Source organism: Colius striatus, chromosome 3 (genome assembly GCF_028858725.1).
Source record: "Colius striatus isolate bColStr4 chromosome 3, bColStr4.1.hap1, whole genome shotgun sequence".
Taxonomy (NCBI): Eukaryota; Metazoa; Chordata; class Aves; order Coliiformes; family Coliidae; genus Colius; species Colius striatus.
The window spans coordinates 61,128,583-61,384,747 of NC_084761.1; the positions used below are offsets into that span (position 1 = coordinate 61,128,583).

Consider the following 256,165-nt stretch of genomic DNA (forward strand, 5'->3'; position numbering starts at 1 on the left):
AATTAGAAGTATATACATATATGTAACAGATGGTGATTTATTGTTTTGTTCTTCATTTATGTCTTTAACAGATTGTCTAGCTCATGTAAGACCCGTTGGGGGAAAAAAGATGGGAATGGATGCCAGGGGTATACTGTTCTTTCCCCAAGGAGCAGCTGAGCATGCATGATAGAGATGCTTTGCAGAAGGCAGCAGGCAAAGGACAAAGTAAGGGTGGCACCAAAGACCTTAAAGATGCAGTTTAATTAAAGAGAGTAAGATGAGCAGCATGTAAAGTAGACAAGTCTCAGAGAAAAAACATTCCACATACTGGAGAGGAGTCCAAAGAATTTCCTGTAGCAGAAAGTCATTGAACTAATTTAAGTAAGACCCCACATACCAGGGCATTATAGGCAGATGGCTACAACCCCTCTTCTTTATTTCTGCTCCTCCTGACATAATAACTTTGAGTTTTCTGTATTTAAAAAGATAATTATTCTAGTTTTAGTATTACAAATGCTGGCTTTTATGGGTTAGGGATAAAAAAGAAGAAAACTTCACTTCTCTGGAGATTCGATACAGAAGAATATTTAGATAAATGCACTTGATCATTTTGGAGAACTCAGGTTCCTGTCACAATAGCATATCCAATATATCATGGCACCATATCTGCAAAGTATGAAACAAATATAGATAAGATCTGAAATAAATTCTTAAACAAGCAACTGACAGCCATTTGAAAATTTATCAGTGCTCCATTGGTAGTAGATATTCAAACATTTCTGAAGAGACACTACTACAGAATAGTCTGACTGTTAATAATTCATATTGAAAACAAGTTAGGTAATAAAATTCTCTATTATTACTTTTCATGCTGCACTTCTTATGCAACTTATGTTCCGATAAAATATAGAAGAAATTTATTCAAAGAACTGAAGAGGATTATATATAAAAAATCGCACCTTTTCTGTCCAAAATAAGGCATCTAAAAATATTTTCAAATTATGGAGAAGAATAGGGATTTTTAGTGTAATGTAGGTGTTAAATGTTTAATTAAATGTTATTTCATTAATAAGTGGAATAAATTCCTATATGTCATTAGACTCTCTTTTGTTGTTAGAAGTTTAATGTCATATCATGTCTACTTTCTTGAAAAGAAGAACTCTTTACACTGAAAACATTCTTCTATAGAATCATAGAATCATAGAATGGTAGGGGTTGGAAAGGACCTTTAGAGATCATCTAGTCCAACCTCCTTGCAGAAGCAGGTTCACCTAGATCAGGTCGCTTAGGAACATGTCCAGGCGGATCTTGAAGACCTCCAAGGAGGGAGACTCCACAATCCCTCTGGGCAGCCTGTGCCACTGCTCCATCAGTCTCAAGGTGAAATAGTTTTTTCTAACGTTTAAGTGGAACTTTTTGTGTTCCAGCTTCATCCCATTACCCCTTGTCCTGTTACTATCTACTATAGAAAAGAGGGATGTTCCAACCTCCTGACACCCACCCTTTAGATATTTATAAATATTAATAAGATCACCCCTCAATCTTCTCTTCTCCAGACTAAACAGCCCCAGTTCCCGCAGCCTTTATATGAAATTATACTTTCTGCAGAACAAACATCTTCAGTTAAAGAAGTTAATGGATATGCATAATTCCCTGTAACGTACTTGTCCTACATTCTGCAATCATGTATCTTTCTACCTAATTTCATCTAACTTTGTACTGAGTATCCTCATGCAATATAGAAATACAGTTTCAATTTTAATTCATTGTATAATAGAAACAAAGTTTTCTATAATCAGATTAAATGATAAAATTTCAGAGGACAAGTGGTTATAGAAATTTGGACAAAAAGCTAGCAAGTGTTTCTGATGCAAAGTATCAGTAGAGTTGAGGTAAAATACATACAATTTCACTTTCAACAGACTTGAGTGCTTAATGTAGATGTTTTTCTAAGCCTATAATTCATAAATTTTCTACATATTGTTCTTGTCTCCTGGGATTTAATGTCTTCTAATTCATAGGAAAAGGGGGTGTGAATTTGGAGAAAACTCTATTATAAGCATTGTTGTAATAAAGTATATTTTATTTTACCATTACTCTCCTTATTCTCTCTTATGAAAGGATTGAAGGAACAAAATTTTTTCAAGTTTTACTAAACAAACCTCTTATTATTACTTTTCCTTTCCTTTTAAGCCTCAAATCTTGTGTAAATCACTTCAAATTTTTGTGCACTGATTTTATATCTAGATGAAATTACTTTTTTTTCCACTATACTTTGCTATTATGAGATAGTATCAAAGTGTTAATAAAGATTTTAGCTGCACTGCTTCTCTGTTTGAACTAGTCAAGTTTCTCTGACAAAATAAAATCTGCTCCACAGAATTAGACTGGCAGACCTAACATTTTGAAAATCCATACTGTGTTTTTCCTCTTGTGGAACTTCAACCATCCTTTTCAAACTGTCCATTTATTCAGAGTGCATGCATTTGCAAAGTAATTATTCCATTGCCCTGCAGACTTCAATGCCTTTAATCTCTAGCTCCCCTGTACTAGTCTTTTTAGCCAGTTGTTTTTTAAAAATAAGCAACCAAGAAAACCTTGTTTGAGAAGGTTGAAGTTTTAAATTCTCTTTCTACATTAGTCAGATATCTTTACTGTTACAATAATTATTTTATTTATTTATTTAGAAACCTTTTCTATTCCTTGATTGTCATTCATTTGTTACTTCGACCTTTTCATCCCTATTCTTTTCCTGTTTTTCCTATAGCTTCATACTCTGAATTCTCTGTTCTATGGTTTCTGGTGCGGTCTTACTGCTCTATCATTATTTTCCTGTAACTTCTCCACATCAACACAATTACAGTAGATGGCCATTAAGTTCCTCACAATTGCTAAACTCTAATTTCGACATGCACTTATCCATTTTTTAAAGAATTACGAATTCAACTTGTACCCATTTTAATCAAGATTCTCACTGAGTTTTTCATTTCAAGAAAGTCCTTCTTTCTAATAGTCAGAGTCTAATCTAAGCTATTACCACTACTAATTTTTCCCTTAAGAACAGATTTCCTACACATATGCTAGGTATATCCCTTAGGAACCTAGATCGATCAGTCAGTCCTCTAGATTCTCCCATTATTTGAGTAATATTTCACCAAGAGACATTTATTGGTTTTCACCACCTGCATAGCATTTGAGAATCATTTTGCCATTACATCTGAGATTTTGATTGCGGTCAACCAGTCCATCTCCCAGCATGGCAAGCTGAAGGTTCCTAGAAGTAACTTTTTTTACTGGGGATTGAGGGGGGTGGGTGGAGGTGCATACCAACTTTTATTATATATGGCCCTCCTTTCTTCTCCAAACTCCCATCTTCTCAATTTTTTTTTTAATATGCCATAGGCTTGCCAGATACAATATGGTTGGGAGATGAAGGCAGTATGCTCTCTGTTGTGCCAGAAGCCGTTTTTCTTGTGAATCATTTCCCCTTTCTCCCCGTTTACCACTGAATTCTTTCTAGATTATCTAGAAACCTCCAAATGACAACTTTCTTATATTTCCTTGTCTTTTATATTCAAACCTCTCCCTAATGCAACTAAACAGTTTCCACTAATACATTCCTTTCACACAAGTTGACATTTTGGAATGCCTTCAGTGGTGCTACGTGGGTTACACACACAGAGCAAATCAAGAACATGGTCTAATAAAGATCAACACCCTTGCTCAGTCAGAACTTCCATAGATTTATGCAGAAAGACTTTTCTCATCTGTCATGTCTGTAATACATACATTCTGATACACACCAAAAATTCTTGTTCCTAGTTAATGAAAGCTAATTCCATGTAATTTTTTGGTTTCAATTCGTCGTGTCATTATTTACAAAGAGAAAAGGATCTGATGCTACAAGAGATTTTTTAAAAATCAAAGAAATACAGCTAAAATAAAAACCCACACATAATATCATGAAATTATAAACAATAGACAGTTTAAATAAAATTCCTTTAATTTAAAAGCCTTACCTCTCTATTTTATCTCAGAGTCATGAGACTCGGGAAGAAAGTTTGTGTAGAAGGATGAAGATTAAATAGTCTCTAGAGATTTATGTAGAAGGAACCTTAGATGTCAGTCAAAAGGTAAAACACACATTACAGTTTGTCTGATAGGTAATATTGCTTGTCTCTGATCAGAAAGAGAGAGAAAGAAACTGCAGTGAAGTGGTAGGGACCCAGCAGGGAGCACAGAATCTGTCTTAAAGCTACAAAGTTTCAGGTCACAGCCGGATGTCCAAAAGACTATAAATGAGAGGAGCGTGTTTGTAGGGAACTAAAATGAAGCTTTGGCAGCAGTCTGTGTCAACTAGAGATTGCTTCTTTGTACAAAAGAAATATTTTTATTCATTTCACTTCTGAGTTTGCACCCTGGTTTTTTAAAGGCTTTTAAATCCACAGTTCATTGGATCTATCACCACCTTCACCACAAATCTTTCACTCATGTAGACTTCTATTTTGTCTACTTTTCCTCTGTGGAGAAAAAATGAGGGAGCACAGACATGGATCCCGGGATATAATGTTAGGCCTGATGGGGCAAGGCAATCTGAGTTCTAGTTATATGAATTTAATGCACAATCAAGACCCGAGTCAGAGCCATGGTTAAAGCAGTTGCTGTCACGTAGTCAGTGCAGACAGCAGGCTGCTTTCTGCTCCCTCAAGGTCGGACTGTTTTCAGCTAACGAGCTAACAGCTCAAGGTGGAAAACAACTTTGGAGAAAAACAAGATGGGAAATGTGAGGGAGCTTGCTTATCGCAGAAACCGCAAGTAGGATGAACATGAGAATGTAATCTATTAGCTGCTGTTGCTGAGCTAGCTTTGAAGCTGCTGTGTATATAAGTTAGAGCCTGCTCTCAATAAAGAAGATTTCTGCTATCACTCACATTGAGTAGGACTGATTTCTTCCCACCCAGCTGAGAATCGGACCCTGGGTTGATCGCCGCATGAAGTAGGCTTGGAGCTGGTTGTTCAGGCTTCGAGCCTGGGTTTTTCAGGCTTCGAGCCTGGGTGTTTCAGGCTTTGAGCCTGGATGTTTCAGACTTAGAGTCTGGTTTCAGACTTAGAGTCTGGTTTCAGGCTTCGAGCCTGGTTTCAGGCTTCGAGCCTGGGTTTTTCAGACTTAGAGTCTGGTTTGCAGACTTCGAGTCTGGTTTTTCAGGCCAAGAGCCGAAAACTTTGCGGCATTCCTTTATTTTAAACATCTAAATATGTCATCCCAAATCATCCTCTTGATGACTAACTTGTTCAGCATTTCTCGGTATCAGCCCTTATATTTGAACACCATGAACTAGTGTAGTGCTGCCACTTATTTCTCAGTCAATATATCCAAAGGTTCATTAACTTTGAAGACATGCTGTGGTCAGGCACTGTCTTCCATCAGAAGTCTAAATTAAAATTACTATTATGCTTAAAATAGAACTTGATACAGTCAATTCCTAGAATTGTTTTATGCAAGTTGCATGAATGCTTAGGGGTTTTTACAGGCATATTTTTAGCACATGTAAAAGGAAATCAAGAGCTACGTTATTAAGTCTTCTACTTAATGTTGTGAATGACCCAACCCCTGCAGAGTAGCACTTTCTTCAGCAGTCAATTAGTTTATTGTACTCAGTATCTATTGCTGAAGCATAATTAAAAGCATATTTTAGGAGAAAACTATATGGCATAGTGGAGTAATAACAAACCATAGTCCAGATGGCATCAAGATGTGAGGCATTAAAGGACATCTCATTCATCAGAAAGTACTGTACATTAAGTTCTCAAATCTATCTAAAATTATGTTCCTATAGCAACTCTGTAAAAATACAGATTTGCTTGAAAGAGCAATATCAATAAGGATTCTCTTGTCCAAAGCATACATTGCATCTTAACACATCTTTGGACAGGAGCTTCCACTTAGAGATTGCCAGAAAATAGTCTTGTCCTTTCATTCCAGGGAATTAGAGTCACTATCTTCTCTCAACATTCAAGAGTTCTACCAATATGCACAAACGTCATTATCTTTGCCTCATTAAGGGTAATTTCATTATTAAAAAAGCAATCTCATCAATTTCAGTTGGAAACAACAGTAGCTACCTTATCATAGTATTGAAAATGAAAAATGGATTACATTTCCTAAGGTCCTTCGAACCATTTTCTTTTCATTGAACATCTAAAAGATATCTTCATCATTAAAATATTGCAATGGAAAATGGGATGTTTGACAACTCATAATTTTAACGTCTTTCTTAACAATAACCTTCAGAGAACTGAAGTAACGAGTGTCCCTTCCTTCATTATCCTTCCTCAAAGCATTACATCAGTATTAGGAAGGAGTTACATATAATATGTTGTGGCAGGTTTGTGTGGCCATATTTTAGTAGTGGGGAGCTACAGGGGTGGCTTGTTTATGAAAAATGCTGCTAGAAGCTTCCACTGCATCTGACAGGGCCAGTGCTAGTCAGCTTGAAGATGGACCCATCGCTGACCAAAGCCAAGACTATTAGCGATGGAGGTAACACCTCTGTGATCAATATATTTGAGAGGAAATTGCTGTGCAGTTGCTAAACTGCAGCAGCAAAACAAGGGTGTGAGAAAATCAGAACATCTCCACAGACACTGAGAGGTCAGTGGATAAGGAGAGGGGGAGATGGTACCCAGGCACTGGAAGAAAGATTCAACTGTGACCTGTGGTGAAGACCATGGTGAGGCAAGTTGTCCCTCTGCAGTCCATAGAGGTCCATGATGGACCCCATGGGGAGCCCACACTGGAGTAGGCTCCTAGCAGGATCTGGGAATCCATAGACAGAGGAGCCCACGTCAAAGAAGGTTTTCTGTCAGGACCCCATGGAGAACCTAAGCAGGAACAGCTCATTCCTGAAGGACTGTTTCCCCTGTGGATAAGACCCACACTGGAGCAGTTTATGAAGAACTGTATCCCATGAGAAGGACCTATGTTAGAGAAGTTCACGGAGGACAGTCTCTCATGGGAGGGACCCCATACTGTAGCAGTGGGAAGTGTGAGGAGTCCTTCCTGTGAAAGGATGCAGTAGCAAAGTCCATCTGTAATGAATTGATCATAACCCTCATTCCCTGTCCCTCTCCACCAATGGATTGGAAAAGTAGAAACTCAGTATGAAGGGATGTGTGTGGGGAGGTATATTAAGATTTAGGGTTTTATTTCTCATTTTCCTACTCTGTTTTGGTTGTTTGTTAATAAATCAAACCAGTTTTTCCAAAGTCAAGTCTGTTTTGCCCGTGATGGTAATTGCTGTCAAGATCTCCCTGTCCTTATCTTGATTTGTGAGCCCTTTGTTATATTTCTTTCTCCCCTGTCCAGTTTAGGAGTGGGAGTGATAGAGCGGTCTGTTGGGCACCTGACATCCAGGCAGGATTAAACCACCACATATGGAAAGAAACTAAGGATTTATGTAAGTGAAAAGCAATGGCACACATACCAAACCTAGTGGTTTAAAGAAACTCTGGAACTATCATATATTCCAAGAGTTCTTTTAGAATAGGTATACATGATGTATCAGCTACTGTGTAGAAACTGAGTCAGGATGGGTTGACATTTATAGTTTTCTTTATAAACCACAGATAACATGACAGATTTTAAGAAACTCAAACTCAAGAAAGAGTCAATTCTTTTAATATTTAAAATCTTCAAAATATCTTTTCCAGAGTAGCAGATCTGCAAGTATATTTATGTTATTCACATATTTTACCTTTTTTTTCAAGAATAAATATTTTACATCTGGGAAATTGAACAGTCTCTGAGAAACTGATCTCTTTTTTTCTGCTTGTGGTAGTTTGACCCTGGCTGGATGCCAGGTGGCCACCACACCACTCTATCCCCCACCTTCTCAGCAAGCCAGGGAAGGGGAGAAAATAAGATGGGAGTCTCGTGGGTTGAGATAGAAGCATTTAATAAACAAACAGCAAAGCCACGTGCATGGGAAGCGAAGCAAAAGCAGATAAAGCTGTTACTCTCTACTTCCCATCAGCAGCGATGTCCGGCCACCTCCCGAGAAGCAGGGCTTCAGTACGCGTAGTGGTTGCTTTTGGAAGGCCAGAAATGAATCTTGCCTCCCCTTCCTGCTCCTCTCCCTCGGTTTATATTACTGAGCTGACATCGTATGCTATGGAATATCTCCTTGGTCAGCCTGGGTCAGCTGTTCTGGCCGTGGTCCCTCCCAAGATTGTGCCCACCCACAGCTATTGGTGAAGTTGGGGGAAGGAATGCTGGAGGGACAGCCCTGATGCTGTGTGAGCAGTAGTCATAATATTGATACCAACAGTAAGCACAGCACTGAAAGAGCTGCTGTGGAAAATCGCTACCATCCCAGACCCACTACACTGCTAAAAGAGGCAGTTATATTCTAGAGTAGTATTAAATCAATGAAGTTATAAACTCAAACAGCAGTTTCAAAGTGCAAAAGACATTCTGTGATCCATTCCTTGAGAATCCTTGGGAAATATTGCCTAGGTTGACATTTAATCTATTGATCAAGGCTCTCAAAGAGCTCTCTCTGACCTACATTTCATAATTTCTAATATCAAAATAACAAAGAAATATACAAATAAATAAATGAAGTTCCCGCTTGAGGCCAAGAAGGTCTTTCAGAGGGATCTGGACAGGCTGGTTAGATGGGCCAAGGCCAATTGCATGAGATTCAGCAAGGCTAAATGTCCAGTCCTGCATTTGGGCCACCACAACCCCATACAATGATCCAGGCTTGGGGCAGAGTGGCTTGAGAGCTGTCTTGCAGAAAAGGACTTGGGGGTAATTAATCAACAGTTGACTGAATATGAACCAGCAGTGTGCTCAGGTAGCCAAAAAGGCCAATGGCATCCTGGTCTGTATCAAAAATAGTGTGACTCCCAGAAGCATGTGATTGTCCCCTTGTACCCAGTGCTGGTGAGGCTGCACCTTGAATGCGGTGTCCAGTTCTGGGCCCCTCACTACAAGAATGACATTGAGGTATTGGAGTGTGTCCAGAGATGGGCAATGAAGCTGGTGAAGGGTCTAGAGAACAAGTCTTATGAGGAATGGCTGAGGGAGTCTAGAGAAGAGGAGACTTGAGAGGAGACAAGATCACTCTATCACTACCTGAAGGGGAGTTGTATTGAGGTGAGGGTCAATCTCTTCTCTCCTGTAACAAATGATAGGACACGAGGAAGTGGGTTCAAGTTGCATCAGGGGAGGTTTAGATTGAACATTACGAAAAACTTTTTCACTGAGAGGGTTACTAAGCATTGGAACAGTCTGCCCAAGGAGCTGGTGGAGTCACCATCCCTAGAGATATTCAAAAGATGCGTAAATGAAGTACTGAGGGATATAGTTTGGTTTAGTGATGGGCTTGGCAGTGTGAGGTTTGTGGTTGGACTCAATGATCTTAAAGGTCTTTTCCACTGTAATGATTCTATGAAATAAGTAAATAAACAGTTGAATGAATAAATGAATAATGCATTAGAATATGATGTTGAACAAGTCTCAAGAATGTTTTAGTGCCTTTTGAGATGAACTTACTGGTAGCATAGCTGTTAGATGACAGTTCTTGGCTTTGAAATTTTTCTTTGTAAGCAGAACAAATTATTTTGAAACAGCATCATCACTTACCTGCTGTATAAGAGAAATTTTATTACATTTACACCATTTAAAATGAAACAGTTAAAGTGTTAACTACCAACAACTATTTTATTTAAAACTTAATAGCCTTGTCATCATTATTCATAGTACATACAAGAAAATATGCTAGTTAAGAGAAAGAGAGGGAAAGTCTATTTCTGCACTAACAGGCAGAGAGAAGGCAAGTTATTTATAGCTCTACATATAGCACACTGGGACAGGGATTATGAACAAGGTCTTCTGTCAACTACTTCTAAAAATGGTTTAGTTAGTATTTAGCCAAGCATAGAGCTCCTACAGAGGGCTTTGCAGAGACTACAGTGATGCTCCAGGTGACAGTAAAAGATAAAACAGTAGACTATAGAAATAACTCTGATAATGTTCAGTTCCAAGTAATGTTGAACTCTATTCTGACACATACTTAGCACTTTTTTTTATACTACTCTAATCTCATTGATTTTAGTAGTGTTGCCCATGATTGGCCCAGAGCAAGTCAGATAAAATCCAACCATTTAGCTTTATTCCCTGGCCCACAGAACTAAATATCAATATTCGCTGTCTTCAATTTCAAATCTGGAATTCAAATTTCAGAGTCAGTTAACCCTCAAAACCAACTGAAATAAGTTTCAATGAAAGTTCTTTATTTTCTACTTCACATGGAATAGTATACATTTGTCTAATACAAACTGTTGATGCAAATGCCAGTCTTCAAAACAAAAATCCAGTGTTCTTCAATGCCACAGACTGAGAAACGTTCTCAGGTGAGTATATCAGGAAATGGACCCAGGAGATGTTAGAAGATAAGATGCTAAGCACACTGCCTGATAAAACATAGAAAATACCTTTTACTATATTAAGCAATTATTCAGTAGTCAGTAAGCACTGGGTTCATCAGTCCTCCATTTATTCACTTTTTGAACTGATAATTGAGCATGCAAATAATCAATCAAACTAATATTTTAAAACAAAATTAGACTAGAATGCCCAGGGATGAAACAGAAGACAGGAAATGTGAAAAAAGAAAACATTAGCAGACTACAAAGTTTCATATCTGTCATGATTATGCTTAAAAACACCCTGAAACACAAGCAAAAATAATTTTTTTAGCTAAGCAATACATGGGCTACTGCTTTTAAAAAATCTACCTAATCAATTAGGTGTAAAGATCTTCAAGCTCATTGCAAGTAAAAACACTGTCCCTCAAGGATCAACAAAGGTGGGACATCCTAAACCAGTAAACAGTTTTGTGGGTCGATAAACCTCCATGTGTAATATCAACTTGCATCAGACACATGCTACATGAACTGTACAGTAGAGATTTTATTTGAAATCCACTAAGTCAAGACAGGATTAAAATAACATGTTGTTCAATCAGAAGTTTTTGATCTCTCTTTTTTAGGTTTTCTGTGTTTCCTTCTGCCTCTGTGGACCTCATGTTAATGTTCTAACTTACATGAGGATTATTCAATCTTTCATCAGGCCATTAAGGGAAAGGAATTAAGAGTTTTACAACCTACAGCACATTTTCATCTTCAGCAAGGATTTGAATAAGAAAATTACAAAATTACCTTGTGTTAAACAAAGTAAAAATCAGTAGAGCATTTAGAATGTTTCTATGCATTTTTATATTCTTTTGCAACCAGCTGTCTGTTTCATTCTAATCCATCTATGTAAAGGAGGTATAGTTTGAAGACTTCCTGGAAGGGATAAGGCCTACAGGCCAATAATTCAGATGCTAGAACTCTTTTATTCTATGAAGAATAAAAGTTAGTCTGCCATATGTTACAAAGGGCTTTTCCTAGCAGAAGAGGTATAGATATGGCCATGGATTTTCTTGTGACTTCTAATCAATGTTTATATGTAGAAAATATATAAAGCAGAATGTAATTCTACTCTTTTTTTCTGGTAGGTGTTTGTATCTCAGATTTATGAGAAAGTTAGCGAGACTGAGATGCAATAGTCTCAGGGATGTTATGGTACTATAGCATACAACCAGGAATTAAGTGATTAAATAGAGAAAGTGTGGTATTCTATCTGACAAGGGAAAAGAAAAACAACACTTCACACTATTAATACAAAGAAAGAAAAAAAGAAAAGGACAAAGAAACCAAAGCCAGCGACATGACTGCCACCCTTTGCCAAAATCATCATTAGAAACCCAGTTTGAAGCAAGGACAGGTTTTCTATAACAGTATTGTCAAAACTCATAAAAGCGCCTGTATTGTGAAGCCCTAGCAGATCATGGTGCTTTACCTTCTCCCCTTTGTTTAGCAACATCACCATTATTGAATGCCCATCAGTGCCCAGTACCTTGTCCATCCCACTCTTGTAACGAAGTTTTATATGATTCAATTAATCTAGGCAAACTTGGGAATTTGACACTCAGGCCATAGATCCAGTTGGACTTCTGATAAAGATTTCCAGTTCTCAGACCACAAATTTAAAAATTCAAAGCATATAGTAGTAAGATTTAAAAAATAAGAATTTATTTTATAGTTCTAAACAGATGCTATACTAAATAAAAGGTCTCTCTGTCAAGGGCCAAACCAACTTACCAGAACACAATATTAATTGAAACTTAGACTACAGCTTAATATAGAAGAGATAGATCTTCATGTGTTATTATTCCGTAAGAGGGCCTGAGAAAATTCCAAATGTCACATACCTGAAAAATCAACTCTGCTCTCATTTAGTTATATAAGATATTACAAATTAAATTAAAAACCTAGGGAGATTTTACATCTAGTTTTTAGTGTTTAAAAGAAAAAAAACCCAACTTCTGAGAAGCACTGCAACAAGCAAGTGAAGATGTTTCTAAGATAGACATGTGTTATTCAAGAGAGAATGAAGAAACATGCTTTTGTTAAACTTCAGAGTACCAAAACCATAAAAGTCATCATATTTTTACGTTAGAGTCACCACATCAGCATTTGTGATATGGCTGTTGTTAGATTACTTTTTTCCTCCAGATATGCATTGGAGAGAGAATTTAAAATATCAGAATATACTACATTCTGCTACTAACATTTCTATAGGCAATGCAAAGATGGAAAGAAATAATTTAACAAATTTAACATTTGAAAAAAATAGCTTTGCCAGTGTGTATCAGATTTAAACACCAAACATAACAATCTTATTATCCACACATACAAAACTAAGAATAAACATTTTCTAGTACCCATATAAGCCTAACTATTCCAAAGAATTTGTCCAGATATGTATTTAAAAAGCAGCTCATAGCTGTTGTATATTTTTAATAATTTATATCTATTAATCTTTTAATTCAATTCAAAGCTATAACATACATAGAACCATAGAATCAAAAAAATCATTTTAGTAGAAAAAGAACTTTAAAATCATCAAGCAAAACTACTAACCTAAGACTGTCAAAACCACCACTAAACATACTGTCCCTAAATCCCTCATCTATACGGCTTTTAAATATCTCCAGGGATATCTCTCTGAGCAGCCTGTTCCAGTGTTTAACAACCCTCTCGGTGAGAAATTTCTTCCTAATGTCCAATCTAAATCTCCCCTGGAGCAACTTGAGCCCATTTCTTCTTGTATTATCACTGATTACTGGAGAAAACAGATTGACCCCCACCTCAATACAACCCCTTTTCAGGCAGTTGTAGAGTGATCATTTCTCCCCTCAGCCTTCTCTTCTCCAGACCAAACATCCCCAGCTTGCTCAGCCGCTCCTCACAAGACTTGTTCTCCAGACCCTTCACCAGCTTTGTTACCTATGTATGGATACATCCTAGCATCATAGTGTCCTCCTTGAAGTGAGAGGCTCAAAATTTAACACTTTTGAGATGCAGCTTTACCAGCAACAGGCACAGGGGGACAATCACTTCCTTGGTCTTGCTGGTCACAACATTTCTGATACAAGCCAGGATGCCATTGGCCTTCTGGCCACCTGTGCAGACTGCTGGCTCATATTCAGCTGTATTGAAAGTCCCAGGTCCTTTTCCACCAGGCAGATTTCCAGTCACCACTCAACCTCACACCCAGATTGTTTTATGGCGTTGTTGTGACCCTGTCACAATATCCTGTTGGATTCAATTTGGCAGAAGTTAACCCCCTTGCTTTCCAACCAACCTCAGACAACTCTGGGTGGCTGGGGGCAGCTGGGTTTAACTCCTGAGTGATGTCCAATCAAGCAGGTGATCGTGATCAAGCTTCATTTATTCCCAGGAACATAATTAAGCCTCAAAACGTAGTCAAGCTCTAAACTACTTTATTTTACTCACAACAATCCACAATGAAAAGAGAAAGGGAAGAAGGAAAGAAGAGAGAGAGGAAGAGAGAAAACCATGATAGTCACCACCATGAGTCCCCGTGGAGCACCCTCAGCAGTCCATTTGTCTGAAGTCTCCGCTGCTCCATCTGGCCTGGCGAGGGGAAGAGAAAAAAGGGAGCGCACCTCCACTCGTCCCGTTCTCATATACACTCCTTGTGCTGGTGCATGCCCAGTACCGCCTCGGGAAGGTCCTGGAAAGTTCTGGAGGGTTCAAGAGGGTCTTGGAAAGTCCTTAAAAGTCTGTGAGGGTCGCAGCCCCTTGACCCTGGGTGCATGCGCAGAGGCGGTGTATCCTGAGACAGCGGGATGCGCAGTGCAAGGCAACAGTGCCTCTAAAAAGTAGAATCCTTGGTGGTCAGAGTAGTGTGTTTTCGGTGGTTAACTGTGCTGCCAGCAATGTTGAGGCAGATTACTAGTAACTCACAGACTCAAATACGGGATCCGGCACTTGGCCTTGTTGAACTTCATAGAATCAGCCTAGGCCCATTGATCCAGCCTGTCCAGGTCCCTCTGAAGAGCCTTCCTGGTCTCAAGCAGGTTTATGCTCCCGCCTAGCTTGGTGTAATCAGCATGTTTACTAAGGGTGCACTCAATCTCTTAATCTCATCATTGATAAAGGTAAATTGAACAGGTCCCAACACTGAGACCTAAATACATAATACAGATAGCATAGTATGAACCTCTGCATTCTAAAACCATTTCATCTTGGTTCCTTAAAACAGCATAAATCTATATCAATATTTTCACTACAAATGTATTGTTCTCAGAGTAAATCTCTTTACAGACTTTCTTAGAATTCAGAATGCAATAGTAGTGGCAATTTGAAAACAGATGTACTAGGAAAGAACAAAATTATTTTAGTTTCCCTGGAAGGCAGCAGATAGTACACCAATAAACAAAAAATTCTATTTTGCTTTTGGAATAAACTTAACTAAGCATCACTAGTTAAAATGAACATGCTTATTCTTTTGAGGCATGTAGTTTCTGAAAAAGATTTTCTACTATAAATACAATTCCAACTCAACACTGACTGAATTGCACTAGGAGAAAAAAATAATCCTTGCACTCTGGGTTATACAGAGTAGGACCTGCAAGTAAACATACTACTTATTTTAAAGCTGTATATTTCGACATATTTTTATTTCAATTGATATAGTGTAGAAAAGTACATAACATTTAAAAACATTTAGCAGTATAAACTACACCAAAAGAACTCCATACAGTTCCAAAAACAATTCTTACATTCACTGTCACTTGGCAATAAGGGTACTTTCTGTTTACAGTACTGTTCTAGTGATAAGAATATTAATTTGCAAAAACCTGTTTTTGGGATTCTAAAATTTTTTTAGTCTTTTTATTCAAAGAAAAAATAGAAAATATCTCCACAAAAAGATTTTGAAATCACAGAATCATAGAATCATTTCAGCTGGAAGAGACCTTTAAGATCATCCAGTCCAGCCTTTGTCCTAGCCCTATTAATCCCTAGATTATTTCCTTAAGTGTAACTTCCAGTAGTATCTTAAACACCTCCAGGGACAGTGACTCCAGCACCTCCCTGGGCAGCCCTTTCCAATGCCTGACAACCCTGTTAGTAAAGAAATTCTTTCTCATATCCAGCCTAAACTTCCCCTGGTGCAACTTGAGGCCATTTCCTCTTGTCTATTGCTTGTTACTAGGGAGAACAGACGGACCCTCAACTTGCTACAACTTCCTTTCAGGTAGTTGTATCGAGTAATAAGATCTCCTCTGAGACTTTCTTTACTCCAGGCTAAACGGTCCCAGATCCCTCAGCCGTTCCTCATAGAAGATGTGCTCCAAATCCTTTTCTAGTTTGGCAGCCTGTCTCTGGATCCTCTCCAGTATCTCAATGTCCTTGTAGAGAGGAGCCCAAAACTGGACACAGGTGCTCGAGATGCGGCGTCACCAAAGCTGAGTACAGGGGAATGATCATATCCCTCCTCCTGCTGACAACACTGTTCCTAATATAGGCCAGGATGCCATTGGCTTTCTTGGCCACCGGGACACACTGCTGGCTCATGTTCAGTTGCTGTCACCCAACATTCCCAGGTCCCTCTCTGCCTGTCAGCTTTCCAGTCACTCCCCAGGCCTGTACCGCTGCTGGGGGTTGTTGTGGCCCAAGTGCAGGACCCAGCACTTGGCCTTATTGAAACTCATGGAATTGGCCTTGGCCCAGCCATCCAGACTATCTACATCTCTCTGTAAAGCTTGCCTACCCTCAAGCAGATCAACACTTCCACCCAGTTTGGTGTCATCTGCAAACTTACTAAGGATGCACCCTATCCCCTCATCCAGATCAAGATGTTAAACAGGAGTGGCCCCAGTACTGAGCCCTGGGAGACACCACTCATGACCAGCCACCAACTGGATTTAACTCTATTGACAACAACTCTTTGGACTTGACTACCTAACCAGTTTTTCACTCAGGAAAGTGTATGCCCATCCAAGCCAAGAACAGCCAATTTCTCTAAGAAAACACTATGGGAAACTGTGTCAAATGCCCTGAATGCTGTTGTTACAGACTGCTGTAATTGTTGTATATTTACAGTGACAACTATGGACTATTCTTCTCTTTAAAGTACCTAAGATCCTTTCCTAAGACATGCAGAACTCGACACTTTGGACAGTATCCCCATTAACTGAGGGGAACACTCCAAACCTGCTTACAAAGACAGTGGAGACGAGGATCAACTATCCCCCAGAGGTCAGGGGAAAAAAAGAAAAAAAAGTTTGCCTCTGTAACTTAGGGTAGAATTAGTACCATAAGACTATAACGATTTTGCATCTTTAGTGACCCAGACTCACAGGTTACCTAATACATAAGCAATATCTTGATTATGCAGCACAGACACATCCAGCAAAGAAAATGGAGGAGCATTTTCAAAAATACAAGGAGGCCAAGTTTTCCTTGCATATAAAGACCAAAAATAGGACTGGGAATACAGTCTAAAGCTCCTGGAATAAGCTAAGATAAGCTTTAACAGTTCTACTCTTTTAAAGAGTTTATCTGTCTCAAAAATATTTAGAAAAACAGTGAGTTTTGCTGTGCTCTTAGCAGTTGCAAATATATCTTGTTTGTTCCAGAAGAAAAAGAAAAACCAAGGTATGATTCAAGATAAATCATATATCGGATTTTTTAATCACATGACTGTTGTGTGTTCAGCATGATAGTCTCTGTATGCTCTGTTCAGAAATGACTCAGAAGGAAGTTCCACATTTGTCAGTCCAAGTGGTGGATACAACAGCAATTAAAATCTCTAACAATTGGTTGACAATCAAATAGACATTATACATTTAGATCTAATAGATGTAATAAAATGAGGGGTGATTTGCTAGAACTTATTCAATATCACATTTTAATATCTAAATATATTTGATGGAAACAATGTTATAAAAAAAGGAAAGGAAAAAATGGCCTAGTTACTAAGGTAATTCACAGAAGCGCAAGTGTTCACTGGCAATTGCAACCTAAAGACTCTTATTAAATAGTCCTTTCTTTGAGGCTTGAATAGATTTCCCAATGGACTGTACTAGAATAGAAAAATTATTTCCATGTCTCCCATTTCGTGTTTATTAGAGATCAGTGTGCAGTTTAATTTTCATGTATGTTTTCAGATGCTTTCAATATTTTGATAAGAATGATAATTAAAATAATATGTAATGTATAGATACAGATATACAGGTAAAATATAGATATATAGATAAAATACAAATATAATGTAATATGTAATGTAATAACATAAGATAAAATACTTGGGAATTTAAAAGTTACCTTTCCTTTTAATTTTTATCTGTTTAATCCCAAGTCTGAAAGTTGGGATCCCATGACAGGACTCCAAGGACAAAGTTAGACATTTTTAAAGTTATAAGAAATATGTTGCACACCAATCAGGAAGTTGTCTAGGTATAAACAACAGGAAGATAAAAGCCAAATATATAAAAATCCCTTTCCTGGCATATCTTCAGTAAAGCAGGTGTCAGGATGAGGGTGTCAGCTGCTTTTCTTTCAATAATTAGGAGACTGATTCTATGGTAAAATACAGATGGAGAAGAAAGAAAACAGATTTTAAACCAAAACACAATCCAAAAATACTCACCTTTGAGGTGGAAGATGCAAATTCAATTGCCTTTTCTTCATGTGGCAATTCAAATACAGCTTTAATGATGCATACTCATCAGCAAACTTTAGCATTCTGTGGACAGTACATTCCTCATTTCTCCAACTAATATCAAGAAAATAACAAAACATCCCACCCAAACTTCAGAACTTACCAAGTAATCAAAGCTAATTTTGATCTCTGACTTTTCCCCAAGCAGATCAGTGCTATGCTTTTGACACTCTGTATTCGTGCTCACCTTCGCTAAGTCAATTCACAATTATTTTCTGTTCTTTTTTTCTTACATCTATCAAATAGATGGTAAAATTACAATTTTGAACATCAATCTATTTTTGCTTCTTCAAATGTTTAAGAACAAAAACTAGCAATTAGTTTTCTTCCTCACAGATTTTTATATTCTTCCATATCTGCTTCTAAGCTCATTATGTCAACCATAAGAGATCTCCTGAAGTGCTATAAAGATACACATGCTGGGAGTAATGATACAATATGAATTCACTAGCAGTAAGTGGGTACATTTTATGGAAAATTAGATATATTAGATATAACCATGACCAGAAAAGCTTAGTCAAAATTCCACCAGCATAATAAACCACAAAAACACTTGCAATAGTCCTAGTGGATCAGACCAAAACATCTCACTAGCCCAATATTCAGCTTATAAAAAGAGATTCATTAATAGACATTTTTATAAGTAAAATGAGAAATATCCTTAATAAAATACAGTATCATTATTCAAACAAATTTAGTCTATAGCACCCTAAGAAATTCCTAGGAGCCCTCTCACCTCCTTCTAAAAAGAAGGAGAGGAAGGGGACATGGACGGATAAACTGTACATACAGATAATCTGTACATAGCTGCTACCGAATGAGTGGATCTTACAAAATAGCCTGAATTTACCCATTACTATACACATAAAATTCCTCATAGAACTACTCATTCCTCAAGTGCATCTCAAAATAGGTCTTGTATATTGCTCAAGGCTAAAATCAAGAGATACTGCTATTTTTTTCAGTTTCATTATTGGCGACTCCGAAAAGCAACCATTTATGAAATGTAAATGTCCACATCATCACTCATAAGAATATTCGTCTACTCAAAATAGGCACTTCACATAATGCTAAACATCTGCATGCCACGCCTTTTAAACAGTACAAATTTCTTTGCTTATATTGTATTTCAAAGCCAGTAGATATTACAAAAATCATGTTACTGTAGTTTATGTTGAGAACCGTACCACAAACCCTAAATGAGTCACACAAGATATTTTTAAGTCGTTCAGAATAAAGTAAGATTTTTAACTAAAGTTTCATTTTAAAGCTCTAATAACACATGAACAAAAATATTATGAACAATTTTGTTGTTATCAAAAACTGTTTCCATTGTTGAGGTGAATGCTTATTTCTCCCAACTGGCAATAACTTCCCACACACCATTTCAGACAAAACGATATGAATAGTTGGCTAGGCTAGATGAATCAAATGGCCTTATTTTACCAAAGAGATAAAGTGTTACTGTAATACAGCTCATAGTGTAGATGAAAACTGTGCTACATGTACAGCCATTTTCAACTAAAAAGTGTTTTCAAATAAAATATATTTTCAATAGTGACTGGAATCTCTATGCATTTACCTAGCCTAACACTTCCCAACACTGAAATAACCTACATCCTATGGAAGTATAAACCTCTTTATAATGCACTACAAAGTCTCATAAAAATTATCTTTAACTTCCCTGAAAGTAACACAGCAGTATTCTGCAACAGAATAAATTACCTTAATTGTTGTAAATGCTTTGTTACCTCCTTTCCAGAAATGTAGACACGTCTAAAAGCCTCAAAAAATGTCTCCTAGAAAAGAGCAATTGGTAACTATAGTCAGGAAGTCTTCATAAGAGTTTTGATATGTTTTTAGTAACCAATTTCATATAGCTTAAAATATAACCAGTGTCTCCTAGATTATCCTAGCATTACAGCTCAGAGTTTGCTTTTCATTGCTGTTGTTGGTGATAATTCTAATATAATCCACAAGAATTTGGGCACGAGCATTCTAAATCAAAACAACACAACCATTTTAAAACCCAAAGCATTTAAAATTCATTTGAAAATGAAATGAATTTACTGGTGAGTCATATACCAAGGAACATCACAGTCAAACTGATTCTATCTTCTCTCCAAGAAGATCTTATTGTGCCCCAGTACAATCAGTATTCAGAGACAGAGAGGAGCAAGCTTGTAACACTTCTGTCACTTCACCAAGCCACACTTGTCTTAAGAATTATTTTTTTTCTTTCAAAAGCGATCTTAAACAGACTTAGGATAGAAGTGCAATTGTAATTACATGCAAGTTGTTAATTTTGGGAAGACAAGCGTGAAGATAAGGAGGTATCAAGATGGATCAACAAGGATCAAGACCAGCAAAATGTAGAGGAGCTGGGGAAGGAAAGAGACCTCACACCTATAAGCAAGCTACTAGTCGATATGTTTGTCTGGCTTATGTAATTCATATTACCCTGGAGTCCTGATTGATAATAAACTAAACATGAGCCAGCAATGTGCCTTCGTGGCCAAGAAGGCCAATGGCAGCCTGGATGCATCAAGAAGACTGTGGCCAGCAGGTCAAAGGAGGTTCTTCTCTCCCTCTACTCTGCCCTAGTGAGGCCTCATCTGAGTACTGTGTCCAGTTCTGGGCTCCTCAGCTCATGAGGGACAGAGAACTTCTGTAGAGAGTCCAGCACAGGGCCATGAAGATGATCAGAGAACTGGAGCATCTTCCTTCTGAGGAAAGGCTGCAGTAACTGGAGCTGTTTAGTCTAGAAAAGAGGAGACTGAGGGGAGATCTTATTAAAATTTACAAATATCTGAACAGTGGGTGTCAGGAGGTTGGGACATCCCTTTTTTCTATAATAGTAGCAACAGGACAAGGGGTAATGGGATGAAGCTGGAACACAAAAAGTTCCATTCAAACATAAGAAAAAACTATTTTACCGTGAGGGTAAAGGAGCAGTGGCACAGGCTGCACAGAGGGGTTGTCTCCTTCCTTGGAGATCTTCCAGACCTGCCTGGACATGTTCCTATGTGACCTGATATAGGTGGACCTACTTCTGCAGGGTGATTGGACTAGATGATCTCTAAAGGTCTCTTCCAACTCCTACCATTCTATGATTCTATGATATTTATGAGTGTTAAGTGAGTTTATGTAGATGCCTGCAAAGGCTGGCTGTGCCTGTAGTATGTTTATGTGTGTGTGTGTGCCCACTGGCAACAGAGAGAAGCTGCTCCTTTTCACCTAGCAGAATTCATTGGATTCAACTATCTTTAAAACCAGTCATGTGATTTTAACTCTGAACTGGCTAACATTAACTTCTTTAAGTTTCTAGGCTCAATTTGCACTTTTAAAATTACTAAATATGAGGAAAAATGAATATACATTCTCATATGATCCATGAAATCTTGCTTTTTTCTATATTTTTTCCTCCCTCCTCAGTTCACCAGAGAAATATATAGCAATTATTTAGTTATTTAAACATATTAGGATAGTTATAAGTTTATTTATACAATGAAATAATAAGAAAAAAATCCATATATTTCACAATGTTAAAAAATACATTTAAGGAAGACCTGTCATCCCATTAGGAATCTCAGAAAGTTTGGAGATGAAGGCTAAAGATGAAGCAAGGCAAAACTCATTAAAAATCCCAGTCTGCAAATAATTTTCTATGTGATAAACGAGAGAATCTTGATTATCTTACAATAAGCATAGCATCTTTTGATGTTCAAGTGAAAACTAATCCAGAAGTGACTGAATCAATAAAGATTGCCAAAGTTTAAGAACTGCAAGCATATAATATACATTCTATAAAAAGTCAGAGTTCATTATACAGTATAGCAAGGATGTTTATGGTAGAAGTAAATGGGAGACACATTTCTCCTGTCTATTCCATGTTCCAAGTACCATTGAAGGGAAATATGAGCAGTTTTCCACACTCATTAAACATAGTTAATAACTCGATACTTAATAAATCACGCAAAGTCAGCATTTTTTACAAATGGATGACATGTGTAACAACAATCATAAAATAGTTTCACTTATAAATCACTTAATTTTTAATTTTGATTTAAATCTCTACAAATTTGCAAATATCTGCCTTTATCTTGAACATTTAAGGAAAAACTTTTGGATTCCTGACAACACAGATTATTAACAGCTAAAAAGATAAGAAGACATTTTAATTAAGCATATTATTGTTGTCAGACAACAATGCCAAAAAAATCTGGTTTTTTTCTACTTTAAAATGCAGAAACATATTTGAGAAGATAATGTGTTAATATAGTCAGGGTTTTGGAGGTGAAAGACAGTTGAATAAGGAAAACAGATATAAATATTTTTAGACACGAGAAGACTGCACATTAATAATGTACAATAATCAAATAAATGTCTGTTCAATTTAGAAAACAATTCTTGACATGGTTTTTGGTAGCACTGATAATCAGCTGCCATGACTTCTCTGCTGTCCATTGTTAGCACTTCTTGGATAATCCTTTTTTTTTTTTTTTTATTTTTAACCTTTCCTGCAATCATTGCACTTGAATAACTTCTCACTGAACTGTATCTCTGCTTTACCTTCACTCAGTTGTAGAATATAAGTCCTGCATATTGCAAGTTCTTCGGGATAGAAGATATATCTAATTAATTCCCTCTATTTTGTAAGGAAAAACATATATTTGTAAGGAAAAACATATTTGTAATATGTATGTATTTTGTAAGGAAAAACATATATTTGCCTAAGGAGAATTTAAAGTTGTCACAGAGACTTCACAATGACAAAACCTTGAGACCAAAACTGGATTTTATTGGATGTTCAGTATAAGTCGTTTCTATAACAGCCACTGATCATTTACAAGTGATAACACAGAATCACAGAATGGCAGGGGTTAGAAGGGACCTTTAGAGATCATCCAATCCAGTCCCCTGCTAAAGCAGGTCCACCTAGATCAATCCAGTTGCACAGGAATGCATTTGAATTAATGCATCAGCCTTGGGTACAATACGTTCCTTACTTAATGTGTCTCCCTTGACATAAATCTAAGCAGGTATATATTTAAAGACTTCTTTTTATTAAAATTTTATGGATTAAAGATGATGTGCTAATGGGCTGCTTCAGGATTTGTGGTAATAAAATGCCAAAGAATAAGCTGCAAGCTGTTTGTTACTTAAGATACTCAAAGAATTAATTTTATGCTGGCATATACTGTAATTAGAAATAGCTATGTGCATCATGATTAAACTAGTAGCTATGGAAACCAAAGCAGACTGGAGTAAGTGTAAAAGGAGAATACTGAATAAGCCAATCATAAAACTCCTTTAATCTGTTTATTTTTAATCTTTTCCATAACGCAAATTGGAATACTAAAGGTAGATTTATTTTTCTTAACCTTTATATGTCTGGAAAGAACAGTATTCTTTCCAAACCCCTTCCTAGGAAAGGTATCAGAATTTGTTTTCACATTAGAACTTTTCAGCCCACATAATCTTAGGTGTTAAAAGCACACAGTTTTAATGACCCATTTTGTATTAAATAATTGTATATATTTATCTGTTTATAAAATGACAACTCTGTGGTTTCGAGAGCTTAAAATCTCCACTATGCACCATCCCCTTAACCATTTTCATAGCCATTTGCTGAACATATTCTAGTTTAGCAATCTCCTTATGGGTTGTGTGAAAGGATGGATATATCTTCACACAGTACTTACCTGATGCAATCTTGAATGGTGAACAGGGACGCAAAATCACTTCCCTTGCTATGCTGGCTATATGTACTATAGACACCAAGCATGCAGATAGGTTTCATCACAGAGCACTGACTCATATTTAAATTCTCATTTATCCTTGGGTCCTTTACTAAAGAGCTGTTTTGTGACCAGTCACTCACCAGCTTAGGCTGTTGCGTGGGGTTATGACAGCACAGCTGCAGAATTTTATGTCTATTACTCAATTTCACCAAGTACTGTTTGGTTCACTCCTACAGCTATCTGAAGTCTCTTTGAATGGTAATGCCATGAACAGGGCAGTGTATAGACTGCCTACCTCACCCCTCTCCTCCCCATTTCACTGTCACTCACAAACATAAGGGCACCTTCCATTCCATCATCCAGGTCAATGATGAAAATGTTAAGCAGTATTTGCACCAGTACCAGCCTCTACAGAGCATCACTTGTAAGCAGCCACTAATTAGGCTTCAAGCTGTTCGCCTCTGCTTTTTGAGACATATAATACTGATGCTTTTCTACTCACGCTGTGGCCACCAGTATATAATGCTGTAAGAAACAATGTCAAAATACTTGATTAAGACAAGGTAAACATCATTGTTAACCTATTATCCTCTTGTCCATGGAGACAGCTGCCTCATTACAGAGTGTAATCGGGTTAGTCAGACATGATTTGTCCTTGGTAAAGCCACCTTGGCTGTTCTCAACTATTTTCCTATGCCTGACAATGGCTTACAACAGGATTTATTTATCTTTCTTTATAATCTGTCCAGGAATTGAGACTTTCATGTGTACAGTTCCCTGGATATCTTTCTTTTCCCTCTTGAAAACGGGCATGTTATTTACCTTTTTCCAGTCATTGGATGCCTCTTATAATCACCACAAGACTTCAAAAAGTTGAGGAACAGACCCATCATAATAACAGCAATATTGAATGCACATCAGGTAGTCTCAGTTTGCTTACATGAAATCTATCTCAACCTTCCTCTAAAACAGGTAGCGTTTGTCTCCCCAAAACTCTCCCAGTAGACACAGAGGTCCAGAAGGGTAGTGACCAGAGGCCCAGAGAGCACTTTAAGATTTTCAAATTGTAAAATGAAAACAAAAATTAGCTATTATTAGCTATAATATAGTTTCTATAGACTCACAAACTGCCTGCCTTCACAAAGCGATAATTTATGCCACTCTGTGCCAACATTTGGTATGTTATTGGGCCATTAACATAAGAAAACTATTCAGAAAGCACAGTTTTCTCAGGATAACACTGTGGCAGTAGATCTGGCCCAAATATATGTCATTCTCTGGCAAATGATAAACATTTTAGATATGATGTTTAGATGAGTACCTTCAGACAGACTTAAACAGTTTTCTGGTATGAAAGATCTGACGTGAACATGGTCAGGAAAGATTTTGTTGTTGATTGGAATCATTTTTTGACATGAAAAGAATCATAGAATGAACTAAGGTCTTTTTTTGTAATTGTCAAAATAATCAATACAAAAGTAGATAAATCTTGCACTTCCAAGTGTCTTTTCAAGAAAGCACTCAGTACAAAAAGTTCAGTTTCATTATTATCAGTGAAGTGCTTTCCTGGGCTGCTCCTTCTGCTGCCTCATATCACCAGTGAAAATATTCATAAAACAAGTTATGCAGAGCAACACTTTGAAAGGTACAGGCATATTTTTTACCAGCTACTTCTGGCTGTATTTTTTTAGTTAAAAAGAGTTTCCTACTACTTTATCTCCTCTACTTCACAGAAGCTAACAGTTCTGTATCTCTGTGCTAAATGAAAAATCCTAGTGGAATGAGCAATTTCAGCAGGATCTTATCAACACTGATCATCAAGCATCACTTGATTAAGGAGAACTGTCATTCTGTTAATCTTTACATTAAAAATCCATCACCTGCATGGTGACAACATTTTTTTCCTGTATTTAAGTCACACATTCATCGGTAGAGTTAGGCAAAAAATTTCTTCACAACCTTGCACAAAAAATGGTTAAAAACATAGAACTGGATTTGATTTTGCAATGGTATTTTTACAACTGAAAGAGGATGGAAAAGCTCATATTTAGCTATATTCATTTTGCAGAACCTATACTCTATTGCACTGGAAGATGAGGAAAATTTCCAATTAATATGTTTACTGTGCTATGGGAATGATTATAGTTTTAGAAGTCAGTTGAATATCTCTCAGAGTACAAGGCTCTTGCTAATGAATTTAAGTTGTTATGGGAAGAAAAGGAAAGAAAAAAAGCTTCAGTAAAATGAATTAGTATCCAGGATAAAGAAATAACATCTAGCTAGGATATCTGTGGAATTTTACCTATTCTGTTATCAAAAGTGAGAAGTCTTAAACACATAAGTCAATAGCAAAATATTCACTATATTTTCCTACATTAGTATCAGTAGCTTCATTCCTTTTGCTTTTACCATCTTCTCTTTCCTTATGCTAATAATTGCAATGCTTGGACTAGCTTTCTCATAGAGTAACAATTCATATCTGACTCGTTTCACTATTAACAACAGGATTCTCACCAAAAGTAAAAATTATTCAAGAAAATATCACAAAAGAGGTTTTTTTATGGCACACTAGAGAACATATCTCTTTTCACAGATCACCAAAATGTTGAATACTTCACAGGCAACAATTTGGAACTAACTTTCTCCAACATGCTCCCTCCCACACACTACTGGCAGTATTTTTTATTTTCTTCAACAGAAAATTTTTTACTGCAACTTTGTTAAGCCACTGACTACCCATCTTAACAATATCTGAAGCAACTGCTGGACTGTAACAAATTATTAGGAAGATGGAAATAATATTCTACCAGGAATAAATGGATACTTCTCTTGGTAATAATTCATATGAGTTGGTATGATGCTACTGGAATCAATCATTACCTACAGTCAGTCTTTGGCCACAATAGCCAGTATTACCAATAAGACTCATATCACCCTTACCACAGCTCTGTTTTCACTAAGAGCATCTCCATCAACAGATAAGTAAATAAATAAATACATAAAGTAATATTATATAGGTGTCAATTTAAAAACCTGTACATCTACATGGGATTATCATCCTATATGCAGAGCATCATATTCGGTAATAGAAATGGGCACAAATAAATGGAACTATGTTCAAGTTAAAAGCATTGCACTAATCACTTTTATATTTTTAGATCTGTTTCTATGAAATGAATACAGAGTACACACTGACGTTTTGCAGGTTTCAGTACATGCTGGCTGGCAGAGGCACAAAAGATCTACATAAAAGAAATCAGTTCATAAGATTTTAGTTTGAGAAGCAAAGAACATAATACAAGGAGATTGCACTTAAAACCAGAAAATACTCAGATATGACATCAGTGACACACATTGGATCTTTCTTTATTACAAGGAAAGGATTAAAAACAGGAAGAATCATTATGCTATATACTATTATACATTCTTTTCTTTAGAATAGTGGAGTTTCAGGGCTCTGACTGACAGGGACAGAATTTTTTCACTGTTCCTTTCTACAGATATATGAACTATTCCCTTAATAAGATCCCGGACTAGAGCTTGTAAGCTCCAGTTTACAACACATCTTTTCCAAAACAAGCAGCAATTGGCAACCTTGATTGGAAAATGACATTGTAACATTATAAGCAATCCTCACTCATTTATCAAAACTTCGTATTTTTACCTAGGTTGATTATCAGATCAGAGTCTGCATAACGGCCTCATGCTATACCAGTTAAAACTCTCTAGAACAAAAATTCCCTACATTTCCTGCATAGATTTCCCTATATTTTTATGCCAAGCACCATAAAGGCTTCCACAGCCTGTATGTGTGTATAAGTATATAAGGCGAAAAAGCAGTCTCTCCTTGAGGTTTTCAGAGGGTCTGAACTGAGAATCTGAGTCTTCAAAAGACTCGCCGGGAAATTAGCTGAACAGAAGGACATAATAAGGATCTTGATAAAGTGTACCAAGAGATAATATCCCATTTCACAATATCTGGAACATCTGGATAACCAAGCTGTACTGCACCTCAGCAGATACCTTAGCAGAATGCTTCAGTTTGTGGACCTGGTAAAACAAGTTCTGGATAAAGACTAGCAAAATCTTTTGAAGAGGGCAGAAGACTAGATAGAGTGTCTCCCTTCCACAGCACAGAATTTACATCAATCCCTGTAGACTTTTTTCACCCTCTTAAAAAGCAGAATACAGACCAACTTGTAAAAACAATGGACAGAACATTTCCTTCAGGATCACTCACAAAGCCTTTGAAGATCCCTATGCGTAAGTATAAACTTTTAAATGGTAGAGCCTTAGAAACTTGGAACCTAACTGGAAAAAGGGTGAAAGTAGTAAGTAGTGAAAGGGATGTGATATGCTCTTTTGCTCTTCTCTTCCCATGCCTGAAAAGTGTTATTTTGTTCTCTACCTCTAAGTAGAGGTGGATTATGCATATAATGCCCAAATGATGATTTATTTTCCCCATTTTTTTAAGAAAGGCTATAAACTGATTCTGTTAGTGTTTTTATAGAAGTCTCTTGAACTTTAACTCAATCTAATTCAATTGAAGAATACCTTGGGCACAATTTTTTTTCTTTTCAGAGATATTAAGAGAGAGGTTGTTTTTTCCATGGTGTGGTCCTATAAAACAAGGTCAAACAATATAGTGCTCCTACTCCTCCCATGTACTCCTAGTCCATAATTTACATTGCTTTAACTCATCTGGCACTGGTTTGATATGCCTTGAATTCAATACAAACTGCACTCTTCCACGAATCGAATCAGTTTTAATTAAGCAGAAGAAATTGGATAGTTTTATGATGGGACTGGGACCTGAATCAACAATTTTGACTTTAAGAAATTCCTGTCTAAGATTAGGAACTATGTTTCTTCTTCATCCTCCCCCATGACCGTGCTGTCTATCTTACATTAACTTTGTGTCCCAGGCTTCCACCTGCAGGCAGGCACATGCCCCAACAATTCTGCACATCCCGCTGGGAGAAAAATATGATCAATCTGGTTTCACTCTCCTCCTCAAAGAAAAGGAATTTCCTCTCACTTTAAATACACATGAGGTAGTCATTGCTTTCTTTTTATAGAACGGTGGTAACTACTGCAGACTACTGGAAAAGGAAAGACAGGATTAAATATTGTAAGGAAAATGCAGGATGCTAAGAGACAGAATTATTCCACATCATGTTCTCACTTTCATTCTGCTGTACTTTTTCTAAATGCCCTCTTGTTAAAAAATATGGTCTTCTTTTTCTGTTTTCTCAGCGAAGAAAAGACACAACTGGAAACGGGTAACAAAGGCGTTAGCAAACCTAAGGCGAGCGGCCCCTCCTCTTCCCTGCGCGGCCGGCGGCCCGCGGCAGCGCACCGCCCCCTGCTGGGCCCGCCCCGGCCGAGCCGCCTTTTTGTGAGCGCTTAAGCGGGACGTCAGCTACCGCAGAGAAAATACAGGAGGGCTGCTGTAGTAATGATTGGCTCCAGTTTTGGGCCAACTCTTTTTGTGGAGAGGGAGCTTGTCACCAAGCTGTTCTCTATGCTTCTTTGTTGTTCTGCAGGATACACAAATAAACGGTGCCTCAGAGCAGGGGTCCCCAGACAGCACTCTGAGTTCGCCTTATACATGGAGGACTCCCAAAACCTCTTAGAGGGACAGATTGCAGAGAAGAAAAGAACATGTGCCACGTTCTCATGTTTGCAGGGATGACTTTTGTCCTCAGCTTCACATGGCAGACACAGCCTAGAAGCAGCTCCTATCTGCCAGTTTTCATAAAGAACAAATATTTCCACATGTTTTCACCCTGATCTTTTTTTTGTTTGTTTGTATGGCTTTGAAATAGCTGCTCTGATCAATTTTGGTATTATTAATTTTTATGCTACAGAACATCACAAAAAAGCTTTAAAGAAACACTCCCCATCTGACAGCCATGAATTTGTGTTATTCAGCAGTGCCAAATGGGAGGTGTCACTACCATACACTGCACTCAAAATGTAAGTCCCCTCTATGTTGTGCAATGAATAAACAAGCCTTAGTGAAGTACAGAGTTGATCATGCAGCCATAAATGTTATCACTGTCTTGTGTTTTGCCAGACCAAGTACCATTTCTCAGAAAACCACAGGATCCAGGCATGTAGGTAACATGATCAGCTTATGAAAACAAACATCAAAACCCCACCAGAAAACAACCAAGCAAAAACCCCCAAAACCAGAACAAAACAAAACAAAACAAAATAATAAAAAAGAAGTAGAAAATGAAGAAAATTTCCAAAAGCAGCCCACAATTCTCATTGGTGTGCTGATTCCTCTGCAAACACCATGTGAAAGTCAATGTCTTTTACACTAATCTTCAACATTCGCCAGTCAAAAACACAGCTCCATCCACAAAGCCAATCCTGCTGTTAGTCACATTTCTTAGTAGTGCTGAATGAAACCATCAGCCTTAACAAGCAGAACCTGTAAGGTCAGGAGATGAAGTCTCTCAGCAACAATGAGAATCCTTTGAGCCTATTACTGGAGATGAGTGCTCTGAAAGCTATGGGGTTTGCAGACAGAGGAAAATTCACTTGGTTTATCTTTCCAGAGCTACAAGTAAAAGCAGCACAGAACAAGAAAGGAAAGAAAAGGGGGGAAGGAAAAAAAAAATGGTAAATGAGAGAAAGATATTAAAAGGAAAAAAACGCAAGGAATAAAAAAATACCCACAACTACTGCAGGAGAAATAGGAAAACTAGAATGTTGCCCTAACTTACCTCTTAAGCTTCCATTATGCAGCAAAGGGGACGTTATCATGATATCTGTACAGAATGTTAGATTCGGCTTCCACTGAAGGTAATGAAGTATCCACTGACACTAGATTATGAAATGTTCAGCATTATGAAAGTTAAAATTATTTATTTTGTTGAAGAGTATTGTAGTGGTTTTGCCTGGGCCAGGTTTTTCGATAGCAGGGGCGCTACAGGGGTGGCTACAGGGGTGGCTTATTTAAAATAAAAGATTTGCCAGAAGCTTCACCTGTAGCTGAAGGTTAGGGCCAGTCAATTTTAAGCTGGACCCTGCACCTGACCCAGGAGGCCTGGCAAATTAGTGATGGAGGTAACGCCTCTGTGAATAACATATTTGAGAAGGAGAAGTTGTTGCGTAGTTGCAAACCTGCAGCAGCACCAGGGAATGAGAATGTGAAAACATCTCCGCAGACACCAAGGTCGGTGGAGAAGGAGAGGGAGGAGGGTGCTTAGGCACTGAAAAGGCTCCCCTGTGAAACGTGATGAGGACCACGGTAAAGCAGGTTGTCCTCCTGCAGCCCATGGAGGACCACTGGGAAGCACAGACCCACTTGCAGCCCATGGAGGAGCCCATGCCAGAGCAGGTGGATGCCTGAAGGAGGCTGTGACTCCATAAGAAGTTCATCCTGAAGCAAGTTCCTGGCAGGACCTGAGAGTCTGTGGGGGAGGTGCCCATGCTGGAGCAGGTTTGCTGTCAGGACTTGTGATCCCGTGAGGGACCCAGTCTGGAGCAGTCTGTCTCTGAAGGACTGTTCTCCGCATGGATGACCCACACTGGGGCAGTGTGTGAGGAGCTGCCCCTGTGGGAAGGACTCACGCTGGAGAAGTTTGTGAGGGACTGTCTCTCGTGGGGAGGTACCCCACAGTGTAGCAGTGGGAAGTGTGAGGAGGCCTCCTCCTGAGAAGCAGCAGCAGCAAAGTCCATCTGTAATGAACTGACTGCAACCCCCATCCCCCATGCCGCTGGGGGAGAAGGAAAGAGAGTCCAGGAAGTGGAGGAGTGGGAGGAGATGTTTTTAAAACGTTTTTATTTCTCATCTCCCTGCTCTTATTGTTTCTTTAATAAATCAAACCTTTTTCTCCCTGAGTCTGTTTTGCCCATGACGCTAATTGACAAGTGATCTCTCCGTCCCTATCTCAACTCACAAGCCATTTGTTATATTTCTCTCTCTTTCCTGCCCAGCTTAGGAGGAGGAGTGATTTTATGACTGGGTGGACATCGAGCTAAACCACCACAAGTATATTACTCATTTTATCAAGTCGGGTACATGTATGTTATTATTTAACAAGCGTAGCAGACCAAAAAATGGTTTTAACCCTTTTTCAGTGTTGCATTGCATTTTTAATTAATTATCAGCAATTGATTTTCTTTAAATCTTAGTGTTGTTTTTCAGACTCTTTTCCTGTGTTTACACAAATATATTTTCTTCATTAGAAATTCTACACAGATCACCAGTATTTTTTAAACACTTCAGTAATCCGAGCAAGCCCCAGCCACAGAATATAAAACACATTTTAAGAGATATTAGACTGTCAACTGTAAGGATTAGCAATCTATACACAGCATACCAGGCAAATTCAAACCTATGTACTATAAGGTGCAGGAAAGTATTGTCATCCTTCATCTGAAGCACATGCAGTTTGTCATTGCTCATAAAAGCAGATTTCCATTGTTGCATATCTAGATGGTAAATGGTATAGTAGATGGTATATGATAGCAAATAATATGAAAAAATAGCATTCAACAGAAGATCAAATTGTTAACTAAAATCACTAGTCCAAAAACTGATCAGCTACTGCAAAAATGTATGACACTAGCCAGCGCAAAATTATTTTATTTTTGTTTTACTAAATGACAGCAATAGGTAGGTGTTATTCTTTAAACATTCCAAGTAAGCTATCAAGATTTTACAATTAAAAAATCCAGTAGTGAAAAAGCAAGACATTGTTTCCATTGGAAACTGGTTTATTTTTAAGGATCTATTTTCCTGTTGGAGATGTTTAGTTTCATACATTTCAACAGAACCAGATGCTTACTTTTGTCAGATGATTAAAAACTTACATTTTATGCAGTGGGACATCTGTTTAGAAGACAGCTGATAAGAATTCACTGCCCAAAGTCACTTCTACCAATGCCCTTGATAAAAGACATCATGAAAGTCCAAGAACAAAACAAATTGAGCACTTTTCTGACCCCTAGACAAATCATTAATGTTTTTAACTGCAACAGTTATACATTATCAACTGCTGTCACTAAAACATTGATAAACACCAGCATCTGATATTAGTAGAATTTCCGGTGTAGTTATTATTAAAAATTATCATACTGATAATTTTAATAAATTATTAAATAGTGTAGTTTTCAAAGATAATAAATGTATTAACTCAATAATTGCACATGTATTCTGTTTTGCTTCCAATTGTTTTTAAAAAGTGTTAGACCAGGATGAATATACACAGGCCTATAATTAGAACAATCACATCTGCAGCTTTCCCAGAGGCAACAGAGGTGAAGATTATTTCTCCTTGTTCCAGTTAAGGGAGGAAGTTAATAGCACACTACTGCATTTTTTTCCATTCCACCCCTCAATTTATGTTGAAACTAGCTGTCTATTTTGAAACATTCACACCCATCTGATGTTTGGTTTTCCAAGCCATTAAAATAAATTCCATTTATGTTTTATTTTCTAGTTTAGTCACTCTTCCTGGCAACTTAATTTTACTTGAACCTACAAGTACTAGAAATGATTACTCAAAACTGGAGTACACACAAATGCTGAACTTACAAAGTGCAATAGAAATAAGTAGCTCAAAATGAGTAAAATGAAAGCTCATGCTTCATGAATGAAGAATCACATGCAGACTGAAAGCAATTAATGTTAACTCAGTCTAGCCTCAGTAATACCTGAACTATCTCATTGCCTTGTACCATTGACTGAATAAGATTGAATTTGTAGATAAGAATAAGGAGAGATGGGATACCTAAGTTGATTAGATCAGTTGATTTTTTTGTTTCCTTGTTTAAATAAAATATATCAGATTAAAGTAACATTCCATTGTAAAAACACGGAAGTCTAGAAGTAAGCATGTTCTTTCATCTCTTTCAAAAGTTTTACATGAAAGGAGAAAGCTAGGATTCCTATACAGCTGAAGGTTTCAGAGTTTTATCAGAGCTAGCAGGAAGTCAAAAGATGATTTTTTAACATTGATGATTAAAATGACAATCTGAAGTGTCATCATGTATGTCTGTCTTGCCTTTTATGTAAGAAACTAAAATCACATTCTTCACTAGTTTATCATTGCACCTAAAAAACCCAAGAACTTATTATGACTGTATTAAAGGAATTAATATAGCTCAAAATCAACCTATTAGCAATTCCTCTAGGTTTGCCATATACCAGCCTAGGATATACTTACACACAACTGAAACCATTCAAAAGATAACAAATTAGACACACATGTACAGTAACTAGTTTGTGTCAAAACAAGTTGTGAAAAAATTTTGCTGTTTCCTTCCTGTGCTTTGGATAACATATGAAAAACATGATAAATTAAAGCAGTGATACCACTAGACATATTTGTCTAGATCATTATAAATCTGAGTCAGTGCAGCAGTTGTCAAAAGTAGAGTTCATTAATTAGAGCTCAAAAATGGACAGTTGTTTCCAACATTTTTTAATTTGGAATGGCACAATGCATTTATCTACAACAGTAGTTCTGCTGTACTTTCCTAACAGATGTTAGATGTTTCTGTAAATTCTGGATAGTGACAGCACCTTCCAAACTGATTCTATCTCTCTATTTCAAGTATGTCTGGGCAAAATCCTGTCTCTACTTGAAGTCAGTGACAAAACTTCTTGATATAATGAGAGGCAGGATTCATTACCCCTGCATCTTACTACTACAAAGTTCTCTAAAAGGCAGTTTTTAAAAATGCATTGCTTCTATAAAAATAGTTACAGTATTCTTTATGTAGATGCCATAATTTTCAGGATTTTAAAACACCAAGATCTCAGTTTGAAAACAAGATCTCACCGATGACATAAAACTGGGAGGAATGACCAATACACTGGAAGCTGTACTGCTATCCTTTGAGATGAAACTTTTTTCTTGTGAGGGTGAGTACTGGCACAGGCTGCCCACGGAGGTTGTGGAGTCTCCTTCTCTGGAGGTTTTCAGAACCTGTCTGAATGTGTTCCTGTGCAATCTGATCGAGGTGAACCTGCTTTAGCAGAGGGATTGGACTAGATCATCTTGAGAGGTTCCTTCCAACCCCTACCATTCTGTGATTCTGTGATTCAGTTCTGGATCTTGGTCCCGTTTAAGTTATATCCACCATGTTGCTTTCCTAAAAAACACTGATTTAGCCTCAAGAGATGAGTAAACAAGCATAAAGAAATTACACCTGAATGAAAACACCTGACAAGAAATATGATATCCTGTTTTATTCAATGAAAACTGAAGGTTTTGAGTGGCACTAGGGAAGGGAGGGGTGGGAGGTGAGGAGTGTGTGGGAGCAGACAAAAAGATAGAAAGAAATATGAATTAAGTGGAATTGCTCTTTAATGTTCCATTCTCTGTGTATGAAGCATTAATACTCATAACATGTTACTACAGACAAGAAGAGTTGTGAACTCAGTCTTTTAAAAATTCTTCAACAGAACTGTCATAGCCTGACATGTTACTAAGTATTGACTATGCTATCATCCCTTACTTAAAAGCTGTAATCTCTTAACTTCTAATCAAGTGACAGCAATAGGAGATAAGGTGAAAGAAAAGCAGAGAGGACTCCTGACAAGGAAAGCTACAATAAGGTAGATTTAAACACTGTGAAAAACACAGTAAAGGAAGAGCACTAGAAGCAAATCATTACCTACGCACATGGTCCATGACAGGCTACATAAGAATAAAAGATAGAGACAAGTAACTGAAGGAAGTAAGAAGCAAGCAGGAGGGAAGAACATAATTTCATGGAGGACACAGTAAGTGCAGTAAAGAGATGAATTCACAGTTTCACAGGGGACTGATGAGTCTGGATGTGTTCCTGTACAATCTAATGTGCTGACAGTGAACAGGACTACCTCAAAAAATGGAATTCCAGCATGAATGGAAAGCCCTGACTCCTGGCAATTTCCAGTTGTTTTCTCTCAAAGTGACAAGATCAGTCCTCGTATGTGTCATGCACTTTGTAACAGAAGCATACAGTCCCTGCTCACAGTACGCAGCCCCATTTACCATCCCTCTCCCACTGCATCCCAGGGAGTTCCATGGCCCTCACACCCATTGGCACTAGACATGGCATTGTGTTTGAACTCACACAGTTTCACTGCATCTGGATCCATCCACTGAGCATAACAGAAGACCTTCCTAGCCAAAAGAGTGATTTCCGTCTTTGTGCATCAAAACTGGCAGACCTGGGCCTTAGCAGTTCTGCAAAATCTGACCATGGGAGACAAGGACTGATGGGCACCCAGTGCAAGTGTGTTTCTCACTTCCTGATATTAAAACATATGTAGGATCAGCCTTTGCAAACACATATAAAGGAGCACTCAGAAACCACCTTGCATAAGTGACTCTTAAGATTTCAAACATGCATACGTGCCTGTGAAACATTTTTAGTAATGGCCAGACCTTTTTTCCTAATCCTGACACTAGTTTTGAGCAAACACCATCTCATTTCTATGCTGACCATGACTTCAGACAGCACCCTAAAGGAGGCCATGGTGATGGTCTGTAAGTGCACAGCTGACTCTGATCCCCTTCTCCACAGAAAAGGCTTTGTCTTTGGAGGAACATAGAGGAGTTTGTCCCCAGTGGTTCACCCACCATGATTTTTCTCTCCTCTCCAGTTGTTTACACTACTGCTGCAATTCACTGCATCCCATTAAGCATCATGAGATCTCATCCTGGCCTGTAGCATCTCATACTCTTGCACAGTATCTCAAGCCTTGTTTTCTTGCAATCCCAGCTTACCCCACAAGTAAGGATAAATTCAAATCAACACAATATGGCAATGTAATCTTTCTTTCTATTAGTAGAGTTATTGAAAATTAGTAGAAAAGTTGTGTATCATTAAAGACATGAAATTACTCCTGGTTTCTGCAGTTATCTAAAACAAAAATAATTGAGTTCCTAGTCATTATATAAAATAAGCAACTCATAATCCATAGCTTCTGACTCAACACAAATGTTTTTATGATATCTTTATCTAGTAGTTCAAATTAGTGCCAAGATATTAAGAAAAAAGAAAACTATTTCATGGCATTTAATGCTAAATGTAAGAAGAGAATAATTGCTTCAAGTCTAATTTGAGAGAAAATACAATTTCTACCTGTGAAATAAGAGGTGTTATTAGCAGGACTGAAAGGACAGTTTATACCCATATCTTTCTGAAGAAGGTTTTGAAGGAGAAGAAGAAAGCAAGCAAGGAGAATATAATATACTTTGAAATCAATATGTCCATCGAGTACATGTGTACTACCCAGGAGATGTAGAAAAGTTAGTTCTTGGGTTTATCATGTCAGATTTTTGTGGTTTATATTTAATTATGCAAGATGCTGTAGCTGGCCACTACAGGAGACATTATAAGAAAGAGATAAGATTTCAAGCAGAATCTCAATAGTTTAATTGTAAGCATTTGTTATAGAGACCCATACAAGGACAAGAGTTACTGCTATATTACCTGAGCACATAATGAGACATTAGTATGTACTGCCTTAACAAGATGATTTGGACGTGCTGCTTGTAAGAGCTCATTGCCAAGCCAACTGGAGCTGTAAAATACCTGAAGAAAGCAACAAAATCGGCCCCAGAACTTTTTTTTGTTCTAAAATATTTATTTTAACTAGCATCAATATGCCTCTAAATTAACTTTTTTTACAGTAAACTCCCACAAGTATTTCTTAAAAAAAAAAAAACATCAGAAAAGGAGGTATTTTGCATCAGGAGATGCTGATCCACTATGATTGTAGTTAGAAAGACACTCAAGACTCTGTAAAGTGTCATTTAAAATATAAAGAAAGAGAGAATAGTAAAGATTATCTTACCTCCCTTTAGATGCTGGGAGCCCAAAGCCTTTCTCTGATCAGCATACAGCAATCTGTGCAGACCCTGCATGTAGAAAGGGTTAACCCATGTTGGTCATCTGAGCTACTACAGGATTTCCTTACAAGAAAACAGCTCTATAATCATTTCTACTGTTAGACAGGAAAGGTGTTCACAGGAGAGCTCCTCACCACACTTTTGGATCAAGGCAAGGCCACACAGGTAATGCAATTGCCAGTACCAAGTGGAAGTAGCTTTTCAGCTTCCTCTGTTCCAACAATCTCATGGAGCTTGTCCTGCGGCCACAAAACCAGTGCAGCCTAGCACAGGCCTGACAGCCAGGCGGGATGTGCAGTACAGCACAGAACAGCACAGGCCTGTGACTCCTCAGGTTCAGTGTTCTCTGGGCCAGTAGCTCTGCCATATGCAATATAGTCAGGATCACTGCAGGAGGGTGGCATTACCTAGGCTAGACTTCAGCGGCCAGCAAATATCTAGTAAGAGTTTCAGATGACTTAAATTTAGGTGTTTAAAATTCATGTTACAGTCAATAATAATCAAATCAATACAGTCAATAGATTCCATCAAATAATTCACTTCACCCTAAACACCTAGTGTCTGTCAGATCTTGTGGGACTCCTGCAAGAAATTAATGGCAATGATAGATCGTAACACCTACTGGTCCAGCACTTCATTGTCAGTGCCCAATTCTCAAAATGAATCTCACTCCAGTGCTAGATTTTGTAACTAAAGCCTGTCTGCCAACAAGTTCAGAATAGTGAGCATCTCTGTTGCTAAAAATAGTTTTTTGAAAACAACCAGTAATCATCAGCCAGGAAGAGCCTGTTACCTTGTACCTCCTCTGGTCTCACAGAATCTGTGTTCAAAATCTACCCCTGTTAGGGTTTAGGCCCATCCAGGGACAAAAGACCACAATTAGACTCAAGTACCACAGACTGCCAAAGGGCAGGGAGGACTTAATTGCCACTTATGGTCCCCTGACATTTGAGGAAAAAAACAGAAAATAATTTTATCCACCACCAGCCAAAACATAACCATAAAACCCCACAACACCACCAACAGAAAACAACACAGAGTGGTACAATGATGAAGAACACAACCAGACCTCTAAGACCACCTTCTCCCCACTCCTTCCCTCTTCCTGGGCTCAGAGGCCTGATCCCAGTGTCTTTTTCTCCTGCCCTGCTGAATGGCTCAGGGGGGCAGTCAGTCTATTCCTGATAGATTCCTGACAGATTCTGCCATTTGCCTTTCCTCAGGGCGGGTGGGCTCCTCACTGGTCCTCCCTGCTCCTCCACAGGGTACCTCACACACATGGCAGCCCCGCATGGGCCGTTCTAACATGCGTTTATCCCACAGGGTGCAGCTCCTTTCTGCCTCTCTTGTAGGTCTGCTTTGTGGCCTGCAGGCTCTCCAGCACAGCCTGCACCATGGCCACCTCCTCACATAGTCTCTTGCCTGTCCAGGCGCAATCACCCAGAGCTGCTGGTGGCTCTCAGTCCTACCATTGCCCTCCATGGGTTGCAGGGACACAGCCTGTGTTCTTCCCACAGGTTGCAGAGGGGTCTCTGGTCTGGCACCTCCTCCCAAGCACTTCAAATTCCTGTCCTTAAATAGCGATGGCAGAGGTGCCAGATTGGAGGTGGGTCTGAACCCGTCTGAATCCAAACGCAGGGGAAAGTCCAAGAACTTTTTACCAGGTCTTCACTGCAACCCGCTCCCCATGTTAACAAGCAAAAGTAACTCCTCATTAAACCATGACAACCCCATACAAGTCACTAAGGGCAAGAGGGACTTTCTAATTCAGCCTTTCTAATCTCCTTTGCAGATGTTGGATTCTGAGACCGATACTCTGTTTCCCTAAATGAACCCCAGGCAATCCTAATGCAGAGACAACATTAACAACATCATCTAGGTGACAGTTCCTCCACTTAAAATAGCTTATTAAAAGCTATTGATTTTAGCCACTGCTAATAGTCACAGAGACTGCATGCAGCTAATAAAACGACTGCATGACCTAAGTGTAATGAACAAAACTTGAAGTGTTTGTTGTTTTGCCACTTTTTGGTAGCAAGAATGGAGAAAAATAATTATCAGCCTGAGTCCTACATGAATTCTTTGCTAGATGTAATATGACAGTTAACATGAGATAGAGAAGTATGAGACACTTGCCAGGGAGCAGGTGAACAATGTTATAGGGTCACTAGAGGGGCAAAAAAATCATAAAAATGAAAATAAAATATTTGCTGACTCCCACCAGAGGTCAGTCACATCATAGGAATAAAATAAAATTTACCAAAAATTTTAAGTGCTCACTGATTTTACATCTGATGGAAATTGAAACTTCATTTTTTACCCAATTTGAAGTTCTGTTTCCACTTGGTTTATTGTATTATTCTTAGCTGGGATGCCATTCATAATGGTATTGACAAGCCTGAGAGGCAAACCCATACAAACGTTATAAAGTTCAACATGACTAAATGCTAAGTCCTGCACATGGATTGTGGCAATCCAAAGTACAAACAGAGGCTGGGTGCTGAGTGGATTGAGGGCAGCCCCGAGAAGAAGGACTTTGAGAGTGTTGGTTGATGAGAAGCTCAATATGACCCAGCAATGTGTGTTTGCAGTCCAGAAACCCTACTGAGTCGCTGGGCAGCATCAAAAAGAAGTACTGCCAGAAGGTTGAGGGAAGTGATTCTCCCCCACTACACTGCTTTTGTGAGACCTCACCTGGAATATTGCATTCAATGAAATGTCATGTACTCATATAATTGAATTCAAGTGATTTATGAATTACAATGAGTGACTGTTCAATCTGCAATATGAAATCAAGATTAATAATAATAATAATAATAATAGGACTGGAGCACCACTCCTATGAAGACAGGCTGAGAGAGTGGGGATTGTTCATCCTGAAGAAGGCTCTAGAGGGACCTTCAAGGAGCCTTCCAGTCGCATGTGGTGATAGGACAAGGGGTAATGGCTTTAAATTGGAAGAAGGTAGATTTAGATTAAGGGAAAGAATTCTTCACTGAGAGGTTGAAGAGGCACTGGAACTGGTTTTCCAGAGAAGCTGTGGATGCCCCAACCCTATCAGTGTTCAAGGCTAGGTTGGACGGGGCTTTGAGCAGTATGGTCTAGTGGAAGATGTCCCTGTTCATGGCAGGAGGGTTGAAACTGGATGATCTTCAAGGTCTCTTCCAACCCAAACCATTTTATGGTTCCATGATTCTAATAACAAGAGTGCAGGACAAAATACAGAGCTCTGGCAAGAAAGAGAAACTGGATGAATACACTTCAGTTTAGCTTGCATCATCTCAGGAAGAATAAGAAACAATTCTGTAAAAATCTATGGTGCTGGTAACAATAACTAATGCTCTAGATAAAACTATATGTTGAACATGGATGACAATAAGTTAGCACATTTCACCATGATACATTTCTTGAACTTAATGTCACAGAGAAGTTAGAAGAAGTAGGATTTGTTCTTAGTAGTGAGGTAGAGTTAGACACCTTCCATAAGGGAGCAATGTATGTCTAGATTAATCTAGACTCCTAGGAGTTATTTAAAATTGTGTTACTTTTCTGATCAACTAAAATAAAATACAGTAGAGATTGCAATTCTGAATATAATTTCAGAAACCAAAGAAAATTTAAAAATTACGCACTCAAATGTGAGTAATTCTGTTTAATAAAATGTTACTTAACGTGTCAAAGAGTAAGTACTAGAACATTTTTCTGTTCTACATATTTAACTTTTTTTTTCTTCTCATCATCTCTTAGATGACATCTGTAATACTGCATCTAGTTTTGGGCTCCCAGCACAGTAAAGGCATCAACAAAACTGAATAAGTTAAGTAGAGGACCAGTAAGATAAAACCATAAGCAACCAGCTCTGATTTCATAGCTCACCTCCTTTGAACAGGAGGTTTCATTAGACTGTCTCAGAAAGCCCCTTCTAATGTGAATCCTCCTCTAGGATCATAGAATCATAGAATGGTAGGGGGTTGGAAGAGACCTCTAAATATCATCTAGTCCAATCCCCCTGCTCAAGCAGGTCCACCTTGATGTGGTCACTCAGGAAAGCATCCAGGTGGGTCTTGAAAACCTCCAGAGAAGGAGACTCCACAAGCTGTGTCAGTGCTTTGTCACCCTCACAGTAAAGAAGTTTTTCATGAAATTTACCACAAAGCATCTTTATTCCAGGAATAATCTCTAGGCAGTCCCAGTCACCAAGTCTCAAAAGAGTGAAGTAGAACTCGAAAGGATAAAGAAAAAGGAAACAGATAGTCATTTGGATTTATAGATTAGGTCTTATCTAAGGACAAAATAGGCTGGATGTCTTCAGTCTGTGAAAGGTATGGCTGAAGAGAGTTATGAAAGCATGACTAATACACAGAAATTGAAAATTATTACTTGCTACCTGTCATTAAAATGACAGTACATGAACTAATGGATGTTTTAAACATAACACATGCAGATGCTTTTCTGCAGGACTTTAAAAATAGAATTAAAAGTGATGGGATGTTTTGGAGATTGAAAGTTTAAGGAGGATAGATAAATGTCGGGGGTATATATCTATGTTCTGAATGTAGCAGTATGAGAATCTCACAGTTTATAATCGCAAAAGGTATAATATCATGATGGAGATAATACATTTTTTCCTTCTTTGTACCTACTTCAGCTACAAGTTTTTGATTTAGATGGGATATAGTGCTTGTGGGATCTTTTGAATGACAAAGTCTCCAATTCATGATTGTCAAAAGGCATAACACATAGAGGGAAAGGCTGGATTGCTTTGTTCCTGATTCTCTCTGCACCTACTTATTTTACTGACTATTGTTGGATATGGAATGTAGTGCTTGGGACTTCTGGTGTGACCGAATATGATTGTTATGGTCTTTAAGAAGATCATATAGGTTAAAACTTAGCATAGCCCTCTAAGGAAAGAAGCAAATTCAGCAAGAAATTTTGCTGACAGGTGATGTGTGTTAGAGCTGTACACTGTCCACCCAGTAAATCACATACAAAGTGATATCCTATCCAGACATCCTTCTTTCCTTCCACGTTCTGCTAAAGAAGAGTCTATTGGCAAGGTCAGACACTACATTGTAGGACAGATCTCCTTTTTTCTAGAGAAAGAGTAAGAAGACTTTTTTTTTCCTTCCTTGATTATGCACATATACCAGCTAGTTAAGTTAGCTTTAATGAAAGAAATAAAGAACAGTCTCTGGAGTTGAAGATTCACAATTCATGGTCTACCTCAATACTGTTTGCATTACATTGATGCAGGTGTGGGGCATAGTGACTGGAAAGTTGTCCACAGGAAAAGGACCTGGGGGTGTTAAACAACTGTCAGCTGAACACAAGCCAACAGTGTGCCCAGATTGCCAAGAAAGCCAACGGCATCCTGGCTTGTATTAGAAATAGTGTGGCCAGCAGGACCAGGGAAGGGATTGTTGCCCTGTACTCATCGCTGGTGAGGCTGTATCTCAAATACTGTGTCCAGTTCTGGGCCTCTCACTACAAGAAGGACATTGAGGTGTTGGAGTGTATCCAGAGATGGGCAACAAAGCCAGTGAAGAGTCTTGAGAACAAGTCTAATGAGGAGCGAGTGAGGGTGCTGGTGATGTTTAGTCTAGAGAAAAAAAGGCTGAGAGGAGATATGATCAGTCTCTACAACTGCCTGAAAGGAAGCTGTAGCGAGGTGAGGGTTGATCTCTCCAGTAATGAATGATAGGACACAGGAAATGGGCTCAAGTTGTGTCAGGGGACATTTAGATTAGATGTCAGGAAGAACTTTTTTTACCAAGAGAGTTGTTAAGCATTGGAATAATCTGCCCAGGGAGGTGGTTGAGTCATCATCCCTAGAAATATTTAAAAGACACATAGATGACGTGCTGAGTGATATGGTTTAGTGATGGACTTGGTAGTGTGAGGTTAGTGGTTGAACCTTAAAGGTCAACGGTAATGATTCTCTAATTCTATGCCACAAAGTAATGATGTAGTGAATGGAGTCAGAAAATTAAGGTGTCTGAAAAATAATTCAGGGATAATTAGTTGTTCAGTTAACAATTAAGTTCCATGCTGCAAATCACCATCCAGATACACAAACAATTGAAAGAAAGATCAAGTAGAAGTGAAAAAGAGTAGAGATTGTCCAATAGATGCCTGTGAATTAAAAGCCCACATATGCATCTAATGACTTCAGGCTGGTGGAGTTCGATCCACTGGAGTGTGTTTTGTGACTCATTTTTGACAGGACTAGTCAGTGTGTAACATGATAGTCTGCAGTTCTTTTCAGTCCCTCAGCATGGAGCAATGGTCTCTACAACCAGGGTGCAGCTCGAGAATCCTCGAAGTGCATCAAATCTGCCCTTCCCTCATGGCATTGGTTTCCAATCCCCTCACTGTGATGGGGATGGCGGCTTGCTCACTCTGGAAAACCTCCACTCTCCCAGCTACCGTGCCATCGAAGCCCACATGAACAAGCGGAGCCGGGGTCGGGGTTCTCCCCCTTAGAGTCTCCCGGGTCACGCTGCCGCCAACTGCTGAGGCCGCTGGAGTGTACCCAAGGCGCAGCTCCTCCAGGGGCCGCGGCTCTCAGGCGAGGCCAGCGCCGGCCGCCTCGTTGCTAAGTAACGTGGTCCCCGCTACCGCCCGCCGGCGTCTCCCTCCAATGAGCGTGCGGCGGGGGCGGGCCCGCCGGGTTGCCCCGGGAGACGGGGTTGGTTTTCCCCGGCGCGGCGGTGGCGGTGGTGGACGCACTGTCGGCGGACAGGTGGGGGTTGGCGGTTACCGCCGGGGAGTGGGCCCTGAGTTCAGCAGTCGGGTGGGCAGGAGGTGTGCGGTACGTTGCTTCTTGCCTCTCCGTGTGGCGAGAGGCGAGAGTCGGCTCGTGCTCTCGTGTCCTGCACGGTCCCCGTTGTCCCGCGGGCTGCGGTTCTGTGGAATTCGGCCAGGCCCAGCGCCCACCAACGTCCTGGGGACGGGGTGGCCCTGAGGAGCTTTCGGGGCTTTGTGAGATTGTCTGAGATATCTGGTGGTAATGTTGAGATTTTGTCCTTGTTTTGTGACACTTATCTCTGTATGAGCGTGCTCGTGTGGAAACAGAAACTTAAAATCGAGTAAAATGCAGAGGCAGCAGTCTTTGGAAGCAGCAAACTGCGTGGAAGAGGCTTGCTCTCCGTAGGGAGGGAGAGCTTTGGGCTTATTTATACTTCAGATGTTTTTCACAGCTGGGACAAGTGTGAGAGAGGGGGGAGCAAAAACAAGCTTAGAGAATTATGAAAATTATTCAAATACAAAAGCGAGTTGTGAACTGAGCAAACAGAGCTTATGAAAACAAATTTAAGAAAGTAGACTATGCAAATGAAGCAATCAATATTTAAAGGTTGATTTTGTGGTGTTTTTTTCTGTTAAAAAAATACTTCAGGTCTCCCGAGAGGTGTTGCTTTACATAGAAATGGCCATTCAACGGTTGATAAACTGTTTTGAAAGGCCTGAAAATGGCAGGCATGAAATCAGAGTCTGAGTGATATCTTTAATTCTGTGGAATGCTGTGGTAAAGATTATAATCCTGGATTTAAAATCAATATAGGCCATAATATTCTTAATAACTGTGTTAATCACTGCATGATATGGACATAAATACTTGGAAATTTCCTTTTCACGTCTCAATACTGGTTGTTTCTAGGATATCTTTGATGGACACACACTGGGTCTTTCAAAAATGTCATGGCCTAGGAAGTCTGTTATCTTTCTAACTAATTCTTGATCTTAAATCTCTTCTGGGTTAGAAAAGCAGACCTTTCTGGTTTTATACCTCATTTAAAAATTTTGTCATGACATTATGCAGTTTCCAGCTATTCATAAGAATGTTTAGGGGAAAGAATTCTGATAATAAAGACATATAGTAAACAATCAGATGTTCTTCGAACTTTTTTATTTTAAACTAAATTCAGGTTGCTAACCTTTGCACATCCCAATTTTTTGTAGTCCTAAAGTAGGGGACATTTAGGTTGTGCTGTTTCTTTCCTGATAAAAGACACAAAAAGACACTGTTATATTTTAAGGTTTCTGTTAGAGCATAAGTGCCTTGCACAAAACAGTCGAGCTTTAAATCAGTGAGCCAATATTTTATTTCTAACAGTGGTAACTGGACATGATAACTTAGGGAAAGCACTATTTCCTCTTCCTGCAGTCTGTGAGTCAGAGCTGATGTGGAAAATAAAAGCTGCTTCAGTAAATCCTGGTGAAGCTGGTGAAGATATCATTTAACTTGCACATTTTGTTACATAAGGCAAACAGTGTGCAGCACAAGATGGGAAGTAAATATCAATATAAAATTTGAATTATAGCATTTGGCAACGAGAACTGTGAATTCACCTGTAGGGTGTAGGCAAGGCAATGACATAGTGTCATTCAAGCCAGCAATTGTTTATGGTAGTAACTCTACTTACTGGTAGGAAGCTGTATTCTTGGCACTGGAGAAGGATGGAAGCTTTTTACGCTGTTTTTTTCCACATTTTAGTCCTATAATAAGTACACCTTGGCTGAATCCCTTTGGACCATTTATTCTGTATCCTGTTCTAGCATAGGTTGGAGAATTTGGTTTTGCTGCAATGTGTGGGATTTACTAGATTAACAGTAAAGGCTTGTGCAGGTTTGCTGACTTTTTTTGTCTTGTTATCAATGTCACATACTAGGTCTCAAGGTAGTTTCAAGTGTCAGAACTTGTCTCTTCCATTTTTTTCTGTCATTTTAGTGGTGTCTTCATTTATGGTGATGACCATTAATGCACTGTTGTCTCTGCTAAGATTCCTCCTTAGATTTTCCCTTGGGCTAGTTTGCTCAGTTTTATGTGGGAAGCTGTGTGTAAGCAGACAAGTTGATAATTAATAATGCCTAAAACGTCCATCAGTGATTAATCTTTCTATTCAGTGTCCAACGTCTAATTTCTTACTTAGTGATGAGGGATTGCTGTCAGAAGCAGTTGATGGAAATGGAAGAGTATTAGTGCAATGCTTTTTTCTCAGGTTACATATTATAGATCTTATATTGGAGAAGTTAATATTGACTTTTCACTTCCTAAAGAAGTTTTTTTCTTAATACTCCTATTGACTAGAAGTGGGGTTAGGGTACAGGAACCTTTATTTACTTTCCAGATTATGTGGCCAGTTTGAACCCAGCTGCTTAGCCTGTATGGTATCTTAATTTAGATAACACTTCTGTATCTGTGATAATTACTTCCTCATTCCAACATTTGTTAAAACATTCTATTTAAAATGTTTAAATCCATCTTTCTTGGGTAAGCTAACCAAATACAGTGCATGAGTGCCTGGTATAATGATTTTAAGCTTCCTTCTGCGTTGAAAATAACCTTCTTAACACATTGTACTTCTTGTGGCCATATCCCATTGATAGCTCATACCTTTTCCACAGTTTATCACATCTAATGTTTGACTGGTTTTGTAAGGGGTTTTTTTCTCTCTCTCCTTCTGACTGACTCCATTCTGCTTGTTTTACTATAGTTTATACTCAATTTCATGGTCTCTTGAAACCAATCATCTCTACTTGCAGTTTTCTGGGGGGATAGTTTACCCCATCCCTTTGATTTATATATTTTAAGATCACCTCCTAAATGGCATTTACTTGTGCCATTAGACAACCTGCTTTTGCCTTGCTCAGCAGCCTCTTTCTTAACGAAGCATCAATTAGTTTATTGATAGTCTGAACCCTAATTTCTTTGGCTTTTGACCTTCTGTTTTCTCTTTTTCAATCTGGTTAAAGAGTAATTTGTGGTTTTCATGCTAGACTCGACTATTTTTTATCTAATTTTTCCCCCACATAGTACTCTTAGACCTTAATTTGCCTAATTAATGCTACTGTTTTCATTTTCCTAACCTATTGTCTGAAAAGATGATATCAGTGGGAGACTGATAATGATGGAATCAAAGAGGATGTGTCAGATCCTGGAGATAATATCATACATAAGCTTAGATGCCAAGAAAGAAAAAGTGTTTCAGGTGTAGGTTTGTGTTGAGGAGAACTCCGTAATCATTTGTTAGTAACCCACAGTCAATTTTTAAAATTTGTCCTGCTGGCTATGAATATGCATGTAGTTGTATCCCATTCAGATTTCTTGAGAGTAGAGTGCAATTTTGTTGAATAGGTTTCTTTTTTTTGCAGGTGGTTGTGGTGCATTTTTTTTTAGAACATTATCTTAGAGCCAGACTTTAAAAGATTTGATCTGTTTTTCTAATAAAATCAACTCTGTCTTGCCTGTGTCCGGCTTTAGCTAGCTTTCCAAATTTGGAAAGTTGGTATTAGCAGATGTGTGAGACGATATAGTTTGTACAAGATGGCATATAGCTGGATGTCATCTACTGTTTGGTTTTTCAGCCTCTCTTAGCTCACCAAATCCATTAACAAATACGTACAGATGATGAATAGCACAGAAACATGACCGAGATCTAGGGGATTTTAAATGTTACCTTGAGATTTCTACTTTTATCGTGATTTTTTTTTACCTCTCAAATTATGGTCTCTGTGGTCTTGTTTGTGCTTCAGATGCTGAAATTTTTTTCTTCTAAGGAAAGTTCTTGGTCCATTGAGCTAAATATACTGAGGAACTGGTTTTATTATTTCTTATATCTGTCATAGAAATATACCTAAATATAAATTAAGTAACAAGTACTGTTATCTCTTAACATCCATGTCAACAAAATATAATTAAAGTATGATTATTATTAAAATGTTTGCTTTAAAATGTTTATTATTATTCCAGATAGACATTTCCATGATTGTAGTCTAAACTTATAATCTAACGTTTCTGAAGAACAGGTTAGAGTGGAATGACTTAGCTAGACATAGAAAAATCTTATGAGTATGATGCAAAAGACATATGTGACACCTTTCTTCTTAACACCTTGCGGTATTAAGCGTTTGCTAACAGGCTGATCTTTTTGTGGTTTTGGTTTTTTTTTTTTTTTCCCCAGAAATTAAAGTACTTCAGCTTTGAGTACACTGAGATTTTATATCTGTAGTGATAACAAAACTGAGCATTTCAGTATAGACATAGCTTTAGGAATGTAATAATTTTTCTCCATTCATATGCTGTATGCCCTTTTTGTCTTTCTTTGACCAAGGGATTTGAAAATAAGAGTTATTTAACTTTCCCTTTTCTTAGCTGTTACAGGCATTATTCTCAAAATTTTAATGGAAACATCTGCTAAGCCATGGTAACAGTGGTACTGTATATATAAACATAATTTATATTTTCTTTAAAAAAGATACTATAAAGTTTCATTGAGTTTATTTTTCAAAATCCAATTATGGAAGTTCCTTAGGAATATACCTCACCAAATCCAATCCACTGCTATTGTTGGCAGCTAGAGCCTAATCTCCTTAAACTGATAAAGCTCAGTCTTAAAAGTAGCTCTGTTTTTGTCCTTGTGGGAAGGTTATTCTAAAGTCTCATACTGCTGCAGATCTGGTGATGTCGAGAAGTGTTGCACATATGTTACTAAGAGCTTATTCTAGCTTATTCTAATCATAGTGAGGTGGCCTGGCTATCCTGTGTATCATCTTGTCCTGATAAATCCATTCAGCTTGTTGGGAAAGAGCAAATGAGGGGAGAAATAAAATGGTCAGCCATTTAGACCCCTGCTTATTTTTGTGCCATTAGTAGCTTGGGAGGACTAGGGGAAATCTAAATCTTTACTGACCTCATATGACACAGGATCATTGAGACATAGATTTGCCATATCATTGTCATATGATTTCTTATCGCACAACCTTACTGTAAGCACTGTATTTTAGTATTTATTTTAGGTTATCATAGAATGGTAGAGATTGGAAGGGACCTCTAGAGATCATCTGGTTCGACCCCCTGCTAAAGCAGATTAACCTCTTATCAGATCACACAGGAACGTGTCCAGGCGGGTTTGAAAACCTCCAGAGGAAGAGACTCTACATGCTCCCTGGGCAGCCTGTTCTAGGGCTCCCTCACCCTCACAGGAAATAAGTTTTTCCTTGTGTTTAAGTGGAACTTTGTGTTACAGTTTTTGTCCATTACCCCTAGTCCTGTCACTGGATGCTACAGAGAAAAGTGTCACCCCATCCTTTTGTGTATGTGTGTGTGTGGTTTTTTGCTATTAAGATGTTAATTCCTCTGATGAACTTTGTGGCTTGAAAATGTATCCAAAGGGAAATCATGAAGCTGTAGCATGTTAATGTTTTTTATAGTGATTTGTTAGATAACTTTAGAACTATGATGGGACATATTATGAAATAATGTCTACATGGATTTACAGAGAATTAATTTTACAATAGAAATAGGCACAGTGAATCTGGTGACACACATTGAAATAAGTGTGTAGTTGATTTGGCACAGTATATCAAGTAGAAATTATTAAATAATATCAAATTTGGTGGTGAAAGTGGAAGATAAAGATATTTCTTAATTCTCTTCTGTTCTTGAAGGTCTTTCTTAATAACAGAAATGTATTGCTGACATCAGTTAATATGGGAGAATAGTATCTGTTTATTCATTCCAATGGAACGTAGATCATTATTTTCAGATATAATGTTTTATCCTCTGTTTTCTATGTAAACTAGAGATGTATGTTATGCTCAGGTATGTTTTGGCATGTTGAGATTGTGACCACTATACTCCTTGGCATATCTTTTCTCTTTCTAGAGAGCAAGGTAGTAGCTTATTCTGATAATCAACAGATGTATATACTGAAGAGTCCAGAAGTAATATCAGCTTTCATATAAAGTACAAATAGAAGGTAAACACTGATTTTGTTTGTTTGGTTTTTGCTTGATTGGTTAGGTTTTTGTAGTTCTTGACCTTTATAGCACTGAACTTTAATGACACATTGCAATGTTCTTACTCTAAAGCATCACAATTTACAACATCACTTTCATTTTTATCCGATTGCTTTAGGATTTTGTATTAATGCCTAGACAGTCAAACCTTGGGGACAAGTATTCAGCTGTTTCATCTGCAGTACTGGAAGTAGTAACTTCCACTATTGCTATTCTCATTTTGCACATCCTTCCTTATTATGATATGAGACAGAATCATTAAAAGCAGTTGGCAAAAACTGATTACACAGTGTTTTGGGCTTTCTGCCCTGCCTAATATCCTCACCTTAAGTGGCTGAAGATTGTCATCGTCAATGAAGACTTGATTTGGGATGAAGTCCTCTCCTCCTGGAAACTACAAAAAGTTTCTGGTTTTGAGATCACGTTGAACTGTTCAATATTTGACTTTTTCTGAGAGTAATTTGATTTAGGAATCTAAATAAGAATTAAAGAACTTTATATTGGTGGCTAGATTGATCCATTGTCTTTTTCAACAATAGTACTGTAAATATGTACAATTTCTTTTATCCTTGAGAGATGATGCTCATAGACTTGAAGTTTCCTCTGCAATCTCAGTATCTCTGAGACTATACATGTCACCAACTGGTAAGGCTGAAAAAAAAATTATAAATGTTTAGCATAAGGTATAGATCTTTTTTCCCAGTATCAACACGTTATTTAAATGATTCCCAAACTTATTTGTCCAGTCACTATATTCGGCAGTGGCACATGGCTTGTGGTGGCTACATGCATTACAACTCTCATGGAGTTGCTTGTATGTATGACTGGAAATGCCTTATATGAACAGCATTCCCTCCTGTATGACTGACCCATCAAGCTACTAAACTACACACTCTATCTATCTCATTTATCTGCATAGTTTGTTGTGCTTGTGAGCCAGCAAGCTTCTTTAAAACCCTGTAATTCATGCTTTCAGAGCTCACAGCTATGGGATCCAGTGTCTCTGCCACTTACACAGCTCTCTGCTGGCAGGCCTGGCTCCCTGAGCATCCAGGCAGCTCTTGGCATACTCTCAAGCTCCCCAGTCCCAGTCACTCCTTGTCTCCACAATGCAGCTTTCAACTTATGAACCATCCTTTGTTCCACTTCGGTCTATCCTTTCCACTTAAACTGACTTGGTGTTGTGAATTTCATGAAATACAAGAAATACAGGAGCAATACAGGAAAAACCTGAAAAACCGTCTTCTAGAATAGTTTTCTGTCTTCTCTTGTCCTGGTAATAAGATACAGGTTTTCACTGTTGGGACGGAGGATGCCAGGTGCTCAATGAGCTGAGAAAGTTTTGAGAACCCCATGGATCGTTGTCATTATTATATTCTCAAAGTTAATACTGCTAGAGACAGCTTCTTCCCACTACTGAGTGTTCCACTTTGAGAAGATAAAATTAACCATAGACATTCAAACTGAGGCTCTTTCTAGATCAGAATGCCAATGTAGTGACCTCTTGCGAGCTTAGAAGACTCTCAGACCCTTGCTGCTCCTGACTTAATGAACTTCTTTCTTGATCTCTCATTTGCTTTGGCACTGTGAATTTGCCTGGTGATCGCTGGACTGCAAGCTGGACCAGATTACCATTACTGGATTATTCTGTTGGTCTTGAATGCTTGAGAGCCTGTGTCCCATGTCAGCGAGACCAACCCCTGCTTTGTGGTCATTTTGACTCCCGGCTTACAGAGTTTGCAAAATAGCCTACATGCTCCTCCTTGTTGCACTTACATCAGGTAGTTAAGAGCCCTACTTCTAATGGAAAATCTTCCTCAGAGTCCAGACAGAGAGGGAATAAACAAAGATTGCACAGTTACGTGATGGGGAACGGAGTCCACAGTCATGTCCAGCTGCCTTTATGGAGTTTTATAAATTGTCCTTCTCCTAAGCACAGTGGCTCATTCAGAGCCCTGAGACACAACTTTGGTGGGACTTGGTAAGGACTGTGAACAGTCTGGACAGTGCACTTGAATATGTGACAATATGACTGGATGCAGAAAGTGCTGAACATTGGAAATAACCCAGAGCAGCATTAAATATAGAATGCTATTTTTGTATGCTTTCAGTTGGCTTATTTTGTGTATCTTCCTTGCCTTTTAAAATATGCATGGCAATGTAAAAAAGCTGACTTGACCACCTGGCAAGGTATCTTGGGTTTCTCTAAAGGATGTTCTTATTATTGTATGTATTTATCTTGAAGCCTTATATTACAACATTGATAGCTATTGCAATTTCCACCTCAAATGATAAGTTTGTGAGTGCTAGGTAGTTACAGACTTTTTTGACTTGTAACATACATTGATAATATTCATGTTGTATCACATATTTACATATTAGTCATTAAATATGCATAGCACCTTTAGTAGTTAAGTCCTGACACTAAAAAATGTTAAATGATTCTATCACTTACTGAAATGAGAGCACCTAGATCCGATGGAAGAATTGTGAAATGTCTGCAGCATAGGCTTGATCAGAGAATTTCTAAAATTGGAAGGTCATCTTAAGAATCATCAAGTCCAACTCCCTGCTTCTCACAGGACTACCTAAATTTAACAATATAAGTAAGACCATCATCCAGATGTTTCTTGAACTTTGACAGTCTTGGTGTCATGACCACATTCTTGGGGAGCCTGTGCCAGTTACCAGCCACCCTCTCAATAATGAACCTTTTCCTAATGTCCAACCTGAACTTTCTTTGATGCAGTTTTATTCCATTTCCTCATGTCAGCTCACCTGATCAGGATGGGGAAATTGATGAGGCCTTTTACAGACATCTGGGAGCAGCCGCAAAAGTCACAGGCCCTGGTTCTCATGGGGAATTTTAAGTACTCAGACATCTGCTGGAAGACCTACATGGCATGCCACTTACAGTCCAGGAGGTTCCTTCAGTGCATCAATGATATTTTCTTGATGCAAATGGTGGATGAATCAACAAAGAGAGAAGCTCTACTGGATCTTGTACTCATGAACAAGCAGAGTCTCATTGAAGCAGTGAAGGCTGAGGGCAGCCTTGGCTGCAGCGAGATGGTGGAGTTTAGGATCTTGTGTGATAGGAACAGAATAGAAGTAGGATCACAACCCTGGCTTTTGCAGGGCCAACTTTGGCCTTTTCAAGTAATTCCTAGGGGACATCCCATGGGACAGGATACTAGAAAGTAAAGGGGCCATCATCTTTAAGTCATGGAGAGCAGGGGAGGTGCCCAAGGACTGGAGGAAAGCAAATATCATCCCAGTCTTCTAAAAGTGCAAGGAGGAGGAGCTGGGTAACTACAGACTGGTCAGCCTCACCTCCATCCCTGGAAAGGAGATGGAATGACTTATCCTGGGTGCTGTCTGCAGGCATGTAAAGGACAAGAAGGTCATTGGGAGCAGTCAACATGGTTTTACCAATGGGAAGTCATGTTTGACCAAGCTGATAACCTTTTATGAAGATGTAACCAGGTGGATAAATGGTGGTGGTGCAGTGGGTGAGGTATATCTTGATTTCAGTAAAGCATTTGATACTGTCTTCCACAGCATTCTCTCAGCAAAACTGAAAAAGTATGGGCTGGATAATCAGGTAGTGAGGTGGATTGTTAACTAGTTATAGGAAAGAAGGCAGAGAGTTGTGACCAATAGGGTAGGGTCTAGTTGGAGGCCTGTATCTAGTGGAGTCCTTCAGGGATTGGTGCTGGCATCAGTACTGTTCAATCTAATCATTAATGATGTTGATGAGGGAACAGAGGGCACTGTCAGCAAGTTTGCTGTTGATACTAAAGCGAGTGGAGTGGCTGACACACTAGAAGGCTGTGCTGCCATTCAACGAGACCTGGACAGGCTGGAGGGTTGAGTGGGAGAAATCTAATGAAATTCAACAAGGGCAAGTGTAGAGTCTTGCATCTGGGAAAGAATAACCCCATGTACTAGTACAGGTTGGGGAATGAACTCTTAGAGAGTAGTGTAGGGAAAAGGGACCTGGGAGTCCTGGTGGACAGCAGGATGACCGTGAGCCAGCCATGTGCCCTCATGGTCAAGAAGGCCAATGGCATCTTGAGGTATATTACAAGGGCTGTGGGCAGTAGGTAGAGAAAGGTTCTTCCCCTTTACTCTGCCCTTGTGAGACCACATCTGGAATATTGTGTCCAGTTCTAAGCCCCTCAGTTCAGGAAGGAAAAGAAGCTGCTGGAGAGAGTTCAGTGCAGGGCCACCAAGATGATGAAGGGAGTGGAGCATCTCCCTTATGTTTAAAGGCTGAGGGAGCTGGGGCTCTTTAGCGTGGAAAAGAAGAGAAGACTGAGGGGTGATCTCATTAATGTTTACAAATATGTAAAAGACAGGTGTCAGGAGGGTGAAGCCAGGCTGCTCAGATGGGTTGTGAGGTCTCCTTCTCTGGAAACATTCAAAACCCACCTGGAGGAGCTCCTGTGTGACCTACTTCAGGTGGTCCTGCTCTGGTAGGGGGTGGACTAGATGATCTTTCAAGGTCGCCTCCAACCCTTAAGATTCTCTATGATTGTGTAATTAACTGTTTCTGAGTGAATTAATACAGAATCATAGAGTCGTAGGGGTTGGAAGGGACCTTTAAAGATCATCTAGTCCAACCCCCCTGCAGAAGCAGGTTCACCTAGATCAGGTCACATAGAAACATGTCCAGGCAGGTCTTGAAGACCTCCAAGAAAGGAGACTCCACAACCCCTCTGGGCAGCCTGTTCCATTGCTCCATCACTCTCACGGTGAAATAGTTTTTTCTTATGTTTAAGTGGAACTTTTTGTGCTCCAGCTTCATCCCATTACCCCTTGTCCTGTTACTATCTACTATAGAAAAGAGGGATGTCCGTAAGGACTGAAGCAAAGAAGGTGTTCAGTACTTCAGTCTTCTCTGCATCTTCAGACACCAGGGCACCCTCAGCATTGCTGTCCTTAACATCCCTGGCTAAATTTAATTCTAGAAGGTCTCTAGCCTTCCTAGTTGCACCCCTGCATGCCCTGGCAATGTTCCTATACTCTTCCCAAGAAGCCAGCCCCTGTTTCCACCTCTCATAGATGGCTGCTTTCTGCCTGAGTTGTCCCAGCAGATCCTTGCTCATCCATGGAGGCCTCCTACCTCCTTTCCTCCTTTCTTGCGTATCGGGACACACTGATCCCGGGTTTGGAGGAAGTGGTGCTTGAAGATTGACTAACTCTCATTGGCATTTCTACCATCTAGAAACATATCCCATGAGATCCGTCCAAGTAGATCTTTGAAGAGGCCAAAGTCGGCTCACCTGAAATCCAGGGTCATAGTCCTGCTTTGTGTTCTTCCCCTTCCACACAGGATCTTGAACTCTACCATCTCATGGTCACTGCAGCCGAGGTTGCCTCCAACTTTCACATCCTCAACCAGACCTTCCTTATTTGTCAATACCAGGTCCAGCAGCACACCCCTCCTTTTTGGTTCCTCGAGCATCTGTGACAGGAAGTTGTCGTCAACAATCTGTAGGAACCTCCTGGACTGCGTGTGCTTGGCTGTGTGGCTATCCCAGCAAATATCAGGGTGGTTGAAGTCCCCCATGAGGACCAGGGACTGTGATCATGAGGCAGCTCCCAGCTGTTTGTAGAAGGCCTCATCCACATCCTCCTCCTGATCAGGTGGCCTGTAGCAGACTCCTACAACAATATCACCTGCCTTGCCCTGGCCATTAATTTTTACCCCTAAGCACTCTACTCTCTCCTCATCCCCACCCAGGAAGAGTTCAGTACACATTAATTGCTCTCTCACATAGAGAGCAACTCCACCTCCACGCCTTGTCAGTCGGTCCTTCCTGAACAATACATAACCCTCCATGGCTCTGCTCCAGTCATGGCAGCTGTCCCACCACATCTCTGTGACTGCAATGAGGTCGTAGCCCTGCATCCGCACCCACATCTCCAGTTCCTCCTGCTTATTCCCCAGGCTGCGTGCATTGGTGTAGAGGCAGCGCAGGGGCTTACTCAAACACACAGGTTCCCCTGGGCGGGTGCAGGAGGTTCCTCCCCAGTTTGGCTCTTCCTCAGGGTGATCAGCCTTCTGTATCTCAGCCCAGTGTGCAGATGAAGGACACTTATCATTGCATTCCCTTTCCTGCCCTGTTTCCTAGCTAGAGGGAACAGCTTGTTCTGGTTTGCTTCTCCCCTCACCCCCCCCAAGTCCCTTAGTTTAAAGACTTATTTATTAAATTTGCTAGTCTACTCCCAAATAATCCAGTGCCTTTAAGGGAGAGATGAATCCCATCCCGTCCTATGAAGCTGTAGTCTCCAAGGAAGGATCCATTGTCAAAGTCCCCAGAGCCTTCCCGCTGGCACCAGCCTCTCAGCCAGGATGATCTGTTTTAACTTTTTATTCCCTCATAAATATTTGGAACATATTTATTGTGCAGTATATTTTAAGACTGTATGTACTTCAAAGATATCTCTCTTGGTCTGATCTGCTAAAATTCATTATTAGCATTCAATGCTTGAAAAAAAATTCAGATTTTTAAATTTGACATCATAGTACATAAAAGTACAAAAATGCTGACCTAGATGTACCAACTGGACTTTATGTGAAGTGCATATTAAGTTATTTATAAAATATTCAATAAGAAAAAGTTTAATCACAAAAAAAATAAGGAATAGAATACTTTTAGGTTTTTCATATTTTTATGGTAATATTTAGCATGTGAAGTTTTATTCATTCTCCACTGGAGTATTATTGTACCTGTAGTATAATAAAGTTTCCAGCAGTTGCAGATGAATCATAGAATATAAGGGACCCACAATTTGCAGCTACTAGTCTTTCTTGTCTCTGTTTTTCAAGTATAACTTAGAACAAAGTTTTTTACTTTATTTACAGTTAACAGACCATTTTTAGCAGTTTAAGTTCCTTTTGCTATCCTGTGAAGATTTTAATGGTGTCTGTACCTTTGACCTGTAGATACCACCAGTTTATTGAAAGCATAATACGCTAGCCATATTAATTTAGCCCATGCTTCCCTGATAATCCTGAAACTAAATGTGAACCATGGTGTTAGTCTCTCTTGAGACTGATTGTTCTAACAGGTTGCTTTTGAGACTAGAAAATTCAGTTAACCTGTATTGCAGAACAGCTGTAGGTATAAAAGAAAGAAATTTGTTACTGTTGAACTGCATGCATTGCTTTGCTTAAGATTCTGAATGATACTATGTGCCCTTTTAGAGACACAAGAGAAGCCCCCAAGCAAAGGGTTTCCTAAATGTGCTAGTATTAATTTATTTGAAACTGTGATTTTTGGGGTGTAACAAACAGTAATATTGTGGATATGGTTTGTTTAGCAAACTGTAAAATTTTTGTTCATGGGAGTGGTATGTCTGTAAAGTTTGTATCATTTAGTCATAGACCATGTATATGATCAGTCATTTCTTCAGCTGTATGAAGAAGTAATGTGTTTGAAGTAACTCCACATTTCCTATTTAGTTTGTGAGACCATGCCAGGTGGTATACTTTGCATTGTTTCTGTTTGAGCTGAAGGCTCAAAGGGCAAGGAATCTGAAAAATCTCAGCAATATGGCGGAAAGTTCCTCTGTATGTTCTTGTGTATGTATCTGTTTATCTGGAGCACTGTATAACCACAAAAAAAACCCTGCTAATGTGGGAATGCTACTTGCCATAAACATAGTGGGTGTCCTGATTTAAATTTTTATTATGTATGTGTGTGGTGTGGTGTGTGTTGTTTGTTTTTTTTTTTTCTTTTGTGTGTCATGATTTCTGAGTAAGAGATTGGGAAGGAAAAGTACTGTTGTTTTTATTTATTTCCCTGCTGTGTATGTGAGAATGTAGCTTGCTTATACAATAGCCTTAATGGAAGGTACGGGTGCCAGAATAGGACTGGTAATGACACTGAATTACTCTTTGGAAACAGTGAGTAATGTTGACCACTAACTCCAAGTTAGTATCTGATACATCAAGCTTCTCCTTTTCCTACTTTGGCTTGTTTATTTTTTGATTAAACAGGTCTTAACATTTGCATTTATTGTACTATGAATTTCTTAATAAACTGAGATTATTTTATGTCTTCATAATCTCTGTGGATTTCATGGTTGCTGCAGCTGTGCAGTCAGGAAGATTTGTATGATAATATCTCTTGAACAGCACAGCTGATGAAGCGTGCTGCTGCGGTACTGAATTGTGGTGTGAGCAATACAGCTTTGATTCTTGTTTTTACCTATTATTTTCGTTGGTATAATGCACTGTGAAATCTGATAAGAAACTTGGGAGCATACCAGAAAAGGGTAACTAGCTGCAGAAAGAATAAATACAGTCAGATACAGTCTCCTGAGGAAGAGAAAATAACTAGATGCATTCTGACAAATTAGTGAAAATTGGGCTTTTAAAATTCCCCAGCCAGTGCTGATGACAGTAACTGATCCCATCAGACTTTGCTAGCTGCAGAAAAAGAGATGCAGATCTTTTTCTTCCTGTTTTTCTCTTTTTTAAAAAAAATGTTAAACATAAGATATTCAGCACTTGCGATAATTGTGGCTCCTCCTACTTTGCCAGTTGAAACCCCTCCCTGCATAACCAAAACGCTTCACTCCCCATGATTCTGAAGGTATTTTACATTTCAATACCAGCTTTTATGCACTGAAGCACATTTCTTACAGGCAGTACATGTGAAAAAAAAGAAAGATGAAAATTTTTTTAGGAGACAAATAAGAATGACTCAAACAGCATCTAATTTTCAGGGCTCAGAAGCACTGTAAAATAAATCTTGAAGCGCTAACCTGCTTTACTTAAAAATACTGGAATATGTAATTTAGTAATTGTTTTAGTGTTGATTTTTTATTTTCTAGTTCAGAACCCAATACATATAGCATTTAAATTGCTGCTAAAAATATTTCAGGTTATGTATTTATTAATGTAAAATTTATTAATGTAGAATCATGTCACAGAGTTCAGATCTGATTTTTGAGTAGCTTGTTGTAGTGTTAAATAAATTTTAGCACAGGTCTCATTATACTTACATGTGTTCAGGTTCTGTATTTTTTATTTCAACTGTGCCTTCTGTCATGGCTTGGATGACTTATATTTCCCAGTGGTTTGATGAAGATGATTGGTACGAAGGACAACAAAGAGTAAGAATTTCTTAAATTATTATTTTATCTTCCTTTATATTTTTCTTATTTAACTCTCTGTTTATTCTATTACTAGTATCAAAAGTAATATTCTCATAGTGGTGCTAAGAAGGGGTTTAGTAGTTTTAATATGAGATCTTGACTCATAGATGAGCACATCTAAATTGAGTTTCTTGAAAGTTAATGTTGCTAGCTGGATAAAAGATACTCTAAGCTTGATAATCATGTGCTTGCATTTTTTAGGTTGCATAATTTAATGAGTTGTAATTCTCTATTATGTAATGAGAGAAATTAAACAATTTTATTATATTAGGAGAGATTAATATATTATGCATGGAGTAAATTAATGTAAAGAAAAATATTTGGAAGGTGGAAATTAAACTATGTGAATTTAACAAGTTGTGCCTTGGATATCTGTATAGTTTTATTAACATTTTTCCAAGGAAGAGGAGTTGTTACTATAGCAACATATGCAGGATACCTTGAATTTTTTTTGACTGCATGCCTTGGGCAAACTTGATTGACTGCTGTTTTCATAGATTTATGATAGGAAGTGACTGTCCCATTTCTTTCACTGTATCAAACTCCTTTATGTAACCATATATTTCTGTATCTTCTGTTTCTCATTTTGATAGCATATTCTCAGCTAACAAATCAGAATACAGGAGAGGCTACTGAAGCAAGTAACCAACAACTGCTTTATTTTATTATTGTGTATTAGTTGGTAATGCTAGTTATGTGCTCCTAAGTATTAAAAACTAGCAAATTTCACTATTTTTCTGCTGTTCTCATTTTACATATCACTTATGATGGGATTGTTTCAGATATGGAATTATCTTTTAATAGCCGCTCATTGGAGATTCAAGTGTGAGAAGTGTCAAGAGGTAACTTTGTTTGAAATTAGAAATGTCTTGGCATTTTCCTAGCAGAAAAGCAATCTTCTGGTGATTGTAGTAGCTCTGGGCTGGAAGATGAGAACAAAGTTCTTATGGAAGCTCTTTTATCCTGAGATAAGACATGGTTGTATGTATTTCTTTGTACTATATACGTGTTTGAAAACTAGAGTTCTGGTACCATATGACTAACCAATACTCTATAGATCACAATTTTGTTACCATTGCTGCATGTAATGTCTTATGTTGATTAGATGTGTAGTTCAACATTACTGGTGATGTATTGTTACAAATACCAGCATTCCTCCATTATCTTCAAGATTTCCATATTAAAGTTGCACAATATGGGATATTCTAGTTAAACTGTACAAGTAGTCATAGTCAAGACAGTCAAACCCACTACTCTGTATGACTTTGAAAGCTGTTAGGATTTTTTTAATTTTAATTTTTTGTAAAATACAATCTTGGGCTATGATTTCATATCCAAACTTTTCCCAAACTTCAGTGAGAGGTCCATAGCTTCTTCCCTTGAGAAGACAGAGATACTGTCGTTAAATCAATTGTAATGGTAACTTGACTCAGAGTTTATTGTGGAGGTTTAAAATAACTGTGAACACTAGTAGACCACTATTCATTTCAAATAATCTTTTAAATAGTGTTCTTCCTCTAACCAGCATCTGGATAACTGAATGTACTAATGTTGAACACTTGCTAGGTTATCAGTAGTTAGGAAATACCATCTGCAAATGCTGATTGCATGAGTCTAGCTGAGGCTTCTGCTGTTCTCAGATGTTCTTGCTGAAATTCAAAGCCTCATCCAAGGCATTTTTTTGTTGCCTTTTGATTATACAGGAGCCACAGTTTATTTGTGTGCCATGAATTGTATGCAAAACCAGAAAAAACCTTTCTGATTTTCACAGACAAGCACACAAAGTATCTATATATTGCTCAGTGGTAAACTAGCAACCAGCCTGACACTTCAACAAGCAATAGTCTATCTACATTAAATTCTGCTGGGGAAGGATGAAGGATTTAACTTTTGTTTAGAGTAGTACATGCATTAACCTTCATAACTGTTCTATGCTATTCTAGGTTGTCGTGGTTTGGCCCAGCCAGCACAGCAGCACCACGACAGTTTCTCATTCGGTGCCCCCATTCACCCCTACCCTCGTTAGGATGGCAGCGAAATGGGAATAAAAAGATAAGCTAGGATGCTGTGGATTAAGACAGGGGCAGGGAGGGCTCACTGCCAATTACAGTTCCAGGCAAAACAGACTCCAGTACTCGACTTGGAGAGGAAATTAGGAAAGTTTTTTTCTACAAGAAACAGAACGGAATAAAAACAAAAAGGGAGTAGGATGATGAGAAAATTACAACCAGCACTTTCAGATCTCCCTCCCCCATTCCTCCTTTCTTCCTGGGTCAAGCTGACTGCTCCCAATATCTCTACCTCCTCCCTGTTCAATGGCTCAGGGGGAGGTAAGGAATGGTGGATGTGGTCAATCTCTCACAGATGGGCTCTGCCACTTCTGTCTTCTCAGATGAGGATGACTCCTGGCATTTTTCCCCTGTTCCAACACAGGGTTCCTCCCCCAAGACACAGTCCTTAATGAACGTCTGTGGTGTGGATTGTTCCCAACAGCTGCGGCTTCTGCCAATACAGGGTCCCTCACATGGGATGCAGTCCTTGATGAATATCTGTGGCGTGGATTCTTTGCCACAGTTGCAGTTTCTGCAGTTACAGGGTCCCTCTCTCAGGACAAAGCCTCTTCTGGCATAAGTTTAATGAGCTGCTTTGTCTTACGTTCTTCCCCACAGTTACATCTGTGGATATTGGGTCCCTTCCTCTGAACACAACCTCTTCTGGCCATAGTTTTAAAGAGGAAAATCACTGTCCCTGGCTCGGGGTCTGTAGTGAAGTGCTTGGGTCCTTCCCATGGGACACGGCCTCCTTTGGCCATAGTCACTGTCCCTGGCTCAGAGCCTTTAATGAAGTGAATTGCTGAAAGCTTTAGCAAAATGAGTCTCTGCCCCTGATATGGGGTCATTATCAAAATGAGTCTCTACCGCTGATGATTGCATATCTACTAATTTGCTCAGGTCATACAGCATATGGACCATAATCACTAACAGTATAAGCATATGTTATTGGTTGCACTTCATGGTTATAAATTTATGAGTATTTCTAACATGCATGCACACCCCTTGATTGTTAAAAGCTACTAAAGGATGGATTTAACAAGCTGTTATTATTCTATAAATACTGTTTTAGTAAAATTGGGAAATAAAATGAGCAATGAAATACACTCTGCTGAAGCAGAGGAAAAAGAGTTAGGTTAAAATTAAAATGGTGCCTGTTAAAGAGCTGAAGTTGCCAGGCTACTGACTGCTGTTTTGTGCGTGTGTGGTGCGACACAATCCTCAGTCTTTTCTCCTGCATCCTTTAGTAACTACATTATTCTGTGAACATCAAAGTTTAGTTCCTTGATCTGTCAAGTAAAGTGATTTCATTCTACAACCACAGCAAGACTTTGCATTTTTTAGGGGAACAGCAAGGTATTGGAATGAACATGGAAATTCTTAAGTGATTTACAGAAAATGATACCTATACTAAGGTAGGGTTTATTAGGCATTTGTCTTTAAGGTATTGATGTTTAGCCATGTCCATGTATATAGACCATTCAGTTGTTATTTTAAAAAATATGAACTCTAAGGTATAATTTTTTTTTCTTTTTCTATATTTAGCAACAAGGACTTAAAATGTTGCTACTCATGCCAATTGAAAAGAAAGATTTTTCTTGCCCTCTGTCTTCCCTTCATCTCCTTGGAAACTGTGGGTATCCTTTGATAGCTTTCTCAGAATGGTATTCAGTTTTTACATGCACAGGGTTTTTTCAGTGTATGCAGAGTCCAGGATAATTACTTATACATCCCTTATTTTGAAATGCTTTTTATAACAAAGTATGAAAAATCTCCATTGTATAAAAATGCAATGTGTGTGAAATTACCTGTATATATAGTTTATATACTGCATTTCTAATTTTCTGCGATTTTACCCAGGCAGTTCTGGTGAATGCTACTTTTTCCCCTGTTCAACAGAAATCTGTAATGTCTGGAAAGATCTGCAGGAAACTGCTTTTCATGCATGATACTTTCAAATCAGTATCCCACACAATTGTAATTGCTTGTTCTAGATACTGTTGTACTGAATTTCCAAGTAAATGCTTCTTAATGATAATATTTTTGTTGAACAGTATATTACTGATTACAAGGAGCAGGAAATAGAAACAAGTTTAAACCAGCACATACTAGTAATTAAAGTGCAAATTCCTTTCTGTAATATAGATCAGAATATACATATACATTAAAAAAATCTAGATGAAGAATCAAAGTTTAGTAATGCTTCTTAAGCATGATTTTTTAACTGAGTGAAATAATGATACATCACAAAGCAGCATTTTTCATCGAAATATTCATCTGATTCAGGAGACATTTTCCTTGACGATCAGACATTAAGAAAAATAGTATGTTATCAAAGAAATTGTTTTAAATGAAACTTGTGAATGAGGCTTTTATTGGTGAATTTCATAAAATATTAAAGTTACTTTTTATCTTTAATACAAATGTATAACAAAGACAAGACAAATGTGTTCTTCTGATTCAAATACAGTACTTAATATGACATATAGAGTAGTACTTATAGAAATACAATTATAACCAGGCTAAAATACTTTTGTAGCCATTTGATGACAATGATTTTTAGTCATGATGAATCTAGCCTGAATTGTAATCAGTGACATATGCATTTGGAAACCATTAAAATAGCCTAAACTGTGCAGATGTCCTGATGGCATGAAAAAAAAAATGATATAAAAGCCTCATCATTGTTAATCAGCTGCATGAACATGGAAATAGTAGTGGAACTATCTCCAGACCCAAAGTATTAATCTTGTTTTGTGTGACAATGGTAATTGTAAAGCCAGTGTAGAGAACTTTGTCCTTTTTTTTTCTATATTTCAGGGCTTAAGCTTGAAATCCTCCTTGTTCTCAGTTACTTAGAACAGTGTTTTCCTACAGACTATTTTAAATAGTCACAAGTAACTTCTGTCTTTCATATCAAGGCAAAACAAAAGATGCACTGAATATATTAACAGAAAGCAAATCCTTTGTTATCTGAAAGGAACATTTGTTAAATTCTGTTTTGGCATCTGTAAAAGATCTGAACTTCGCAGCCAACTTTATCTGTAATTAAACCAAAATTAAACAAGATTTAAGGTAATACTTTCTTACAGATGAAACTTTATCAAATCAGAAACCTCTCCCATATGAGAAAGTAAGGAAGAGAATCTGTAGAAGATGAGACAAATCTGTTATCAATGTGAAATAAATATTTGCGCACTCTTAGTGTCTAAAAAGATGTTAACTTTTAACCAATTTTGTGCGCAGTAAACCTACAAACTAAACCTATGGTAGTCCAATATTGTACACTTAATTCTCCTTTTCTTCACCATGGCTTTTTATGTCCCTTATCTGTTTGCTGACACACCTAGTGTTTTAACCATAATTTTTCCCTGCAATGAACAGCAGAATGCAAGAGTTCTGGTTCCAGGTATTATTCTCCATTTTAGTAAATTACCTGATCATTTGGATGACTTTAATTTCAGAAAAAGTTGTTTTTAATGATTCTGGTTATTTTTTACTTGTGACTGGAAAAAGAATGTATTGCAGTTCTGAATGCCCCACATCCAAGTATTTCTGACTATGTGTGACTGATACTTCAGTTGCACAGAAGAGACCTCTGTAATTTTTAACTTTACTCAATAGTAAAAGAATACTAAACAGCAAAATCATCATATTATGATGGTGACGATGATGATGTTGATGATTCTTTAAAGTAAGTTTCTTTATGTGGGACTTGTCATTTATAACATGAGATGGATTGCAAATGAACTGCAAGGTGATGTAATTTATAGAACTGGTCTCTCGAGAATCTCTAATTTATTTCCTGTAGAAATCTGGAGAATGAATATTGTTGGCAGAGAGACAGGAAGTCTAGTAGCCAAAGCACTAGCCTGTGTCAGAGTTGTATCATGTTTTTCAGTATATTTCTGTTCTGTTGTTGTACAGTCTCTTTTACCAAAATTTTCAGAGGTTAAACATAGCTGTTCATTTTCTTTAAGCATTTAGAACTTGGTCAGAACCTTTAAGCACTGTAACTACAGTCAGTGATATCTTTGAGGTGATTTGTCCTAAATCTGATCCTAATCTTCTGCTAAAAAAGCACCCAAAGGAAATTTCTCTGAATGATTTTTTTTTTTTTTTAAATTTCTCGCTTTTCAAAGTGAGAGAAAATTACAATCTCATGGAGGTTCCTTCTTATATTTATTATTTTCTATTTATCTGCCAAGTAGATAATCCAAGCCAATAAGAAAAATGGAAGGTAAAGTTGATCGTTCAACTTCATTTTCATCCCTTGAATATATGCATTAAATGATATTTTATTAATATAATAAGCTTTTAGTCAATATTGACTGATAGGTTCCCTTTGGTACCTAGGTCATTATTAACACAACTGTACAGTTTTTTTGATGTCTGCTTTAATAGCACGGTCACTCAGAAAACTGTTTCCTCCTCCATACAGTTGATATCAAGTACATGAAGAGCAATATGCAGACAACCTCTCTTTTCTAAAGGTGTTATACAGCAATGCCTTGCATAAACAACCCTTCTTAATCAACAGTTGCTCCTTCAAAATATTTGATTGCATTTAACGTTTCCTCTTTTCTTTTTAATTCCCTTTGTTTTCAACTTGAAAATGTATCTAATAACACTTGGCAAATTAAACATCTCTCCTTGTCTTTAAAAATTACAGTTGCAACTCTTTGACCTAAAGATCCCATCCTTCTCACTCCATGTAATGTTTTCCTGCATATGTCCCACAGTCCAGTAATCTATCCACAGTATAAATGTGTCCTTAAGTGACACATTCTATAATATAGTTGGACGAGTAAATATTTATGTCCAAACCTTACCATAGCCCATGCTGAAGCATTCAGTGTTATGGGAAAATTCTGCTGTCCTTCACCAATCTGCCCAAGATTCTTTGCTTCAGGAGCTCTTGCTGAGCACATAAAACTGTTTTCCTGTATTAGGATTCTGCTGCTAGCCCAGCTGAAGACATATGTATGAAGAGGTTTCAGCTATGGGTTAACTAAATATCCTGTGTATGGGTTGTACTTTGTCATGCTTACAGAGCCTTGTTTGGATTTATATATCTTCTATGCTGAAGTGGTGAATCCTTGTTGCAGCTATTTAGACCTTATTCTGCCATGTGGATCAGCACACTGTGATCCACCTAGTCATCCTTGTCAACTTCAGCTGTAAGTGTTTGGCCACTGGAGCATTCTGTGATGGTGGTAAAACTACAATTATTTCTGCAGCTTGATGGGACAGGCATTGCAGCAGTTTTCAGCTGGCTTGAACCTGGGACTTTTTTATCACATGAAGACTGGTTTCTGTGTGATGTCCTTCCCTACTAGTCTGCCATAAATAAATGGAACAACACTCCTTTGGAACATTTTATTAAGTGTCAAAGCGGTTGAGGTCGGAAGGGACCTCTGGAGGTTATTTTGTACAACCCCCCCAGGAGTAAAGTTTTAACAATATGTTTGAAAATGTGTGCGTTCTTGGTCATAGTAGAGTATGCTTGCTTGCTTACTCCTCTGCTCACACCAGCCACGATGGGATGGGGAAGAGAAAAGCTACTGAAGGCCTCATGTCCCTGAAGACAGGGAGGGCTCTCTCACCACTTACAGTCCTGGGTGAAACAGGCAAGACTACTCTATGTGGGGAAGAAAACAAAACTTATTTAATCCACCATCAATTAAAAGTATAATAATTAGAAAGCAAAACTGAGTAAGATGATGAGGGAAAGTACAACCTCCCCTTTAAGACCACTTTTCCCCCACCTTTTCCCTCTTCCTAGGCTCAGGCACCTGATCGTGGTGTCTCTACTTCTTCCCCCTCAGCTACACAATGAAGTGGGGAACAAAGGTTTCAGTCCATCCTTTCCCAATGGCTCCTGCTGCTTGTCTCACCTCAGTGCAGGTGGACTCATTGCCAGTCCTTCCACTGCTCCAGTGCAGGGTGCCTCAAATGTCCAGCAGTCCTGCATGAACCTTTCAGAGGTGTGTCTGTCTCATGGGCTGGAGCTCCTCGACAACTGCTCCTGTGTGGGTCTCTTCTGCAGCCACTCCTTGCCCCAGCACAGCTTGCTCCAGGTCTACCTCCCCACACAGTCTGGCCCCTCTGAGCACAGTCACCTTCTGTGGTGTGGGATCCTCTTGGAGTTGCTGGAGTGCTTCAGTTCCATTGTTGCCCTCTGTAGTTTGCAGAGGGACAGTCTGCTTTCTCACCACAGGCTGCAGGGCAGTTTCTGATCTGGCGCACCTTCTCCTCTCCTCCCTTTCTGACTTTGGGGTCTACATAGTCACCTCCATCTTGTCCCACTCCTTTCACCACCTTCTCCCACTATAGATTTCTGTTCTTAAATAGTGATGGCAGTGGTGGGTCCATCTTAGAGCCAGGGGAAGTTTTGAGATCTCTTTATGAGGGCCAGGACTGAAGCCCCTTCCCACTGTTACCAAGCAAAATGCAATTCCACATAAACCCAGCAAGTTTCTCAAAACAGGGTGATAATATAGTAGTGCTTAGTTGTTCTATGCAAGTGGTTGAAGAGCTTTTTAGGCATTGCTTAACTTGCTTGAAACAAATGTATTAGAGTATGGTTTATTTTGTCCATCTGTCTGGGTGGGATGAAGGGAAGAGAGCAGAGAGGGCATTACACTGTGATGTAGACAGTGTTGAACCATACTGCAGAAGAAAATGGAAGTGATGAAGAATATCTTCAGCTACTACAAATCAAGAGCTATTCAAGTTTTCCTGTGCTGTCTCTCCCCTTTTTTTTTTTCCCAAATGGACTCTTGTGAATGATATTTTTGTAGCACTGAAGCCTCTAAACATCTGCTTGGCATTATTTCAGGTACATTCATTTGTACCTCATAAACACGAGATGTTGCTATTAAAAGATAAGGGCTAGCTATATCTTATGGTACAAATGTGTATGTTACTTATGGGAACAAAAGTTTATCATTCTCTTGCTTAGTGTTGTCTTTTCATACTGTAATGAATTTCTGTATTAAAGGCAAAAATGTCACATGTTAAACAAGTGGGACTTCTAGCTGCTGGATGTCAGCCATGGAACAAGGATGTATGTGCTGCTAGTGGGGACAGATTTGCCTACTGTGCTACCCTTGCTATTTATATTTATCAGGTAAGATTATGTTTATTTAACACACTAGTTACATTTCTGCATTGTTGTCTGTCTCACTTGGAACCTTTTCAAGAAACATTTATGCAATGCTTTTGGAAGTATGACTGCTGCTGAGAAGATATCTGTATAAAGCTCAATCTCATCATTCAAGATAGACCTTACCAATTGTTTTTTCTTCTTGTTACAGCTAATGGAAAAGATTGTTGTACACTTTATATTTGAAGTTGTATGTGTCAGAATTTTTCATAAAAGATAGGTTCTCAATACAACAAACAGTGAGATGAATGAAGTGCACCGATAAAAGAGCAGGTTCTTAGAGAAATGAAGCAATTTCTTGCTTTCATTTGAAACTGTAGTGTGAAAGTAGTCTTTTGAAGTAGTTTAATCCACTGCAAAATTGTTGATTCAATGGCCCACCTGTCCTTGTTTTGGAACAAGTTATTACTTCATTTCTGAATTGGTAAGCATTGTGATCTTTTTTTTTAGACTTTGAAATATGTCAGGAAGTGAGTCTTTTTAGCTTCATGAGTTATCACTATTAGGATTAAAATTAAATTTACAGTGTCAGGTTTGGGCATTTGTGGGGTTTTTTTTGGTTTTTTTTTAATTGCACTAAAGGATTTAAGTAATTAGAAGGATTTCAAAGTTATTTTCATATTCTCTCCTGTTTAACCTCTTTCAGATTACGAAATAGTTTTCACTATGCCTATAAATAAAGCATTTTAGGATTATGTTTGAGTGCATTTATTGATGGAATAAATAGTTTATAAGTGACAAGATAATAGACTATGATAATACTGGTTAAACTAATTGAATATTTAAAAATTTTTCCATCCAAGTCAAACTTAAGAGAATTGAATTTATTGAAATGTCAGGTACTGATAACTGTTAAATTCACTATTAATTCAGCTGTAAGTCTACTACTGTTATAGGAACTATTTTCCAATTGAATAGTATGTAAAGCAACTTCAGAAAATATGTATTTCTACACTGAATTTTACTTTTTGTTTAGCTGGATCATCGATACAATGAATTCAAGCTCCAGGCAATTATGTCTGAGCATAAGAAGACGATCACCGCCATATCTTGGTGTCCACACAATCCTGATGTGTTTGCAAGTGCCAGTGCAGATAGTTTAGTCATTATTTGGAATGTGACAAAACAGAAAGCTGTGGCCAAGCTGGACAATACAAAAGGTATTTCAGACATGGAGATCTGTTTGATCCATACAGCTTTTTCATCTACAGGTATCCAAAATGCTTTATATAAACTCTATATTGTTGGTAGGCCAGAGGTTTAACCATTGCATAGCACAATATTATTGTCAGATTTATTGCAGTTCATTTGAGAAAATGATGATAGTGTATTTGAGTAAATTCCTCTTGTTGTGGTTTAGGCCCATCCAGGGACAGAAGACCATGAGTAGACTCAAGTACCACAGATTTGAGATTTCCTAAAGGGCAGGGAGGGCTTAATTGTTGCTTATGGTCCTCGACAAAATAGACCAGGCTACTCAGCTTGGGGAAGAAAACAGAAAATAATTTAATCTACCACTAGCCAAAACATAACCGTAAAACCCCAAAACATAACAAACAGGATACAACAGAGTGGTAAAATGACGAAGAGCACAACCAGCCCTTTAAGATCACCTCCTCCCCTCTTCCCGGGCTCAGAGCTCTGATCCCGGTGTCTTTTTCTCCTGTGCTGAATGGCTCAAGGGGGCAGGGAATGAGGGCTTCAGTCAGTCTATTCCTGATGTTTTCTGCCATTTATCTCTCCTCAGGGCAGGTGGGCTCCTCGCTGGTCATCCCTGCTCCTCCACAGGAACCCCTCACACACCTGGCAGCCCTGCACAGACTGCTCTGCTGTGTGTTAATCCCAAAGGCTGCAGCTCCTCTCTGCCTCTCATATGGGTCTGCTCTGCAGCGCGCAGGCTCTCCAGCATGGCCTGCCCCATGGCTGCCTCCCCACACAGTCCCTCACCCATCCAGGCACGCTCACCTGGAGCTGCTGGTGGCTCTCAGTCCTGCCATTGCCCTCCATGGGTTGCAGGGGCACAGCCTGTGTTCTCACCATGGGTTGCAGAGATGCTCCAGAGGAGACTCAACAAACCATCTGGGCAGCCTGTTCCAGTGCTCCATCACCTTCACAGTAAAGAAGTTATTCCTTATGTTTCTTTGGAACCACTTATGTTCTATCTTTTACCCATTGCCCATTGTCCTATCATTGGATATCATTGAGGAGATCCTAGCTCCATCCTCCTGACACCCACCCTTTACATATATGTTGTCATGGTTTGACATGATAGCCTTTTCTGGTAAGGGGGAAGGGGCTGTAAAGATGGCTCCTGTAAGAAGTTGCTCGCAACTCTCCCCGGCTCAGAGCCAGACCCACTTCTGGGGCTGAGCCAATTAGACGCCTCCATGATCACTTTTTTAAGAAGCCGGAAGGGGAGGTCTCTTCCTCCATTTTTTTTTCCTTCTTCTGCCCTTCTTCCTTCTTCTGGCTGGTGGTGGTGCAAGGAGTAGGAACGGTGAGAGAAACAACCATGAGGACTTCAAGGTCAGTGATGAAAGAGAGGAGGAGGTGTGCTGGAGCAGAGACTCCCCTGCATTCTACAGAGAGGACTGGTGAAGCTGAGATTTATTTTCATTTCTTTAAAGACCCCGCATCAGCGGTAGAGACTCATTTTGATAATGAGCCCGCATCAGGGGCAGAGACTTATTTTGCTAAAGCTGACCCCGGACCAGGGGCAGCGATTCACTTCATTAAAGGCCCTGAGCCAGGGGCAGTGATTTTGGCCGGAGGAGGCCATGTCCCAAAGAAGGGACCCAATATCCACAGCTGCAACTTTGGGGAGGAATCCACGACAAAGCAGCTCATTAAACTTATGCGCAGAAGAGGCCTTGTCCTGAGAGAGGGACCCTGTATCGGCAGAAGCCGCAGCTGCTGGGAACAACCCACACCAGAGAAGTTTATTAAGGACTGTGTTCCAGGGGAGGAACCCCGTGTTGAAGCAGGGGGAGAATGCCAGGAGTCGTCCTCATCTGAGAAGACAGAAGTGGCAGAGCCCATCTGTGAGAGACTGACCACATTCCCCACTCCCTGCCCCCCTGAGCCATTGAGGGGGGAGGAGGTAGAGATATCAGGAGCAGTGAGCTGGGCTCAGGAAGAAAGGAGGGATGGGGGAGGGAGATCTTAAAGTGCTGGTTGTAATTTTCTCATTATCCTACTCCCTTTTTTTTTTTTTTTTTTTGCTTTTATTCTGTTCTGTTTCTTGTAGAATAATCTTTCCTACTTTCCTCTCTAAGTTGAGTACTAGAGTCTGTTTTGCCCAGAACCATAATTGGCAGCGAGCCCTCCCTGCTCTTGTCTCAATCCACAACAATCTTGCTTATCTTTTTACTCCCATTTCGCTGGGGCCTCTGCCATCCTAACGAGGGTGGGGGTGAATGGGGGCACCAAGCGAGAGACTGTCATGGTGCTGCTGTTCTAGCTGGCCAAACCACGACATATGTAAACATTCATAAGATCACCCCTCAGTCTCTTCTTCTCAAAGCTAAAGAGCCTCAGCTCCCTCAGCCTTTCACCTTAAGGGAGATGCTCCATTCCCTTAATTGTCTTGGTGGCCCTGCGCTGAACTCTCTACAGCAGTTCCCTGTCCTCTTGAACTGAAAGGTCCAGAACTGGACACAATATTCCAGATGTGGTCTCATGATGGCAGAGTAGGGGGGGAGGAGAACCTCTCTCTACCTACTGCCCACAGCCCTTCTAATACAGCCCAGGATGCCATTGGCCTTCTTGGCCATGAGGGCACATGGCTGGCTCATGGTCATCCTGCTGTCTACCAGGACACAACTAATGTTACTTTTAGTGTTTTTGACAGTGCCATATTCAAGTGTTTAATACAAACATATTTGAGTCTTCAACTTGAGGAGTTTCTCTTGCCATCATATATTCCTTCAGACACACATTATTAAGTTATGAGGATAATGAAGGCTGGAGATACTGACTTCAAAATCCTTAATCTGGCATGCCTACTGTTAGTTGTTAGGCAATTAAATTAAAACTGTCATACATCTAGAACAAAGCTATCAAGAGTTCCCTTTGGGTACAGAGCTAGCTTTCCAATTTTGTCACAAATATCTGCCTCTGTTATATTTATCTCTAAATTAAATTTCATTGTGTTTTGTAAAAATAGATATTTTTAAATTTTCAATATTTTACTTGCTTAGTAGCAAATAGAATTATGAATTAATATAAGTCTTGTTTACAGTATCAGGCTTATGCTTTTTCATAGCTGTGATTTTCTTTGGCACTAATAAGGTATAGGTCTCGTATATCCCATCAATGTGTTATTAAAATAATTTGGGAAATAATTCTGCTTCCCGCTTATGGATATGTATAGTTTACTTTTACACCGTAAGATGTCCACACAGTTCTATAAATTTCAGTCTAATCATTTTTATATAGAATAATTATTTCTACAGCTTTTCAAGACAATTGATACATTAAATACAATACATTAAATTTCATATCGTCATTCTTACAAGATATACTTGTATGTTTCAGGAATTCCTGCGTCACTTAGCTGGTGCTGGAATGCTGGTGATGCAGTTGCATTTGTGTCCCACAGAGGTCCATTGTACATTTGGACTATCTCAGGACCTGACAGCGGGGTAACTGTACACAGAGAGGCACATAGTTTCTTGTCAGATATCAGTCTGTTTAGATGGCATCCAAAGAAAAAAGGAAAAGTAGTATTTGGACATACTGATGGAAGCCTATCTATTTTTCAGCCAGGTAAAAACTGATATATTAATTATTATTTTTATATATATATATATATATATATATATATACATGTCTTGTCTCTATGTGTAATTCTGCACTTTTCACATGTATGTATGCATGTACATATACAAACTTATTCTTAGTTCATAATATTCCTATTCCTTCCATATCATAAAAATGTATTTTCTTAGATAAAAAGTGCAGAGCATTTTATTTGTATCTTCTCCCTTTGTGACCAAGATAACATTGCATTTTTTTCACAAGTACAATAAACTGCATTTTTATGGAATGGTAGCAGCCATGTTCTTCTACTGAACTATACTTCCCAGCAAGCTTGTTCTTCTGAATGGACTGACTTGAATCTTTTGCTTAGTCTTTTACTTTGCTTGCATTTATTCTAGAGTACTCTGCACTTTTTTGGACAGAATCATAGGACTGTAGAATCACAGAATGGTAGGGGTTGGAAGGGACCTTTAGAGATCATCTAGTCTGACCCCCTTGCTAAAGCAGATCCACCTAGATTAGGTTGCACAGGAACATGTCCAGACAGTTCTTGAAAACCTCCAAAGAAGGAGACTCTACAACCTCCCTGGGCAGCCTGTGCCAGGGCTCCCTCACCCTCAGGGTGAAAAAGTTTTCTCTTATGTTAAAGTGTAACATTTTCTGTTCCGGTTTATCCCCATCACCCCTAGGCTTGTCACTGGAGGCACCATCCTCTTAACAAACACTTTCTAAATCCCCACTTAGTCTTCTCTTCTCCAGGCTAAAAATCCCAAGGTCCCACAGCCTTTCCTCATAAGAGAGATGTTCCAGCCCCCTGATCATCTTGATGGCCTTCCACTGGACTCTCAGTAGAAACAGTAATCCAGATGAAACCTCACCAGGGCAGAGTACAGGGGGAGCAGAACCTCCCTCAACCTGCTGACCACACTCTTCTTGATGCATCCCAGGATGCCATTGGCCTTCTTGGCCACGAGGACACATTGCTGCCTCATGGTTAGATTATTGTTAAAAAGGACTTCCAGGTCTCTCTCTGCAGAGCTGCTCTTCAGCAGTTCAACCCCCAGCCTGTACTGGTGCTTTGGGTGGTTGCTTCCCAGATGCAGGACTCTGCACTTGTCCTTGTTGAACCTCATGAGGTTCCTCTCTGCCCAACTCTCAAGCCAGTCGAGATCCCGCTGAATGGCAGCACAGCCTTCTGGGGAATCAGCCAGTCCTCCCAGTTTGGTGTCATCAGGGAACTTGTTGAGAGTACAGTCTGTTCCCTCATCCAAGTTGTTGATGAAGATGTTGAACAAGACTGGCCTCAGAACCAGCACCTGTGGAACTCCACTGGCCACCACCCTCAGGGCTCTGTCATTCATCCAGTTCTTGATCCATCTGTTGTGGTTTGGCCCAGCTGGCACAGAAGCACTACAACAGTCTCTTGCTCACTGCCCCCCACCATTTGGATGGCGGAGGCCTCAGCAAAGTGGGAGGAAAAAGATAACCAAAGTTGTTGTGGATTGAGACAAGGGCAGGGAGGGCTCGCTGCCAATTACGGTTCCAGGCAAAACAGACTCCAGTACTTGACTCGGAAAGTAGGAAAGTTTACTATCTACAAGAAACAGAACAAAAGCAAAAAGGGAGTAGGATGATGAGAAAATTACAACCAGCACTTTAAGATCTCCCTCCCCCATCCCTCCTTTCTTCCTGGGCCCAGCTCACTGCTCCAGATATCTCTACCTCCTCCCTTCTGAACAGCTCGGCAAGACAGAGAATAGAGGATGTGGTCAGTCTCTCACAGATGGGCTCTGCCACTTCTGTCTTCTCAGATGAGGACGACTCCTTGCATTCTTCCCCTGCTCCAATACAAGGTCTTAATGACACAGTCCGTAATGAACTTCTCTGGTGTGGATTCTTTGCCACAGTTGCAGTTTCTGCAGATACAGGGTTTCTCACATGGGACACGACCTCTTCTGGCTATAATTTTAATGAGCTTCTTTGGCGTGGGTTCTTCCCAACAGTTGTAGCTTCTGTGAATATTGGGTCCCTTCCATGGGACATGGCCTCCTCCACCCATAGTTACTCCCCTTGGCATAGGGTCTTTAATGAAGACAATCACCGCCCCTGGTGCAAGGTCTGCTTTAGCAACATGAATCTCTGCCCCTGATATGGGGTCTTCAGTGAAATGCAAACAAATCTCAGCCTCACCATTCCTCTTCGCAGGAGGCAGGGGAGTCTCTGCTCCAGCAGACCTCCTCTCTTTCGTCACTGACCTTGGAGTCTGCATGGTTGCTTCTCTCACTCTTCCCACTCCTTGCACCATCACTAGCCAGAGAAGAAGAAGGGAACAGAAGAAAGAAATGAGAAGAAGCCTCCTCTTCTGGCTTCTTCTTAAAAAGTGATCATGAAAGTGTCTAATTGGCTTAGCCCCAGAAGTGGGTGTGGCTCAGAGCTGGGGAGAGTTTTGAGCAACTTCTTTCAGTAGCCATCTTTACAGCCCCTTCCTCCTTACCAGAAATGACTGTCATATCAAACCATGACACCACCTCACCATTCACTCATTCAACCTACACTGCCTGAGCTTTTCTGTGAAGATGTAATGGGAGACGATGTCAAAAGCCTTGCTGAAGTGAAGGTAGATGACATCTGCTCTCCCCTCATCTAGCCAGCCAGTTATACTCTCATAGAAGGCTACCAGGTTGGTCAAGCAGGATTTCTCTTTGGGGAATGTGTGTTGACTTCCCCTGACAATCATCTTTTCCTTCGTGTGTTTACAAATGACATCCAGGATGAGTTGTTCCATCACCTTTCCAGGAATGGTGGTGAATCTCATATCATGTTTCATACTATCATCATCTTTCTGATCTGCCAAAAACTGTATGGGAAAATATTTACCTCTTATGTCTGAAATCCACCTAGCACATTTGTGCATACTTTTAAAGTTGTCTTGTTGATAGGATTGTTGAGTTCTCTCAAAGTTTTCTACAGAGGCAGATATCTGTACTAGGTGGACTATTATTTTATCTCCAGTAAAAAGTGATTTTTAACTTTGGAAGAAAAGTTGTTCTTTAAATAATATGTTAATTTTATATAGTAGTATCCAACAGCCATGCAAAATTTCTTCTCCTTCAGTTTACTCTAAGTGGTATCACAGAGAACAGGTTCCTTTGCTTCTGTGCTGTTGACTGAATTAGTATTGGGAAAAGGAAATCTGTTTGAATATTATAACCTCTACATAGCTATGAAACTGACTTGTTGCTAAGTTTGTCTAAAATGATTTGAATATGAATATAAAAATAATAGGAAAAGGACCTAAAATTTAAAATTTATTTTCTGCAAATGCAAATAAAAAAACCTGAACACACTTCTTTTTGTGAAATGAATGTAAAGAACTTTTTTAGTCAAATAGGATTTTTATTTGATTTTATGTAACCAAAAAAAATGACTAAACTGCAGAGGTCTACTTATAAATCAATTGTCAGAACTGAGGAGCGAATTATACTGTGTGAGATAAATCAGTACAATAGATTCAAATCTTTTCAAGAAAAACTAATAATTGAAATACTGTAGATCAGCCATTCAAAGCCCAGACTTTCTTGCAGTAAGGAATTGAACAATTTGATTAAAAATATTTTATTCTTATAAATAAGATGACATTGAGCAGTGATAGTGACTTTGAAAGAACTCATACCAGTATTAATTTTCTTTTAACTTGCTTTCTTGACATTATTAGAAAAAGACAAAGAATTTTTAGGTAAAAAAAACGGATGGCTTTTGGTGAACAGATCATTAAACTATGTTTCAAAATTACGTAATATTGAGTAATAGGTGGGGTTGCTCTAATAAAATGTAAGTACCATTACTGTGGTTACATTTTCATGAATGACTGTAATACGTCTCTTAACATACAGATATAATTAAAGTTTCATATGAGGAAAGGCTATGTGAACTGGGGCTATTTAGTCTAGAAAAGAGGAGACTGAAGGAAGATCTTATTAACATTTACAAATATCTTAATGGTGGGTGTCAGGAGGTTGGGACATCCCTTTTTTCTATAGTAGCTAGCAACAAGACAAGGGGTAATGGGATGAAACTGGAACACAAAAAGTTCCATTTAAATATAAGAAAAAACTATTTTACTGAGAGAGTGATGGAGCAGTGTAACAGGCTGCTCAGAGGGGTTGTGGAGTCTCCTTCCTTGGAGGTCTTCAAGACCTCCCTGGACATGTTCCTGTGCGACTTGATCTAGGTGAACCTGCTTCTGCAGGGGAGTTGGACTAGATGATCTCTAAAGGTCCCTTCCAACCCCAACCATTCTATGATTCTATGATCTGAGTTATGTTTTATCAACTGCGTGTTTCTAGTTTGCAGTTTATAGTAAAATTTCATCTTACTTTTTTACTCAATAAAATTATAAATTTTAAAACAAGTTTTAAAAAACAACAAAGAGTAGAAGAAAGATTTTATTCTTTGGATCAATATAAGTCTTCTATTGAAAAAAAAAAAAAACGGGGGAGGAGAGTTGAGGAGATACACAAGGAATTCAAAACCACAACACGATAATAAATAGAAAGCTCATTTTTTGCTTTGAGATCTAAGTTCAGCCCTCCTCTACGCCATTTCAGAATGTGTTAAATGCCTGTTAGTGATAAACTAAGTTCCAGTCAAAGTGAAATCAATTGGGGAGGGTGGGGAAAGTCATATTCCTTACTTTTCAAGGTTTCAGTCCTTTTGTAGGATGTCCAGTAAATGCTACCTTGAGAAACCTGAACATCCACAAATTCCCATTAATTGCTTGAAAGTGATTTACTTGTGGGCTCTCGTCTCTCTCTTTAAGTGTGAGGCACTGCTGTATAATTAGTAGACTAAACTTATTTTAAATTATTTTTACTTACTTGAGGCTTTTCTTTTGGCCATATTTTTTTAATAACTCTAGATGTAGCAAAATCTTTACTATGAAGGAAAAATATGTTAGTATTGAAGATTAGTACCCTATTTTTAAAGAAATACAGCACAGTCATGTAGAGCCAAATGTTCTATACTAGTTTACCTTTCATTTGTTCTCTAAATAAGGACAGCTTGCTTAAGTGACCTGTGACTCAGCTACACGATTCACAGTGCTGATGTCTTCTTCTAATGGAAAATAAAATTTTATCAGTTAAGGTTTCCATGAGCTTTGCTTCTGGACTATTTTGTGAAGCACAGGCAAAACTTAATAGCTCCTAGATATCTATACTCACCCACCAGTTGATTGCACTTTCTTGCACTGAAGTGTTTGAATATGACTGGCTTTGATCACTCAAAGATTTTTTTGAGTTCTTTTTGAGTCTTTTTTTAGTTCTTGTAAAGCTAGTGGAAAGATGACTGTTTTGCTGGGTTGTCAGTTCTTGGTTTTCCTTTGAATGTTGATTTTCACACAATAATAAATCTGAATTGAAATGTAACCAGGAGATATTGTTAAAGAAAGTGGAATATCCACAGTTTTTGTCAAATTTGAAGTAGTTATCTGATCATTTTAATGTTGTTTTCCTACTGTTAATCCTGATGCTTCCAGAACAACAGCGCCTTTTTACTTGTCATATATACAAACAAATGGAATGGAGAAAACAGTTTATGCTATTAATTGTTAAGAAGCCTTACATTATTTCTGAAATTTCTGGTAATTGATTTATAAAGTTACTCTAGATACAAGGTGCACTAATAGTATTTTCTCTAAAAAATCATGAGAATTATTTTACTATTCAGAATGTTCCCCAGTGAACAAAAACTTTTCACCCTTTTTTAGTGTGTGCTGGAGTAGGCTTTGTTCCATATCAATCATTAAGGAATATATATGACAAATTAAATGTATTCTTTATTATCAAATTTAAAAATTAGGTTGAAAACTGAATAATGGAAGATGTCTATTCCTTATTTCTAGAAAGGGAGTACAAAATTAGTTTGGTTTTTTTTTAATACAAGATTACAAGTTCAAAAATACAGATCTGTGTTTTCATTCCTTTGGATTATACACTGTCTTATAAAACTAAGAGCCAGCTCTATGTAAAAACAAAAAGTGAGAAATAAACACAATGTCAAAAATTGTGGTTCTCAATAAAATGGATCATCCAGTGAAATGCCTTCTGTTATTCAGGTGTCAAACTAGATAGTGAATGAATTGTTGTGGCTTCAAAAATCTATGAACTCTTCTTAATTGCATGCATAGATTTTGACAAAAAAAGTCTAATGGCATTTGTTCATAAATACTTTATTGACTACCACCTTTTTTACCCTAGTTCATACTGCCTTTATTGTGCCTGTATTTGCTGTGATATGTGAGTTTCCTTATACTCAAGTGGACTTGCATTTTAGACTGTGCTTCATGCCTGTACTCCTGCAAATTGTTAGGACGATGTATATGATTCAACATATTTTTCTTCAGTGGAAAATTATGTTGTTAATCCTGACAGCTGTTTCTGTTTTCTGTTGTATAAAAATGAAAATTGGATCTGATGGAGCCAGAACTACTTTAAATAAAATATTGCAAAGCTGACTTCATTCCTGTCCCTGGTGAGGAGAGTGGAGCAGGGTACTAAAAATTTCAGGGAGAGCTAAAAATTCTGTTAGCAAACCTTGTAACTATTGAAAGGATATATTTGGTTTCATTTTGAAATAACTTGTTTTCTTGTGCCATTAAAGGTTCTAAAAATCAGAAACATGTCTTAAGACCAGAGTCTCTTGAAGGAACAGATGAAGAGGATCCAGTTACAGCGCTGGAGTGGGATCCTTTGTCAACTGACTACCTTCTTGTTGCTAATTTACATAATGGCATTCGACTACTTGATTCTGAATCTCTGTCCTGTGTCACAACTTTTAATTTTCCCAGTGCAGCAGCATCTGTTCAGTGTTTAGCCTGGGTTTCTAGTGCACCTGGAATGTTTATAACTGGAGGTAAGCCTTGTGTTTCCTTATTCATACAAAGGCAATATATATAGGAGTAAGTCTTCAAAATTGATACTTCATTTGATCTTTCTATTTTTTAACATTTCTACAAATAAAAGCATACATGCATTGTACAAAAAAAAAAAAAAAAAAAAAAAACACACCGAACAACTTATAGAAAAGAACAGAACACTGTATTTTGTAGTTTTCACCTACTTTGTATTTCTTGTGTACATAAACAAGTGACTTAAACTTTATTTTTATCCTAAGTAATATAGCAACAAATATGAGAGTTAGTTTGAAAACAAGAATAAAAATACATTGTACTAGTGGATGTCACTTCTTGATCCTCTACTTTTCTTTCTTTGTTTTTAAAAAGATTAGGAAAAAAAAAAGCACAAAAATCTACTTCCTGCCTATTTTCTACAACATGGACATTATTGCTGAAGTTAAACTAATGAATTAAGAAAAGTCAGACTCTGACAATATTTTATAATGAAGTTGAATTGATTACTGTTAATAAATACTGTTGTTAATAGTGATATTATCACAGAGATGACCTTGCCCACTTACAAAAGTCTTCGTAGGATTCCAAGTTTAATTCATCCTTTGGTTTTGCTTAAATCAATCACTGAATTGCATACCTCTGTGTACAGTAAAAAAAGAATAATAAATGTGTAAAAACGTATAATGACAAATATTATGATAGAACATTTCTATATGCCTATAAAAACTATTATATAATAACTATTATATCTAATTTAAAAATAAATTGATTTGTATTTTTTAAACCTCAGATTCTCAAGTTGGTGTGTTACGTATTTGGAATGTTTCACGTACAACACCTATAGATAATTTTAAATTGAAGAAAACTGGTTTCCATGGTTTGCATGTGCTAAGCTCTCCTCCAAAGAAAAAATGTAAGTGCAATATTGATGTTACTCATTGCAATGGTTGCAAGAAAACCTTTTTTGTGAATCTTGTTCCATTTAAGTCCATCTCTATAAGTTTGTCAGCTCCATGGTTCCCGCTGTTGCCACTAGACAGATGTGCAAAGGATCAAGTACTTTATAATGTTCCTTCTTTAGCAGGCCACACTTCATACATGAATTCCCCTATTTATTTTGTTTTAATCTAATTGGAATACAAGACGCTTTTTTGTTGCCTAAGTAACAATTATAAAGAGTAATCTTATTTATGTCTTTTGTTTTATTTTGTCAAGCACGTTCATCACAGTATCCTACTAAAAATCACTATATATCCTCAACAAGTGAGGCTGTGTCTCCTCCAGCTTTAACCCAAAATCAAGCATTTTCTCTTCCTCCTGGCCATGCTGTCTGTTGCTTCATGGATGGTGGAGTGGGGCTTTACGACATGGGAGCCAGAAAGTGGGATTTTCTTAGAGATTTGGTACGTTTCATCTCTGTCTTTGGAATGGGCATTTATTTGGTTTATACACTTTCTTCTAATAGCAAAAAATGAGAAGGAAGACTTCACACCACTGTAAAACACTTTATATCATTAGATTTTGAGTAAATAAAAGAACAGTTTTGAAGTTGAAAGTAAGTCTTCACTGCAAAAGACAGAATCCTCTTCAAGATATTTTTTTGTCAGTTTATTTTCATACTGAAATGGAGATTTAAGGGCTTGGTTTTGTCTGGGGTTTTTTTCACTGAAATTTTAAATTTATAGCTTTCTCAGAAATATTATTTGGAGAGTTTTTTAGAATCCAGACTAAAAGTTCTAGTCAAATCACAGAGAAAAAGATAAACAACTCAGATGTTGAGGTCACTCACTTTAAAAAGACAAAGACCCAAATATTAAATCTTCTTTGAAGCAGAAATTCAATACTGTGTTTATCAAGTATTAGGTGAGTCTTTTCTTCACATAGTTATTTTTTTCCTTTCCTCTTCCTCCCTTCTCTTTTTATGGGAAAAACTTGGATAATATTCAGCTCCAGTCCCATCCATGTTTGAGTAGAAGCTGCTATTTGGTGTTCTTTTTCCATTTTAATGGTTTTGGTCCTGTAAAGAAAGTGAGACTTTAAAAAGTTCTTACATATTATCAGTCTCTCATGTATGTGTCATGTTCTACAAATGTAGGTCTTACAAAACAAATGATTCACATGTGACATTTCTAATAAATTGAAGTTTAAACTGCAATAGAGGATAGAGCATATTTACAAACAGAAAATTCAATGAAATAGTACAAAACTTATAGAACATGACCAATATACAAAGCTGTATATTTTTTAGTCAGATACTTTAACTTAATGGGCAAAATTATTTCTATTTCTATTTTTTTTTTTTTTCATGGGTTTATGTTTTAGCAATTCAGTTCCAATGGAAAATGCTAACAACTCCCTGGCATAACATCACCCTGTTGTTTCGGGGCAGAATTTTTCTGCCTTAATAATGATGAGAATATGAAAAGGAAGATTATTATAGTCCAAGCTTTTTTATGCCTTTTAATTTTAACTGATGGGCCATAGCATACAGGTTTTTTGAAACTCATAATGGACCTGACAGATTATAATGTAATGTATTTTAGAATTTGATCTAGAGTTGGTCTTCTGAAAAAAATCAAATATAATAAAAATGGATTAAATATTTGTTTCATTTAAGGGACATGTTGAGACCATCTTTGATTGCAAATTCAAACCTGATAACCCTGATCTTCTTGCTACAGCTTCGTTTGATGGCACAATAAAAGTTTGGGACATAAATACTTTAACAGCAGTTTACACATCTCCTGGTAATGAGGGGATTATTTATTCCCTATCTTGGGCTCCAGGTAAGAATATTTTGCTTTAGGTATAAATGTTCTTTGAGTTAGAATTGTGTACCAGAATTTGTGTTATAAAAGTATTAGTTTTACATAGAAGGTTATCTTACAAGGTTTGAACATAACTGAACTATTGTCTGTGAAACCTGTAGAATTCAATGCTTCAAACCTTGATGAGGCTTAGCCTTATAAGGAATGATCTCATTATTTCATACAGTGTTAGAATGAAGGGAGGAAAATCTCCAGAACCTTTCCAGCAATGCATTATGCAGACAATGAAAAGGCTTTTTTTGCATGGGAAGGAATTAAAAGTCAGTTTTGTGCTGAAATAGTGGAACATATGTGTGTAGTTCTTTCTTTTCCTTCCTTGTGTAGGATTCTAATCACTGAAGAACTCTGCTTTTACTTTATTTGACTAGAGAATACCTTTTTTGGCAAAGCAACTACTTTTTCTTAGAGGAGTCACCAAAGTCAGTGGGAAATTTTCTTCTTAAACTGTTCTGCAATACACTTAGATGAACCTGGACATACATTTCTGATAGCTAATAATGTCAGTACTTGATAGGTAGTCTTTCTTGTTGTGTTTTAATTCTTTGGACAGCAAATGCAATTTTTTTAAAAAGTCTGAATAATTTTGCTCACTGTATTTCTCTTCTATGCTTTTAATCTCTACGAAATAACAGCTGACTGGAAAAAAAACTATTGTGAGGGGAAATTTAATGTAGTCTGTATATGTGAAATGAATTGGCACTTTTTTCATTTCAGAGAGTCCCTTGTTCCTCTTCACAGATTATTTATCTTGTTATATGGAAATTATGGCATTGTGAAATATGGTGTTCTCTTTTGTGTTGTTTTATTTTGAAATTTAAATTCAGTTTGTGGTAGCATTTCATTGAGAGAATATTTTATTCACTGGTGAAGGGGAGATGTATTTTTCAAGTCTTGTATTCTGATTATTTTAAAGGAAAAAATTTAAGCTAATTGGAAGCATGTGCTTTAACTTCAGTTCCTTCCCATTCCAAAAGTTCCTGTCCATCCCAGAGAGAACTTTTCCTGCTTCTTTCATGTACCTTACTCTAGAGAATTCCTCTCCACCTTGCATTTTATTCCTAATGTATAATCCAATGCATGACATCATTTGTGATCTCAGAAGATCTTTGAACATAGGACTTAGTCTTTTTTTTCCTTTTTTTTCCCCTCTATCCTTCTACCTGAATCCTTTCCAGCTGCTAAATGTACCTTTCTAGATTCCTGCTTAGATTACCTTTTCCACCTCTGAAATGTGGTATAAAATAATAGTAAGACTTTTATATAGCTATATATGTAGCTATTTAAGGAAAGTATAGCTGTATTGGGACAGAGGATCATTGTAGTGAGAGGAATTTGGTGGCTTTTGGATTAGGCCTGAATTAAAGTTTACAGGTTCTTACTATGAAGTCTTGTGTGCAGATTTTCCACTCTTTAAAGTGTGTTTACAAATTCAAGTACATTCTTGATGAGCTTCAATGCTGCAGTGGTGCAAGGTTAAGCAAACAAAGGGCTGTTGCGTGTTCTGTGGCATTCTTCCTGATTTGTCTTTTTTTTTTGTAAGTAACTTTAAAAGAAAATGCTCTAGTTGCTACAAGTTTAAGCTTGAAACCTTGAGATATCTCTTTCAATTTGAGTCATATTCATCGTGTACATTATTTTCCTGTCAACTGCAAGACTTTCAGCCGGCATTCATAATTCTTTTTACAACAATACAACTTTTCTTTTGTCCTTTCTTCCAAATAGGATTGTACAAAAACAAGTCAGACTTTTGTTGAAATTGGTATTTTTGACTTAGTATCAAATGCTGCCCTTAAACTATGTAAAACTCTTGTTTATGTGTCATTTATGTCTTCTGTTTATATTACATTTCTTGAATTCAAATTGGAAACACATTAGTCAAACAATATGGTGATGTTAAAATTTATTGTGATATTTCATGAATATCTTTCTCTAAAGGAGATCTGAACTGCATAGCAGGTGCAACATCCAGAAATGGTGCCTTCATCTGGGATGTAACAAAAGGCAAAATGATAACCAGATTCAGTGAGGTAAGATGAGATTACTTCTTTTTTTGTGTATATGAAATGCAAGTTAGTCATTCCCTGTAATGTCAATAAATAAAAATGGGCCAAATTTTTTTAAAATTGCTGTAATATGAAAAATCTATAGAAAGGATTATGTGGGTGCCAGTTTATATCTAAAGCAGAAGTATTTTTACTTCCTCACACTGGGTTTTTGACATGAGAGTGTTGAAATTATGGGATGGTCTCTGTCATCTTAAAGTCAGTCCCATAGTGATACACAGCAAAAGCATAGCTTGACTCTTAAATGTGTGAATGTATATAGATTTTAAACTGGGTATAAAAATATAAAATAATGTTCTATATTTTGAAACATAAGGTCCAGAAGAAAAAATTCACTTTCTAAAGCATAGATCAATAAAGTGCCACTTTGCAGCACAGAAGACAATACCAAAAATCTGTGCAGGCATTTACAAATCCTGAGACATAATGTTAAAAGTAGCATGTTATTGGCAGAAGGAGCTATGTAATACCATGATGTAGGATTCTGTACTATTTTGTGTATTCTTATATATAACTGTAATCTTCAGATTATACAAACATAATTAATTGTGGCATCTGCATAAGAGGCCAAAGAGAGGAGAAAGTAGGAGCAGGCAGGAAACAACTATATGTATATTCATTTAAGAGTTTGGAATCCTCAGCTCAAGAGTGACAGAGAACTTCTGGAGAGCGTCCAGTGCAGGGCCACCAAGATTATCGGGGACTGGAACATCTTTCAAATGAGGAAAGACTGCGGGAACTGGGGCTGTTCAGGCTAGAAAAGAGGAGACTGAGGAGAGATCTTATTAACATTTACAAATATCTAAATGGTGGGTGTCAGGAGGTTGGGACATCCCTTTTTTCTATAGTAGCTAGCAACAGGACAAGGGGTAATGGGATAAAGCTGGAACGGAAAAAGTTCCACTTACATACAAGACAAAGCTATTTCACTGTGAAGATGACAGAACAGTGTAACAGGCTGCCCAGAGGGGTTGTGGAGTCTCCTTTCTTGGAGGTCTTCAAGACCTCCCTGGACATGTTCCTACGCAACTTGATCTAGGTGAACCTGCTTCTGCAGGGGGGTTGGACTAGATGATCTCTAAAGGTCTCTTCCAACTCCTACCATTCTATGATTCTGTGAGTCTAAGTTCTAAGACTCAGATGATTTGTACCTGTTGTACTAAACATCTTTTCTCAAAAGAGGTCCTACATAAATTTTCCTGTACCACAATTGTTTATGCCACTAACTTCATTATTCCAATAAGTAGCTAACCTTTATTCAACCTTCAGGTTTTTGTAGTTATGGGTTACTCATTCTTCAACTTGACCCAGTTTTATCTCTCAGATCCTGGAGAGTATGGAATGTTTACTGTCTCTCCTCAGTCTCAGTTTTTTGGCTTTGGATTCTCAAATGAGGTTCAACAAGGCCAAGTGCCAGGTCCTGCACTTGGGCCACAACAACCCCATGCAACGCTACAGGCTTGGGGCAGAGTTGCTGGAAAGCTGCCCAGTGGAAAAAGACCTGAGGGTGTTAATTGACAGACAGATGAACCTAAGCCAGCAGTGTGCCCAGGTGGCCAAGAAAGCCAATGGCATTGTGGCTTGTATCAGAAAATAGCATGATCATCAGAGCCAAGGAAGTGATTGTCCCTCTGTACTCAGTGCTGGTGAGGCCACACCTGGAATACTGTGTTGAGTTCTGGGCCCTTCAGTTACAAGGACATTGTGGTGCTGGAGTGTGTCCAGGTCCAGAGATGGGCAACAAAGCTGGTGAAGGGTCTGGAGAACAAGTCTTCTGAGGAGTGGCTGAGGGAGCTGGGGATGTTTAGCCTAGAGAAGAGGAGGCTGAGGAGAGACATAATCATGTTCTATAACTCCCTGAAATGGGACTGTAGTGAGGTGGGGGTTTGGTCTCTTCTCCCAAGTAATGAATGATAAGACATGAGTAAATGGGCTCAAGTTGCTCCAGGGGAGGTTTAGACTGGACATTAGGAAGAACTTCTTCACTGAGAAGATTGTTAAACACTGGAACAGTGGTCTGCCCAGGGAGACACTATCCCTGGAGATATTTAAAAGACACAGATGAGGTGCTGAGGGATGTAGTTTAACGGTGGTTTGGTAGTGTAAGGTTAGTGTTTGGACTTGGTATTAAAGGTCTCTTCGAACCAGAATGATTCTATGATCATATGAAATAAGCCAGCTATATTGGGGACTCATTACAGTATGGTTTTGTACAGTATACTTTACTGAAAAGGGCCGAAGCCCATAGGAGAAAATAAAAAGGATGAGTCAATAGATGAGAGACAAAGGGTGGATTATTTCTTATTGATAGGTATTTTGCATTTTTTGAAGCATGGAAAGAATGGAATCTTCTGCATTGCCTGGAGTCATAAAGATTCCAAAAGAATAGCAACCTGCAGCAGTGATGGATTTTGGTGAGTGTTACTGGAAGAAATTAAAACAATGCTAAATGCACTACTCAGTTCTCTAAACTTTGACAGTACTATTAGTTACTAATTTTAAAACTTTTCTTACTGGACAAGACTGAAATTATATTAATCACCTGTACTTTGTAGGATGCGTTTTTCATGATTTTAGGAGAAAATTAAGTAATGTCTAAGACACTCTGACAGTGAAACTGAATATTGATCTTTATTTAGCCAAGAAGATTATTCTAGGTTTCTTGTCTGTAGATATGGAAGACACTTTTCAAAAGCAATCCCACTTGTCTTCTTTTTTTATTTTTTTTTTAATTTGTTATTTCAAGGACTAGAAATCACTGATTTAGAACAAGGGAACTATGCAATCGTGGATTCTTAGTAAAAACTTGCAAATGCAAGAATAATTTTGCACAATTTTGTTATGTTTCAGTACATTTTTGAGTCTTTACTCATTCTTTTCCTTTGTTACCCATGTTATCTCAGATCAAACGTAATGAGCATGAATTTCAGAAAACAGTTGTTCAACTTTTTTTTTTTTTAATTAAATCCCTAAAGATCTATTTATACCTTAAAGCCATAGCTACTACTTAGATTTCAGGTTATGAGCATCCTTTCATGGAAAGAAACACCACAGTGGGCATCTTTACAGCCGCTCTGGAGAAACATGATTTGCACTGGTTTTGACTAGAGTTAATTTTTGTGTTCATAGCTGCCACAGTTTTGGGTTTACAAGCAGTGCTGGCACAGGTCATGACCTTTTCTGCTTCTCACTTTGCCATGCCAGAGAGTGAGCTGGGTGTGCACAAGAAGCTGCAAGGGAGCACGGCCAGGACAGCTAAACTGAACTAGCCAAAGGGCTATTGCTGATGTTATGCCCAGTATATAAACTGGGGGTAGTTGGCAGGGAAGGGCAGATCGCTGCTTGGTCATCAGTCACCGGGTGGTGAGCAATTGCCTTGTTCAGTGCTTGGCGCATTTTGCAGGTTTCATTTTTTTCTGTGTGTTTTGTTTCTCTCAGTTGTACTCCTTTTCACCTAAAAAAAAAATATTATTAGTGGTGATGGTGTTATTGATGTTATATTAATGTAACATAGACCATATTATTATTATATTAATAATAATAGTTTTATTCTTGGTTTCATGTTCTTATCTCAACCTAGGAGTTTTATTTCCCTTTTTCCCCCTGATTCTTCTCCCCATCCCACTGTGAGATATATAGTTGGGAAATACATCGTTAAGCTATTATAGGCTATATTATATAGTATTTTATATATAGCCTATATTATTTTTATGTATTTGTATGTAGGCTATACCATATAGAATAACAATATTATACAGTATAGTAATATAGCCTTGTAGCTGAAGGGCTATAGGAATATAGATTTCTCGTATTCTTTCCGTATACTACTTTTGCTAACTGGCTTATTTGCACATAATCAAATTTCACTTTTGGATAGTCTACTCAGAATACTTTTTTCCTCATAACATTACATTGTAATTGGTTTCAGTATTATTCGAACCATTGATGGCAGGATTCTTCACAAGTACAAACATCCAGCTGCAGTATTTGGCTGTGATTGGAGTCAAAACAACAAGTAGGTAAAATTTAACCCAAAGAATTGATAATATTTACTACTTAAATTGTTTACCAAGTAACACAAACTTGTTTAAATTAGTTTGTTCGGTTTGTTCCATAGTAGGATATATATGTAGCAGCTCTGTGTCCCCAGTAGTATGTTTCACTGTTCAGCATGAATTTAGTTAACTTTCAAAAGATGATCTTTTCATACTGATGACAGAAAAAAAATTTATCTGGATGACTATATAATGGAGACATAATCCCAAGACATTCAATAGCAGGAAAGAGGGATGTTGGATTGGTTTCCTTTTAATGACTCCTAAACCAAAAATATGGCAGGCAACTAATACACTGTGTTATATGTTAATTTTAATCTCTAACAACATGGCAACTTTTTGTCAAAAAACAATTATACAGTAATTCAAACTATTAATAGTAGTATATTGGATACTTGGTCAAACTGTAATGTGAATACTCTTCCCTCTTGGAACTAATGGATCTTTATTAGGCTTCTTCTGATTTAGTATATTTAATTGGGGTATTAATGATTACGTCATAAAGAGACAAAGGAGATGCAAAAATATCCTATTTTTGAAGTTTGGTTTTTAACTAAAAGAAAACAGAAAAACTTTTGATGATCACTTTGACTGACTATTTTACTATTTTTATTCTGCAGAGATATGATAGCTACTGGTTGTGAGGATAAAAATGTTCGGGTTTACTATTTGGCAACTAGCTCTGATCAGCCACTGAAAGTTTTTACAGGGCATACTGCAAAAGTGTTTCATGTACGGTGGTCTCCTCTGAGAGAAGGAATCCTCTGCAGTGGCTCTGATGATGGGTCTGTATTTCTGAACTGTAACCAAACTTAAAAACTCAAGTAGGACTACTAGAGAAACTTCAGTTGTACTGGTGCTGGCATCTTTGAAAACTCTACGAATAATAAAATAGTCTAAATCTCTGCCTCGTTCAAATTGAGGCTGTAGCTTTGCTCTTAGCTTAATACAGTGTTTAGAGAGAGAATGTTGGAGAGGCAACCTTGATGTTATGCGAGCAGTAGCCAAATCACTATAGGCATGGGGCATCAACCAACTCTCTAGGAATGTGTATGGACATTCATTCATACACTGGACAGCTCTCTTGTCCAGTGTATGACCACCCTCCCCATAAAGAAATGCTTCCTAATGCCCAGTCTAAACCTCCCTCAGCACAGATTCAAACCACTCTCATGTATCCTATCACTGAATCCCGAGGAGATTCGGCACCTCTCTATCCATTTCCCATCCTCAGAAAGCTGTAGAGAGCAATGAAGTCACCCCTCAGTCTCCTCAAACTAGACAAGCCCAAAGTCCTTAGCTGATCTTCATAGCTGTTCTTCTCGTCCCACCAAAAGGATGACCAGAGGATGCTAGAACCTTACTAAAATCCAGAAAAGTGTCCACTGCTTTCCCTTCATCCACTAGGAGGGTGACCTTATCATAGATGGATATCAAATTAGTTAAACAGGATTTTTGCTTTGTGAACCCATGTTGGCTGTGCCTGATGATTGCATTATTCATTAAATGCCTCTCAATAATACCCAGTATGATCTTCATAATTTTTCCAGGAACTGAAGTTAGAATAACAGGTCTGTAGTTTGCTGGGTCTGTTAGAGGGTTGTTAAAGCCATAGGAAAAATAAATCTTGAAGTTTTGCTTTGTTTTTCTTTGATTCCCCACTGTTCCCACCCTACAATTCCTTACAGACAAATTTGTCATGCATGCAGGGATATGGGCAATTTTCTCTCACTGACATATAAGATAATCTTGCATATGATGTTTCAAAAGATCAAGCAATGGATAGAATAGCTTCTTAGTCTGGTGAACTGTCTTGGGTGAGTTTTTTTTCAGGAGGTGCTTTGATAGATACAGGTCTTGTTTGTTTTTTTTCCTCTTGTTTCAGTACTGTTAGAATATGGGATTATACACAGGATGCTTGTATAAATGTTCTTAGTGGACACACAGCTCCAGTACGGGGACTGATGTGGAATCATGAAATTCCTTACCTTCTAATATCCGGTAGTTGGGACTATACCATTCGAGTCTGGGACACAAGAGATGGAACATGTTTGGACACAGTTTATGATCACGGTGCAGATGTATATGGTAATATTTTAAAATTCTGGTTTATTTCTATATTGAAATGTATTTTTAAGTGTTTTAAAAATTAGGAAATAATTTAATCAAACTCATTATTAAATAAGCATAATTATTTGACCACATTTTTAAATGTCCTCTCTGCTAGGGTTAACATGTCATCCTAGTCGTCCATTTACTATGGCATCTTGCTCTCGTGACTCCACTGTGAGGCTCTGGTCATTGACATCTCTTATAAACCCTCTACAAATAAGTATCTTAGTAGATAGATGTTGGGATGAGATCATCGGAAATACAGGTAAGTAAATTGTACATACAGTTTTTTAGTCTTCTATGTGTTACTATACTGCTTTTTTCTTCTTGTTTTTTCTTAATTTTCATGTGTAAATCTTTGCATGTGTTAGATCGTGCTGTGGAATCTGGTGCTCCTCCTTTGCTGTGTGGTAAAGTTTCCAGGGGTATTAAACAAGAAGTGGAAAAATGGACAGGAAATCCCCACGGAAAAAAACTAAGGTGGTTTTCAGAATGTTTTTCAGTAAGTATTCTGCACATTTAATATTGTCAGTATGCATGACTTTCTCATCTGAAGTCAACCCCCCAAACTGAAATTTCCTTCTTCTCTACCATTTTTTCCCTCTCTTTCTTAAAGGGAGCTCAGAAAATATGCAGAAGTCAATTTTGTCTATTAACAGTTCTGCACGTAGAAATATCTGTGACTGAATTGTTTGTGAACACCAATTTTTCACAAAGTTAAATAGGTGGGATAATTCAATTTTTCATAGGAAAAGTTTGATCTGGCAAGATTTTTTTTATTGAAAAAAATGAAGATGTGTTTTATCAAACTACTTTGGAGTTTTTAATTTTAATCCATCAAAGAGACACTCTCACTACAGATAAGGTCTGAACTGCTCAAGTATCTGTGCCAAAACTTCTGTATTACCTTCTAGGAGCTGTAGATCTGCATGACCCATGCCTCAATGTCCATCTATTGCCTTTGCTCCATTGCACAGTAATATTTCCTAGAAATTACTACAATTTCTTTGTGCAATCAAATTAAATTTATAAACTACTGTGTCCCTGTAACTACTGTGTCCCTGTGAGTGCTAACCTGCATAGGATCAGAACTTGAGATAGAACAAGAGCAAAAATTACCTGAACTACAGCTTGTGTCAATTGCTGTTTTAATTGAAGTCAATACACTGATGTACAAAGACACCTAGTTCATCTAAAATATTTGTTTTGATTTCTGGTGAAACTGAACTGTCTGACTTAAAAATGATGAAACAATCTTCCTCGGTTACAAATCTTTACATTTCCTATTTCATTACAATTGTATTTTTATGGAATTCCTTGTTTTACAGAGTTTATAAATGGCCCATGTTGATTTGACAGTAAAACTATTGTAAGAATGTTTGATTTTTTTTCAACAACAAAACTTTTTTGGATCAACTGTGTTCAGTGCTTTTTGAGTCCAGAAAATGAAGTGTTGTGCTTAAACTATGGGAGGTCAAGTAAGAGCTTTAAGGGATTTAAAAACGATGAATAGTCGCTTTTAGTTTGGGTTTTTTTGGCGGGTTGGGTTTTTTCTTGGTTTGTTGCTTCTTACCAGCTCCAAAATAATTGGACTTCTAAACTTGTAATTCAATTATGCTTAGTAAAGCTCTTTCACGCCAAAGGTTTAATGATTTCTTTTTCTTTGAAGCTTTTAATTACTCAGTCTCTTCTGGACCTCATTCAATGTTAGACTATTGTCCTAGTTCTGCAGAAGAACTGATTGAAATCTTAGACCAATAAAAATGCTTTTTTTTTTTTTTTTAAATGAGCTTAATGGCAAGATTTTGTCTGTATACAGTTACACCATATGTGTCTGTTTTTAAGATTTTATGTTAAGATAGCAAACCAGATTGTGGCAGTTGTCTTTCACCTGGCCCATGCTTTTGATTTACAGATAATGGTAAAAAAGTAGTGGGGCAGCTTCTGCATCCCAGTAGCTGAATGTTGTTTTATGCCAGCAATAGCCACTAAGTAGCTTGCATTTCTTTGGGAGCAAAAGGAAAAGCTCTAATTAGGTGAGCCCTCAACTATGTCCACATGTGACGGAATACTTAGGTTCATGGATCTTGCTGTATCATCATAGCCTTCAAGACTAAAGTTGTTGTAGTGCCTTGAACTAATCCATGTCTTCATAGTAAAGCTTCTATAATTGAAATGGTCTGAAATGATATTTCTTGGAATTGACTGACAAATGTTTTTGCCAGTTCACCTTTTGCTCTTGAATGTTACTGTAATACACCTCTTTTCTTCCCTAACAATTCTAGCCTCCAGGAGGCAGCAAAAATTTATGGGATTTAGTTGCTGTAATAAAAGGACAGGATGACAGTTTGCTTCCACAAAACTACTGCAAAGGAATTATGCATATGAAGCATCTTGTTAGATTTAGAGCGGTAAGTAAAGCGTAAATGTATGTGAAAGTGGTTGTTAATCCATGTATATTTCACTCTTTAGAAATAACATTTGATGCTTTACAGAAGGGTCGCAATTTCTTTTGTCCAAAGCTATTTGTGCAACATCAGTCCTACCATCAGTTAGAACGATAGCACCTAGCTAAGTCTTCATTACTTTACACGTACTTGGTGTTGAAGTGCTAGGTTAGTTTTTTACTAGAAAAGCAGTTTTCAAAATAGGAAAAGAAAATGCAAGCATCACTACAGCTTGACCTATGAAATGAGTTTGTCTTCCCTATTATATTTACCATACTTCCATATTCACTGAAGTAAAATTATTTTTTTGATAATCATAGAATCACATGATGATAGGGATGGAAGGGACCTTTAGAGGTCATCTAGTCCAAACCCCTGCAGAAGCAGGTTCACCTAGATCAAGTTGCGTAGGAACATGTCCAGGGAGGTCTTGAAGACCTCCAAGAAAGGAGACTCCACAACCCCTCTGGGCAGCCTGTTACACTGTTCTGTCATCTTCACAGTGAAATAGCTTTGTCTTGTATGTAAGTGGAACTTTTTCCGTTCCAGCTTTATCCCATTACCCCTTGTCCTGTTACTAGCTATAATAGAAAAAAGGGTTGTCCTAACCTCCTGACACCCACCCTTTAGATATTTATAAATGTTAATAAGATCTCAATCTCAATGATGTTCAGATCCAAGGACAGAGGAATTCATGTCTGAAAATGGAGGAGCAGAAATATGCTCTGTAGCTGTCTGGAAGTAGTGGGAAAAAACAAGAATCTGTCATTAATACAGATATGCAACTGAAGAGTGGCTCAGATATGAATGTAAAATTCAAGGAGTGGGCCACAAATTTATTAATAGCTGCGTATGTGAATATACAACCAGACATCAACTTGTGCAGAATATGCACTTCTTCTGAATACTAAACAATCCCATGCTCATGTGGGATAATGAGTCATAAACTCATAATATTTGTGTTGGAAGTAAAGGAAAGATGTCTGTTGGTATGGATCAGGAAATGCATAACTCCCTGCCTACCACCCCCAGGGCTAAATACCTGCCAAGTATCACCTGATTTTCTTCTGGAGGCTTTTGAGAAATCCCAGACTTTTTGAGTGTCCCACATACCTTGACTCACACAGTACAAGCAGTGCAATCATGTTTATCACTGCAACATGATTTCATATGTTTAGAACTCAGTGGCCTACAGTAACTACAGAAACTGTTGATCATTCTGTTCATCTGGATTAAGTGTTCACATTAATTAAAAGCATTTTGTCCCCTTTTTGTTGCCTCTGAATGTTAATTGAGAGCTTTAAGATAAAGCAGGGGCAGGGTGATGCTGGCTGCTTGCAAATGGCTGCTAATACTATTTTTTCCTTAGGAAACTGAATAATGGCATTGCAGCAGCCAGATGTTTCAAGATGATGTAGGGACCTGGAGCAAGTGTATACTTCTGCTTCTAGCAAACAGAAAGGATACATTGGAGATTTCATCATGAAATGATAAAAATGATAGAGGTTCAGAGTAAAGAAGTAACATTTTTAGAAAAAAAATAGTCTTTGCCTTTCACAGCAGCTGCCATTTGTCTACATTGTAGTTTGCTTTGGTGAAAATTCTTCAAAGTTTGTTCTTCATCCTCAATAGTATTGTCAAGCCATGATTAGTCAAACACTGTCTTGTGCTCACATGTATTGATGAGAGTTAAACTGAGAATTCTTGAAATGTGAAGTTCCTTCTGCTATTTTTTTTCATGTTAAACCTGATCCCATTGCAGCTTGTTTCTCAGACTCTGCCAGATGGGGAATTTTTTTTTTCATCTAATATAAAATTTGCAGTGATTAGGAATATAAATGTTTGGGTCTTTTGGTTAATGGAGTATAACAGATCAAGACACGAGTCTACTGCCTTTATTGTCTATTTGGACATCATTATTATGGTAATAAGTACAAGTTTTGTCTCTGGTTTATGTTCACAAACATTTTTTTTAAATTTCAAAAATATCAAGATTTTTACAATGGACACCTAAGTGAATTACTGTTACATGTGAGAAAATGCTGAGAAAAAAAGAGTTTCTATATAAGAGTTTAAAGGAAGATAAGAGAGAAAAATATATGTGTGCAACAAAACATTAACACAGTTACTTTAACAATATAAATAGTTCTCTGTAACCTTATTGTAGGTTCTTCTGATTATTCACTTTAATATTGTAATATCTTCATAGCCTTTTCTTATAAGCACTTTTTCTTAAATTATAGCCTTTATATTCTGTTGTAATATTTGACTGTATTCCATTCTTAAGGAAACTTGTTTTCATCATAGAAAACTGTACTTTTCTTTTTTTTAACCCTTCTTTTTCTCCCCTCAGTCCAGGGCACAAGAACTGACAACAGTAAAAATGTCCAAGTTTGGAGGTGGTATTGGTGCTCCAAGCAAAGAGGAGAGGCTTAAAGAAGCTGCAGAAATACATTTAAGATTAGGACAAATTCAGCGATATTGTGAACTAATGGTAGAACTTGGAGAGGTAAAATATCATAATGTTATTGAAGAACTTTTATATAAAAGCTTCATATATGAAATATAAAATATTAAGGTTTCTGAAAACCATCTACCCTAGCAAAGATGGGATAGCAAGGAGATGGGTCATAAGTCCAGAAAAGAGTAATCGTGCTCAATTTATATTATTTTTAGCATATGCAGTCTAATGAATGAATCATTCCTTATTTAACTTCTTGCCAAATTTATTTTTAATGGAAGAAGCATGAAAATAGTAAAAAAACACAGCTCTTTCTCAAAATGATCAGGTTAAATGTGTTTCTGTTTTCTTCTAGTGGGACAAAGCTCTCTCAGTTGCACCTGGCGTATCAATGAAATATTGGAGGAAGCTAATGCAAAGGTGTGGTAGTAAAACATGATGCTGAATTGTAGATTCTCTCCATAAAAGAGCATGAACAAGTAGAACAGATGGATCAGTGGTACTTGGCTTTTCAAGTGAGGTTACTTTTTGTTCACTAAGCTTTGGGATTGGATTGTCAGGGTTTTCAACAATGATTTTGTGTACAGGAATCAAGTTATAGGGTTGAGAATAAATTACAGGTTTAATTGGACACTCTTCAAGGCAGTGTCCATAGTTTGCAGGTCTTGTGAGATGTGGAAAGGCAGATGGGTTTCAGTAAACTTTTTGAGGCTTCATCAAACACGTAGAGATTTGTTTAATGATCAATTATATATGTAGCTCTTTCTTGTTTGTTTATTCATTTGTTTAATTAGGAGAGCTGATCAGTTAATTCAGGAAGAAAATGATGATGTCATCCCATACTGTATAGCTATCGGAGATGTGAAGAAACTAGTTTCTTTTTTTACTTCAAGAGGCCAGCTTAAAGAAGCTCTGCTTGTTGTGCAGGTATTACATATAACAGTGTGGGAGTTGTATTTAGCTATTAATTTCTAACTCTGAAGATGATATGCATATTTAAGGCTATGTCTGTTCACTTTTGTAAAATGGCTAAATAATGATACCCTGCTCTTTACTTTCACGTTCTTTTGGCCAGTTTTTACACAGGAAATCATAACAAGGTGTCTCATGCTTACACATTTTAAGTCTGATTCTTCTAAATCGCAGTCAAATGCCCATAATGAAAACTGATTTTGGATGAAGTAGAAAATTAGCCTAATTTTCAGCAGTCAGTATTGCCCTTGACACCTAAGACACAGGAATTATCTTCTGTGATAATAACTGAGGTCTCGGTTATACTAGTTCCCATTGAACCTTTGAGTGAAACTGTTCAGTTGCAGTAGTTATCAGTACAGGAAATCAAACTTTTAAATTAATGTGAAAAATAGTACAAGAAATTACAAAAAGTAGGTATGTCCCTTCTGCTTCTCACAAATCTTTTGAGACTGATACTTTGTTTCACTCTTTCTCACCATTTCTTTATTCTTTTTAATTCCTGCACACTCGATAAATCTTGACAGTTTATTTAACAATCTATGTTCTGGTATATTCTCTCATGCCTACATGTCCTTGAGCGTTTAATTCTCTCAGAGATAAGAACTTTAATAATGCATGTGAATTTGTCCTTTAGAAATTGTCTATCTATATGTTGTTGTTCTCATAGTAGAGGAATAGTGCACAGAATGGAACTTTAACATATGCTTAAATTCAATAAATGATAATGTTTGAAGATTAAAGCATCTTAAAGTTTTAGAAAGATCTTCATTTTTCTTGTAAGAGAGATATTGCAGGGGTTACAGTTGGAATTTTACAAATTCCAACTGTAACCCCTGCAATATCTCTCTTACAAGAAAAAAGGTATAATTGGATAATATTAAGCAATAAAATAACAGGACTTTTTTCCCCTTTTAACTGAGCCCAGAGTTTTAATATTGTTATCCCAGCTACACCTTAAAGCACAGGAAAGACTTTCCTTTTAAATCACACTTATCTCTCCTCATTTAATGTTAGAAATGTTTTATTACCAAACATGAAAAAAGTTCAGCTTATGCCACTGAACAAACCTTTGTAAATTTGCTGGCATGAGAGGTATCTATGGGGTTCATCCCTCATTCTTGGCCACTTGCTCCTAGGAGTTTAAAAATTAAGGTTGTATCCCTCAATGTCCATTTTAAGCATATTCAAATGCTGGAAAAAATCTGTACAAATTCGTAGATAGGAAGAGGTCTCTTGATTCTGTAGAGTTTCCTTGTATGTCTGGCTAAAACGAAACGAAACTTTAGCTATGAGCAGGTTCATTGGTTTAAACATTACCTTTGTTGTAATTGCGCTTCAGAAGGACTTTTATAGATATCAGATTTTTGTTGTTACTAAAAAATAATATTTCTTAATCATTTGGGTTAGTGCATTAATCCTTTTTTTTATTATTATTATTCACTATTAGGCAGCTTGTGAGGGAAACATACAAAAGCCACCAGTCTCCACAAGTGTGTCTTCAAATTCTGGTGGAAACAATACAGATGATTATAATGAGTAAGTTGTTCCAGATTATATCTTAAGCCTCATTTTGGTGGAGAATGTAAAGTCATTATGGGAGATAAATCTCAGTGGTTCAATTTTACATCAGCAATGTAGAATTTTACAACAAAATATTACATCTTCTAGTACTTATTTGATTGAGTTACTAACTGATGCCACGCTGAGTATTCTTTCATTGTGCTACCTTCTAGCACCAAATATATTTTTCATATATATCTGTGTTTGTGTTATTGTAGATATCCTTTTCATTTGCTTGATCTTCAAGGTACACTCCTATGCCCTTAAATATGTTCAAATGTGTATCTTATTAACTTAGAACTTTTGTTAAGCAGAGTAAGATTTAGCACCAACAGGTATCTGTTTTATGCATTTTCTCCTCCTGAAGCTTCACTGTTGATCATCAATGGAGTTTCTGACAATCTACACTAATGGCCATGTTTTCATTTTGTGTGCCCATAAGAGAAACCATGCATCACTCCCTGTTTGGAAAGCTGCTTAAAAACCTAAGTCACATTATCAAGTTTTGCATGTAGCAACAAAAGGTTCTTGAAGGCTGTGCAGTTTTGAACAATTAGAGATATTTATGCAGAGTTCACGGGTACCAAATGAATATCCAAATATTTGCTCTTTCTTTTGTCAATCTGAAGAGATCTTTCCATACTGATGCAGATTTTGAGAAACTGATCCACTTGAATATGCACCAACTTGAGCAGTGGGTGAAGCTCAAACAGCATTTTGAAAGCTAGTGGTATCATTATCTGTAAGTCAAATAAAGCATATGTGGTGTGATGACTTGTATATAGACTAAGAGCCAAAGAACTTCAGCCTTTTAAGTGTCCTTGCAGAAATCATGTTTTGTTCTTGCAGGCTCCTGCAGAAGGTTACCAAAGAACTGGCAGAATGGTATTTCCAGGATGGCCATGCAGTACTTGCAGCATGTTGCCATCTGGCTGTTGAAAATATAGAGGTAATTTTATTTAACTATGGGAAGGCTAACACTGAGTTCCTTTTGACATCTCTACATGTTAACTGTTTTTTAAAATATATGTACAACATTCTAAAATGTATTACTTACACCTGATATTTGCTCTGTATATATTTATATAGAAAGCTTGATGCTTACAATATTGAAGTCAGTAGCAAAACTCCCCGGATTCTATTAAAGTCAAGATTTATCTCATGCACAGAAAGTTCTATGTCATGATTTAATTGTATTTTCATACATAGTATCTTGTTATATCAGAAAATAAGAGGTACTTGAGTACCTTACATACAATGCAAAAGTATTACTGTTTATAGTGGCTCAAAAGACCTATTCAGTACGGGACCTTCATTTTGCTACAAAAGATACAACCTCTACCTTGAAGAATTTGCAATTTAAATGCTGAAGTAGATAGGAAAGAAGCCCAACCCCTTGGCATGAAAACAGAGCTAACATTTAAGAAACATTTTGTTAGACTTTCTTTTTGCTTGTAACTTTACATATTGATTCTTTTCTTCATTCTCTCAGGATTTTGATGTTGCTGACCCAACATGTTCTTCCTTGTCTATGAGTAAAATTCCCCCCAAATGAGTAAAATTCCATCTTAATGAGCTGTTCAAAGAGAAAGAAGTAATCAGTTAATGCCTGTATTTCAAAGTAGACATTTTTTCAAGTTGTTGCAAAATCTCTTACTGTTTAATGTTCTGCTATGCCTGTCAGCAACTCTAGTTGCCCAGAGAGGGTAAGAACAAGAGAGTCCTTCCTGGGGTTTTTTTTGGGTGTTTGAATCTCTTTTCATCAAAAGAAGGGGGAAATATGTACTCTGAAAGCTAGTGTCCTTACTTAGAATGAATTGCTAACATGCTTTTAATGTATGTGTAATTTATTTGGTCGAATAAAGGAAGATTCTGCTAAAGGAAATTATTTTGGTTATTTAAAAACTGAATAACATGTGGTGCGGAATTTTTGATTCATTCAAGGAACCAAATTATATATAAAATTGCTTTAATTAATGCATATTTTGTCCTTCTGTAAAAAGCAGTCTCATAAATGAATGTCATATGCTCAACATGGTGAATCCCCAAAAATGCTTATGTCCCTTAATGATATAATTTTTTCATTGAGCAAGCTTGCGATGGCAAACCTGATTCGTGGAAATGAACTGGAGTTGGCAATCAGTGTGGGTACTGTCTTAGGAGAAAGTGCAGCACAAGCAACACATTATGCGCTAGAATTACTAGCAAGAAAATGTATGACAGTAACAGCATGGTAAGAATTTCTTAATCCAAAGAAGGTTTCTTAATATTTTTTCCCCCTGACAAACTGATAAAGGTGTTTCATTCTGAAACTTCTGTAGACACCAGACCACAGGCTAGGTAGAATAAGAATTGCTGCTTGAATAAGAATTGCCATATTAGATTGTTGAGACACAGGGCATTCACCCATTCTGCTTTAACCTCAAAATACATTATGTATGCATTGCACATGAGAGTATGAAACCTGCTGAAAAAATACTTGGGCAATAGGTAGTATCTTAATTCCTAGTCTGTGTTGGGTATAAACAACTACTTCAAACAAAATAAGGCTAGAATTGAATTACAAAGTCAAAAGGAACAGAAATTTAAGTAGGATCTGTGAAGTGATTTTAAGTACTTACTTGAAAGATATAAAACCCTAGGAGACTGAGGAATTATTTTATACTGGTATTGGGAATACAAGATAGCTGACAAGATTTAAGGGTGAAACAAGGCAACTATTTAATTCTGCAAGAGTAAGTAATTTCTCTGTTGCATATAGGGGAAATTTTCTCTCAGCTAATTTTTTTTTCTTCCTAGTAGTGTTCTTACTTTGAAGGATACAGTTTTGGCCTGGTTTTTGTCTACCAAAGAAAAGCAGAAAATAATCCTAATATCAATTTTGGAGCTGTACAGGTCTGTTAGAATTAACATTTAATAGAAAATGTGTGTTTAAACAGATTGCAGTTAGTTTTCTGCTACAGATTGTATTTGCTTAAGGGTCTAGAGGCAGCTGGAGAGAACCAGTGCAGCTCTTCTTTACTGAGCATTTAGCCTGATATACACAATAAAGCATTTTAGGAAAATATTGTTATTAATAGTATGTTGTTCACAATTATTTATGAATTGTCTAGTATTAATTAAGAATTAATTAATTTCATTGAAGATTAAGAAAAGGATTACTTGCTGCTTTAGTTTTGCAATGATTAGCATGTCTGCATTACACCGGTTCTAACAGGGTTGTTTTGCCAACTCCATCGGCAGTTTTTAAAGTCTCTGAATAGCTGATACTCCCTGCCTTCATTGTTAAGAGTGATTTTTATGTAGCCCCTCATAGGAAGCACTTGATATAAAGCTAAGAAAAAACAGTGCATACATTTTCCAGTTCCGTAACAAAGGCTTTTTCTGATATCAGTGCTGTAACAAGTAGTTACAATAGTATGGCATTTACAAGTATGTACATAAGTTTTTTGCAAATGTATGGCATGTGTACACTGAGGTCTACATGTGTATACATAATAAACTTTTAATTGTTGTACTGCATATTGCCCAAGTATACATCTGGATTTGTGAGTGAGTTTCATACTGAAAATCTATTACAGGTACATCCTAAAATCCCAGATTCTTATTTGCATCTCTTACAGAATGTTTTTGTTTTGTGGAGCAAAAGACCAGAGAGTCCTGAATCTCTTAATATTTTGTAATAAAGAGATAATAGCAAAATGTAATATCCCTTGATCTACTACAAGTAGAAGATCATGTATGGCGAAGCTGGAATTCAAGGTCCTCTGATATTTCAAGGGTTTCCTTTTTGTTTTTATGGGTTGTTATGCTTAGAGATAAGCATCAATTGGAATGGTGTCATTGTAGAGACATGCTAAGTGGTAGACACCTCAAGGAATACTGAAAGGACCTTGATGGGTTAGTAATTAAAGTAGATATTGGTGGAGTGGCTTTTGGCTATTGATTGATTGTGGTTTTGAATTTTTAATTGATTTTTTTAATTTGGGTTTATTTTTTTTAATAAGAAGTGCTCTAAAATTAAAAAATGCAAATAAAACAGCCAAAATTAAACATTCATGCTTTTCCCCATCTTGATAAATCTACAGCCTTGGGAAAATGTGTGAGTCTTTAAGAACACTATTTTCATTTTATTTGTATTTAGCACCTAAAAGCTACAGTATTCAGAAGACTAGTGGTATTTTACTTGAGAAACTGAATACTGCATATGCAGACTCAGCCACAAGATTTTGTTCTTTGCATGGCAGTGTTTTCACTTAGATTCTTAAAAAAACATTCAAGGTATCACAATTTGTAGGCCATTATATGAGGAGATCTTTGGAATTTTTTTTAAATAAATATTTTATTTCATTTTTTGGATGAGCAGTTTCTAATTACTTTAAAAAACGTGTACATTGCCAATGAAGATTAGTACATGGCAGTAACTGATCTTGAAAAGAAGTTTAAGAACATGTGAAATACACTATATTCTGGATGAGCCTTTTTGGATCATGGAAAAGTGGCTATTGCATTTTCATGGTCATAGCATAACAGATTTTCTGAAGACCTTTGGCTTCTTGAGGTGGTCAAAAGGCATAGAAAAGGTATTCTTTTATTGGTAAACAAAGTCAGTTAACTTGACCCTTAGGTTTGCTATTCTAGTTTACTTATTTTCTATTAGAATTTTTCTCTGTGAAGTAAGAATACAAACCAACATTTTGTTCATTACTGTTTCAATGTCTTCCTTTTAGCTTTCCGTCACTTGGATACAGGTATTTTGCTTGATTATAGAGAGAGAGATTTGAAAAGCATGTCATTTTACTAATGCTAAAACTAAGTTTAAACTAGGTTTTCTGATTTTTTAATTATGATAAATACTCAAAAGTAGGATGGGAAGCAGTTGCAAATATTGAACAATAGCTTAAGTAAACATTTTTAAGCCAAGGACAGCATTCTAAAAATCCTGGGGAATTTAGCAGGACTTCTTCCCTTACACACAGTGTCACAGGGGCAAGTTATTCTTGTGGGTCACCAAAGAAATTATGTCAACATGAATAGAAGAGTCACAGAACAACCATAATAATGAGTTATTAAAAGTTCAATAGAATAATTGTTTCAAAATAATGTATTAATATTTATATGTGTTCTGTCCAACTGCTTTTGTTGAGGAAGGGGTAACAAATGGTAAAGAGTTAGGAATATTTCAGAAATATCAGTTTGTTAAAACACAATCTTCTTCTCAGAAGGATGAAAACAGGTATTACATTCTTGTCTTGTATAATCTCTCTTTTGTAATGTCATAGAAGTACTAGCCATTCTGGATGACTGAGAGATACTTTATACTGATGTCATGTTGCTTAGGAGCCTGGAAATTTGAGGATGGTTTCATGACACAGGTCCATGTTAATATCTTCCCGTCTTTCAAAGTGGTTAGGCCCTACTCTCGCTTCCCATCCCTGCTTACATAGTTCTCACTTTGAGGTGGTTCTGATGCTTGAGGATTGCATAGCTGTTTCATTCAACCAAATGAAGAAAATTAATATGTTTTCCAAAAAAAGAAAAAAAGATTAATAGATTAAGCCTCACTTATTGCACCAAAATGGTCTTAGAGACTGAAGTTGCTTCTGCTCTTCTCTGGAAATGGTATTTTTTTCAGTAGACTCTTCATTATGAAAGGAATGTAAAAGAGAAAACATTACAAACCAGCAAGAGTAACTGCATGTCATCTTTTGTTTGTGCAGGGATTTAGCAGCTGATCTTCTTATGATGATTCCTGATAATAAACTGCAGTTAGTAAAACTGTGTGCTTTTTATCCTGGATGCGTAGCAGAAATAAATGACCTGCATGAAAAGGTACAATGAAAAAGAACTTACCTGAATGCTAACAAGAGTTTTATTTGTTTACTAATTTCGGAAAATTTAAGGCTAAATATATCGGTAGAATGGAATTGTCAGTAACAGTCTTATGTTACATATCCTTTTTTGCTCTTTTCTTCTTTGTTGACTTTATTTTCAAGGAAGAAAATAAATTATCTTAATTTCTTAATTCTACCCTTGTGTGTAGTGTTTTTGTGACATGGGTTACTTCCTGAAGTAGCTTATGATCTTCAGAATTACCTTATCAGTATGATTTATAACCTTCTCATCACTGAAGTGCAGCAAAATCAAGTCTTGACGTATCAGTTTACTGTACTTTCCTGAATTGGTTTACATATTATGCCTGTAACCTCCTTAAATCCCCCCTTTCCTCATCAGCAACAGAAGGGCTTGCTCCACTAACTCCCGTCATGTTCAACTCAGACTGCACATCTATTAAGCAGTAGTAAAAAGTTCATAGAAGTATTAGTGATTGAAACTGATGCTGCTTAAATTAAAGTTACAGAACCTTCCCCTCTTGTGTTGTTCTCTGGTCTAGACAGCTTGCTTTATGTATATTATTTGCAGGTATATCCTTCTTTTGGAGATTCTGATCTTATTGTTATATGCAAACTTGTATATATTTCTTGGTATCTCAGAGAATTGTTTGAAAGTTACAATAATTCTTTGGCAAAAAAAATTTTGTTTTCCAGTGTAATCTTCCTGATGTAGAAGAATGCATGCAATTGGCAGAGACAATTCAGGCAGATGGGGATATATTTGAAACTGTAAAGTACTACCTGTTAAGCACAGAACCTGAAAAGGCTCTCCCTATTGGCATTCAGTATGTGAAAGGTGAGTACTTGGATGAAAAAAACCTTTTAAAGCATGTCATTTGTACAGCTTGCCTCTTGAGATATTTTTATTTCTATTTTTCAACAGAACAACTTTGTGGCTCAGATTGGACTCTAGATTCAGTCTGCCCATATCTTGATCTTCTAAGTTACATACGCACTGAACAATTGGTGTTGCATAAATGTAGTAAGTGAGTATATTTTCCTTACTTATAAAGGTGAAAATTTAATTAAAAGAAACTTTTGGAATCAAAAAATATAGAGGCACACTATTTTTTTGTTTGTTTGTTTATCAGGGGTACAAAAAAATGCAACAAACAGGCTTGTTCCCAATCCAGAGAACATAATGTGGAATTTTCCTAAATTTTCAAGTTTTAGCAAGAAGAAGAAAAGATATTTAAGCTTCTGATTTCTCTGTGGGACATTTACAATGGCTGAATCAATGTTGGGTCTTATTCAAAGAATCTTACTTTGATCACCTGTGGTTCAATTTTCTGAAGAGCAGTGGTACCACAAATAACATGGGGTTTTATGTCAAAGCATTAAAGAAATTTGAGCTGTCACTCTTAGAATTAACTCTAAAACAGTTGGACAGCCGTGGTTGACCTTTATGACAGGTGGTGGCAACTGGGCTTGAGTGCCTGTACAGGTGTAAGTGTGAAGAACTGAAAGGAGCCAAAAGCTAAACTCTGATCTGTGGCCTATGAGGAAACTTGGTGAAACTGAAGTCTGCACTAATATGTGGGGCAATTTTATTTACATTTTGAGGTTTATCATATTAAAAGATCAGAGTGGCATGTTTTTGGAACTTTACATGGTTGTGCTTAATAACTATGCTATTTAAAACTTAATGATTGAGACATAAAGTTGTGTCACAGAGATTGCATAATCAGCAAACATATTCTCTACAGAAGATGGATGGATTAATTAGGTTTTAATGGTATAATTTGAATATTAAATTGTTTAATGTTTCTGCAAATAGTTATTATTCTTCATGATTAATAGTTGTCTATTTATAGGTTTCGGAATGAGTTGCTGATTTTGTGTGGTTACATTGGTGCTTTACTTGCTATCAGAAGACAGTACAATAGCATTGTACCTGCACTTTATGAGTATACAAGGTAAATGTTACATTTTCAATAACACTGATAAATCTCAGTCTTTATTATGATGTGTGCCATACATTGTCCCCTACTCCCCAAAAAATATTTTAAAAAAATCTGAGTTCCCAATTCTGTTATAAATGTATTCCCATGCCTGCTTGTAGAACCCTCTTTACTTTATTTATGCATTATGCATGTAGAAGTTTCTGAGGTAATGTGACAAGTTGTGAATCCAGGATTTCAGTCAAACTCTTAGTTCTGCAAGAAAAACAATTTTTAGAAGTAGATGAGTATTCAGCATTACCTCCATGCACAATTATAGGTTGACAGTAACAGTTCTAATTTTGTATCTCTATGTGTAGGCCATTTTCAAGACTTGCTCAGTAGCAAGGAAAAAATGTGAACTTAAGAGTATAGGACTTGGCTCTAGCTTGATTCCCACCACAAAACCTGGCTTGGCCTTCTGTTACTCAGTGAGCTAATATTCCCAGGCATTAATACACTCAAATTAGCCCACTTATCTGACCTCACCTGGTCTTGCCTACTTGGCCCAGCTCAGTCACAACCAGTCACCTAACTTAACCTGATTAGGCCCACTCAGCTAGGCATAACTGAACCAGCTCAGCCTCACACAATCCGACTTGGCCCAGCTGGCATGACCAGACTTGGTTTGACTTGACCCAGCTGACTTTACCTGATCAGATTTGGCTTAAACCAGCCCAGTCTGGCTCGGCCCTCTGCAAACTGACCACCTTGATTTCAGTTACAGTACTTGACCTGACACCACTTGCCCTACTTGGACTTGAACTGACCAACATGGACTTGAAAGGAGAAAGATTAAGATCAAAAATCTTTATCTTGTAAATAAAATAAGTTTACATACAAGACTTCAGCATTCCTCCGTCAGAGTATAGCTACAGTTGTTTAGTCTTCCTGCCTGGTTTAGAAATGGTACTGTCCAGCTGACTAATTTCCACTTCTGCCTCACAATTTGGGACTGTCAAATCCTTTTGGTTTTGCCATCTGACTTGCTGGGTAGCAAGACCAGCTCCAAGGTGTCACATAGTGCAAACTGTGTTGACGTTATTCTAGCTGTTATCACTTCACTGCCTGCTCTAACTGACCAACCACTGTAGCTTTGCTGACAATTTCAGCTCATCTCAAGAATAAATACTGCATATATGTTGTCCAGTCCTTTGAAACCTTATTAGAATTGTGAGCTTTGATATACCTCCTGATATTTTATCAGAACTGCCTATCAACTTAAGTTTAGCATGTCTTATATTTGTGTGTCTGAGCCTTTGACTTCTCTCCATCAAATATCTTGACATCATTCCTTTACTCTTGGGCATCTTCATCTCTGAAACTTGGTGAGATGATGGGGGAAAGCAACAAAGACTGTTCAGGTTTGGTTGGTTGTTATGGGGTTTTTTTCTGCTCCACCAGACCTAGGTATGCAAAACAACATGGTGAAATAGAAGCTTTTACAAAAGTACTGTTCTGATATGGATATTAATTATTAAATTAAACTGTTAATTATAGTAACAAGCCATTTTTGAGGCTCAGCTGGGGACACTTTGGCTGTCAAGCTTTAAGTTTTCCTGGGGTTTAAAAAAAATACAGAACAATACTGCTCTAAATTTGTTTCCTGAGATTGCACAACATTTTCAGGATTCATAGACTTTTTTTAGATTCCAGCTCATCTTAAGCTGGACACTTTGAAAGCCTCCCAACTTTGCTGAATTGAGTCAAGTAATAACTGTCCCTTGTGTTATATTTTAATAAACAACAAACGCATCCACTGCAGGATTTCTGAAACTGCTTTCCACAAGTAATCATGTGAAACAAGAAAGACCCAGAGCATGTATTGAACCATGTTACTCTAACTGTATTTTTATAATATCTATTAAATGTAGGTAAAATGGGCCTTTAATTTTAGTATAGTTGTCATCACTAGACACGAGAATGGATATAGCTTCACAATACAATGAAAAAAATCAGAGTTAATTAAAAACAAGCTTAAATAAGAGGGTATAAATAATCAAAATCAAACTTAAATGAAAAAATGTACTTTTCTATATAGTAACTTACTATTTCTAAGGTTTATTATTATGATTATCAGGAAGGATGAATTTATTTCCATAAAGTTATTTCTATATCCACTCAAAAATAGTTTTATACTACTACTGTCTATTTTGTTTTTCTTTTAAGAAAATATTGTCAGAATTAATTTGGACTCATTTAAATCCCTTTTCAGTCAGCTTTTAAAAAGACGGGAAGTATCTGTACCTTTGAAAATTGATCAGCTTTCTGAGGAACTAGATGCATGGAGAGCTTGTACCCAATTAAACAAGTAGGTGGAAAAACATAAAACTACCATGAATTAGACTATTAATATTTAAATGTTGTAGTTGGAAATACAGTGTTTATTTCCTTTGTAAAATCTGAATATGGATGTAAAAAAATGAGTAGTTTGTGGCTCTGAATTTCTAACACAAATTAAGACATATAGTTGAAAAACAAGTGTGTTTTGTTCACAGGCCGACTGATGAAACGCCCTGCACCCCGCCATCAGAATCACAGAGAACAGTGTATTCAGTGCTCCTGTCACGAATACAAGAGGAGCCTCTGAAAGGAATGGTTGGGCCAGACTGTGTCACTGGATCAAATCTTCCTAGTCATTCAGATGTACACATCTCATGTTTGACTGGACTAAGGATACAGGTACAGTTTGTGTTCTTTCTCAGCAATAGCATTGACTAGTTGTGAGTTTGCAGTGAATCTAGTCCCTCATGTTGTTTCAGAGGTAAAATGTTTTCCCTGTTGTCACAGGGGCAGAAGTTAAAAAGTGCTGACATCTTCTATATAAGAAAGGCTATATAAAGATTTATTGTCCAGTCAAGTAACTGCCCAGTTTCCCAATCCAAAACGTTTTCATTTCCATTGGAAAGACAGATTTCCTTTGCCAAATGATCTGTCTAAAGCACATTGCCTACTAACTCACTACAGCTTGAATAAAACAGGAAATTTTTTATCTTTAACCACACATTAACATTATTCTATTGTTAGTATTTATCATAATGGAACTGTGTATTATAAAACTTGTAATTCATGATTAATTGAAGCCAGATATTACATAGCTAAATATTCAAATATATATGAATTCATCACCCACACAGAGCTTTAAGATCAAAACATACTAATCTTTATAATGCCTCTTTGGTATATGTTTTTATATCCATGAAGGGAAAATTGACAGCCAGAAAACTACTCTCAGGCTGCTGTGTCCAGACAGTGCCTCAATGCAAATTGATTCTCTTATAAGAGGCTGTTTCCTCTGTCCTGTGCAGGAGGCCAGCCCAAAGAATAACAGGGTTGTTCAGGGATTAAGAGGGATAGTTTTGAGTCAGAAATTGGAGATGGCAAAATGCTAGCAGGATTTTTAAAGTGGACAAAATACACAACTGCACACCATCAAGTCTTAAAAAAGCCTTTGCTACCAACACTTCCACATCAGACCAGTGGTCTCTGGCTATGGCTGTGCTCTCAACATTTGCTCACAACCACATAAAGCTGCCATTATTACCCATTCAACAAGAACAGCAAACATGGTGTCACCAGCTTGTCATCTACAATATCCTTATTTCTGGATTAGTGAAAGTGAAGAGTCATTGCTTTATGCACCTCCAGCAGCTCACAAATCACTTAGTTAATACTAAGGTAGCATAGCCTAGTTGCTCGAGTTTACAAGTTTTAAGTAGCAAGTTCAGAGACCATGACCTTGTAAGAAGATACTTAAACTGAATTGCTGCTTTGAGATCATATTTTTTCAAATGAAGAAATTAGCAAATACCTCTTGTTCCATCAGATAAATTAGTATTTTGCCCTTCGTACTTTTCATGGTGAACATCTGCAATTATTCTACAGACTTCAGGTAGACTCCATGCTTTCAAATGGTTCATGGAGGCATTATATTGGGATATTTTTTATAGAAGAAGAAAAACACAGGTCAACAGAACCAAAGACAGATACAATGAAATATGTACACTATCCTGAAGGAAAAAAACTTGATACCTCAGACTGTAATTCAGACTAAACCAAACTCTGGAAAAATTGACAAACATATGGAAAATACCAGAATTATTAAGAATCAAACTAAATAATTAAGGATTGTGTAATGTTGGGTCTCCAGATTTTGGAACATAACAACGTCACTCGATGCATAATGTGTAACTAGTTATCAAAGCTTTAAATTGGTGGGGCACAACTTTTTCACAAACGCAGAGGAGAGTGGTAAGTCAGGTTTTTATATCATTCTTAGATAAAACAAAGTGTGCTCTCTGTTGTGGTAGTCTTTGCACAACACACGTGTACTTTATTTTTATTTCCTTCCTCAATACATTTTTTTGCTGTTCAGGGCCCAGTGTTCTTCCTTGAAGACGGAAAATCTGCTGTTTCACTGAATGATGCTTTGATGTGGGCCAAAGTGAATCCCTTTTCACCCCTAGGAACAGGAATACGACTCAACCCATTTTGATAAGGTGTTTGTCTCTGTACTTTGTAGTGCTTAAAATAACGCTCTAGGGGTTAATACTGATTTAAAAGTGTTTGTGAAAGGACAGAAAGGTGGCAGTTGATTGCTCCTGAAGGGTAATTACTTGGACTTTAAAAACTGTAAAATGAGAACAAGAAAAGGATTTCTATACAAATGTTTGTTGATAATCCAAAGAAAAAGTTATTTGAGAATCCAAAGAAAAAAAAATGTCCTAATTTCATAGACAGCCATGTCTTTTTTTAAATAAGAATGGTGTTGTCAGATAATACAGACATTTGTCAACTCTGTATAAACAGATGCCTTGTAAAGGAGTTAAGCAACTATCTGCACATCATCAAAATATTGATAAACTGTGAAATCCATAAACTCACTTTCAAATAGGTAATAAAAAATGACTACTGGTAGGCACTTCAACCTGTTTTCAGAAGGACTGAAATCCTGCAGCTGTTTCACACATCACGTTCCTTTTTTGCATGTAACGGATTTTTACACACAGGATTCTACAGCAAAAGTCAAATGTAAAAGTGCTGAGATTATTTTTTTTCATCCATTAGTTACTGTGCTGTAATAGCAGTACAAATATGTTTGCTAATGTTTTGTTTAGATAGGTTTGAATATCTACACTAAAAAATACTATTTTCTAATAAATTCACCTTTGGCAACTGTCCCCCTTATAATTTCACTGGAAGTTAAAATATATTTATAAAACTTTTTTTTTAAAACAAAAGGTTTTTAAAGAACAAACAGCAAATGTATTGAAATTATTTAAATGTTGTGTACATTTAAAGTATTTGTTTTCTTTTTACATTTTGTATTAGTTATAAATATACATATTAGTGTGACAGACAGGAAGTAAATACTTGTGCATATATTTTTATTTACTAAAGAAGCTGTGATCAAATGGAAAGAAAACTGTGGCAATAGAATACTTATTTAAATTTTAAAGCTGTGTCTAGTGTGGAATTTAATTGTAAGGCAAACCTTACACCTATTCTTATTAATAATTCTTATAAGCAGAATTGCCTGTAGAAGAGATGCTTTGGTTATAATATTCCTTAAAAGTTCAAATGTTGGCACATAAGCAGAAATCTGCTTCAATTGTGGTTATATTTTTTGTTGCTGCTTTAGAATAAATCTTAAAATCCTGACAGTTACACAGAATGTAAATAAGTTTTAATTGAAAATTGGCAGAAATATTTCATGAGTAAACTGTTATAAAACCGGAAAGAACACAAAGTCTCTTTTAGCAGACCCTACCCACCAAAATACTCAGTACATAGGTAAGCAATGCCCTCATTTAACTAGAAATACCGATGCCACCAAGCTGGAAGGGTGGGATGGAGACTTGAAATTTAAAAAAAACCACTTTTTTTTTCCTTTCTAAACAGTTAAAACTTTATTCTGTCACTGTTCTTAAAGTATTATTACAGGGTTTCCAGTGTAAGAATATATTGGAGGAGAGCTGGACAAAGCTCAGCTGGTTTGTAGCCTATACGGAAGCATTTTCGTACAAACTTTTACTTTTTGCAGATATTGTTTGGAAAATGTTTTCCTTTATTTAATCCTGACCTTGGGGAATGAGAGTTGGATTTCAGAAATAAAAATTCATAGTTTTTGAAAGTATTTTCCAGTGGTCAGTATCTGATGGGTTGCTTGAAAAACTAGCTATGTTTCAATACATGAATTGTACAACATTGTATGTGAAAGTACAGAATTGGAGAATAAAGATAGGAACTGAACATGCAGCCCCATAACTGATGATTGACTCAGCTGCCACTCTACTGTGTTTAAAATCTTTTTCTGTATCCTAAGGATTTCTACCGGTATTTCAGTTTAAATAACTTCCAATATGTCATATAACTGCATCAACCTGTGCATAAATTGTGCCTTAACATGGAATCTTAGTTAAATCTGCTGCCTCTTTACATTTGAGAGTGAGGGTTAAGAACTCTTTCATTGCTGAAGCACAAAAATCAAGTCAAATGGCGCTTTTTATATTGGGAATTCATCAGACACAGTTATTGTGAATAAATTGAGGTTGCATTTTCTTTAAGGTGGTCGTACCCCATGTGGTGAGTGAGGGCAACAAGCAGAAAAGGTTGTAATTGTGTCTGCTAGTACAACTGGTGTTGCAACTGTCAAACTTTAGATTTGTCATTTTCAAAAATAATATCACATTGTTTCCTCATATGTGACTTCATTGTCTGGCACAGCTAGTCAAATATAATTTCCCCTTAATATTAAAGAGTCTTTTGTCTTCAAATGATTGTTTGACTCTTCTGTAAAAGTAAAATCTCTATTTGAATAAAGAAATTTATCAGGCTATACAGCTAGTGCCTTCCAATTACTATTACATCTCAGTTAACATCACTTTATCTTTGCAAAATCTAATTCCTTATTCTGTTGAAAGAATTTGTCCAGCATTACTGACATTTGTAAGCTTCACAGGCTGCAGTCACATGGGAAGCAGGTTCCCAAACAACACACAGAAAAAAAAATCTTCTATGCTTCCATTTGCAAATTCCTTCCCAGTGCAAAGATGCCTTCAAAATGAGATGTGACACTTGAAATTCAACAGCATGCATTTATTCCTTGGGTAAAATCCTTTATATCCAGAATTGCAACAAACTAAGATGACAATAAAAGAAACTCCCATGATTCTTTACACTAAACTGAGTCTAGATGCTTCTTTTCAGAAGAGGCATTAGTGTCATTTGCTTTAACTTGAGGCTTATTAATTTATGTATAAATGATCAATTTGGGGCCTTTACTGCCACTGTCCAAACAAGCCAAGCTATGTTGGCTTCTCTGTGGGTAGGGCAATCATCAGGTTCGGTATCGTGCCTTCAGCTAGGACTCTGGCTTGCTGCAGAGCTGGTGGCTCCTCATGAGCTGTTTTTCCTGCACCGTATCCTACGGCTCTCTACACAGTCCAGGTGTCTGTCAGTGCTGTGGGAATCACAGAATCTTAAGGGTTAGAAGGGACCTTGAAAGATCATCTAGTCCAACCTCCCTACCAGAACAGGACCACCAAGAGTAGGTCACACAGGAACTCGTCCAGGTGGGTTTTGAATGTCTCCAGAGAAGGAGACTCCACAGCTCATCTGGGCAGCTTGTTCCAGTGCTCCATCACCCTCACAGTGAAGAAGTTTTTGCTTATGTTTCTTTGGAACCTCTTATGTTCCAGCTTCATCCCATTGCCCCTTTTCCTATCGTTGGCCATCACTGAGAAGAACATGGCTCCATCCTCCTGACACCCACCTTTTACACATCTGTACACATTAATGAAATCACCCCTCAGTCCCCTCCAAAGAATTAGTGCTTAAGTAAGCTAAGACCAGAGCACTTCCCCAATCCCACTTTCAGCAACAAAATGAAGATCTCCATTACATAATTGTAGGGAAGAAAAATAATTTCAGTATGGTAAAAAAAAGTATCCAGGATAAATCAAAGCTAATAAAATCAAAGATACTAAAAGCACTTTTGAATATTAGAAGAATTTCTGCAGCTGCCATGTCAGGGGAAAGCTCAAAGCAATTTTGTATTGAAAATAAGAAATACTGGTAACAACCGCCTCCCTGGAACTCCCTGTTCTCTAATAAATTGTTTCTGATGTCTTCAAGTTTTTATAGACAAAAAAATATCTCTGTTGCCTCTATAGCAAAAGTAAACCAAAACCATACAACATTACAGTCTGAAAAGATTATAACAAAGGCTGGTGTGATATGGCTAACAATTTTTCCTCTGGGATATGAGCTACATTCTCAGAGGTTGGGGTCACCAAAGATGGTGAACTGCACATTACCCCAAACTTAGTTCAATGTCAAACCACCCTTTAAAGCAAAGATCCCAAGCTGTTCATTCGAGCGGTATGTTAACATATCTGTTTGCTTAGCTCTTCAGTTTTCTACCTTATTTGCAGTTATTACCCTTCCCCCCACACACTTGTCTTAAACATCGAGGTGTTGGCAGCTGTATAGAATGAATATTACACCCAAAACAACAGAACAAGCCCCGTGAAGCAAAAGGGAAATATTACACAGGTGGTGTGGGTGCAAGTGCTCTGTATCTTCTTTTTAAATCAAAAGTTTTCCATACGTTGAAAAAAACTAAAATGCGATGGCATTAGTATTTTGGGGGTATTACAGGCATGACAACATACATAAGCATGAAACAGAATGTTGAGACATTATATAGGATGTCTTGAAACCAAACATGCTGAATTTGAACTATTTAACTATTTGAATCGTTAAATCATTTTAGTGAAACATCTTACTTGGCAAAGTAGGTCCAATACTGAAGAAAAAAAATCCCTCAACTTCTGACAAATTCTGATGATACACATCCTTCTTATGACCCAGAACTGACACTTTATTCTCTTCAGAAATGTTAAAGATGCAGCTAAAAGACTCAGTGACCTGAAATTTAATGTCTAAATTCTGTTTGCATGTGCTACATTTACTCCTGCAACTACCACTGATACCAAGAAGCTGGAATAACATTAACATGAGCAGAATTGTAAACTCTTACCGATTGACTTAAAACTATGTGTTTCAGCTTTGAAGTTCATTTGATAACATCACTGATTCAAATCCCAACACTCATTATCCACATAAGTTAGAATTAACCTAATAAGCGGAAGAGGGAAATACTGTGGACCAACACTGAGGACAGTACTCCAGGTGCAATCTCATCCACGCCATAAAGGGGATAACAATCATCTCCAAAAGTGCTGCCATACTGCACCCTTACAAAGTAACAGAACTCCAAAGTGCTGCTGGCCTCCACTGCTGCAAGGGCACTCTTCAACTTACTCTCCATCAGGAACTCCTACGTCCTTTCCTGCAAAGGTGGTTTCCAACCAGCTGGCTGCAGCTGTGTGTGGGTTACTCTGCAGCGCTTGACAAAGTGTCATGTCCTGTCAGCCCATTTCTCCAGTCTGTCAAAATCCCTCTGAACCTGGAGGGACCTCCAGCATGTCAGTCACTTCCCTCTTGGATCATTTGTAATCGGCCACCAACTGAACATGATCTACAACCCTTTGATCACAGCCCTTTGACTATGACAGGCCAGCCAAATTTCCATCCACACTGTCAAGCACTTACCAGCTTCATCTCAGTCATTTGCATACAAGGACACAACATCCACTGCTATTCCCTTCTTCAGAGACTATCAGTGTCAAGTTCCAGTATCTCTAGGTATAATGATTCAGCTAAGAAGAGCTAAGGAACTCGTCGGTTTCATTCAACAGTAAGGAGTAACAGAGTGGAGTATTTATCAATAACAAGTTTGTGATGGAAGTGCTATTTCCTAAATTCAAACTTTACTCCATCAGCGTACTAACACACAACCTAAAGAATCTTGAATGTAGCCATACAGCAGCCATCAAACCTCAGGAAACACTGGGGAAAGTTCAGAAGACTGCACACATGACCCAACCCCTGTTATCACTCCTACGGTTCTAATGGTACTTACCCAGCCATGTTTGGGCAAGCAAGATAAAGAGGTGGCCAAAGGAGGCCAGCTGCTCCCGGCCATCAGCACACAGAGGCCAGCTGCTCATGGGCCATCAGCAGGCATGCTGACACAGCACTGTACCTGTGGTGAAACAGGGCTGTCCCAAGCTCTGTCCAGCTCTTCTGCTGCCTAAGAAAATAAAAGCCGGCAACAGAAATGCTCACATGGATCCCCCTCCCCCTCCTGCATCCTCATTTTCACGTGCATAGTAACAATGGCATTAATCTTCTGTTTATAACAGGGCTCCATCACTACTTCTGTTAGCCTGATGTTACTTGTGACAGCCTTTGAAGGTCTCGGTCTGGTGACCATGCACAACTGTGCCTAATAATTGTAGTCAGTGCAATCAACCTCCCCATCTTGAAGTTGGTTAATTCTGAAGAAAAAAAAAGTGGAATGCAGAAATGTTCAGGAATTGATTAAATTTTAAAAAACAATAATAGCTATTTACTTTTTACAGTTCTATGACACATATTTGGTTTCCTTTTGAAAACAGGGAAATCAATATAGTTATCTCCAATAGCTTGACCAGAGCTATTTGGCCAAGCTGAAGGGAATCGAGCAGCAGTCTATCAATCAATCAACTAGGTTATAGCTTCTCAAACTCTTCTTCCAGAGTCAACTTTCATTTTAAAACACACTTTTCATTTATCAGTCTGCTCTTTCTTGCCAAATCAGTATAAGATATGAAACATACTGAGTAGCAAGCTGATGCTATAGATGAACAGTGATGAGAACACCTGTAGAGCTTATCATCAGCTCACTTGCTGTTAGTAGCCATGTCCTGCACCAGAGCTCCTGTTGCTCTGGGCTTACAGTGACTTGTTCCCTCTGCCAGCTCCTGGGCAAGGTTCAGCTTCTGTGTCACAAAAACCTTCTGCAACAGGAAGAAAAGTTTTGGGCATGAGTTAATGTGAAGAAGAAGCCTCTCATCATACAAACTGAGATTTCCTGTTGCCCCCTAAAACCCTTTAATTCATCCAGAGAGCGGATTTCAGTTTTGGAACTAACAACTACTTTGTACAAATACAAAAACATGCCGAGTGCGGCGGAGAGCAGCCGCTTGGCCTGGGTGTTTACACCTCGATCTTGCGGACTGGGAAATCTCAATAACCGCGTCACTCCCCCACCCTCCTCCCCACCCGCTCCAGCAGCCGGGCCTGGCGGGGCGGGACAGGATCCCCGCAGCAGGTATGGGTCCCTCGGCGATGTTGCTCCAGTGCCAGCGCGGCGGGCCGCGGGCATCGGCCGCACCGGCGGTTGCGCCTGGGCTGAGAAGCCGAGAGTCTACAGGGAGCGAAGCGCGGCGCGCGCAGCACCCACGGCGAGGCAGAGCCGCGCGCACCGCCAACGGCTCCCCGGCAACCCGCACTGCGGCCCCGCATTGCGGGAGCTGCCCGAGCCGCTGCCGCGGGGGCGGGACGGGGTGGCCGCGGCGCCACGCCACGCCACGCCACGCGGAGAGGCTGGAGCAGAGCCATGGGCCGGGTGCGCAGCCGCGGCGGGAAGCGCAGGGGAAGGCGCTATTGCGGGGGGTGTACGAGGCCGGCGCGGCAGCAGCGTTTGGGTGCATGTGGAGCCCACAGCTCCAATTCTTTGCTGAACTGACATCATACTGTACGGGTTTTTTTGTTTGTTTTTCTTTTCTTGAAAATGCCTTACGATGTTTTTTTTTTGGTTGGTGTAATAATTCCTATAACAAGAGATACTCCACCCAGTAAAGAAGGTTCCTTCTAAACGGGCATGCTGTAGTAGTGCTCTGACATGGTTCAGGGTTTGTTTCAGATCCCAGTTCCTATATAATAACATAATATTATTATCAATATAATATATATAATATATATACATTACTTAACATTTAGTTCATACAATTCAACCCATCAGAGCCCCTTTGTAACGGGGCCCCCACATGAGAACAACAAGAGGCCTGTTTCATTTCTGACTAAGGGAGGGATCCTTTATTTTGGCAAGAATTTTACAAAACACTAATGTCAGGTATTTAGTTACTATGTATTTTTGGTATGTGGAATTAGCATGGTCTGACCTGCCAGAGATCTGTTCCAGTACACAGTCCTGTCAGGGCAACATCCATTCCCTATTTTGTTTGTTCCTGTTACATAGTAACAGAAGTGATGCCCCATCCAACTTGGCTCAACTGGACAAAGTGACCCTTATTTTCGTATACTTATCTGGTAGCCAAGACTAAAGATAATGTTGAGAGATGCATATGGCCCAAGACTGAAGCCATAATATTACTGTAAGCTAGTACAGGATTACTCTTCCAGCTCATTTACTGTTCTATAGAGTTAAAGCGAACAGTTGTACTGAATACCTGTAACTTATTCAGATGCTCTTGTTTGCTCTTGGGATGATGGTGAGGCAGTGGGAACAGACACTGTAAATGCCATTGAGCACGTGAACACACCTATTTATGAAGAGATGACTTGGCCTCTGAAGTGACTTACTGTTAAACTTCTAACATCGTCTGGTTTGGCATCAGACAGGTATTTTGCAGAATAGCTGTGCTTGCTGAAAACTAATCTTCTCATAGAGAATATGAGAGCATTGTTTTTTATTACACTTTTTCCAAGTCAAACTTGAAAAGCACCTGTGCAAGGTGAGGGTCTCAGTAATTTCATTCTACACAGAAAAGTTCCTCAGTGCCACAGCTAGCTTGGCACTTCCTTGCTTGAAGTAATACACGGTAATGGTATGGTACATAAACCCACAAATTACTAGTTTCCAGATGAAAACCAAAGCCACTCGCCTTGTTCCATTACAGAGTAGGTATATTATGGACTCCTAAGCAGTTGCTCTTACCTGTGTCTGACTTTACAGGGACTCCAGAGGAGACTTGCACTAGAGTTTTTGCACGAAATAGAAGCAAATTAAGATGTCTTTTAATAAGGGCAAGTGTCAGAGCGCTGCATTTTCATTAAGTGGTTATATTTTAGAAACTGAGTAAGCATGCTTGTTTGTGAAACTTCCCTCTATAGTTAGTCCCTCACGTACCCATTTTCCAATAGAAACATAAATACAGAAAGGAGTTACTGAAAAGGAATGGAAGAGGGTGAATCACCAGGGGCAAGTGGTACACTTTCAGGTGTCTTGTGCTTTGGCTCACAGGAATTGAGTTATCAGTCACTGAGGAAGTGATCTGTTTTCAAAGGAAAACTAAATGAAAAGACTGAGAGAAGGAGCACTTGGATGTATTTTGATGAAGTATCGGATCGCCTTTTTTGACATGACTAGCCATTGTCACCATGCAAGGGCATGAGCAAAGCATACGTCCTTTGGGTCTTCTAATGTCTTTTGGGGGTGTCAGCCTTCCTTCTTTGGCTAGAAAGCTCTGAACAATAAAGTTTCAGCCTGATCACAGAAATGCCTGCTAAAGCATTCTGGGATTCCACAACATGATTTCTGGACTTGAGACAGCAAGAGAAATATTGTATTTTTCAGAGTGATACCTGTCTCAATACAGTGAGCTGATGTATTTCTGGAGCCTTGCCTCCACCTCTTGAACTTCAGGTTGAAGATTCATTATCCACATCTCCACGATAAGTCTTCAGAAACCTTACAGATACTACACTGCAATATATGCTTTTTCTCCGAGGTAAATAATTATTTAACATGCCCATAAGCTATGATATATCATTGTTATTAAAAGATAAGGAAGGAGCCAAGATAATTCTGCTTTACAAGAGGAGATCAAAAATATCTCAGCATTAGGAATTTGAAGCAGTATTCCTCTGGAATTTTACAAGTTACTAATTGTAATAATAAACAGAGAATCTCTAAATGGGTATAGATGAAAAAAAAAGTCATAACGTTCACTGCAGCGTAACTCCAATTCACAGCATAAGTGGCAAAGAATAATGAAGTTTCTCATATAATTAAGTCATCAATTAATTATCTAGAGAAAGAAAACGAAGAAACATTGACCTCTACTTGTTTTATTTTTATCAACGTCCACAGTGCACCTATCAACAAGTATTTTTACGTGCACAAAGAACAGAAAGTTTTTAAAAACACATAAAATTATGACTCCAGATGGACAAACTTAACAAATAATAATGCAGAAACTCTCTGTGGTTCACATGTGTCAAGCCCATTTTTAAACTATAAATACAACTGAAATTAACAGCACTAAAGCTATTTAGTTAATGTTAAGCTAAAGCTACACAATAATTTCCCAGATATCAATAGCACATGTTCAATTCAGCATTAGTAGCACCTTCGTACCAGTTGCTGAATGGCTCCTGATTATTATTGTTATGAATTGTTATTATTTTTATAATTTACCAACACCAGCTGTCAAAGATACCTTTTTTTTAATATGCAAAAAGCTTTTTTTTTCCCGCCCAGCAGTTCTTTAGATAAAACATACAATAAACAGAAGAAAAAGGACTTGTTATTCAAGTCCCTAAGGGTTAATTACTGTGTTATCTATACTGTAAGAAATTCTTCAGTATGGTTGGCAACTGGAGCTGTGGGACAAGATGCAGTCTGGCTCTTCCTAGGTAATTTCGGATACATAGTCGGCAGAGCTGACAGAGAGAAGATGGTGTGGCTGCAAACAAAAAAGAAAGGAGTTTAATTATACAGCTATAAAAGCCAATACTTTGTTTTCCCACACTTTTGCACAATTAAGGGATTTCTAAAAAAAAGTAGTGCACATTTTTTTCAAATTGGTCCTTTTCCTTTCTTCCTTTATTGCCTTTTTGCCCTCAAAGATAAGGACTGGGACTGCTAAAACCTTGTTAATAATCAGGGAAATAGTCCAAAAAGAAAGGTCAGGTCTCACAGCTTATTTTTACACTGTGCATGGGTCAGTCTGAACAAATCCAGTTCCCTTTGGGATAGTCTCTCTAAGGCAATAGGCCTTTAAGAGTTTTAAGAGACTCTCAAGTGTTGACTCCTGTTTCTCAGGTACTTCTAATTCAGTTAAAAAAAATCAGAAAATGGTACTTAGTATCCTTTTTGCCTACCATCTAAATAAACTCATAAACTCATATAAACTCATAAACTCATTTTTAAGTGCTCATATGCACTTAAAAATACATTTTTACAGATACTGGGACATCTGGCCAAAATGAAATATATATTTTAATGTGAAATGGAAATAATCTATTTCCTTTTAACAAGGTCTGTAACGGCCAATAGAAATGTAGCTTTAATGTCTAATTGTGTAAACACCTGCTAAACATGAGACGATGCTTTTTCACCTTGTATAGATTCTGATGCTGCTCGGTCAACAGGCTCTGGCCTAAATACTACTGGGTATTTTTACAGTTGGAAAGGAATCTACCTGAACGTTAATATATTCATTTAATGAAGCACAATATTAGATTCCATAAAATGGGTTGTTTGGGCTGCTGAGGGATTTTTTTTGGGGGGGTAGGTTTTTTTTAAGAATAGAAGTTATAGTTGCAAAAGCACATGTGTAAAACATACCTTCATGGAGGAGCAGCAGTCTCTCCACTGAACTGCTTGGAGCAGCTAAATCAACAGGCCTCTCAAAATCTGTGTTTTTGGCATTTATGTCTGCCCCAAATTCAAGCAGTAAATTCACAATCTCTGTACTAGAATGCTGGGCAGCAGCATGGAGTGGAGTTTCCAGATGCTTTCCTTTCCGCACATTGGCACCTGTCAGGTCGATGCACATTAAGAGACATTAAGAAGAGACTAATTAAATTTGTCATGTTAGAAAAACAAACCTCCTGTCCTAGAATGCCACTTGATTAATTTTTGTTGCACAGCCTCATAGCTAGTCCTGTCAATGTTTTTTTCCGTCAATCTATACCCTTAACCTAGGTTTTATTACCTAAGCACAACTAGATTTTTAAAGGAAAATACTTGATAAAAAGAAGGAAAATAAAAATCAAATTAGGTCACATGAACATCATTGCTGCCCTAATTCTAAAAACCTCCATTTTGTACATGTTTAAGAAAACTTGCACTACAGGAAAATATACTGTCCTTATTTAAGTGCTGAAAAAGAATCACTAAAGTTTAGTATTTACATTTTTACAAGTACAGCAAGTCAAGGAGGAATCTGAACTTGGATCCTTTACAATTTTTCATGTGTTGAACCTGGCAAAGGGTTTGAAATAGCTTCCTATCCCCTCCGACCTTTACCCAGGATTTTTCTATAAAGGACTTTTATTAAGGTGGGGTACAGAGTCAAGAAAGCCAAAACGGAAAAAAACCCCAAACCATCAATTCTCCCAATCCACAGAATTCTAATTTTGTATTAATTTTGTATTAACAAGGAACTGCTAATTTAATTTAAACTAAATTGGACTAAATTAACCTGCAATAATGCATTCATATTTGAGAAGAAAATTATCCATGCAGAACTTAGTCAACCAAAACTAACTAGTATGGAAGAATTTCCCTTATAGGTGATTTGTTAGTCCCCCTAAAACTGTGTTTGCCTCAACACATTTTCCTAGACTATTCTAGCAGAAGAATATAAAATCAGACCTTTTTCAGAGTGCTTTACTGATCTTATGAGACCAAAATGGGCTTCTGAAGCAACTTTCATCCCTGATTTCACAGCTCCAGCAATCGGATTTGCACTGTTCTCAGTATTAATAATTTGAGAATACTTCCACAGTATTATCCTGCTGCCTGTTTCATTATTTCTTTGCTTTTCAGCTTTTAATACATTCTCATAAACTGATAAAATATAAAAAAATTGAGACTGACAGAAGTAGTTACTTGGATTCTCAACTTACACACCCTTTGTACTTCAGGGCACCCACCGCATGTGGAATACGTCCTCACGTCACTGTTTTTAACATATGTAACATGTAACTGAGTCCCAGAATATGCTAATTAGACTTCTGCGGTTCATAAACATAAAAATTACACAGGACAGTTCATCAGACAAGGAGACTGACTTAACCAGAAACAACTTCACTGTTTAAGTTCTAAGTAACCTGCAATAAACTGGACAAAACAGTTCTGGTGTGAGGATGGCAAGTCCATAATTATTCTTACATACATTTTCATTCATTGTGCTGCAGGACACTAAAGTCCTCTACGTCATTACCTGGAACACAGCACATGAATCTTTATCTATGCCAGTTGTGTCCCTGGGCTGAAGCAGAGTGAGCCTCCAACATCTCTTTCCCGTTGACTAAATAATGTGAGATTTAGGATCACCTTTGACCTTGCCTCTTCTCTCTGCAACTCAGCCTCTATTCCTTGTCAAAAGATCAATCAGAATGAAAAAGGGTGGGACCACATTGCTAAAAATGTTCTGTTGAAAGCTCAGTGATAACTAAATAAAATTCCTTTCTCAAAGCTGATTTTTACCTTTATTGGTCCTATGGAAAATAAACATCTACAAATCTGTAGGAGGTGTTATAAATTTGGAGCATCCATTTTTATTGGTCTTGCTTCCTTTTTCCCTCATATGCTTGCTATGCCACACACACAAAAAAAAAAAAATGGAAGACATAGTAAGCTATTACAAGAAAACATGCATCATAAAATAAATTTAGTAGAGCCCTGCAAACAGGGTTTCCAGTTTCACAGAGGGAGCACAGCTCACTTCAAAGGCAAGTACAGTATACTTGTTTTACAAACCAGTAATATTTTTATTTCAGTTATGACATACCTGCATAAAGAAGCTTTCGAATACAGTGGATCTGCTGTGAAACACATGCTACATACAGAGGTGTTCCTAAGTGAGGAAGGTCTTGGTCAACATCTATACCCCAGGATATCAGTACCTCCAGACATTCACTGTGACCTGTCAGTACAAAAGCACATCAGAGTTTGGTCAGCACCAAAACCAAAAACATTTCTTAATGCTGAGGCGCTGGGCGACTGCTCTGTGTTTGTTCAGCAGGAAGCTTCTTACCTCTGCTGGCTGCTTCATGGGTTGGTGATGGAAGACAGGACTCCCACTGAGCTTTGGCACCATACTCTAGAAGGAGCTCAGTGCAGGCTGCGCTGCCCCTCGAACAGGCATTGAATAAAGGTGTCACTCCATCAATCGTTGTAGCATTTACCTGGAATATATTAAAGCTATTTAAGAACAGAAGTGAAAGAAAGGTGCATTTTTTTTTTAAGCAGGACACAGAAAATGCATTAAAATAGCCACAAATTTACTCGTTAGGATGATGTGGGTTAACCGATCAGTACTTGTGTTACTGCCTTCCTCTCACCACATCCCTCAGTTGAAATTTACTATGGTTCTTAGTTAAACTAGGCTGAATAACCCAAAATATACCTGGAATACTAAAGAGCACACGTTAATATTTGTGCAGTAAATATTTTTCAAAAGTCAGGACACTTATCTTGTTTCATTGATATAGAAAATCTCCACTTTGCCTGCTCATGGGATAATGGAGACTTTCCCTCCACAGCTCTGTCAAGAATGTAATCTCTATATTAAATGTAAGGATTATTTGCCATTTTCTCTTGTGGTTTTAATATCCAGTAATATTTCACAGTTTTAATACCAACCTCATCACCTCACTGGTTAGCTAAATATTTCTATTGTGAGAAAGTGAGGGGAGAAACTCGGCAATTTGGTGATGGCTAATAACAGTAAAGGAAGGAGAATGGATATTAGGAGAGGATCCTGGCCTATCGTCTCACCTGCACCCCACCCAAACCCACCAAAACAATTAAAAGTACTCAAAAAATTCACATAGGAAAATGAAATTTTTTCTCAGAGTTTTGCCTATAGTATTTACAGTTGTATATTTTTAGCAGGGGGATTGGACTAGATGATCTTTGCAGGTCCTTTCCAACCCCTGCCACTCTGTGATTTAGAATCTTTGTGCTAGCTGAAGTGGAGAGGAGTTGGTTTTGGAAACATTTATGGGTTTTTTTTCCTTTTCTATAATAACACAGAGATACTCAACACAGTTCTCAAACCTGAATTATAAGGACAATGAATATTTCCATGACATTTGGGAAACTAGGCATTTGAACTCTGATGTCACCAGAGACTGTAGTGAAAGTAGACTGTAAAGTCCCATTTTTGTTCTGGGGTAACAGTCAGCCTGTGTCAGGAGTACTGAAGACAGACTGCTTTTTTGTACTCAAATCAAAGAATTACAGCACACAGGTACAGTGTGACAACAAACATTCTGGAGAACAGCGTCTTGCCAGATGCTCAAAGCAAGTGGTGACAAGTATAAGAGATGGATGCATTTAAATAATATAATGAAATTCAAAGAAGTAAGACCAGTGACATACTGCTAGCAGATTCTGTCCCGTTCACTACTCTGTCTTGGTGTCTCCAACTCCCATCTGTTTTCTCTGTTACTGTTTGTCTGTTTGATCTACTCTTACGCATATAATTATGTGTTTGTTTTGTTTTTTTGGTATTTTTAACCTAACATCTCTTTAATGATGTTTCTTTGACCCATAATTTTCCTTTGCTAGCTTTCAGATAGCAGCTTATTGTACTTAAATGAGATCAATGCAATCTATGCAGTGAGCAGAGGGAAATACCAATTAAAAAAGAAAATTAAAAAAATCAAGGAATATCTCCTCAGTTAAGGCAAGGTTAGCATTGGACTTCATATATAAAAAATAAACAAAACCATCCCTTACATTTGCTCCTGCTTCAAGAAGGATTCTTGCACATCCTACATGATCTCCCAGGCAGGCTTCATGAAGTGGAGTTACTTGGTCAATTGTTAATGTGTCTACATTGTACCCCTAAACAAGAGATGGATGACATATAAAGATCATACAAAAGCTGTTATGAGTCAATTCCTCGCACTAATGTTCAAATGAATACTTTACAATACTCTAACAGGCTTAAAACTCTACTTTCAATAAATAAGTCTTCAGTGAGCATAAAAAGAGTCTGCCATCAATCAATGTTTAAAACAGAATGAAAGGTAAGTTGCCAGTGCCTCATTTTTTAAAATCAGAAATCAGAATAGGATACAGAGGGTTTAAAGAAGATGGAAACAGACTGTTGAGATGCACAGTGATAGGACAAAAGGCAACAGACATAAGTTGGAACATGGTGAATTCCAATTAATTATGCAGAAAAAAATTTCACTGTGGGGATGGTGAAACCCTGCAACAGTGGTCCAGAGAGGCTGGGGCATCTTCACTCTGGTCTTTGGTGGTCTTAAAGCTCAACAAGGCCCTGAGTATAAACTGTCCTGTGATTCTATGAGTGTCTGACTTAAGGTCTGAAATGTCTAAAGCCATTCTAGCAACAAAAGTACTTCTTGGATTGATAAAATCATCTGCATTAGATGTTTGATTCTTAAGAACTAATAATTGCATCTATTAGCTTTCATTAAATGTGATTTTTCAGTATTGTAGTGGCTAATATGACAATATTGTAATGTTAAAATTTAGCAGCTCACAATCTCTCCCTTTGCTATTAACAATTTTTAGCTTTTAAATCACAACTATGCAAAAAATAGAATCTTTCAATGATTCCTCCCCTCAGCAACTATCTTCCTCACTAGCTCTGTTTACTGGAGGGCTTGAAGCAGTGGACCATGCAAGAAGGAAAGACCCATATACATTTATATACAGCTTTAGTAAATATTGGAGGTGGGAATGGTGTGTTTAAAACATACAGAGCAACTAGTTTAAATATTAACTTATATCTTGACGTATTTAAAAAAATCCTAAATGTGTATTGCTCTGAAAAATTAAAGTGCAAAAAGCAAAGCGTACTCAATCTGCATTAAAAATCTATGCTGAGAAATTAAGTAACATTAAAAATGAAAGCAATTTTAAGAACACAGCCTTCACCTGTGACAATAAAGTCTTTAGAGAAAGAAGACGTCCTTGACTGGCTGCCTCATGCAGAGGTGAGCGATCTGCCCAAGAACCTATGTAATAACAACATTTATTGAGTAAACCATATGAATTAGAAGGATTTTGGAATGCATAGAGCAAAGCAGAAAATATAGTGCACAGAATTATGTCATCTGTCCTATTAAATTAAGTTTTTTCTCTTTAAAGACTGTATTTCAAATGATCAGTTTCTATACAAAACTGCTATATTATTAACTGTAAATGTCTAAGAAATGATTATGTGGTACAGAGAACACAATATTGATATCTTGATTTCAGTAATCTGATTTAATAAATTAATTAACTGCTATATTTTCCACTTCTGTTTTTGCAATATTCAGTTTTTAAAAAATTAATCACATAACTTATTTTTGCAGCTGGCATATAGAAATTTATGGACTTAAACAAATTGATATTTGAGCTTAAACCAGACATAAACCTTCCTGAAAAAGTCTTGAAGAAGCTGACCTATATGAAAATCAATACAGGAATCCTCATGAAAGATGAAATTAATCTGCAGCTACTACACAAATGCGAGGAAAGAAATACAGTGAGAATCACACTAAAAATAGCTATAGTAGAACTAGAATGTTAAGTCTAAGTCCTTATACTGACATGCCATTAGAGTTAGAAATAAATATGATTAATATAAAGGTTTGGCATTTATTTTACTTAGCACCTCCAAAAAAGGAAATTAATAAAAGCCCAAAACCCAACAAAAACCCTGCCTTCTTACACATACGCCCCCTTAAGTCTTAGCCCAGATCCTAGAGTCATCCTATGGCTCCAGATGAAGAATCTGCCCTTTCCTCTAGAACACTGGCCAGTGACAGGTCCCTTCCAGCCAGCCAGAGTTGCAGGCATAGCTCATATCAATTTATTATTTGAATTGTGAAAATAAAGTTTTGAGAGCTTATGTCAAGGAAAAACGGTCTTAAAAATATATTATTAATTACTAACACTTATTCCTATGAGAACAAAATCACTGGAACTGCAAAATGCTAATAGAGACTCTTGTGTGGGTTTTATTGAGCCCTCAAAAATCCCTAAAGAAATGTAGAAGGAATTAGCTAAGTATCATGAACTGGTAACAATGTCAGATGAATCTCCAGAGTAAACTGTTTGAGTTTGTCCCTTGCAATGGACTAGGTTTGCCTGCAAGGCCACTTACTGCATGTTGATGACGTGGCAGTGAATTTTTAAATAAGAAAGCTATTGCTCAATCCCTGACAATCATCGGTCTAAGCTCTAAGGTAACTACTCACTGGAAATAAGCCCTGTTTTTGTTTCCTGCTGGACCCCTTCAGCCCACTAGCCTGTTTCAGAAAATAAACTTTTGGTTGCAGTGAACAGCACCCTCAAATCCCATGAAGAATGACCAAAAGGATTAAGACTGCTTAACCTGAAAAGAAACCAGAGCACAGTTAAAAGTATACAAAACAGCGCACGATACAGAAATTGAGATAAAGCCTCCAGTTTACTAGACGTGTTGGTGAATGAAAGTAAAATTTTAAGGGGTATTATACTACAAAAACTAAGTTTAGAAATCAGTATTTTCTCCGTCACCCCAGAATGCCGAAATATATTTATCCCACTGTAGGATGAATGTGTGCCATCACACTACCAGAATTTTGACCAATGTTTTCTTTCTTTAGTAGTATATGAACCAGCACTCAAGTTGCTCTAACTCAAATGAATTAGATCCATTAAGTTCCTCTGGTAGCAGCTGCAAAAGATTACTACAAAATAATTAAAAGCTGTATTTAGAGGCTGTTTTTGAAATCTTGTCCCCATCTCTACAGATGAGAACTTTGAGAACTTCTCTTTCTTGATGGTTTTTCCTACTCCTAGAACAGCAGGGGACAAACAAAAAGACATTTAATTATTATATAGAAAAACATCTAATAAAATTGTGCTATGAGGTTTTTGTGCCCATTAAAACCCTCACACTTCAGACTTTTCTGTAGTCATGTATAAGTCAAAACATAAAAAAGATGCAGGTAGGATTTGAAAGCATTTTTGTTTTCTACCTTTCCTTCATTTCCTTCCTTCTTGGATTGCTCAGAAGAATGTCTGTCAATGTCATTACTCCAATGATATTTGAGAATCGAATGATGCCAGATCCCATTGTGAGCCCTGTTTTGCACCTAGACCCACCTAATATCCCTGTCTTCATGTAGAGACATCCAGCAGCTAGCTATTTCTGACAAATCCATTAAATACAAAATGCTTACATCTTCTGTACTATAAATAAAATCTATAAGCAAAGTGCTGTAGAAGTATTTTGTGCTCACCAAGTTTGGAAAGAGACTTCCACATTCCAGCTGATTTATCAATAAACATAGCAATTCCTCACTGAATACCACAGGGATAAGAATATGTTCAAAATAAATATGTATAAAAAAAAACTATCAAAGATGCCTTAAATTCTTTGTCTAGATCGCTGCCTTTTGCTAATCTACAAACTTGCTATGTCTCTCACTTAGAAAACAAGAACATAAACAAGAACTTCTTTTTTCATTCATTGTTGTCTGTAACAGCGGTATTAACAAACATAGTGTATTCCAAAACTGTTAATGCATTAATTCCCTACTGATGTCCTCTCTGACAGATGCTGAATACAAAGTATCTCTAACTATATTTAGAAGCCACACTAGTTCCAAGTTCTCTGGCAGCCTACAAGAAAGAACAAACATATTCAGGGTATTAACAGTCGAAGTTAAGAAAAAGAATTGCAAAGTATCATACAATACCTAAATCTCCATCTCCCCATGGCACTTCCAACCAATTGCAATTATAAATCCTACTCATTTCTTTCAATCTGGAAAATAAAAATTGAAAACATAGAAAAATCTGTTCCTGCTGTTGGGCCTGTTCTCAATACGCTCCAGCTATGTTTGGAAGGAGATCAGCAGCTCACTGTAATATGAACTTTCACCCTTCAGTAAACACATCTTGAAGACATGAGCTTATACAAGGTGCCAGTTTCTTTTCTTACACTAAAGGATCGTGTCTCTTTCTGTTCATTTTTTGCATTCCCTTTTTTAACATAACTTTTCAAAGTGCTAGCATCTTTGCATTTGCCTTTGAAGACATGTTAACTGTAATTTAAACACAACAGAAACTCACAGGGAAATGAAGAGAACCTTGAGCTGTGTAAGCATTGCAGGACACATTCCTCTGGTTTTAACTTCGTGCAGTAAGACACATAATTTTATATCCTCAAAAATAAGTGTTAGCACACAGATTTATAAGGGAAGCACTGCCAAATGTGGTGTTTGCATGTTATTTTACTACTTACTCATGATAGAAAAGAAATAAGCAAAAATAGGCTGAATATGTTTCAAATAATATTTGATACATACAATAAATGGTGTTTTTCTTTCCTCAGTTCACTATTGCCTTAGTTATCTTTTAAACAATTCTTGTTAAATTGGGGTTTTGATAACTATTCTCAGCAGTGACAATCCCCCTAAATGGAGATTTGATCCATTTCTAAGTCATTAATTCTCTTCTTCATGTTTTCCTACCAACTTCACTCCTTTACATCTAAATGCAATTACCTGTAAGTCATTCCTGCAGTTATGATCACAATAGTAAAATACTAAGCAGAAATATTTTCATTTAAATGTAATTAACTCCAGTCATCCCATCCTTTTTATTTCTAAAAATTTGCATAGTTTTCAAACAAACCAACCAACCCAAACAACAAAAACACAGAGTATAAAAGGTACATTAAAAAGTTGGATTGTGAGAACTGGAAATTAATGAAAGTCTTCTCACTGATTTTTCTAGAAGAAGATTTAAACCAGAGTGCAGCATTTAGAAAAATACTGCTTTAAAAGTAAATTAGTAATGTCTCAGTCCTCAGAAGCAGCAGTATCATCAGAGAAGAAGTGACAATAGAAGCATGGCACAGTTCATTATTGGAATATATGAAACACAATTTGCAAAGTGGTGTAGCCACTGCAAAAATAACAATTCCTATGCATTAAGCTCACCACTGTTACCTTTTATTATTTGTGATGTATTTTGAGTGTTTCAGTTTGTGGCAACTGAAGCAACAGACAGGATTGGTAAGTATAAGAGAAAAAATCTGTAATGTTCTAGTCCCAAAATCAAGCCTCACTTCACTCCATTTGTTAAAACTGCCTGATATTTTGTATTTGTAATTAAGTTCTAACTGATTTTTATTCTGGCACTATAAAATTACTTATTTGTCTAAAGGCCTACCAAGCTAAAGAAGTGTCTCAACTACTTTATTGACATTTGATGTTAAAAACTATTGAAAAGAATCTTAAAGATTTAAAAGTTAAGGAATGCATCTGTAGTGTACAACCAGCAAAACAGAAGCTACTTTTTTTAAACAAATTAAATTCCAGCAATCAACACTGAAGAACTATAAAAGAATCGTAATTTAAGCTAGAGGATCTTAAAATATGTCTGAGAGATAAGATGTAGTTTAAGTAGTATTTCATTTAAATACTTCATTTAAATACTTCAGATAATCTTCCTTATCATTGACTGAAAATCATATAATCATGAACAATTATATGCACATAAATATAGAAACACACATATACAAAAAATGAAATCTTAGTTATTTCCAATCAATATTCTTTCCAGTGTTTATCATCAGGTATGCTTTCAAAATTTGGAGATTTCTTTCCAAATACAAATGCCAACGGTTTCCTACCTTTGAAAATCATACAAAAATTTTCCCACACAGTTCTGCACATGTTGCACCCACATTACATAACCTGACAGTAGTTTTGTCATTCCACTGTTGTATACACTGAATTAGCATTCAAATTCTTTTTGTATCTCTATATTTAGTTGGATGTCTCTCTCCATATGACACGACATCCAAACTATAAACTGACAATAACACTGTAAATTTTATATTGCCTTTTTCACAGTATTCTCCCAAAACAAAAGAATACTTCAAAATCCTTGCTGAATCTATCTTCATAACATCATCCATTCATAATATTTTATAACTAAGGGAACAAAAGACGGAGTTTTAATGCCTAAATTATAAACCAAATCTAATTGTGGGCTTTTTTTTAAGAGTACTTAAGCACTAAAGTGTACACTGAAAGCATGGTTTAATTATGGTTATGAGAGCTTCTGAAATGTCAGCCTTAGACAATAATAACCATGATCAGTCAAGAAACTTTTAGGTTAGATGATTGGTCTTAAAACACACAGGTGCCACAGCAGAGACAAGAATAGAATTTGCTTTTAGGGACATTAAAACATTAACCTTTTTTTCTTGCCTTTCACTACATGCCTTCTAACCTTTGCAGCATACAGGAAAGTGTAGGGTGTATTTTTTTTAAGTATAAACCTAAGGCGTTCTCAGAACATCACTCATCTTGCACATCGAAGCAAGCAGGGGTTTTGTGCAGAAGTACTGCATGTGACTGTGTTGTCAAATACTGGGTTATACTATGTTAAAGGGTCAAATCAGTGTGACATAGGTGAAGTTACTTTTAACAATTCCTAAATTTTGAGTGCTTTGGTGTTGCAATTTAACATATATTTCACACAGAAACATGAGCATGTCACATTTTAAACTCAGTTAAAAATCCTGAACAAAACACTGCAAAAGCTATATCCAAACACAGCTCGCTTGGTCCCCTGCACAAGCAATGTTATGCTACATGAAGGGAATGGTAATGATGAGCTGCTGTTGCTGGCTCTGTGCTGGGCCTCACACACACAGGAAGAAGCGTGTCAGGCCCCTTCTCCCGTCACATGAAAACACAGCAACAAACTCCCCTGTCCATTGCTTATGCACAGTTTGGGTTTTTCCCATCTTCCTGAAGGATCAAGCAACTGCCTGGATATTCTTGTAGGTGAAAGTAGCTTGCAAACTCTGTACCATGGCTAGAGCACCAAGGTGTAAAATCGTGTCAGTGATTTGAGCCTATGGAGCAGCTGGTAATATTCTTGGGTTGTTATTACTATTCCTTGGACGAGTCACTAAAACAAAGTAAGGGGTTTTTTCAGCGGCCTTCCCAACTAGAAGGTGGCAGAAAAGGTATACAGACATTCTGAGCTGAGTTCAGACTCTGGAGGACTCTGGAATAATTTTGCTCCTCACATGTAGTTGCAGCCTTAATCCAGACTGCAAGCTGTTTTCCCCAAGCTGTACTCAGAATTCTCAGTATTTTCCCAACTTGTTCGAGATGAACACAACACATGGCCTGATTCTTAGCCTTAAAAGTAGTTCCCAGGCAAGCAGCAAAGTTGGGCCAAGTATGCAGATTTTTGCCACATCCAGGAGATTTTGGTAAAATAGCCTGGTTATTGACCCTCAACCCAATAGGCCGATGACTTTTTCCTAGCCTGACTCTCAATCCTTTCACTCTTCTACCAAATCTTATCATGAAATACCTCCATACCCCTTGGCACTTTTAGTCCATTTTCCAATCTGCATGATTAATTACATACTGCATTGCAGTATGACTTTATCTTCCTTTGCTCTGAAAAGGTGCCTGAATAACAACATCAGGTTTGGATACCACCATGGTTAGGAACAGAGATGGAAGAAAAGAGCCTCCTTCAGATTTGATATTAGATAGACCTGTTGTTCAAGTGAACTGCAACAACCAGAAGCCTCAAGCATGACAGAAGTCTCTCGGTACTTCAAGATGTCCATCAATAAATATATACACCCACTTTGGCAGTCATGGAGAGGCTGTAAGTAGCTGGACTATGTTAAGATGGATTCTTTGGAAAAATTTACTTTCCATATTTTATACTGTGATTTTGAAAATTTCAAAACTTGTCTAACTGTGGCTATTTCTTGACAAAAATGTCAAGAAAAGCCCAACCCTGACCCATATCAAGGAGTGGTGAATGCTAACACTGATAAACTTTTTCAAAATTTCTTTTCAGTGTCCCAGGTTTTTGGGAACTACTGACCTAACTTGCTGGAATGTTCATCAATAAAAGTTACTCTAGATCAGGAAATCCTAGCCCAAGCAGTGAACAACATGAGAGAAAAAGATACACTGCCTATTAAAACTAATTAAATATAACCATACAGTACCAGTGCATTCAAACAGTTAATTGGGAAGCTACGTTGTTATTTGCCTAAATTCTTGATTATTGCTTAATTCTAAAACTGGCAGTACTAGAAATTAATGAAGGAATTTTAGGAATAACTCTGGTTCCTGTAACACAGAGCTACATTTTACATGGCAAATTATTAACTATTTTATGCACAATATATCAACTCTCTCCTTCCCGTCTCCTCCTTTCCTTGAATATTTTCACATCTCCAGTTTTTAATTTGATATCACATTGTTTCTTTTTTGTCTTCACTCTAAGACTTATGGTCAATATTAATTGGAACTATGATAGCTCATTAAAAAAAACTCTTCTTAGACTCTTGCAAGTATTCAAAGCTTCCTTTTACACACTTGTTTTATGACAAAATTAGGAAAATACGGCACAGACAATAGCAGTCCTAAATCATAGAATCATAGAATGGTAAGGGTTGGAAGGGACCTTCAGATGCTTATTTTATAATAGAGTTTCTTCCTCATTGTCAGCATCCACAACTTAAATAACTCCCAAGTATTTCTCTGTGCAAACCCTTACAATTATATCTTTGTCTTTAGTATCTTAGTACAGGACAATAATTCTGTCACCTGTAGTTCCTCCATTGCCTCCCATTTCAGCTTTCTATAAAATTATTTTTACATATAAAGTTATATGTAAAGTTTTCTCCTCCCCCTCCTTTCATGCCCAGGTTCCCTGTTGTAAGCAAGTACCCTTCAGTATCCAGTTACCTTGTGTCAGGACAGCAAAAGTCAGGGTAAGTCAAGCCTTAAACACTAGCATAAAACAAACAGGGCAGATAAACAAGAAAAGGTATTTTAGATCAGCTGATAAGAGTGTATAAAGAACAAAAATAGATTCAACATCCTTGTGTTAACCCATGCAAGACAAGTACCACTGACAAAAGCAGGCATTTATATTACAGCTAGGAAAAAAATAATAAAAATAAACCAGTTTAGAGCTAGAACACCATAAAATGGGTCAGCTTGGCATATTTCAGTACCTGGTTTCTGAGATGGCTGCTATACTAACCTTGGCTGGTCAGAATACCCCAGCTCGCTTTTCGTTTCGCAGGACACTCCCCTATACTTTCTAGATGTCTTTTGGGGAGATTCTGGCTCCTCTGAACAGCCGTGTTTGTTGTCATCATTTGTTTCTCGAGGAGAGCCTGTCTCTCATTGGTGCAGGTACTCTGGTCTGACGAACACCCACAGACGGATTTCTAATACCTTTTTTCCTCCTTTTGCTTTTTCACAAAGGATCTTGCTGTACTGACTGTAGAATGGCTACAACACTGAAATCCATTCACTAACATTTACTAGCTTGGACTAGTGAGTACATAGTGGGGGAAGGGAAGGGCTGCTCTAGCATTTTCTATTTTTAAAACAGAGTAAGAATCAGCTTAGCTGCAGCATGAGTCTTAACTATTTACATGATTTAAATGGAAAGAAGGTGTTAATTTTTTACCATTTAACCAAAAATGAAACAGATCCTTAAAGCAAAAGTATTCAGCATTTTGTTGCTTGAATAAAACGCAACCTAAACCAGAAAACTAAAATTGTTTTATTGGAATGGCAATTCTTTTAATATTAGAAACAATACTTATTACTGCATCAGGCTTTTCTTATCTGTAACGTGCCATTAAAAGAGGTTTGAAATTTAGGAGAATCCATGAAACCATGAAACACTTCTGGGTTTTCTTCTTATGGTACTTGTGTTTGTTTGTTTTTAAATGGAGGACAAGGTATCCTACAAATGTCAACTAAAAATTACATCCTGAATAAATAAAATCATGGTTTGACTACCAAAATCAATGGTTATTTTGAAGGTCTGATCCCCTTATGAAAGTAGGGCTGGAGTCTTGTCAGAAGCACAAGTCAGTATTTTTTAAAAATAATAACACAGGCAACCAGTTTGTAGTAGATTTTTTTTGTTTGTTTGTTACTATGTTTCATGTTGATAATATAATACAATAGAAATCTGCAGGGTCAAAAAAAATCCATGACAAAAGAGGACATTGACTTCTCTGTGCTAATAACAGAAGGTGCCACCCTTACCTCTCTGCCACTTCTTCCTGGTATTTCCTCACTATCCTCTTCTACTGATATAAAAATGAGCCATTTTTAACTTTTTAAAAGGAAATTAACATTTCTGGGTTTCACAAATACTACTCCCTTCAGGTACCTCAGAAAATATTATTCTTTAAAATGTTGAAATAATACACAGGTATTCAATGAAACTTTCTAGAACCCTCTTGTTTTTCTTTAAGAGAAAATCAGAGGCAAGATTATAGTTAGGTAGGGTAAAGTCAAGAAGAAGGAGCAGCTGTACTTTTCACCTTGAAATCACAGCGTATGAAAACTGCCCTACTAGAATGGTATTACACTCTTTACAGAACAGAAGCAGGTGAGCTACTTGCTATTCTCCCAAAAGAGAACAAAACTGCACTCTCCCAGACATTATGCTGCTTTCATAAAGTAATTTTCCTCAGGTTTTATTTAGCTGAATGAACCAGAATCTCTCACAGATTGAAATAAACACTTCTACACATCCAACAATCAGAGTCTGCAAGTAAGCCTTGAACAAGCTTTTGCAAAAGGACTCATTATAAAGGGGCACGTTATAAATGTATCACTTTAATACTAAAATTACTTGTTAAATTGTAGTGTTTTCTTCAAGTAAGTACTGGAAGACAAGTTAAGAGTAAAGCTTACTAAAGACGTGTATACATGTCTCTGTCAGAAAAATATCAGTATCATTCTCCAGGTAAGAAATAGCACAATACAATTTCTGTACTTGCCATGGCTCTGAGGCTCATCTCTGTTTTACACTTCCTTTCCATTTGGAATGGAATCCCAGGACTTTCAGGAGAAGGTGGTAGGGATCAGGATCAAGGAAAGAATCTGGCACAGCAGGACAAGGACCAACAGTGGGCTGGGAAGGCAAGACCTACATGTTTTTGTGGGAGTTTTGTGGGTGAGGTTGTCAGCTGAGAATGAAGCTGAATCCTTCTAGAGGAATAGTAAAAACCCGGAAGTTCATACAACTTGCTTTCCACATATATTCCAGTCCCCATCCTCGCTACTAGTCTCAGAGGTGTGACTCCCAGGAACAAGGAAACCAGATAGCTGTTGTGGCTTCAGAGAGGACAACCTCCAGGACAGGCAGCAGCACCTGCTCACTCCCATCCAGAGAACCCCTTAGGAAGCAATGAGCTACCCCAAAATCTGCCACCTTCAAGGCAAGCGTACTAGGAAAAGCATCTCTATTACATAGAAACTTGCCACTCATTATTATTAATATTAAATTAGTTTGAATACTTTGGAGAACATCAGAATGCAATGTGTAAAAATATGCACTTTTTTCATGCTTTAAAAAAGGCAAAGCTTATCCCACTATTCAGGACTCTAAAAGCATCTTTTCACTAAATTATGCTAGGCACAACCATTTAACCTCCAGGCAAAAGCCACTAAAAGGTCCTATTAAAAGGATAAATAAACGCTTTTTAAAAAAATTAAAATAAAAACTTGAAAGCTAGACTAATATCAGAAATCAACTGGAAATGTATTAAAAATATACTTGACATACTGATATAAAGAGGGGATGAACATACAGTGGAGTAAGATTGAAGAACTTGCTATTTCACTTCAACCTCTGGCATGGAATGGCTATACCATCTTCCTCAAGTCAGCACTGGGTTACACTGGCTACAAAATAAAAATCAGTATCTCTCGACTTTATTAGGTAATAAAACTATTAATATTTGAAACTACTTAGACTTGGTACTCAGATTCTGTTCTTCAGAAAGCCTACAACAGAAATCCAAGTAGATAACCAATTACGTAGAAAAAGCAGTAGGCCATTACTTTCCCCGCCTTGACACACAAGCAATTAAGGACGGTATTTATATTGTAGTTAACTCTTGGAAGCTATGCTGCTACCTTCAAAAAAAGCAGCCAGAGGAAATGGAAGACACTACAGTCTGAGAGTAAGGAAACTGGAACTGATGAGTTTGGAATTCTGACTTCATTTAGTAGACAAGCTTTAAATAAACCATTGCATTTCACTACTAATTAGGTCTATTCAACTTTTATAACCCAAGGGAAGAACCGTTAAAGGAAACTTTCACGTGGTTTTCTTCACAATCTTTATTATCCAGCTTTTCATAAAAAGAAATGTCAGTACAGTTTCAACATTTCTGTACCAGCAAATAGCTCTGAGTTTACAGGGGCAGCAATTCTTCACAGGTGGGAATGAAAATGGAAAGAAATTTCTGTTCCTCCATTTCAATGGATATGTCTTTCAATTTTGAAGACTGTTCTTATATCAATAAAGATGCCATTTTGATAACACACACAAAGATGTGTTAATAAAAACAACAGAAAAAAACCTCACACCTTTCAACATGCAATGCAGCCCAACTCAATACAGCCTGAACTCCAGTAAGAACAATTTGTCTTAGGACAAAATGGATAAAAATTGCAGTATTTTCAAATGTCACAGATCAGCATTTTGTGTGCAACTTTCATCAAGTAAGCCAACTGATAAGACACCTCATGTCCAAAACTGATTTGTACTTTCAGATTGACTGACCAGAATTATCAGCAGGTTACATCGACTACACGGAACCTGCCACACTGAATTCCTAGAAACTGCCTCCTCTTCCGGCTGATGTGGTCTACAGATTACAACCATGAAGCAGAGATGATAGACTCCCTGGATCCCAGTGCCAGTATCCGAGAGAGCCAATGAGGGAAGGCATCTTGCTGGAACTGGTGGTTGCAAAAAAAAAAAAGGGTCTGGTAGGGAATGTAGTGGTTGGAGGTTGCCTAGGACAAAATGATCATGAAATGATTGAGTTCTCAATCCTCAGAGAAGCAAGGAGGGGGATCAGAAGAACTGCCACCTTGCATTTCTGCAGGGCAGACTTTGAAGTGTTTAGGAAGCTGGTAGACAGTGTCCCCTGGGAGACAGTCCTGAAGGGCAAAGGAGTCTAGGAAGGCTGGACATTCCTTAAGAAGGAAATCTTAAAGATACAGGATCAAACTGTCCCCATGTGCAAGAAGGTGAGCTGGCAGGACAGCAGACCACTATGGCTAAAGAAGGAGCTTCTGCTGGAGTTCAGGAGAAAAAAGAGAATCTATGATCTCTGGAAGAAAGGACAGGCAACCCAGGAGAACTACAAGGCTGTGGTGAGGTTATTCAGAGAACGAATTAGAAGGGTCAAGGCTCAACTAGAAGTTAAGCTGGCCACTACTGTAAAAGACAATAAGAAAAGATTCTACAAATATATTAGTGTGAAAAGGAGGCCTAAGGGGAATCTTCCCCCTTTAATGGATGAAGGGAGAAACTTAGTGAGCAAGGATGAGGAAAAGGCTTGTTTGCCTCAGTCTTCAATACTAAAAACAGCTCTTCTCTGGGCACTTGTCCACTAGAACCAGAAGACAGGGACAGGGGACAGACTGAAGCTACCTTAGTACAAGCGGAGATGGTGTGTGACTTGCTGCTCCATCTCTATACACACAAGTTGATGAGGCCAGACAGAATCCACCCAAGGGTGCTGAGGAAGCTGGCAGAAGTGCTCACTGAGCCACTCTCCATCATTGGAAAATGGCGAATTTGACCCACATCTACAAGAAGAGCCAGAAGGAGGATCCTGGGAACTACAGGCCTATCAGCCTGACCTTGGTGCTGGGAAAGGTCATGGAACAGATCATCCTGACCGTCATCCTGAGGCACATACAGGATAATGAAGGGTTCAGGCCCAGCCAACATGGCTTTATGAAGGGCAGGTCCTGTTTGATCAATTTGATCTCCTACTAAAACAGGATTACCTGTTTAGTGGCTGCGGACATGGTCTTCCTGCACTTTAGTAAGGCCTTTGACACAGTCTCCCACAGCATCCTGCTGGAGAGCCCATGGCTTGGATGGACCTATTCTGAGATGGGTAGAAAACTATCTGGATGGCCAGGCCCAGAGTGTGGTGGGGAACAGAGTTAAACACAGTTGGCAGGCAGTCACCAGTGGTGTTACCCAGGGTTCAGTGTTGGAGTCTGTTTTGTTTAACATCTTTATCAATAATCTAGATGAGGCATCCTGAAAGGCCACGGTGGCCACTGTTAGACCGTGCAGTGCCAGCTCAACACCAAGGAGCTTAAATACACATAAAAGTACAGTGATAAAGCTCTAACAGCAGAACAGGGAAAGGACTGGAAGATTATTTTTTTTAAAACCATATTCTTGCATCAAGCCATACTTCATTGTCCTGGTTTTGCCCAGCCAGCAACGAAGCACCATGACAGTCTCTTGCTCACTGTCCCCCATCCACCCCCACCCTCATTAGGATGGCAGAGGTCCCAGCGAAATGGGGAGTAAAAAGATAAGCAAGGTTGTTGTGGATTGAGATAAGGGCAGGGAGGGCTCGCTGACAATTATGGTTCTGGGCAAAACAGACTCCAGTACTCGACTTAGAGAGGAAAGTAGGAAAGTTTATTCTGCTACCTACAAGAAACAGAATTAAAAGCAAAAGCAGAGCAGGATGATGAGCACCTTACGATCTCCTTCCCCCATCCCTCCTTTCTTCCCAGGCGCAGCTCACTGCTCCCGCTATCTCTACCTCCTCCCTTCTCAATAGCTCAGTGAGGCAGGGAATGGGGGATGTGGTCAGTCTCTCACAGATGGGCTCTGCCGCTTCTGTCTTCTCAGAGGAGGACGACTCTTGGCATTCTTCCCCTGTTCCAATACAGGGTCCTTCCCACAGGACACACTCTGTAACAAATATCTCTGGTGTAAGTTCTTCTAGCTACAGCTTCTGCTCAAAAGCTCCTCCAGTGTGGGACTCTCCTCTGCCAGCAGCATTCAGGGCACCTTCTGCTGCAACACTGCCCTTCCACAAATTCTTGGCCTTCTCTGGGCACAGTCACTGGCCCTGGCACAGGGTCTTTTATGACCTGCAAACAAATCTCTGCTTCACTAGTCCTCTTCACAGGATGCAGGGGGTTCTCTGCTCCAGCACACCTCCTCCTCTCTTTCTTCGCTGACCTTGGAGTCTGCATGGTCGCTTCTCTCTCTTCCAACTCCTTGCACCACCACCAGGCAGAAGAGAAGGAAGAAGAGCAGGAATGAACAGGAAGCACCCTCCTCTTCTGGCTTCTTCTTAAAAAGTGATTGTGGAGGCACCTAATTGGCTCAGCCCCAAAATGGGTCTGGCTCAGAGCTGAGGAGAGTTTTAAGCAACTTTTTACAGGAGTCATCTTTACAACCCCTTCCCAGAAACAGCTCAACACAAAATCATGACATTCATAGTAAAGACAATGATATTATAAGTCATTACCAGCCAACCAGAAGCTTAGGCTTTACCCAAGTGTCATCAGCCAGTCCTCTGTCTTCCAGACCTTGCCAACACCAGCAGATATACAAATAATACTTACCTAGCCATTACTTAGCCACATCATTACATTTCTCTGCACCACAATAAGCACTGAAAAATCTTGTAATGCACACTCCTGCTCTTTATATAGTATCATTGATGTCTCTTAGCTGGAAATCCAAATTATTATTAAGGTAGCAGCAGCATGAGTGCCTGGTAACTTCCCTACCTCTTCTTCCCCTGAGATTTTATATCCTTGGATGCCGCAAATTGGAATGGAAGATTGAGAAAAGGTGTACAGTTTTGATAGGATAAAGGCTCTGCCTCAGCCCTCACAGAAGCCAAATAAGAAACAACAATACATTTACTACATTTCTTGGCTTGTGGATTTGCAATGTGTACCCATCAGATCTCTTCATGCAGACAGGCAGTGGTAACACAAAATATTTGCTAATATGTAAGCTAAAGTAAAACAAATCACAGCAGTCACACTGATGAATCTAGCCAGTTCCCAAGCAGGCCTGGGCTTCAGATATTGACAAAGAAAGACACAAGGCATGAGACCAGTAGTTGGCATGGGAGTGGTATAGAACACCACAGAGTGAATGAATATTCAGCCAGTTACCATGACAGAGGAATCATAAAGACAGAGATCATATATGATGCCAGAAAGGCTCTAGACATTGCAAAGAGTCACATCCACTAGTGCAACAGATGCAGCATGCCACAATGGATTTATGACCAACCAGCCAGCATTGCTGCAATCGTGAACAGAGCTCACTCAGTACTTAAGCACGTAATGCATTCCCCTGGAGCCATCATCATCCAACTCTGGCACAAGTTCACTCACCACTTGCTCGCATTGCCAATGTTTGAGAACATCCCCTACAAGACCAGAGTGTGAACAGCAGAACCATGGCCATACCAAGTCTATGGCTGAGGGAAGGAACATCACCTTCAGGGAGCTATGCTATTTTGGTCTTCCTCTGTTGCCTTTCGCCCCACCACCACCACAAGAGCAGTGCAGATGATACGTTTGAGCTTGCCCCAATCCAGTACTGGATCCTAATGGCTTCGCTTTAACAACAGTTGCCTTTAAGGCCTTGCAGGCAGATTGCTCCAGGATTATCTTTCAGTTTTATTGCTATGGACCTTTTAAAAAACAGCTTTTAAGGTACATCAGAATTCATAATGTTTCATTTTGTATGTGTTTGTAGTTCAAAAGCTTACTAATAATTTCATTCAGAAAAATAAAGAAATCCATTGGGATTTTCATGGAAGTTAACTTAAAAGGGTAGACATCAAGCAAGCCAATAGGACTGAAGCTGGTGACAAGTTAAGGTCTACGTTTAGAAAAGACACATTTAAAGGAGGCACACATAAACGATACTGAGCACAAAATAAGAGCTTGTGGCAATGCTATTCTCAAGCAGGTCTTGACATACAGATAGGAGGTAAAAAACCCATAAAAGATTCCACATGACAGGCTATCTCAGCTCCTTCCAGGGAACTAAACATTCAAATAGGCTCCAGCAGATATATTCAATAGAAGTTACTGCAGACTCAGATTTTTTTTAAGGTGAGGGAAGAGTCAATGCTTGCCAAGAGATGTGCTTGGTTTTTTGTTGCTGCAAATAGGTCAGGGCTCTGGCCACACCAGTCTACTTGCATCATGTAACTCTCATCAAAATCTCTTTAAGGTAGATTATGTTTTTCAGAGGAGAAATTGTTATATCTTGCTGATATCTGGTATCATTTGCTTCAATCTAAGCAAGTATCTTCTTGAAGTATGACTCTTCTTTGGCAGTTATTTTTCATACTAGGTGAGTTATTTAACATCTAAGAGAAGGTCATAAGCTCCATCAAAAAACCCCTCACTTCTGAACTTTAAAACAAGAACATTCTCACCATCTTAAGCATTTTTATAGCATTAGCCTACATGCTGCATATGAAAAACAAATGCTAAATGTGGTGCCTTACACCAAGCGGTATGGTGAATAGGTATGCCATACAATATTCCTATCATTGCTAAATGAATCTCTATTGTATCCAGGAAGCTAGTAGAGGTCTTATATGGCTTTTATTAATAGAACTGTGATCTCCGTGGAATGCAAGTTGAGAAAATGCCTCATGCCTATCTTCCCTACCTAACAACTGTTGGTGAGTGACATTATCAATTGCAACTTGTTAGAATAAAAAATAGGAAAACTTTGCTCTGATTATTCACTGCTGTTGAAAATGTAACCAAGCTTTCCAAACAGTTGATCTCTAACAGTGAAACACAGCATTATTTCCTGTTGATGAGTTGTGCGCAACAGGCTGGTTTCTTGGGTGCACCCAAGCAGTTCTCAGCATACAAGAAAAAGAAGGAAACAGAAGGCTTCATACTATTTATGAGCCTTGTAATCCTGAAAGGAGATAGGGACCCCAGTCTTGAACTAACACAATCCTATGGATGGCTCAATTTAGGGCAACTAGAAATAACTAGTGAACTGAGCATTCCTACCATGCCTGGCCAAGGCAGATAAAGCAATGATGGGTAGCTTAGAACTTGCTGTGTTCACTCCAGAGTAGATTTTTTTTATGTTTTAACTTATCAGGGCATCGTCATCTCTCCAGTTCTGCAAAAATAGTATATTTTGAGAAGCTACACATAAATACTATGATACAAAGTCTACTTTCAGGTGACTTAAAATATTGCTTAAAAATAGAACAGTTATGCATAAAGTGATATTCTACAAAAAATTTTTCAAAGAGAGTTTACATAATTTTAAACTATGGTATTAAAGTAAAAGCTTTTGTTGTTGTCAGAACTACTTAGCTTGTGCATCAGACTCCAGGTGTCTGTATGAGTACCTGACCAGTTGTTTGTCATTTATGCCATATTAACTGCTGCAAAATTATTCTGTCATAAACAACCTCCTCTGTATTGCCTTTTTGCTTGCAGCTGAAAGTATTTTGATAGTTACTGAGTATCAGGTTTAATTTTGATAAAGTAGACCCCTTTTTTTGCCTTATAAAAAGTTCAGGAATGGGAACTAAACCTCTTTCTATAAAGTTAACTGTATTATCAAAATATGTACTCTTCAATACAAACCAAGTGCTTACCAGTGTTTGCCAGTAGTTTTTATCTTAGATCCAAAAAATTTGACAATTAATTAAGATTAGAAACACACACTTTGAAATCCCTTCATACCATAGTGCTACCAACTCATCCTAAAGCAATCAAACTGCAAGACTTAGCTGAAGCTTTAACTCAGCGCTTGTATATACAGAGCACTTTCAAGATACAACTGGCTAGTAGGTATAGTAAGAAGAGTCTGAAAGTTGCTTTTGATCCTCCAGTGTATCTGACGTCAGTCGTACAAAAAAGGCTGAGTATAAAAAACTCCTCACAGGTCTGGAAATACGATGAAAGAAGAAATCTTATTGTGCAGACCAGTCACTGCAGATATCTTGCTAAGAAGCTAATTATACTCAAAGTTAATTTATAAGTAAGTTCATTTTTGTAGGCTAGGTTGCAGGGCACCGGATTTTAAAATGGAATAAACATACACGTCCTATGACTTTTTCTATAAAGAAAGAAAGTAATTAAATGTTGACATTTTTGAGTTTTCTAACATAATAAATAAATACATGTTCATTTCGACACAATAAAAAAAAGAAAAACTAGGCACCCTAACCTATTTACAACACATAGTCCCTGATTGCAAAGCACTTAGCTCTAAACAACTATCAGTCCCTTGCAATTCAATGGAACAAGAATGCGTACATTAGTGTTTACAGAATTAGTGCCAAAGTTAAAAATAATCCAGTAAATAGGAGCTTGATAATAGATTGGAACCCTTATTCATTTAATTAATTTATGGTAGTAATACTACTGTCTACACTGAAAAAATAATTCAGTTCTCATAGTTTGATAAGACACGGGTCTTTAATTCACTTTAAACAATGTAAAAGACAGCAGTTGTGTCCTGCATTTGGTGCTATTCATTTTTTAATACAGTGGATGATAACATATTTTATTTCTTCTTACAAAATCAGTAGATGATACTAAACTGCAGCTGCTGCAAGTGCTCAGAGGGAAACAGTTCAAAATAGACTCGAGTAAAATAAAGAAATTGTCTGATATGAAGTGCAGAATGTTAGCTGAAGGCTGGTACAAAATATTATACTTAGAGAGGAAAAGGCAAACACATAGTACAGGGATTCTTTTTTAATGTGGGGTTTATAGGCTACAGACTGTATCCTTAATACTTTACCACTGTAAAAAAAAAAATAAAAACCCACCAAAACAAATCCCTCATAATTCCAGAAGGTATTACATAGGGTGTCATATTATGGCACATGACAGAACTGTTCCACATTTATACAACTAGTAGTTACGCTGGTTGCAAAGTCTCAGCTGGAGCACTCTGTGTAACACAGGGATTTAGACATCAGTAAAGACACACATGAACCATACATGAACTGGCAGAAATCCAAAGGAGAGCGGCTAGAGTAATTCCAGGTCTAGAAAATAAGACTTAGAAGGACAGATTAAATTAAATGCTCTTTTCTTTATTCCAGAAAAGACAAAAACAGGAGAGGTAAGAAGATTCACAATCATGGCCTTTAAACTGATTAACTTTCATATATAGAGAAAAACTCATAAATACCTTCATCATATTTTATGCATTTACTTTGCAGAAATAAATATTTAGGTAGGTCTTGGAGGAAAAGGGACACATTCTAGTAATAAGAATAGTAAAAACTGGTTGCACAAGGACACTGCAGAAATCATTGTTAGGAACTGTTCTAAAAGCAAGTTAGCAGAACATTTGCCAGATAACCTAGGTGATTTGATTCTAGAGCATCCGAGTTGCCTCTGAAGGTGCCTTTCAGTTGTACACAAGAAAAGTTTTAGTCAGACATCACCTCCATAAAGAAATTAATGTGACTTTTATTTGCACTTTTCTGGTCTTAGCTGATGCTGAACATGGATCTAGTAATCAGATTTCAATGCCACATACACAGTATAACAATTTCTAATTATTGGGATGCTATCCCTATCCAGCTATTTACATACATATGAGACCCAAAGGATAGATAACACAGCAGATTGCTGACTATCCAAACTGGAGAGAAAAAATTCCTGAAATATTAAGGAACAGAGTATGAATTGGTTTAGCACTAATATGTAGCCATAAGATCATAGTAGGCAGAAAGGTAAAGCTGTCTCCTTATATTTCACAGAGAATAAGCCACAAACCAAAGGAAGTTAGCCATGAAATGTGTGATCCATAGGCCTCAAAACCTGTACTGACTCATACACCTCCAGTCTGATAAAAGGAGTTCCACCAAGTACTACTGCTCAATACCTAAAATGTCCTCAGTTATACAGGCCATGTAAAAGAAAGGCTTATTTTAACTCAAGAGCTTAATTCAGTAAACATGAAATAATGCCTGTGCCTAGTCATACATTATTTCCAACGGCTCTTGTCTTCTCTAGAATTACAGCATTCTATCCTAGCCAAGCCATTATAATAGCAAAAAGTAATTTTGTGCTATTACAAGCAGACTGAAAATACCAGCATTAACAGAATTTTAAGAGTTCTTAATCACATTAAGTCTAGAAAATGAAAACTAACATTTCCTCTAATTTAAATTACTTCTTAAAACACTATAAACTTAAATTAGGCAATGATAAGCTAATTTTCTGGTTTGTTTTTTTTCTTCCTGCAGAGGCTTCTCTGTTGCTTAAGAAAATACATAGAACAAGATCCCTAATTGGGATATTCAGTATTTAATTTTATCATTTAATGTTTCAAGTTGTAGCTTCACATTACTTATTGTACATCTTCTAGGTATTACTTTGAACAGGCTATTTTGTTATATGATGTTGTGTAAGCTCAACTGAGGTATCTCTGTATTGTATTGCACGAACACAATCAAACCAAATCCCACAACATGGTGTGACTTGAGATGGTAACATGCCCCCTTCTACAAACATAAAACAAAGGCATAGAAAACAGTAATAAAAGATAAAATAATATTTGTATCCCAAGGAGCAAGGATTGGTCCTGTGAATCACACCAAATGGCTAGATGCACCAATTATGTAACATGAGCTGAAAATGTGCTTAGGCAGTGAAAATTTAAGACATAAAGGTGTCAAGTTATACAGTTTAGTACAAAAGTACAGTTTAAACAAAAAATAGTTTCTTCAACTATTTTAGTAAACCAAGCAGAAAACCTGAAACTCTACCTTTCAATCAGTATAAACCTCTGATACCTGCACAAAACAGTAACCTGCAAGTGTAGCAGACTTTCATCTTTTGTGTGGGCCAGCTACTAGAACACTGAATATACATTTATTTAGATGTACTAGTTCAGACATTTGATTAATGACTAAACTAAATTCTCCTGGATTCATCAGTAGATAATATCGTAGAGACTATTTTACTTTCCAACCTAATTCATGTTATTCCTTTCCCTTTAGTTTTTCCCCCAGTCTTTTTACTCAGAATCTGCATCAGTCTTTCCCAAATGAGCCCCTGCAGAGCTAACCAGCAGTTTCTGACAAAAAAAATATTTATTTCAAGTGAGGGCTACCATATTCTCTGCAATTATTTCTGCCAGTGGGACAGACAGTCAGACCTTCCCATCCTGCTGAAGCTAATACATACCTACTCCCCTCAAATCTATCTGTACATATATATACTCACATACACACAGGCGGAACAGTTCAGATGATGTCATTAACATACGTAGATGTAAAAAAACCCCTGGATTTCAGAACTTTGTCTCTAAATTGTGCAGAGAACACATGATATAAATGCACCTCAAGTTTATCTTCTGTGAAGCAAGTTAATTCCCGCTTTAGGATGGAAGCCTCTCTTTCTCAATTGCAAAACTAAACACAAACAAAATGTCTAGCTTTTGGCCCAGCACTGAAGACTGAAGATCTTGGGGTCTAAAACCATTTCAGGCTTACTTCTACAGTTCTTTCCTTTGCTTTTAACTCTGGTTATTTCTTCTCATCCGCAGTACCTAGGGATGTGTGGTGAAGGCGGTAAGAGGCAAGACAACTCAAACTTTACATCATCCCAGAACACAAGAAACAACGATAAGACAAGCAAGGCAGCAGATATCCCAAATTGGGCAAAATTGTGTCTCAGTCCTGCACTAGGATACCACAATTGAGAAGAGAGAGTTTTCTGCATTCTGTGACCCAGAAAAAAGAATTGAAGGAAAACGGTACTGGCTCACCAAAGTGAGCTTGGGGGAACAGTAGTGCTCAGCTCTGATAAAGTTCTGCTTGAGCAAATAGAAAAAGGAATTTTCACAAGAGCTTTTGGCATGGTAAAATTTGATGAGTTTCCACACAGATTTCACCCTGACAAACAGTAAGTCAGCTTCCATGTCAAGACACTAACTTATTCAAAGTATAGAAGGACTATATCATCTCAAATAAATTATTAAAATTAAAATGTAACTTAATCAAGAAGTAATTCTTAGAAATATTGCAAAATAGTCACATGCCAAGCATGAAAAATTGCAACCACACATGGATAAGGTGGGGAACCTTAGAAGCAACAGGGAAAATTGTCTTAGATTGGGAAGTATGTGACAATCTTAAATCAAGCTGTCTTAACTATAGGCCTCTCCTAACAGGACACTGGCTGCATAACTTTAGTTTTATTCTGAATTTAATATTAATCTAAAAAAAAAAAGCTTAAATAATCTAACAACACTCTGTTCAGATAATTTTGTAAAAAAAAAAAATAGCAAGAACTACAGAAAAAAAATTATTCACACATATGACTCAACAAACTGAATATAAATGAGGCTAATAGATAAGTAATTGCCAGGAAAAAAACCCAGTAAGAACAAAATCCCCAAGCAGTAGTGATAGTAAGTACAAATATACCTTGTCCTTGAGGAACTCCGTAAAATTCAGCAGCTATCCTTGCTGCTTCCTTACGGTTTCCTTTCACGATGTAGAAATGACTAAGTATAGCAAGGCTGATCTTCACAAAAAGTTTAAAACAAAAAAGTGAAAGTATAGTAAAGTAGACATTGGATAGCTGCTGGGCAAAAGGGCGGCTTTCTTCTATGACAGTCATTGCTGCAGCAAAATCTCTCTCAGTGTTTGGGTAGGGCTCTCAAATGTGTTGATAAGATCATATGGCTTTAGCTACGCACTCTTGGGAACAACTGGTCCTGAGGAAAGAAAATATCAGCTGCTCATGATGCTTGCTGCTCAAAATATGACGATTATTTATACTGTACATAGTATTGAGTTCACTACCGCTCCTGCTAGCCTGGTGATATTCAAGTGGGACGGAATATAACAGAACACAGGTTCCAAGACCCTGGATTGTTCTTGTTCCACTTCAAAGGTCTGTTTCATTCCAAATGTGTTCTTATTCATTTATTTACACTATTAACACTTGTTTAAAAATACACTGTCAAAAGTATTACTATTAAGATCTACAGTTTCATGCAGTAGACCAGGTAACTCAGGGAGTCAGTTTTTGCTAAAATATGCTTTCCTGTTTCTTAAATACAATTGTTCTTTTAAACTACTTCATTTTATGTGAGACTAATATTTTTTTTCTTATAAAACTAGAACTACATCAGTAAATACTTAAAATACATATGAATAGAGATTTAATATATATCAGGTTTGACAGTCTCGTATTATTTTGTTCAGACTGAATAAAAATATTCAGTATACATGGCTTATAGCATTATACAAAAAAACAGGATTCAGAGCAGATTAAAATAATCAAACTCCTTGATGTTTTAATATATAAGATTTTCAAGCACCTAAAATGGAGTGAAATTAATTAAAGTGTAAATAAAATAATTGCAATGGCAAATACACAACATGGAAATTTCTAATATTTATGACATAAGTTTCACTGTGCTGCATCATTATTTTAAACCTATGACATGACAGGCTTTATTTCTTGGCAAGTTTTAGAGAGGGGGATCTAAATTACTCAGATTTTTTAAGAGTTAATTTGCTCATATACCATAAAGTTATTACTCACAGTCATCAGCAGTTAGGCACGAGATGTCCCATTAGTGTGAGTAATTGCTGAGTAAATAATGGGGTCACAACGTGATCCAGTCTGAGGACAGGACAGAACTAGATTCCTAAGTAAGCAATAATCCTAAAATAAAGAAACGGGGAAGCCCAGGAAAGGGCCTTGTTCTAAATTTTTCTATCTCCTTTAAAAAGAATTAGAGTCTTGAGTTATAGTTTAAAATATTCTACCTATAGTAACCTTAAACTGAAACATCCTTTCTATTGTAGCCTGGATTGTTTTGTTTGATGGTCAGAAAAGAAAAAAAAAAATAATCTGAATGTTGGCAACTGACTATCAGGAATAGAGGGTATGATCCAAGTGTCCCTGCATCCACAGATCTCCCTGACTTCAATGAACTGCACTGCAAATATTAGGGATATGATACAAAATCATATTTCTGAATAGAAAGTGGCAAAATAAAGAACTTCTTACCATCTGTCTCCAGAAGTAATACATTAGAGAAGATACTATACTTTTTGGAAACTACATTTAAATAAATCTAAATAAATCAAGAAAAGACAATGATAAAAGGAAATGTGCTTGGAAATAAATACCAAGATTTTTAACAGACAGGAACTGAATTGTGCTTATCTTGAGAGAAACAGACATTCAGTCTTTTTCTTTGGGGAGGGAAAAAAAAAAAGTAAACTACATAAAAGTCAAAAGAGTAACTAGAAAAGGCAATTACAAAGCAGTTCACATTGTAAACTATATTTACCTGTGGAAAAAAACCAAACAATTTTTCTCCTAAATTTCATTTATAGATATTTCCTCATCCAGCCAGAATAGGAACTGCTCTCCTCATACCATAGTTAGAAGCACGAGTGAGTACTTAAAATGCCAGATGAAAATCCCTTTTTATATTTGGCACATTGTTATCTGACACTGAATTGAGGTGTCATGTTTTCCACAAGGATAAATAGGCATTATGTTCAGAGCCACTGCTGCCAATTTCCGTTTCAATCATGAATAGAAATGGTATTTTCCTTAGTAACACAACCAGTATTGGAATTTATTTCTTCTTCCATATTTCTACTAGTATTACTAAGCTTAACTCTGTAACTCCACAAAATTTCTCAGCCATCTAAAGTACTTGTTTTGCTCATTTACCATCCAGAATAAGGATGAATCATAATTATCTCAAGGAAAACCTTTCTCTTCTTTTTTTTTACCTGACCCTTTTCCTAACTCCACATTGTGCCACTTAGTAACTGCACTTTCTCATATGTACTTCTCCCATGTTTTAACTATCAAAATAGTATTTTTAGAGGTGAAAATCCAAATAGCAATTACTATAAATAACAGCTGGAGTTAACAGCAGAGCTCAGAGTTAATCTTGCCATTACAATACTGTTTTTTGCTACTTGTAAGTGTAGCACAAGATCACTGAAATGAAATTTCTCAGTTGTCAGGTTGTGTTCTGCAGGTTGAATTTTTCTATAAAGGGTCAACAGAAATAACAAAAACCTTTTCAGAAATAAGGCTGTGATCTTTCAAAAATTCTAAATTATTTGTAAAACTTCAGGCTTTTGAAAGACAATGAAAATTGAGCAGATGGGTTACTCTGGGTATCAAAGCCTGTCTTCTCTCAAAAATTTCCCTCCTCTGCTACAAACCACATAAAGAAATTAATAGTTTTGAGAATTTCGTTTCACACATGCTCATAAGAAGCTGGCAAAATTACTCTCCTAATAATACTGCTTCTTTGATAAAGCTCTATAACTTTTATCTACCAGCTTAACTTGAAACTCCCAGCTGCACAGAACAAGCAAGTCCATCCTAATCTACAGCTACTGGAGCTCTGCAGAAATTCTCATTACAGCTTGTTGGCAATCCCAAGCTGCCAGGCACCCAGTCATGAAAACAGAATAACTGTTGAGATGTTAACACTCACACGACATTTTGGAAGAATCCACACCATGAATATTGAGACTTGAACACAAAATAGCAGAGAACAAGCCCATACAAACTGGGAGAAACAAGAACGGAAAGCTACAGATGTTGTAACAGAAATCGGAAAGTAGAAGCGTAAGTAAATAAATAAAGGATCTGAGGGTCAATGGGATAACATGGGAAAGTAAAAAAAAATTGGCATCTGAGTGTTCCAAATTTGCTGTTACATGGTAATGTGGAGCGATTGGAGTCTGGTCTTGCAGCAGTGCAGAATATTGAGAGCTTCCAACTAGAAATCCATGAGCAATATGTTACACATACCAAGGCACAGGAAAAGAGGGGTTGCTTAATCTGTACTTTCACATTTCCTGCACAGTTTTGACTTTTTGGAATTAAATTTCTCTGTCTCATTTCCTCATTTTTAAAACAGATTTACTCAAGAAGAGTATTTGATGATGACTTTATTGATCTTAAAAAAACAGATATTCTGGTGAAAACGATACTGAAACTAACTAGGTAATTATTTTGCTTTAATACAAATTTGGTTAACAAACCTAAATAAAATGAAATATTAAATGTCCATTCAATTAATGGCTACAGAAAGGATAGCATGTACAAATATTGTAGCATTTATGGTTTTATCATAGTACACAGGAAAATGGCACCAAGCTACACTGCAGATAAATAAGGCTTTAAGAACATAGTAATACTGCAACTGACAAGGATCCTCCTAGCTTGCAACAAAACGAGCTGGCAGGGCAGAAGACCATGTTGGCTGAACAGGGAACTTCTGCTGGAGCTCAGGAGAAAAAAAGAGAATTTATGACCTTTGGAAGAAAGGGGGGGGGGGGGGGCAGCTCAGGAAGACTACAAGGTGGCTCTAAGGTTATGCAAGGAGTAAATTAGAAGGCCCAAGGCACATTAGAACTTAAGCTGGCCACTGCCGTAAAAGACAATAAGAAAAGTTCCCATAAATATATTAGTAACAAAAGAAGGGCTAAGGGGATTCTTCATCCTTTAATGGATGATGGGTAAAGCACAGATGATGGATGAGGAAAAGATTAAGTTACTTAATGCCTTCTTGGCCTCACTCTTCAATACTAAAACCAAGTCTTCTCTGGGCACCTGGTCCCCTGAGCAGGAAGGCAGGGGCTGGGGACAGAATGAAACCTCCTTAGTCCATGGGGAAATGGTGTGAGACCTGCTGCTCCACCTCAAAACACAGAAGTCCATGGGGCAGGATGGAATCCATCCAATAGTGCTGAGGAAGATGGCAGAAGTGCTCACTGAGCCACTCTCCATCATCTATCAGCAGTCCTGGCTCACCAGGGAGGTCCTAGAAGGCTGGAGCATGGCAAATATGACACCCATCTACAAGAAGGGCTAGAAGGAGATCCTGGGAACTACAGGCCTATCAGCCTGACCGTGGTGCTGGGAAAGGTCATAGAACAGATCATCCTGACTGTCATCCTCAGGCACATACAGGATAACCAAGGGTTCAGGCCCAGCCTGGCTTTATGAAGGGCAGGTCCTGTCTGACCAATCTGATCTCCTTCTATGACAAGGTGACCTGTTTAGAGCATGAGGGAAAGGCTGTGGGTATGGTCTTCCTGGACTTCAGTGAGGCCTCTGACACAGTCTCCTACAGCATCCCCCTGGAGAAACTGGCTGCCCATGGCTTGGATGGACCTATTCTGAGATGGGTAGAAAACTGTCTGGAGGGCCAGGCCCAGAGAGTAGCAGGGAGCAGTGTTAAATGCAGTTGGCGGATGGTGGTTTTCCCCAGGGCTCAGTGTTGGAGCCTGTTTTGTTTAACATCTTTATCAATGATCTGGATGAGGGGATCGAGTGCACGCTCAGCAAGTTTGCAGTCACATAGACTTGCTTGAGGGCAGGAAGGCTCTTCAGATTTATCAGTACAAGCTGGATCGGTGCACTGAAGGTAATTGTATGAGGTTCAACAAGGTCAAGTGCCAGGTCCTGCACTTGGACCACAACAGCCCCATGTAAAGCTACAGGCTTGGGCATCTGTGGCTGAAAAACTACCCAGTGGAAAAAGACTTGACAATGCTGGTCAACAGCCACTTGACCGTAAGCCAGCAATATGCCCAGGTGGCCAAGATGGCCAATGGCATCATGGCTTGTATCAGAAATAGTGTGGCCAGCTGGGCCTGAGAACTGATTGTCTCCCTGTACTTGGCACTGGTGAGGCTGCACCTCAAATACTGTGTTTAGTTTTGGGCTCCTCACTACAAGAAGGACATTGAGGTGATGAAGTGTGTCCAGAGAAGGGCAACAAAGCTGGTGAAGAGTCTGGAGAAAAAGTCTTCTGAGGAGTGGCTGAAGGAGCTGGGGGCGTTTAGCCTAGAGAAGAGGAAGCTGAGGAGAAACATGATCACTCTACAACTACCTGAAAGGATGCTGCAGGGATGTGGGGGCTGATCTCTTCTCCCAAGTAATGAATTATAGGACAAGAAGAAATGGACTCAGGTTGCACCAGGAGGGGTTTAGATTGGAAATTAGGAAGAACTTCTTCACTGAGAGGGTTATTAAGCATTGGAATTGGCTCCCCAGGGAGGTGGTGGTGTCACCCTCACTGGAGATATTCAAAACACATGTTGATGAGGTGCTGATGTTTTAATGGTGGGCTTGGCTGTGTTAGGGTAGTGGTTGGCCTTGATGATCTCAAAGGTGTTTCTCAACCAAAATGATTCTATTACATACTAGCATATTCCCAACAAACAAAACCAGAACAATGTAATAATTTATCCAGTATGATTTCCTCATTTCTGGCAATCCACTATTTTAATTTTAAAACCATTTAAAAAACTTCAAACGTTGTAATTTATGGTCTTGAATTCCCCTTTAAATGTAGCTTGGTCCGTTATGATTTCTAAAGAACATAATCAGTATATTAAAAAAAAAAAATCAGCAGTAGCACCTGTTTATGTTAATTCAAACCATCTGTGACATCTAGTGCAATCTACCCACAACCTAAAGTGGGTAACTTCTAAAAGTATGCACTGTCTCCTATGATTAACTGCTTATCCATATTATTAAAATATTTCATTCTAGCAATCTTTCCTCAATGCTTTAGAAGACTTCTGTACTGAATTTTCAGTAAAGCAAGATACACAAGAAAAATAACACAGATGACATAATATTTAGTCTTTGAAGGCATTTAATACTAAAGACTGTAAAACACTTATAAATATTTAACACTATGTCTTTAGTTCTGGAAAATACACTTAAATGAGACCAATACAGGCTGTAAAAGAGTAATTACAGTGCAGATATTTTTCTGTAGTATTTTGGAGATGCATCTAAATGTCTGAAAATGGGATTTTTAACAGTATAGGAAATTCTTTGTATGGCACTTCTCCTACATGGCTTTCTCCACACATAAGAGATATGGCTGAAAATTCAGAAGTTAAGATAGTTATCCTGGTTCTGAAACTTCTGACTAATAACAAATATAACAGAAGATAATTTAATGAAACAGGATGTCAGGCACAGCAATGGGAATCCCTGATATCAGCTACATTATCATTTGAACACACTTGACCTGCTGAACCAGTCCATCTAATAACTGACAGTGAAGTTTTATGTAGAAGGGAAGCAGGTATAACTGACCTGCTTACAAATAAATTCAATCTGAGTTCTGCCGGTATTTGTCAGTCCTCTTTGAACACCTAACACAATCCAATTATTGAGAGTTTTATAGAAGATTCTAAAATAATCCATGTGTGTACTTGGAGACATTACTTAAACCAGAAACGTGTTGGACAGCAGGCACACACAGCCTGCTGACAGACAAACTCCAGCAAATCTTGTCTCCCAGGAGTTTAAAAAGCTACCCATCTTCAGCTGGCCATTCCATTCCTCAGCTAAAGGTTCCTGCCCCTCTTTCTCCCTTCCTAGAAATCATCAGGAAGGAATGTGTATTGGTATTCAGCCAGTTTAGTTTAACATGCTAGACTTGACCCTGGAAAAAATGCTCAAACCTCCTACTACCCATTCTGCTACAGAGGTAGTAACCTGTTAACATTAGTAGCAAACTATGAGAGTATGTCAAATGTCAAAATGCACATAGAAGCTGCCTCTTAATAAAGATTTTTAGCTGTCATTTTTGATGGCTCAATGTACTCATACGGCTGTATCAGTAAAACTTTGAAGTCTCCACATTTTCTGTCTTTTTCCCAGTGTATAGCTCCTTTCATGGGTCCAAACAAATGTTTTCATCACCAACTACACATCTACAAAACTTCACATGTGGATTCCTTCTTCAGCAGTTAACTCATCTTCTTCCTTCAGTATCTGGCACTACAGTTACTATGCTTTTGATATTTGAACTTACATGGCAGAACTAACTTTGCTGTTTTGCATTTGTCTAGTAGGCAGCGCAATCACCCTACAACCCTAAATTCATGTAACCAAACTCATTTTTTTTGCAGTTTTTACAGTTAATATTTTACTTAATGAACTGTAAAAACATCACTAGTTCTTATTAAATTGTCATCTCTAAATAAATAAGTAAATAAATCTATAAATCTGTAATATTCAAATGACAGAAGAGCGTAATGTACAGATTTGGTTTTCATCATGTATACAGTAAGGACATCGAAAATTTCTGTCAAGTTCCTTTCTTGTTTCAACTGACAGTTTCCAAAAGGCCGGATATTCACCTGTAACTAATATCTCTCTGCTACTTTGAAACACAAACAGACCTCTTCAGCTGTTCAAATGAAAACTACCTGGACTTAGGAAACTATTTTAGATCCATAGTAATTTTTTATTCATTTATGTGTAAAAACTTTATGTCATCAAGACAATTACCAATTATTCTGAAGCGAAAAGTTTTCTTTAAGTAGTATCTCTGAGTTGTGAATGTTTTGTCACCAATCTGAATTTCTTCCAATATTGTTAACTTTATTCTACATTATATCTTTTCATTTTTCTTTAACAATTTAATTGATTTGGTTTTTTTCTTCATTCCAAACTGTTTCTAGAAACAGTGAAATCATCTGTTTCCTTTAACTTTATACCCCCTTTCTTCAAACTTTTGCCAATTCTGTGTAAAGTATATTTTGGTGCCTATGAACGGTATTAATAACAGAAAATTACAAAGTCAATTTCATGGCTTGGTAGGCATGAGAGTTAAAAGATCATCTGTAAGCATATGTTACTATATGCTCACTCGCATGGTTAGTGTTCATATCAGAAAGATTTTTCCATCCACTAAAATTGGTATCAGTTAAGTGATATCATCATGACAGAGCTAGCAAAACATTCTTTTCCTCAAGCCGAGGCATGGCAGTCTGTACTCAGTGCTTTTACATGAGACATAAAAATACTTTGTGATGAAGAACTTGTAACTGACTTATGGAATGAAGTAAAACCAGAGTGAGGTGGATCAGTAACATATCGGCTTCTTGCCACAGAATGCAAAGCACTACGAAGTGAGAAAGCTTCAGCTGAATCAGTGATGTACGAGAGGACTTTGCCTAACATGGCTTTGTGTGCCATACAATGGGCAATAGTAAATCTGTCAGGAGCCAAAAATTAACTACATTGGGCTCCAAAACATACTTAGAATTCTCCCATCTCTGATGCAGCATTCTTATACTGCTAAATGAGACAGCACTATAAAATATCAAGCTCGTTCTGAAATCAGAAATTTTAAATTCCCTGAGATTTTTTTGCTGGAGAACTAGCAACATTAATAGGTAGGCAAGTGAAAATTTCTGTTTGCTTATCTTCTTATTCTCCAACATTGTGTGGATCCATAGCAAAAAAAAAAAAAAAAAAAAAAAAAAAAAGGAAGTGACAAGGTTAGACATAAAAACCCTTCAATGGAGTCCTGAAAGGCTACTAGTCTTAGCCACAGCCTTTCCACACCACTTGTAAAAATGGCCCACCCAAAAGTGCAAACTGAAAGGGGGCTGTTGCAGTAGAGACAAAAATTCCCCAAGTTGCTCATGGTCACATTTATTTTAATCTTCATCTGTGTACTAAAAGCTGCTTAAGAGGCTGTGTTGTTACTGTCTGTTAAAGAGCTAACATTAGACATTTATGGTCAAATATAGGAAGTATATACCAAAATAATACTTTGAGAGTCCTCACCCAAGTAGCTAGGAGCCAAAGATGCCACAGACACCTAAACTTTCACCTGTAAAATTCATTAGGAACTTAAGCCTCAAGAAAGCCAAAAGTGCTACCACCTGGTCTGAAGTCAACACATCCCCTTCACCTGGAATTCATAGACCATAAACCCCAAACTGTCAGTTGCCTCAATGTGGCCTCTAACGTGGTGGTACCACATTAGAACCAATCTGACATTCATGAAGAACAAAGAGCTCACAGTAAATTCTGTTTATGGTCAATGTCGACACTTGCCATTTTGTTTACAGATGATTAAAGGAATTACTCCCTAAGTTGAACATCAGAGTAGAAACAAATCAACTAAAGAAAGCGAGCAACTCTGAGAAGTCTACTCATCAGCTGCTGGCTGGGATCAATCCTCTTGAAGTGCCAACAATATAAAAAAAGAACACATGATTAATAGATCAAGAAGTGCACAAGAACACAATTTCCAAAGGTGGATAATTCTGGGGAAGGACAGGAGAAGGGAGAACTCTACATTTCTGATCTGCTCTCAATCCCATTTCTGCATTTGTAATGTTTTTAACGAAAAATAATGAAATTTCTTGCAAGAAAGAACCAGCCTGAGCACTGCTATATATCTTAGGTGCTCTGCTGGTCTGAGCCTGAGTATACTGCTCAGGCATAACTGCATACCTTACACCACTGCATCTTGGAAATTGTGTCCTGAACTTTTCTGCCTCCTTAAGGTTCCAGAAATTTGTTTCCCTAATTATAGTATTTAATCCATTTACACTAACACAACATATCCTGGTTGACAGGAATGTGCCCTTGTGGCCAAGAATACCAATGGCATTCTGGGATGCATCAAGAAGAGTGTGTCCAGCAGATCGAGGGAGGTTCTGCTTCCCCTCTACTCTGCCCTGGTGAGGCCTCATCTGGAGTCCTGTGTCCAGTTCTGGGCTCCTAAGCTCAAGAGGGACCGAGAACTTATGGAGAGATTTCAGTGCAGGGACATGAAGATGATCAGGGGACTGGAACATCTTCCTTATGAGGAAAGGCTGCGGGAAGTGGGGCTATTTGGTCTAAAGAGGAGACTGAGGGGGATCTTACTAATATTTACAAATAAATATTTACAAATATCTAAAGGGTCGGTGTCAGGAGGTTGGGATATCCCTTTTCTCTATGGTATCTAGCAACAGGACAAGGGATAATGGGATGAAGCTGGACCACAAAAGTTCCATTTAAATATAAGAAAAAACTATTTTACTGTGAGGGTGACGGAGCCCTGGCACAGGCTGTCCAGGGAGGTTGTGGAGTCTCCTTCCTTGGAGGTCTTCAAGAGTCGTCTGGACATGTTCCTATGCGAGCTGATCTAGGCGGATCTGCTTCTGCAGGGGGTTGGACTAGATGATCTCTAAAGGTCTCTTTCAACCCCTACCATTCCATGATTTACCCAACAGCGACTTCTGATGTTAATATTCTTTTTGTAAAAAACAGATTTTAGATATTTCACAGAACAATTTAGGACTTACCAGCAAACAGCTGTTGTGAATAATCCTCTTCCTTCACAACTGCCATCTTAGTTTCCAATTTTTTCTTCTCTCTGGATTTTGCAAGGTTTCAGTCATTAAAAAGTTACAGGTTTCTTTGTTTTGAAACAGTAACACATTAGTCCTTGAATAAACCACGCCATCTGGTTCACCCTGCATACTGTGCTTTTAAGTGACATTTATGTAAGGGTTCTATTAAAATAAACCCAAAACTGCATGACCAAAAGTCATATTTATTCATTTGTATTAAAAATATAGGCTAACACAAATTTGGCTAAACCCTTTTAGTCTTCTTGAGGTACTGGACTGCTGCTTTGGAAATTTCATTCCTTTACTCCTAGAAGTTCTCCCTAAGTTACTTAAGTTTTCCCCAATGGTGGAATAGCTAATTAAACACTCTAACTATCAAGTAAAAGAACTAAAAGCAAGAACGAAGGCAACAGAGCCTTTTGTGTGTTGATACAAGAATATAATTCACATTTGGAACTATCTTTTTAATTAGAGCAGAGATTTCACAACTGCTGAAATGCTTAAGTTCCAGCAGTAAAAGCTTCCCTGTTGCTTCTAAATCTTCAAACATTTTTGGGAAAAGTACCCACTTTTCAGTAACATTTATCCCAAGTTTCAGTTAATACTATGTTCCAGAATGTAAATTAGAAACCTTTGCCTCACAATCATTAATGTTCTGAACAGCATGTCAAAATATAAAGTAATAACAAGCCCACAAAAACCTTTACGCAAGAAACTCTGTGTTTCTGGAACATCAGGAAGGTTAAGAATTATCAAAAGCAAACTGGCAAAGAGTTTGCTAAAGAGCAAGCATTCCTAAACAAACATGCTGCAGATACTAAAGCTTGGTGGAAGCACAGAGCATGAGTATGATCTTTTTCCTTTTCCATTCTTCTACCTTTATCTGCAAAGATTTTTCTTCTCCAAGTCACAGACCTGCCTCAGTTGTGGGGGAGGAAAAGAAAACAGCACCATCATTACAGAAAAAAAACCCCATATTTCAGAATGGCTGACAGTCCACACCTTCTTCCCTATTCCTTCCATCACCATGAAGCCTTCCACCTTAGACTGCTGTGCCTGATCTCCTTTTCCTACTCCCCATATTTACAGCTTTGGAATCTTGGAATAGGAAGTTAAATACGACTGGATCACTGCTGACACCTGTTGTCGGCCCTGAGAAATCCATGTTAATCAGGCCCGGTGTACTTAATGCACTGAAATATGTAAAAGCTACCACATTGTAGAGGTTCTCTCTCCCCCTAGTTCTTAAGACTCATAATGTTACAGATCTAGGAAGCAGGACTGGGTAACAAGTAGGGGCTCAGAACAGGAGTTAGAAACACACTAAGCTTTGCTAGCACTGAAGTAAAAGTTCAACCAACTCAGAGGAATGAGGTGAAAGGCTGCCTCATCCCGGAAACATAGGTATGGCATCACTGAAGCAGCTGATAAAGAAAAAGGATTCCAGTTACTTGCCCAGCTAAATGAGGTTTCTAGACAAGGTGATCTACATATTCATTATCTAAGTAACAAAGTGGAAATGAATAGCAACATCTGCTAAGAAACAAGGTAGTGAAGGGCAAGGCACAATACCAGTTAAAGCAAGATACAGACATTAAGGAAAAAAACAAGCCTTCAACTCAAATGTTATTTACGTTTTATTATGTAAAAGTAAAAAATCCACCAGAGCTACAAATACCAATTCCCCTCTATAAACAATGGCCTTAAAAACATAGTAGGTGGGAAATAATTAATGCAAGCAACGTGGTACAACACACAACCCTTTTCTTCCCCCCTAGTTATGAATGTATTAGGACAGGAATATATACTGCGAGTACTAACACTGAGAGTACCAAACAGCAACTGCATGAAGCCTTCCATCGGGGGATACAGATGCTCTGCTGAGGCGGCCACGGCTGTGAGCGTGCGCTTGGGACCTTCACACAGCCACGCAGGGCACAGACAAGCCCAGCTCTTGCGGCGTCTGCTCACTAAATCAAAATAAATCACTCATCAGGACACATAAAGCGAACGTCTCATGTCTTAAGGTATTTTTTCTCTTCTATAAACCTGACGGACGCAGAAACACTGCACAGGCTCTTTTACGGTGGCCAGCCACCTTCGACAGGCGCCAGCCAAGGGGCGCAGCACCTTTCTTTCTACAAACTCCTAAGCTGGAGAGGTGCCTGAGAGGGCGCGCGCCTCAAAAGGCACCGTGGCGCAACAATAAGAGCCGGGCAGAGACGGCAGACGCCAGACTGGCCAGGAAACGGGGAACTCAGAGCTACGGCCGCAGCCGGTGCCACCACCCCCCAGAGCCCCTCAGCAACGGAAGCGGGAAGACCCGTGGCGGCCGCGGGCGCAGGCGCGGGCCGGCCCCGCCCCGGCCAGGCGGGCTCTGGGCGAGGCCACGCCCCTACCACCCGGCCGCGCGCGCCCCTTCCTCCGCGGCCCCAGCGAAGGTGCTGTCGCTTGCTTCCTGTCGCCCCTCAGCGCTGCCGGGCCCGCGGGAGCCGCCCCCCCTCCGAGCAGCGGCTGGAGCCTGGGAGCTGGCGCGGCGCGATGAACACGGTGCTGTCCCGGGCCAACTCGCTCTTCGCCTTCTCTTTGAGCGTGATGGCGCTGCTCACCTTCGGTTGTTTCATCACCACCGTCTTCAAGGAGCGGAGCGTGCCCGTCAGCATCATCATCTCCCGGGTCACGCTGTGAGTGCGGGCGGGAGACGGAAGGGCTGGGCCGAACCGGGCCGAGAAGCTGCCCGCTGGGGAGAGGAAGGGCTGGGGAGCTGCGGCTCTTCCCAGGCCGCCCGCCAGCGAGCCGCCGTGGGGCGGGTGACGGTCGCGCCGCACGAGGGGACGTTAATACCCGGCTGCGGGACGGTGCAGCCGCTACCGGGGCCCGCGGCCTCGAGGGCTCCTCACCGCCACCGTTCCGCCGCCTCCCTCGGCCGTGGCCGCGGAGGGCTACTACCGCTTCCTGCCGGCCGCCTGTCTCCCCGCCTGGGCCAATGGGGGAGCCCCACGACGGCGCTCCGCCGCCTGGTGCCGCGGCCGGGCGGGAGCGGGGCGGTGCCGCCCGCCCTGGCCTTAAAGCCCGAACCAGCCGGCGTGGCTGACGGCGGCTTCTCCAGGCACCGGTCGCGACGGCGACTTACAGGAGAGTCGAACGAGCCACTTTGGAGAGTTTTGAGGGTGCAAGGACCTAAATGGGCAGTTTCTCTCCCAAGCACCTTGGGTTGTTGTTTTTTTTTTCCAATTAGTAATTTCGTTATATTTTTCCACTGGTAACTTATTCTCTTCTTTGTGAGCTCTGTGACAGTAGGCTGACTGGGATGGCTTGTCGTCCTGTGAAATGTACCAGATATATGTAGTACCACGTCAAAAGCATGTTGCCCACATGACACAATGTGAGCTGCACAGGTGAGCGGGGCTCACAGGATGCTGAGCTGTTATAACTCCACTAAAGAGATTGGTTATTTTGGTGTTGGCCAAATTGGTGAGCTACAGCAGCTCATGGAGCTTTGGACTACCCCAAGGTACGTGGCAGGAGTGGATGGCCAGAGGAGGTGATTGCAAATGAAAGAACTGGCATCGCTTTTGCATTGGTTTTAATATCTCAGGAAAAGAAACCCAGTGTTTAAGCCTGATTGAGGACTGCAAGTCACATAAAACCATAAAAATACGCATAAAAGCATATTTTTTCAGTGTTCTGGAAAGCTTGACATACATGAGGTAGCATACTAATGACTAATTTGGATAAAGTTTATAGTGCCATGCCAGTCCCGTCTGTGCCACACAGATTTTGTATTAGGAATGAGAGCTGCTATACCTTAGTTACTTTCCTTGAACTTTTGAGAAGTCGTGCATACCTTGAGGCTCCTTACTCCATCAGATTGGAAGTGATTCAGAAATGAAAGTCAAGTGCTTGATAATGGTTGCTACTTAAGTAGATGTCAGTCTTTGCAAAGGGATGGAAATTCATAGCAAGGCTTAAATTGAAAAGTTTTGCTGATGTTTTTCTGCCGATAAGCTTTTTCTTTCAGATTACTAAGCTTAGTCCTAATGAAATGATATTTTAATGGACTAATTTTCAAGTTGGAATAAATATAACTAAGACATTTGTACTAAGTAGGGGTTTTTTTGTTATATGAGGAGTTAAGCTTCATAATTGATTGCCAACCTGCTTATGGTATTCCCATTTGTAGAAGCTAAGTTTGGTAAATTGATAAGTTTTGTGAATACGTGTGAAAATATCTGTTGCTGTGTCTCCATTATTTTCCAGTTTGCCACATTAAACCATATTAGAAAAAGAATGTCAGGTATTCCTCCAAATTTGGATTTGTGATAAAGTCTTCCAAGACGTTATGATTTTCCATTAATGCAGAAGAAAATAAGCATTTTCTTTATACCACTACTGAAATACATTCCAAAGAGCAATCTGTTAAGTTGATGTGAACTGCAAACGTACACACAGTTTTATCCGAATGACTGGAGTGTTTTGAATGAGACTGAGCACTGAAGGGTTTTTTTTACAGAAAGTTGAGAAATAGTATTGGAAATGGTTGCCAACAGACAGCTCTGCTGCTGGTGTTCCAGTCAGTTGTATATATTTGAGGATGGCTAACATATACTTTCCTTATATGTTTCCTAAACCAAAGTGCAGTGCAGTTTAGGTACAAATAAATGAAGATTTTTGTTGACAGAAAAAGTCTATAGGTTATTTATATAGCTTAGACTACTGTGATGGCAAGGCCTGTCATTCAAAACCGGGGCTCTGGAATGCAGGCTTTGGTTTGTGCTGTTGATTTTATTTAAAAGAAAGTATAGTAAATGGGTGAGGGAAATATGTAATAAGAACAAAAAAATAGGTAATGTATAGAAGAGAAATAATGAGGATTATCTTGTGTTTTGTTTTGTCTTAGAAAAAACTTAGAAGACTTCACCGGACCTAGAGAAAAAAGTGATCTGGCAATCGTCTCATTTGACATTTATGCAGATATCCTTAATGGAGAAAATGCTTTGTGAACACTGTGAAACAAGAACATCTTGACATCTCTTTTTGTTATCATTTTCAGATATTCAGTACTCAAGGAGAGCTAGCAAATCATCTTACAATGTAAATTTGAAGTGGAAAGTAGTATCTTATGTAGCAAGGGCAGAAAAATAGAACTTGAAGTAGCTATTCTGTCTCCAGTAGATGACACAGGACAAATGATTTTCTCTTTTTTTGATGCCTTTTTTTTAAAATCAGACTGTATAGTGAAGTGCACTGAATCTAATAACGGGAAGTACAGTTGAACATCTGGACAGTATTACCATTAAGTGAAGTTTCTGTTGGTTGTTTTGAGGTGTGAATTAAATTTATGGTTTATATGATGTAGTATTTTGACAGCAATACTGACTCTAGCAACTCCTTATGCACCTTTCAAACTCATGAGATTTTAAAAGTTCTGGACAGTAATACAAGTACTTAACTTCCTTTAAAGAAAAAAGACATTGTAATCCTTTTCTATCTTAAATGTTCAGCTATCCAGTCTTCAACATCAAATAATATTAAATTCATTGGGAAGCATATGAGGTCTTACAAAATTTATCATGTTATAATGATATAACTGATAATAATCTAAACACAAGCCAGCAATTTGCAAGAAGGCCAATGGCACCTGGGATGCATCAAGAAGAGTGTAGCCAGCAGGTCAAGGGAGGTTTTTCTCCCCCTATACTCTGCCCTAGTGAAACCTCATCTGGAGTCCTGTGTCCAGTTCTGGGCTCCTCAGCTCAAGAGGGACAGAGAACTTCTGGAAGAGAGTCCAGCACAGTGCCACCAAGATGATCAGGGGACTGGAGCATCTTCCTTCTGAGGGAAGGCTGTGGGAACTGGGGCTGTTTGGTCTAGAGAAGAGGAGATTGAGGGGGGATCGCATTTATATTTACAAATATCTAAATGATGGGTATCAGGAGGTTGGGACATCGCTTTTTTCTATTTTATATAGGAACAGGGCAGGGGATTGGACTGGATGGTCTCTAAAGGTCTCTTCCAACTCTACTATTCTATGATTCTCTAATTCTGTGATACTTTTTGGCATCTTTCTTGTTACTTGTTACCTTTTTTTAACTTTTGTATTTCTCTGCTTCCCCATTAGTCTGTTTTTCACTTGGAAAAGAATGTTGTGTGGAAGTGTTTTTATTTGGTTTTGAGTAGGTTTTTTTACAGTAGAAGGGAATCATTCTTAAGACTTAGGATATTGACTTAAAAAAAAGCCCTGTTTTTCTGCAGAGGTCAATACCAAATATGAGGCAGCGTGCTTTATTTCACGTAGTTACACTAAGCTGTGCTTTGCAGCTTGGCTTAAATTCCTGGGATTTTTCCCTCTTCTCGGTCGCCATGTTAGGGAAGACTTCTGTTACCTTCATGTTTCAGTTTCCCTCTGTTGGATAATACTACATTGTGTAAGCAAACCAAACAAAATACAAATCTGAAGGGCTGTGAACACTAGATAAACGGGTTAGTTAGACTTTTGCAGGTTGCACAGAATTAAGAGGAATTTCTTTCTTTTAATGAGCCAAAAGCAGGAGGGCTGAACTCATAATTCTGAGTTTTATCTCTAAAATACTTACACATATTAAAACCAGAGACTAAAAAAAGAATTCTAAAGTAGATTAATTGAATTGTATATGGAGTATATAGGGGAGGCAGAACAAGGCAGGACAAGACCTCTAAAATAAGTGTTCTTAGATGATGATTGGTCTGCAGCATGTGGACATAAAGATGTCATGTTTTAGTGCCTTTAGTAGCAGTAGTTCTATTTTTTAATTATCTTTTTTATTCTGGCTTATCTTTCTTGCATGGCATAAATCTTGCAGTTTGAAGTTGTAAAATACAACTTCATTAGGGTTTTTTTGACAGGATCTGTAAAGAGGTACCAGCACATGGGCTTCTTAACCAATGGAAAGAAGGAAGATTTAAACAATGGAAAAAGAAACTAAAGAAAGGAAGTGGGAGGAGAGAGTTTTCACAAAGTCTTCTGGTCTTACTTGGTCTGCCTTTAGTAACTGTTATGAAATCCTACAAAAGAGATCTTCAGAACCCTGTTTGTTTTGGTTTAGATGATAAAAAATGTTCAATTAAAATAGCTCCAGCTTGTTTTGCAGCAACAGCAGTTAATTGTTGAATTCTTTCTTTTCTTGCCTTTTGAATTGGTGGCTTAAAACCAAGTTTCAGTCTTTTCATGAGTGGAAGGAGAGAAAACAGATTTTGGACAAAACAGATTGATTTTTTTCTTTGAAATGATGTCAAACAATAAAAAAGAGGACTGAGAAATAAAAGGTTACAGCTGATCTTAATTGTAAGTTGAAAAGCCTTGTCCTTAGCAGTCACACATGGTGCATTTTATTGCTAAATAATCAGACAGGTACTTAGAATATCTGCTTTATTATACTGACAGTCTCAAATAACAGTCATCAGACTATTATAGTTGATCAAAAATCTGAGCAGAGTTTTGTTCCAGTCTAACAAGCTGACTATCTTTGTAGAAAATAGGTAATTAAATTTTCTAATTATTGATGTCCCTTTAAATATGAAACACTGTCCATTTACTAACTTCCCTAATGTGAGTATTAGAGGCCCTTTGAACTCTCAACATGCTGCCAGTTCTGTATTTATATATTGCTTAATGCTATTGTGTCTTGACCTGGGGTTCATTGATATGTAAATAATTGCTTTGAAGATATTTACTGAAGAATTCTGTCTTGCCTTTTATGTTTAAGATTTTATAATAGATTGTCTAGTAACAGATTATGGTTACTAGCTCCCAGTGTCAAATATAGAACTCAGAAATCATGGAAGGAAATAGCTGTTAGATTTCATAGGAAAAAAAAAACTGAAAACCCCAAATCGATCACTTTAATATGACTGAAATATATGTTAGAACGCCTGGAAGTACTCTGATTTATAAATAAGATGAGGTATGTTGAAAGGTAAGAACTCACTATAATTATAGTCTGCTTAGATCTAGTAAAAATAAAACAAGGTTATGTAATTACAGTATGATATTTTTCTTAACTCGCATACATCTGCAGAATATATTTGACTGGAATGTGAAACAATTGTTTGTATATTTGTCCGTGGAATATTCAACAAAAAACAATGTAAGTAGCAAAAAGAAAGTTCAAGCACTTACCCATTTTGTACTGCAGCTATTTTTAACATTCTGAAGTTCTGCTGGGAAGAGTTAGGGCACCAGCATTTCCTACTAGCTTGATCTGCTTTTGCTGGCCTTTGTGATTAGTGGTTTTTTTGACAGTTTAACTGCAGGGTGGGAAGTTCACCCTCCTGAAACTTAAACTCAACACATGCCCATTGGAGTGAGAGAAAAATAACGTGTATCTTGTGGATTGTAAACGATTGGCTTTTTACTCTTATTTGCTCTGTCCATTTTGTTTTTTCCTAACGTTCTGCAGTTGACTGCTGGTCATTGTTTTGTTCTGGCCATATTGGTGGGTTTTTTTGTTCATAGATCACAGAAGTGTTTGCCCGTGGCAGCTACTGTGGCCCCATAAGACATTTATGTTCTCTTGTCATTCTTCTCAAAATGCTTGGTCTTGCTGCATTCTCTAAATTGGTTGCTACTGGTGTTTCACTGTGGATAGCTGAAGACTTTTTGCACTGGTCTGGTAGCAGCTGTGTGGAACTGCCTATGGAAATAATTGATTTTAATGGAATTCCATGCTGCTGTGGTACCATTTAACTTTAAATTGCAGTGCCACGTTGCAAAGATGTAGTGAAAGCTTGGATTTTTTTCTTAACTTGCTACACGAAACTATTTTTTTTATTTAAATATCTTAGTGGATATTGTGTTTGTATTTATATAGTTTTTAGGATTCTTTGTTGGGCCGGGACTTTGTTATCTTATTTTACAGATTTTTTTTTTTTTCACATAAATCACTAGTTCTCAGAAATACTGAGAAATGTATTTTTCTAAATTGTTCTATAAGGTACTACAAGACTATTTGGCTCCTAACTATTTAAAAGAACAGTATAAAGTTTCAAGTATTTAAGAACTTGGAGTCTATCTTTTGAATTTTCGTGCAATTCCTAGGGTTATGCTTGCGATTCAAATAGAGGGGTTTTTTTTCCGTTAAAATTGGAAGATTGTTAGTTACCTAGGCATTATCATGATAGCTCAGTTTAAGTCCTTTATTTGAAATGAAATCTAAATGCTGCTTTAGAAGGAACTTACCTTTACAATTCAGGAGAAAAGCATATAATACTTCATAGGTCTTTGAAAGCTTAGGAATTCTTAAAACAGTTTTCTTGTGTATTAATGAGCTGTTCTTTCCATTTATTCTGTGCCACGCTTCAGTGTGTAGTTGTACTAGTTTGCCTCCTTGTAAAGCATTATTTCATTAAATTAGTTATGGATTGTAAGCATGTACTTCAGCTTCAGGGTTTTTAGATGAATAATGCAATGAAATTCCAGTGACTGAATATGATCTTTAAGGTACCTTGCTGACTTAATTACAATTGTATTTTAGGCTCTAAACCAGGTGGTCCTTTGGGACAAGATCTTGTTGAGAGGAGATAACCCAAAGCTGTTCTTAAAAGACATGAAGTCAAAATACTTTTTCTTTGATGATGGAAATGGTCTCAAGTAAGTAAATCCTTTTTTAATTATTATTATTGTTCATCATGTCTTGATTTACTTGCATACTTTGTATTTCGTACGTGCTTTTAATGCTGCAGTAAGGTACCTCTATTCTATCCAGTACTGTGAGCCTATTACTTCTTTGTAGTTGGAGTGTTGGAAGATGACCTTGGGATACAAGATATGCCGTTCTTCTGTAGACTAGAAGATGCATTGCTAATATGAGCAATAGGCTTCTGGGTTTTTGCTTCCCATATTCTCCTTTGTGTAGAATTAGTTCTGTGATGAACTCAACTCCAAAGGAGTGGGACGGGGGGGAAGTCTTATCTGGAAAATAGGTAATACTTCTTGAAATAATGACATCAAATTAAAAAGTCCGTTGTTTCTGGATCAGGGAAACAATTTCTATCCTAATCTGTTTACTATTATTAATAATTATATTGGTTAGCTTACATGTTTGTGCTGATAGTCCTTGTTTCTTTTTCAGGGCAAACAGGAACATCACTTTAACTCTCTCCTGGAATGTTATACCAAATGCTGGCATTCTACCTCTTATAACAGGATCAGGACGACTGTCTGTACCTTTTCCAGATACCTATGAAACAACAAAAAGCTATTAAATTATAATACTGAAACCCAAGCAAGATATTTTTATACTTGTATATTGTGAATAAATTTTATTGCAGTTTCTTCTCATATCCTGTGCAACTTCTCCGTGAATGGTACTTAGTTTCCTCAGGTCTAAGGAAAAGGAAATGAAAGTTCAGTGGTTGTGGTTTGTTTTTGTTTTGTTTTGTTTTTGTTTTTTTTTTTAAATAAGATATTGAAGTTGAAACTTAAGGGAAGGATGAATTGCATTGTAATGGATTCGGGGGGTAAAATGAGACTTTTTTTTTTTTTCTTTCCCCTGGTTATCTGGGTTATAGATCTCCAATTCTTTTAAATAAACATTTTTAAACCAAAAGATAGTCTTACCTTGTGGGTTTTTTTGAGGTACTGTGATAGTTACTTCAGCTGCATAGAACTCAAATATGTCTTCTGGAATCGGTTTCTATGAGTGCCTGAAAGAAATGGCTGTTCTGGTCTGCGGCATTTCACTAGACACACACTCAGCAAGTTACGATAAGTAAAGAGATTTACAAAGCAACCCCTTGATTTTTTTTTTTTTAATTCGGATCTGCCCAGCAGGAAGAGTGAGTACACTTATTCCAGAGGAGGCTGGGACAGATGTTCTCCAAAACAGTCGTGGAAAGCATTTAAGAAACAGGATTTGCCATGGGAACTTAAAGAAATTTAGACAGCTCCACCAATTTGCATGCGGATAAGAGTCTACCTGCAAGTTGTCTTTCTTCAACCAAGCAAGGTAGCAAAGCTGTATGAGGCAGCACCTCTGCTGAATAAGTGGCCTCTCTATGGCTGTGCATCCTGATCCTTGTGTTCTTCACTCAGCAAATACTTGTCGTAAGTGGAAGGACAGAAGGAAGAAAGAGTATCAGAGTGGCCTCTTAGCAATTACAATGGTTTGTACTGTTGACTGATATTTCTTGCTGATCACATATCCAGGAGGAGGAGCTCTTGCCACTATCATCTTCCTGAAGTAGTTCACATAGATATTCAAACTATGCTAGAAGATAATTTATTGCCAGACATGGAATGTTTTGAATGTGCTGGGGGCTTTCAAAAAGAGCAAACATAGTCTGAACATAAAACTACTTTTTTTTATTACTGCAAATCAGAAAAAAATAAGGAAAAATTATGAGAATGTCAGCATGACAAATCTTTCAAGAGAAGACATGCACAAGATGAGAGCATTGCTGTGAGCTCACATAGGACCTGATAGATTTTTTAGGAAGCCAATTTGATTGCAAAGAGGCATCTTTGATATCTGAATTATCCCTAACCGAGTCTTTAGCACATTGTCCATGTTGGTGTGTCAATCAAAGACAGGTTGAAAAAAAAGTTGCAAGGAGTGCTTTGTCATTGCAAACAAAATTTTGGGTTTTAAATGTGAAAACTTTTTAAAAACTATTTTCACGGGAATATTTATGGACAATTTTTTCATTTGTGTCCACAGACTTACATGAATTTTAGTTGTCTGAACTTGAGGTCTTTTCCACAAATGAGCATAATTCATACACTGAAATGCATAATATTTTTCTGTACTTTGGTATTAAATTTATGTATTGGTCTAAAAACTGTCATGGAGAACTTAATACTGTTATACAGAAGGAAAAAACCAAAAAATTTTTGTAGTGATAACTGAATGGAGTTGTGGAGTTGTTTTGTTAATTGCCAAGTAAGTGGTTGGTTTATGCATAAGTGATATTCCCCAAATGTTTACAGAAAATTATTTCTTGTGGCTTGATATTCAACCCCTTCCCTGTATTCCTTTGGCAGTACTTTTCCAATGAATATAAAGGCTATCTCTGAAAAATAGTGCTTTAACTACAATGACAAGGATCTGCTGCCAAAAAATGGAGAAATCTATCTTCTTTCCTCTAAAATGGTATATTCCTCCCAGCAGACAGTAACAGAATTTTAAGACACTAAGACTGTAGCTTCAAACATGATACTTGAAACTTTTCTAGCCTTTCCTGGGGAAGAGAAATAACTATGTTTTAGGGGGGAAATTTAAAGGGATGAAGAAGGAACTATCACTGAGTTGAAGTTCTTAGAAGAATTTGGTTTTATCTTGAGGGAAAGGCCTGCATACGTGAGTACTTAAAGGTGCTGTCATTGCTCTTTACTTCTCAGACACTGAGCTTGACAGGATGCTCTTTCTTCTCTTATTCATTAGGGGAGCAGGAGGCAAACTCCTCACTTGAGTCTGTAAAGCCTTTAAAAAAAAAATGACTGCTGTATTTTGTTGTGACAATTCTTAAATCTTTTTATTGCTAGAATGCTCTTTTATGGAAACAAATGGCATTTTCTTCTTCCTCTGGTCTCTTCTGATACATCTTACAAAAAGAAGTATCATTGCTGGTAGCTGATTGCTGTCTTAGATGTGTTACTAATGTTTTATGACGTGATGCATACAAAATATGTGTTCTCTGGCAGCACATTTATTTAATGGGAAAAGGCTTGAAATCCTTTTGTAGGAAACCTGCACTGAAAACATGTCTAATCCGTTTCAGATAACTATTTATTGAGGTTCTGGAGACAGGAGTTCTTGTCTAAGAACTGGAAAAAAGCAAAGAAGATGGCCTAGGTTTCCATTTACTGCTGAGAGCATACTGCATGACACGGAAAGCCCTATGCAGAAAACAAAAGTTTTTAAAATCTGTGTGTAAAGCTCTACTCGCTTGCACATACACTCTTTTTTAAGTGGCACTATAGATATTAAAAATAGACATTCAGAAAATTAACTACTTCTAATTATTGTTTGTTTATTCTTTTAATGAGGATCTTCTGAGAGATGAAATTTAAGTTAGCTGCTATGTTGCTTAACAACTAGTTGCAACAGTGTTATCTTCGGATTACAAGTGTTGAAGATGTTACTCTTCTGAAAATTATTTTAAGAGAGGTTTTGCAGGAACAGTCCTATAAAATGAAGTGAATTCAAGTGGAGCAATCTTCAAATTTGTGGGATAAAACACACAGAAAATAACTTCGTAAGTCTTTGGTGTTTAAAGAATATTCTGGCTTATTTGACATTTTTATTTTGGAAGAATTTTTTTATTTTCTCCCTTAAAAACAGTTTAAAACTGTTATATGCATATATAAACTATGCATATACTTTTGAGCACCAAGAGTCCCATTCTAAGTGCACACGTAGCTAGTAGTATTACAGTAATCACATCAGGTATATTTTTATTAAGCAAAATATCCCCCTCAAACTTAGCTTGAACAAGCAGTCTGCTACTGGATCTTCTTCTGGTGCCCTCCACCACTTCCCTGTGACCATTTTTGTGAATCTGCACTTTCTTGAAGAGATAAAGCACAGTTAAAGTAGGCATTCCTTTGTGAAATCTTTTTCCCTTAATATTATGTCAAAGTAGTAGTTTCTTGTATGGAAGCTATTATTTAGTTTACTCTCTTAATAGCTGATGTTGATTTAGCAATCAGTAGGATTATGTGATATTTATGTTCTTCACAGTTAATGCAAGTTTCCTGTATTTTATTGTATTTAATTTTGTACCGTGTAGGTATCCCGTTGCATAAACCAGTGCAATATGAAGACATGAGCAATTTTATCTGTATCATCTTTTACGGATCTGAAACTGGATTTCAACTGAAATAATTGATCCTGTAATAGTGGTGGACTGTGTAGGAAGTGTTCCAAATACTGCTTTCTTATGGTATTCAGGTGCTTTTTGCCAATAATTATATTTAAAAGGAACTTTTTGCTCTCAAGCTGAATGTGGTTGGGCAATTTGTTACGTACAGTTTAGCTTATGTTACTGAAAACATTCATTCAGTACTGGCAGAAACTCACGTAAGTACAGTTAATAAATATTTAATACTTCTTTTGATTGTAGATTTTCACCCTTGGTTTTTGATCTAAGAAATGCAGTGCTTATTGCTAGAAGTCCAAGAAGATAGATGAAATAAAAATTATGAACAGCTCCAAGTGAAGCAGCACTGTCTTTTTCCCCTGTCTTTATAAGGTATTGACCAGAAATTTGAAAAGCAGCTGCTAAGTTCCTGAACTTCCATGTAGGAACTCATCAATATTCATCAAAGTCATTGGGTCTCTTCAGGTAAAGTGTGTCCTGCTTTTCATAGATATTTGGCATAGCAGTAATGGCATAAGTTTATTAGTCATATCTATGTTTTTTTACTACTCTTTCTATCCCGTCAGGAGGAGGAATTGTTAAGTGCTAAACAATTTTAAAGGAAACAATGTGGAACTTCCATTTGTATTTTGCAAAACAAACTGTTATCCTTTCAGGAAGCAGCAATAACTGTGTAGGGTATATGTGTGTATCAGTAGTTCAATGTAACCCTTCAAGAACTAGTCAAAAAGAAACTGGTCAATATCAGGGAATTTTAGCAATTTATTTTCAGTGCTGCTTATACATCTGGGGAACTAGTGTCAGACACTAAGACTTGTCTGACAAATTCTACTGGATGCTACACCAGTTTGTCTGTTGCTCCTGAGGATAGTAAATTACTTGTTTTCCTGGAGCCAACAAGTGAAATTTTTTGCTGACTCTGATTTCAAATTCGTTTCTGTATTTGTCTCTTGTCTTTTTTTTTTTTTTTCTTTTTCTGTTCCTTTGTTTGTTTTAGTTGTCAAGGAGAATTGCAGATAGTTTGCATTCAGAAAACTGATATTCCACTAAGTTGAAAATAACTCTTTTATGCTCTCTCCTTGTCAGTATTGTAGCAAACTATAGATGTACACTGCACACCACCAGAGCTGCACATTATGATATAATGATTTCACAGATGTTCTATCAGATTTTAACTGTTATGTTGTTGGCTTTGTTAATACAAAGGAAAAATGAGGAAATAAAAATGAATGGAGACAATAGCTTTTACAGTTGTTTTTTTCCCCTCCATTTCATTGGATTCATGGTGATGTTTCTACAGGGCATCTGTCAAAGAAAAAAATCCTGTCAAAGAACATTTTATTTTTTGTTTGGAATGAAGGATTAGTTTCTGTGGCTGAAAGAGTTCTGCTCTTTGATGTCAACATAGCCTTTCAGTAAAAGTCAATTGCTAACTTTGGAAGTTCTGAGGCTTTTTTTTTTTTTCCCCCTCTAAACTTTGTCAAGCAGCATTTTTTTTTACTACCTCCATATTAAAGAATTTTTAAAATGTTTTACAGTTTCCCATTTTCCAGTGTATATTCTTCCTTTCTCTCCTATTTTCTGGTTGTAATGCAGCAGAATTATTTTCAGTCTGATATGGTGACACTTTCTTGCATGAAATTAGTTTCTGAATTATGTTTTATAAAGCTGTCATGTTACACATTTCCTTCAAAAAAATCACAGATGCTTTGGTATCGTAAAACTGAGCCATACTTATTTATACTGATAAATCTCCACATGTTTGAAAAAGAACTACGTGACTCATGAAAGAGTGAAAAATGGAAAGCTTTCAGTTTATCAATTTTGGGGCTATTCCCTTTTGCTGTTTTTCCTAGAACAACATCCTGTCCCATGTCTTTGCTGTCTCTGAGGAGCTGTCTTGAATAAAGACATGCTTTAAAGCCTTCATCACAGATGGACCTTTCATAAGTCGGTATTTAATAGACATTCCTCCAGTCCTGTTATTTCACTGTTATTTGCAGTCCCATTGTTTCTGTCTTAATTGTATGTTTTGGTAGCATGACTGAAATATTACAGAATAGTGTAGAAATAGCTTTCCAAAATATGTTCAATCTAAACTAAAGGGAATATGAAATACAAAAGCACTAGAATTGCTTCTGTTATTTTATTTTTTTTAAAAATGTGCAGGAAAATAATGCTGGGGAAAAATTGTTTTTTTGAGGACTGGTTTGGATCACTCCTGCAGGAGAATTTTGTAGGCAATTATAAAATACTATCTTGCGTCTAACAAGTAAAAGTGATATTGATGCAATTCAGTTTTGAATACACATTGCATCATGATTGTAGTATTTTTTATTTGAATAATTTATGTGTTCTAAAGCATATTCCTTAGTCTAAACACAACAAAAGACAGTTTAGTTCAACAATGTACAGTTTGTATAATTACCAGCAGATGTCAGGCATTCACCTTACAAAACAACTGAGCTTGAAAAGTGATCATTTTCACAGTGAGACGTAAGAAGCTTTGATTTAAAATTTAGATATGTAGTGCTGTTGTGGAGCTGGTTTACCCAGTAGACTTGAGAGATTTTAGTTTAAAGGATGACTTTTCAGAGTGTTTTGTGTTGAACACTGGTGGGCTTAATTTTTTAAAATATTTGACACATTTATGAATGCCATTTATAATATGGTTTTAAAAAATCAAAATTATATACATGTGCACATAAGTGACATCCTTGCATATCTGGTGACATTTAAGATAGTACTGGTTGGGTTGTCACTGGGATTTGACTAGTCCTTTGTTGCAAATGAAAGTATTCTTTCAGTTGAAGTGTATGCCAGAGTCGGGACTGGGCTATTATTTTTGACTTCTCCACAGATCCTTCACAGACTAAAGAAGAAGAAGTTGCAGATGAAAATGATAGTATAGTTTTAAAATATGTAGAACCAATGGTTGGTTATCTCATGGCTGCTTTGAAGCTTCATTCATTGTGAATATAAGTAAAATTTTTGAGCTTTGAATTGCATGGGTAGGAGTTGCAGTAGAGGATTACAAGACTGGACAACACCATCTTTCTGGTGCTCTGTTGTTGCTGTGAATATATTTAAGACATTTTTTTGTGCATTTATTCGCTGCCTGTTAAATGTGTCCTGGAGAAAACAAAAATATTTTCCCTAAGTATTTGGACAGTGGAGCACGAATAGCTGTCCTTTGAAGTGGGGTGGTATTTCTATACAGATAACCGCATTGACCTCCTTCCTTAAGGTAAACGTCTGTGTTCTGGGCATCTAGCCCTGTTAAGTGGGAACAGCTGCTTCCCAAGGAGACAAGATACAAGTCAGTTGCTAGCTCGGTAGCAACATGAGTCTCAAAGCAGTCTTGGTTCAAAACAACAGAAAGGACTGAGCATGAAATGAGAACTGCTGCTGTGGCAGTTCCCACTGTATTAGAAATAAACCACTATTTTTATCCTCTCCCTATACAACATTAACCACCAGAAATTAAAAAGCTTGAAATAGCTTGCATAAGAAAATATATTCTGTATATGTGTGAAAGAAAGAGGGAGGACTACAACTATTGGACTGTTTTTGTACCTGTTGCAGAATGTTGTGGGATTTTCCCTTGTGCACAAGCAGTAAAAAGTCTTTGTGATCAAAAACAAAATGGAAAGACAAAGACTAGATCTGTTAGAAATAGGAATCAATAGTGTTCATAAACCACTTTGAAAGTGCTCTAATAAGATATGACAGAGGATAAGTTTGTGTAAAGGTAACAGACTAGGAAGAATATTTTACACCTTTCTTCCACCTCTTAGACCCCAGCTAAAGACCTGGTGCCTCTGTAGCACCAAGGATGCAGTGAGGAAGCAAAGAGTTTCCTGATAAAACACATTTTTTTCTCTGAATGACTAAAATATAACTATTCCTTTACTCATGCATAGAGAACCAATCAGTGTCTACTAAACACTGTACTTAGCATTTTGTAGTATTCAATATTACTTTATTGAAAGGCTGACGTGCTGAAATTTCCGTTTCATTTGGACATCATTTACTCATCTCTGAACTGAAAGAAGTTAAACCAAATGGTCGCCTTCAATGACTGTATCCAAAACCCAAAACCAGCTCAGACAAGGCACAAAAATAACTTCAGGCAAGTAGCAGCTGGCTTGTAGCAGTACTTCAAAAATTGCTTGGAACAAATAATACATTAAGAGACAGGTAATGATAATCTTGTCAGTCAATTAATTTGTGTGAAGTATCACAGGCCTTTTGGAAATCTCCTCTATTTGTGGGACTGTTACCTTTAAACCTGTCATGTGAGAGGCCAGAGGCAAAGCAGTGAAATCTCCTCAGAGCTGGGAAGGCTGGAGTGCACACTATAGGGCAAAGGAGGGAGCATGCCAGGGTTACTGTCAGGTTGGGTTTTGATTGTCTAAAGCTTTCATTGCTTTAGAAAGATGGTACTGGAGCAGCTTCTGCTATGCAACCCCTTTGCAGGGGATTTGCAGTGTCTCAGTGAGGTGAACCTGGGGCACTGTGTCTCACTTGACCTGCTGGGAGTAACTTCTGCCCAAGAGAAGGCTGTAAACCAGCAGTGGGTGTATGTTGCTGATCCTCAGTGGATAACTGATTGGTTTAGGTCTGGCTTTCCTGCTTAGGTTCTCGGGTCTTATGTTTATAGTTTTGAAAGTACCTGGAGTTGATTAATATGGTATTGTATAAGACAGGCATCAGCAGAAGGTTCAATTTTAATCTGAAAACAAGTAAAATTGCATATGACTCTTCAGACCACTAACAGCAAGGTCTGCAACCATGCAGATATTCATGTGTGATCCTTCTCCAAAGGAGAAAATGCTAACTTCCACTTCCTTCTGATGTAAAGGTCTTTTTTACTTAGCAGTAACAAAAGATACCAACAAGACTTCTGAACAACTAATCATAGAAATACAAACACAGAGTGAGAAATATTATAAAAAACAATCATATAGTAAAAATTCCTTTCTTATTAAATGACATTAATGGTTCAAATAATCTTTCATTAACACTAAACCAATATAGTGATCTAGATTTGATTAGAAAATGAGTGATTGAGAATAGTTTATCAGCAGAAAGCACCCTTACAATATGTCACTAGATGGCAATGTTACATACAGCACCAGCAGCTTTTGTCTTAACTGTATATGCAAGATTTTAACAATGAGAGAAAGTAGCTTTTTGAGACAATTTTCATGGCTAAAAGATCAGCAAACAACAAGAGGCGTAATCTTGTTACAAGTCTGTTTCCTAAAACTCCTGAATTTATTATCATAAAAGAAGTGTTAGCAAAGTTTGTGGTCATTTGTGTTTGAGTACCATCAGTAGTTAGAGTGAAATAGAAATTGCACTAGATATCCATCTAGTTTGTGTCACAGTACTTCTTTGTGAAAGGGCAATTTGAAAGATCTTGACATCTGCTGTCATTGGGAGCTGAGCAACACTGTCTAGACTAGCAACTGTTAAAAACTTGCATATATTTAATAAAACCAGACCATTCTTTCCTTTATTTTTAAGTGGTTTTTTTTTTTTTTATTTGGTGGAGGTTTGTTTGTTTGGCTTTTAACTTCCAGATTCAGTATCAAGAGAGACCCAATAGCTGGAAGAAGTTGCTGCAGTAAAACAGCAGCTGACAGAGCCTGATGTGATGGTATTGCACTCATGTTGTGCTCAGAAATTCCACTGGTACCAAAGGGAGTTCCACGGCATAACACACCAAGGACCCACCACACAAAGATTGCATGCAATGAATTACAGAGGGCAAACTAAGCTTTTCAGTCTCCTTCGCTTATCCCAGTGTGCCTGGTTATTGCACAAGAGATGGGGTCAAGTGACCTTTTAATGTACGTACAGACTAGTGCCCATTAATCTTGAAAGGAGGTAAGATTTCTTGGTATGTAAGGACATTTTTTTTTCTCCCATTGTGTTGAAATACGCAGATGCTATGTGGAAATGAGGTCTTGATGATGCATTGACTTTAAACAAATGACATATTACTTTAAGATTATAATCATACCCCCTTTTTACTGTAATGGATCATAAATTAATGTTGCACAAGATAAGTACATGTTATTTGCTGTTACAAAGTCACGTGGCTGAAAAGTTTAAATAAATTCATATTAAGGTAAAAGAATTATTAATTCCTACTGACAATCTTAAAAGTTAGCAACTAGAATTAAATCTCAACTTTTTTTTGACAGGACATTTGATAATCTATCACAGTGGTTTTCTCAGTCTTTCTTACCAATGGATAAGTTTCCATTGCTGTTGTTCATTCATGAGAACAAGGGAAGTGATGCAGGATGAGCTGGTGAGAAAGTTTAAAGGAAACAATAGTAATGAGTCACAACTGAAGTCTGTGCTTTGGAAATTCCCACCTTTCAAAGAAGCTCTGCTAAAGAAAACTCAAAGTAATGTTCTATCCAAACCAAAATTATGCTGAAGAAATACTATGGCATGCAAAGTATTGTTTCCAGCAAGACAAGCCAATCTGCTTGTACTTCTGTTTTGAACTTTTTTTGGATTAATGGCATGCTAAAAATTGCTTGCCCAATCCATTGTCTTGGGAGACTGCTCTTCCTTTGAAGACTTACAGAAGTTGATTTCTGCAAAGAGCTAACCGCTTTCTATGGCCTTAAGTTTCTCTACACTTTGGGAGTTGTCTTTTGAAGTGTTTGGCAGAATAAGTTTAAAACTTCAAAGAGTTAGATCTTTAAAATGTTAAATTCAATATAACAATATTGGCAAAACTAGCACTAAAACAGGAACACAGTGACAAAAAGAAGAATATATGTTGTAATGTGATAAGATGCAGAATGTGATGGACTTTTACATTTTAATTTTTATGCACTTTACACATTTGTGATGAAGGAGTGATGTTTTAAAACACAATTCCCTCCAAATTCTTCTATAAATGTCTTTTTCCTAACTAGTGTGTATAGCCTCACTGGAGTTTACCAAATGTTCTTCTTTGTGGCTATGCTTGGCATCAGAGTCACGTGCCCGATTTTAACACGTGAGAAACACGCTCCTGTGAATAGTGATTCTTCTGTGTTGGAAAATAGAACAGAAGCCTATCTTGTGGAAATTTGGTTCAGTGTAGTAGAATTTTTATCTACTGCTGGTATGTGTCTCTGCATATGGCTTCTGTTAAAGGACTGCTTAGAATACACATTTTCTCATGCATGCTTAGAGCTGTCATGTTAAAGGAGTCTTATTTGTCTGAGAGCTGAAGTTAAAATTTCAGAAGCTGTATTGGTGATTTGATGTGTATATAGCACTGAGAACACTAATAGGCCAAAGCTGTCTGTTAATCTACTAAACAGAAAACATACTGTCATATACAGTCATTTTCATGTTAATTTATCAGTGCTCATTAAGCATGCCTGGCAAACTCTTTAAATTGTCATCTGGAAGAGTTACTCATAAATGTGTCTGTGTTCTGAGTTTATAAGTTTATAGTAGGAAACATACTGAGACTTTTTTGTTGTTGTTCTTTTAATATGAATATATTGTTATCAAGTTACCAGGTATATCAGTGGATGTCTGCTGAAAATCTTTTCAAGATCTTGGAATGTGTCATAGAGTAACCAATTTAATAAAAATAGAACCTCAGACCATGCATAGATGTAGTGAAATATGAAATGTGTGCAAATTCACAGAGCTATATTGCCTAAATATGTAGACATACCATGATATATTTTTTTAGCTTTTACTTTAATCATTCTGATACATCTATTTCTTTGCAATTCTTTTTCCTGCCCCAACAGCTATTCCTGCATCCCAAGCTCTCTGATCAAACACTTAATTCAGTGTACTAGTGTAGTCTTACAAAGATGGTACAACAACCCCGAAAATTAGTATCTTCCCATCTTCCCTTGGCATGGGAAATTTTGTACATTCTAGAACAAAGGCATTTTAGAAAAAAAAGACATTTTTTAAAACATCAAAGCTTCTTTTTTTTTTTTTTTTTGAACTGTCAATCATTAAAAAAATGTTTTGGATAAATGAACTATATACAGAATTTCAAATGGATACCTATAAATAGATCAAGATGCTATGTCATTCATAAATTCCGACATGTTTTTCTAGTAGAAAAATGAAGTAACAAAACACTTTTTAGAAAGATATCGGTTTTAAGAAAATATCTTGGAAAATAAGTCTTTAAATGCATCTACTGTAAGCCAATTCAATTCCTAATGCTTTAAAACATTATTGAATATAGCAATTATACTTTCCTGCTTTATGAGTTTTCTTTTCAGATTTTTATTATGAAAGGCATAGAATTATTCTTAATTCGGCATTATACAGATGAAATAAGAAATAAACAAACTTTCTGCCTCCCTGTGAAAGGAAAGATTTCACTTTTCCTCATTCTTAAGTCCAATACTCTCAAATGTCACCCAGTTTTTATTTATAAAATGATCTATCTTTGTTTTCATTTCTATATACCCTACATGATATTGTGTACCCATCTTTATCAGCCATTGTTGTGGTTTTTTGACTTTTTTGGCTTTTTTGTCTGATCATACTTTACTGATAAATAGTTTAAGTGATCAGATAATTTTTTCTTTCTGCTTGGCCACAATTTGCTGCTGAGAGTTGTACTCTTTCTCAAATGTATAATTTTTATACTACCCTCTTTTCTTGTTGCTGCTCTTTAGTAACCTGGAACACAAAGCTTTCTGTTTTGTTTCCACAGAAGTAGTACTAAGGCTTTAGTTCCTGGATAGTAGTTCAGAATATAAACTCAGCCCTCTGTTACAGCAGCTCAATTAGTGAAGCACTCGTGCTCCTCATGTTGCTCCTCTTTTCAAAAAGATTGATTTGAAGCCTGTGCTGAGTTTCTGATTTGTGTGGATGTTATAAAGTAGCATGAAAACTGGTCTCTCAGGCAATGTACTGCTATGGTTTATACGACGGGGCTGGAGTTTCATTGTAGAGCTAGGTGTCAAACCCTTAATGAAGTAAGTTCATTACTGCCTGTAGCAGGCAGTAGAGTGTAGTGGGAAGATGCTTGTGCTGCAAATGAGATGGCTGATGTTGTCATGGCCTGAAAAGTAAACACTGCAGGAACTTTTTTTTGGTCTTCTCTCTACCAATGTGCTTGTCCTGCTGCTTTTTCTGGATCCAGCTCTATGCTATATGATACTGTACAATACATAAATTATTCTCATCCCTTCCGATATCTTTCTGTGACTCTGAGCTAAGTGGGCTAGTTGAATGCAATAACAGACTAATCTGTGATCTGAGGAATAAAAGTACAGTATGATAGAAGCTCTTAGAATATGTAAACACAGAAACTGGTATTCTGTTTCTGGAACTAATGAATCCTACCTGTGGCTTCAGATCAGCTATTTATTTACTATCCTTATTTACTCATCTGTGAAAGAAGGATAATTATTTACCTCACTAGAAGTTTTAATGGTTCATTAGTTTATTTTCAAAGAGCTTCATGTCAGCTGAGGCAGACCAGCATATACACACACACATTTCCAGTGGCCAGTTCAGTTATGTTGATCCCTGCCCAAACAGTTGTCTCCACTTGTTCACCAGGGAAGTCAAGGCTGGCTTAAAGATACTCTATCTTTTATTTCCATGCATGCCTTGGATTTTTTTATTTATATATGTTTTTTTCCCTTGTAACCTGTTCCATGTTGTCTTTTGTGAGTGTTCCCAAAAACCTAACTAACTAAACAAACCAGACACGTAGACTTGTGATTATTTTAGGAAAGCTGTCCTGTGTCTGAATTACTTTTTGTAACAGTTAAAGGAATGAGGTTTTCAGGAAACATATGATTCAGGTTTTGTAAGAAAAACATGGAAGTCTGAAATCTTTGCAAAGATGGGAGAACTACAAGCAATGGTAAAGCGATGGTAGAAAGAAAGGGAACAATGAGGAGATTAAGTTAACAAAATAAAATTAATAGCATCACTTTCTGGTGAAAGTGAACAAGAAACATCACAAAAAGGGCTAGGTAAGGCTTATTTTGATTCTATGTAAATGAAAACATAAGCTGGGTTCTGTTAGCAAACCGGGCAGTGCTTGCCTGACACTTGGAAATGCAGTTTTTTTCTGGTAAGACGTTTAAGTTCTATTGCTGCCTTACAAATCCTGGTTCTGGCTTGGTGGAGATTGCAAAAAAGCTTTGACACTACTAAATTTAAATTGCTTTTGCTTATAATGAACACGTGTCATATATCTCAGAATATACAAATTTACACAGGATCTGAAATAAAGTAAGTTTTTGTGTGCTTTTTGTAAGGTTTGTTGTTTGTTGTTTTTTCTTTTTTACAAACAGCACGTCAGACTATAAACAAGAAAGTAAACACTGATGAGTATTTGTCCTGCTACAAACAAGATATCAATACCAGAAAGTTTTGGTTTTTTTAATTAAACATATTTAATTTTGCCAATAAATAGACAAAAGATACCTCAATGAAGTAGATATAGCTGTATATGGAACAGTGAGCAGTAAATTATGGTATGCACAGTATTGATTCAATTGTGGTATCAAAGTGAAAATGATTTGAGAGAAGACAAATTGCTACTCACTGCTGATGTAATGGACCTGATACTTTGTTATGCCATTATTTAGTGGAATATTTGTGGTTAAAAGCATGTTACAAGCTGCTGAAATGTTTGTATACAAAGGGTATTGTTTTAATTTAATTATCTCATTCACTTTAAAGAGCCTTTGGTTTCTTCCACATGAGAAAAATATGAATCACTGTTACAAATTCTTGCTACCAAGACTGCTTCATCTTTTCATACAAAAAATAAAAACTAATGTTTTTCTGTTCTTTTGCAATTTTTAACCCAATTGCCTAGGTAACATAACATAAAATCTCACTAAAGGTAACCAGCATAAGCTGGAACACAAAAAATTCCACTTAAACATAAGGAAAAACTTTATGAGAGTGATGGAGCACTGGCACAGGCTGCCCAAGGGGGTTGTGGAGACTCCTTCTCTACAGGTTTTCAAAACCCACCTGGACAAGTTCCTGTGTGACCTGATCTATGTGGACCTGCTTTAACAGAGGGGTTGGACTAGATGATGTCTAAAGGTCCATTCCAACCCCTACCATTCTATTCTTTGATCCTCCCTCATCCTTCTTTCCCCATGGCTTTTAAGGTCTTAGCATTACTTCCAAAATGGGAGAGCAGAAGGCTCATCCCTTTGACTCTGGACTTGAACCTGCGATGTGCTTATTTACCTCCGAAGTATTTGGAATGTGTTTGTATACTCTTGATAGCAGTAGCAGGAAAGCCAGGTAAAAAGTATACAAATCATGGTTTGCAAAAAACAACTTGGAAAATAGTATCCTAAGCTTTCTACTGACAATGTTTTTGTATGGCACTCATTTTTACACAATTTTTAAATAATAAATTTCTGGCTGGCATTTTTGTGTGGAATAGACTTAGGATATTATTTGCAACTTACACTAGATAAAAATAACATGAGAATCTGTAGTAACAACATGTGTATTTGAAATTTTGAAAAATCTTCAAGTTAAGATGCAAATGTTAACTGTTTTTTAGCTGTAAGACATTCAGAATTAGTCCTCCACTCTTTAAGGCCAATTTTTAACCTTTTTCTTTTCTCTATGTATGCAAGTATTATTGTTTTAGCTTTTTATAAGTGTATTATAAAGTGATTCTCCACTAGTATTCTTACTTTTAGAAATAATTCTGTCATTTTTGCTTATGCAGTGATGTATTCTCTGTGTAGAATTTCAGAGTCAACGATATTTTAGAGATGTTTCAGCTGGAAGCTCTTTCGAGCACTATTTGCAAAACAAGGACTATGTTCATGAATTACATGAAAAATACTCCCTTGAGTTTTGGAGATATAAATACTTGAGAGAGAGTTCTATGCATGGTTACTAAACAAAAAAAGACATCAGCTTTGGGGTAGCATCTGAGATTAAAATAATTGAGAGGGTTCTTACTTGCCCAAACTTGTATATGTTTGCCCAGTTCTTGCTTTTGCCACTGTTGGTGGTCAAAGTGCTTGCCTACGTGGACCTTTGGTCTCAGCTAATATTGCTTTTATGGTTTGTCATCTCTGTTCTTACTCATCTCTTTGTTTATGTTTATTTGTGTGATTAAAAATGTAACAGTTGATAAAACAGAAAAATCCAAGAAACTATGTCAAAGTCTGCAGCTACAGACTTTTCACTTACATACATATTCTATTATTTAAAATCCAACCCTCCCTTGGGTGTATGTACATATGCATCATCTTATAATAGGTAGGAAACATACAAAAGTTGACTAGATGATCTTTCAAGTTCCCTTCCAACCCTTAAGAATCTGTGATTCTGTGATCTAATGAAAGATTATTCTCTATGCCTTTTTCTTTTTTCTTTTCTTTTCTCAAGCTCTGGCCTGCTGATCAGTTTGTAATAAATAATCCAGGAGACAAAATGCTTTACTTCTGAATATTAAAACCTCTGCTAAAACATTTTGTACTTTTGCTCATAGCCTCCATTCTCTTTTGCAGCAGTATTGCCCCTCTCCTTGCTCCACATAGGAGGATCTCTCTTCATGATGATTCTAGGACAACGGTCGCTTGTATTGCTGTTGGCTCCTCATTCTGCCTGCTGCCTTCTCAGCAAGCAGGTGTTGGGTCCTCTAGAGGTATCCTTTGGGCCCTACACAACTGCTCTGCTTTGTTCCTTGATTGCTGAGCCTTCTCCAACTAGTTTACAAAATTTGTTCCCATCTTACCTGTGGGGATATGTAACTTTTTTATAATGCTCTTTCACCGTTGCTTTCCTTACAAGATGCATTTTGTTAAAAATAGGTATTGCAGTACACTAGACACACATATAACATCCAGATATGTGAAAAAGCATGTGAATTTTTTCAGTTAAAGCACTTATGTTGTCACATGCTATACATACAACACTATTAATGAATCAGTTCTATATGTTCAATGCTGAGATAAAGCTATTGCTATTATACTTACAAAATATTTTACAAGTCTCAATTACTTTATGAAATTTTAATTGAAATCCACTCTTCTAATTAAAATTTGAAAAATTATTTTATGTCTTTAAATTAGCTTTCAGTTTTTCCACATGAAGGCACTATTTTAAAAATACATGCAGTCAATTATATTTTATTGTAGGTCAAGTGACTGCATGTGAAGTATAGTTTGAGCGTTGTTGCTATTGGGATGTGTCTCAGATCTCTGGGCAATTAAATATTTTGTATATTATTTTATTTAAATTCAGTTTCATCAAGTGAGAAACTACCTACTAAAATCATCTGGAAGTGTTAGGCATGTAGAATATTTACATCTTTAAAAAACTCAAACAACAGAAAAACCCTAGAAGATCTTATTTGTTTTTGTCAATGGAAAATCAGGTCAGTAGGGCTTTGATTTACCTCAGATTTACTTCTTGCAAGCTCCTTATCTGATTATGACTTATAAGCTCAGCCCTGGAAAACTTCAACAGTGCAAAGCAATAGCATTCAGTATTGGAGATTGCAAGTAAAATACCTGCTTTTTGTAATCACTAGAAAGTACTTTAAAAGACTTTCCTGCCTAAGATATTTGTGACATTGCATTTGGTATGAGATAGGATTTATGGGAAACAAGTGGTTAGGCCTTTTTTTGTTATTCAAACTGATCATGTTCTTTTCCTGTATTAGATGTGTTGAGGTTCACTTCTATACAGAATACTGAAGATCAGTACAGAAGACAGTTAAACTGTTTTAGTTTTTATATCTGTGCATTACATCCTGGGATAAAACATGTGCAGTCATCTTCTACATGCTTATTATAGAAGAAATAGTTCTGTCTTTGATACAACAGCAAAAGTTTAGATTTGAAATGCAAACTAGGGTTACTTAATCTTAGGAACTGTAAAGCATCTTTATGGCCCAAAGCTTTTCTCAAAGTGGTAGGAGAGGAATTTTTTTCTGTACTTCATTTTCTCTTTTGAATTCTAAGGCAGGTTATGTTTCAATGCTGAGGGAAACCTTGAAGCCTGTTTCATCCTGAAAAGATTGTATCAAGGATTTGCACAAAGTAAAATTGTCTTTTTTCTGGCCCTGGTTCCATCTGTGCAGATAGCCTCTGAATAAGGGTATTAATATTTAAAAGTGACGTAGATGAACAGAGTACTGGCTAGTACTTGCGTGATTGTTTCCTGTTATATGTTTCCTGTGATATCTTTTTTTTTTTTAAATTGTATCTAGGGATTTAACCTTGCAGCTATTTTTTTTTTTTTTGTTACAAATTGTGTGGTTGAATTCCCTCATATCTTTTGTAAGAGCTGCGCTTCATCATTTAAAACAACTGTATTTCATAATAAATCTAACTTGTCTATTGTTATATTTATTCCTGAAATATTCAGAAGTTTACAATAGAAAGAAAATTGTTTAAGCTAGTTTCAAAGTTCATTATTCAATGTTTACGTCAACAGTAAAGATGTATAAAGATGTGTAACTAAAACCTAAATTACCCTAATAGTGAGGGACAATCAGGTCCATTATTTCAGACTTGAAAACAGCCTAAACAGGTTGCCAGGAACCTTTAGAGGTACATTGCTAGCCTGAGGACTTGCAGAAGTTCCATCTCTTGACTACATTCCTGCTATCACCTGCTCCAGCAAGCCCTATGGGACAAACCTAGGCACTGCTGGCTGTGCAGGGGTGCAGATACGGTGACAAGTAACATCCAGAATCTCCCAGAAGAAAATTTGCTGCTGAATTATGACAACTTCATAGGCAGAGATAGTGGGAACTGTAAGTTGTTAGTGAATCTAAGAACTTTTCCCTTTTTGGTTTGCGGGGTGTAAGAAATGAGATAATGTTCAAAGGCAGTTACAGCACAGCAGCCAACATTCAGTTCTCCAAGTCTACATCTGTGGGACATGATTATCCTCTCTGCTATGTAGCTTGAGGGAACAAAGCCCTGGAGCACACTGTGAACAAACTGTCATCTCTGTGGATTTTAGTGGATTGATACAGGTGAATAATTTCATTATATTAAGTTGTATAAGATACTTATAAGGATACTTAGTCTGTTACTTTCCTATGGAAGATACATATTACAGGCTTTTGAAATAGTCATGAAAAGCATTTTATGACCATCTAAACTCTTCAAATGTTAATGTGGAAACATTTAATTTCACTTTGTTTCCTGAGGTGACCTCAGTCTTTCGAAAGGAACCTGCTCAACTGTTGCCAGGAAGTGTTTAGGAGATGGTTGGGTGTACAAAGTTTTCCCTTGAAACAGCATTGAGCTTTTAGATATGAAACTTGTTACACAAACATGCCATAATGATCAGTCACTTGTTCTGATGATTAAAGAAAACAAAATTGGCCAGAATCTAAAGTTTTGCTGCTGTTGCTGTTTAGCCTGACAAATGAATGGATAGAGGTGTAGAAAAAGGACCACATTTTCAAGATAACTTTTCTATTTTTTCTTCTTTTCTTTTTGAAGATTTCTAAAACTAGCCTTCCAGTTCTACATTTAAGATAGAATGGGAACTTGAATGAAATTTGAGTTTGCATACATAGTTACTTATGTTTGTTGCTGATTAAGACAGCTAATAAGGCACACTAGACTCTTGGACTGGGCCTGTGAATAGGAAACTTCTTAGGGGTCATGAATACTGAGAGTCCATCATCAAAACATGGGAATATTCAGCATTACTGTACAAAGGAGTTCTAAAGATATTTAGTAATAAAATTTATCTCCTCTTCAATCAGTTAAAAAAATGCAGATTTATCAGATTTGTTTTTATCCACCCAAATATATGATGCTAAATGTCTCATTTAGTGAAAAAAAAAAAATGAAGAAATGATAGAGTTCTTCCTTGACACTTTCAATTTAAAAGCTTTGATTTTTCAATTGAAAGTCACTTGATAATAAAAATTTCAGTTAGAATAAACCCAAAGCATTCAATTGCATTATAATTTTTACACTCATAATTACACTAGAACTTACATTCTAAAAATAATTACAGTAGAAATTGCATTCACAATTTTAATGATATTTATTTTTACCTTCATTTTGTAACAAGAAAACAGTTTTAGAGTTAGGAAATATTTCCCCAGGCAGAAAAATTTAATCTTCATTATAAATTGTTTAACAATTGTCAATAAGTAGGCCTTAAATACTAGAGTATTGCAATTAGGGATCTCATTTTCTGTCCCTCTGCATTTTACAGAGTATGACAACATGTGTAAATGGCTAGTGGCTGGTAAACTTTGGGGGCTGATTAGCAACTATAAAATTTCAGAGCTTCTGGATCAATATGTACTTTTTAAAGGGCATCTTAAAAACACTGTTGAGTATGGTTATGTGAATTACTGAATTCTCAGAGACCAGTTTGCAAGCTGTTGCTAAATATAGTTTCCATTGTTCCTCCTTACATAGGAGGATGTGAAATAGGCAGAGAAAAACTGAAATACGTGAAATTTATTTACCTGTAAAATGGGTTAGTGACATTTCCTTCCTTTTTAAAAGTATTTTGAGCTCACTTGGTGAAAAATGATGTATAAGTACAAAATGATACTGTTGTTTGTTCCTGCTACCTAAAGCAATATAATACTGTTTGCTTAAGTTTTATTAACTTCAAACTCATATTGCAGAGGATAAGGAAGATGAAAAACCCAGAAATATCAGATTTTTGTTATAAGTAATTGCTCAGACCTTTCCCTTTGTAATGAAGCAGTTGCAAAACCATGGGTTAACTACAGCTTTCTACCAAGAGTCAAAACACTAATTGCCATCACTTAAAGGTTATTTCAGTTGTGGTCTACTATGAGTAGAATATTTTTCCACAATACATGTCATATTTCACAGCTAGCAGAGTTTTGCAAAATCTAGTACTGCATTATTTTTGAAGCGAAAGTCTGGTGCCTGATTCTGTTTCCTTCTTTTTGCAAGGCAGCTAGAAATAAAGCAGGTAACCAGTTTGGGATTTATGGATTTATTTAAGAAATCATTGTTTTTATAGTTACTGGAACATGTATTAATCAGGACTAATCTGAGTGCAAACTTAAATCTCATTTACTAATAAAATAAGCCCTTGAAGTGTATGTAGCTTACTGTGGAATTAGGAATTAGGAGTATTTAGTTATGTACTGAAGCTGTGAAGAGACCAGAAATGCACTAACTTTGTTTTAAAATTAGTCCATGTACTTATGAAAAAGGTAGAAAAAAAAAGTGTGTTGCTGTTGATATACTTTGACTTTTTTTAAAGCTTTCTATAAATGGTAGAACATCTGTGAATAGTATTTGCATTGTTGAAACTACCAGAAAATAAATTTCCCTGAGGGCAGGACTATATGATCTCAAGAGATCTGTTCTAACCTAAATGATCTGGTGACTCCTGTACCTTAGAAATTTGATGTTGGTGCACTAATAAAATAAGTTATTTTTAAAGCATGGAGTCCCTGAATAATTCAAAGGGAAGGAGATCTTGGGATGCCTAAAGCAGGGCCACCTCTGACTTTACGTCAAGTAGTTCAGGGTGTCCCACAGCAAAGAGGGCCTCACCAGGCAAGGACATCTCACCACCCCAGCTAGGAGCAGGGTAACCAGGGGCAGCCCTGGGCACTGAGCATCTCCCTGGGGATGGAATGGACTGAGGTTAGGCGTGGATGTCAACCCATGGGTGGAGGGCAGGATTGGGACTTATGAGATGTCAGAGTCAGATGCATGATGGTAGGGAAGTGCCATGGGAAAAGGCCTTTGACCTGCTAAGCCAAGACTCGTGGTCCAGCATGATTCAGTGGCAGTGATTACCTGCACAGACCCCAGCTCAGAGTGGCTAATGAGGGCTGAGGCTGACGCTGCTGCAGCTTTCCTTTGGCTATGATTACTGGTGCACCCTGCGTGTGCAGCCAAATTGAGGTTCTCAGGGCCCTAGAAATGGTCTTGCTCAGCTGCCCTGAGTTCTAGTGCTTCGAGTAGCCTTGGTGTCACTCCTTGTCTGCATCAACACGTCATTCATTCATTTTAGTGGCCATTCTTCACAAATGTATTTTAAAAGAAGATCTTCAGGCTGCAATACATTGCCAAGTGGTAAACACATTACCTATCTACACCAAAGATGCTATTTAACATGATGTTGTGAACTATTAAATAGAGCTTATAGCTCAGCTGGTAGTACCTGATCTCAAATTCACATGAGAAAATTGTGTGGTTCCAGCTTGTTTGTGTTTGCACTTAATTTTCTTGAAACAAAAACTGATATTTGCCATTAAGAGTAGTAGTGGTTACATATGCCATACCTCCTGCCCCTGACTGTTTAAGCTGTCTTTAGTTTTGACTGCAATACTGTAAATCTTGAAGATTTTATTATAACTGATACAAATTCCTTTGTAGCTCAGATTCTTGTGGCTGAAGTGAAAATTGCATAATTATTCCAAGAGATTTTTGTTTCCTGTACATGTTGGTGTACATATTGTGAATCTTATTTTCACATTGGGTTTAGCAATTTGCTTAGTGAATATGTCTATCTCACAATCTTACTTAATCTCTTTCCATATATCAGCCACTTTGTCTCCTCTGAAGAGATGGGAAAGGGCTTGTGATGTGAACTCTGTGCAAGAGACCTATTCTTTTCCATGTCTATTTTTTAGCCTGTATAAGTTTTTTAGCCCTACAAGTTCTTAGTAGAAGTCCTTTCTTTCTTTGCTGCCCCCACAGGTTGCTATGATTAATTATACTAGAGAGTCTTAGTGACTTACCATGAAGGAAGGAGGTGGCAATGCTAAAAGCAAACAAAAATTTAACTCTTCTTTTTTTTTTTTTTTTTTAATCATTGGTGCATCCATTGGAAACTAAGAAAATCATTCAAGTTGTTAAAAATCTTGTAGGGCTTCTCAACAACAAGTTGCAATCAGAGTAAGGTGAGATGGCTACTAAGGGGCAAAACTGCCATCCTTACTCAAGGGCCATTGCTTGAAACTACCAATGCCATCAAGTTATTTCCCCTGCATACCTAGAGCACTTTAAAGGAGAGCTATGAAGAAGCTTAAAACTTCCTGAAGTGTCAGTCTGAGGCTGATGAAAGAAACAATGTGGTCTGTGTTTCACTTTTAGAGACTCAAAGACTCAAGATCAGCAGATTTCTGTGAAAGTGCTCTAAAGTACTCTTCTTCCACATGTTTTACCTCATACGACCATGATGGTACACGGTAAAAGATGTAGTTTTGGTTTTAGAACCATCAAATATACTAAGGATACCTGTGTAATCAGTGTCTGTGACATAAATATCAAATGCATTTGCCCATGCTTTGGAACTTTTTTCTGTAAAACTTTCAAAAGAAATAATTGTAGCTGTACATTTTGTTACCTTTCGTCTTAAATGTTTTATTTGTATACGATATTAGGTGTCTAATTTTGTGTTATTTTCCAGTTTTGTGCATAATTTTAGCTAGAAAGTTGCTGATCAAGTATCATGACCCTCTGAAGATGGTGTGCCTATGGTAGGTGGATCTTTATGCACATGTTCAATAGTGATTTTTCAGTCTTGGTTAATGAAATTTTTTTAAGTCTGGTTTGCCAAAGCAAGTAAATTAAGAATGTTTTTATTTCTCATTCAGACTGAGTATTATATTCTCTGTTTATACTAATCTGTTATGTCTGTGGAAGGCAAATGCTGTTATGTATATACTTTTAAATGCAAACAGAAGAAAATATGACTGTAGAGGTGCATTTGCAGGTTTGGTCAAATGCATAGTAGTATTGGTAAAAGTGCATGAAAATGACAGCATCTGATTTGGCTTCTGATTTTCACTTGGATCTAGGAGACTGAAGTTTTACAGTCTTTGTTATTTTACTTGCAAACTATATATTTGATAGAAAACATTTTAAAACTATTTTAGTCAGTTTTAGGATCTGTAAAATACTTTTCAGAATCTTCATGCTCTTTTTTAAAAAACATACAACAGTGGAGTACAATTTGTCTGAATACTTAAAATTCATAAAATCCATTATACTAGTATTTGCAGGGTTGAGGTTTAACATTTTTTGGTATTTTACCTGTAAACTACTTTTTTATATGGAAAACTTTTTTAAAAAAATCAGAACCATCTTCACGATGTTCAGGACAATTTTCAGATTTTTGGTGTAAATTAAGCTTACTAATCTTTTGAAATACACAACAGAATAATACAACTTGCTCATGTTTACAACTCATAAGGTTAATTATTTCAGTTCTATTTTTCTTTTTATATCTGTATTTTGTCTGTTCAGAGTACTGCTGCCCACAGAAAAGTACAAACTTTCTCATGCTTGCCTAAACACTTTTAATATAGTTAAGGTGCAGCCTTCAGTGATTAGCATGGTATTTCTCGTTTCCTAGAGACCAAGTGCTAAGTCTATTAGACATTTCCTGCTATTCTTTTCAATTGTAAATACTATTCTTGTAAATTGAAAAGGCCAGTGTAGGGAGATATTCATGCAATTTCCCATCTATTAAAGATGTAGATTTGAGACTGGAGAAACAATAAAATGCAGTTTTTCATAGAAATTAAGGCACACTATAGATAGAATTCACACTCTAAGCATTCAGGGGGAGCAAATATTTGGAATGCTAGCATCAATTATTTTCCTTTTCTCATGATTTGTTTGAAGCAAATATCAGCACATAACTAAAGCAAATGGTCAGATCCTGATCTCAGCAATCCTGGAGAAAAGTCTATAGCAACTCTTTTTAACATTGGTGAAATTATTCAATGGCATAAATGAGATCAGAATTTGGCCTCCTGCTTTATCTTTTTAGAAAGTCCTTCAGTATACAAATGCAGATGTTCTAATTCTTAAATTAAGCTATTTGACTAGCATTTGGAATAGCAGCCAGTGAGAACACAGAGAGCTTCCAACTCAATGTACACTGTAAGAATTAATGTTTATAGCCGGATACAGCTGATTTGGGGGCAGGAGAGAATGGAGGGAAAAGGAGGAGAAGGAAAAAAAGTCCAGTGAGGGGGAGAGGAGGGCGAATGAAATTGCACAACCTACTGAATGTTAGCTCTGTGTGTCAGCCTAAAGAGGAAGAAGACCACCCATGGGGAGGACAAGTGAGCCTAACCTTTCCTTAAAATTCTGTCTGCCTTTGAAATGCAGCATCCTACAAAGCAGCTGCAGCAAAAAGTACTAACCAATCTTCAGTGCAGGTATAAACTTCATGCTGTTCAGACTTGACATGCATCCTGTCAGCTGTGTTGGTATATGTTGATCTAGAACATACGACATTTCTTGTACTTGGTTAATCTTTTCTGGTATAGGAGAGCTCATACATAAGAGTTCCTGCTGCGTTTCAGGAGGGCAGGTGTTAGCTGGGTTATTTTGTTCTTTAAGGATTCTGCCAGGAATGAATGACATTTCATTATAGCTTAGATTGCCCAGGAGTTGTTTATGAGTTTTCTGAATTGACTTGCTTCTTGAACATAGAGCCTCAGATACTTTCACATGTATATTAGCAACTTAAGGTGTGATTTTAATCTGTTTTTCTTAGTCCTACCTTGATGTCCTAAAATTCTTCCTTTCTCTTGCAGAGTTTTGAACCTTTTACATCGTTACACCTTTGTGGCTACTGACAACACAGTAATCAAAACTGAATCTAAATCAAATGGTTTACCAATAAATTTTTTGGCAAATCAGTGTTAGGCACATGTTAGAGTTGGCATAACTACAGCATAAGCACAGGAGTTCATGCCTGTGTTGTACTCAGCCTCTTACTCTCCTGCGATAGTACCTTTATTATAGTGATTTCTAAAAACTTACTTCAATCTAAATCTTTTTCTTTTGCCCGTGGGTTTTTTAAATGGCCTGTGATTTTTTTGCCTGACTGGAAACAAAACAAGCTGGAATAGCAACAGCACCTACAATTCTCTATATGAGTTTTGTCCTGATAAAAACTCAACAACAAACCAACCAACCAGCCAAACCAATCCAGGCAAAATACATTATACTCAGAGTAATGCCAGCATGCACAAGATTTCAGCTTAATTTACACCTTTGGTTTCTAGGCAGTCCTTAAGAAAGGATAAGGCAATGCTTCTGTTGCAGTAAAGAAAGCTTGCAGGTGCAGCTGTGTTTTCCGTTCAAAAGTTTTTACTGTGAAAGCAACTCCTTCCTTTCTCTTACTCACAATGGATGTGCTTTGTTGTTAAAAATAAATGTTGCCCAGTTTACAGAATGAGAATATTGGGGTTTTTTTATTTTTTTCCAGAGACTAGCTGTGAGGCCTGGGTCAATGATGACAATAGTTCTGTCTTCAAAAGCTCTTCCATTGCTAGAACTGGTGGAATGGTGTCGTCTTGTAGCACCCCTCCACTGGGGACAGAGAGAGACTAGAAAGGGAAAGGCATTCAAGCGGCTTTTTAATATACAGAAGTGCTTTGATGTCTAGCTGATAAAAGCCCTATGTACAAGCCTACATGTTTCAATTCACAGTCTTTTCCACTTATGCATAGTGACACAATTTAATACACTTAAATGGTGCTTATTTAAAAGTTGTTTTGCATATATTAGTGATATTTTTCCATGCACTTACAAGGTGTATGTGCCAGTCAATAATTTTAGAAAATAAACAACACAGAAAAAAAAAAAAGAGACAAAAACGTCTGTAGTGCATTGTGTCCTGTGTCAAAACTGCAGTGGATGTGTGCTCATACATATGTTTTACTGTTTAATTATTTGATTTATCACTTTATCTCAAAGTAGAGAGGTTTTCATCCAAAAGTAAGACACAGAAGAACTGTTGCCAAAGGTGTCTTGATGAACAACAGTTGGAGGCACTGCAATAAAACCAACATATTAATTGTAGTATTTTTTTAATAATATATTGCAGCTGCTACACTATAGCAAGTTTTTATTAAATCATTATTCTGTAATAAAAATGCATATAACTTGTAAAAAGTAACATGTGAAAACTAAAAATAGTTCTTGTGTTGGTATCAAGGTTTAGAAAAAAACCAGAAAGATGAAACAGTAGGAGATGATGACTGATTGTGTCTCACCTTTCGAGCTACCTGTAAACATCTTTTCATGATAAAAATCTCTGTAGGCTGAAGGGTAGGCTGACTGAGTTCACTCACAAAATATCTATCAAAAAGACAAAAAGATGACATCTCTAGTTCAGGAAGTCCCTGAATTGCAAGTTAGCTGGAGACGGGGAGAAATTTGGGGAAAATATCACTACATGCTTGCTTTATTTATTTACTCTTCCCACTCATTTTGTTCACTCTGAAAAAAAAGAATGTTTGTCCAGATGATGCTTTGACTTGAGCCCGTGCCCTTTTGTCTCAAGAACCTGGATAGAAAAATCACTTAAATCAACAAAGCATAGTTGTGGGGGTTTTTTAGGCTACAATCTGAATTTGCTCTTGCAAGTCTATCAGAAAATGTTATGACTTTGGAAACCACAGTAGAACACTTTCATTATAGCATGTTGTAAAAAGTGGATGAATAGAGACTGGTATATACTGTGTGGTTTTGTGTTTAAACCAAGTGGAACCTGTATTTGAAGTAAGTGGGAAACAGCACAGTGTTGAATAGTCGTTTGTAATGAATATATTCTTAACAAATCAGTTCTGGGAGTGACACATAAGTTAAAATTAGAGCAGATGGATGTCAACTAACATGGACTGGATCTCAGCTTTTTTCCAGTAAAGATGTCTGTCTTCCCCTCTCCCCACCCCACCCTTTTTTTTTTCCCTCCCTTCAATAAACTCATGATTTATTTATTTATTTATTTATTTGTCTATTTATATTCAGGAGAATGAGAACAGTGCTGTGGTGTTACTTGACCACAATGCCACAGAAAGAAAAAGCTGAAAAGCTACACAAAATTGCAACATCATTTCTATAGAAAAACAGAACAGTTTCTTTCCCTATTTTAAAAATAGCCCTACTGTGGTTTTTCATACCAACCCTTTGAAAGCCTTTTCACTTTTTGGCACTGAAGGTGTTTGGAGCAACTGTGTTTTATATTACTGTTTTGCACTGGAATATCCTGGTGTTAAAAAATATTTTTCCTTTCTCATAGATGCCAGCCAAGACATACTAGGGGCAGAACTACTATTATATGAAAAAGTTATTGTGCTTGATAACTAACAACCTCTTTCTGAAAATACTTTTCTGTTGAGGAATCATTCACATACCCAATATATTTCAATCAGATAGCACTACAAAGTTCATTCATTTCTGTGACTCACTGCTCCATATTCACCCTGATAACTACAGGAAGTTATAATTTGTATAATTAAGAGAACCATTGGGTTCAAGTGCCTGCCTATTGAATGTGGAAAGATAAGGTAGTTTCCTAGCAATGGTGGAAGATGGGTTAGACAAGGACCAACACTACTAGACCTATTAAAAGCATGAAATAAAAGCCTACTACATCAGTTATGTCACAGTAATGATATTCTAAAATCCTTTCCCAAGATAGTTGATCAGAATATGTATGTATGTATGCATGTATGCTTTTGCCTTCTGTTTTTATTCTTTTTTTTATTTTTTATTTTTTAATATTTGACAGAAATCCTTCTCTAAAAGGCAAAAACTACAATGCAAACTGGACAGGACTAACCATATCAACTTCGAAGATAAATAATCACCCATGCAGAGAAATGCAAAGTCATCAATCCTTGCTTGGGGAATGCCTGAGCTATTTCTGATAAGAGGTTAAATGTTAATTAAATAAATGTAGATGAGAGAGATGAGAAAATCACGACAAAAGCCAATGTAAAGGGATAGGCAACTGAGATGTTCACTTCTTCCTTTCCAGCAAGAAGGAAATAGAGAGGAGAGGGGATTTGGCCACCTCTGGCTGAAGATGAATTAAATACATATAGTACTGCCACATTATTATTTAATTACTTTGTTTGTTTATTTAGGAGGATCCATAAAAGTCTTAAGAACTGTTGAGATTTAGATTTTCATGTCCAAGTGTAATAAACAGTCCACTTTGAAGATAAGATGCATTGGTTATACAGTATACCTATCTCTGTCCCTAATATTACTGATTTTTATTTGGATGTAATTCTGTCATCTCATTTCTGCTCATAGAACAACATAGTTTTTAATTATGGGTGTAGCTTTAGCTAAATGTGACAAGATTGACCTTTTGAAAAAATATTTTTGTTCTTTTTTTTCCTAACTAGATGAGAGATTAAAGTGTTTTGGTCAGCAGTTTTACACAGGATAGATACATTTTTGCTATACTTTGTCTATATTCTTACACTACCAATACGCTCTTTTTTATCGTCTACTGCAATGCACTCCTGGTAATAATTGTCCATGTGTATGTTTTAAGCAAGCTGTTGCTTCTGGTGCTAAACAGGAATGGTAGAGTCTAAATCCTCTGAGTGCTTTAAAAATTATTGAAAATGATTAACATAAAAACCTTTTCTTTATCCGCTTCTTGATAATTTTGTGGGAAAACCTATAAGAAAGCACTAAATAGCATTCTCACAACTGACTTCTGGAACAAAAAAGAGATGAAATGATGGAATTCTTATTTTGTTTCAGCTCACTTGGGATCCTGCTACTGACCTTAGTGGAATTTCATTCCCGTTTCCTGTGGGTTGCACCCTGTGATAGGAGGCAAGCTGAAGATGTGTAGCAGAAAGATTTACATAACTTTGTATTTTTGGTATCTCTGAATTATGTGAGAGGCCTTGGAGCTAGCTGCTGTAGCTTAAGCACAGAAAAAGTGAAGACTTTGTGTTGACCCAGGAAAGGAGACCCGTTTGCACTTCTGTCTCAGTATTTTTACAAGCTTGAAAGGAGTTATGTATAGATTGGTTCCAGTGTTAACCTGTTTGTTCAGGAGTTAACTTTACTAGTCAGGTTAAAGCATTAAAAATCAGTTTGGTTGTATTTCCTACAGTTTTAATTTCAAGATTATTTTTATTCTTAGGCCAACAAACTGGCTGCTGAAACAGTTCTCAAGTTTTTGAGGCTTGTGTTGTATTGCACTGCTCTTTCAAATTTCCAGTTTTATTTGATATCTTTAGATGTATCAAATTTATCTAATTCAAACACCTCTTGTGGAGGAAAATAGTGGGTCTACATAAAAATACATCAGCCTCTAGCTATAACATAGTTCTATATCCATTAATCAGAACTTTTCAAGGCTGATAGTTATTTTCTTTCTAAAGATTTTCAACTCTAAAAAACCCCAAAACATAAATACACACAAACCAGCAAGAAAAGAGCACATATTGTTGTACTGTTTCTGTACTTGTCATGGATTTGAAATTTCTGAATAACAATTTTCTGGTTGTGCAAGCACTGGTATGCTCAGTGACTGCATGTGCATCAGTCCTTTTAGTTAGCTTTGGCTAGATTACTGTGTCCTTCTGGATGGTGTCTACCTTCCCAGTTTGACACGGAACCTGCTCAGTTTTTCTGTCAGAAGACAGCTGTGTTTGCACATGTGCTCTGTTATATTTAGGAAACTTCACCCACTGCTGATCAGAAATGTTTGCCTGTTACATCAAGGACATGTTTAACCAAAACCAGTTTACTTGGAAGATTTTTTTTTTTCCTGGAAAATGTGAGTTATATGGACAAATTTATTCCTTTTTTTTTTTTTTCCTTTAAGAAAATTTCATTTAAAATTCTATTGATTTTGATGCAGCTATATTTTCTTGCTTGGGCAAGAATAAAGTTCTTGCCCTAAACCTGGTTTAAGTTGAAATGAAGAATAATTTAGATCTTACCAGAACGCGATTGTGACTGTTTTCAAATGGCCCAGAGGCTTAAAGACTTCAATGCCTGTTGTACAATCATTCGTGTTTTCCCTCTTCATTCTGCATTCAGGCACTGCTTTGAGACTAAAGAACATGAAGAATAAACTCTATCTGACATCTGCAGAAAGCAGTAACTGTAACTCATGATAGAGGTCACTGGTGGGACAGGAGGTCTGCATTGTGTCCTCTTTTCCTGCTGCCAGTCCGGTACTTTATATAGACATTAAATGTTAAAATAAAAATGATTGTTTCAAATGACTTTTGTATACTTCATCAAAGGAAGTGCTTATAATGTACAAAGTGAATTAATTCTATGACTGATTTAGATTAAACATTACACTGGAGTAAGTTTATGTTAGGACTTGGTTCATTTGCATCCCAACTCTAACTGTAAATGCCATTTTAAGCGATTTTGCTATCACTTTAGAAAAGGCCTGAGGTGACCCTTCTAGACATGTTAACTGTAGAGGTCTGTGTTTCCTAAGTGACTGCGTATAGAACCTTATTCTTGCAGGGGTATCAGTAATGAAATGCTCTTTGAAGAGACTTGTAACTTAATTTTGAACAATATTAGGATAAACATGCTGGCAGCCTATTTTCTAAATTCATACATTGTTATTTCTTATTGTGGTTAAACATACCTTTTGCTCATTCTTAGTGTCTGTATCAGGTCTCGATGGATGGAATTAATTTTCTTCATAGTGACTCATATGGTGCTGTGTTTTAGATTGGTGACCAAAACAGCATCGATAACACCAATATTTGGCATATAACACTTGCACAGTATCAAGATCTATGTTTCTCACTCTGTCCTACCGGTGAGTATGTTAGAGATGCCTAAGAGCTTGGCAGAAGACAAGGCTGGGACATCTGGCCTGAACTGACCAAAGGGATATTCCATGCCATATAACATCACATTCAGCAAGAAAATTGTCAGTGCAGAGTTTTTCCAAGGTAGCCTGTGCTGGAGGATTGACTGGGCATTGGTCTGCTGGTGGGAGGTAGTGAGTGACTGCTTTTGCATCATTTGGTTTCTCGTTTGGTTTTGGTTTTCTTCACATCTTAAATTGTCTTTACCTTCATCTACAATTTTTTCTTGCTTTCACCCTTCTACTTCTCCCCCCTGTGTCACTGGGAGGGAGTAAGCAAGTGACTAGGTGGAAGTTTAGCTACCAGATGGAGTCAACCCAACAGAGTATTATATGACAAATAAAAGATTGTGCGTTTTGTTTTTGCAAGGTTGCTAGAATTTTGACATTATATTGTAGCTTAATTTATAGATTTATGAACTTTGTACAGAGGGAAAAAGGGACCAAGTACAGAAACTAATGCAGACCCTCTTTTCTTGTGCCAAATCTGAAATCCTTTGTTATGGGAAATTTCTTTATATGGGTAGAAAGAAGTAGTATCAGCTGCAAAAACAATGAAAGCTTTTGAATAGACTGGGGACCTCCCCAGAAACTTCACTATGTTTAGGTGAAAATTATTATTTGCCAATTGAATTATACATAGGGTAGAATTTATTTCTTTATTAATGGCTATACATATATGCAAGCCAACTTTAATTCTGTCTGTCTGGATTTAGTATAAAACAAACATGGGCACAGACACATTATAAGTTAGTCAAACACTTTCACACTTTAAAACAATGTAATCATTAATGAGAGGTGTTTAAAATATTAATCCAAATTAATTCTTGGTTCCTGATCTCTCTGCTGCAAGGCTTACAGTAAAATGTAATTTAATAAGAAAAATAGGCCATTGTAGAGGTAAGCAAAAGTAGTAACTTTGGGGGAAGAATTCAGGTTAGAGACAAACCTTCTAAACTGTGGATACGTTAAAGAGTGTCAGCTACCAATGTTGGTTGTTGCTGCAAGTATAACTGCTGCTGCCACTACTAGAAGAGTTTTGTCAGCCCTTTGACAGAAAGGGAAATTAAGATTACAAAATACATTCAATAAAGACTGCTTGACAAATTAAATGTCAAATAGATATGGGAGAATGAGAGTCATCAAAACCAGAAAAAATTCAGCATTCCAGAAACATGAAACTAAGTAGTGAGTACAGGGCTATATTTCTGTAACTTACAAGGGTCCTTAAAGAAACAAAACTTATAAAAATGAAAGACAAAATATAACTTTTATAATGATATTGTCACAAAAAATGGAGGCAGAAATTATATACTAATTCTCTCTCTGCCAAACTTGTACTGTTTGCAAAAACAATGCTATCACTAATGAAATAGTTACAGCTGTGAAAAGCGTGCATTAGACAAAGCTTTCCTTCAGCTTTTCAGATCATCAAGTGGTGCATTCACTTCATACATTTCAGATTCTTTGTTGTGCAAATGTGTCTGCAGACACACTATTCAGCTGAGGACGGATGAGTTATAGCAAGAATGAGCTATAAAACTCCTTTTCCAGTGACAGGGAGGAGGAAGTTTCTAGATAGTTTAAAGTGTGTAGTGATCTAAACATCAAAGAGCTACAAGGTATCTGCTAAAAAATATAGAATTTTTTCTTTCCTGTTCATTCCCCATCCCCTTTCCCTCTCCTCTCATATGACTTACAGTTGTAACTCCATAACTTATATGATAGAGGTTTCTATTCGTAGTATTACAATATGTTAAGCATAAGGATACAAAGTATTGGAATTTCAGTGGTTTATTAAGTACAGTGATATCCTGCTTCTGTTCTCTTGCTTCTGTTTTTGTCTCTTTCTGATGCTGATAATTTTTGTGATAAACAATGTCAACTATTGACTGAGACTACAGTCTCATTTTTTTCTCACCATCTCTGCTTGCTCTTGACCAAGTTCTACTCCTACCTGTTTATTGTAGGTCTTTTTAACCTTGTCACTTAACGATTATGTGTTAGAGAGCAGTTGCACAAATAGTTATGGTGGCAAACTTGAGGAAGTATCTGGATAGAAGTGAATAGACATTTGCCAAGTCTGATAACTTAATCAGATACCTTGTCATTGAAACAACTTGCTTAACTATCTGCACTAGAAAGAGATACTATCTGAGAAAATGATTGTAAAGAAAATATATTTAACAAAGTTGAAGGAGGGTGAAAAGGCAGTCCAAACAGTTTCTAAGTAGGAATGAAATATACTGAAAAAAACATTGACATGGTAGATTTTTATATACTAAAAGCAGGAAAGATGCACTTTGCTATGGCTCAGGTCAAGGAATTATAAAATCTCATAATAATCTTTAGATTTGCCAAATTTGCAGTTCTGAGGTTCTAATAGAACAAGTGTTTTATTTCATATATTCCATAAGACCACATCTGTATAGACAAAGTATGTATAAAACCTATAATGTGTTACATAGGCTGGAAGACCCAGTTCTGCACTGTTCACAGTGATTTGTACACAGGGAAAAATATTTGAATGCACTCAATGCTGGTATAGAAATGAATATTAAAATATGAAGATTATAGTAAAGTAAAATGGATTTTTATGTGTGTCATGGCTCAGGCCCATCCAGGGACAAAAGATCAGGGTTAGACTCAAGTACCACAGACTTGAGAGTTGCCAAAGGGCAGGGAAGGCTTAATTGCCACTTATGGTCCCAGACACAACAGACAAGGCTACACAGCTTGGGGAAGAAAACAGAAAATAATTTAATCCACCATCAGCCAAAACATAACCAACTCAAAACAACACAGAGTGGTACAATGATGAAGAGCACAACCAGCCCTTTAAGACAACCTTCTCCTCACTCCTCCCCTATTGTGGGGTCAGAGTCTTGATCCCAGTGCCTTTTTCTCCTCCCCCACTGAACGGCTCAGAGGGGCAGGATTGGGAGTTTCAGTCAGTCTATTCCTGATAATTTCTGCCATTTGTCTCTCCTCAGGGCAGGTGGGCTCCTTGCTGGTCCTCCTTGCTCTTCTGCAGGATCCCTCACACACCTGGGAGCCCTGCACGGACTGCTCCAATGTATGTTCATCTGAAAGGCTACAGCTCCTCTCTGCCTCTTGTATGGGGCTGCTCTGCGGCGCACAGGCTCTCCAGCATGGCCTGCCCCATGGCTGCCTTTTCACAGTCTCCTGCCCGTCTGGGTGCACTCACACAGAGCTGCTGATGACTCTCAATCCTGCCATGGCCCTCCATGGGTTGCAAGGGCACAGCCTGTGTTCTCGCCACAGGTTGCAGAGGGGTCTCTGGTCTGGTGCTCCTCCTTCCTTCCTCCTTCTCTGACTGTGGGGTCTGCATAGCCACCTCCATCTTGTACCACTCCTCCACCTCCTTACCGGCACTTCAAACTCCTGTCCTTAAATAGCAATGGCAGAGGTGCCACATTGGCCCAGTTGGGCTGGAGGTGGATCTGAACCCAAGAGCTGGGGGAAAGTCCAAGAACTTTTTACCAGGTCTTCACTGCAGCCCTGTCCCCCTGTCAGCAAGCAAAAGCAACTCCTCACTAAACTATGACAATGTGTTATTTAAAGGTCTCTAACATCTTGCCTTAATTTTTTTTAGATTGGATACACATTGTGAAACACAGAGGGATTTTTACAGTTTAGCAATTGGAACATGAAGCTCAGCAGAAGAATTTATGTAATGAAAAAAAAAGTTGCTTTTTACTTTTCAGCTGGTGAAAAGATAAGTAATATAGGAATGATACTCCTACATTACTTCAAGTAATACTTGAGGGGCTACAGAAAGTTAATTAAAATCTGAAAAATTACTCATCTGTTTGTTATGTTTCTGTTTCTACATTGATTTATTTTTTGTTGATTATGTTGTTCCTTTCACTGCATGCTATTTTCTTAACCAGTTATGACTTGGTCCCTGATTTAAAAAATTTCTGGATTTTCCCCATTTACAGTCTTTTTTTTTTCCCCAGATCTTCCTATACCGAAGCTTAGAAGTGGGCTAAAATCTGTACCATGAAGCGTAAGTGACATAATGCAAATCACTTCCACAAACTTCAGAACAAGATTCTCTGGTAGTTGTATGTGATCTAAGGCCATATATCCCCTTTCTTTTGTGGTTTTTTTTTCTGCAAGGTTCCAGTTGAATACAGTTTACTCTAAGTAATAAAAACTTTACCATGTATAACCTTATTAGTGTGTACCCATACAACCTTGGAGTTCAATTTAAAAGAAAGTTGTTACTTCTTAAAGTTTAGAAATGCTCTTTGGTTTCCACCTACCTCTTTCATATTTTCTGAAATCAAATATGGCCTTACACTATATTCACCCGGGTACACAGAAAGTGTAATAGAATGTCATCTGATTCTAACCTACAGGTTTCATAGGACAATGGTGAGGACAGTAGGGTTTCAATTGCATTTGTGTTGTCACGTTGACAGATTAGTCAGTGCTTGTCATGAGTTATATGCCAAGTCTTTTGAATGTGATTCCAAAGAAAACAGCAGGCTTTCCAATTGATGAAAGCCTTGAAGGGGTTCTTTCTGGTTGTTAAAGATAATAGATGACTGAAAACCTCTGGCACATAAAAATGTACACACTGCTGTGTACATTATATAAATTTAAATAATATTTAATATAAAAATTTCTTAAAGTTAGTCTTCTGAAAAACAGCTATAAAATACAGTGATGATTAACTCAGGTAATTGAGATGGAATATCTTTTTTAGATCTGTATGAAAGAAATAGCTATGAAAACTGGTTTTGTGAGCATTTGTTTATAATACAAGTAGGAGCATATTGCATTTACAGCTTGTTTGTGCCATCAGTATATGGGTTAGAAGAGTCATGGTTTGACCTCAGCCAGCAATTAAGCACCACACAGCTGCTTGCTCACTCCTCTCTCTCCCAGTGAGATGGGGAGAATTGGGAAAAAAATCAGTAAAACTTGTGGATTGAGATAAGGAGACTTTAATAACTAAAAAAAAAAAAAAAAAAAGAAAAAAAGACAATAATAATTAAAAAAAAAAATTAACTTCAAAATTTATGTTATAAATTAACCTCAAAAATCTTCATCTTCTATGGGGAAAAGGACAGAAGAATTTTAAGTTGATTTTTTTGAGTTAAACTGACATTATGTTATAAATTAACTTCAAAAAGTGAAACATTTCAGTAATGATGTTTGTAACAGACTATGACAGGACGTTCTGTATTTAAATAAAGTGTACATTCTTAAAATGGTATATATTCTAGGTGAAATTTTAGGACTTTGTATACTCTTAAAAGTTTATTTTGAAATTAAAATAATTTCATATTGTCAGATTATTGCATATTTTAATTTTCACAATTAAAAGATGTGTTAATTTTTTGAAAGTCTGTATTCTGTTAAAACAGAGCTTTTAATTCAATGTTGCTATTAACTTTCAACATTAATCTACAACTCTTGTAATTAAACTGTACTCAAAAAACTGAAACACTTGAAGCAATTTGAGAAAGGATCTTGCTTGAAATACTTGATGAATGTGAATGTAGTCCAATTTGGCAACCATAACTAAATAAAGAAACAGTCTTGTAACCGTGTTCCCCCCTCTTCTCCACTAAATGTGACTAAGAGGGAGTGTTTTCTTTTTCACAATAAGAGGAAATCTTGTTTGTTACATGGCAACTTCTAATGTTATCTCTGTAAGCACTGTTTAAAGACAAATTACAATACCAAACACAGATTTAATGGAAAAAACATATATTGAACATGGGAAAAATGTATAGTTTGGTCCTAAAAAAATCCCTCAGGTTTTTTTTTATTTTTCTGATAACCTGTTCTGTATTAAAAACAAAAAAATTAAAGAATTTGTTTTCTTTCATGCCCCCAAAATGTTTTCAACAGATGTTCCATATTTCATCTTGCTAGTGATACTTTAAAGCCATATGTGGTGTTGTAAAGGCTGAGGACAGTGACAGAAAATTAAAGCTTTCATTTTAAATTTTGGAAGAGGATCTTGGAACTAGTCCTGGTTTCTATATTGATGATCCAAGAATGACTTACCACTGAGTTTAACAAGGCTTGAATGAAACATTGAGTTTCAGCTGGTGCATTCAAACCCAGGCTTAATTAGCTACATGGTAGTTTAAAGAAAATTAAGAGATGTGACACTTCTTAATCTCAATAGTTTATATTTGCTTATATTAATGTTTTCTTATGAAACATGATATTGACTGATATGGCAAATAGGAGGCAACACAGAAGCTCACTCTTGCAGATGACATGTAATGATTGTTTTAATCCAAATTTATGATCCTGTATAAAACTATGGAAATACTTTGATAGTTTTTTTATAATACATAATCTTTTCAGTTAGATTAATCTTAAGGAGTTATTGATGATAAAGATGCTTAACTGATGTACTTCTTACAAAAGAAAGAGGATAACCATTATCGAAATTGGTTGATTTATGTGAATTATACAAGAAAGTAAACTAGATGAAGTAACTCCATTCTTAGTTCTGTTTTGAGATTTCCTGTGTTCTGCTACTGGCAAGTCATTTAGTCAGTGTATAATTCTGGTTCTTATTCTGGAATATGAAGGGATTTATTCTTTCAACAACATTTGGTTTTATAAAGAGTAGATTATTAGTGCTCCTATTCAACATAGTTTTATATACAATTCAAATCCTGTTTTCAATTTATTTCTGACTTTGTATATTGGCTTATAATATATTCTGTTAAGTATTGGGAAAATTACAACCTTTCATTTGAACAAAGTAAAAAAAAGAAGAAAATATCTTTAGAAAATAGAAACTGAAGTAAAAGGACACTGTAGTATAAGTGCAGTATAAAGTGGCTGTGTGATCATGAACTAGAATGTATCTTACTACTACTTTGTGTGTTTAGATTTCTCTTCAGTGTGAATTTTACTTTGAATTGTCTTCCTTTGTAATATTATATTTTGAAGTAACTTCACATCTATATAAAATTTTTATTTTTCTTGCAATTGCTGATGCACACTTAACATTCCGTCAGAGAAGTATATATGTTAAAAATACTGAAATAACAGCACGTCATTGTGGTGGTTTGATGCTGATTAGATTTGCATTCCGCAATTAATACAAATAAAGTAGAATACTGAATTTTAATTTTGAAATTTTAGTAATTTAAAAGGTGTTTTTAAGCAATTGAAATAAATGGAGGTAGAATAAGAGTTAATGTCTCAAACATTGTCTTACCACTGAAGAGAAGGAAAGTCTATGTAGCAACAGGAATCTATATAGAGAGCAGATACTTTGATGCTACTTTATTTATTTATTTATTTCTTTGTTAGATATATTCTCTTGAAGATAACATAAGTTATATCTAAATGTTGCCAGAGACTCTCAGGAAATTATATTGCTCTTTGTAGCTGTTAAAAATACTGCAAATGGACCCATGATACAAAAAACTAGGAAAAAGAATGTTGATTTTCTTCTGTGGTGAACAGTACACCTTATGTTCTGCTTCTTACAACTGAGTCAGAAACACTTTTTATTTTTTATTTTTTAATAATTTATTCTATAACAGAAATCAAATAAAGGTATAGAAAGTAAACCTTAAAGCATGTCAACAGGCTGTCTAGTTTATCCTCTTATCCCAAAGCAATCTCTCTTTCATATTTGTCTTCCCTAATGAATATTTAAGATCCATCTGGGCACAGAACTCCAGCATCCCTAGACAATTTGTTCCAGTGCTTTGCTGTTCTTAAATCTAGAAGCCATCTTCCTGAAATTGAAGTCTGATTGACCAATCTCTTCCTTACATCCTTCTATAAAATGATATTCCACTATAAGAGGAAAACTGAGATACTAGTTTGACCAAAGAAGGGCAACAAAACTGGTGAAGGGTCTAGAGCACAGGTCTTAGAATGAGTGGCTGAGAGAACTGGTGGTGTTTAGTCTGGAGAAGAAGAGACTAAGGGGAGAAGATCATTCTCTACAACTATCTGAAAGGAGGTTGTAGCAAGGTGGGGATCAATCTCTTCTCCTAAGTAACAAATGATAGGACAAAAGGAAATAGCCTCAAACTGTGCCCCAAGAGGTTTAAATTAGAGATTAGGATTTTTTTTTTTTTTTTCTTTCCCAAAAGGTTTATTAAGCAGTGGAACAGACTGCCCAGGGAAGTTGTTGAGTCACCATCCCTGGAGGTATTTAAAAGATGTGTTATGCTTAGGGACATGGTTTAATGTTGGACGTGGTAGAGTTAATGGCTGGTTAATGGCTGGATTGGATGATCTTAAAAGTCTTTTCCAACCTAAACAATTTTGTGATTTTGTGAATTTATTTGATCCACCCTAGTATCATTCACATTTTATAAGGCATCTCAAAGATAGTTGCTTATATGCATTTGAAGAATGTTTTATTGGCTAAATAGGGCTTCTTGTTCTGACTTGTTTCCACCAAAAAAAAAGTCTCAGTTTTCAGTGTTTTCACCTCATCATTCTTGCTGCTAGTGAGCATAAGAGAGGCTGAAATGACTCTGTAAAATCTAAAAAGATTTATTGTTGCTGTTCTTTGTTTAACACAAGTGAGAAATTTGAAAAACTCTAATAACCACAGAAAGTCTAGAAAAAAGTAATTTTTTCAAACAAACTCTTGTATATATCATCAACGTTGGAAACAGAGGAGCGGTTTGGTGTACAATGGAATTATATTTTTTAGCTAGTGATGGTAACAATGCTTATTAAGAATGTTAGGTTTTCTGACAGAATAATGTCTCTGGATATAAGCAACAAGGATTGTTATCAAAACAGTAAACATACAATTAGACCATCTTAAGGATAAAATCCTTTAAAGACCTTTGCATTCTTAGCTAAGAATCTGTTTTCCAGAAAGAGAAAATGCTAAAAATTCATTGGATAGAATAATAGAAACAAAGCATTTTTTCCCTCCTGGATTCTCCTTTTGCATCAACAGACAGGTAGATGACAAGGTATTTGTTGTGTACTTTATAGTAAGACTTTCCATAGCTTCATTTTGCAATTGTTATATGAGTAAAGTTGCAGAAAACTATGACACTCAAACTCTTGCTTTTGTGGACAGTTCTGACTATAATCTCAGTTGTGTTCAGCATGTTGATCTTAAAACATTTACTTGACTAGATCTCCTAGGTTATATCTAAATTAAATATTTTTGTACTGTTATTTGAAATAGGTGGTTTTGGGAATGACTAGCTGAACATACTATAGTCCTATTAAAGACAGTTGTCCTGTAACTAGTTTTTAACCTCTAAAACCAATCTGAAGTAAAATCGTCTTTGCAATTTTTTTGTTAAACAAAATGTGTAGTATGTGCTAAATTAGAGGTTTTAGAAAATGTCATTTCTGGAGTGATTGTGTTTTCAATAATTAGGAAACAAATTCACAAGGGAGGAAAAGAACATGTGGATTTATGAAAAGGAAAAAAATTATTGCCTGGACTTAATGAGTGAGAACAGTGACATATTTTGTATAGTAATTGCAACCTGTTTTATCAAATCATGAGATACGTAAATGGAAGTCTTTTGCTGAAAACTATGCCAAAACAAACTAAGTTAAAGTGGATGTCTATTCCTCTTCAGATTCATTTCATCTGAAACAAGAGATAATAAATTGTTGAAATGAAGCCAGAAAGACAATCAAGATAATTGCATCACCAGACCTTAAACAACTACATACCTCTGTTGTAAAGAAGCTTTATTTTCACCGATTAATTAATTTTAACTGTATTAGCAGTATTAAATGATTTGTCAGTGTTTTGATTAAATGACAACTTAAATACTAATAAAAATCAAAAGACAGGAACAGCTAAGTCTTGAACATAGTATAAATGTTCAATCAAGTAATTAGTTTTGGTATGTGCACAAGATGATTGTAATCAGCCATCTTTTCTGATTATGAAGTAGTAGCTATGTTTTGATATTCAACTAGTTATCTCTTTTTCAGATAGCAAGCCAAAAATTTACTAGTGTACTAATAAAGAATATTTTACATGATGCTGTATTGCTATGTGGATATTTCAAAAAAGTATATAAAAATGTGATACTGCATGGGAAGTGTTAAAAAGATTGATTCATACATAACAGATAGTTACTGCTGTCTTGTTCTGAAATATAATGAAAGCAACTGTATCTTGAGACACAGCAAGATTAATCTTCTCTCACTTTGCACTGATGAAGCTGAAAGGATTTCTGGGACAATTGTTTTTTCACATGAGAGAAAAGATTGGAATGTTCAAAGTATAGTTTCCATTAGGTCATAAATATAACATTTTAGTTTGAAATTGTAACTTTGGAAATTGGATCAAAATTTAGGACCTCTGAACAACTTCAACTGTTTCTGAGTATAAAAATTAAGAAAATATGTTCTTGAAATAAAAGTGTTTGAGTTCACAGAATCATTCTCTTTCCCTGAAGCAATCATTCATAGGCTAGCTAGAGTTTCTTTGTGGAATTCAAAATATTATAATGTGAAATCATTACAGCAGTAACTCGTGTTACAGATGGGTGTTTTTTCACAGCACAAAATTGAACTGGAGCTTGTAAACATATAAGTTTTTATCTGTGGTATCTAAGAACTACCATTACTTCCCTTTGAAATGCTTATCAAAATCAGCTGTTGACTAAGAAGTGCTGTGTGAATGGTGATCTTTTTGTCAGGTCATCAGGATACTCACGATGAGTATCATGTGATATCTACCTAGTAGCTTAATGTGTAGCTGCAAGAGATTCAGTTTGAGTACATATTGAAAATACCTTCCTTTCTTTTACATCCAAACAGTAGTTGGGAAACCATGATACTGTAAAGCCTAAATTTGATGGTGGAGAGAATTGAATCTAGTAAGTCATTGACAGCTTGTGTAACAAGTCACAAAAATAATAATTTCTTTGTAACTGACCTTAACCTTTTCAAATGACTGCTTTCTATAAGAGACACAAATCTATATATTAAAATGAAAACTTCATGAGGTTTTTGAGGAAATTCTTTCTCTATTATTTAAGAATAAAGGGTATCTTTATTCATTTCGGGAAGTAACTAACCACTATTTTATAAAGAAGTGAATACCAATTTGCCATTATCAATGAGAAGGTGTGTGATATTTTGGCAGACAGGCTCATACTGTGAGTAGTTACCAAGGAGAAATGTTTGGGAAACTTTTGAAGCATAACATGTTGACAAGAACCTGGCTCTTCAGACTGCTTCTTAAAATCACCACGTTTTGAGGCAGTCGGTAATGAAACCAGAACTACAACTAATATAATGAAAGGAAACTTTATCAATACTCATCTCTAAAATTTCACGTGAAAGTAATTGTTTTCATTCTCTAAGTGGACTTTTTCACAACCCAGCCAGTATGGGAATCTCTGATCTTAAATCAGACCAATTAATAACTTTTAGACTGACATAAGCATCTTAAGTACTGCCAAATTCACATCAATTAAAATCTATTTTATTTAAGAACTGCATTCTTATAACTAACTCGCTATCTCTTTCTCACACACACCCATACATATGCTTTTAATTGTATTTATTCGTAAGATGTCGCTTGTGGATATTGCAACACAGTTTATATAAGCATTAGTCCTTAAACATATACCCTAAAAATGCTACTTGAATATTCAGCAATACTCTGGCTGCTATAGTATTTTAGATCCTTGATACATTTTTTTAATGTCTAAGTGTACCTTACAAAGAGTGGTTTCACTTAGTGTTTTCTAAAAAAGCAAACAAAAACCCTGAACATTTTAAAATGTTTTCAAACACTTATTGGAGTTTGAAAGGAAACATGAAAAGAAGGTTAATTAACATTAAGGAGTGTAAATCATACAACACTTTATTTGTTTAGCTAGACAGGCAAAGTTACGTGATAGGGTGGAGGCAGGATATCCTAGTCATCATAAATTTTTCCCCTATAATTATGAGCTCTAATCAGCATTTTGTGTGCATTTTTTTTTTCTCTTATGCAAACACCCATTTAAGTTGATAGTGCTCTTTATGCACTCTAAAATCCCATGGTGGTTAAAGCCAACAATCTTATCTTTGTATGTGTGGCAAAGTTAGCTTGGATATCAGAATTCACGTGCATAGACAGTTTTCTTAAATGTATTCCTTTGAGTCACGATGATGTGAAAAAGGTGCACTTTTCCCCATCTAAGTCCTATTTTAATTCATCCTATCTGCATACAGAAATCTGGAATTCTTGACTGTCTACTCTGAAGCATGTATTATAGCTATACTACTGCTTCTGTGACCTTGACTTGAGTAGATATCCAGCATTATTTGCTGACTGCCCACCATGTTAAACCCTTATTTATGAGATATAGGGTGTTAAGGTCCTCCTAGGTTTCTGTGGTCCTAGAAGAGAAAGCTGAAATGAAATGGAACTTCCTCTCATTTCTGAAGTGCATAGAATGTCAAAATGCTAAGAAAATAGCTATGAAATTTATTAAGATCTTACCACTCTGCAGATTAACATGGAGTATCACTGTGGGTCTGTGTCCTGTTTCTTGGACAACATGTATGTGTGCGGTGCCTCAGCCACAGAGACTTGCTCCAATAGAGACCAAAGCTTGTCTGTATGAGTATTTTAATTATTTGTTTCTCTAGCTATCTTTTATAGATTAGTAGTATCAGAGAGATGGTATTATACTGTATTGATCGGTATTGTCTTCTGTTGCTCAGATGAATACAGCCTTAAAAAAACCCAACCAAACAGGAACCCACACATAACTCTTATTATTTCACTCTGTCAAGTGACAAGATGAACTTATCCATCTTCAGAGACAATGACTGAACAGCTGCTCCAACATTGCCCATAGGGAAAAAGAAGATAAAACAGTCTGAAGGATAAATATTCATCCTTCAATAAACCTCTTGCAAAAATCCAGGAAAGTAGAGAAAGGCACATAGACCAGAGCAGTGTATGGTTTATCTATATTTGAAATGGGACGAAATGAATATTACTGAATATGTGTATACAAATATATAATTTTAAATTACATAGATTAATATCTACTATAGACTTAAAAATAAAAACCTCTACTTTTTTTAGAGTTTCTATTAAAGTTAGGAAGATATTAAAGCATATCCAAATGCTCCAATCTGAATATATTTGTTCAACAGAAACTAAGTTTTCAGTGAAGTAAAAAAATAACACTAAATCAACATTACCCATTGATATTTCTGTCATATCCACCTTTTTTTCCAAATTCATCTCCTTCCTTGTGATCTGCCATTTCAAAATTGTTTTATTGATATGCTTTGTTTTTATTTTCATTTGTATTCAATTGACTACTATTCTTTTTGACCTAGAAAAGCAAGTAATTACATGCCATTTTGAAGCTGTAACCTATTAAATGGTATTTTCCTCTGGATAAATATTAAATTCTGCATTTTATTGTAGTATAACATTTATTTGCAAATAGATATGCACTCTAAAAGATAATTTGATTTTTCTATATGTTTCCATTTGATTATATGAAACTTAGTTTTCACCTATTAGTCTGGCTGATCAGGCATTAGGATAAACATCTGGTTTTGATTAAATAATCCTTTAAAAATAAACCTGATTTATATTGTATCTCTATTGAAACATTGCTTTCATATTTTTATGTATTAAATTCAGCCTTGATAAATGTCAACTCATAACTGGTTGTAAAACAGGATCATCCAGTCGGAAAATATTTATGTTTTATAAAAAATGCAAGGTGTGGGGAGGGGTGGAGTAGTGTTTTTCTTTCAAACAAATTTAAACAAATATATAACATTTCTGTTAAAGTGAATAGGTTTTTTTAAACAAATATTGTTCCAAATAAATAAATAAATAAATAGATCTCTATTTCTATAAAAATAATCCTGAGTGAAAAAAAGGCATACATTTTAAAATATTTTTGTATTATTAATGTATGAGATAATATTCAAGAGCATACCTGACATTTAAACACAATCTATGTTTCTGCTGTTTAGCCAACCTTACATATTTGCTGCTTCTTGATCAAAGGAAATGACCAAACAAGAAAGTCTCTCTCCTACAGAAATCTACAAGACTAGCCCACAGTATCTGGCTCTGCTGGAGAACTGAGAAATACCTGTGTTCTTGTCAAATAAAATGAAGATTCTATATTAAAAAGACAGTCCACTAAGTTATTCAAACTATTGCTGTAACCTTTTTAGAACAGGCTTATGAACTTTGCTTGTTCTCCCTTCCAGCTGCACCAATTATCACTTTGTTGCCAATGGCATAACAGTTAGTGAAAATCAGTGCACTTTTAAGAAGCAGTAATTACTGCTTTACAATGTGCTAGCAACAATCCGGAGGCGAAGTGGAGAAGTAAATAACACGAAAAAAAGTAAGGAATAAATGTGAAACAGGAAAAAAAAAAGAAACCAAACATTACACCAAGAAAAAGACTGCAGTCTGCAAATGAGCATGTGAAGAAACACCAATGGCAGTGCATCGAGACAAAACATGTTTAGAAACAACTCTTAGGCCAAGTCCTTTCACAAATTCAATTCTGTCAGTTTCATAATATTCATCTTAAGCACAGGTAAGGATCTCAGTATTGATGCCAAAACAAACAAACAAAAATATAAAAATATATACCTAAGGTACTAAATAACCTTAGTATTACAGATGACAGGTACATATGAAGAACTTGCATACAAATTTGGGATTTAACATTGACTTCAGAGTTTTGCATTTAGAGGCTGCAGTAAATTAAAATTATCTCCATGCTCTTTTCCAGGGCTACTCAGATTCTCCTTAAGTTTATCTAAGATTATTTAGCTATTTAGTTAAGCTAACTTGCCTTCTTACTTCAAAAGGCCACCAGGCCAAGTGAGTAAATAGTATTATTACTGTTGATCCATTCTGCAGTCACCATAGATTTTTTTTTCCCCCCAATTTTAAAACTGTTTCACCTCTACTCCCCAAAACTTAGAAGTTCTAGCGTTCCTGTATTCAGTTCAGCCTCCTCTTTGTGTGTTACAATCCTCCTTGCTCCACTCCACTCATAATTGAGTCTCTCTGATATATATGCCTTTCATTGCTTCCCTGGACTTTTAAAGAGATTTATTGAAGGATGAATATTTATCCTGAAGATTTTTTTTTGTCTTCATTTGTCCGATAGGCAATGTTGGAGCAACTGCTCAGTCATTGTCACTGAAGATGGAAAAATTCATCTTGTCACTTTATGGCACCTGACAGAGTGAAATAATAAGAGTTATGTGTGAATTCCTGTTTGGTTGATTTTTTTAAGGTTGTGTTTCTAAATGATATAGTCCCAAAGAATATTGCAGTGATCAATTGACTGTACTAAGCACAATTATTAAGAAAACTAAGCCTTGCTAACTAAATTGATTGAGGTCTCATTTAATTTCCTTTGAATTCCCATAGATCTCTACCCTCAAGAACTGTACTGTGGGTTTTACTTGTAAGACTAGAAGGAAACGGGATGTCGTATTCTCTAGTCCTCGAGGCTTGAAAAGGGAGTTAATCTACAAATTGTTTGGTCTAAAATTTTAAGACCTGTTTGAAGACGATTGAAAGTGAGGAAAAACCCCTCTATATTGTGTGTTTTCCTTCCATTACTTCCTGAATGTCTTCATTAGCAACCTTGTAAAATCCTATGTTTTATCAGATTTCATTTATCTGCATTAAGGATGACCCCATCATGTTTGCCCATTGTCTGCTTGCTCATACGTTAACTATCAGCTGTCAAACAAGAAATAGGTGGAGGTCCAGTGGGCTGGTACTTCCTGCCCACTTCCAGATGTACTGATAAATCAGTCTTTGCTTCCATGTTTCTCAGGGTTTGAGAGTTTGTCAGACTAAAGCTGAAGGCTGGTTTTCTCCCTTGCCGTATCTTAAACACACAGACATACATTTCTCCATATCCACAGCATGAAAACAAAAGTCCAAAAGTCAGAAATTACAATCAGGTTTTGATGTATATTTTGAGTCAGAGCTTCTTTTCCTTTCTCATGTCTCAACAAAAAGTACTCAATAGTGTCCTTGTCTTGTTTATGAAACATCTAATCAGAGGCAATAAAAGTAATTCTGAATGACAAAAGCAAGAAAGCCTCTGCTTTAAAATATGTTGTTTTTAAAAATTTCTACTTGCTATTGTAATACACATCCTCATGACTGAGTAAAGTAAATTGAGTATTGCCTGTTCTATTCTACTAGATTTTTCCCCCTTGACAACAATAGAATGTCAAATTCCTTTGTATTGCTTCAGATAATTTTGTCAACACAGATGATTATTTAAGACTCAAAAATTATTTAATAGATAATACCTGCCATTAATTACATAGATAACAATAACAATGGGGGGGAAAAAAAGATACTGTTGTAGATATTGACTTAATTAAAATCTCAAGTAATTTAAAAGCTTCAGATTCAGAAAATACTGTATCAGTTTTGACATTTAAATCAGATACAGTTGGTATAACGTCTGTGTAACTAGCTTTCACTGTTACAGAAAATAATTTTAAAATAATCTTGGCTCTGGAACATTTTACTGTGATTTGGCAGCTCTCCATGGTTATTGTGACACTTGAATTGAGCAGCTTAGTCACCACTAGGATGTTAACTTTATCCATAAATAAATTGAGAAATTATAGGTAATTATAAATGTGCATAGTTGGCTCTATATATCTGTAAAGCTTCTTCAGTGTTTGAAAGTCTATTGTCAAATTATTTTCCTGGGAATTATAGGGTGGGGTGTTTTAGTGTTTCAAAATTCAATAAATAAGAAAGGAAAAGGGTGTGTTGTTCCTTGATCAATTCCAAGCCCAAGTTGGTAAACTGAGACTTTTATACACTTGGACATTTGTAATGGATTGACTGAGTATAGCTATAGGGAAATGCTAAATACTTATCGCTTAACTAGAAATTATCAGCAAAGATATTAAACTTGCAAAGTGTAATGTGTCTTCTACTTATTGGTGTATTGATGGTAAAAACACTTAGGAGAACCCCACATAAAATTCTGTGTGTTAGAGAAATAGAAAGGGACAATTTACATTTGGAAAAAGCTCACAAATCAAGAAACTTAAGGGCTACTTGGTACAAAGTGTTGCTTTCCATTACCGATACTTATTACAGCAATGAAGACATTGTACCCGGCTCTGTCCTAGAAAGTCAATGTTGTTGGTATCCATCTCCATGGGAATTAGAGACACTTTGTTTGGCTTGTTAGAGAGTCTATTGCTGAAACTCATCTGAGGAAGAGATGGTCTAAGAGCTAAAAAGGCAAAACAGAGAGGGAGAAGTTGAGTGGTTAGGTGGAGATCAGAAGTAGGCATATAGTCTAAGCCTAAGAGTGAAAAGTTGTTATTGAACATAAACCATTTTCACCTATACATAAATTGTGAAGTATTTTAAGCATTGATTTCCTTACTTGATCAAAATTTATTTTACTTCGATAACTAATATTTTAGATCAGTTAATTATATAGGATTTGCTTTGTGGTTTTAAATGAACATAGAACATAAATTATGATGGGATTTTATGATTTTCTTAATAAATCTGTTGAAACAGAAGATATTGAAATTGTCTTTCTGGTGGTCAATGCCAGGGTGAATCTTTAAACATTTTTGTGCCATAAAGACAAAAAAGCTCTTCAAAGACAAGGATTTTTTTCAGCATGTTACTTCTGAGTGGCAGAAAGTGTTTAAAAAAACTGTATTGACTTAGCAAAACTTGTCTGAGATTAACAGCCTGCTGTGCTAGTCACATTTTGTTTTCATTGTAGATGAAATGTCAGATGTCTCAATGCAAGTCTGAGCTTGCAGAATAGTAGTATACACCAGGAAACTGAAGTTTCTGGGAAAACATTTGATCCATTGATTTTGTGGGATTAGAACTAATGAAAAGTAATCTGCAAGACTCAAGTATTGTTCCTATATTTTCAGCAGTATGAGTATGATTCAAAGATGGATTTCTGCTTTCTTTTTTATAAAAAAAATTTTTAAAATGACAGTGTGTCTCAGTCTACTTGACAGATAATTATGCGGCTGTCATCCAAAATGGAGTCTGTGGTAGTTTAAATACTTCCTTAATTATTGAATGCTCTAGATCCTCTTTGTAAAAATGGATGTTAGCAAATATTAATCAGCTCCATCCCTTATGTGGCTGATGAAAAAAGATGAAAAATATTTGGACCTGCTCTGGACTTGCTTTCCATCGAGTTTATATATGGTTTCTTGAATGGAAAAAGCGAACCATCTTACCTAAATAAGGTCAACTAGTGATAGGTATCAGATAGTACTTAATACCTAGACTTTCTGTCATGGAAAAAAAGAATTAAATATTTAGAAGATAATTAAATGTATTTAAATCTGAAGTGGGATTTTATTTGTAGTGATAAGTTTCTTGTCTCATTGTGGCAGCAGTGTAACTAGACTCTGTATCATGTGGTACTATCTAAAGAGGCTTGCTCTTTAACATTTTGTAGGGAGCATTTGAAGGAAATTTGGTGACTGTTTTAAAGATGAGGAGAAGCATACAAAATGCAAATATTTTATTTAATTTATTCTAGGGATAAAACAGTATACTTTTTCATTTTGAAATTACCATTCCCAGTTTAAAAGTCAACTTAAGTTAAAAAATAAAGGAATAAAATGGGAAAAAAATTCATCAAAACAAAAATTGCAAAGAAATGTTATATCTTGGTAAGCTAAATATTTCAAGTAGACTAAAATATACTTCTCCTCCCTGTACTCATTTATACATACCTTTTCAAAATTTAAAAGATTACTTTCATTAATTTCAACCCTACCAGCCAGATCATTGTTTCTGGAATTTTGAGAGTTTTGGTAGAGAAGGAAAGATTATAGTATAGTTCCATTTTTCTTCTTCAGGATAAATGGTGTAAAGGCAGTCACTTTTCTGCTTCCAAAAGCCACAACTTCAGACCAACAGAAAATTTGGTTTATTGCTGTTTTTTGGGTTTTTTTTCTTTTAATTTTTTCTTTTCAACTACTACAACAAATTTGTGGCTGGATATGGGTTACCATTGCCATAGGTTGTCATTAGTATTTCTAAAGTTTGTTTAGTTTTGTTTTATTTCCTCTTCAACTGGAACTGTTGCTTTCCTTTACATTTGTCAGATTACAAGCCCTGGATTCAGGCCATGTGGCTCAGTTGCAACCCAGATAAGGCTGGCAAGGAAGAATCTTTTGAGCAAATGTCAAAATCTAGCTACTCCCTCAGCTAAGAATGTCAGCCTGCAAGCTGGTCAAATTTGCTTACAGTAGTTTAAACTACTTAGAATCATAGAGAATCATAGAATCACTTCAATGTCATTATTTTCTCTTTACTTAGTACAGTATTGATAAGATCCCCCCTCAGTTATCTCCAAACTAAGCAGGTTGATCAGCCTTTCCTCATAAGAGAATTGTTCCAGTCCTATGACTATCTTGGTGGCCTTGCACTGGACTCTCTCCAGAAATTCCCTGTTCCTCTTGAGCTGGGGGAGCCCAGAACTGGACACAGTACTCCAAATAAGGCCTCACCAGGGCAGAGGAAAGGAGAAAAATTATTTTGCTCAACCTGATGACCAGGGATATGATGTTTCCATATCAAAGTCTTTGTGAATACTTTTACAACCCAAGAATACAGTAAGTGACTCCATGAGAAACTTAATGGGCTATCAAATAAAAATTGGCCATTGCAAAATACGTGTGATATTTAGGTAAAATAAGAAATAATCCATTCAGTAAATAACATCCATGAGGTTAGCATTTCATAAGAATCGGACCAGTTTTGATTCATGTTTGTATTGCTATTTTTTTTTTTATTTTAGCAAACTTGATGTGGTTGTTATTCATGTAATACTCAATTGTAGATTGTAGTACTTCTTAGTTTTTTATTTTTATAATTTTTTCTTCTTTTCTGTGAAATGCTCACAAACCCTAGAGAAACTTTTCACAACAATGTTCACAAGCCCAGAAGGTCAAATACACTTCCCAATAATATATTTTCAGGTTTTATTTAAAAAAAAAACCCCTTAGTTTCTTTAGACAAAAAAGATCATGATGTGCATGTTAAAACATGTTTTAACAGGTACTTAGCAAATCTTTACAAATGATCCATCTTCTAGCAGTGCAGCCAAGCTGTTTAAAAATATCACTTCAAGGAAAAAGTAGGTTATATAGTAATTGCAGAGAGACAATAACACCTTCATTTGCCAGCATATGTTTATACTGGGTGGGCTATTGGCACAAGTAATCCTGAACTCCTTTATTAAGTGCATTTTTCCTGTAAATTCCCTGTAGCATGTTATATTTTAGTTGATACTTTACCAAACTTGTCTCAAAGATAACTAGACTTGCTTTTTCAGAGAGAAAATCGTAAGACATTCATCTTTAGAAAAAGAAACATCTGTAAGGAACTGAAATGCTACTCATAGATTTTTTTCTCCCATCCTACTGTTTGATTCTCTTTGCTTATACATAGGTGCCATTCTTGTACATTTGACTCTGATGAATATACTTTATCAAATGATTCAACAGAACAGTATGCAAGGTGAAATGAGGTAGGCATTTTAAATACTTTATACCAAGGCATTTCAATTTCTCCAAATTTCATGGAGATCACCAAGAGATCTAATCAAGACAAAGAGCAAACGAAATGTAATTGTTGTGTGCTGGTAAATTGAAAGATGATAAATTTATCAACTAGGTGAGCTTGTCTTGCTGCAACTTTTGTGCAGAAAGGAGTGCTATTGGAAATATGTTAAAATTCTCTATTAAAAAAACATATGAATTTCACATACTGAATTTCCTATTGGAACTGAGAAAATTGTGTTAATATTTATAACATTTATTAGAATAATCATTGAATAATGACTGTACAAGCCAAGCAGTTTTTGCATATTCACAGTGAAAGCATCTGTAATTGTAATTGTCTTTTGGTACAGTGCAGCCTATCCGCTTACTGTCCCTGATTTTCATATCTTTGAGGAACTGAAGAATAGTTTAAGTAGAGATATTATTTTTTATTGAAATATTTTTAACAGTATATAAGGAAAGACAGTGTCTCTTTAAACTTATTCGTTCCCCTTGAAAAGTTTATCAGAAATTCAAAGACTAGACACATCTGATGGAAGAAGGTTAATACAGAAGAGTTTTTTATTACATTTCACAGTTAATTTATCTTTAAGGAATTGAACCAAATTAAAATTGTGGACTTAGTTGTTTTAAAAACACACCATCATAATACGCTACTGCTGAATATTGTCAAGTTTCTGAGCTGTCAAGTGATCTTTCTACTCATGGCTCCATCGAAAAAAAAATGTATTTCATGCCATATGATGACATATAAACAGAAAAGCTTGTTCCCTAGGAGGATATAATTTTCTTTTAACTTGGGAGAATATTTTATCATTCTGATATCATAAATAACTTCAAATGTTATCTGACACTTCACGTCTGTTTCTTTGTTTTTGTCTTTTGTCTTTGCTGATTAATATGTTCTCTAGAGCTTATTGTGCGTATGCATTTCATTTATGCATGATAAAAATTGCTGCTAGATTTAATTTTGATTGTACAGCTGTTTTCAGTCTTTACTCCAGTTTCCTTTGATTGATTCATTGCTTTTCTTTACTTGGTGCGTTGCCACAAGCCAGATATTTCTGTAACCCACATAAAAAATTAATAAGTGCTGGTATACGATCAGGATATGGTATTGTTCCACTCTTTTATATCATCATGTAGTCTACAGACATGTTAATTTAAATAAAGTTTTCCAAGTGGATATAACTGTATCTTATCACCCCATTCATTCTATACCTCAAAAACATCTGCTTCTCATATTCAATGAAAGATATTGTCTGATGATTTATAAATTACTGTACTATGATTTACAAATTACATTGCTGTTCTGAATCCTTATATTTGTCAGCTTTAAAACTCAAGGAGGATTTTCTTTCTTTTTCTCAAATGTGTTGACTTTTTGTTGTTGGATTGGTTTGGTTTGGTTTCTTCTTGGGAGAATGTTCCCTCATGTTTGAACATGTAAGTTTGAACAAATGTTTGGAATCGCAAAGAATCAATAATTATGGACCATTGAAGTCAACTGATCTCTTCACTTTTATGTGTATATATACACAGAAGTAAACAAAACTAGGCAATTTAGTTATCTCTTACTGAGAGCCAGATACTACTGTTTGTTTTGTGCTGTGGTCACTTAAAGGAATAATGCAGTACAAAGTAACGTGCCGCTAATACTGTCAGCAAAACATTGTGTATACAGTTCACAGAAATTCATACTTTAAAAAAAAAATCCCATAGAAGTTGACAACTGTCACTCCAGATTTAAATTGATATAACTAAGGCACACTATTAATGTGCAAGGAAAAAAGTTTTGAATATTTTCCTCTCAAGTCACAGATGTTGTCATATATGTTTTCAATACATAAAAATGTATATTCCTGCTATAAGAATGGCACAAGGTGGAAAGACAGTTGGTTTGGGATTTATCTGACAAAAAAATTACATCTATAATACAGATGCTGTCATCAGAATTAGTCATATGGGTTCATTTCTAGGCAGAAGAAAGAAACAGGCATTTCTATAGCATGACTAATCTCATCCTAAAATTGATAAGATAAAATACACTCTTTCAGTGCTCTCCGTTGTCTATGTAGGGGCACAGAGGTAACTAGCTCAGGTACGGCTAATCTGTCGTGTTACTGACTGCAAAGTTGGGAGAGATCACCATTCAACTACCCTTATGTGCAGAGTGTAACTGAAGCCAGATGTGAGTGTGCATTACTCTGCATAAATAATACAGGGTTTTATTTTGCTTCTAAGAATAATAGTTAATTAGATTTTGGATTTGTATTTTATTACATTTTCTTGACCTATCAGGCTTCTTCTCCAATAAAAAACCCCAAGGGCAACTCTTTATGAACTTCTTAGAATCCTTTCTTAAAATCTGAAGTACAAGTACTATTGTAATTCTCATTCTGTGTTCCTTGTAGGTTATGAAGTTAAGACTTGTTTTAGCCTGCTAATACAAACTTTGGAAATCTACAAAAAATTTACAATAAAACATATAACAGCCTGGTAGAATATGGTTGTTCCAGAAATGTATGGTCAGTAATGAAAAATAAGCAATGCAGATAAAGCTGATTGTGACGAATGCAATTACAAGCAGGTTTGCAATTTTCCTATTGCATACTTTGCCTGTCTCTGATCTTTATTTCAGACTTAGTAAATAATATACTTTTATTCTTGAGAAAGGTGAAGAACCTCAGATCTGTAGCTTTGTGATGAAGTCAATTCCATTGAACAGAAGAGACCTCATCTCTGATTCCTTTCTAAACTGGAGCAATATGCTTAGAGGCATTGAAACAAGTGCACAGGCAACACAGTTAACAAATCCAAGACCTCAGAACTTCCCATAGGAAATGTCTGTCTTGTTAGGTCACACAACCAGGCTGTCTCTTGTGCATTAAATATTTGAATCTTCTCAGCACAAAGACCCATTTACCATAGAGAGGAAGAAGACTAGTCCCATTTTAAACCCACTCATAGCTTATCAGTTAGGAGGATATGTTATTTCCTGAAAAGGTATTGTAATCAGGTGATTGTACAAAGATAGGTAGTTCTATCATTTGCAACTGGTTTTACCTGTCTTCAAGGTAAAAACCCCTAATCTAGAAACTTCCTTTGTTTTCTGTATCTGGTTTGAACGATGTACAGTATCAGAGAAAGCTCTAGACAAATACTGTAAAGAGAAATAGTATGTTTTTTGAGTAATATTTATGTTCAGCGGAAAGCTCACTATATGAGGTAGGAGTGCAATTTGAAGAAAGTCTCATGAAACCATGTGTTCTTCCCTTTTGCAAAGGCATATATTAGGCTAGGCAACTTCAAATTAGCATTTGCATATTAGATTTCAGTATGTATTTTCAACTTCTAAATGTTTAAATATATTTAAGTAGTACATATACAAATATGCTGTGGAATGATTGAAAAAGTTGGGCTTTTCCAGTCCGTGTGATCATTCTCTTTTATGGAAAACAAACATAAACCCATCATTGACAGATCCATTTCAAATCTACAAGTAGTTGAGTGGTACAACTGAACTGTGACCTCACAAATATGTGAAAATTCAGAGCCTTGCTCAATCACTGTGTCTGTTCTTCTGTTTAATTCTAGAAGTGTTTTTCTTTCATGATAAGTGCATAAATAAATAACCTACCTTCCCCATCCAGATCTTTTCCCTGTCCTCCTTTGTATATGCATTGCAATCAGAGAAAAAGATATGAAAGGTTAAATTATCAGGTATCGTTATCAAATTGTGCCCAGGGTTATCTAGGATTATCCTGTTCTGCAGGAAAAAAAATATCTAATTTCTTAGTATGAGTCTTATTTCCACGGTCTTTCTGAATGTTCAGGATAACTAGAAAGAAAGGGATGTTCTTCACTTCTTGAGAAGTCTGAAAACCTGGAGAGACTATGTTCAGGTGCTCATGAGGGTAGATAGTCCTACTGCTGGGCTGTCTTAGTTCCTGCAGCTAGGCTTCTCCTTCCATGTCTGATAAACATTATGTTTATTTCCTTAAAAAGAGAGTCAGAGGAAAACAAGGTTTTGCAGATCTTTTCATTAGGTGATGGTGTAAATCCTCTTCTTGGAATCACAGTGGGGATTACCATCATAATATGTAACACTTCTTCTGGTGATGTTCTTGTGAAGTAAAAATCCATTAATTTAATGAAACGCAGACTGTGAATTTATAACTCAAATAGAAAGAATTATTAAAACCGAAAAGATAGTGAATTTATTTTAATTCCAAAGGTAAACCAATCAAAAGTACAAAAGTTTTCAGAGCGGTTCCAGAACTCACTAGATGGTGCTGTAATCCCAATAGCAATTGCTGAATGTTTTACTTGTGCATTCCTGCTGTGAAGGTATAGCTTACTGAACTTTTTAAAGATTTTCTAATATTTTTGAGATTATAAATATTTCCTCTATATTTTAAGATTCTCTCATTAATTTTTTGTTTGGAAGGAACAACATCAAATGCTTTTTTTTTCATGTTTTGATTTTTGGCCTAATGACCAATAGATTCTGATTCTCACTGTACTTAGGACTCAGGTTTTAGCCAAGACTTTTTCTTCTGTTGCACATTTTTGGGAAAATTATGGATTCAACACTAAAAAGATTCTAAATATGAACACTATAACCTGTGACTGCCTGTACTTGTACTGCTGCTTTACCTGTATTGATGATAGTGCATAACACCTGCATATAGTCTGGGACAGATACACCTGAAGTGTAGGAAACAAATGACACATGGGTGTTCCAAGCATATTGTAACATTCATGTATTAATCATGTAGCCTCATAGCCCCATATATAAGGTGTTGCCATTGCTATCAAAATGCCAAGGGTCCTTGTATTAAGCTAATGGTATGAGCCTCAGGTTTATCAGGCTCTGTCTGGACCCTGTCTCGCTCTTCTTGGGAGTTTGTTTTGCCTTGTTTAGCTGTTATGGCAACTAGCTAATGATAAGATGCCGGCAAATGCTTTGTCTTTTCTTTTGCTTAGCTTTGTGCAATTTTGTGGTATGGTGCTTACTGTTATGTATGCATTTTAATAATAGGTAATAATATCATAAAGTTATTCTATGTACAATGAACTGTGTGTGACCCTGAAATAAAATGTAGGGGGAACAAGAGATGACAATGGAAGCCTTTAAATTATACTAGAAGCCCTAGTGCTATAAACCACTCCATATGTTGGTCACTGTCCACCACAGAAGTGCAGCTGTGGGACTGGTCAAAAATAGCATTAAAGATTGCAAAGAAAACATAGAAGTATGTCACAGGTTAAAACATACTATATATACCAAATTCCATTGCAGTGTGGAACTGTAAACCAATGGTATGAGCAACGTGTAGAGAATGTTAGAAAGAACATCAAAATAGTGCTAAACAGATCTTAGAGAGAAGGAAGAAAACTTCAACATCACACTCCTACTGGAGAAGGCAGCAATCACCAACTTTCATTGTAAACCTTTGTCCTCTCCCAAAAGAAGGGCAAAATAACACCAAAAATATGGTGTAGGTACTAGGAAATGGTGCGATTCCATTTTAACAAGTATTTTGGAAGCTTTTTCTATAATGATATTATTTCTTTGATTTTTCTCTGTGGGTTTTTCTTTCCTGCAACAAGCAGATCCAGGCTAATAATAATTCTTTGATTAGGCTGTTATGATTTGAGATTTACAGAAATTACTTCTAATTTTTAACCTGTAAGGTGTTTCTTTAGCACATGTAAACTGCACAAATTGTAGTTCAACAAACTGATGGCCAGTTTAGATTGTAATCTGGATGCTCTATCATTATGGCAGCATAGTGTTTTACTTCCTCCTCTTAGGGATCATTGCATGAGCAGGGGAAAGAAAACAGAGAAAATATTTGGAAGTGGTATGATGGGAGAATGAGACTTCATACATGCTCTGTATGTTTTCAGATGATATAATGTTTTATAACACTTCCATACTTCTCAGTCTTCTATAATCCAAGGATGTATATTTAAGCATACGTTAGCAGGGTACCATTGGCATACCAATTTCTCTATTCAGTGTTAGTAAGAAGACTGAAAATTGTATACAACTATCAAAGAAAAAAATCAGAGCTGAATGAAATTGTCTGGGAAATATTACCCATACTCCTTTTTATGAGTATGACTTAAACAATAGTATGTATTCACAGTGGTCCTATGAACATATCAGTAACAGCTGGAAATACTCTCCAGTCATGATGTGAATTGGGAATGGTGTGGGGAGATATGTGAACACTCCGGTTCAACATTTAGATTAACATTTTTAGACAGTTTGAACCCATACCCTAGAAGCAAATCAAACAAGCTACATATTTTCTTTAGCTCTACACAAGTCATATATTACTTTATTATATCAGATTTGGTTTAGGTTATTTAAATAGAGTTCTTCTCTTGTCCAGTGTCCTATATTAAACTATAGTTACATGTTGACATCCATTGAGAAAGAAACGTTTAATCAGATGTTTATTATTACATCAGAAGGACTTTGCTTTGGGTAGGCAAATATTGAAGAAATTAACTCCATTTAATTAAATTTGAAAAAAAAAATGAAGGATTAGAAGAACACTTCTAGAAGTATTCTGTTGGTACTGACTGTTTTTTAATTCTCTAATTTGTTTTTAACACAAAAATTGCCAACCTCCATATCAGGAAAGTATTTTCTTCTACTTTTGTTCTTCAGTTCTCTATCTTAATTTCATCCAGTGCTTCATTTATTACCCTTATTTTTCAGCATACATGTTGACTCACCTTTCTAATAGTACTTTCACTTAACAACTTCTTTAGTTTCTGAAAAAAAACCTTTTAAAAATTGTTTTAAATGCAAAACAGTTAAATACACAGTAAAATGAACAGTTAAAATAAGTGTCTGCATTCAAAATTGAACCAAAATGAGGTGTCAATTCAAGTTTATCCGATTTTTTTCCATTGCAATTGGAAAGTAATTATGCACCATCATCCTTTCTATTACTTCAAACTGCTTGTTAAAAATACCAGAAAAATTTCCAGTCAGTGTCTCTCTTTTTTTCTGTTAAATCTTAAATCAGTTGGCCTACTTCAACTGATTTTGAAAGAGTAATAGAAGTCTTAAGGCTACTAAATTAATACAGGTACATGGAAGTGATTCTGAATCTTACGTATGGGTGATACTCCCTGAGTGAAATGCCGTGATATGAGGTTAGTCAGAGAAATCCTGTTGGCTTCTGAGTTGATCCATCTGTGGGAAAACTCTCAGCTCGTTAGACCTGAGCAGCTAAACAGGAGAACCCTAACCATAGGAATCTGTGTCCTGAATTCCATTGGTTTTGTGATAGTTCCAAAATATGTAAAAACTTATGGCTTTCTCTATTCCATGGTGTGTGATGGAAGGAAAAATAATGTATTAATAAATAAACAGAAAGCAAACATATTCCCCGATACTCTCTCTTCTACCTGCAAAGCTGTGCTTGAAACTGTAAAATCTTTACATCGGCATCTGTGAAACAAAAGGTTTATTTTCGGCATACGACAGAAACCTAGTATCTTTCTTTTGAATCAGACTAAAATTTGCTTCCTCAAACTATTGTGGTGCTTCGTAAGAGTTGAAGTCAGGTATCTCACGCTTTCATTATATCTGTTTTCCCATCTCCACCTCTATACTATGTATTCTGTGGCTCACCATGATCACAGTAAAGATGTTTCATTCTAATGACTCAAGCAAAGAGACAATTGCAGTGGCACCAAGAGCTGTAGTCTGTTAGGTGAACTTCATGAGGACTGTTGGTTATGAAATTGTATAAAATTATTACATTGCTGGATTTTTTTTCCTCTCTTTTTTTTTGAAGTAGAAAGATTCCAGATTTTTTTAAAAAAAAACCAAAAAACTTCAAATTTCCTCATATTTCAATAGCAGAAACAGAGACTCCTTGTCTTTTCACTCCATGGCTTCCGTAAGAATTCCTTTACAGCTCTGAGTAGTATCCAGTAACTATAAATGTTCCATTTTTTCATCGTATCTTCAGGCTAGTTTCAGTAGAGGAGAAAAATTAGATAACTTGTAATAATTTGAATGAGCTGGATTGTTAAATCATGTAATAGAGCATGCCAGGGTAAGGAAATGGCATTTCCCCATAGGAAATGAAAACAATGAACATTTATTCTGAGAGGAGAAAGATTCTATCAGTTTGTTAGACAAAAGATCACCATATCTCATAATTTTATGATTACACAATAAATATAATTAAAGAAAGAAAAATATCTTGTAGATAATACTTTCTACTAGAAGCTTAATGAAGCAATGTTCAAAAAATCTCTGTAAGCAATTTTTAAAAGTTCACATTGCATCCCTCCTTATTCCATAACTCTGCTCTGCAAAATGTGATATTTTTTTTTCCAAAAGATTTCTAGCTTTAGTTTCACATCCTCTATGTCCTTTTCTCTCAGTTAATAGAAGATGAATGGTCTTTCTGTTTACTTATGAAGTAAAATACATCCATACTTATTCACCTTTGGTATCCCAAGACAGGACAAGAGTTAAGCTACTAAAGGGTTTTTCTCTTACCTTTTCCCTTCAAAACAGAGGCTGAATACAGATTGTCATAAGCAGATATCACTTCAGTTCAAAGGCTAAATCTGTTGGGTTCCTCAGACTTCAACCCCTCCCATACTTCTCTCTTTGATATCTCTCATGGTACTAACAATCTGCTGAAAAAAATTAGCTGTCAGTTAATATAATGAGGTTTGGGAAGACTTAACTTTCATAGGACTTTGACCAAAATTATGGAATTCTTTCTGCCAAAGATGGTGTTCAGAAATTGACAACCTTCAATAAAACCCACTAAATATGTTTTTTATTAGTTTCTTGGCATACTTGGAGAAAAACCTGCCAAGGGTGCAAGCAAGAAAACCCAGAGAAACTAGATGCTGCTTGTTTTCCACCTCTCCTGCCTGCCTCTCTGCCTCCCACCAAGATTAAGAAGATAAAAACAAAGATGACTTTTGTGATTCTAAGACATAAAATGTTTTGAAAATGGTTAGGCAAACAGAAGTTTATATTACTGATATTCTTCTAACACTAACTTTTACAGCAAACAAAAACCTTAGGATCTTATTATTTATAACTAATAACAAATAATTTGTTAGCTTGACTAGTAACAATGCAGGTATGCAAACTATATTGTTTCCATCTGAGAATAATCTTAAATCACCGAATCTGTTGGGTTTTTTGTCAAAGTGCCTAATGACATTAGATCTTTTAAATTTATAATTAATATAAGATCATGGTAAGATTAAAAACCAAAATTTTAAAAACCCCTTCGGTTTAACCAGAGAACAAATCTGTAGTTTTATAGAAATCTAGTGAATTTAGGTTTGGGAAACTGTTCAGAATCCATGACATATCAAAATTCCTAACATTTTTTGAATGCTAATCAGAGACATCAGAGTGCTTTAAATACACCAGCCACCCTTATCCTCTAGTTTTCAAGTATTTCAAAGTTTTAGCTTCCTCCTTTTAGGACCATACTTTACTGATTTATTAGTAATGCAGGATTGGGTTAAGTTTTAGGTTTTTTATTTAAATGTCTTAAATTTTCTTTAGCAGTTCTCAGGTTTTGGAAAACTAGAACCTTTTTTAATTCTTTCAAAAAGAGGAGAACCCAGAAGACTATTTAAAGTCAGCATTAGGCTAAGCTAGGTACACTATCAAGAATAAAAATAATTATTGCAAAATAACAATGAGTCGTCAGATGATGTGATACTTAGTGATCTTATGTCTGTAAAAACTAAGAATGAACATTCAGAAGCCTGAATGATTTTCTATCAGTGAAACTGATACACAGGCTCTAAGGAATTTATTGCTATAGAAAAAATACAACGTGCAGGAAACATGCAAATGCAATCATTCTGTTAACAATTTTCATTTTTGCATTGCTTTTAAACCTGAAAGAGCTCATTAGTTTTAAAAGTTTCACAGAGTAGCTTATATCTGAATTGCGGTCAATTTGCCAAATCTTATTTTTGTGTCACTTTGAGTGTTTTACAGTAATTTAGTTTATTTTTAAGGTTAAATCAGAGAGACAGAATTAAAAACCTAAATTGTTAAACTGAATTATATTCCTCTGGGAATGACGGTGCTACATCGACTTTATAAAGAAAAAAAGGCGGCTCATCAAAAGTGTGAGGAGAATTTATTTGGATAGAACATGTAATATTACTTTGAGTAAAATAAGTCTTAAATCTTTTAAGCTCTGAAGGTCAGGGAAATAACTTATGTGACCAGTTTCATTTCTTCTCAAAGTATGGTAATAAGATAAGCGTAAAGTAGAAAGATACAAACAAGGAAGGCATAAATTTATGTCTCTTGCGCTGAGTTGAAACTTTTAAACTTGAGGTGAATGGATGGTTTTCTGATTATTCATGAGGATTAAGGATGGACCTTGCATAAATTAGCCTGTCATATTTTAGGAGGAGATCTATAGATTTTTTTCTCAGATTTATTCTGTCATGTCAAATTCTCAAATGATGTTACCAAATCAGAACATACTGTAGCTCATTTTTTGGAAACTTTTCTGGTTTGTGCAAACTGCAATGATAATAGCTGTGATTATTTGCTGGTTTAAAATGTAACCCTGTTAAATATCAACCAAAAAGTCTTACACAGAAGGCCGCCGTTTTCAGCTTGTGCGTGACTTGCCTGTTTACAGAAAACTGACTGGATTTTTCTGGCTGTTTACAAAGTGGCTCCGAAAGTTTACTTAGCAGTGGCCTGCTTTCAACGAAGTTGTGCATGCTGTTTCCGACTGATTTTTTTTCTTTCTTTCTTTTTTTTGACTTCCATGAAAAGGGGGAACATTTTGAGTTTATTTGGACCTATGTTTCACTTGCGAGCTGACTTTAGAGGACTTTCCAGAGGAATTCTCTTTGGGCAGTCATAAAGGTTTTAGAATTTGGGGTCCCAAGGAAGATTTGAATGTGAGTGGTTTAGATTTATTTTTTGTATTTTACTTCTTGCTTTTAGTGGTATTTAATACTGTTAGAAGATCTTTATTCAATAGGAAGATGAGAGCAGCACAAATTTCTTCACTACTTTCACCTATCATGCATAAGAATAAACGAGAGTAGTTTATGTCTTTTCCTTAAATTGTTCTAAAATACAATTGTATATCTGCAATGATACATTTTGTTTCTTAAACACAGTTCTTCACTTGAATGTACTTTTTTTTCTCTTTCTCTTGTGTTTATTTATTGATCACATCTCTGTTCCATGATACCAAAGCTTGTTTCTCCTGATGTCTCGTACATTCCTGAAGGGAAATTACCATCTGGAATGACAGATGAATGATAGTATAGCCCACCCACAGATTTGATCATAAACAAAAATATCTGTACCTTCTCCTGTAGGATACAATAAAAGAAACCTGGATTGTGAGGAAAATAACTCCCTTTTCCAAATGAAATATTTTAAATGACTGCATCGTGTTGTAGGAAATACATAACTCTTATATACTCCATACTACATTTTCTTGTGTTCCCTGAACTGAAAGTTAATCTTTATATTAATTAAAGAAATAATGAAGAAAATATTAAAGTACACCTGCATTACTTGTAGGCTATTTCATCTCTCATCTGATTTCCTGATGAGGATACTGAGCTTTTTGAGGTGAAGAAAATAGGCTGGAATATATAAGAATTTAATATATGAAGAATAGCAGTTATATTAGGTCAAAGCTGTAAAATAAATGTGCACAACTTGAATGATATTCTTTAATCATCTACCTCAAACCTGGTGCTACTTTATGTTAATTAATAGAAAAAAAAAAAGAATACATAGTACATTTGCAGATATCAATGACCGAGAAGGAAGCCATAAAGCATATAGCATGAGATACTGTTTTTGAAAATGTAAGAAAAATATTTCAGAAATACATGATAGAGGGAAAAGTTCACTTAAATGAGAAAAGTCACAAGACTGGTGGAATAGAATAAGTGCAATGCAAACTTCATATTGGCCTACTGGGAAATATGAAGAAAAGAGTTACATATAAAATATGTCAGATAGTCTTTTTGCTATAAACTGGGTTAGAAAGATGTAAACATGCTTTTAGAAGACATGATTCCATGAAGAAAAATGCAAGTAATTCAGGTTGTTTAGAATTAAAAAAAAAAAAACAAAAAAAAAAGATAAAACAGTGGGTTGAATGATGTTCCAATAAACATGGGAAAAAACTGCTTGAAAATATTGTTTTTCTTGTATTCAGATTTGATGACATAGGAATCACTTGGCTTCAAATTGTAATAAGGAAAATCAAAGCAAGACAGAAAATTATCAATGGTAAAGGCAGATAAATATATTACTTAGAGAGTTATGGAATGTCTATTGTTTATTTAAATATCTGTGCATCTTTTTAGACACATCTGTTAGAGGTTTATGTGAGCGTAAGTGGTCCACACCTTAACATACGGGAACATGCTGAGACTATCTTGAGGGCATTTATAGAATCTTTCTATTACTCTTTTTTATTTTTTTCTGTTTGTGTTTTCAGTTTATGTCATATATATAGTCTATGATCTTACATGTGATGTTTTATAAGTGCAGGTTGCCAGTTTAAATAGAGTGCAACAGAACTGGATATATTTTGTTCCTTGTATGTAGAAAAAAACCCTCAAGATATTAAAAAAAAGAGGAATAAGGTCATTTATCACATAGAAATTAAGAGAAATATTGCTAAATGCTCTTGGGTGCTGTGAATATTATGTTGTCAGCAGTTCATGGAGTCTTTCAAGAGCTCTGGATTGTAAAAATAAAAAATTAGTAAGTTATACTGAAGAGCAATGTGATATCAGGGAAAATGATGGACTTCAAGGTAATCATAATATCAGTATGTAGCAGTAGCAACAAAACTTAAAGACACTTATAGATGCTTTGAAAGGTATTGCTGGCATGAGTACACTGTAGATAATCAAATATGGCAAATTCTAAGCATTTGAGATTATTATTAGACAGCATATAAATAAGAGAAAGCACTTCTGTGGTTTTGTTCACTTAAAAAAAAATCCCTTAGCTATGGTGCAATATCTGAGCAAATATGTAGTTTGTTTTATAAAGACTAAATCAAACAGTGACAAAGAAAAAAGAGGTCTCCTTATGCTGTGGATCAACCTCCATGTCTAGTATACAATAGTACTCACCACTTCAGATGTACAAGCAGTTCCATGCAGAATAGCATTGTGGGTGATATATGCAGAGTAATTCTATAATCAAGTATTAAATCAGTATTTTCTAGGACCAAATAATAGAAGAATTAGAAGCAACATGAATCTACTCCTAGGTTTCCACCTGAGGACAGGTCAAGGCAGGTTCTTCCCCCCTCTACTCTGCCCTGGTGAGGCCTCATCTGGAATCCTGTGTCCAGTTCTGGGCTTCTCAGCTCAAGAAGGACAGAGAACTTCTGGAGAGAGTCCAGCGCAGGGACACCAAGATGATCAGAGGACTGAATAGGAAAGGCTGCAGGAACTGGAACTGTTTAGTCTAGAAAAGAGGAGACTGAGGGGAGATCTTATTAACATTTACAAATATATAAATGGTGGATGTCAGGAGGTTGCCATCCTTTTTTTCTATGGTAGCTAGCAACAGGACAAGGGGTAATGGAATGAAGCTGGAACACAAAAAGTTCCACTTAAATATAAGAAAAAACTATTTTACTGTGAGAGTGATGGAGCAGTGGCACAGGCTGCCCAGAGAGGTTGTAGAGTCTCCTTCCTTGGAGGTTTTCAAACTCGTCTGGACATATTCCTATGTGACCTGATCTAGGTGAACCTGCTTCTACAGGGGGGCTGGACTAGATGATCGCTAAAGGTCCCTTCCAACCCTACCATTCTATGACAGCTAAATTCAAGTTCATCCCAATGATACAGAACAGTCAATAGAAGCTAGTCAGTATATGTTCATCTGAGCAGAAAGAGGAGACGGGAGGCAAATGGGAAAAACTCTATAAGATCTGAAAAGTTAAATAATGTAGGAGCTTTGTTTGACTTCCAGTTACCCTGATTGGTGTGCACTGTGTACGTTTCACGTGTTTATTTGGTTCATAATAATTAAGATAGTTTCAGTTGAAGTCACAGAAAAATGTGAGCATATTCCTTGAGAGATTTTGATTATATGAACAATTGGCGGTGTATTTAACTTGCCACTAAATCTCACTTACTGATTAAACAGAAAGCATCCTTGATTCGTTGAAACCAATCTTGCAGTCATGAAGACCCCAAACAAACGACCTACTGTTAGCGATTTAAGTGACTCTGATTCTTTTGAATGACTTGATGACTTTAAAAAAATGTGGAATGCAAACATGATCCTCCAGTACATGGAGAAATAATCCAAATTTGCAAAGATGCCAGTCTAGCTCTATAAATATTGAAGAAAATGTTGAAGCTTCTGTTGTGAAAAATGCATGTGGGTGGAGCTGTACCATGGGGCTGGGAAAAATGACCTGAATCTACGAAAATACTGCACTAGGTTGCTGACCCTTGGAAAACAGGTCGTTTTTGATTCAGCACTGGCTTATGCCTTGTAGCAATATAAATACTCTACAGTTTCAAAGACATATCAGAGTTGAAATCCCTGTTATGAAACTTAGGTATTTGAACACTTTGGAACCTAAATGTCATTGAAAATGGAAGGTAACACTCAAACTTGGGCGCACCTAAAAATTATGTTATTAGCCCAGTCCCTGGAGAACAATGGACAGTTGACATAGCTTTCAAAAGACAATCAAAGGAAATGCCTTTAAGGGAGCTGTTAAAGTAAAGACTTTTAAAATAGCAACTAAGTCTTTTTTGACTCTGCCTTCAATTCTGCCTTGGGATGACAGTACATCAGGACGTGACTGTTACAGTGTTGCTGAGGGGTTTTGTACGTGAATGTTCAATAAAAGTATGGTTTAATATTAAGTGAAGGCATGAACTAAGAATAATGGTATTTTACAAGGGAGCAGGCAGAATTACTTCTTTGCGAAGTCGTATAGATGAGGAGGAAAATTCTAGAACATATTCCAGACTCCCATTGAGAGTGAAAGAAAGTATTTGCTTTGGGACTTTGTTTCAATGGAAGGCAGCAGCTATGGGGTGAGATACATGCCACAACAGAGAAACGGATGCAGCAGTTTCTGTTCCTGCTAACCTCATTATGCTATTGGCATGAGGCTATGTCACCTGCAGTTAATTTCTCTACATTGCTATTTAGTGACACTATCTTGATACCAACACAGTGTTTCAGTGTGTAATTGAAAACATAGTTTAGTTGGTGGGTGAAATGATAATTTCTATAAGTTTTGAAAAGTTTGTGTGTAATCTGTATTGCCACATATAATCTTTCACCATGTTTTTTGTAGCTTCTTCCTCCTCTCTACTGGGAAGTAAAGAATCCTACAAACAAAACACTGCAAACAAGCCTCTCCTTCTCCCCACAAAGTCTTCTCCAATACATGAGAAAATGCTCCACTGTTCACCAGGTAGAGCATTTACCCCCTGAACTCCACAAGGGCATACATGATTTTTCCCTTTCCGAAGCAGACTGAAATATACGGAAACCTTCCAAGAAAAACAGGAATGAGGGAAACTTTAAATAATAATTTCACTTACTGCCTTTAACAAATTAAGCTGATGAAAATCTCACCATTTTTACTCACTAGAATATATAAGCAAAATTTTGTGACATTTTTCCACTTTAGTTCTCCCTTCTAACTATTTTTTGGGATTCTCTCCTTGTTACAGTTTAGGAAGCATATAAAGTATCACTTACTACAAATGAATATCTTTGGTGGATTGAACCTGGTTGAATACCAGGATCCAATAGAAGCTGATCTATCACTCTCCTTCCTCAGATGGACAGGGGAGAGAAAAATATAATGAAAGTTTCATGGATTGAGATAAGGACAGGGAAACATCATTCACAGTTACCATCACAGGTAAAACGGACTCAACTTGGTGAAAAAAAAAATTAATTATTACCAAGCAAATCAGTGGAGGATAATGAGAAATAAACCCAAAGTTTAAAATCATTTCCCTCTCACTTCTCCCTTCTTCCCAGGCTTAAGTTTATTCCCCATTCTCTCTGCAGCAGTGCAGGGGAACAGGGAACAGGGGTTGCAGCCAGTTCCTTATATGTTGTTTTTGCTGCTTCTTCCTTCTCAGGGAAAGGAGTCCTCACACTCTTCTTCAGTGTGGGGTAGCCCCCATGGGAGACAGTCCTCCATTGCCTACTGTTCTTCATTAATTGCTCCAGTATGGGTCCCTTCCAGAGACTAGTCTTTCAGGAACCGACTGCTCCAGTATGGATCCCTCATGAGGTCACAAGTTTTGACAGCAAACCTCACCTGGCATGGGCTCCATGGATTTACAGGTCCTGCCAGGAGCCTGCTCCATGTGTGGGCTTTCCCAGGAGGTCACAGACTCCTTCAGGCATCCACTTGCTTCAGCATGGAGTCCTCTCTGGGCTGCAGGTAGGTCCCTGTTCCACTGTGGCCTACATGGCTGCAGGGGCAGGGTCTGCCTCACCATGGACTGCACTATGGGACTGTTGCATGAGTTCTCATAGAATCATAGAATGGTAGGGTTGGAAGGGACCTTTACATATCATCTACTCCAATCCCCCTGCAGAAGCAGGTTCACCTAGATCAGGTTGCATGGGAACATGTCCAGGCGGGTTTGAAGAACTCCAAGGAAGGAGACTCCACAACCCCTTTGGGCAGCCTGTGCCAGGGCTCCGTTACCCTCACAGTGAAATAGTTTTTTCTTATATTTAAGCAGAACTTTTTGTGTTGCAGCTTCATCCCATTACCCCTTGTCCTGTTGCTAGCTACTATAGAAAAAAGGGATGTCCAACCTCCTGATACCCACCATTTATATATTTGTAAATGTTAATAAGATCTCCCCTCAGTCTCCTCTTTTCTAGACTAAACAGCTCCAGTTCCTGCAGCCTTTTCTAGGTGAACCTGCTTCTGCAGGAGGGTTGGACTAGATGATCTCTAAAGGTCCCTTCCAACCCCCACCATTCTATGATTCTATGATTCTATGATTCTATGATTCTATGATTCTATGATTCTATGATTCTATGATTCTATGATTCTATGAAAAACGTTCCAGTCCCCTGATCATCTTGGTGGTTCTGCACTGGACTCTCTCCAGAAGTTCTCCGTCCCTCTTGAGCTGAGGAGCTCAGAACTGGACACAGTACTCCAGATGAGGCCTCCCCAGGGGAGAATATTGATAGCCCCATGGGGTGAAAATGGGAGGGGAAGTAAGATCTTCAATGGCATATGCAATATCTTTAGGTTCTGGACAATGAAACTCACTACTAGACTTGCTTCTAGATAATAATTGAAAAGAATCCTCTAATTGAAAGAAACAAATGTCAAACACTATACAGCTTTGCTTATGATAGTAGTTCAGATGCTTTATTTCATTTTACACATTTTACACAATCCCTACTTGCTGCTTTATCTGAAAGGATGGTAGTTTCTCTGGAAGGATGAATGTCTTCTCAGTTCCTCCTTTGAAATGCATATTGCAAGTCTTCCTGGATAAATGTACTGCTCCTTCTCTTACAATGACAGTTTCTTTAAGGTAATTGTTCCTCCCTACTCTTCTCATTCTACTAACTTTCAGAAAATAAAGGTCTACTGCTGGGATTTTTATATTCTTCTTGGGGCTTTTCCAACATCTATCACTTAGTATGAGGGACATGGAAAAGCCAAGATGATGCATATTTTGGAGAAGCAGCAGCATAAAATTTAGCTCCTATTGCCCCATAAAAATATATTATATTAACTTTAAATATAAATCAAATGGTAGAGGTAAGAAATTGCCTCAGAAGATATTTATTTAAATACAGAATTTGATTCTGTAGTTCTGTTCAGATGAAGTTTAATTATACAAACTCTTATTCGTTTATCCTCACTGTTTAACAGCTGTCAGAATATGTAATTTAAAGGGTCAGCAGTTAGGTAGTTACCTTTTAAATGCTGAGAGGCTGGGGGAAGAGGAACAAAGATCACTGCTTGGGTTCTTTGCTTTGCTTTGCTTTGAATGGAAAGAAAAACCCAAACAAACCATAAAGCTTAACAATCACTTTGCTTTCATCAGGTTTTTAGAGGCTTGTGTAAAGCCTTTGTCCCTTATGAAGCCAAGGAGGATTTATCCCTTTATGATGATTGTCTTAAAGCAGTTAAAATGCAGGAAAATTAGTTTAACAGCTGTCAAAATTAGTGTAACTCCAGGGACTAATAAAAAGAAAAACTGCAATGTTGACACATCAGATAATATCCTTGGGATGTGTAATAACATCCAGTGTTTTATCTGACATACTATATGAGTGTGAGGCAGCCCTTGAGTATAGTCATTAACCTGAAGAGGGACATTATGCTTAGGTTTCAAATTGTATCTACTATTTACAGGAGAATAAAAATCTAGGGGATCAGAACATGATCTGAATTTGTGGACAACTGCATTGCAGTAGTGACGTATGCCTAAGTGCCTCTTATAAAATGTGTGTGCATTTGTTATTTCTTCAGTGTGTGAATGCATATATGTTTTTAAATGCTGATATTTATAAAATATCTGTTTGGTCTATGAAACAGTGTTTTAAGAGAATTTTGTATCTGAAGTACTGGTTTTAATTACCTTGAACTAAATAGGTCAATGCAGAAAAGGACTGCAAGTCAAAATGAAAAAAACCCCAAACAAATCACCCTTGTAAGGAAGGTCTCCAGGCTTATCTGGATCAATAGTGACCTGAGAAAGAACCTTTTCCCTTCTGCCCTAAAGACAGTGTGAAAGAGACTGCATCTTGTAGGTCAGAGAAAGTAGAAAGAGGTTAGAATTGCCAGAAGTCAAACTAATCCGACCTTTGCAAGGAAATTAAAACAAACAAACAAAAAGATCCTTTAGATATCTAAATAAGAGGAGAACAAGATCTGTTTTCATGAGGTAATCTACAGTGGCCCCAAATAAAAATAGTATTTTGGCTCACTTTTAAATAATGATACAGAAAATTGTAAAAAACAGATGGCTAATGGTTATGAACACACAGCAATGGAAATCATCTTAATGACTATTACAAAGCTCAGAGAGTAACATACTCCAAATGGCTTATGCATAGGAATTGGATAAGTGCTTTCAAGAGTTTTTACATTTCAGGTCTGGTAGCAAGGGTTAAGAGCTATAAAGGAAAAAAAAAAAGTAGATAGTCAGAATAAGGTACAACTTCTATTAATCAAAGACATATCTTCCTAAACTAATATAAACTTTGATGAGATAACTTTGAATTCTGGTAATGTGACTAGTTATTTTCTAATCTCCCTAACACTGTTCAAAGCGTAAGATATACACTTTCTGTGCTGACCTGTAGCCATTGTGGTTTTTATTTTATATTAAACACACTAAACTTGCCACAGAATCGTGGAGTTTTTTACAGCTTGTTTTGTGCTGGAGGAGCAAGAACTGCTGTTCCATGGACTCCCTAACTTCTTTTTGCTGGGTCATTTTCATTCTGTGGTTGAAACCTGATGCATGGAGGGAGTTCCCCTACAGGGAACTTCCCTTCACTTGTATAGAGTGCTACATGAAGTCCTTAGTTTATTATCAAAGGACAGGTTCTGTGTAAAGATATATGAATAGCTAGCCTTGCCTTTAGTAGTGTAAACTAATGCCTCCTGAATGTGATTCTTGGATAACTAATGGGATGCAAAATAATAGTAAATGGCTTCTTGCGTGCCTGCTGAACCAACCTGCCTTCTCAGTGTTTTCATCTATGGGGCTGAAAGCAGATGTCTGTCTCTCAAAATACAGGAGCTGCCCCACTACTGCTTTTAAAGGGAGAACTAATCAATGAGGCCTGGAGAGGGATTAAAGGCTCTTTTATGAATGCATTATAAACACTGGTTATTAATGGATGTTACTACACTGACTACAGTGAGAAACCCTTGTTGTCCAGGGAATTTGGAGAAAATCTACTTTTCAGAGACAGAACTTACCTCCTATTTCAAGTAGCACTGTGGGAAAAAGGCAATAGATCTGAACTACTATTTCTTTTTCATAAGCAACCAGAGATAAATTTTACTAGATTTTTTTTTTTTCCCCAAGGGATATTAGCTACTGTTGTCTGACTGTATTTAGAGAAAGGAGAGGATAGAGGACTGGCTAACACAAGCTTTAATTTAACTAAGGGCTGAGATACTTCTCATTTTCCCCTACCTTTTTCAGACAGTTCCTATAGCAAATCACCTAAAAGAGTGCACACTGTCCTCTCTGAAAGTGCCTTTTGCCATTCTCGGGTAGACTGAAGCAGGCCATTCAGTAAAAAACCAAACCTTGGTTGGTCTGTTTGCCTTGATGCTTTCTGTAGAAAAATTTGTTGGCTATGCTACCAATTAGTTATAAAGCTTCTTGTCCTGTTCAGGCCTAGCCAACATGGCTTTATGAAGGGCAGCTCCTGTCTGACCAATCTGATCTCCTTTTATGACAAGACGACCTGCATAGTGGATGAGGGAAATGCTGTGGGTATAGTCTTCCTGGATTTCAGTAAGGCCTTTGACACAGTCTCCCACAGCATCGTTCTGAAGAAACTGGCTGCCCATGGCTGGGATGGACGTACTCGTGAGATGGGGGAAAATCATAGTGAATTGAGTTCAGTGCAGTTGGTGTCTGGTCACTAGTGGTGTTCCCCAGGGCTTGACACTGGGGCCTGTTTTGTTTAACATCTTTATCAATGCTCTAGATGAGGGGATTCAGTACACCCTCAGTAAATTCACAGATGACACCAAGCTGAGTGGGTGTGTAGACCTGCTTGAGGACAGAAAAGCCCTTCAGAGGGACCTGGACAGGATGGAGTGATGGGTCAAGGCCAATTGCATGAGGTACAACAAGACCAAGTGCTGGGTCTCAGGTTATTAATTGACAACTGTCTGAACATGAGCTAGAAGTGTGCCCAGGTGGCCAATGCCAATGGCATCCCGGCCTATTATCACAGATAGTGTGACCAGCAGGACCAAGGAAGCGATTGTCCCCTCGTACTCAGTGCCAGTGAGGTGTGTACTCACACCTCAAATACTGTGTCCAGTTCTAGGTCCCTCCTTACAAGAAGGACATGGAGGTGCTGGAGTGTGTCCAGAGGTGGGTAACAAATCTGGTGAAGGGTCTAGAGAACAGGTCTTATGAGGAGCACCTGAGGAAGCTGAGGATGTTTAGTCTAGAGAAGAGGCTGAGGGGAGACATGTTCACTCTCTACAACTACCTGAAGGGGAGGTTGTAGTAAAGTGGGAGTTGACCTCTTCTTCCAAGTAACAAATGACAAGTTGCACCAGGGGAGGTTTAGATTGGACATTAAGAAGATCTTTTAGTTGTTTAGTTGTTAGATTGGACATTAGGAAGATCTTTTAGTTGTTAGACACCAGAAAAGGCTGCCCAAGAAGGTAGCTGAGTCCTCATGCTTGGAGATATTTAAAAGATGTATAGATGAGGTGTTTGGGAACATGGTTGAATGGTGGGCTTGGCAGTGTGAGGTTAGTAATTGGACTAGATGATCTTAAAGCTCTTCCCCAGTCAAAATGATTCTATGATTCCATACTACTATTGAATAGTTGATTTCTGAGACTAAACATAACTATTTCTTGCCATTTTAGACACCAAATGTATCTGACACTTCAGGGCTGCCTGGTATAAATGCAAGCCCTACAGAAGACCATTTACTTGCACATCTAAAATGCCACTGGATATTTCTCTCCCTCTCTAACCATCTGGATTGAACCTTGAACTTTTACTTTCTTGCTTAACTATTTTTATTACTTTTTTTTTTTTTACTTCAGACATTTACTTTTTCAATTACATCTCTTAGCTAATTTAGATTTTACTAAAACATTACTACATTTTTATCCTAAGCTGGGATCAGTACGTACTTTTAATATTAATTGTTGCATCTCCACAGTACTTGCTAAAATTTCAAATTGCTGAGTACTGTGAGTGACTATATTAGTATTTTTATGCATAAAGACATCCTTTGTGAGAAATTCTTAAGTCTAAGATGCTTCTATATAACTTTTCATATTAACAGTCTTCCCTGCAACCGACTCTAATCCTGTGACTAACAATGTTTTGAGTCAATTTCATAATTGTTTGTATCTCCTGTTACACCTGAGAAGGCATTTGATCTCACACAATATGCAGCAGTTGCTATTGTTCTAAAAATTACCTCGATTAGCTCTTCTATGTGAACGGTTTCTGAAAATTGTGATGGCTGAATTTGTGGTCAAGTCAGTCATTCTGAGAAAGCTAAAAAATCCCAAGAGACTTGCAAAGAACAATCAATCCCTACATCAGGAAGCAAAAAGGAAGTGCCAGCCCAGTGGAAATTTATTTATTACACGTTTGAAGTCTGCTGAAATAACAAAACGCTGGACTTAGGAGTCAAACAGGGCATATGCAGATGCAATAGAATTAAGTCTTATTTTCAACAAGGGAATGGTACTGAAGTAAATATTAAAAATGTGTTTCTTTTTAAGTTGCTCCTGTAGAAGTTAAAAAGTAAATGTGATCATATAAATTACATTAGGCATTGGTGAGAAACTTTCCTTGAACTACATCCTTGCAGGAAATTGGCTAAATGTAGCCCCTTGGCGCCAAAGAGGTCATGAGCTCTGCGTCAATGCTAATTCATTTTTTGTGACCACATTGTGTTGGGAAATCCCGATTCCCACTGCTCAAGTGTAAAACAAGACTTTGAACTCTATGAGATTACGTATATGATATGCCAAACATGAATGAAATTTCATTTCCTTAAATCTATAAAGACTCTACAAACACAGAAAGTGTTCCATGTATCAATAAATATTTCCTTTTGCTTCCATAAAATTTTCTCTTCCAAAATGAAAATTACATTTGGAATTAAAATACCAAATACAATGCAATTTTTTCTTCTTTTTTTTTTTTTTTCTGTTTCGTTTCTGAAGATATAACCCAAACTAAAATATTCTTCAAGCAAAAATAACCTAGAAGTACCTTTCAAGAATTATTCAATGGCAAGCAGGTGTTCACAAAAGCTAATACATATTTATAAGACTACAAAAAGAATCTAATCCAAATGTGAGCACAAAACCATCCACTCAACAGTCTTTGCCTCAGAATCAAAGCTTCCATTTAAACCATAATATCCACTAAATAAAAGACAACCTTGAATCTCAGTCTTCAACTGTAGAAAAAGATAAAGATATCCTAGCAATTGAATACCACTGTTAAATATCTGCAAATTTTGTTCTCCAGATAAATCAGTAGAAGAGCAAATGTGACAAAGAAAGAATATGGGAAAATAGTCTCAGAGGTAAAGACTCATCGTTCTTACAGCACACATGCCTAAATAGGCAACTGTGGTACTTTCTGCTAGCACTTTTACTGTGCCAGGCTTTAGGTTAAGTAGCATGTATTGCAGCTGTATTTAATAAAATCAGGGATAATTTGGAGTGTTTCACTTCAGAGATAAAAGATAATACTATTTTCATCCAATATGCAACTACCATGTGAGCATTACTGGAATTCAGGATGTTGTAAACCTGCTTTACAGATTTTCTGTAAAAAGAGGGAGTCTGCTTTGCAGACCCTCCTTGAAGTGTCCCACCAGTTCTTCCACTGCTTCACCTGCTCTATAGAATCACATATTCACTGAATGGTAGGGGTTTGGAGGGACTTTTAGAGATCATCTAGTCCAACCCCCTGCAGAAGCAGGTCCATCTAGATCAGGTGGCACAGGAATGCATCCAGATTGGCTTTGAAAACCTCCAGAGAAGGAGACTCCACAACCTCTCTGGGCAACCTGTGCCAGGGTTCCCTCATCCTTCCAGTAAAATAGTTTTTCCTTATGTTTAAATGGAACTTTTTGTGTTCCAGCTTTTTCCCATTACCCCTTGTCCTGTCACTAGATACAACAGAAAAAAGAAATGCTCCAGCCTCCTGTCATTTACCGTTTATGCATCAGCGTTATTTGTCTAGCCAGAGCTGTGGTGTACTACTTCTAATTTAAGTTTGTCTTCTTCTCTGAGAGGGACCTAGGAAGGGCATGCCACAAGGAGCCACGAAACAAGTCATGAGAGTCAGTTTTTCTCTGTGTAGGCACTGCAGGTGGGGAACTTTGGAGGGACACACCTGAAATGGCATACCAGACATACTGCTCCTTCCATATCCACTGCCATCCACAAAGCAGCCTCCTGAAATGTCCCTTGTATAATCTGGAAAAAAAGTTGCCTTCAGCCACAGAACACAGAGAGGTTTACAGATGCAAGGTCTTTTCCTAGCACTGAAGTGCAGTGGTAGGGCATACAGTAGGACATTCAGGTGTTATTAGCATTAGGATATAAATGAATCATGGGCAATGGGGAAGGTTAATCCCTGAAAAAAACCCATATTTATTGTCCAAAATACCTGAGGGGGACAAAATATATTTCTATACCATGGCAAGAAAAAAATTTTTGGGTGGTGTTAAGGAGTTGATGGCTGATCACATACAGGAGATGGTCTTTTTCTCTCACTTGTTTGGTACTTCCATAATAACAGGCAGATAATACCTAGATTGCCATGATTTAATTTTGGGACAGGCTGAACATTAACTCCTGCAACCCCAAGGCTATTCTTGCATGAAATCACTGGAGTTAGTGTAAATTTTTGCAAATTTTTGTTTCAATGCAATCAAACCAAATTATTCTACTGAAAACTTGTCTGCAATTAGGTATTTAACACAAATCTCTTTATATCCAACTAGAGCACCAATGGATAAAAATTCTCTCCTTTCACTTAATTGCTGAATCTGTACTCATCTTCTGTTTTCTTTGGACTCTTACTGATTTCTTCTTCCTGTCACCATATACATATTAAGAAGATAAAATTTTATAACAATCTATTTACACTGGCTTTATATTTTATTTCTGTACAAAATCCATATTATGGAGGTTTGAATTAGATTAAAAAAAAGTAATTTGATTTGCTGGTTGACAATAAACTAACCATGAGCCAGTAATGTGCCCTCGTGGACAAGAAGTCCAATGGCATCCTGGGATATATCAAGAAGAGTGTGTTCAGTAGGTTGAGGGAGGTTCTGCTCCCCCTCTACTCTGCCCTGGTGAGGCCTCGTCTGGAGTCCTGTGTCTAGTTCTGGGCTCCTCAGCTCAAGAGGGACAGAGAACTTCTGGAGAGAGTCCAGCACAGGGTCACCAAGAGGATCAGGGGACTGGAGCATCTTCTTTCTGAGGAAAGACTACGGGAACTGGGGCTGTTTAGTCTGGAGGAGACTGCTAGGGGATGTCATTAATATTTAGAAATATCTAAATGGTAGATGGCAGGATGTTGGGGCATCACTTTTTTCTATTGTATCTAGCGACAGGACAAGGGGTAATGGAAAGGAGCCTGAGCACAAAAAGCTCCATTTAAACATAAGGAAAAACTATTTAACTGTGAGAGTGATGGTGCCCTGGCACAGGTTGCCCAGGGAGGTTGTGGAGTCTCCTCCTCTAGAGGTTTTCAAAACCCACCTGGACACATTCCTGTTCAATGTGGTCAACCTTCTTTAGCAGAAGGGCTGGAATAGCTGATCTCTAAAGGTCCCTTCCAACACTAGCATTCTATGATTCTAAATATTAGGTCAATGTTTAAATGGAGAAAATCTTCACTATGGACTTGTCAGCATTTGTCATGCTGATCATACTATTTTTGATAACAGGCCAAGATGCCATTGGCCTTCTTGGCCACCTGAGCACATTGTTGGCTCATGTTCAGCCAGATGTCAATTAACAACCCCAGACCCAGCATTTGGTCTTGTTGGACCTCATGCAATTGGCCTTGTCCCATCACTCCAGCCTGTCCAGGTCCCTGTGAAGAGCCTTCCTGTCCTCAAGCAGATCTATACACCCTCCCAGCTTGGTGTCATCTGTGAACTTACTGAGGGTGCGCTTAATGTCCTCATGCAGATTACTGATTAACATGTTAAAAAGAAAAGGCCTCAGCACTGAGCCCTGGGGAACACCACTGGTAACTGCTTGTCAACCGGATTTATCTCCATCCCCCAGGGTGTCTGGGCCAGGCCATCCAGACAGTTTTCTACCTAATGAAGAATATGCCCATCCAAGACATGGGCAGCCAGTTTCTCCAGGAGGATGCTGTCAAAGGCTTTACTAAGGTCCAGGTAGACCAAATCCACAGCCTTTACCTTATCCACTGAACAGGTCACCTTGTCACAGAAGGAGATCAGGTTAGTAAAGAAAGATCTGCTTTTCATAAACCCATGCTGGCTGGGCCTGAATCCTTAGTGGTTCTATATGAGTGTTATGATGGCGCTCAGAATGATCTATTCTATAACCTTCTCTGGCACCAAGGTCAGGCTGACAGACCTGTAGTTCCCAGGATCTTCCTTCCAGCCCTTCTTATAGATGGGGGTCACATTTGCCAACCTCCAGTTCAATGGGACCTCCCTGGTGAGCCAGGACTGCTGGTAGATAATGGAGAGTGGCTTGGTGAACACTTCTGCCAGCTTCCTCAGCACCCTTAGGTACATTCTGTCTGGTCCCATGGACTTATGCGTCAAGGTGGAGAAGCAGGTCACACACCATTTCCTTTTGGACTAAGAGGGTTTCATTCTGTCCCCTGCCGCTCACTGCCTTCTGGTTCAGCAGGCTTGGTGCCCAGAGAACATTTGGTTTTACCATTGAAGATTAAGGTGAAGAAGGCATTAAGTATCTCAGTCTTTTCCTCATCCTTGGTCACTACACTTCTCCCTACATCCATTACAGGATGAAGATCCCCCTTAGGCCTCCTATTCTTGCTAACATATCTATAGAAATTTTCCATATTGTCTTTTACAGCAGTGGCCAGCTTAAGTTGTAACTGTACTTTAGGCCTTCTAATTTTCTCCCTGCATAACCTCAGAGTCACCTTGAAGTCCTCCTAAGCTGCCTGATCCTTCTTCCAAAGGTCATACATTTTCTTTATTTTACCTGAGCACCAACAGAAGCTCACTGTTCAGCCAGGGGGGTGTTTTCCCCTTCCAGCTCATCATCTTGCACATGAGGACAGCTTGATCTTGAGCCTTTAAGATTTCCTTCTTGAAGAATGTCCAGCCTTTCTGGACTGTTTTGCCATTCAGGACTGCCTCCCAGGGAACATTGGCAATCAACTTCTGAAACTATCAAAGTAAATGTAAAGTAGCAGTTTTGCTGATTCCCTTCAGTCCTTCTCTGAGGATCCGGAACTCAATCTTTTCATGAGTGCTACGCCCAAGATGGCCTCCAACTATAACATCTTTCATGATATGTTCTGTTTGCAAACACCAGGTCCAGCATGGTGCCCTCTCTTGTTGTCTCTTTCACCAGTTGCATGAGGAAGTCATCTTCCAGGCACTCCAGGAACCTTTAGGACTGTATCCTCTCTGCTGTGTTGTATTCCTCGTGGACATCAGGTATGTTGAAGTCCCCCATGAGAATGAGGGCTGTCAATCTCAAGACTTTTCCCAGCTGCCCATAGAACATTTTGTCTACGTCCTCATCCTGTCTGGGTGCTCTACAACAGACTCCTACCATGACATCAGCCGTATTGTCTTTCCCCTTAATTTTTTTCCCATAAACACTTGACCCTATCCTCACCATCACTGACCTCAAAACAGTCGAGACTCCTCCTAACACAAAGGGCTACTCCTCTGCCTCTCCTCTCTTGCCTATCATTTCTGCAGTCTGTAGCCATCCAGTGCAGCACTCCAGTGGTGTGATTCATGCCACCATGTTTCCATAATAGCAACAATGTCACACTTCCCTTGGTGCACAATGGTTTCTGTCTCTTTCTGTTTGTTGCCAGTTATGAGTGTATTGGTGTAGATACACTTTAGATAGGTTACCAATCTGGCTACCTTTCTGGGGGGAAGTCCTGACCTTTACATTACCATTTTCAGGGGTTTCTGTGGCCTCTAGTACATTAACCCTTGTCTCCCTGCTGCCACAAGGATCTCCATCTCCTGCTTCCACTGACAATATATGCTTCTCCTGCTTAATATAGATAGTGTATATACATATTTATTTAACTGGTCAATAATAAAATATTGTCTCTTAGTTAATAAAATAGGATGAATGAAATCAGTTCTTCTGGTCTAACAGAACTGCCACACATCGGAGATTTAATACATCATTCTTTTGTAAGTTCTCTTGGCCATAGCTGAATATAATTTGTCTTCTGTGCCAAACTGTGTGAAATATTTGGGAAAGTGTCTGTGTCTGATGAATCACAAAATCATTTAGGTTGGAAAAGACCTTTAAGATCATTGAGTCCAACCGTTAACCTAACACTGGCAAGTCTACCACTGAACCGTTTTCTTAAGTGACACATCTACTTGTCTCTTGAGTATCTCCAGTGATGATGACTCAATTATTTTCCTGGGCAGCTTGTTCCAAAGCTTGCTAAGCCTCTCAGTGAAAATATTTTTTCCTAATATTTAATCTAAACCTCCCCTGGTGCAAATTGAGGCCATTCCTTCTTGTCCTATCACTTGGTACTTGGGAGAAAACCAACAACTACTCCTTTCAGGTAGTTGTAAAGTGCGATAGGATCTCTCCTCAGCCTCCTTTTCTCCAGACTAATGATCCCATTTCTCAGTTGCTCCTCTTAAGACTTCTGCTCGAGGTCCTTCACCAGCTTTATTGCCCTTCTTTGGACACACTCCAGAGCATCAATGCCCTCTAATGCCCTCTTGTAGTGAGAGGCCCCAAACTATGATTGGAACTGTTGCACAGGAGCTTCCAGTTCCTGTTTCTGCCCATGTTATGTGTTTTGGTGCAGATGCTTTTTGCTTGGGCTAATGATTCTGCTATCTTTTTTTGGATGAGAAACTCTAATTGCTATGTGACGATTCTCAGGCCCTTCTGTAGTTTCTAACACACCAATATCCCTTGTGTCTTTGCTGCCATGCAGATCTCCATCCCCTGGCTTCACTGCGATGGCAGACCAAAGGACCTTGCTAGCACATCATCCCTCAAACACTGGTGTGCAGCCCCAGTGTTATCTCTAGTTAGCCTGGATTTATCCTTTTTCCCCTGCAGTAATTTTTCATAGAAATGTAGACAAATATTAGTCTGGAGCTCAACTTCAGGTTGCTAAAGTCCTCTACTAGTTCTGAAAACCTCTAAGAACAGAGATATTGAAACCTCCCTGAACAGCCTGTTCCAGTAACAAACTGAATCTTCTTGTAAAATGCTTTTAACCTTTTACCTAATAAAAAAATTCCCTTGCTGCAACTTGTGATAACTGTGTCTTGTCCTCTCTGTGGACCTGCAAGAAGAGTCTGACTGAACCTCTCTACAATAATCCACTAAGTAGTAGAAAAGAGCAGTTGGACATCCCCCTTAGTGTTATTTGGGCAGAACAAGCCCAGCCTCCTCAGTCTCTCCTATGCCTTCTGTAGAAACACTATCCCAGAAGATTGCCACTTGATTGCCTCCACTTTCCCCAGTTTGTTGTTGAACTGAAGAGCCCCAAACTGGGTACAATGTATCAAATATACTTCTGCGGGTGCTGACAAGAGGGAAATAATCTCGTCCATTTTTCTTCTGGCTATATCTTTTCACACAGACCTGCTTCATTGCTTCAAGGGCACTTTTCTGGATCATGTTCAACTTGTTTCCTGTCTGGCTCTTTAGATCCTTTTGTACAAAGTCTGCTCTCAGTCTGTAGCATTGCATAGGCTTATTCTGCCCAAGGTATGAGGTTTTGTATTCGGACTTTATGAGGTTTCAGTAAAACCTTGTTTTTTAGCTTGTCAAGATCGCTCTGAATGACAGTTCATGACATGACCTACATGACATTGACTGTTTCGTCCGGTTTGGTGTCTGTTCCATTATTCAAGGTATTGGTGAAAGGGTTCAATAATATTTGCCTGAGAACTGTTGACCCCTGAGAAATGCCACTAGTATCAGTGAACCATCCAGACTTCAAACTGTTAACAACTAGTCTTCAAACTTGGCAGCTGAGCTGACCAGCTGACTTTTTTCACCTGTTTCAGCAGTGAGGATGCTAAGTGTCATAAATTTTATACCACTGTTTTCCCATTGTCCACAGAGACAGTCATGTGATGATAGAAGAAAATTTGTTTAGTCAGGTGAACTTTGCCTTTGGTAAAGCCATACAGGTCACTTAAGAAGCAGAGACTTGAGTGTGGTTCATAAGTTTTCTTTTCAGGCTACATGGAAAAAATAACTTTTATACTGGAAACTACTAGATTGGCTTTCTCTTCCTGTTGTCTTATCAGGATAATACAAGGCAGGGGGAAAATGGCATCATTCATAAAACATGAAAAGACAATCTGACTTTATCTGATAAAACCAATGACTGTCCATAGAGTTAATGAGTAGTCTAGAGTAGAACAATAAAAATGAATAAATTCTTTAACATCATGTAACTAAATGTTTGTATGTCTGATTTGGATTTTTTACTCCTTTTTTTTAGATGGCTGGACCAGTTAGAATGTTTCTCTGAAGCCAACTTGGCACAAGTCTTAGTTGTACTGCTATTGGCTTTACAGATCTCATTGTCAGATTATTTGAGAAGTCAATGTTTGCCAATACTATGAGGCAGAAAATGAGATTGCACAGCTATTTCCTATTCCAAATATAGGAGAAAAATGGATTAAATGTTTCAATGAATTAATTTTGGAAAATGTGTTTTGTAATGGTGAATGAGACATAATTAGCATTCCCGGACTATTACAAATATTTCTGGAAAGCACTTGAAGCAATACAGAATTAAGTTTCAAATATGCATTTAATTTATACTTAAAAAAAAAAAAAAGCTTTTGTATATAAACACAGAATGTTTAATAGACTGGTTTTTAGGCTTAAAATAGAAGGACTGTTATAGTTACATCACATATTCCATATGAATTAAAAGCTACGTGGTCATTTTACTTGTTTTGAATGCATGCTCTATTTTCCATGCCAAGCAATTCTGTTAGGAGGAGTAATAAAATAAGCCTGTGAACTCTTCTTATTAATTCCTATTTTATATTTGAATCAATTATCATTGGAACGGTCCATATGTGCCCCATGGGAGTCTTGGGTTTTAAGGGAAGCTCCCTCACTCCTAATGCACCATGTGAATGGCACAGATAGAAGGTGGTGGCAGAGGCTACACAAGGCTGAGGTCACCCTCGTACAGGTCTGGGCCCTGGGGGACTGGGCGATCAGTCGTCTCTTCCAGATTCTGCATCACTTCCAGTGCTTCAGCATCTTTCAGCTTCTTTGGGAACTTGGTAAATTACAACTCTTAGTGATGTGGAGATTTGTGTATATGACTCATGGATTACTGTGCTGCATTTGAGAAACTAAGCCTTCCTTTTCCCAAATGTTAAAAAAATGCTGTTGGCATGGTCATTCACTTGGGAATAAGTGGTTACTTGACTGCTGTGCAAATGTTATACTAATGAATGGAGTGTTACAACACACAATTTTCCTCTGGTCCTACTACAGAAAAAAATTTTGAGGGCTTTGATCCAAAGAAATCATGTTTCCTCTTTGCATCCACCAGCTGTACAGTTTTACCACGTTGTGTTGAAAGATGGCTGGAATTACACATCTTGTATAAGCAACTACTATACAAGTTTGTACTTGGGAAGTAAATGAGCTCAGAAACATTTGTATGGACTGCCATGTGCTTAAAAGAACTGAAACTACTTATTCCCATAACATCCTCATCAGAAAGCTCAGTGTGACTTGGATGAGTGGATGGTAAGGAGGATCGAGAGCTGGCTGAATGAGAGAACCCAGAGCATGAGCATCAGTGGCATAGAATTGAGTTGGAGGCCTGTGGCCAATGGAGTTCCACAGGGATCGGTTCTGGGGCCAGTCTTGTTCAACATCTTCATCAACAACCTGGCTGAGGGGACAGAATGTACCCTCAGCAAAGCCCCCGATGACACCAAACTGGGAGGACTGACTGATTCCCTGGAAGGCTGTGCTGCCATTCAGCGGGATCTTGAGAGGAACCTCATGAGGTTCAACACGGACAAGTGCAGAGTCCTGCATCTGGGAAGGAATAACTCAAAGCACCAGTACAGGCTGGGGATTGAATTGCTGAAGAGCAGCTTTGCAGAGAGAGACCTGGGAGTCCTGGTTGACAATAAACTAAATATGAGCCAGCAATGTGCCCTCATGGCCAAGAAGGCCAATGGCACCTGGGATACATCGAGAAGAGTGTATTCAGCAAGTTGAGGGAGGTTCTGTTCCTCCCTCTACTCTGCCCTGGGGAGGCCTCATCTGGAGCCCTGTGTCCAGTTCTGGGCTCCCCAGCTCAAGAGGGACAGAGAACTTCTGGAGAGTCCAGTGCAGGGCCACCACGAGAATCAGGGGACTGGAACATCTTTCATACGAGGAAAGGCTGTGAGAGCTGGGGCTGTTTAGTCTAGAGAAGAGGAGAATGAGAAGGAAACTCACAAACGTCTAAATGATGGATGTCAGGAGGTTGGGGCATCCTTTTTTTCTACTGTATCTAGCAATAGGACAAGGGGTAACGGGATGAAGCTGGAACACAAAAAGTTCCATTTAAACATAAGAAAAAACTATTTTACTGTAAGGGTGACAGAGCCCTGGCACAGGCTGTCCAGGGAGGTCGTGGAGTCTCCTTCTCTAGAGGTCTTCAAGATCCACCTGGAGCATTCTTGTGTGACCTGATCTAGGTTGACCTGCTTCTGCAGAAGGGTTGGAGGGGATGATCTCTAAACGTCCCTTCCAACCCCTACCATTCTATGCTTCCTGACTGGTGTTCCTGTGGGAAGGGGGAAAGGTGGTTTTACTACTAATCTAAGACTGTTATACATTACTTTTCTCACTGTCTTTCTTGCTGCCTTTCAAAAACAATCATTCCCCCTTTCTCAAGAACTGGACCATGATGTGGGTTTTTTGGATGTGGGTACCATCTTGCAGTCAGTTAGGATTGTGTAGGAAACTAGTCAGGCATTCAAGCTAGGCACTGAAGGGAAACTATCTAAGATTTCATAACAAAAAAGGAACTTTGCTTCTTAGCTGAATGTGTTTAGATGTAGGTTTTTTAGATTCCATAAGAAGGACGTATTAACCTAATTGAGGCAGAAAGGAGACTGTTGCTCTTTTGTGAAGATATTGGTGTTCACAGAAAGAGCAGCTGTGGTTAAAAAGAAACGAATTAGAAAAGCTAGCCAGAG

At 37.3% G+C, this 256,165-nt stretch overlaps 3 protein-coding genes across 10 annotated transcripts; 2 read left to right on the top strand and 1 right to left on the bottom strand.

Moving 5' to 3' along the window:
- The first annotated feature begins 59,597 nt into the window (after positions 1-59,597).
- Positions 59,598-111,440, top strand: WDR17 (WD repeat domain 17). Of its 5 annotated transcripts, none has more exons than XM_061992892.1 (30): positions 59,598-59,678; positions 68,775-68,903; positions 69,916-70,099; positions 73,476-73,706; positions 80,361-80,612; positions 81,401-81,523; positions 81,826-82,013; positions 83,228-83,396; positions 85,374-85,465; positions 87,833-87,915; positions 89,430-89,516; positions 90,177-90,341; positions 91,442-91,644; positions 91,784-91,933; positions 92,040-92,170; positions 93,954-94,079; positions 96,469-96,624; positions 96,932-96,996; positions 97,371-97,503; positions 98,999-99,087; positions 99,961-100,060; positions 101,205-101,344; positions 103,842-103,862; positions 104,832-104,943; positions 105,660-105,801; positions 105,889-105,991; positions 106,820-106,921; positions 109,161-109,256; positions 109,444-109,627; positions 111,321-111,440. In XM_061992892.1, exons 1-30 carry the CDS (start codon positions 59,613-59,615, stop codon positions 111,438-111,440), a joined length of 3,942 nt encoding a protein of 1,313 aa, XP_061848876.1. In that variant the 5' UTR covers positions 59,598-59,612. The 5 variants fall into 5 exon arrangements, with proteins under 5 accessions (XP_061848876.1, XP_061848878.1, XP_061848879.1 ...); XM_061992894.1 differs by having other exon boundaries at positions 59,613-59,678; positions 104,811-104,943; XM_061992895.1 differs by lacking the exons at positions 59,598-59,678; positions 103,842-103,862 and having other exon boundaries at positions 68,781-68,903.
- A 9,585-nt stretch (positions 111,441-121,025) lies between these two features.
- On the bottom strand, positions 121,026-163,845 carry ASB5 (ankyrin repeat and SOCS box containing 5). Of its 3 annotated transcripts, XM_061993244.1 has the most exons (9): positions 163,485-163,845; positions 162,697-162,845; positions 160,828-160,898; positions 127,731-127,810; positions 126,558-126,665; positions 124,849-124,999; positions 124,603-124,737; positions 122,430-122,621; positions 121,026-121,545 (listed from the first exon to the last, which is right to left on the bottom strand). In XM_061993244.1, exons 3-9 carry the CDS (start codon positions 160,871-160,873, stop codon positions 121,418-121,420), a joined length of 840 nt encoding a protein of 279 aa, XP_061849228.1. In that variant the 5' UTR covers positions 160,874-160,898; positions 162,697-162,845; positions 163,485-163,845; the 3' UTR covers positions 121,026-121,417. The 3 variants fall into 3 exon arrangements, with proteins under 3 accessions (XP_061849228.1, XP_061849229.1, XP_061849227.1); XM_061993245.1 differs by having other exon boundaries at positions 162,697-163,845; XM_061993243.1 differs by lacking the exons at positions 162,697-162,845; positions 163,485-163,845 and adding an exon at positions 130,529-130,596 and having other exon boundaries at positions 160,828-160,891.
- Positions 163,237-171,461, top strand: SPCS3 (signal peptidase complex subunit 3). Of its 2 annotated transcripts, XM_061993247.1 has the most exons (6): positions 163,469-163,559; positions 164,173-164,273; positions 165,776-165,849; positions 168,925-169,001; positions 170,388-170,503; positions 170,985-171,461. In XM_061993247.1, exons 2-6 carry the CDS (start codon positions 164,206-164,208, stop codon positions 171,115-171,117), a joined length of 468 nt encoding a protein of 155 aa, XP_061849231.1. In that variant the 5' UTR covers positions 163,469-163,559; positions 164,173-164,205; the 3' UTR covers positions 171,118-171,461. The 2 variants fall into 2 exon arrangements, with proteins under 2 accessions (XP_061849230.1, XP_061849231.1); XM_061993246.1 differs by lacking the exon at positions 164,173-164,273 and having other exon boundaries at positions 163,237-163,559.
- Positions 171,462-256,165: the final 84,704 nt, after the last annotated feature.

Coding starts and splice junctions, on each gene's coding strand:
- WDR17 (XM_061992894.1), top strand. CDS start 59,613: ATGGCTTGGATGACTTATATTTCCCAGTGGTTTGATGAAGATGATTGG. Junction 97,504..98,998: donor AAGCTCTGCTTGTTGTGCAG/GTATTACATATA, acceptor ATTCACTATTAG/GCAGCTTGTGAGGGAAACAT. Junction 103,863..104,810: donor TTTCCGTCACTTGGATACAG/GTATTTTGCTTG, acceptor AGAGTAACTGCA/TGTCATCTTTTGTTTGTGCA.
- ASB5 (XM_061993243.1), bottom strand. CDS start 130,586: ATGAGTAGGATTTATAATTGCAATTGGTTGGAAGTGCCATGGGGAGAT. Junction 126,666..127,730: donor TAAAGACTTTATTGTCACAG/GTGAAGGCTGTG, acceptor TCTCTTGTTTAG/GGGTACAATGTAGACACATT. Junction 124,738..124,848: donor CCATGAAGCAGCCAGCAGAG/GTAAGAAGCTTC, acceptor TTGTACTGACAG/GTCACAGTGAATGTCTGGAG.
- SPCS3 (XM_061993246.1), top strand. CDS start 163,417: ATGAACACGGTGCTGTCCCGGGCCAACTCGCTCTTCGCCTTCTCTTTG. Junction 163,560..165,775: donor ATCATCTCCCGGGTCACGCT/GTGAGTGCGGGC, acceptor GTTTTGTCTTAG/AAAAAACTTAGAAGACTTCA. Junction 170,504..170,984: donor GATGATGGAAATGGTCTCAA/GTAAGTAAATCC, acceptor TTTCTTTTTCAG/GGCAAACAGGAACATCACTT.